Source organism: Dryobates pubescens, chromosome 21 (genome assembly GCF_014839835.1).
Source record: "Dryobates pubescens isolate bDryPub1 chromosome 21, bDryPub1.pri, whole genome shotgun sequence".
NCBI classification, from domain to species: domain Eukaryota; kingdom Metazoa; phylum Chordata; class Aves; order Piciformes; family Picidae; genus Dryobates; species Dryobates pubescens.
Genome location: NC_071632.1, coordinates 8,868,130 through 9,156,487, shown reverse-complemented (window position 1 = coordinate 9,156,487; position 288,358 = coordinate 8,868,130). Strand labels below are relative to the sequence as shown.

General features: G+C 41.3%; 2 protein-coding genes across 2 annotated transcripts in view; both read right to left on the bottom strand.

The window, feature by feature from the left end:
* The window catches only part of LOC128898282 (integrin beta-1-like), a 23,077-nt gene extending 18,618 nt beyond the window's left edge, over positions 1-4,459 (bottom strand). The window contains exon 1 of the mRNA XM_054171163.1: positions 4,233-4,459. Within this exon, the coding sequence (XP_054027138.1) occupies positions 4,233-4,241 (9 nt within the window). The 5' untranslated portion in view covers positions 4,242-4,459. The remainder of the gene's footprint in view (positions 1-4,232) is intronic.
* Positions 4,460-60,056: 55,597 nt separating this feature from the next.
* NRP1 (neuropilin 1) lies at positions 60,057-178,173 on the bottom strand. The gene is given in 20 exon segments (XM_054171218.1): positions 60,057-63,635; positions 65,220-65,279; positions 66,861-66,954; positions 67,668-67,939; positions 71,522-71,659; positions 78,728-78,787; positions 82,633-82,737; positions 85,589-85,733; positions 90,959-91,290; positions 93,020-93,164; positions 95,939-96,094; positions 113,406-113,572; positions 114,622-114,777; positions 122,890-123,117; positions 127,188-127,369; positions 173,614-173,788; positions 177,027-177,255; positions 177,257-177,511; positions 177,656-177,753; positions 178,062-178,173. Coding segments are annotated over 18 exon segments (2,964 nt in total). The 5' UTR covers positions 177,287-177,511; positions 177,656-177,753; positions 178,062-178,173; the 3' UTR covers positions 60,057-63,345.
* Between the last annotated feature and the right edge of the window lie 110,185 nt (positions 178,174-288,358).

Sequence of the window (288,358 nt, the reverse complement as noted above, 5' to 3'; positions counted from 1 at the left end):
TTGAAAAGAGGTACAGAGGAAGTCAAGTACAGCAATTTAGAGAATGGTTTTGGTCGGAAAAGATTAAGATCATTGAGCCCAACCATTACCTAACACTATTAAATCTGGTGTTAGACCATATCACTTACCATCACATCCCTCCAACCTAAACACCGCCAGGGACTGCAGATTCAACCACCTCCTTGGGGGGCTAAGAACCCTTTCAGTGAAGAAGTTTCTTCTAATACCCAATCCAAACTTCCCCTGGTGTAACTTGAGGCTATATACTCTTCTCCTATCACTTGTTACACTAAGGAGACCAACACCCACCCAGCTACAACCTCCTTTCAGGTATCTGTAGAGTGAGAAGCTCTCCCCTGAGCCTCCTTTTCTCCAAACTAAACAACACCCATTCCCTCAGCCACTCCTCATAAGACCTGTTCTCCAGGCTCTTCATCAGCTTCCTTGCCCTTCTCTGGACCTGCTCCAGCCCCTCAATGTCCTTTTTGTAGTGATGGCCTCAGAACTGAACACAGGTGGTTTCACCAGTGAAGAGTACAGGGGCACAATCACTTCCCTACTCCTGCTGGTCATCTCTTCCTGATACAGGCCAGGATGCTTTTGGCATTCTTGGCCACCTAGGCACATGCTGGCTCATATTCAGCTGTCAATTAACACTCTGAGATCTTTCTCTGCTGGGCAGCTTTCCAGCCACCCTTCCTCAAACCTGTAATGTCGTATGGGGTTTGCAGGACCCAGCACTTGTCCTTGCTAAACCTCATACAATTGGCCATGGCACATCAATCCAGCCCATACAGATCCCTCGGTAGAAGAGCCTCCTAACCCTCAAACAGATCAATACCACTGCCCAATTTGGTGCCATCTGCAAACTTACTGAGGGTTCACTCAATTGTCTTGTCCACATCATTGATAAAAGATATTAAAGAGAACTGACCCTAGTACTGAGTCCTGGGGAATACCACTTGTGACTGGCCACCAACTGGATTTAACTCCATTCAGCACATGGGCCCAGCCATCCAGTCAGTTTTTCACACAGCAGTGTCCATCTATTCAAGCTATGAGCAGTCAGTTTCTCCTGGAGGATGCTGTGGGAGACAATGTCAAATGCTTTACTGAAGTACAAATAAACATCATCCACAGCCTCTCCATCATCCACTAAACAGGTCACTTTTTCATAGAAGATAGGTCCATCAAGCAACCTGATCAAGCTGAGATCAAGTTGGTCAAGCTTTGTTAGCAAAGATACATCCAGTCTCTACTCTTCCCCTGCAAAAATCCAATCCCCATGCCACGTAGTAGATGCAACTAGCAGAGAACAGAAGGTGGCACAGCTCAGGCATCCACTCCCTATGTGCAATGCTTACGTGAGTGAAGGCTGCACCAGGCATCACATGCACGTCTGCATTGAAGAAGCTCAGGCCCCCCTCCCCCTACACCCACGGGCAAGAGAAAAACAGCAGGGACTCTGCATATTTGTCCACTAGAAGGAAACAGAGCAGAGCTGGAGCCCATTCCAGAACTAAAGCCTTTGATGATGGCTTACAAAAAGGGTTTCATCAAGAGGAAGTACTTCAACAGCAGTCCTGCTGCAGCCACAACCAGGACCATTTCTGAAGGCTGCATTACCAAATGGCATGGACAGCCAGGAAGCCTGTAGCTGGCTGATGAGAGGGCTGGGAAAACCGCGAGCTCAGCGTGCATCACATCACTCCACTAAATCAAGACTGGGTGGAAAGGTAGGCATGACAACTATTTACAAACATCTGAAGAGCATTCATACCAGTAGCAGTGAGGCAATTATATTCAGGGCAATGGAGAACATAGCACGTGTCCACTCCACATCTGCACCACGCTCCTCAGGCCTGCCTTTGCTACCCAAGTTACCTACTTCCTGAGCTGCTTCTTATAGCCAAGGAGCTCCTTTCAAAACTGCACCGTCGCAGAGCTACCCTAAGAGGATTAGAGAGGACAATCAAGAGTAGAGGAATGAAATAATGAACTGGAAAGAGAACGGCAGGAAAAGCTTCCGGATAGTTTTTTCTCTGCTGTGGGAATCACTTCCCAAAGGAAGTGGTAGAAGATTAACCACTTAAGTCACTTAAAACTCAAGACAAAACAATAAAATTCTTCACCCACATCAGAAATTCATGCATATTCTAGAGAAACTCACATCCCTCAGAATCAGTCCTTCACAAGGGTGGCCATAGCTAGGAACACAGTGCAGACTGGACAACCAAATGAACAGAGCAGAATGAGCTCCCTGGCTGCACGCACAAAGCACGCCAGATCTTTGACTGCTGACATTTCATTTTGAAATAAGTCTGGTGTATTTAGAATGTGGCTGGCAAACAGATACAGCACTTACCAGCTCCAGTTCTCATTAAGGTTTAGATTTCATTCTGCATGCCTGTCAGGTCTGCACCTCTCAGCTGAAGCATCTTTGAAAAGGACAAAAGTTGAAGGTGTTCATACCCTAAGCTTGCCTCATCTTGCCTGCCTATTGCCAATGGCTTGTTGCTTTTCAGCCCTTAAAAACATAGCCTTAGGCAGGCTTGCAAAATGCTACTTAATCATTTGCCAGAGGCAAGCAATATTTTTTGTGAGAGGAGAATGAATCATCAGTTTCATGATCATCACTGGGATGGACATGAACAATTAATGTCTTCACAACTTTTTAAGTCCTGTTCAGTCTAATTCACATCTTTCCAGTGGTACAATACTTTTAAAAAAATCCAATCAACAAACAAACAAAAAACCCAAAACCCTTCAAGTCATTGCATTTCACAATAGAAAACTATTTTTCCTCACCCTATGACCACCATATGATTAATGTGCCAGGAGTACTAGTGATTTAAGTGCTTTGACAGATGAAGCCCAGCTCCATTTTGACACTGAAGCACACATGCAGCATTTAACATAAGCAGTTCCACTAGTGAGAACTTACTCCTTAAGGTCTGTGTGTCTTGGCATGAACAGGGTGCCACAGCACCAATGACAGAACCACCAGGAAAACCAACATTTTGGCCCAACACATGTTGATGTGAACAGACTGCTCTATTATAGCAAAGACAAACACAGAAGGAAGCAAGAACACTGGTCAACTTTTTTCCTAAAGAAGAACAGTCACAAAGACTTGATGATGAATCTAACAGGCAAGTCAGACACTTATTCCATAAGATAAAGCCGTATGACACGGATTAAAGTGAGTCAGAAAATTTCCTAGCACTTCATGCTTCCTTCTAGCCATTGGTACAGGAAGGTAGTAAAAGGGATGATGCTGTGATCCTATCGCTGTAAGTTATTTCAGAAATCTCCACATAGAACAGAGGCCTCACATTCCTGCGTCCAGCCCGATACAAGCTTACAACAACTTAAAGGCTCATGGCCAACTTAGAGCAAAAAACCGCATGAAAACTGAAGGCATAGAGCAGTCAATACACTGCACAACGACCACGCCGTCATTCAAACAGTGCACATACCCCGCTCTTAATGGTTGCTTTTAGCAGACATATGCAGGTCAAAACTCGAGGCACTCAAGTTCCTACACTGCCTCAGCCCCGTACCTCCCTTCTCCCGGCGTTTGCTTCCCGCGGACGGAAAGCTTCCCCCTCTGGCTCTGCAGACGCCGGAGCGGGCGCTGGGAGCGACGGCCGACCTCCCACGCACTCGTGGGGAAGCCGCCTCAAACTTTACCCAGCCCAGTGCTGCCCTTCCCAGGGCACCTCCGGGCCAGCGGCCGCCACAGGGCTGCTCTGACCAAGGAGAGCACCAGTTCAGGCTGACACCGCCGTAGAGGGAAGGGCCGGGCGCCGGGCGGACAAAGGCCTGGCTGGCCCCCACCGGCCCGGGAGGCCCGAGGCCGCCGTCCCGCCGCCACAGGAAGCGGCAGGCTGGGCCCGACACGTTCCCGCCCGCAGCGTCGGACCTGGACGAGCACACCGCCCCGAGCGCCGGGGCAGGCGCGACGCAAGGCCAGGCACCCTCTCCTCTGCCCGGGACGGGCGCTAAGGGACCCACGCCCCGGAGCGGCAGCGGCTGGCGTACGGCTGCCGGCGGCTCCCAACGAGGGCGAGCAGCGGGAAGCCGCAGTCGCTGCCCACTGCACCGCACCACTCGCCGCAGCCCGCCCTGACATACGGCGGACGCGCCCGAGACGAGGCGCCCCGGGCAGGACAGACACCGCTCAGCCCCGCTCCCGCCCGGCTCCAACCGCCGCCCCGTCCTTTCCATACCTCGGCCATGGCCGCGGCGCGGCTGGCTCCCGGCGGGGCGCGCTCCGGCCCGCTTGACGCTGCCCCTCTGCCCCAGCAGCGGGCTGGGATAGGCGCGGCACAGCGCGGCGGGACGCCCGGCCTTAGTCCTCGCTCCCCGTCCGGCTGCCCGCCGCCGCCTCGCCTCGGAGCTGCTGAGGGGGAGCCCGGCGAGGCGGGGGAAGGGAAGGTCCGCGCTCGGCCGCTCTTTCCCCGCCCCGGAAACACATTCCTCCCCGCTGCCGTCAAGCCCAGGCGTGGGAGGCGCTCTCGGCGCGACGGGGAAAGAGGGAAGGGTTTTCCCTGCTAGGAGCGGGGTTTGCTTCCCACTTGTCGCCCACCTCCCTTCGTGCTGACCGCCAGAGCCTTATTTGGTGGGGCTGTGTCAGCGCCCGGCTGCCTGGTCCCCCGCTCTGCAGCTCCCGCTCGCTCCCGCTCGCTCCCGCAGGACGAGCATCGGGGACGTGGCTACTCCGCTCTGGGGTCGGGAGGCTGCTCGACCCCAGCTTTTCTTTTTTCAGGGACACGCGTGGAGGCAGAGGGGTGGCTGGGGGAAGGGGGACCGCCCCGTCCCTCTGCTGGCAATTGCTTCCAAAAGCGGTGGAGTGACGGATGAGCCTGGCATGACGCGGGCACACCGTCCAGGCTTAAAGTAGAACTCCCCGAGTCTTTTGGTCGGAGGCTGCTGCTGTTCGGCGCCTGCTTTTAGTGTTTTTAAGTGATCCTGCAAGTAGGTTCTTGGAGGATCTACTGATAAAAGAGTAACAATCAAAATCTGTCACTCGATACTTTTGGGGGAGAGGCGAAGAAGTGAATGGGAAAAGCAAGCTCTGGACGTACAGCTCATCGTGTAAGCTGTGCCTTTGTGGATGGCTGCTGGAGCTTGTGTCAGTTCTTATTTCGGTATGATGAGCTAAATGACTGTTGCTGTAAATGGATAATTTTTGTCTCTTCCCCTCTGCTTTGTTTCTAGCTGCTCTTAAAGATAAATCGTAGAATCATACAATTGTTTACTTTGGAAAAGAGCTCTAAGATGTCCAATGACCAACCCAACACCACCATGACCATCAGACTGTGTCCTAAAGTGCAGTGTCCACGAGTTTCCCTCCAGGGATTGTGACTCCACCACCTCCCTGGGCAACCTATTCCAGTGCCTTTACTCTTTCAGTAACGATTTTTTTCCAAACATCCAGCAATGTCTGTCTTGGTCAAGTATAGCTTGTGATTCAGCCCCATGTGCCACTTAACAGCAAGGTTGGTTAGGATCTCGTGTTAATGTAGCTGCATTAGCAGAAGCTCTTAATGCTGATACAACTATAATTAGTGGTGTTAGAAAAAGAGACTGAAATAATAGTCTGCTGCTTCACAAAGCTTCATCAAAAGCAGGCACTGATCAAATCAAGTAGAAGAGAAATAACTTTGACAGAGACAAGAAAGCCAGAGACCATATGCTTCAAGAGGGTAAATTGGTATATGATATAAATACTGCCAGGAACACAGAAAGAAGCTTCCATAAAAGCAGTATGCCATGCAAAATAAAAGGAAATGCTGAAGGGATAGTGATCTGCCAAAAATGTAAGAAATTTAAGTACTGGGAGAGAATAATGACTTTTAGCCAAGGTATTATTCTCTGCTTCCTTATTGCAGGGAAAAAAAGCACATTTTGCCAGAATATGCAAATGGTAAGGAGAAGCCCACTGTGGTGTACTGCAAACAAGTGGTGGCAAAAATGTGCCTCAGATTGCTGGGACTATGATGAGTAAATAAAACTGCTTAACAAATTGTGCTTCAAGTACTACCCAACACTCATCTCAGACATTTATGTGTCAAGCTGCCAGTGTCTGGCTGTGCCACACTGTAGGAAATTGGCAGGGGAAAAAAAAAATCTCCCAAATGGCTGGAAAAAGAAAATAAAATCAGTGAATTACTTGGCTGCTTTCTGGACTCCTTTGGAGAGTACAGATGCGTATGAACACCATTTGTTATTTTGCAACACTTCTGAAGTACTAAAGATGTCAGAAAAAGTGCTGGAGGTGTCTGAGCCAGCAGACACAATTGCAGATGGTGTCAAAATGTTTAATGTAGCGTTTCCATACTGCAGTACACATGGCTGGGAGAATGAGTGAACACTTTTGCATAGAAGGGCTTGAGAAAAGACAAGTTTGCATGGCTTGAGTGGGCAGCTAGGAAGCATGTAGGTCACTATTAGGCTTGGCTACCATTTCTGGGAATCCACATCCTTGCATCTTACAGAAAATGGGTGAAAAGATTTGACCGCAGATGAGAGTGTGAACAATACATACTGGCTTTATATACTGATTTGTTCGATACTGCTGGATTTGCTGTTGTGTTTGCTCTTGCTTTTGGGTTTTTTTTTTCCTGTGTTTTTAGGAGGTTGTGGTTCTTTATTGTAAGATTTTGCTAGAAATTTTCAACTCTTCTTTCTATTTGTGTGTGTTAAACCCATATAGTAACTGGAAAAATACCAGAATTATAATACTTCATTTAGTTTAACTTAACTTTCTTTAATTGGCTTAATGACATTAGATCAACACATCATTTTCCCTGATTTTCTTCAATGTGTATTTAATACTCAAGTTATGTTCAGAAGACAGTAAGGACTGTCATTTGGTAGTGATGCCTTTTGGTTTGTGTGTAATGCATGTTGGCATTCTGTGAACAAGGTAAGAAATAAATTTCTGTGGTGTAGAAAATACCATCATAGGGCAGCTGGCTAAGTGATGTCTGCAGGTATGAACAGAAGTAGTAAAATACTTTGTGATTATTTACATGCCATAATATTGAAAAATTCACACAGGTAATAAGAAAAATAAGTATTTTAATATTTTAGTTATTGCCTTCAAAGTATCTCCAGTATATTTGGCGAATTCTATTACCTAGTAGATACAGCTGATATAATTATGTGGCATTCTCTTCTATACCTACTAGAGCTTTTCTTTAAAAGCCTGTCAAAGACTATATGTATATTCTGTGTGGCTATCTTTTGAACTAAGACACTGGCAAAAGAGGGTCCTGATACCACAGAAGAGAATTGATCAGTGGAGGTCCAGATCCCAGCCACTACATGTTTCTGCCAAGCCATTGAGCACCGAGTTAATAAAACCCACACAGCTAAGGGACTGTCACCCTGTTCCTCATCATCTCCTACTCCACTCCTGAAGCTTGCAAATGAGTTTAAAGGGTGATACTTTGCAGGTGGGATGACAGTGAGGAGATCCATGGTTTGCACATTTACCCCCAAATGCCTCCCATCACAGAATCCCACTGGGCTGCTTCATAATCTCACCACCCACCAACAGAAGTCTTTTCCCCTGTACACCTTCAAACTGTATTAGATATCTCACCAACTTCTGCTCAGGGAGCGTTTATTTTTCTATGCTGATTCTCTTTCCCAACACACTTTGGTACTGACAGCAAGGTACAGATGTTCCATTTCTCTGTCTCTTCTTTTATTCCCCTGCCTCTTCAAAAAACTCCTACACTACCTAAAATAATCTCTTCTTTCCAAACTAAAGAAAACCAAATCATAAACCTGAGGTAAAAAATCATACTCTAAATACAAAAGACAGATCAAGAGTGGGAGAGAAAGCAGAAAGCCAAAGTCATTTTCCCAAGGATAGCAATGGAGCCAGGGAGGTCTCCTGGGACTGCACCAGGCTGTGGCCACCTGGGCTGGGCCAGGCCATGCTGTCTACAGGAGCAACAGGTTTTCCTGTCCCTGTCTCAGAGCAGCTGCAGCTGCTGCCACTATTTTATCTCAGCAGTGCCCATGTGGTCACTGAGGGGCACAGTGAGCACTGAGGCTTCACTGGCAACTGGTCAGCACTGGGCTGTGTTTTCCGGTGAAGAGGATGAAGGAGTTGTTAGATGTGGACACAAGATTAATACAGAAGGTATTATTAGAAGATAGAGTCACTTAGTACAGGAACTGATGGTGCTAAATGGTTGTGATAGCTGCTTTCAATAACAGCTTGCATTTATCTGCTCATGAACAATGAACACTCCCCTGGAGGCAGGCAGCGACCAAACCTGGCAGCTTGTCAGCCATGTACAATGTGCCCATTATATAGAACTGTACGTTTACATTGGAATAAGGTCCTCCTGCCCCACGGAAGGGCTGGAGTAGAGTGAGTCACAGATATGTCCAGCTGGTAGATTGTAGTCTGTGGGCAAAGGTTTGCTTTCCAAGACTGTCTACCTGCAAGACACTGAAGGACCTGCTGGTCTTGCCTTCTGTTCACAGGAGCAATGTTCAGCCCTTAGGTGCAATCAGCCTGATATTTTAACACCTGCTTTATGGTCAGCACTTAGATCTCTATGTTCAGTCAATGGCTCTGTTTCTAGCGTGAGCATAAAAAACTCAAAGTCCATCAAACCTTTCCTTCAGTTCACCATTGTTTGAAAAGCAACTCTCTTTGCTGTCGGGCAAGGAGAAAAGTTCTCTTTTCAGGCAGAGTGTGTGGCCATTCTGGTGGGACTGACCCATGCCATCCACTGTGTGGGCACAGAGCAGGCTGTTTGGGTGAAAGGACTGGAGGGCAGCTTTTGTTACAGCTGCACTGTGCCTTTCTGTCCTCTTCTGATTCACGTTCTGTATTTACTTCATCTGCAAAGCTTCTCCCTCCTCTTTTTGTGCATAATGTTTAGATAAGCTGTTGCTTATCTTAACATGTCCCATGTTTTCCCTGCTGCCATTAGCACACACATTCCTTCTTGTATGTCACATGGAGGCTGTTTTGTGGGACTTCTATGTCATTGTTGGGATAGTTTGTTTTATGCAGAGATCCTAGAAAGTATTTTGACTCTCGGTAAGAAAGGCAGGAATCACTTTTTCATCCTTAGCCATAAAGCACAGGTTCCTCCTGTGTTCTGAAGTAAGGAAGTGAGCACAAGGGAAGTGAGGAGAATGAAGTATTTTAGATCTGCGTTCAAAGGAAACATGATTGTGATAACATGGGGCAGAGAACTTTTGCACTGGCTCCTTGTATTGCTTGAACTAAAGCAAGTTTTCTAGAGGACTTGATTTTAAAACTTCAGACTTGAAAATATGCCTATGGCAGATAATAAATATCCCCAAAGGATGATAAGTAGAATAGAATAGAATAGAATAGAATAGAATAGAATAGAATAGAATTCATCAGGTTGGAAAAGACCTTCGAGATCACCAAGTCCAGCCTATCATCCAACACTATCTAATCAACTAAACCATGGTACCAAGCATCCCATCCAGTCTCTTCCTAAACACCTCCAGTGTTTACCACCTCCCTGGGCAGCACATTCCCATGGCCAATCTCTCTTTCTGTGAAGAACTTCTTCCTAACATCCAGCCTAAACCTCCCCTGGTGCAGCTTGAGACTGTGTCCTCTTGTTCTGGTGCTGGGTACCTGGGAGAAGAGACCAACCCCCACCTGGCTATCACCTCCCTTCAGGTAGTTGTAGACAGCAATAAGGTCTCCCCTGAGCCTCCTCTTTTCCAGGCTAAGCAATACCAGCTCCCTCAGCCTCTCCTCACAGGGCTGTGCTCCAAACCCCTCACCAGCTTTGTTGCCCTTCTCTGGACACATTCCAGCAAGTCAACATCTTTCCTAAACTGAGTGGCCCAGAACTAATTGTACAACAACTTTCTGGGATTCAGCAATTAGCTAGCTTTGACCATGTGCTGGTTTCATTCTGTGAGGCTCTGAGATCACATGCCTATATATTCCATTCCCTCCTTCTCAGGAGATTCCCACTGCTTAGACAAGCAGCTCATGGTCATTTGGGAGAAAAAATGATAATTCCACTGTCCCTGAAGACGAGTGCAAGGAAGGTTGTGACAGCTTTCCTTTGCAGGATTCTTCTGCCTCAATTTTGCCATAAGGGACAAGCTGCAACATTTTCAGCTCAATCAGTAGTTACTATTGCATGGAATTATTCAAATTTAGACTTTTGTAGAGGAGGGAAATGATAGGAATGAGAGAGGAGAATTTTGATATCATATGGTACAGAAAAAATAGGGGAGGTGAACAACCTCCTATCAGTGAGAGTCTGTGTTGTGAGAGCAGGAGCAAGGACAGATTTTATGTTTGTTGGTATATAGGGGAAAGAGGAGCTATGTGGAAACCAGCAGATTTTAAGCAAGGCTAGAAGAGTCTGAAGGAAATAAATAGAAATAGTAGCTCTGGGAGAGGAGATTTGGGCAAATAGTATCACTATTGTATGAGGTGATTGGTTGTTCTAATAGAAAACAACAGTTAAAAAAAAAGGCAGAACATATTATTTTTACAATAATATTGCTGAGAACACATTATTTTCATAATAGTATTTCTGCCAAGTAGAGGAGAGTCCCGTATTGAGATAATTCTGGAACCCCAAATTTATCCTTCCCATTGCTACACACCTGGACTTATTCTCATGATTGTGTTTCTTCAAATAACTTGTTTCACTGTCTCCCTTCTCATTTCCTTTTCCCTTTCCCAGCTTTTCCTCTCTTCTTTATGCCTGACAGCCGTTGCAGTGTTGTGCAACAGTAAACTGTATAACTTGCAGGACTCATCAAGAGGAGAATTCCACTTCTCAGTCTGCAGGTACAGGCTCTTAAATGGAATACAACATTAATTAAATTCTGTGTGTGTAACTACAGTAAGAAGTACTGTAGTTTGCTGGTATCCTTGGCAATAGGATATTCCGGCCACAGCTCACATTGAGCCAGTTGTTGAGTTGGGCCAGTGCCAACTGCATAAGGTTCAACAAGTCAAAGTGCAAGGTCCTGCATTCCAGGTCAGGCCAGTCCCAGACACAAATCCAAGCTGGGTACAGAGTGGGCTGAGAGTAGTTCTGAAGGAAGAGACTTGAGAATGTTGATTGATGAGAAGCTCAACATGAGCTCGCAGTGTACTCATGCAGCCCAGAAGGCAAACAGGATCCTAGGCTGTATCAAGAAGAGCGTGGCCAGCAGGGCAAGAGAGGGGGGATTCTGCCCCTTTACTCTGCTCTGGTAAGATCCCACCTCAAATACTGCATCCAGTGCTGATGTCCCCATTGTAAGAAAGACACAGAGGTGTTGGAGTGAGTCCAGAGGAGGACCACAAAGATGATTCAAGGGCTGGAACACCTCTGCTGTAAGGATAGGATGAGGGAGCTGGGGCTGTTCAGCCTAGGGAAGAGAAGACACCAGGGGGACGTTAGAGCTGCTTTCCAATACCTGAAGGGATCCTACAGCAAGGCTGGAGACTTTTCATAAGGCTGTCTAGCAACAGGACTCTGGGGAACAGTTTTAAGCTGAGGGAGAGTAGACTTAGGCTGGAGCTTTGGAAGCTCTTCAGTATGAGGGTGGTGAGACTCTGGAATAGGCTGCCCAGGGAGGTTATGGTTGCCTCTTCCCTGGAGGTTTTCAAAGCCAGGTTGCATGATGCCTTGAGCAGCTGAGTCTGGTTGAGAGGTGTCACTGCCTGTGGTGGGGATCTTGGAGTAGATGATCTCTGAGGTCCCTTCCAACCTAGGTCATTCTATGATGATAACTGTTAACAAACATAAAGATCCATTCTGGTTGCCACTGGGTGTAATGAACTAGCAGTGAATGAAAGGGAAATGATAGTTGTCAATGCTAATATATAACAGAAAGAGTCACAAGCAATTAAAAAGAAACATAATCAAAAGCTACAAGGTGGAATGTCACAAGGTGATGAGTTTATCCACCTAGTTCATATTAAAAATGGATTTTAAAGGTACTGTGAGGATAATGCACATGTAGACCATTTCTCAGGTGGTGGAAAGGTATCTTTCAGCCTCTCACCTCACAGCTGAGGTCTGAGGTATTTTCTGTAACCACAGACTTGCATATGTGTTGTTCCCTTTCTGTTGTAGCAGAGATTTAGCTACAATTAAATATGAATCTTAATTCTCTTTGCTTGGCTAGTATCCATATCACAGAATAACTTATTCCCTATATGATCCATCTTCCATCCTTCCTTCTCCCCCTTCCTTTGAAGCTTTTCTTTGTGAAAGCATCATAAAAGATGAACACTTCATTTTACACACAATCACTTCCTTTTATTATTTTTCAGATAGGAAAGGATTAGGGTTTTACTGGTATAAATATTTATTTATGCACTATAAAACTATTCCTCAAGGAGTCCTCAAGAGCACACTTGTTGTACTCAGGCCCCAGGATTGTAGACTTGGCAAAGACCTAGCAGCAGATCTTTCCTTCTGCTGGTCTCCATAGCTCCACTGGACTCATAGCTATTGACAATGTGACAAAGAATATCAGCTGATGGTCCATCCTACAAACAGACAGCACCAAACTTTTGGAGTGGTCTATCTCAGCCAAAGGCAGCTAATTAGTTTCTAAGCTGATACTATGATCAGTGGATGGAGTGATTCATGCTGACTGAAGGTAAGTGCCTGCAGAGTTTCATATCTCTCTCTGCTGATTGTAATAATCGGTTTGTACTTGGCAGCTGACTTCTCATTGTCCAAGTGTGACAAACGCTCCCTGTCTTTTATATTCTATATTACAAATACTGGGACTCTTCTGAGTACTGGAAGAGATGTGTGTGTGCCCCGTGTAAATGGTTACAGGAAGTTGCATGCTCTCTACTAAGCAGATTAGAGACTGTTGGCCATATCCTGAAGTTTTATAAACTTCTTACTCAGTTCTTACTCAGCAGTGCTCTCTCTGAACAATTTCTTAGTCACTGGCTCTTCACCACAAATGATTGATCAGAAACATTCCCCTAATACAAATCAGTCTTATCATGTTTAAACACAAATATAGCTTCTACCAGGCAGGATGTTATACATACTGGAAGTGGGAGGGACACAAACAGCTGGAAGCATTCCCTGTTTACAGAATCCATGCTGCCACAGTGCTTCTTTACACAGTTGGGGAATTGCTGTGCAGAAAGAGCAGTTCACAAAGAATTTCAAATTGTCTGGCCTGAAGAACACATGATTTGCCTTTCTATTTTGTGCCTTGATTTCAGTCCCCTGTTTGGGCTAAAAATAGCGAGCCAGAAATGTTAAGTATGCTGGCATTTTATTTATTCCACTAATTTCATTGCTGGCTTATAGTAGAGAAAGCCTTCCTACCAAAGACTTGTTCTATATTTTAGAGACTTCTTTCATGCTGCTGAGAGCTGTATTTTCTGACTATGACAGTACCATAAAAGTACACTGAACTGACTCAAGCTGACTCATGGTTGGGGCAGATGATTCTGGAGAGCATCACAGGTTATTTATAAAAAATGTTTAAGACTTTCAAATGCTTGTTCTCCCTTACTTAAAACTTCTTTTGATACCAGGCAGCCCTTTGTTCTCCCTCATTTAAAATTTCATTTGATACCAGGCAGTCCTTTGGTGTTTCTTTAACTCATCTGTTACACCTTGTCCTTTTTAGTGGAGGTAAGCTGAGTACAAGCAGTGTTTTGTTTCTGTGCAGGCTCTTTCAATTTTTGCTGGGAAAGGACAGGACTGATGTGAAAATGGAGGTTGTCGTTCTTGTTATCTGGACATTTTCATTCCAGTCATACCCTTAAGAGCAGCCTTGACTTCCAAGTGCAGAGAGAAACTTGATTCACCTTTGGGAAAAAGTCCAGACTTGCTTGTGACACTTTACCAGCAACTGAAGGCTTGGACTTCACTCTGATTCAGTGGTTGAAGTGAAACCAAACAGCACAGCACTGATGAATCCATATACTGAGTTTGTTGCATCACCTTATTCTGTTTTCCTTACTGGATCTACTGTCCTTCTCTTCTCCAGGCCGAACAGCCCCAGCTTTCCCAGCTTGTTCTTGTATGAGTGGTGCTTCATCGCTCTGATCATCTTTGTGGCCCTCCTCTGGACCATGTAAACAAAGCAGCTATTTAATGATGTCTTAAAATTTTGTAGGCTAAGCCTTATGAGCTAAACTCAGGACAAAAATATCCTCCCTTTGATTTCTTTAGCAGTGTTGCTAGAACATTCTCTATGAGGAGAGACATTTCAAATCAGCATTTAAGGTGTCATGTTAAATACTCCGTTAGTGTTCCTTTTGATTCAGGAAATAAGTAAGATTTGCCACCCTAGATTTTGGGCAGATAACTGCTCTTTGGGTAGATAATTAGTTTAACTGCTGCCACCACTACTTGTGATTTTTCTAGAGCGCATGAGTTTGAGAGAAACTAGTGAAGCCTGTTTAGCTGAGTGTTGTATCCTTGTAGTTTCCTTGATTTTTAGATCAGCTATGGTAACATTTCACTTTTATATCAGCATATATTGTGCAATTAAATTCTTCCTTCTCCCATGGGGTGTTTGGGCAGCAGCATGCAGACTACTAGATTTATGGCTGCTGTACTCTATTTCTGACAACGTGAAGGATGATGCTGTGCTGCTGGCAGAGTGAAAAAAGTCCCATGCTTGTGCCATTTTCCTTGTATCAGCTCCCTGGTTTCAGGTATCTCAGCAAGGAAATGCTCCATGGTGACTGCCAAAGCTGTTTGTTTCACAGCACTTTTTCTGCTCTTAGTGCTCTGTGTGCCCACCTCAGGTCAGCCTCTACACAAAGTTGAGTCCCAGGCTACTTGGCCATCAGCCTTAGTCTGTCTCTGGCTGTCCAAGTGATTGTGCTTCTGCTTGAGTGCTTGCCCAGTCAGTCAGCTACTGTGGAGGTATTTAGAAGCAGTGTAGACATGGTTTAGTAGCAGACTTGGTAGTGTTAGGTAGATGGCAGGGTGCATTCTTCCATAAAAACCTATTTCTCAGGCAACCAAAAATATGTTGCAAATGCAATATAGGATCCAAACCCAGTGGGACACAGGTACATGCAACTATTTGTAGTGATGGAAGGCAAAACCTTTCTTGTTTCAATGTTGAGCTGGACTGAAAAAAAAAAGAACAAATGGTGTAGAAATACTATTTGGCCACACAAAGTAGAAATATTGCATGTAAATTCCTTGTTTAACAGACTACCACCAGCTTGAAATTATTATAAACAGACAAATTGTGTGACCTAAAAGCAAAACCTGAGATTTGTGGACTGCTTATTCTGTTTTCCCTCAATCCTTTGAAAATTATTTTCTTGACAAGGCTTTTGCAGGGTTGCTGGCTCTTTTCCTGGAAAATATCTTCTGAATAAATAATAGCATTTGGTGGAAAGCCCGTGGAAACTGGGGGGGGTGGGGTGTCAGCTCTATTTCCAGCTGTTGTCCTCATCCACATCTCTAATTGTAACCACTGGATCTGTTAAAGTGTAAATCTAGCAGTTTCCTCCCTGACAGGCTTTCAAGTCTCTCCCATCACATTTCTACTGTGCAGAGAATTTTGATTAGGTCCTTTGCAAGTCTGTGAACTTTACCCAGAAAGGATGACTACCAGAAATTACCAGTTTAGTTGTAATAGTTTGGTAAACCCATTTAGTCTGGAGTCCTTTGGCCTTTTAGACTGACTTAAATTGCAGTATTGAAAAGGGAAATTAGTCAAAATCAAGCATGGTTTTGGTTTTGCAAGATATTGTGAGTAGCTGTTTTTTGCAAATACTGGGCTCATTTTCTTCAGTGCTCCTAAACCTAAAGATCCCTGCAAGGTTTGGTATCTTAGGCAGAGTATATTTTTAGTGTAGTAGCAGGATAAAGAATAAAAATGGAAAGTGCAGAAACTATAGAACAATTGCATTTCACATGACAAATTCACATGACAAAACTGTTTCTCCCCCCCCCCCCCCCCAATACCATAAATAACTCTTTTGGGTAATGTTTTGTTTTAATTTTCTATTTCAATAATACAGGAATAATTTCTTGGGGTTTAGGTTACTCACTTGTGTAGACAGTGAAAGAAAACAACACCCTAAAGGTCTTGGCAGAAGCTTCTGAAGAGAGAAACTGTACAATAGGTGTGGTGTGCCTTAATAATTCTGCAAGGCAGGGCAGTGTTGTTTCATGTGGAATTGTCACATTTTAACAGTGTTAAGTGAATGGTTATGTTATGATTTCCACCCTCCTCCCCCCCCAGTAAATATTGCCAAAATAGTTTTGAAATTGAATTTCACAGACTCACAGATTTCATTGGGTTGGAAGGAACCCTCAAAAGTCATCTTGTCCACTCCCCCTGCAGTCAGCAGGGACACCTCCAACCAGATCGGGCTGCCCAGGGCTGTGTCGAGTCTGATCTTGAATGTTTCCAGGGAAGGGGCCTCAACCACAGGCCTAGTTTTCTCTAATTCTCCACATTTCATTAAAACAAGTCAGATTTTTTTTTATTTTATTCCCACACACAAATAACTAGGGAAAAAAAAAAAGAGCCACTAATGTTTTAGAGAATTAAAAATACCTACATTTAATATACAGAGACACTAATCCCCTACTGGAGAGTTGGGAGAGCTGGCAGTAGGCTCTCCTCCTGCCTCTTGTTTTCCTGGGCAGGAAGAATGGAAAATATGTTTCTCCTAGAGCTTTTTGAAAACTGAAGAGGTGCCAAGAGACCTGAAACTCTAGGAGTCTTCTTCATTACTGCACTAAATTGAGTCCAGCAGTGGAGAGATGTACATCAGTTCTGAGATAGCGTCAATGGAGTTCACCACAAGTGATTATGAAGAAGCCTTTCCATTTGTATCACATTTACCTAAAAAAAAAACCCAACAGGCCTTTTTTTTTTTTTTTTCCCCTTCTTTCCCAGCCTAGTCTGAAAACATATTGGTGAGCCAAAAGTTGCTGGACCTGCCTGTCTCCCAGCTCAGAGCTCTACCTGACCAAAGGGTTGTAAAGCTCTGCTGCCGTCAGTGCTGTCCAGCCTACATCCGCTGGGCTTCCTCAGAGACCCTGGCTTTGGCAAAGGTCTGCCAAATAAAAGCTATTCCAGGCAGACCTTTCCACATTCAATGATGCAGAATTTCTTTCTTTCTTTTTTTTTTTTTTTTGACAATATCTGATTGCAGAAGTAATCTTCTAATTAACTTGAGCTTCAATTCCTTTGCTTTTGCTATGACACCAGACATGGAGATGGAAGAGAATATCTTTTAGAGTGACCTTGGGCTAATTTTAGCTTAAATAACAATTCTAATACAGCTTGCAAGCAGATTTTTACTTTTCTTCCTCTTCATAAAAAATGTGATCCAGGTAACAGCTTGCTGGAACTTGTCAGCACCCTTTTCCCTGTCAAGAGTCGATGACAGGAGCTGTAACTCTGGAACTTCTAGGCAAGTGGCAGTGTCTGCTTGCTCTAGTTCTTCCCAAGGCTATTGATCATTGCTGGAGACACAGCAATAGATTAAGTGGCTGTGGTGTAATAATTCTTACATGTTTTGGTGTACAAGGACAAAGCCTTATTGAAGCCTCTTCTGCTGGCATGCAGTAAATATATTCCTCTTCCTGTAGGTTTGCTTTCAATTACATTTTCTGCTGCCTACCAGGACATCAGCTGATTTTGCAGCCTTTGCCTCCATGAGATTTGACAAATTTCTCCCCTCTGCCTGTATTTTGTAAAATTTGTAGGCATTTAATTTACTGAAGAGATTTCTGTCCTTCTGCTGAGTTTTTGTTACAATCTGTGTAAGAAAATTATACAATTTAAATATACAGGAAAAAAATATTTTGGCTAGAAAATGGAAGGGGGAGGATTAATGCCTACAAATATTTAAAGGGCTCTGACATACAGAGAGGAGAGGAATTGTCTAGGAGTATCCAAGAGCTTTTACTAGAATCAAGAATAACTAAAATAGAGCAAAACCATATTTTTGGGCAAGTACATGGATAAAAAAATCCCAGGCTTACTGCTTCATAGAAGAGACTCCAGAAATAAAAGCCTTATGCCTCATTTACAGAGTCCTCTGCAATACTCCAGATGGAAGCATGCAGTGGAAGGGCAGAAAAGATGACCCAGAACTCATGACTGAAATTTCCTAGGAAAAAACAAATGTAGTATTGGTGTCATTTATGTGGTAGCAGCCTACAGACAGAAAATAAGGCTAGAAGGAAGGCATCAGAGAGAATTAGTGCCTAAGGGCCTGGATCCTGCAGCTCTTATCTGTAGAGATGAACACTGGAGACACAGCAGGATGGAAATCCAGAGCATAGGGGGCTCTGCAAAACTGCAGATGTGGCTGTAGGATAAGGTATGTGTGAAGAAAGTCAGCTTCAGCCTGTATCCACCGAGTAGCTGTGTAGGTAGCACACCCCAGGGTGTTCAGATGGCTTATATGGAGAGACTTAATTCCTGATGGAAAACATCCATCAGCTTCAACTGTCCCATTTGATGCCTTTGTCCTGTTCCAAAAAGTGGCAGAGGCACTACCTTGCACTTCTCTTTAAATACTGGTGAAAGAGAGAGGCACAGCACAGCTTCAGCGTGCTTCCAGCCCAGGCTTCGGCACACAGATTGCTAGCGCATGTTCAGACATTCTCCTCTGCTACGAGAACAGACTTGTCTGCCTGACTAACCTGATCTGTGAGCAGAGGAAAAACTGCCCTTCCCCTTGACTTTCTTTTTTTAAAATTTATTTTATTTTATTTTGAGTAACTTGCCTGATAATGGTTGATTCTTGCAAATGTTTGTGGCTTGGCCTCCTAGTCCCTTTCTAGGAAAATGAGAAGCCTCCACAAACCGAATGATTACAGAGCAGCACAAAACAAGCCCCAAACCTATGTTTGCTGTCTTGTTATGGGAATTATGTGCAGAAGCGGTACAGAAAGCTGCCTGGGGACACATTATTTTAGCTTTGGGCATTTACTTTCTCATGTACAGAAAAGCAAGTTCTTCTATTTTTAAAAGATTTGACTGGAATATCTCAACCCCGTCATTTATTGACCTATTGAAGCTCCATGAAGTCTGCACTGCTGAGATAAAGATGTGAGATCAGTAGTGATCTCTGTCCTGCTTTCTAAGACGGTCTTACATGGATTGTGGTACAGGTAACCATCCCATTTTTTCATTGAGAAATGCACCCACACCACAAAGTTACCTGTTTTTAAGAGATGAAATTGATGTGAGGCTTTCTCATGGCCTTCCCTCACAGCTGTACTCCTCAGTTACTCATTAGAACCTCTGCATGCAAAGGGACAGACTTTCTTCTGTTTACCTGCCCATGTAGCATCAGGGTTTAGAGGATTTGTCTGCATTATATATTAGAGTATTTTATGTTTTCATTCCATGGACCAGCATTCAGAAACAATGGGAAGCAGTAAAGCATCTGTTTGCTTCTGCTTTGCTGTTCACCACCCTGCTCATTCTTTTGTTTATTCATGTCCTCTCTTTCAAATTTCTTAATTTGATTTATACCTGCCCTTTCTGTTTCCAGACCTTCTCTTCTCTTTCCCTCTTACTTGCTTCTCTGTTTCTTCTTCTCCATTGTGTCCCCCCACCATCTGTTTAGTTCAGCACACTCGCCCAGCCTGAGTGGAAAAATATTTTGAAAATCCTGAAGGAGGCTCACAGGATGGAATCAGCAGGAAATGAGGGTGCAGAAACAGAGGAAGCTCTTACTCATGAAGTGGTGTGGCAGTGTCAGTAAGAGGGGAAAAACAAAGTGGTGAAAGAGAAAAAATGTGCATGTTTAGAATTCAGCCTGAACTGCCACCATCCCTCTTCTGCTTCTTTTTGGCTTTTGCCTCACTGAAATGAGGACTTTGGTCTTTATCCCTGATATTAACAAACAGAAGAAACATAAGCAACCATAAAGCTAAGATAGACCAAGGAGGATGTATCTAATTCTAATATGCTTATTTTTGAAGGACATCAAAAAGTAATCTTTGAACTGAAGTTTACTCCAGTAAACATGACAAGAATTTGGGTTTTGAGAACGGATTGTGAGAGCAAGTATTTTTGCTCAAGATATTTTTTTACATTCCAGAAATGTCTGTGACTTATTTGAGCTGCAGATATGCAACCCATTCTAAATTAATATTTTCCTGTCAGAATGTACTGTTTGTCCTTCTTCAGCCAGTAGGCTGAACATGAGCCTGCAGTGTGCCCAGGCAGCCAAGAAGGCCAATGGCATCCTGGCCTATATCAGGAATAGTGTGGCCAGCAGGAGCAGGGAGGTCATTCTGCCCCTGTGCTCAGCACTGGTTATGCCACACCTTGAGTACCGTGTCCAGTTATGGACTCCTCAGTTTAGGAAAGATGTTGACTTGCTGGAAGGTGTCCAGAGAAGGGCAACATTTTTGGTGAGGGATTTGGAGCACAGCCCTGTGAGGAGAGGCTGAGGGAGCTGGGGTTGCTTAGTCTGGAGAAGAGGAGGATCAGAGGAGACCTGTCTACAACTACTTGAAGGAGGTTGTAGCCAGGCAGGGGCTGGTCTTTTCTCCCAGGCAACCAGCACCAGAACAAGGAGACACTATCTCAAGCTGCACCAGGGGAGGTTTAGGCTGGATGTTAGGAAGAAATTCTTCATAGGGAGAGTAATTTGCCATTGGAATGTGCTGCCCAGGGAGGTGGTGGAGTCACCATCATTGGAGGTGTTTAGGAGGAGACTGGATGGGGTGCTTGGTGCCATGGTTTAGTTGATTAGATGGTGTTGCATGCTATGTTGGATGAGATGATTTTGAAGGTCTTTTCCAACCTGGTCTATTCTATTCTATTCTATCCTATCCTATCCTATCCTATCCTATCCTATCCTATCCTATCCTATCCTATCCTATTCTAAAACCTTAATAAATATTTTAAATAAGGCATAACAATTTTCCTGTTGGATATGTACTCTTCTCTCTTACAGCTTAGAATTAATTTGTTCAGAATTATTTTGTATTTCATCACCAGCTAGTCTGAGGATACCTGTGTTTTAGTGACCACTCTAACTAGTACTAAATGAAGAAAGATCTGAGCTGCCTTCCGACTGAAATCAGCTTCGTTACTGATAGCTCTATAGAAATGGCCAAATGAAACAGAGATTGGTTTGCAGTACGCACCTAGGAAAGCTCTGTGGTTAAATGCATTTGAACTCTGTGGTGACATGCTTCTGTTCCTTGTAATATCTGAAGTAGATGGGGAAGAGATAGTTTATACTATCTGTTTGTAAGCCAAAACTACTGTAGAAGCTGCAGTAGAGTCATACCTGGATTGTGTCAAGCCGGCTTGCACTCACTCTTTAAGATGCCATAGTTGGTATCACTTTAGATACCATAGTTGCTGTTACAAGTGCCTCCTAAAATCAGTTTGTTGCAGATTACATCTATGAAAATGTTTTCCTTGATTAAACTAAGAAACAAAACGTCGTTTGTTGGGTGTGATATTTTGTATAACCCAGCTCTTCTATTGTCTCAGCCCTAACACCTGTTAGCTTCTATTAGCAGAGCCATTCTTCTCCAATTTGGCACTGAGTGGCCAACTACTCTGGTTTTCTCTTTTACCCTTTAAAATCCAACCCCCTTTTTTGCTCAACTTTTGAGTCTGAAAGGTTCTCTTGTAACCCAAGTTCAGCTCTATTCTGAACTCCAACGTCCCCCCCCCCCCCCAACAGTAATGATTACATGAAATATCAAAACAGAAGACCTATACACCACTCACACAGCTTGGAAGACTAGAAGTTTGTGCAGCCATAATATCACCGTTAGCGGGTCCACGGGTACGTCAATGACAGGCATTCATAACGTGAGAACAGAACAAAGATACTGTGATTCTTTACTCAGCGCTGCTTTGTGCTCCAACCACTGACCTGATGGGGCACTGAAAGAACTTCTTTCACACACTTGTCCCCCATTGTGTTCTGCAGGGGCTTTCGCAGCACTGGGAGTATCTGACACAATTCCTGCTTTGTAGCAGCCCTGCTAACACCGCGTTGGGGCCGAAGTAGCTGCAATACTGAGTCTGCTACAGTGAAAGAGGCTCTTTATTCATGGTCTGTAAAGCCATAAGGGATCCTTGAGATCATCCAGTTTATCTCCTGCATAACACAAGCCTTGCACAAACGCCTGTTTGAATGCAGAATGTCTTCCGACCAGCCGTTCACTCTTCGCTTGAAAGCCTCAGCTGATGAGGAGTCCATAGTAGCCCTTGTGCCTTCTGCTGTTTGCAATTTGCAGCCTGAAGCCCCTGACCAGTTTACAGCCTAGATCACAGCACTCCTCTTTCCAGTCTGCTGTTTCCTCTGGGCTGTGACCAAGGCACCTTTATCACGTTTCTTGTACAGTAGCTAGAACAAAATGTAGAATAGAATAATAGGATATGCTTAGAGAAAATGTTAGTAAATAGTCACATTCATTTGCTGTATGGTTTTATTAAGATAGATGTTACAAAGCTCCTAAGACCAATTTTCAAGAACTGAGTTCATAGAATATTAGTGAAAAGTCTTTAGATGTATGTATGAAGGACATTGAGACACTTGAAAGTGTCCAGAGAAGGGCAACGAGGCTGGGGAGAGGCCTTGAGCACAAGCCCTACAAGGAGAGGCTGAGGGAGCTGGGATTGTTTAGCCTGGAGAAGAGGAGGCTCAGGGGAGACCTTATTGCTCTCTATAACTACCTGAAGGGTGGTTGTAGCCAGGAGGGGTTGGGTCTCTTCTCCCAGGCAACCAGCACCAGAACAAGAGGACACAGTCTCAAGCTGCACCAGGGGAAGTTTAGGCTCCAGGTGAGAAGAAAGTTCTTCACAGAGGGAGTTGTTAGCCATTGGAATGGGCTGCCCAGGGAGGTCGTGGAGTCACTGTCCTTGGAGGTGTTCAAGAGGGGATTGGATGTGGCACTTGGTGCCATGGTCTAGTAGTCATGAGGTCTTGGGTGACAGGTTGGACTTGATGATCTTTGAGGTCTTTTCCAGCCTTGTTGATTCTATGATTCTATGTTAAAGACTCAGGTACACCCCCAAGGGTATTTTCAAGCAGGCTGGTAGGCATCTGACTCCGAGACACCCAAGCCTTTGTAAGCGAATGGCTCATTGTTATTTCACTTCTTCCCATCGATCCAGTACAATTGGAATCAGTCAATGTTATAGCTCTGAAAGTGGCAGAGCTGGATTTGCATCGTTTGGTCCCAAGCGCAGAATCCCAGCCCCTGAAGTTGCTTCTCACTGTTCGTCCTTGTGGTGAGGACAGGTGTGTTGAATTGCTCCCATGCTGGCCAGACGCTTGCAATCCCTCCTCGTTATTTTGCTGATACTAAGCTTCCATGTTAAAAATCTGTCTCTGAAGATCTGAGGATTTTATGAAGCAAATTTGTAGCATGATATGGAAGTGAAAGATATTGACAGAGGAAGTTGGTGTGCAGATGGATTAACTTTAGCTAAGATCTTGCATAAAGACTTGTGCATAAATAACAAACCCAACAAAGCTGCCGTTCATGTCAGGCAACAAACATAGCATTAGTAATTACATTTCCCAAACCCATAAAAATGTAAAATGAAAAAGGGGGAAAAAGAAAAGAAAAGAAACTAAACCCCCCATAAAAATGTAAAAAAGATGGAAGAATACATATACTTAGTTCCTTTCCAACCCCTAAATATATGCAGCTATTACAGCAAATTGTCAACACACACTCACAGCTTTGTGAAAGTGGTTTTGGAAGTTTATTTCCTGTAATCCACAATATGGATTTACATAGTACTAATTTTTGGTTTGTTTTGTTTTTAAAAAGCATTTTTCTTACTGTTAAATCCTTTAAATAGATATTACTTAAATCAGATTGTCAGGAATGTTCATTAGGAAAGGAACTTAATTTAAAACTGAAAATAAGGAATCGATAATTACTATGATATGTCCCTTAAAAAGTCCCATGAATTTATCTGTGCTCCCCTCCTTTTGTTTTTTTACCTAATGCCAGAGAACTTTCTAGGGTAATGATACTTACAGGCATGAATTCTTCTCCCAAGGCATCTACTTTTCCATCTCAGTCTGTTCCTTGCAGCAATGTGGAAACATATCTTATTATATAGTGAAGAGAAGCAGGGGAAGAGATGTCCAGGACCCTCTTTTTTTTTTTGGAGTGTAGCCATTCTGGAAGACTGGAATATTATGAGGTTCAGCCAGTTACTCAAAAGTTATTTTTTTGACACAAACCAGAGTAAGTTAAAAGCAAATAAAAGTACTCATTTGTACAGTTGAAAAGAGGTAATATGAAATGCAAAAGATGTGAAAATACAAGAGCAGAAATGAAAGCAGAAAAAAACCCACCCCAAACCAGCACTGGTATCTGCCAGGAGCTCTGGTTATCACTGAAGGCCCTTTCTCCCTGGATGAGTCATCTCTCAACCTGGTGGGTACTTTATACTGGTCATGACTACAAGTTTTGGTTGCTTTCTCAGGAAGGGTCTGCTCCTAAGAGGCCACTAAGTCTCTCTAGACCACTTCTGAGGAGGGAAAGGGGAATTATTCAAAGTCAAGTCTCTCTTCCCTACCTGTACATCAGCTAATTTTTATTAGTACAAGCAAGGAAAGGTTTACACCCTCCTGCCAGTAAATTGACATTTACAGTTTCCTGCTTAGATGAGTTTAGGATTGGACCTCTATCAGGTAGTCATGGGCATAGTTCTGTTTCCCAGAGGAGCTGTGCCAATTACTAGCAGTTTGCAGGAAGTTGAAAGTTCACATCTTTACAGTTAAATCATAACCTTACCCGTGCACAGAAGTTGCACCACTTCATGCTGGTGTGATGAATCTGGGAAGTGGCACCAAGGGCTGATTGCTTCAGTGTTTTGGACACAAAGTGTGGAGTCCTGTAAATGCTCTTCCTTGTTATGTGCTGTGCTTTTACAAACAAAAAACTCTGAAGGATTCTTTTGACCAAAAGGATATTTACTGGATGTTTTTCTTCTTCTCCCCAAAACTAAAACAGACCCATGCTAAGCACTGATGCAATAAAATGTGAGAAGTTGGAATAGCAAAATATATCTATTTCCCTGGGCTTTTAGATCTCTTAGGAGAAGGAAAAAGTTGCTTCTTGGTCTATAAAGTGTCAAGTGAGTAATTTATTTTACTCACAGAAGCGAAGCACGGGTCCTTTAAGAGAATCCATGTGATAGGTGGTTGTATCACTTGAATCTTGTCCCAGCAGTTCTTTTGAATTGCAGAGGCTGCTGAGCCAAGTGGGCTTTACTTTGCATGCCACTCTATTATTTTATATTGCACTGAAATGACAGTATTCCCTTCCTCCATAGCAAGTCACTAAACAGAATCTGTGTTTACTTTCCGAGCCTGCCAAGTCAGGCAGAGTTATAATTAGAAAAATAATTCTGATGGAGGAAGTGGGGTGAGGGTTTTTTTTTGGAAAGGTTATCTTCCCAGTGGATTTTTATAGTGTCGACTCGCATGTTTTGCGTTCAGTTCTTCAGCCACATTCCAGACTGATACTTTGAAAACAGTTCTGGGTCTCTGAATTAAAAAAAAAAAAAAAAAAGGAAAAAAAAGAAAACAAAGAGAGAAGTAATACAGTGGTGGTTGTGTGCCATCTAGTGTTCCTCAGACGAAGCAGCCTTTCTGAGATGGATGGCTCAAGTTCCCATGGGACCGACGTTTCACATCCTGCACTTGTCAGACCATAGTGTTCCTGTGCCTGCAAGGTGTAGGCTGGGAAGCTCCGATGCCCTCTCTATGCTCTGGCACCAGGGCTGGGAGGAGAGGGGAGAACACTAAAGAGGTTATAGACACCATGGTTTAAATATCACCTCTGGCTTGCAATAGAATATAACAAGGATCACATCAGTGCTGTGGAGAGAATGTCCCTATGGATATGGTGTAAGTCTGAATATAGAGTCAGGGTAGCTCAGGTCCTGTTTTGGCACTGCGTGGGCCTTGTGTCTAGGGGCCCTGCAAGGCATTTGTAGAATAGTTTAGGTTGGAAGATGCCTTAATGATCAAATGGTTCCAATCCCTCTGCCATGGGCAGCCACATCTTCCACTAACCCTCAAAGCCTCATCAAACCTGGCCCTGAACCCCTCCAGGGAGGGCGCATCCACAACCTTCTTGTGCAGCCTGTTGCAGTGTCTCACCACCCTCACTGTAAAGAATTTCTTCTAATATCCAGGAAGACTTCTTCCCTCCACCAGCTTCAAGCCTTTCCCTCTCATCCCATCAGTACAAGCTCTCATAAAAAGCTTTCTTGTAGGCCCCCTTCAGGTACTGGAAGGTCTTCCCAGAACCCTCTTTTCTCCAAGATGAACAGCCCTAACTCTCAGTGAGAAGAGTGGTCTACATACTTCATCTTTATAAACTATTCTGGTTTAGTAAGTCTCACTTCCAGCATGTCTGTTTTTATTGATCCAAAAATAACCAAACTGAATACCTTGAGATGGGTGTCACAGTTAGTAAGGGACTAATTTTAAATGGTGTAAATAAAATACATCTGGAGAGCTGAGGCTCTTGGGGGCAATGTAGTGACACCACGGCATCAAGGTGGTTTGAACTTCACCAAGGTTAAGGAAAAAAGTTAATAGAAATTTAGAAAATTGATTGCACATGGCCCAAGTCTCAGACAACTAAGCTTTGGAGAACATCATTTAGTGTTGTTATTGCTTATGTGAGTTTTGTGGATAACCACAGGGCAAACATTTGAAACCCTGCATTGTTCTGGACATTAATGGAGAAATGAGGTGTTGAGAAAGGGACCTGAAAATATCTGAATTAGAGAGAGAAAATACTACTGTGTGATTGGGGTGGCAAAGAAGCAGACCTGAGCAACAGGTCTAAGACCAAGCTGGATTTTGACAGGCTGTATTTTTATCAGGCCTTCTCATTCTTGTTAAGGTAAATTTAAATCATTTTGGAGAGGTGATTTTTTCTAATGGAAGATCAGCATAAGCAAGGGTACATTAAAAAAATGCAGGATGACTGAAATGGTAGCAAATTTTTTGGTTATTCTGTCTGTGGTTGTTTGCTTATAATTAGAATATTTATTATTATTAAAAGAGAAGTGGTTCAAGAACTGCAATCGGTAGAATCATTAAAAAATAATCAAAGTATCTGACATTAAGAGGGTATGATAACCTTACACTGGGGACCCTTCAGAAATCCAGGGAAATCAACTGTGAACATGCAATGAATCTGTTCTGTTTGATAAAAAGCAGTAGCTGAAAATACTCAGATGTGACTACCACATGTGGAATGTTTCAGATTTAGAAGCTATCCTCACAGGCAGCACACAGTCCCAAACAGGCAATTTTACACCCTAACAGCCGTGACATCTTCTAATTCGGTTGCTTTTGGCCCCTACAACCTCTGCTGATCCTCTTTCAATATTGTAGTACCTTTTTTTTTTCTCCCAGCCTTTATGTCTTTCAGCAGTTAAAACAAAAAGTTAAATGAGCTTTGCAAAAATTGATTAAAAAAATCAATGCACTTGAACCAGCCCAAAAGATATCTCTAGTAGACAAAAGAATAAGTATCTGCCTCCTTTTCCCAACCACTTGTGCATTCTTTGGGTTTAAATCAAAATCCCATCAGAATTTCAGTCTTCTTATTCCCTTAAACATAGCTACTCTAAATCATGGACTATATCTCTGACTTTTCCAATTAGTTTGTTATTGACCAGGATAGCTAGTCAGAGATTCATGTGCAACCCCTGGTCTTCTCTTCTGCTTTCATGATCCTTTGGGTGAGTCACTGCTTAGTAATTTCTCCCCTGGAATTCAAGCAGAGGGAAACCTGGGGAGGAGTTACTCCTTTGTAAGAGGACTCCAGATGAATAGGTGATCATCATTAAGTCTGTACAGAGGGCAGGAGTTTTTCTTGTCACATCCTGTGGATTTTGATTGGGGAAAAAAAAAAAGTCAGTAAAAGACTGCAGAGAATTCCAGCAAACTTCAGAGTCAAGAGAGTGAGTGAAGGAAGCAGCTACACATTGACACAGTTACCCAGAGACTGTCAAAATCAAAGGGAATTTGTGAACTGTGTGTGTAGATTTCCCTAAGCTGTTACAGTATGGTTTGGGGTTTTTGTATGTGTGTATGGTATGCACAATACAACTAACAGCTGATGGGGCTGGGCACATCCTCCTATACAATGTTAATAATGGGGGAAAAATAAACATTGCACACAGCAGCATGAAATGATAAAGCAGCCAGTTTCCTACATGAAAGATGAGATAAAGCTTGGGTCTGTAACTCAGGAAACACATCAGCATTTTCATCACACGCAGCCTGGGATGCTGGCTATAAACAATAGGCTGGCAACACAAGGGGAGGAAAGGAGAGAATTACTTAGTCTAAACAATTTATCTAAGAGAAGTTTAATGAGCTTATTTTGTGTTTCAGTACAAACATGGGGCATTAGCTCAAATGAGCAGGCACTTTAAGACAGCATAAAGGAGGATAGTTAGCAGTGGTAGAAGTGAGAATGCTGAGGAGTTTTGTTGTGACTTTGAAGAGAAGGGCTGCTCCAAACTGGGACAGTAGGGGAGGCGTAAATGTCTGTGCTGTTATTTACCCTTTCCTCTGAACCTCCCACATTGCTTGGCCTCAGTGATCCTTCATTTCCTATGTCATTCTGTCCAGCTCTGAAGATGCTTCCACAGAAGAGAATGCAGGATGTTAAAATGGAGAACATTTCCAAGGAAAAGAGCACTAAACCTCTCAGGATGAGTTATCATGGCCAGTCACATTTGCATGAGAAGCAAGTTTCTCTTTTGAACAAACGTGTGTAGAAGAAACCACATGATAAAGATCTTCTGAGCTCTGTAATGTGAAGCAGGATAAAGGCTGCCCAGAGTTTAATTTATTCTTACTGTAGAGCTTAGCAGCCCCTGTCTTGGAGCAAGACTCAGTACAAAAAGACAGGCCTTGGTTCAAAGTCTGTAGAAGCAGTAGTGAGACACAGCAAAGAGATATACAACCAACCAGAAAGTAGATCACATTAGCCAAGATGACAACTGGTGCCCTTTGCCCATCAGTAGGATTTAGAGAGAGGCAGCATGCCTGGAGCAGACAGCTAAGATTTATGAAGTGATGGTAAAAAAGAAGAATTTGGTCTTGCAGGTGAATCCTTCAAGGATTACCAAAGCTTCCTGGGCTTCTATGTTCCTTGAGACTGAGCCTTCATGATGAGGACCAGGAGGCAGAAATCCAGAGTAAACACAGCATAGTTGCTATGGCAATCTTGTGGGCATGTCAGAGACACCCTGACAAACCTTGTTCCAAAAGCTGGGTCTGTATGGATTCCATAGGAACCTGACTCCTCCAGGCAGCAGAGTGAAGGGAGGTACTTTTTCCCTGATGTGAAGCGAAGGCACCCACATGCCCAAACTGAAGCCAGGTACAGCTCTTTGCTTTGAAAGTTTTCAGGGTATATAAACAGAGATGTCTTGATTCCATCTGTCTTTCCTTCATGAAAGGCTGGTCTCATTTCTGAGTGCCTATCAGGGGAGCTGATACCTATGATGGTATTTAAATAGCTGGCAACTTTCCCACACTTTCAAGTGGCCTTCAAAACATGATGCTTTTGATACTCATATTGCTAGGTAACACTGAGGCTGAAACTTTCATTTCAAAGTAATTAGGTTATCTGTTCCTCACCATCAGGATTTCACTGACAAGGGCTAAGGGACTCAGAACCAGAGATCACAGTGGAACAATGGAGCTGCAATTTTGGAAATTTCTGGAGTTCTGTGCATATTTATACACTCACTAAACACCAACTATTTGTTTTAAGGAAGTGGAATTCAGTATTGAAACAATGGGTCTGAAGTCACAGAATCACAGACTATTTTGAAAGAGACCTTCAAGATCATCTAATTCCAACCCCTCTGCAACTGGGCAGGCACACCTCCTACTAGACCACATTGCTTAAGACCCCATCCAAACTGTCTAAAGCCCTCACTAAGTTGCCAGTAAGTCAGTGGTGTCATGCCAATTCACAGGAACGAGACAGATAGATTGAAAAATGTCAGGAAACTGTAAGGAAGCTTAAGGAGTAAAGATCTTCCCACACAGCCATTCATGGACCCATGCAAGGCTGCCCTATACATGCATGGGCAGCAGCCTTTTGCCCGTAGGAAAATTGTGTGGCCATGCTTGTCCCACCTGAAGACTTTATGCTGACTGTTCTGACTTCGCTTGGGGGTGCTTGTATGCTTGTATGCCCTTAAAGTGACTTACTGGAGGATTAAAGCCTTTTCTTTAAGGAAGAAAGAGAGTGGAAGGAAAAACATACAGTTCTTTGGAGATGAGGTAATGGCAAATGTCTTGGAGACATAAAAGGGAGGCCAAGATTTAGGTGTCGGCAAGCTTGCCAGTGGAACAAGCTCTACTATGTAGGATATGAATAAAGATCCTCTCAATGCATAACGCTATTTTATGATCCCTTGAAAGAGGAAAACCATCTTGCCAGCACAAGAATTCTCATATCAATAGTATTGAATGTTTCAACAGAAAATCCTTGATGAAGCAAAAGCCAAGAGCATTAAGGATGCAGAGGCCTATTCCCCCCTGCTTTTAGAAGCAGCATGAGTGGGTAAAAAGAGACACTGTGTACCAAAGTTTTTCTGGCTCTAAATATCTTAGGAAATATTTTCTAGCTTGTAAGGAAGTTCATATTATGGGACAAAAGCTTTGCCAAGGAAACAGACCAAGAAAGTGTAGAACTGAATGATGTTGTAGTTTGGAAGGTTGTGATCATTCTGCCAGATGGCAGGACTTCTTACTGTGCCATAAGATAGGCTAAACAGCAAATGCAGGAAAAGCAGAATATGGCTTACAAATTAAGTGTTCTGGAAATCTATCTGCTCAACACTGCTCAAAAGTTTTAGTAAAAGCACGATTACAGTCTCAAGAAGTAACTAATGACCTGATTCAGATTTTACTGTATGCTGAATCTGTAATTCTGACCAGATGATACTGAGGATGGAAGCACTTTTAGTATATGTGGCATACAGAAATATTTTCCCAAGATTCTTCTTTAAAAAAAAAAAACAAAACAAAAAAACCAAAAGAGCAGTGCTGCCTTCTCCTGCCTCTCCTTCAGCTCTCCCCAGGCCCCATTCTCTCCATACACTCTCCCACATAAGAGTTTGTAGCGGGATGTCACGACCACTCTGTTGCTCTACTCCAATGTGAGAGCTTTCTATGAAAAAATAATTAAAGCCATATATTGCCAGTGTGCTCTAATGGAGCTTGGGATTGTTCTCAGTTGAGCTTAATGTGGTAGTAAACAATACTTCTGCCTAAATGCAAAGGGAGAAAAAGCACTGAAAGGCTTGAAAAAAAAAAAGAAGACAAAACATATTAGTGAAGAAACAAGTAAAATGTATAGCTTGCATCAACTTTATTCCACAAGGGGTCAACATCATGAGGAAAGTTGTTTTCCCAAGTTGTTTTCCCTACCAGATAATTAAGCTGAATACATTTTTTTCTTCTACTTTTTTTTTTTTAATGATTCAGCTCCAAGGCTTTTTATGTGGTATCAGGTCAGATTCTGATCAGATGGGCAGTGAAAAACCTTATGTGTGAATATTTAGCCCCTCAGTTTAGGAAAGATGTTGACTTGCTGGAACGTGTCCAGAGAAGGGCAACAAAGCTGGTGAGGGGTTTGGAGCACAAGCACTATGAGGGGAAGCTGAGGGGCTGGGGTTGCTTAGCTTGGAGAAGAGGAGGCTCAGGGGAGATCTTATTGCTGTCTACAACTACCTGAAGGGAGGTTGTAGCCAGGTGGGGGCTGGTCTCTTCTCCCAGGTAACTAGCACCAGAACAAGAGGACACAGTCTCAAGCTTCACCAGGGGAGGTTTAGGCTAAATGTTAGGAAGAAGTTCTTCACATAAAGAGAGTTTGGCCATTGGAATGTGCTGCCCAGGGAGGTGGTGGAGTCACCATCACTGGAGGTGTTTAGGAAGAGACTAGATGGGGTGCTTGGTGCCATGGTTTAGTTGGTTAGATGGTGTTGGATGATAGGTTGGACTCGATGATCTCAAAGGTCTCTCCTCTCCCTCTCCCTCTCCCTCTCCCTCTCCCTCTCCCTCTCCCTCTCCCTCTCCCTCTCCCTCTCCCTCTCCCTCTCCCTCTCCCTCTCCCTCTCCCTCTCCCTCTCCCTCTCCCTCTCCCTCTCCCTCTCCCTCTCCCTCTCCCTCTCCCTCTCCCTCTCCCTCTCCCTCTCCCTCTCCCTCTCCCTCTCCCTCTCCCTCTCCCTCTCCTCTTCCCCTTGTCAGATTCTGATCAGCTGGGCAGTGAAAAACCTTATGTGTGAGTATTTAGCCTTAGTGGGTGGAATTCAGATTGCTGAGATTAGGTGCATAGACCTCTGCAATCACTGCAGAATCAAGGTATCCCTGAAGACCTGTGGAGTCTTTTTCTTTTCCCTTTTTTTTTTCTTTTTCTTTTTCCTTTTTTCTTTTTCTTTTTCTTTTTATCATTTTCTTTTTCTTTTTCTTTTTTTCTTTTTTTTTTCCTTTTTTTTTGTTTTTTTATTTTCTTTTTTATTTTTGTTTTTTTTTTATTCTTTTTTTTTTTTTTGTTTTTTTTTTTTTTTTTTTTTTTTTTTCCTTTTCTTTTTCTTTTTCTTTTTCTTTTTCTTTTTCTTTTTCTTTTTCTTTTTCTTTTTCTTTTTCTTTTTCTTTTTCTTTTTCTTAAAAAAAAAAAACCAAAGGGGGGAAACACAGCTTTTCTTTGTAATTGTATTTAAAGTATCTTCCTAGTTATCTAAGCTCTTATTGTCATAGTGTCTGAATGTCTAATGTGAATTTATTGCAATGGCTGTATATTTGTGGCTGAGTTTATTATTTAATGACTCATTTTAAATGGCCTTAGACTGTCATTAAGATGAGATGTGTGTGAATAAAGCTGCACCATTTGTCTAGTAATGGTGTGGGATACTAAAGGGCTGAGAAGAAGAAAAATAACTGTAATTGTTTTCTGTGTGACAACTTTAACAAAGAAAAGTTGGAACGACTTGGGAGAAGGGACAAAAGAAGTGCCAATGTTCAAGCCAGTTTCCAACAGATTGCATTTACATTGACCATTTTAGAGACTTTTTGTGATTTGCATTGTGAGGAGGAAACTGTTTCTGTGGCAGACTCCTACACCTCCATGCTCTCTACTCTTGTCTGCCTGCCTGTGGATACTTAATTGTATGTGAATATTTTAACAGGAAAACACAGTGTATGGCTAAACCAGGTCAAGGAAGATTTATGCAGCTATTCCCTATAATTTACAGGAAGAGCCTGTGAAAAGAAAACCTTTCTTGCCTGTCCTTCTTCTAAGTGGCTGAGATGTATGTCTTTCTTGCCCCTGTTTTATCCAGAACATTTATGGATATGTTTACTTATTAATGACATTTCTTAGAAGCAGGCATAAGACCTACTTCCATTCTCCAAGCTATTTACAGTAACTACATCAACTTTCTGGATCTGTTGCTTACTTGGAGACTATGAGCTCCAGGAAAAGATGTGTGGGTGTTAGCAGGGAGAATATGTCTTTAACGTGCATGAAGCAATGCTGTTTCCAAAAAGCTTACAAGATGGATACTGCAGCTTTCCATATACTCTGGGCCTCTCCAGGACCTCTTCCTGCAGCATGATACACCATGATGTGTCAGACTGTGTGACACAGGATGTGTGTGACACGTGGAGTGGACTAAGGCAGCTTTGTGTCAGAATCACAGAATCACAGAATGGTAGGAACTGGAAGAGACCTCTGGAGATCCTTTAGTCCAAACCCCCTGGCAAAGCAGACCTACCTACAGCATGTTGCACAGGAACATGCCCAGGCAGGTTTTGAAAGTCTCCAGAGAAGGACACTCCACAAGCTATCTGTTTTTTCCTCATGATGAGGCAGTTTGCATCTCTTGCCTCTCATCCTGTCACTGGGAACCACTGAAAAGAGACTGGCCCCATCTTCTTGACACCCACCCTTAAGGTATTTGTAAGCATTGATCTGTTCCACTCTCTGCCTTCTCTTCTCCAAGCTAAACAGCCCCAGGTCTTTCAGTCTTTCCATAAGAGAGATGTTCTATTGCCTTAATCACCCCTTTAGTCCTCTGTTGGACTCCCTCCAGTAGTCCTCTGTCTCTCTTGTACTGGAGAGCACAGAACTGAACACAATACTCCAAATGAGGAATCAACCAGCAGGGATCCTTGCAATGTGGGGCTTTCACGGGCAGCCCATCATGTCCTTAACAAATCCACAGCTATCCACATGTGGCATGTGTGGTCACAGGGCTGGAGAGGGACTAGGAGATTGTTCTGAATAATCTGTGACAAAAAAAAAGAAAAAAGAAGTCTAAAGGCAATGTTTCTGCTTTGCTCTAGCAGAACAGGTGAGTGTGCTGTGAAACAAGGTGTTGCAAGTGCTGGTTCCCCAGCTACTGTCTGTGTGATGCAGTGCAAGCATAGAGACCTTGATATCTGTGAATTAATGCTGAATTTTTCAGAATATTCTAGGGAATTTGAATAACAAGCCCCAAAGCACTCATGAATAAATAGAAAATCTTCTTGTTCTCTAGGCTCTTGATATACGCAAGAGTAAACTTTTTTAGAGCTAGTGGCTGTGGTGAAGAGCTTTCCTTCCAGGGAACTGTAAACTACAGATGAGCTCCTTTGGGTCACTAGACAACTAAAACATACAAACAGTACACAGGCATGTGTTGAGTGAAAAGTGAATTTTGTGGCTCAAACAGTTTGCCCAGGAATAAGCATGGGGGTTAGGGCTTCAGTGAGAGAGAAAAAACATCATAGAAACATGGAGAAGGGAAAAAGCCAGAGAGGGAAAACACATTATGGTATCGGGGGGAAAAAAATAAAAATCATAGAGAGCTTTCCAAGCAGACAGTTGGCTGAAAGGAGGTTTGGAGCTGTGACAGAAGCATGTAATTCCTCTTTGACTCTTGTTCTGTTCAGGAGGACAGGCAATTATATATTATTTCCAAATGAGAAGGTTTGCATCATAGGAATACTTTATTCCTCCTCAGAAATGGGAAAAAAAAATCCATATAAGACTCCAGTTTGGCTCAAATAGTTGAGGTCAAATAGATAAAAAATATTTATCAGGACTTTGCTACTTGTGTCTTTACAGTGTGCCCTTGCTGGGGTTTATCAATGCCAAGAGCATGTTATAATTCTAGAAGGAGGGAGGCAAGGGAGCCCTAATAAATAAGTTACAGGGAAATTTATGCTACCAGCCACCTGCTACCCAGTCAACTGTGTTAATGCCTGGCAAAATCGAAGTCCCTGTGAGATTTCCTGTCTCCTGAATATTAGTTTCCCCTGTAGTAGGTAGATACCTCTCTAATGGGTTTCTGGCCACCTGCAGACCTGTTCAGCTGGGTACATTGCATTGCATTGTAATGAACCTTCTTAAGCAACCAGGAGGAAAGTTGTTTCAAAATTATTTCCATAATGTGAAAAATCCCAAACCCCTCCCTTAATTAAAATATTATGCTCTTAAGTATCAAACAGAACAGTTAGAAAGCAGAAAACACTTAATAGTAGCTTGCCTTTCTGTCCTGTCTTGAATGGCAATGGATGTCGCAGATGATAGCTACTGCAGGTCATCTTGCCAGGACATGCTAACTCGTGTGAGCTGTGTAGTGAGACATATGGGGACATTGCAGGCATTATCTGGACATGCTGTTTGGATCTTTTATTAAAATACGTTTTCTAGACACTTTGTTATGCACCTGGAGCCTAATATATTCATAGTTAATAAATTCTAATGGATATATAAATGTGCAGAGGAGGCAAGGTCAGTGAGAAGGTAGATGTGGCCTATAAATAGCAAACTCCAGAGACTTTTGTCTATGGGATGACAAATTTCACCCTCCTTTCCTTTTCACCTCCCCCACCCTCTCAAAAAAACAAAAAAGCACCCCTCATGGGAAAAGCAGCAGAGGGATCCACATATCCAATGGATCTGTGACTCATGGAAACATCAAGGCAAAATGGAAAGGATAATAACCTAGTTTTTCATGCTATCATGTGACTTGTCACAGAAAATGAAGTGACAAATCCTGGTAGAAAAAAAAGGAGATTTTTCCAGCATGGCAAAGGTGACAAGCAGGGACAGCCATCTCTAATGATGACAGCTGAGAAGCTGATGTCCCTTCTGGAACAACCCTGCCTACAGGGTAAGGAGGCAAATAGCCAGCCTCAGAAGCCAGCTCCTGTGCACAAGCAGCTGGGGAAATCTTGATCGATAAGGATGACCTAGAAGGATATATTCCTGTCTTGCATTTTTCTATTGCAACCTTATTAGTGCAGATCTGTTTTATCTGTATATCATGAAATTAAATGTCCCTTATCTTTTTATTCCAATGCTGTATAGTAATAAACTGATTTGCCCTTAGCGGGTAGGTACTGGCTACTGTAATTGTGATCACTGCAATTGCTGGATTTTTCCCAGAGTAGCACACACTGTAGGCATGGTTACAAGACCTTCAGAGTCTGTAAGGCAGTGTCCATTTCTCTGCAAATGCGTGCTGTGAACTGGTAGTTTTGACTGTCTACACTGGAGAGGAGGTGAGTGTTCCTCCTTTTCACTGGGATGCCTCAGTGGGGCTGGAAGCCTTGCCTGGTCCAGTCAATTTCCTAGCAGCCAAGGCTGTAGAGTGATGCTGGGTAGCATCCTTTCCTCTATGAGAGGAAAGGATGACACTTTTGCAAGAAGGAAGCTATTTTTGCCACCTTTTCATAGTAATAAGAAATGAGTAATGAGAAAAAGGCTGGACCTAAAAGCTCTCCTGACCCTTTCATGTAGCATAATCATTTTATGACCGTGGTAAATAGCTGCTTCTTCCGTGTGTTATGTCACTACATTGGAGCTTTTGCTTTGGACTTTGGCTCTGGTTGAGTAAATATTGTGATTCTATCTGGGCTGTCCTTCTAGCTTCTCCTGAGTTTTAAAACGAGCCTCTGTGTTAAGGCACATATTCTTGATCACAAGAATGAAACAGTCAGCAGTTAGTGGCAGCAATTGCAAACAAAATCCATGCCAATTCCAGCTTTGAAATTAAAATGCAGCAGCTTTTACTTACCATTACTGAGTCTCTGCTCCTTTTGTGATCTTTCTACAGCTACATGAAATGTGGTTAATTAACCTGCCATCACCTTCTTTTCTGTGAATCAGTAGTCACACTATCTGTTTGGTATGCTGAAGTTTTTCAGTGATGTGTGTTCCTCCCTGTGCTGACATTTTATTTAAGTTAATTCAGGTTTGCATGTTCCCCCCCTCCACTTCTATGTTGGTATTCCCAGTGCTCCCTGTTTTTCTATTAATTTTGAAGTATCTAACCTACACTACTACTGTAAGATGACCTGGATGGTTATTCTTTCAGTTTCATTCTTAGCCCTGGCCTGGATTTACTCTTGCTTTTGTAGAAAGTAAGGCTTCTCTGTCTTTGCAGAATATACCTTACAACAGGAGCTCACCAGCTGGCACCTTCTTCTTAGTTTGGTTGTCATCCTAAGTTTTCAATGAAAAGGAAAACTACAAAAGGAGAAAAATTCCCTTTAATAAGCTATGAATTAAAAAACAACAAGCTTTGAAAACATCCTCTACTTTGAGGCAGCCTTAGGATAGAGAAATTAGTAAGTAAAATTTAGATGAAATGGGGAAGGGTAGCTACCACTGCAATGCAGTGAAATGGAATTAAGGAGTCTGAATGATTCTTTCTTGTAAAGGTCAACATCATCGACTGAATTTTTGTGAACCTAATAAATTCTAAGATATGCTATAAATAGGAGCATCTCAAGGGCAATACTTAAGTCATTCGGTTGAAAAATGGAGCAAAATAAATAGTAAAATGATAATGAGAAATGGCAAATCAAGTTAAAATGGTGCATTTAGACCTGGCTTTCTTGATAATGCAATTTTTAAATGTTACCAAATCAATTCTTATTTGCAATGCGTTTTGGAAAGCGATTAACCGACTTGGGAGCCAAACCAGGTTCCTATGTAGGTTTTCGGCAATGCCAACACTCTATGGATTTGATTGTTCTTAAAACCTGGCACAACAGTGAAAATCTCTATTTGTATAGGTGATCCTGCTCTGGCAGGGGGGTTGGACTAGATGATCTTTTGAGGTCCCTTCCAAGCCCTAACATTCTGTGATTCGTATTTACAATTCAGTATGAATTTTAACCTGCAAACTCAATTTTTTATAAGAGAAGGAACCAATGTTGTACTGGGCTATGTTAACTGTAGAACTACATTTAATCATAGAATTGTTAGGGTTGGATGGGACCTCAAGGTTCATCTAGTTCCAACCCTCTGCCACAGGTAGGGACATCTCACACTAGATCAGGTTGCTCAGAGCCACATCCAGTCCAGCCTTAATAACCCCCAGGGATGAGGCTTCCACCACCTCCCTGGGCAATGTGTTCTAGTGTCTCACCACCCTCATGGGGAAGAACTTAAAGAATCATAGAATCAATAAGGTTGGAAAAGACCTCAAAGATCATCAAGTCCAACCTGTCACCCAAGACCTCATGACTATTAGACCATGGCACCAAGTGCCACATCCAATCCCCTCTTGAACACCTCCAAGGACAGTGACTCCACCACCTCCCTGAGCCGCCCATTCCAATGGCTGACAACTCTCTCTGTGAAGAACTTTCTTCTCACCTCGAGCCTGAACTTCCCCTGGTGCAGCATGAGACTGTGTCCTCTTGTTCTGGTGCTGGTTGCCTGGGAGAAGAGACCAACCCCCTCCTGGCTACAACCACCCTTCAGGTAGTTGTAGGCAGCAATAAGGTCTCCCCTGAGCCTCCTCTTCTCCAGGCTAAACAACCCCAGCTCCTTCAGCCTCTCCTCATAGGGAGAGCAGGATCACGTAGGGCAGGCCACACAAGAATGCACCCAAATGGTTTAGAAAGTGTCCAGAGAAGCAGACTTCACAACACTTCTAGGCAGCCTGTTCCAGGGCTCTGTCATCCTCTTTATCTTGAGGTGGAGGATGTCTGCTGAGTCAGTGCTCAGCATTCAAAAAAGTTCTGTTCCCATCTCCATCCTGAGTGTAAAAGCTGCTGTGCTGTGATTTGTCCTGACTGCAAAAATTTTACTGTCCCAGGAGCATGCTGTGGTTCAGAGAACAACTTTGATGTAGCTGGGGCTTGATCAAATAGTTGTATCATCAGGAGATAAGGAGAAGATTGAGAAGGGATGTGAGCTGGTGACTTGTCTCTGTATCAATGTAGAGATATCAGCTGCCTCCTAGCCTGGCTGGCTGCTCTCTGTGTTCTGCTTCCCTTTGGGGATGCAGTAGTTTCACCAGCCAGCCAGTCACACACCTCCCTCCAGCAAAATAAGGCTTTGCTGGTAAGATGGAGAGTGAAAATTCATCAAATGGTGGCAGCTCTAGATCTGGGGATGGACATTTTCCAAAGTTGTCTCTAATAACAGGTTTATGTAGTTTTAGTCACTCTCCTGAGGTAATATTCACTGAACAGAGTGGTGAAGGACAGCACCCAAATCGTCTCTGTAAGCATTAAACTGCATCAGAAGAAAGGTGCTAACCTGTGGGCATAGTCTTTTATATTTAGTACTCTTTCGTGGTCTTTTTTATCCCCCTGTCCCTCAGATAGATATACTATACTTCCAAATTAATGCATTTTGATTACAGCTTCAGCCTTCTCCCACTTGTATTTTTGTCTGCTGGGAGATTAAGGTACAGCAATAACAGGAAAGGATTTGAGTATAGATGCACAATAACCAGAGGCACTCACGCAGAGAGCAAGTGGTAAGGTCATGGAGAAGTCACTGGGAGTGCAGAACCTAAAAGAAAAAGGGACCAAAACAGGATACATACACAAAAACAATGCTGATAGCATCTTCATCTTGTGTTCAAGGCCTCTTAACAAACAAGAGCAGTGGGACTTGATGGGTAGGAGCTAAAGAATAAAAGAATAGCAGGTAACACAGCACTGTGGCCTCTGTAATTCCTGCCCAGCGTAAGTCAGAGTGGTGATGGATAGCTGCTCACCAAAGGCCAAGAAGATGCAGGGTCCCAGCAGATGTGCAAGGTGTAACAAAACACCAGAGAGCACTGTGGGGAAACAGCTGGAGCAGCTCTGGGTGTTGCAAGGGCAGAGGACCTGTGAAGCAGTAAGCCAGGGGAGGAGCTGTCCGTGCAGCAAATGACACCAGTTAAACTGGCCCTTGGTCTTCATGCTGGAAACCTTAAGTGAAGCAAGTATCTTTGACCTAAGGTTATGAATGAATTATACTTCCTGTGTACTGAAGGTCGTATGGGGTGAACCAATGATCCTGCAGGATCTTAGACTGCATGAAATGAAGTCAAAGCTGACTGGGATAGTGAAAATAAAGGAAAATGTTGTTACAGGTCAACTCTAGTAGGCATGGTAGGCAGCTCAGCCCCAAAGAGCCACTCACTTGCTCCTTGCAGGAGTATAGGGGAAAGCATCACAAGGGCAAAAGCGAGAAAAGTACAGTACGACATCAGTACAACACAGTCCAGATAACTCCAGAGCCCAAAGGACTTTGCCTTTTATATACATCTTGCATGACAGAAAAAAAACCAACAACCATAAAAACAACGCCCCAAACCAACAAACAAACCCCAACCCTCAGAAATGGGCTTTTCTACTTTTGCAATCCATTAGGGAAAATATATAGATTCTTGGGAACATCTTTAGGGCAGTTTGCAATGAGATACTCCAAAGGAGAAAATAAATACTCAGACTTTCAGCATGTATCAAGAAATCTAACAGTCAGAGCTGTGCTCTATAATTATAGTATCCAAGACAGATGAACCTAAATAGTTTTTGTATAGATTTCTGAAAGATCAATATTGCTGCTTCTTTTTTAAGCCTGTCCTATGACACAGATAAATGCATTGCTACAAAAGTTGTGTATTTGGCTGCTGCAGATGTGGGAGAATTTCTGACAGGTTCTCTGAAGATGCTGAAAGAAACAATTAGAGCTTTCATTGTATTCTCTGACATGTAGGAGTTTAAGATGTTATCTAATGTAACCAGATGCAACATACTGGTTCCTTTTATGAAAGTGGCCTAGATTTTGGTGGAAAAAATAATCCTTTAAGTCTTTCAATACTTAAATTTGTAATGAATGGTTTGAAAGGGTGCTGGTCATGGTGAGTGATTTCCTTTCTCTCCCTGGACCCTGGGAACAATAGAAGTGAAGATCATCCTGGCTACAGCCAAGACCTGTTCATACTTCTGAGTCCTGCTATTATTTGCATATTTTCTTGGGTTCTGAAATTTAACAGCTATCTAAAATGCAAAGTGAACCTCGCCGTTCTTTTTACCTCAGACAGGGAATGCAGAAGACCACAAAACAATGTCAGGAAACCCTTGCATTTATTTTTAGACCTATTTGTTAACGGTTTGCCCTCCTCCCTTCCAGACAAACTCCTGCTGAAGCAGATGACTAAGGATTGCAGACCCTGTCTGTTTCTGCTTTTGGCTGAACTTATGTCCTGGTGAAGTTCAACAAGTTCAGCAAATAGCAACCCCCTCCCCAGAAGGGTAATGCACTGCCTGCATAAAACTGTGATTGTGATAAAACCAGAAAAGTGGTAGTTGGAAAGAATCAAAATGTGCATTTCTTCCTGTCACTCTGTGGTTTTCATACTTACCAGGCAGCAGTTTCATGCATGCTATAAACCCCTCCATGTACCCTGAGGCCCAAAGAGGCAGTCCCACCTTTCCTCTTTCAGCTTGTAGCTCTGCTCTCTCCCTCAGGCAGGCATTGACTCATCTGCCAGAAAGTTTACCCTTAGCAAAGAAAGCACAAAGAACCGAAAGAGCAGTTGTGGTCTGACTGACTGTGTGGCTGCACGAGTGGCAATGCTGTGCTGCCAGTGGGGTAGGAACATGTACCCAGGGACATTTGGATGGCAGGGTAATTCTCTTGGTGGCCACATAGTCTTCAAGTGGCTTTAAACCATTTGTGAAAGCACATCCTGAAGCACAGTCAGGCAGGGAGTCTTAGGAATTGCTGATATGAATTACTGGAGAGGTGCACAGGGAAAGAGCACAGCCCCAGAGGAATTCAATAGGTAGATGCCAATTAAAGGATCAAAGAGCAAAAACTCAAGTGCCAAAATTAGGTGATGATATTTGCAACAGAGAATGATTGGAATAGTAAGGTGTTAATATATGCAGCTGGAAAAGAACTTTAAAGAACTAATGGGTAAGGGAGAAGAAAAATAATTAAAATTATATTTAATGAGGGAAGCAGGAAAGCAGGTTAGCACTGTTTGCTCTCTGAGGAAATGAGAAGGAAGATAAATGAGATTGAACAGAGAAGATAAAAAAAGCATAAAAATAGTTAATGGAGGAAAAATGAAAATCACCAATTTCCCCCTTTGTCTAATGGTATTATAAAAAGAAATAAGAAAAATATAATTGTGACATTAGGGGAATTTCATATTCCTTGATGATACATCAGTTTCAGTTCCAGCAGTATTTGATCATCTGGACAGCTGTCAGTAGGTAAATCTTTTGTCAAAATGAATCAGCTTTAAGAAAGCAATATTTAAAAAGCTGTTCTGTAGAGGCTCATCTGTAGTGGAGGTAAAGTTTGCTTTTTCTGGCTGTATAGCACCATATTTCTGCCAATATGTTGTGGAAAAGCATCTGGCTCATTCTTACTCACAGAAAAGGACATAACAGTGCATTGTGCTGTAAGGTTAAACTGACTTGAGCATCTGTGCAGTTAGGGGGGGAATTTATTGACATACTAACATCAATGCCATATGGCATAGAAAGAGTTCCTTCCTCTTAAAATTCTTGATATGGCTACAAGGCTGGTCAAACATAACCAGCGAGTTCCTCCAATTGTGCAAGTGTTACAGTCTTCTATATGCAGGGGGAGGGTCAGAGCCCTGATATGATGCTGATGTCATGGGGGGAGGTAGTGCCAGAAGAGGGACCAGAAAGAAAAGCTCTTGATTCCCTGGCCACACTGTTTTGTGATAACCAGCTACCTTTCTTGGAAAGAAGGGGTGACACAAGGATGACTGGGAGGTTCAAATAGCAGAATTATGCGGCTACAGACACCCTTCTATAGCTCACGTGGCTACAGACACTCTTCTATAACTCACTGCTGAGCTCCCAATGGCTCATCACACTTTGAAGTCTCATCTTGGAATACCACCTGAAGAAGATATCAGAAACCATGAGTTTCAGGCAGTGTCTGGTAACACGCTTGGCCACAGAGAGTGCAGTGCAGTTGTTGATGTACACATGAGATTGCTCAGTATAAATCTGTAGAACATGCACCTTGCTTTTTCCACAGGCTCAGTAGATGTCCTTATCTCCTAAGCACCAGAAAGTTATGTAGCTCAGACTTACAGCAGCATGGGCTGCCAATTCTGACTACCAGCTGGAGAGCAAAACAGGTGCATGGCAGCCCATACAAAGGCTTCCTTCTGGTTTATTCCACAAGTTTCTTTGAAGGTGGCCTGTTGTCTTCTCCACGCTCCTGTGGCAGCTGGTTCAGGTGCAGAAACCCTTCTCAGTCTAGGTCTGATGTCTTGAGACGGGATCATTGGTGATTCTGGGCAACCAACCCACATTTACCTGAAATGTGGTCATCCACATTGATCTGTTTGTCCATTATGATCCAGTGTGTGGGTGAAGGGAGAATGAGTAACATGAAACTCATGGGCCACTTTCCTGAGCTCTGTGTATAAATTTTCCTGCTGGTTTCCTGTCAGTGTGTTATCTCATGTCTCTGAGGGAGGACAGACCAGTGCAGCACACTCCCAGCCCTTCAACAGTGTTATATAGAATTTATATTTCACATCCTTAAAAACTATACAAAAAAAATTAAAGATGCAATGTGATCTATCTATGGTCTGTCTAGAATCACTGTGCCTGCCACAGAATATTCTTATCCATATATTATTAATATTAATTAAAGCAGGTTAGCAAAGAACTAGGAAATCTTTAGTGCCCGTTAGGTGGTTCTGAAGAAGCAGGATGCTTACCAAGAGAAATTATTTGCTTTCCTGCTAAGGAGACTTATCAGGTGTGAGCACCTCTTGTCACCCAAAAACACAAGTGTAAAACCCACAGGCTTTAACAGCAACTATATATATAAGTGCATACAGATATCCATTTATTTATACACACGTGTGAACCTTATCACAGATCTTAGAAGAAAATTCTGCAGCGTAATTTCCTGCTTAGAACTACAGAAGTTGTATGTGATGATACAAACATTATCAAACTAGGATGAAATGTTTGATAATTTCAGACAAAATCTACAGGAACATCTCCAGAGAAGGGCCATGAGGATGATCAGTGGAACACCTCTCATATGAGGACAGGCTGAGAGAGTTAGGGTTGTTCAGTTTGGAGAGGACAAGGCTCTGAGGAGACCTTATTGTGGCCTTCCAGTATCTGAAGGGGGCCTACAAGAAAGCTGGTGAAGGAATTTTTATGGTGTCAGCTAGAGATAGGAGTAGGGGAAATGGATCCAAGCTAGAGGAGGGTATGTTTAGATTAGACATAAGGAAGAAGTTCTTCCCCATGATGGTGGTGAGACACTGGAACAGGTCACCCGGGGAGGTGGTGGAAGCCTCACCCCTGGATGTTTTTAAGGCCAGGATGGATGTGGCTCTGGGCAACCTGATCTAGTGGAATGTGTCCCTGCCTTTGGAAGGGGGATTGGAACTAGATGGGGTCCCTTCCAACCCTGACAATTCTGTGAAATATTAGACTGTTAGTAAGGTGGGTAGGGCTGCACACAGCTGCATTATAATGTTGGCACATTGATGGCTTTCCACAGTTTTAGATGAGATCTTAGAATTAAATCTCTTTAATTTTAAGCCTGCAGTAGCATTTCTTATTTCTCATAGCTCACAGCTGAAGCTACCTTGCTAGGTTAAAGGACTTAACCTTTATTATGTTCAGAGAAAGGTAGTGGGAGAGAGTTGACAGCTTGTGGATAAGATGGTTGTCTCTGTGCACAGTTCTACAGCTGCTGAAAGTCCATGGCATTGTTAGCAATAAAGCAAATGCTTTCTGATTTTTAATGCAGATGGCCTGTAAGTAGCATGCTGCTATTGCATATGGGGCATTTGTCACAGAGCTGAACTAGTTTGTCTTCAGTAATCAATCTTTTGCTGTTACAGCTCTGGATAATATTTTTATAGGGTAGGCTGTGCCACGTGGCTGTGAAAGATTTCATCTCTTGCCCTCTGAAGCTGCTGGTGTTAGCATTTCTCAGAGATAGGATGCTAGAATAGATAGAAGCACAGGAACTGCCAGGTCAGAGCAGCCTATAAACTTCGAAAAATACGGTAGGAATATTTTTAGCCAAGCCTCGGCACAACTCTCACAACTGCCCTCATAATACTGTGGTTCAAATATTAGGCTTGATTGCAGTTTCTCATTATTATGATACAGTTTTTAATCTGCATCAGTAATTTTTTTTTTTCTTCTCAAACACAGAGAAAGATGAATGATGAATAATGTTCATGTCAAAATAGGGTTGTCAATTAGAGAGGGAGAAGTTGTTTCCAGGTCTGTAGCCTTTTGAAGCATGACTTCTCTCATGCTGCATTTGGGGCTGCTAAGTTCACTCTGCAGTTCTGTGCATTTCCCATGTGTTTTTTTTTTTTTCTCATGATCTCTCTGTTTCCATAAATGTCCAGCAGACACTAAGCCATCCTCTTATTAAGTCTGGCTTCCATGTGCACTTCTTGCATGTTCCTACTAATGCATTTATTGGCCTTTGGAGACTTAATAAGGCACAAGCAGGACATACAGCTTTGGAGATGAATTCCTCTATTTTGACTCTGTTTAGGGTTTAAATTGGTTTAGACAGTGTTTAAATATTTGAGCTCACACTGAATCAACTTAGTATCACTGTTATTAGAGAAGTCAAACAGGACCTCTAAAGTACTGACTTTGTTTTAAAAACTCAAGAGGGTTGTTTTCAGCTTTTTATTTCTTTTGTGTGTGTGTGATCTGAGTTTTCAGGTGCAAAAGCTTAAACTTTCCCAGGGTTTTATCTCTTGAAGAGAGCTGGATGTGCCCCTCTGCCATGTCCCAGCAGCTGAGCTCCTGGGAGAAATGCCAAATGGCATGGTAAAATTATGAACTGAAAATACTGCAAACTAGGCCAATCTCATTAATACCTTCTAAACCCAAAAGGGTGTAATTAGAAGTAATATCAGTCCTTTGAAATCCTGGCCTTGAGAGGCATGGATGTTATGTGGTATAACCAGAAAACAGGACTGGGATCATTAATAGTATTTCTAAAAGAAAAGGGAAGGCAGTGAATGGAAAGGACCAGGCTCAGGAGTCTTTGATGGCAGCGCGTAGAAGTGCCTAATGGGCAGGACAGCTCCAGTCCTGTGACTGTGTTCAGTGAGTTGTGTAAAGTAAGTGTGGGAGTCAGCATGAGACTGCAGTTTCCTTGTGGCTTGAGCCCCTCTTTTACTATTTAAGCTATGAACCTTCAGCCAGAAGAATACATGTCCCAGGCAACAGGAATCCTGTGGGGTTTGAGTTTATCTTCTGGAAGGTGCAGCAGGTATTGCTGGCAAGAAGCTGTGCCACGCTTTATAGTTTCAGTATCACTTAATGGAGGCAGAGAGTCCTCCTTGAGCTACAGAAGTTTAGGCTATGAGTGTTTGCAGGGAACTGGGCCAAGATTTTCCTTTTGTTGGTAGGATAATTTGGAGTGGAAATCACTGGTGTGATGATACTTTCGTTTTGACAGCTCTCAGCACATAGACTGCACTTAGGTTTAGTTTCCTTGAACTGAGAGGATTATAACCTATCCACAGGAAAGTCTTGTCTTTGGCTATCTCTGCTGCAGCATCCTCTGTTTCTAGGATGTATGGAAAATACAAAAAGATCCAAATGACCAAGTCCTTTTTCTCCTCTCTCAGCCCTTGTCTTTTCCACACCTGATTGCCTCAGTTCAAAGACCTCCTACCTGCCTGGTCTAAAAGGGGAGCTGTGCCATTAACTTTGCCCGTGCCGTTGCTTGGCAACACAAGGTAAAGATCTAAACAAAAGGACAAAGAAAAATGATTTAATTCACAAGACAGCCTGAACAGCTTTGGAGACAGTTCCGTGGTAGAAGACTTTCAGTGGTTTGGCTTATGCTCCAAAATTTTGCTCACAAAACAGTGTGACACCTCCAGTTATCACCGGTATGCTGCAAAGACCCTTGCTGCAGACACACATATGGCTACAGAAGAGTGTTTCCTGGCTTGGCTCTTTGCTGTCTGGGAAGGGGGTGTAAATAGATCAACAGGAAAATGCAGCTTGGTGGCATATGTTCCCCCTACCCCAGGGGCTCACTCAGCAGAGTGCTCAGCTAGCTACTCTGTGCAGAATTGCACCCTAAGCAAGTGTCTGTTGCGACCCCCTCATGTCCTTGCTCCTCTCATCTCTGGCCAGGAGAAAACACCGGAGGCTGATTCATTCATGTCTCCTCGCTGTCCCCAGCGCTGGGTGACATGTCTCATTATGTGCCACAGTGGCACTTGGCACTTCCACTCAGTGCTGGAATGAGATGCAAGTCCTCACAAGGCACGTAATGTATGCGCTATCGGTGCCAAAGTGGAGCCTATCTCTTGTAAAATGGCTTTGATACGTCGATAAATGGAGCTAGCTGACAAAAATTCCTTAACAATGAAGTATCATTTCAAAGCCAATATTTTTTTTAGACTGCTGAAGATACAAGGAGCTCTAATGACTAACAGAGGATCGTTATGTATGCAGGTGAAAAAGAAAGATGACAAGGATTTTAAATCAATCTATCACATTATGCATTTACCTGCCAGCAGTGAGTTTTTCACCCCTTTCATTTTCTGCTGCCAAATACCACAGATTCAGGCTGGTAAGCAGAACATTTGGGGGCAGAATTTACATTAAAAATGAACCTTTTACATAAATTATGACCTCTTTTGTTTCCCTGCTGACTGATGCACTTTAGCTGTCACATGCCCATTGTAGAGGGACTATTCTTTCCCTGATATGTTCATGTAATTCTCATTAACATCAAGGCGACTTACAAGTACTCATTTGGGAAAGACAGACCCCAAAGTGCCTCTAAATGCTCATGACAGGGGTGCCCAGATTGCCAGGTCCTATAAACCACAATCCAAAATTTTCATCTCTCTGAGAGCCTCTGTCTCACCAGTGCTTCCCTCAGCCATCCAAGGAGTCCAGCTGCCCTCTCAGGCATCTCCCCTCACTGAGTTTAGCTTTTTGATCATCAGAATTTGCTCAGTGTCAAGCTTTGCAGATCTATCAGCTTTTCCATACCCTAAATTCAAACAACAAAACACAATACACCTCTGGCTATTTTAGGGTTTTCTGTAAGGATGAATCTGGGCACAGACAACTTGGAGTTAGACATTGGTCTCCTACCAGGTGCCTGAAGTAATTGTGTAATGTGCTGGAGTCACATAAGTTCAATAAGCATAACGACACAGGTTGTGGTATTGTTTATTCTTTAATTACAGAGTTATTTTCAGTAAGAAATGCATTTCCCCCCTCTTAATTTCTCCTTATGGGCACTAATGTTCTTGGCAAAAAGTCTCCTTTTAACAGCAGAAGGGGTAGGCAAACCGAGAGTGGCAAAATGCTCTTTTCAGAGAGTGAAACTGGCAAGCGCCTGGTGGGTTGTAACAGTATGATGTGGCATGACATGCAGGCTGGTAAACATCTGCACTTCTTGGTATTTGCTTTCATGTGGGGAGGAGGTGTAGTCTCAGTATTTCACATATGCCACCTAAAGAGAAACAGAGCCATTGTACTGGTGCAGACTGATCTCTGTGCCGGGACTAGTCTGTTTTTCAGTAGTTCTGAAATACGCTGGATCACACACTCTGTGCTTTCTCCTTACCAGAAGTGTTCTCTCCACAAGTTCAAATATATTTCAAAAGTTGTTTCCTGTGCCCAAAGAAGGGAGTAAAAGGATGAACAGTAATAGACATGAGAGAGCGTGGAGGCTATGGGAGTAGTGAGCAATGTATGCGCTGACTTTTCGACTCCAATGAACCAAGAAGCTTTGAGTCAGTGATGGCATGCAGCTGCATGGCCACACCAAGGATTTGTCTTTTCCTAGGAGAGACGGCTAAGAATTGTGGGCTGAATTGCCATCTGGAGGTGCCCATCTCTACTCACAGAAGGAAACCGAATGGCTGGCTTAGACCTTGCTTTTAGATGACTAGAGAGGGTAAAGATGAATCTCACTGCTGTGACTCAGCACTTGAACTCTTTTTCTGGTGTTTTGCAGTAGGGTGTTCACTTGTTCCTTTCAATTTTCCTGCTTCCAAGCCTCTTTCCTTGTTTCCTCCCACCCTTGTTGTTTTCTACTCCCCATCATATGCTCAAGCATTCTTTGGCAAGAGACAACATATGACCAAGATTTTTGTTTCAAGAGTATTGTCAGAGTTTAAAATTCATTACATGCAGTGGAGACCTCATTCTTTTGGGTTGCTTTGTCTTCTTTGAGGTGAAAAAAAGATAACCTGGTGGCTGTATTTACCTAAATGTTTCAGAGCCCTTTTCGCCATAAGATCAGCTGAACTCTGAACACAAATTCAAGTGTACTGGAAGAATTACTGGAGGGAACTTAAGCTATATATTTTATAGGTGACCCTAGACTCTGCATGGTCAGAATGATTAAATAAAAGTGAAGTTAGTCAGTATGACCTTAGGTCATACTCTGTTCCTCTCCACTACAAAGAGGTTTACCACCTATAGGCTACTGACAGGAGTTTTAACAGCAGAGGTTTTGTAACTTCCTTCTTATGCCTTTGCTCTCAAGAAGGCTACTTCTCTGAACACTTTTATCTTTAACTAGTTAGAATTTTCAAAGATGAGTAAAAGGAAACTGCAAAATACTGCCCACCTTCAATACATTCAGGGTTTTGGCTTCACCTTTTGTGTCACTCTGAGTAGGAAATCTCTGTCCCGTCTGTAATTCATAATGAACTCACTGCACCTTGAGTAAATGTGCCCAGTATCATTTCAAAGAAGTATCCTGATTCTTGCTGTGGTACAGATGATACCTTTCCAAACTAATTTGAGTAGTCTGAGCTGTGTGCGTGGCTACGCCGTCACACTCAGTATGGGGTCAGAGTGTGAACACAACTGCCTGCCTCAGACAGTCTGAACATGGAAATGGTATGACACTTCAGTCTTACACAGTAGCTTTGATGTTACATCCCTTTTATGCAAGGAGCTTTCTGTATCTGATGATTGCCTTTATCTGAGCTCAAATGCAACAGGGCAATCACTGCAGCAGTTTAATGGGAGCAGGCAATGGCAATGTCTGGAGCAAGGAGGAGAGAGAACTATATCCTGTGGAAACCAGACAGGTGGACTTGTGCCAAGCAAGAATTTAATTAAAACACTGGGATTAAATCCACTTCTCCAGTAGCACCCTTTTTAATTAAGTGCTGAAGGCAGTAATATGACTAAGCTGTGCATCTTCTTGTTGTGTCTTCAGAAAAGAGACAGCTGAATCTGTACGTTGAATAATTAGAAAATTTGGACAAATAGCCCATTTCACTGAAAAGGCAACAGAGCTGGTGACCACTTGTTGCGTTTCACAAGCTAATGTAAGCAATAGAAGCCATCATCCATACAGAGATGAAGACGAGCGTCAGGAAACTACAGTCACATTCTTTGCTTAATGAATGACTTCACCTTTATGTAACTGTTCTGACCATGTAGAATATAGGGTCACATATAAATTCTGTGGCATTGGAAGTGCTTTCCAGTAACTCTTCCAGTACACCTGAATTTGTGTTCAAACAGGTTTCAAACCAAGCTTGGAGAATGTTCTCACAATGCCAGACTCCTGCTTCCAGGGGATCGTTGCATCTTGATTGGCGGACGAGGTATGTTTTTACTCAGTCCACAGAAGAAGCTTGTTTTAAAGGTCTAAAAATATCCATGATCTTTGGAATACTAATCCTCAGAATTACTCTTCAGTGTCTGGAAAAGAGCGAAGACTTCACAACCAAATGGTAATGATGTATTGGATGCTGGAACCCAAGCTTCTAGCAGCTGCACCAGAGTTCAATTACCCTGGAGATGAGATGGAATTTAAAAAGACAAGTCCTGTCATTATCAGTGGCCTTCAAACACATTTTACAGTCATGCAGCTTTGTTATGGGTGGAATATTGAGATGGTGCCAAATCTTACAGATGTGTTTTAAAGTATTCCTTATTTGTGCTGCTGCACATGATGGCCATCAGGTTCTTGGATCAAAAATCTTGGACAGGTCCTGGATGCATGCTAATCAGTCACCTTTGTTTTCATTCCTTCTAGTGAAATTAAAAGCAGAGGAGTTAAAAAAAGAAACCCAGACAACAAACCCCGAAAAACTGCTGAATGATCACAATGTATCTGCCAATAGCAAACAAGCCAGAAAGTTCTTGAGACTTTGGCTTACACTTAACAGTAATTTAGAGCAGGAGTTGAGTGTTGGAACTAACGTGGGGGAGAAGAGGAGACTTGTCTTCTAATGTTTCTTTAGTATTGAGAGAAATAAGCTCTCATGAACAGTAATTCAGAACAGCTACATTCATTGTTTAATGAGTTCTGTGAGTTAGATGCCTAAAGTGAACCAGTATCTGCAGGCACCAAACAACATACATACGGATCAGTTATAAGGATAACTTATTTCAATGTTGTGATGAATGAGGAGATAGGAAATTATGCAAATGAGGTCAGGAAATTATGCAAAAGGTGGCTTTATATATTTGCCAGCAACAGTGGTTATTTGAAACTTGCCCTCTGAGGGTTTCTTACATTCTAAATGTACACTGTGTACTTACAAGTCCTGCTTTTCATATGGTCAGATGAACTACTGTGCTCTATTTATTGTAAGAAATAGTTTCAGTGCTGAGAGCTGCATCTAAGCTGTAATGATAAAGGTAAAATTGTGTTCTGGTCAAAAGATGATAATGGTTATTTCCTATTTTAAAGGCTGTGTGAATTACTAATGAGCAGTCTTCTCTGCTTTGCAGTTGGTTAACATTTACTTCGTATTTCTCACATTTATCTACAGTCTCATTTTGCTATGGAACTTATTACTTGTCTGCTAAGAGTGCCTTAAGTACCTAGCATTGTTTCTGAGCTGACAACGCTGGACAGTGACCCTGAATGTTTCTCCTTCATACTAAGGTCCATCTCATTTTTTCTGGGGTGTTTTATTTGAGGAAGGCCCATGGAATTTGGTTTGGCAGCACCTTTAGCAGGTAGAGCAGGGACGTTTTGCTTGCTCAGCGTTTTCTCCAGCTTCAGCACAGCTTAGCAGATTTTGGGATGTCTGATTACTCCTGTTTAAAGGGCTTGGAGATGATGATCCATTTCTCTGTCATTTATGCATTTTGTTGGTACAACATCTTCCAGCCATTTGATAACATATGCAACTCGGGGATCACAACTGTCTCTTGAGTGCATTTCTGCATGTTTTAGAGCATGCACTGGCCCAAGGAAATAATCATAAAAGAAAAAAAAGAAAAGGTGGGTTTTGTTTTGTTTTTGGGGTTTTTTTTGGTGAATGATTGCAGAGACACTCAGAAAAATCTTCATTTTCATTCTGAACAGTGAAGACAGAGAAACAGAAAATGGGCTTGGAAGAGATGAAAATCAAAGCAGCTGAAATGTGGAGATTCCTAAATTTATCGACGAGTAACATGAAGATAACAGATGCCTCTGTTTCTTTGGGGTAGCAAGAGCTAAAAAACTCCAGCAGACTTCACCAAGATGGGGATTTACATGGCATATACTGGGGCTTGTCCTGTTTGCCCATGTAAATGCAAAGAGAAGGAAGATGTGACCCTTTGGTTAAAATGCATACTCAGAGAAGAAATCAGAGCTTTCCTAATAAAAGGTAATCAGAAAAGATCTTGAGGTTCACTGGAAGCACAGTGGTGTCAATATCAATGTCTGTAATAATGCTTATTAGCACTTCTAATAGTTTCTTTCAGGTCATTTCAAGGTTCTGTCAGGTTTCATTAATGTGCTCACTAGGGACTCCTTCTGTATCAAAAGCCGACAGCTATTTTGGGTCATTCTTCATGCTGCCTGTCATGGACATAAGTGTTTCTTGATGAGAATAATACATAACAAAGCATTGAAAATAATGGTTTGAAATACATGGGAAGTTATGAAATACAGCTCTAAGTTGAAGAAGTTTGAGACTTCCTAGGAAGAACAAAGAGCTGCACTTCTGAAATATGTGCTTTTTTATTCAAGGAGTCAGAAGGAGTACCAGACAATAAAACCTTAGGTAGGTTAAATCCCTAAGAAAAAAAACCCCAACATCTTTGTGTGAAGTTATGCATGTAGATCAGAATGAAACCAAAATACAGGATGAGAAAGGGAGGAAATGAATAGATGACTGTGAGGTGACAATGATCAGACTACACTGCAGCACCATAGGGCTACAGTATAATTAGTTCATGGCAGCCAGACCAAAAACAATTTAAGAAGAAAATTTAGCAAGCCTACCTACAAAAATCCAGTTTTAGTTCTTAATTCTAGACTAGTTCAAATATATGACCAGAACCAAGACTGATTAAGCATGAAAGCAGGACAAGATTTCTGCAAGGCATACCATAATTCTGTAGAAAAAGGAGCCATACCATAATTCTGTGAAAAAAGAGCCAATGTTCTACCTACCTTCATACTACATATTTAATCTGAAGTATCTACAGACAAGAGAAACTGATAGTGTAAGAGGAAAGCTCACCTCTTCCTCATGTAGGTGTTTGAACCAATGGATATTACTCCTGCTTTGGAGATGGTGTTTAATTTAGCCACTGGTACATAAGCTGAATGATGTAGCTTGAAGGCTAATCGACATTTGTAGTAGCATCCCTTAGTTTTGATGTATTTGCTATAAAAAACAGCAACAGCTCTGAAAAAGCCAAGAGGCAGAGTTGGCAGTAAAGGCCCTTGACAAAGAGAGTGGGTTCAGAACCATCTGTGCTCACAGCAGCCACATTACAGCTCCTGTCTGTGAGGTAGGAATGTACATTTCCTGCATCTTTTCTTGTTATTTTGCACTGTGGGGCCACAATTTGCTATCCTGTAGGCACTGCCATAATAGTAAATGCAAATTCCTTTATCTCAAAAAGGTATTATATACAAAAAGCAAGTGGGGAAAATATTTGCTCAGTATTAAATACTCTCTTCAGCCTGTAAAACTTGAGCTAGGAAGTGAGCTAGAAGAGCAACATGAGAGCAGCCTGAACATACCTCTGCCTGTAGTGGTGCTCTTTGTATTTCTAAGTGCATTGCACTGTCACAAGGATTCCCTGAAGCTGACTGGAACTTTCAGATGTTTAATAATCACTCAGACTTTTATCTTTAGGCAAATCCTCTATTCTGGTACTTCCAGTGCTTCTACATCTTCTGTTGCATCTCAAGAGACATGTATATGTGTGTGCTTACTCTATTTAATGCACACACAATGCTGCATTGCTGGTTAAAATGTATATATATTGGTAATCAAAGCTAGCAAAAAAAGACTGAAAACTCTATTGCCATTAGCTAATGAAGTGCCTTCAGCAAGTATGTGCTGATATGAGACCACAAAGGTCAGACTTGTGCTGAGCTGTGCATTACATTCGAAGCCCAGAAGAAATGGCAGTCTGCATTAAACTTCACAACCTGTGTGAAACGAGACTTGATTAAAATAATTCAAGTTGTTAACTCCGAGATGGTTCTTCCTATGAAAAGCACAAAACTCACCACACATAACAGTGGAGTATAAAAAGCACTGCAGTCTTCTCATGTGCATTTAAAGCAGTGCTTAGCGTTGTAATAAAACACATGGCTCGGTTCTAATGTGAGGTCAGTAATGCAAGGAGCAAGAAGAATAGCGTTAAATTAAAGAAAATGAGAGCTCTGACTGACTATCAGTTTAGCACTATTACTCATGATGAGAAGCAAAATGAAGTTCGTGACCCCCATCTACTCTGCCTCTACTCTCCGCTCCTTTGTGTCCTTCATCTCAAGGCACTTCCTCAAGGAGATCCATAAATCCATAGCTTTCTCCAATGAATTGGCACACACTAACTGTTCTAACCACCATACTTAACATAAACAGCTGCTGCTCTGAGGCAAGTTACTACATCCTCTGATTGTGACTGACAGATGCTTGGTGCTCTTAAACTAGAGGGTGACATCCTTTCAGCATTTCTTCAGTCTCTCTATATTCTGCTGTACACATGAACACTATTTCATACAGTACATAGCAAAGAAGAACTAAATAGTCCTTGTAATGCATATAACCCATTTTTTACCCATAGCAATAAGCTGGTGCAGGTCTGTTTCAGCTTGGAGAACTTTTCCAGAAGAAGCTACTTAACTTTTCATAAGCAAGAGTACTTCCAGCATCTTTGGTAAGACACTCATGCTACAGAGAAGTCCATCTGTTGCAACAGTAGCTATTAAGAGCCATAAACTAATTGCAGATAATGGCCTCCCATTCAGCAGCAGTAATTCAGCCACTTCATCAAGATATATGGATTAAAGCTGACCACTTGAAGACCTCAGTGTGCATGAGGGAAGGGGAGCAGATTGTGAAAAGTCTTGTTAAAAGTAGCAAAGATGATCCTTAGTTGCCTACACAGTATGGCATTGAAATAAGAGTCTAGATTTCAAGTGAATTTTCAATGTCCACCTGTTGCCATCAGGACAGTGATGCAAAATAGTCAGCAGGCTATGAATGGCTGGGGCAGCAGAGCAGCATCCGCTGAGTGAATGGGAGATTCACTAAGATTCCTAAATTGGAAAGGGAGAATTGTAATACGCTGCACCATACAAGACAGGGGAAGCATGGCTTATTTGGCAGCACTTGTCTCAAGAAGTAAGGCCAAAGAAATACAAAAAACATGGCCTAAAACAAGAAAAAAATGCATTTGACCATGCAGGCAATGGTACAAAGTGGTATCACTTCCTGCATGTGACGGTTGGGAGGACATGCAAAGGAGGTGGTCTTGAGAGTCAGAAATCTTCCACACAGAGGGTGGTGGCAACCAGCCTCGCCTTGCCTCAGCCTTAGAGTTGCACGACAACTGAAGGACATGAATTAGTCCACATGCCAGGCTTATAGTCCTGAGATGCTGCCCTGCTCTTCAAAGACACATCCACTCTTCTTGCGTCTTTGACTGTAGTAATCCACCATTAGGGTTCAGCCAGCAGAAGGGTTGGTACCCCCTCTCCCTTCTTCCCTGCCTAAGGATTTAGAAGTGCATGGCAGCTGCCAAAGGTGTTTCTGTGATGCAGACATTTTTTGAGAATTGTGAAGGGTTGGTGTGGGTTTTTTTATGTGTGAGGGAAAAAGGAAGGAACTGAACAGAGAGGAGTTTTCTGATAATTCCCTTCACAGCTTATCTCACCTCAAATACTTTTTTCTGCAGGCAAACCCTTCAGCCACCAGCCTCTCATCATTAAATGCCTCAGTCTTTGTCATGGCAACACTCTGCCAAGGCTGCTTCTTACCTTGGTCTCTTGAAAACACCACCTGACCCTTCTCTCTGGCACCACCGGTGCTCCAGCAATTCCTCTTTCAATTGGACCCACCTCACTCATCATGGAAATGCAACTGCCTGTAATAAAACAGAGCACAGGGTGCACGGTGATGCTGTACAATGATGGGGACATGAATCAAATGTCTGAGAGATTAATAAAAACAATGTACATTTAAATGGGAGAATAAGATTATTGAGGGTGGAATTAGGTTTGGACACACGATAAGATTCCATCCATCTGTGAAAAGTGCCAGAAGGTTTTTTAATGAGATTTTTCAGTTATGAACATTGAGACACCATCAGTCCTGAGGTGATAAGATTAGAGTTTGATTGTGTGTAGCTATGAGAATAGAAATGTATATAGAGAACTGACCTCCTGTAGAAAAGAAATTAGGGTCTCCAGGGGGACTAATTGGCAAATAAAACAGCTACACTAAGAATCCCATGGCAGAAAAAAACATTAGATACACTCTGTTGTAATTTAACAAATACTTGTAGATAAAATTGTGGTTATGGGTGACTGGAGGCATAAAATGGCATAAAAGAAGAAATTAAAACTCTAATAAATTAATGTTGCTTGAACCACTATGCTATTAGGCATAATGCATTGCAAAGGGCAGGACAATTAAGGAATGGGAAGGGAATTGCTTCTGGGATCTAACATCCAGATGCCACAATGCGAAAATCAAAACCAACTTTGACATCTGACTTTGGGAAAGTGGATTAGGAGAACTGACTTAGACATGGAGTAACTGTACATGAGAAAAGCCTCATGAGAGTCAAATGCAGAGCTATATTAGTATGCACCTGTTAAGACTTCATGTGCCTCATAAAAGGTGGTTTATGAGGACTCCTTTAATCTCTAGTGGGATGAACAACCTTGGTGCAGCAGGCAGATTGGTACAGGTAGGCCCTGCTGTCATTTCCTTGATGCCAGTGGACCTCACCCAAGCACCTCAGCTGTGCTGCCCCTGACTCTCCTCCACATCTGCCTTTTGCTGTGCAGTTGTATTTTGTGTCCTGTCAAAAGCCAAGGAACTGGGACTGTGCTCAATACTGTGGCTATGTGGCTGCTAGCTTGAGGGTGGTATGTTTGAATGGTGAAATAATAATGGGGCTTGCTTGTCACCACCTGCCAAAGACCCTTTGTACAGACTGTGACCCTAATATTTATGCCTCACAGTCATGCCCTCCTGGCACTGCTTGCCCATGGCTGACACATCTGTCATTTCCATCTGCTCTTCTTTTTCTGTCAAGTTTGCAAGTTGTGTTCCTCAATGCAATTCGTGTCCCTTGTGGTCATTTTGTCTTTCCTTTATGCAGCTGATTCAGAGTGGAAAGCTGAAGGCTTAGTGGTAAGTAGTTGTGAATTTATAGGCTAATTAATTTTCTCTAAATGGAAGAAAGAGAATTTTCTTAACTTAAAATACTCATCTCTCTTTTCTGAACTTCATCCTCAATGGATTCACTTCAGAGATTTCTTATTTTTTTCCCCACTAATTAATTCCATTGCCCTTTATTTTTCCTTAAAGAGCCTCATGGCTGGTTATCACAGAAGCAGAGAGCAATGAAGTACATATCTAAGAAATTTAGATTTAGTTATTAAATGGACAACAACCTTCACAACTGCCTTCTGAGAGCAACCCCTACTCTGACCACAAAGCAAAGGTTTGCTCATGTGCCCTGTTGTAGTTTCATGTTGTATTTTGAGCAGGTAGCCACAACTCTGCTCACTTGAGGAGACAAGATTTGCTGTTTTCTCTTCCAGGGTAAACAATCAGCAAATATGGGATAATAAGTACAATACTTTTCCTCAGGAGTAGAAAGGTAGCTGAAGTAAACTATTTGCCCATAAGTACTCATTCTAATGACATACTGTATGCATGTTGTTCATGTGTGCAATGTAAAGATAGGATTTGACAAATGTTACTGTGCAGAATGCTCAGTATTAGAGAGAGACGAATAGGTTATTGCATAACCCAGGAAATGTGGAATCTAAAGCTTCTGGTCTGGATGCAGACTTCTCAAAGTTCTCCCCACCCATGGTCATAAGTTCCACAGATGAGTTCAGCATCCAGCTGAATGCTGAATTAGGTGCAGTGAGCTGCCCTTGCAGCATTCACTCCTGCCAGCAACCTGTGCTCTGCATTGGGAGGTTTGGCCATGGCTGGGCAGGTCCTAATGAATTCAGTGGAAAATTGCAGGGAGATGATCTGCATAAACCTTACCACTGGAGCAGTTACTTAGTGGAGCAACATGTCAGAAATGGAGATGACTCCACAGTAAATCTCACCCCTTAAGAGCAAGCCACAAGGGGTGTGCACGACCACATAGCGTGTGTGGCTCAGGCTTCCTGTGGCAGTGAGATGAACTACAACCTAGGAGTGGCAGTGGCAGATTTGCCCTCTTAAATCCCTGTTGTGTGGCTAAAAGTTAGGCTTGTGGTAGGAGCACCTCCCAGCAGGAAGAGAGAATTGGGCAGGCAAAGGGTAAATGTTTTCATCCCAAACCATTAGAGGTGGTGGAGTCACCATCCCTGGAGGTGTTCAAGAGGGGATTGGACATGGCACTTGGTGCCATGGTTTAGTCATGAGGTCTGTGGTGACAGGTTGGACTTGATGATCTTTGAGGTCTCTTCCAACCTTGATGATTCTGTGATGAACAGTCCCATTAAGGCGTCTGCTTGCTGGAGCTGCCTACCAGCAAACATAATCCTAATGAAAACGCTGTGCTTGCTGCAGGATGCTAAAGAAATCGGGGTTGTTTAGCCTGGAGAAGAGGAGGCTCAGGGGGGACCTCATTGCCCTCTACAACTACCTGAAAGGTGGTTGTAGCCAGGAAGGGCTTGGTCTCTTCTCCCAGGCAACCAGCACCAGAACAAGAGGACACAGTCTCAAGCTGCACCAGGGGAGGTTTAGACTCGAGGTGAGGAGAAAGTTCTTCACCGAGCGAGTCATTTGTCATTGGAATGTGCTGCCCACGGAGGTGGTGGAGTCCCCATCCCTGGAGGTGTTCAAGAGGAGATTGGACGTGGCACTTGGTGCCACGGTCTAGTCATGAGGTCTGTGGTGACAGGTTGGACTCGATGATCCTCGAGGTCTCTTCCAACCTTAGTGATACCGTGACACTGGAAACCAAACCACTTAATAAACCCAATCCACTTTAGTATAATAAAATACATCAGGTGTGGGATATTTTATGAAAATGTTTAATTCAACTGTTTCTTTGGAATGTAGTAGTCATAGTTTGGAAATTTAAGTTACAGTTCAGTTCTAGGTGATTTTTCTTTTTCTTTCCCCCCCTCCCCCTTTTTTTTTTCCTCTTAATGCTACTCAGTGTCTGAGAATACAAATGTCATTTAAAGTTAAGGCTTCACTGTTCATTTTGAAACAACAATTTTACAAGTGTCATATTGTCATAGAAAATAAAAAATTTCTGTAAAAAAAATTTGCACAATTTTTTTTATCTTTCTTTTTTTTTTTTTTCCTTCTTTAGGATGGTACAAAACATGAAGCAATAATATACCAGTAAAATGAAATCATTTTACTACCGAAAAACCTTTTTTTATAGTTGCTTGGTTTTGTTTTGTTTTGTTTTTTTTTTTCAATAAAGAAAAAAATATGTTATTTTTACACTTTAAAAATTATGAAACAATCTAAAACAATATAAACTGAACATTTTGTAACACTGCCTTTACAAATTAATAACTTTATAAACATATAATTTTTTTTTTAAATATATTTATCAGTGCAAGATACTTTTCCATGTAAAGTTGCAGTATCATTTTTCCTTTATTGAAGGGCAACTTCCATTCTGTTACCTTCAGAGAAATCAAATCTTCAGTGCTAGATACTCATTATCATAGTAAGGTCTGAAGAGCACAAAGGAAATATATATTTATTTTTTTTTAGCTTCACTATCCTCATTATGATAAAGGAAGAAAAAAACCCCAGCACCCACCAGCTTTACTGTTCAGAAAGATCAAGACCAAGAAGCTGGTCCAGAATCTATTGAAATCCATAGGAATAGTTCTAAAGGTTTTGGGCTCGGGCTCCCCAGTGGGATTTTTCTCTTCAAGGCTGTGTATGCATGTAACTCTCAGTCAACTTAGTGGACTAGAAGTTTTTCAGCTAAGAACAGACCCCTAGCACCTGAATGCCACAGTGGTGTTGTGCTGAAAAGAGTTTTAAACAATCCTTTATTTCTTTGGGTTAATTAACTAGCTGCGGCGATACCGTCACGGTCAAATTACAGTGTTAGATACAAAGGAAAATTCTCTCTCTGCCAAAGTGAGTTTGCCACCTGGGACATTTTGTGGACTAACTTTCAGGCAAAACTTTCAGGTCTCAGGTGCCCTGTCTCACCTTCTGGAGGACCCCTAACTCTTCCAATTCAGGCATCTGCGGTTTGATGACCTGATGTGGATGTTTGCGTTTTCATCATCGTCTTTGCCTTTAGGACTCCTTTGAAGTAGCAACTGTCCACTTTTTTTTTTCCTATCGGGTTCATCTTTAAAGCATTTTCAACATCAAAACTCTCATTTTTACCTCCAGTCTCCCTACCTTTTCTTCAGTTTCTAGGTTATTCATGGATTTTCCACTGAATTTTCTGTTTCATGGTTCACATTGGTGCAATCGGATACTTTAAAGCATTTGATTGATAAATGATTTTGTTGCCCTGTGTAACTCAAGGCTGAATTAGCCCTTCTTTAGTCCTATTCATGGACAGGATACTTCATTGCTCTACTACAAAAGCAATTCTAGAAAAGACTAACTCAGAAAGTCACAATCACTTCTCTGGCTCTACTCAGAGAATTCAGCGAGGAAGAACACAAGGTCAGCACTCTGCAGTTTGTTTCTTTCCCCATGTTTGCACTGATTTTATCTGCTGGTTCGTAGATACCCAGGGCAAGGTTAAAGTGGCCTTCTTCCACAGTTATGGCTGTCTGTGTGTGGGCCACCGCAGAACACCCAGAGGCCTCTCTCACAGCTGCAGGAGGGGAGTGATCCCTCTGGTCCCTCGCCTCCTCTTGTTGGACCCCCAGTAGGGAACAAAAACCTTGTTCCATTTTACCCTGTTGGCCTAGCTGCATAGGCTGTTGAACAGAATTTGTCCAATAATATTTGTCCTAAAAGATTACAAAATTGCCACATAATTGTCAAATGTTTTTCCCAACAGCTTACGTTCCTTAGCTCACAAATCTGTCACTTTCTGCACTTCTGGTCAAACAGAAATGCCAACTGGATAGAACATGATGATGAGAACATACCCTACATACACTGTGGGATTTTATTCTGCCCTCAGTACTCCTGTGTAAGCCCAATTAGCATTGATTAGCATGAAAATACACGTTTACTGAGAGAACAGAACTCTGGGTTCAGGTAGGGGCAGGAGGAGGAAACTTTCTCATTTTCAAGGCAATCTTTTCAGTAAGGGAATAATTTTCCCTGGTGTAATTAACAGGCAAGCTGTTCAGGATAAAAGACACGTTTCATGACTTCAGGAAAAAAGATACTGTCACTTTATGCTGTTAAGAAGAAACCCAAAGTTCGACTTTGGAGGGTAAAGTTAAGAATTTTCCCTTTTTTTAAAACACAAACTCTAATAAAACTCTTTGCCATTACCAGCAAGTTAAAGCTGCAGTTTTCTTTCCTTGGCAATGGCAAATGCTTATGCAATCTACTTAGAGAGAAAGAGAAGAGAAAGGGAGAGAGATTTTACATTTGAAAATACATTCTATATGAAAGAACAATAAAAGGGCATATTGCAGCTTTATACAAAAGGGTCAAGAGACATGGAGTTGAAATACAGAAAGCAGAACAATCGAGCCAGGTTGTCCAATCTGATCAGCCCTTGCCTTATTGAGGCTACTTCCTTGCACTGAAATATACCTTTCTTTTAGCCAGTGAGCCACCAGAGTAAGACCAAAGCCAAGGCCATCACTGCAGAGAAGCAGAGCTGGAGTTAATGTTTACACAATGAGAAGCAGTACGAACAAAAAGGCACTTGAGAGGACATACACTAGCCAGTGCCAAGGACTTTTTTGTTTGTTTGTTTGTTTGTTTGTTTTGTTGATTTTTTAGGCAGTACACTTGGTTACCAGTTGTGTCTGATGATGGCACATAAATCTTTTATGGAGTTCACAAGCACAAAATTTAGTACAACACTGAAAACATCGATAAAATCAGACTGTATTGCTTCGTAAACAGAGCTGACACGATATCGGTACTGATGCAGCAGTACTTCCAAAAACAGCCTAACCCTTCTTTGCCTATGCACAACACGAGCAATTATACACAAATACAGGGGCAGGAGTCCACTAATTGCTGTTACTCCAATATGTTCTGGGCACTGAGCTACAGACAGCATGTCCATCCAAAGGACCCCACTGAATACATTTTGTGACAGCATCTTGGATTTTGCACAGTAAAACCAAAACCGTCCCTTAAGGGAAAAATGTAAGAGAAGGAGAGAAAGGAAGAGAAAATGAGCTCTAAATCAATCATCCTTGGTCTCAACACCAGCATTTGATTATTTCAAATAAAACCAACGGAAAAAGCAGACTGTACATGATTCAGATCGTTAACACAGATTGTTGTCCATGTTTATCGGTTACACACTCATTGAAGCTCCTGAGAAAAGCTTGGCTCAGTGTCATCAATGCACTTTTCAGCCTGTACAGTAAAAGAAGATCAAGAGTTCCCCAGCACAACCGAGCTATGTCCTTTCATCCCGATGCTCTGAAACTTCTCCAGTCGCTTTTACCTTCATGCTTCCGAGTATGAATTCTGTGTGTTCAGTTTGTCTTTTTTCAGTTTTACGCCATCGACCAGTTCAAAATTGTAATTCTCCAGTGCAGACAAGTTCCTCTCTGACATCCCATTGTGCCAACAGGCACAGTACAGGACGACTCCACAGATGGCTCCTAAAAGCACCCCGAGTGCACTCATGGCTATGATGGTGATGAGGATGGGATCTAAGGTCTTCAGGACGCTGCCTGGTTTCCTGGAGATGTTATCCTCGTAGTCTTCTCCTGTATGGTATGGAGGAGTAAACCCTGAAAGGGAGTAAAGAATTGCAACATTTTCAAAGCTGATTCAAGTTAGAGATTTGCTTGATGAGCTGTGGCCTTCCAGTATCTTAAGGGGGCCTACAAGAAAGCTGCTGAGGGACTTTTTAGGGTGTCAGGTAGTGATAGGACTAGGGGGAATGGAAACAAAATAGAAATGGGTAGATCCAGATTGGATGTTAGGAAGAAGTTCTTCCCCATGAGGGTGGTGAGACACTGGAACAGGTTGCCCAGGGAGGTGGTGGAAGCCTCATCCCTGGAGGTTTTTAAGGCCAGGCTGGATGTGGCTCTGAGCAACCTGATCTAGTGTGAGGTGTCCCTGCCCATGACAGGGGGGTTGGAACTGGGTGATCCTTGAGGTCTATTCCAACCCTGACAATTCTATGATTCTAAATTTGGAGAAAGGAAATCAAGTTTCTGACAGAAATTACTACATGTGAACACTTCTAGGAGGTAGTCCTAGCTTCTAGGAGGTAGTCCTAAGTAAGTGAAAACTAGAATGTGGCCCAAGTAGTTGCTGATTTTTTTTACATACTGTTTCCAATCCTTGAATCTGGCTGCATATTAGTAGGGGTCTGATCCTGCCTTGGATTAAATGGGAACCTTTGAAATAAATAAGCAGACTGATTCCATTTTGCCATCTTGCAGTATTTAGATCAAAACTGTTAATTAAATCTTGTGCAGCTCACTATGAGTGCTTAAAGCCTTAGACAGCTGTTTTGCATCCATCTCCACTTCACTGACATAAGAACTGGACCTTGAAATGGAAATAGTGACAGAAGTGTCTCAGAAAGGCACTCTGGCCTCACATGTTAAAATATTCACTGGGTATCATCATGTTTTCCCTCAACCCATTCACTTTATGAAAGACATCCAATCAGCTTGCAAACTCTGCTAAATGTTGCAGGAAAAGCCAAAAAGTCCTTTTGGACAAATGCTGCTTTCACTGAAATCAGTACTAGCAACCCTGTTGACTGTAACAGCAAAGAATATTAAGCTTATTGTCTGAAAAATGCAAGTGGATTTTATTACTGGGACAATATGACAATTATGATCCATTTAATGATCCATTTATAGCTATCATCACTGAAAATGATAATGCTTTGATAGACTGGTCATGAAATGACATTTTCAGCCAGGTCTGAGAAACAATTATCCTGAAGAGTTTTGAGCCTAATTACCTAGACCCTGCATGAGTCATAAAGTGTAAGATATAATGATAGCTGTTTCTTCAGCTCTGGACGTGACTTCTAGATAACAAAATATTAAGGAGCTATAGTGTGCATGCTTATATATGTATACAATATAACAAAGAATGTATATAAATTTTGAGAGATGAGAGACAGGTATGAAAAATGCAAAGCCCATAAGATTACACAACACAGAAGAATAAAATGATCAAATCCTTCAGGTATCAAAGCCTTTTTATCACCTGATCTAGATAAATAAAAAACCAAACTTAATAAAATGTGCAGCTAGAGAATTAATCTATAAATAAATAAATAGAATGCAGAAACTCACACCAAATGCACTTTAAAATTCATCCCCTTTTAGCAGCAACACATTTTTTACCTGTTTGATTACCTTCTGGGTCTTCTTCTTCATCTATTTCGTTCTCCACATCAGTTGATTCTAATGAAGCAAAGAGAATTGACATTGATTATTAGGGTTACAAACACTGATTGACTATCATGCTGGCAATGATGCTATAGCAGATTTTCCTGTGTCAGAGCATCGTTATGTCAGCTTGACAGAACTGTTCATTATGATGGGCTCTGAAAATTAATGGAGAAAAAAAGAGAAAGATTTAAAAACTCCTCTCCGCCCAGTCTTGGCACAGTTCTAGTTATCAGCAGGGGTTTTCCATGCCTGGGAAAGAGAAATCAGTGTGATGAATTAGCATCTCATTCATTGTATTTACAATTCTGGAGCCCAATTCCATAACACTTCATCAGTGTAGACATAGTTAATCACAAGAACAGTTTCACTGACTGCAGTGAGCACACTTGTGTTTGGGTTTCAGACTGAGCTTTTGGCTTTAATTCCCACAGGCCAAACTCTTAGCTCCGCATTTGGTTTGAACAACCAAAGCAAGTAGAGGTAGGAAGGAAGTTACTTTCCTTTCTGATTTTGGAGTCAGGGAAGTACCACTATTGTGGTCCTAGCACCCTTCTTGGTACTGAGGACACTGCAGGAGAACCAGCCAGTGTGTTCTGCCTCTCTTTCCTGGTAACTGTCACTCTGGTGGCATGTCATGAATCCCAGGAGGTGGACGGTGTGATAGAATAGATTGTACAGGTTTCTGAGCCTGCAGTGAAATTGCCATGTAGCTGGAGACTGTCCTGTTACCTCAATAGGCTATCATCTACAAAAGCTGAGGAACACCCTCTATTATTGCTCTCAGTTATGTTTCCAACTCACATGGCATAAGTTCATATTTTTAATGTTGAGGGTTCTCAGATCCATTCCTTCTCCTACATAAAAGTCATTGCTTCATCTCCATCATGAAGGACAAGTTTCAGTTGCTTGTGTTTATCTGGGCTTTCTGCTGCCAAGTTACGTGCAGTGTGCAATCCACATATGACCAGCAGCGACTGGAATAACCCAAGACTGGCCAGAGGTAAAAGGACTCAAATAGCATCTCAGGAATAGACTAGCTCAGACGTGGGAATGGCCATGTTCTAACATGATGTCATGTCCCATATATCTGGGAGCTGGTGACTAGAGCAAATGAGTCACAGCAAACTAAGAAATACAGGACAGCAGAGGACAGAGCAGGGGGCATTTTAACCTCTCTGTGTGTCCAGTAAGGGTTGGATTTGGCGCTTTAAAAGAGAATTCAGGTAGGCTTGGTAGTAAATGATCTAAAGAGAGGGAAGTAATAAAATAGGATGTTGAGCTTTAGTTAAAACAGGGAAAAGCATTGGGAAAAGCAGAGAAATTTAAAGAGGGTAGCAATCTAAGATATAGGGAGAGATGTGAGAATGTGAAAATGCTGTGACCCATGTGAGCAGGATGTCAGTTCTGATCCAAAAGACTGCAGCTGTTGCAGTGCTGAGGTGACACCAATGGCACTTCTGATTAAAGCTATGGCTCAGATCAGGATGTTTGCAGTGCAAAACTTTCTATATAGTCAGGACAAAACCAGGTATGAAAATAAAATAAATCATACTTTGGATGAGATTTCTGCTTGTTCTTGCTGTTCATACTTACTTCGGCAATCCTCTTGTGCTACGTGATTGTCAATTTTAATATCATCCACGGCAATTCCTCCAGTCCCTTTTCCAATTTCTCCCTCAATAACCACCTGGCAAAAGAAGATAATGTTCACATTGTTCTTCTGTTGATAAACAATTACAGCATTCAGGATATTAGTTGCTAACACACGTCTTCACTTGTCCTGATGCCACATCTATGTCTGGTTTGATTGTAGCCTGCCAGTCTGCACTGCGTGTCTTTATGAACTTGCATATGCAAATGTGAATTGATATCAGCTCAACCTCAAAGAAAAAAAGTTTGCTGTGAAGGTGATGAAGCACTGGAGCAGGCTGTCCACAGAGGTTGTGGAGTCACCTTCTTAGGTCACCTTCTTGAAGATCTTAGAAATCCTCAAAACTCACCTGGACATGTTCTTGTGTGACCTGCCTTAAGCCGACCTGCTTTGCAGGGGGGTTGGATTCAATGATCTCTAGAGGCCCTTCCAACTCCTAGCACTCAGCAGTAATGCCCTGATTTCATTAAAGACTTCTACATCAGCAGCAAAACTCTGGCCAGGATGTGGTCTTGTGACAGATGCAAAATGATTGCTAAACTAAGTGGCCTTCACTAACAGCTTGTTTACATGGCTGTCATCCGAGATACCGTGAAGTATAGCTCTACTATCACTACCACAGCAACAGCACCTCAGCTGTAACTATCATACTGTCTACATCAATCTGTCAGTGACATTTTCTGCTACACATTCAGCAAGGTCTTACTGGTCTGGGGTCTGTTAGCTTAGCAAGGAACAGCCCAGCTCACCTGGTAGTGTTTCACAGACTTGTGAAGCAGAACACGTCCTTCCTTCCAGCAGTTTGCCTGGTGCCCGCTCAGAGTCCACAGTACCTGGTCGTATTCATCTGGCTTTTGGTAGCGCAGTTTGATCTTCAGGGTGCCCACGTGTGCTCCAGACATGTGGTACCAGAAGGTCATGCAGTGGGCAGAGTTCTGTGAGTAAATCACGGGGCTCAGCAGCCGGGCAACTTTGCCTTTCTGGCTTTCGTCAGCTTGCGAGTAGATGAAATTGCCATCTCCTACTGTGACAGAAGGACTGTGTTAGGAATTGACACCAGTTTTCAGGCTCTTTTTTTTCCCTAAGAAAGCCTGACCAGCCCTGATCATTTTGCTTTCTTTCTGTGCTGATGTATCAGGGCTCACAATCAAGAGTCAGAAAGCACTGGTTTGGGAGCTCTAGGAAAGCTGATGTGCTCTAAAGTGAGGGCCACAAAAATGATCAGAGGGATGAAACACCTCTCCTATGAAGTCAGGCTGAGAGAGTTGGGATTATTCAGCATGGAGAAGAGAAGGCTCTGGGGAGACTTTATTATGTTGTTTTGATACTTAAAGGAGGCTTATAAGAAAGATGGGGACAGTCTTTTTAGCAGGGCCTGTTGTGACAGGACAAAGGGTGATGACCTAAAGACTAAGATATGAGGAAGAACTTTTTTACATTGAGGGTGGTGAAACTGGTTGTCCAGCTGGTAGATGCCCCTGAAACCATTCAAGGTCATTTTGGTTGAGGCTCCAAGCAACCTGAAGATGCACCTGCTCACTCCAGGGGGGTTGGACCATATGACCTTAAAGGTCCCTTCCAATCCAATTTTGCTATGATTTTGCCAGACTTCATCTGGCAGTGTCCCTTGCAAGAGTCTCCTTTGGCTTTGTGGTGAGAGTGAACCATAACATGTTCAGTACACATTTGTTTCTGCTCAAAGAAGCAGGCAAAAACATGTTTGGTGTGGCAGCATATGCTCCATTTGTTGGTGTGCATCTCCTGATGGCCTTAGTTCAGCAGGTTAGACACAAATCCCTGCTCTATATTAATTGTGCAAAGAGCTATTTTAAAGCTCTGTTTAAAGTAATCTGTGCTCCATAAGAGAAGATAAGAATGAGAAGAACACTGGAAGATAAAATAGCTTTGAACAGCCATGGCCAGAAATCAGGAATTGAGCTCTAAGCAGTGCTCCTAAACAGAGTCTGCACATCGTCACAAATGGTGTCAGAGTTACTGGAACAATGTCCTGGGCTGTGTATATTTGTGACCCATTTCCTGAAAAAGTGAGATTGTGGCTGGTGTTTTCTGAAGACCATAATGAATCTCTACATGTTGAAATCTGAACACTTAGTACCCTTAACTTAGAAAATTGCTTGCTTAATCACTCTGGGAGAGAAGCACGTGGGAATGTGATTGGTTTGGTAACAGAAAATTGCTAAGTAAGAGAGTGACTACAGGAAAGTTCTTCTGATTGACACCAGGCAGTTTTTGAACAGCATCTTAGCAGAAGACTTTGATGGAAAAATTGGAAGTTCATCCTGGTGCTTGTAGAAATAGATTGCACATGTAATGCATTCACACAAAAAGGATGGAGACAACATTTGCTGGCTATGGCATAAAGATATCTTGAAAGTAAGAAGGAGTAAAGTAATAATAAGAAATACTATTGCTCAAATGCAAGTCTACACATCTCTCTTTAAACACAAGACATGTTACAAAAGGCAAAAGAAGATCTCCTGAAAGGGTGCTGTTTCATCAACATTGGTCTTTGCCTATACATCATGTTCTTGAATTTCTGTTGAAATAATGTATAAATGAGACTTGCTGGATTGTAATGGTATGTTCCTGCACCAATGAGGAAGAGAAGGTGAGTGTCGCTACTCTGGGGAGCCTAAGTATCACAGGTCAGTTAAAAGATGAACCAGGAACAAAGAAGAGTGCTTTAAACCCAATGGCTGGAAGGAGTGGGCCTAATGAATGAGAAAAAGAAATATTAAAGATTTTGTTTGGATTTTTCTGTGGGCAGTTAAAGGTATCCTGGTCCACATGCATATGCAAGCATCTGCTCTTTGAATGAATTTTATAGGGGAAAAGGATGCTAAAATGACAATTGCTGCAGTCCCATCTTGTCCAGCTTTTTCAGCAGGAGTACTTGTGTCTATATGCTCTTTCCAACTTTGCTCCTGTGCAGAGGGCAGCACAACACGTGCAAAGAATGATGCTGGGGAAATCCAAAGGGAGATAAAAAGGAAAATAATCACAGCATTAGGATAGGTGTCTCAGTTAGAAGACTAACCCTGGGCAGATTTAATCATAACATGTACAACTTGAAGTGAAATACAGCATATCCTGCTGTCTTAAAGAAAATGCTGTTGAAGACCACTTCTGTGGAGTTTCTTCAGCTTTCATAGATGTGCAGCTGAGAACAAGAAGTGCCTGGGAGTTGGCCCGTGTTGCGGTGACACTGAGGTGCTTCTTTGGGACATCAGTGCCATTGAAACTGTGATCTGTGTTCTCAACCACCCCTCTCATTCTGCGCTTGCTGGCAGGGAAATGGCAAAACCTGGCTGTTGAAAGTGCCCTTAAAGCTGAAGAAAAATGGTGGAAAACATTGGAAACTACAGCAGTAAGGAGAAAAAGGGGCTGCCTGGTAGACTTTCTGAAACTACAGCTAAGACAATAAATACATTTTCAGCACTAGCAGGGCCCAGCAGAAACAACAAAATCTCATTTGAAGAATATCATTTCTTCATCTCGTGATTGAAGACAGGTTCAGTCTCTCTATAATCCTTGGTGGCAAAGTGCAGATAGCTCTCATTTCCAGAATATTATTGCAGTGCTGGGTCAGGAACTCTGTCTTCATTGTCTTAATTAGAGCTTTACTTATGCATGCCTTTTAGATTTTGTCAGTCTCTGGCTAACATAGCTTTTAACCTCCTTTCAATGTCAGATCCTACTGAGCCATTTCACTTTACTCTACATCAATTTTTCCACCATTACAGCCTTCACTTCAGCTAACTGCCTTTAGTTAATTTGATGCCATTTATTTGTACAATGCCATTTATAGTCAAAGTATTAGAAGTTTTTTTTTTTCCCTTTCCCCTGAAACTACTGTACATGTCTTAAGATTCAATTGAAAGTGTCTCAGAATTTAAAAAGTCCAATTTTGTCTAATTTCCTTGTCATTCTCATTAGGCAAAGGGGTTGTAGAAGTGGGAAGGGGGATTCATCTCAACACATTTGATTAATCTGCACGTACGCAAGAGAGAACACTGAAGGGAGAGGCTGTGTGGGTCACGAAGTGCCCTCCCTTCTCCACTAGCCAGCAGCATATTTATTGCCTAATTATGCAGAGCCATGAGTTAGACACTACAAAACCAACCAATCAATTTCCCAGGGTGATATTTCTGGAAAGGGGTGGCTGGAGAGGAGGAGGGCATGGAAATATGTCCATCTGGGAAGTTTCACTTATAATACCTTGCTGGGCAGTCTCTGCAACTGCAAAACAGGAATAATGTGAGGTTTGTTTGTGACCATATCTGTTGGTAAGGGATATCTGCAGAGCATTTGATCATTCAGATTTTTTTGTCCTATCCCAGATGATAGTTATCCAAAGGCAAATCAGGGGAAGGGGAGTATCTTTAATTCCTGGCAATAAATGATCTTTATTCTCTTACCGAAAGGATAATTATGGTCAGTTGTGACTACATGTGCTGGATTAGGTTGCACAGAGCATCTTTCTGAATTCACACATTTTAGATAGTATTTGCTCTCCTATGGTTTTGCAGAGGATTTTGGTATTAAACAGAGCAAAATGGCTAAATCATGAACTCATGATTACCTGTATGGTCTTGAATTGGCCCTGTTTTGCTGGTCAGGATTGCCCACTTTAAATCCACCTGGTTGTCATGCTCCCAGTGGCACAAAGTCTTTTGAGATCCCCAGCCAAAGGCACAGTTGAAGTTGTATAGCGGCAGCTCTGCAGGAAAAATGAGGGATGAAATGTGGTTGTTAATCACATAAATCAGATTTCATACTTCAAAACCATTTGACCATTAACAGAACCATTCCTACATGAAATTCTGAGAAGCCATAACCAGAGCAGCCCTGCCGGGAAGCAGATGAAGAATGACTATTTCTAGGAAACGCTGTGGTTACTTCTTGCCTCTTTATGACACATATTTTGGCATTTTTTTAATGGTTGGATGAAATCTTCTAATTTGCCTACATTAGCTGATATCTGTGCTGTAACATACATGACTCAAAAAGAAAGCTCTGGCTTGCGGATCTGATCTATTTTCTGGTTGTCAATATCTATTTGCACCATAACGGCGCAATGTTTTGCAACAACTCACAATCAGATCTGGACAAAAATAAGAAAGGACAGGAACACTAATGGAATGTCCTTGGCAGGAAAGGATTTCTGGTGAAATGTATGAGTACGTGGCTTCAGTGAGGAACTTATTCCAGCACCTTCCAGACAGCTAAGGAGGCCCACAAGATGGCAGCATTGAAATGGACAAACTGAGATGGAACGGGGACAAATGTGGCTGATTGCCAAATGAACTCAAAATGAGCTTCAAAACAAGCTCCATGTAAAACAAGGGAAGTCTGGTATTATGGTCAGGATGAGATCATATCTTGTTTTCAGCTTCTCTTTAAGTCTGCCCAAAGGTTTAATACATAGTAGCTTATTTTCTTCAATAGAACTTGGAATTTGAATGGAAAGATTATACAAAGATATCACCTAAATCCCTTGCATTTCTTATTTTCAGAAGCAGTTTGAAACCTTTTGGGCTTTTGGTTCCTACCCCGTTGAGATGAACTTTTACCTCACCTTGAGCAATGGCAACTCCCTGTAGAGCAATACCCTTCCCACAGCAGTGTGACCAAATCCTGAAGGCTTTTCTCAGGCATGACTCACACCTTATTAAACGAATAACTTAGGTTTACTTTAATGAGATGCTTTGTGCAAGTACGAACTAAGAACAAAGGACTCTGTGCTCCCATCAATATCGGCTCTGAGGGAAGAATTGTGTTTCTTGCCCATTATTAAAAAAAAAAAAAAAAGCCAGGAAAGATAATGTAACCTCTAGAATGTGTTTTGTTTATTGTGGGAAAAATACAGAGGAATATGGGAAGTGTGTTGGGACCTGTGGCTGGCCAGACCTTTGAGGTAGAGCCCTCCCAATCTGAAGAGGCAAAGACCTTCGCAACATAGTGAGCTGCCTGGGCAACACTGGAAAGGCTTTTGAGCTCCCAACCCAGATTTTAATGCAGAGTAAACTAGAATAATCATTTTATTAACACAGAGCAAACCTCAAGTGAGTAGGTTGAGACAGAATGGATATAAAAATAGTCTATCTGTCATTCTTTCTCTGCCTGCTGTGTCCTTGTTCAGCAGGTCTTTGCTCCCAGACAGAATTTTAACTCAACTTACTGGATTCCTGCACTGCAGCCACTGTGCCCTCTCCTCTCTGGCCCCTAGAAAATTTCTGTCTGTCAGCAGAGAGGCCTGAGTGTGCAGCAGCTCCTGCCCCTCTTCTCTGCCTGTCAGTACCTCGGCTGTGCTGCAGCATCACTCCACACTGAGCCCCCATTCTTTGCTCCTTCCTTTCATCTACCCCATCCTGCCTGTCTCCCCCCTCCCTCCCACTGGCCTCCAGAGGGGTCTGCTCCACATTGTCACGAATATGGCATCCTAGCTGGGAAGAAATGAATTAAACAGATAATGTCTGACACAGGAATTCAATATGGGGAGAACATGTTTCCTGGAGGACCTTATCCCCTTCTAGGAAAGATCATGGTGAATAATTCCTCTTTGGGTTCAAAACACTGAAGAAGCAGAGCTCAGCCTGTGAGCACAAGAGTGCAGAAAGACAATCCATTATGTTCCTTTCTTCAGTATATGGTGGGTTTTCTTTTCTAGACAATGGGGTTATGATCAAAGACATCTTGCCCAAAAGAGGAAATCTGCAAACCAAGGGGAGATTTTAAAGAAACAGAATGACATTTATATGAATTAAAGAGTTTCAAGTTCTTGGAAAATAGTCTTTCATTGTCAAGGAGGCCTAGGGAGAGCTATATTGCATGGCTTTGCTTGGCTTTGACATCAGAGCCATGAAATAGAACTTTAGAAAAGGTCTTAGAAAATGTAAACCAAAATTAATCTTATTAATCCTGAAGGGTTATATCATGCAAAGCCAGTGATAGCCTGGGTGGTATTCAAACCACAAGAAAAGAGAGCAGTGGTAGATAGATCACATCGATCTGAAGGTACCACACAACATGAATGAGCTCACAGCACAAAGAGACTGAAAGGATCGGCACTGTCCAACTCTGAGTAAAAATAAATAGCAGAAGACACAAGAGAAGCACGTAAATGGGTGGAAAATCCAGGGAAAGAAGATTATAATACTTGCTTTCTCCATTTCATAGCCTGAGAAGTGCTAGATATCCATGATGTGGGTGATACTTAGTTTCCATGAATGCTGCTAAGGCTGAACACAGTTCAGAGACAACTGGACAGTGAAATAGATAAGGAAAATATCCAGAATTTAATTATTAATTGTAAAGTGCAAGGAGTCACAAGCCTTTTGCTACATGGTGTGAAGCCAGCTCTGAACATTTGGATTAGGAGAGTTTCAAAACAGCACTAAATTTCACAGCATCATCTAATAGAGAATTTCTGACACTTTCATTTGAAATTATAGTCCAGGAAATTGGCAAAGAGCCCAAGTTTGATATGCTTTGGCCACGTCTGTGCTCTTTGGCTTTAGGCTCACATGCAGCATGGTGTAGCATAAAAATGAACTTCTTTTCCATGCAGAAGTTAATGGAATTCCTCTGAAACTGAGGAGAATTTAACCAGTAACCTGCTTCAAGTTAGCTATTTGGTGCTACTTTCCTATTGTTTTCTTAAAAGTGATTGTGTTAACATATTCCTTAGCCAATGACAGCAATGGAATTGAAGGGCAAAGGCAAGACATTTCAGAGTGCTCTTATTTTATGGGCTCCTTAAATATGCCATCACTTACTGTCTGTTCTTACATCTCTTCCAATGCTTCTCCCAGGGACCCATAAAAAGGAAAAATAGACCTGCTAGCCAATTAATAATAGACACTTGTAGCATCAGGATAGGTTCATTAGTTGTATGGACAATGGATGTGCCCCAGCAAAAGTCAGAATAGTTCAACACTTCTATTAAGTGTCCCAGGGGCCTGATACAGTAGCTCACAGTAAACTACAGTCAATCTGTGCTTTTCACTGTCCTTCAAAATACATCTTGGCAGCTCTGGTAGAAGGAAGGAAAGTAGGGATGAGTAGCATTTGGTGGGGTCCCTCTACAGCACTGTCCCATTCTCCTGCTAGGATAATTCTCCTGCCATTAGGTGACTGATCTCCACGTTTGTGTGCATTGAGAGGATGAAGAAAGCCAGCTATTATGTAACCAAAAGACAGCAGCTTAGAAGAGAATCTGAGCGGGAGCTGTGACGAAATCCCATATGCCTTTTGCAAAATGAAGGGTACGTGATACCGAACTAAACCAGATTTATCATCTCAAGGAATAACCAACAGCTGCACTTCTTGAGCACATCTTGCTCACAGCTGGAACCATTACTGCACATGAACAAGAAAGTAATTTGAAAATCTAGTTGAGTGAGTTTCTTGCAAGTTCATTAATCTTTCGTGGCTCACAGACTTTGACACATCCAACAAGAGGCAAGAAGGAGCATGATGGCATGAAACATGCTAGGAAAATTCTCTATACGAGTCTCTTGCCAAAGGGTAAATCAACATTAAAGTGGGAAATTGCAAACATAATTTGGACCACTTCAAAGTAGTTTATTTGGTCTGATTCATATTTGAATTTCACCTTTTTATTATGCTTATGCTGGCAGCACAGAATTACCTTAAATGATAGTAAAATGATACCTGCTTTAACATCCCTGTATTGATGCAAAGTTGTCCCACTGTAAATGAGAATGAGACTTATTCACCTTAAAATGATTTCTTAGCATAGATTTAACCTCAGGATTTCTTAGTGATCTTCTTCTGACATAGCTATTACTCGTGTGAACAACAAGCTGCTTCTTGAGCAGTCTGCTTTACAAAGGACTGAGAGCAGGGAATGTAAATGAACAGCTTGCTCTGTATGTAAATAGCTAAAAGCCAGCCATTTCAAATAGTCCTCTGGAACTGAAATAGATGTGAGGACCGAGGCCTGAAAGGTATTTGCCTTAACAGGGAGTTTTGTTAAAGGCATCTTTTTGAGTTTGAGGGGGAAAAGTAGAGCCTCTTTTAAAAAACATCCAAAGCTTTAAATGTTTTTTAGCAGTTTGAAGCCATGATCCCTTTTTATTCTCTTACAATTCAACCCCCTTGAAATGAACGATAAAAGTCTCCTTGATGGAGAGCTTGTTTATACACAGAGGCTTTCCAGCTATTTGCTCTTAACTATTTCCTTAGTGTATGAAAGCTGGTTGTAACAGGATCATCTCAGACTTTGACACACTCAAGCATGTCAGTCTGGGAAAACAAGATTAGGGTTGTTCATAGGCACGAACGCAGGCAGAAGAATAGCAATACGTGGTGTTAGCTCCTATGGCAGAAGTACCTGTGCTGTGGCAGATGCTGCTGCTGACAGGGCTGGTAAATCTCTGTGCCACATCACAGTGGCACAAGCTGCTGTGGCCAGCACTGGCACAATGTAGCTCATGTTTGGTTATCTGCTGAAGCCTGCAGCCTGCAACTGATCTGGAATAGCCCTTTGGCTTGGAGTTCATCATTTACCTCAAGCTGTATTAGCATCTTAAGGTAAATGAGCCCTTAGAGGGAATTAAGGCTGAAGCTAAAGGCTCAGTACTTGATGTATTAAATTTATACCTTGTTCAGCTTGAGAATAGCTGAAAGAGCTGGAGTGCACTCATCCTCAGCCAGCTGAGGGCTGGGATGCATTTGAGCAGCTCTTAACTTCAAGGCCATTTTAAACTATGCTATTTGTGGCTGCCATAGCAGACTCTCTCCCAGTTGCATGGCCCCTTGCTCTGATGTGCTTCATCATGCCAGCCAGGTCCAGCTGTGCCCCTTCAGCAGAAGGAAATGCTTACACCACCTTCATGCCAGGAGGAGTTTCCCCAGGTTGAGTGGAATTTCTGTCTGCCCCTTTTGGGGTGTTTTCTTTCTGGCTTTCAGTGAGGGATTATGAAGCAGCTGGAAACTTTTATCTCTTAAACTGGAGATTCTGGAAATCTTACTCAGATTTATTAGCATCTGACTGATCTCTATCTAGGGTCTTTGTAATGTGCTGCCATGTGGGAGCCTGGAATTTGGGATGTGAACTTGTCCCTTATTCCCCGGAAGGAAACAGTTCCTACCAGCACAATGCAGGGAAGTAACATTGGCATACTGTGAAGGGAACCTCTGAGACTCCTTTAATAGAGGAAAAAACTTGGCTCATCACAGAGTAGGCAAAGGTGGTGCAGAAGGGAAGTAAGGAGAGAAAATGAGGATATCTTAATCTCTGGCAGAACAGTCAATCTGTTTCTGGAAAGTCCCACCCAAGTCAAGGGGCTTAAACACAACCTCCTATTGCAGTTTTCTGTGGGGAGGACGGAAGAAAACTGCATTTTACAGAGGCACTTTAGGAATTTGCCATTTGTTTAAATGCCAGAAGATAGTTAAAAAAGCCTGCAACAAAAATCCTTCATTTCAGCAAACTATAAAGCTAAAAGACTATTTCAGACATAAAAATTAAAATGTTTTACTCTTAAAACCACTGCATATCATCCTTTCTTCCTTTGCATCCCCCACCCCTTTCCATACTGGGATCACCAGCAGCCTTCCAGCCCTTCAGCCATGCTGACTGTAGAAGAGCCCTGTGGAGAGGTGTCCCATGAAGCTGGGCCAGCCTTTCTTACTGCACTGGTACTCCACAAGCTCCTTCTGCTCATAAAGCAGGCACAGCTAGAAATAGTGTGTGCTGACTAAGCCAATTGGCTGACCCTGGAGACAAACTTTTAGGGGAGTAAAAGCATTCGCCTCTGCAACATCAGAGCGCAGAGGGCAAGAGTGGGAGCAATGCCTAAGTCAGCTCTATCTCTTAATCAGGTCAGCACCATCAGTGTCCTTTAGGAAACTTCTGCATTATTAGTCTCTTTCTTTGACTTGAAGCAAGAGTGGATAGTGTCACATGGTTGAGGAAACAATGATAAACACTTATCCACCCTGTTAATAAATCACTTGCAAGACTGTGCCTGACTGTGCTTTAATGGAGGAAATGGGAGGAACTGAAAACTGACCCCTTGCCACTCCACAATTATTAACGCAAAGGATTTTCAAATGCCGCTTATAGTTTTTGGAAGGTTTCCCCTCCCCCCCCCCCCCCCAATCTAGCCTCTCCCTGACTTCCAATAAATTGCACAGGATATTAAAAAATTGTATGAAAACTGTGGAAGCAGCAAACTACAGGTTTTAAAAGCTGCTAGTTATTGTACTGATTACGCCGAAAGGACCTGCTGCCAGTGGCAAACTTGTTCTTGCTTTTTCAAGTCCATGGTAGCAGTTTATGTAACCCCATTTTGAGGAAACTTGCTCGAAAACAATACTGTAAAACTGCCAGCTCCCTGCTGGAGAAAACTGGCAAACTTTACTTGTCTGAGTTTTATAAAGCCACGGATATAAATAGAGAGTGGGCCTGTGTGTGGCTCTGTTTTTGTTTTCCTAGAGTTTGCAAACACATTTTGTGTCACTGACATGCCACATTTAAACAGAGTGCACTGTGTGATTAAGTTAGTTTAATTTTGTCAGCATTTGGCATTTGCTGATGCAGAAGGAAATCTTGTTCTCTGCTGTGTCTACATGTGGATGAAAGGAATAAAATATTTACTGTGCAGAGCTGAGAGACCAGATGCTTCTTTACTTCAGAGACTTTTAGGGAAGGGGAAGTCAGGAAGTGCTGCAATTCATTATTTTGTGTCTGGCATGAAATTTGGGTATAGAATTTGTTATGTTTTAATAAGGAAAAAAAAAAGGATTTTTTTTTTACCTGGTTGTAGTGTATTGTCTATTACTGTTGGCTTTTCTGTATTCAGCACTGTAGTACCACCTGGAAAAGAAATTATGCATATCATGATACATGGGATGCACCAAAGGACACAGCAGTCATTAGGAATATCCTATATATAAATCTGAAATAGTAGCACCTTTATTAGACATGTAAGTAACTGAGTATGTGAGATGAGGCATGAAAATATGTCATTAAAGATCTGGTTTACTTTATCAAAAAAGAAAGCAAGAACTCATCATTAAATAGAGCTGTATATCTTTGGAGTCCTTGAAGCACCAGCTGATCAATCCTTGTCATGTCCCTGTGGACCTCTTTGTTTTCTAGACACTGATGTGCTCCAAATCACACAGGAAGACAGCAGCTGATCTTTGTAGCACCTCCTAATAGTCCCCAGTTTGTGCATTCACCCATGATATGTTGCTTCTCATGGCAGGGGTGTGAGGTCCTCCAGCCCCTGTCATGCTGTGCCCTCCCTGTGTGCTGTTCTATAGCTGTATAGTGAGACCAGCTCATAAGAGCAGTGCATGAGAATTCATAGAATCCTATGATAGAATGCTTAGGGTTGGAAGGGACCTTTAAAGGTCATCTAGTCCACCCTCCCTGACAAGGGCAGGAGTATCATCAACTAGATCAGATTGCTTAAAGCCCCATGAAGACTGACCCTGAACATTTCCAGGGATGGGGCTTCTACCACCTCTCTGGGAAATGTGTGCCAGCAGGTTACTCACAGTGTAAAAAGTTTCTTCTTTATATCTAGACTCAGTCTCCTCTCTTTTATTTTAAAACCATCATCCCTCATCCTGTCACAACAGGCCCTGCTAAAAAGATTGCCCCCATTTTTCTTAAAGGCTCTCTTTAAGTATTGGAAGTTCTCAATCAGGTCTTTTCAGAACCTTCTCTTCTCTATGCTGAACAACCTCAACTCTTTCAGCCTCTTTCAGAGGAGAGGTCTTCTGTCTCTCTGATCATTTTTGTTTACCTCCTCTGGACCCACTTTAACTGGTCTGTCTTTCTTGTGCTGACAACTCCAGGGCTGTACCCAGTACTTCAGCTGGGGTTCCAAATGGAGAGGATCACCTCCCTCTAACTGCTGGCCATGCTTCTTTAAATGCAGCCCAGGATGCGGTTGGCATTCCTTGCTGTGAGTGCACAGTGCCAGCCCATGTCCACCTTCTCATACACCGGTACCCCTAAGTCCTTCTCAGCAAGGTCTTCATCCCCTGGCCTGGATGAATACCAGGAGCTGTGCTAACCCAGATGCAGGAGCTTGCACTTGGCTTTGTTGAACCTCATGAGGTTCACCTACGCCCACTTTTCCAGCCTGTCCTGGCCTCTCTGGGTAGCCCAACTTTAGTCTAAGGCAGGCTTCATTTCTGTCTCAAAGAGCAGGAGAAATTAAAGACTTCCCCTTTGTCTTCTTCAAGCAGATGAAAAAAGAGGTGAGTGGGGTCATGGCCCTCTCCTAAGCTCACTAATTGGTATTTTTTAAAATACTTGACTTTTTAAAGCAAGCCTCATATTGATAAAGGAAACAGAAAGGAAATTAGCACAATTATAACTGCACAGTAGGGTGCTGATTACCAGTCAATGGCTTTTCTATTCTTTAGCAAGCAAATGCTTAAAGCATTATAGAAGGGATGGCTATGATGACTTCCAATGGGAATGAATGCCCAAGCTATATCAGCTTTATGTTTGTGAGAATGATCTGATGGGAAACGCTATAAGCCACACAAATAGAGTAGCTCTGTATGGGGTCTGAGCAGTGCAGGAGGGAATCTGGCCTACAGCACAATTAGAGCTAATTGGGAGGGAGACTCCATTGTGATGCTCACATATGTACAAGAGCTCTTGGGGAAGAGGCTCTCACAGTTGTACCCACGAGCACCACATGCATCTGGGAAAAAAGCAGAAGGGACTGATGAAACCCCCTCTGCACTGCTCTGCTATACTTAATGGGCCACAAGATTTACATAATTTCCTTCTATGCATTTTGTTGGGGAAAAAAACACCACAAAACCAAACCCCAAAGAATGTTTTCAATTCAATTATTGATAAATTCACTTCTGTGCATTTTGGTGTTTTAAGTAACATCATACATATGATACAGTACTTCTACAGTGCCCAGAACAGCTGGGCATGTTCTGCTCAGAGTTTCTAGGTGGTACAGTCATAAATTATAATAAAGTGTCTGCACTTTTGTAGAAAGGCAATGTAATACTTTTCAGTTTTAGTACTGAAATAGGTTCAGCCCCCCAGAAGAGCTGCTGCTCAGGAAGTCTGGTGACTTTTCCCTTGTCTTAGAATTTATAAACTGCTCCCTAAAGCACAACCTGCAAAAATTGCCAGAAGGAGTTTCTTCTGCTCAATAAGCTTTCCCTAAGGGACATGTGGGATGCAGTATTGAGCTCCCTGAAGTGCAGACTATGAGTGAACAGGGAAGGTGCTTGCACAGATCTGTCTTCTTTCCCTCACACAGCCTCCATCTAGGTGAAATATGGCTCTATCTGCTGGGCTTTGCAAGCCAGCCTTCAATCTAGGCTTTTGCAGGAAGCCCCAGAGTTTCCTGACCTGCTCTTTCCTTTCAGAAAAATAAATAAATTACAATGGTTAGTAACACTGAAAGCTTTCTGAGCTACCTTAACAGATTATGGACTATTTTATCAGACTCCTTGCATGGCTGCTTTCAAAAGGAATAAGATTCACCTGGGACACTGATTTGAAAAGCAGTGACAGTGACCGTGCAGTGTCTTTTCCACTCAAGGATTGTTTTTCAATTTATGATTTGCCACATGCATTTACAGGGGACACTGGCAAAGCTCAGAAAGGATTTGATGCTGAAGCTGCACTTTTATTTGTATCTGCTGTTGGATGTTCTACTTGGCTGCTCCAAAAAGTCAATCTCTTACTTAAGGTTTCCCAATGTCCTCTCGGAAAGCTATTGCCAGATTTTAATGCTATTTTATATCATGGATATGAGAAGGAATAAACATTTATTAGATAAGCACATCATGGAGTAGTGATGAAATAACTTATGTCACTGTGTCCAAAATTAAGTTCAGTTACTGTAGATGTATAGAACTCCTACAGGAAGCTCTCATCAAACAGACCCAGAGCTTGGTGCAGCAAGCAACCTCCAAGAGGAGACCAAAAATGTAGTGGTGCAGTGTCAGCTTTCTCAGAAGGACAGTGGGGTTTTTCTTGCAAAAGTAGGAGAATATGAAAACTACCAAATTTGCTCTGTTCTAGAGGCAAACTCTGTTATGTCTCTCCCTCCTACTTCCCTGCTAGTGATGGCAGCTCGGAGAACATCAGCCTCCCTGTGGTTGTAATGGAGTGTTCATAGAGATGCTCACAGAAATATTTCTGCTGGTATAGGTGTGAGCATGCTTTGATGAAACAAACACACTTTGTTTCCATCTAGGAAAGGTTTGGGACTGAGATTTGAGCCCTATACTAAATTTTAGGTATGGAAGCATATGTATATCTTGGACCTAAACAATATTTCATTTTGAGTTCTAACCATCTCGGACCATAAGCCTCAAAAGGTTTGTCCAGCTTTTTTTTTTGTAGTAAGAGACAAGTCTGTCTAAGACATTTGATTAGACACAATTCCTGCTAAAAAAAAATAATAAAAAAAGAAAATCTGCCCTCTCTTCCAGCTAGTCACTATTATTTGCTTCCAAAATTACATAGCTGAGAAAACAATCAAAAGTATTGTCATGTGTAAAAGGCAGATGCTCATGTTTTGACAGCACTGGCGATATGAACGGCATACCAATGTCCATTTATGTTGAGTGATTAAATCACTGCAAACATTTAGCTGGTAACTGGTGATGGATATGAGCTACAATGAAGCTGCAATGGAATGAGGATGGTTTCTGCACCTGTCAGTTGGTAGTCATCACCTGTGCCACTGTGACAGTTTGCCTGGTCATCATCACACTCATCCACAGGTTTGCCTTCCGAAATGGTAGGGACAACGGTAGGAGCTGAAACAAAATCCAGTGGTTCAGTTAAAATGTGCTGGAGAATCAGCATGCAATTGGCAGTAACACTTTGATGAGCACCATGTGCTGTTGTCATATGTTCTAGCTGAGGACTGAAGCAGCTCTACTTTGCAGGTTAGTTAGTATTTCTTGGCAATAGGATGTATCACTCCTGCCTCACTCTGCTGTATCTGAACTCCAGTTCAGATTCTCTTTTAACTGTCTGCTGAGTGCTGTTCCTACCAATGAAGAGTGAATGCCTCTCAAGGCAGGATGAGACTCTTAGGTGTGACATGAGGTACTAAACCCTTTATTTTATTGCAGGCTAAACTGCCTGTGAGTAGGCCTGTACAGAGGAGCAGGAGAGGTGCATGCTCAGGGTGGTAATTCTGCAGCACCCACCATAACCTCTGCAGTGCACATATAAGACGGGAAGTGTCTAACCAGGGTCCTGGTAACAGTGACAGGAAGGCAGCGTCATGTAGAATCACTTTGTGAGCAACGAGCAGGTCTGGAAGGAGTTTCTTTTGTTTTTGTTGAAGTTATAAATAAGACATCAGTGATGTCAGCCACCCCTCCCGGCCACCTGCCTGCTTCTCCTTGGTGATTTCTTTCCGGTAGCTGCTGCCCAACCAGTAAAAGTCTGACCTTTGTTATTACAGTTAAAAGCTTGAGATTTGTGCAAGGTGCCAGAAAATATATCTTTAACCCAGTATCTGCAAAACATACCACATCTGGAATATCAGAATACAGTTACGTGGTGTTTTGTTTAGGTTTATGTTTTATGCTGCAGGTACAGTTCTCTGGCTTAAGATAAGCACTCTGGGAATGTGATCCAGGCTTATGTCTGTTCTCACCCACTGTTATTTTCATTAACAATGCTCTACTGTCATTATTAGCTATGCAGTAACACACCTCTTTTTTGGATCTTTCTTTGCCTTTCTACTACTCCCAGAGCCTGCTGGCCACAGAAGATCTTAGGCATTGACTTCTTGGCCTGAAAATGTCAGGAGGGCTAGTAATTTCTGAAGCAGATATAATCTGGGATGAAACATGGTTCTTTAGGACCCTGACATGTGCTTTACAGGTACAGCTGAGCCTTGGTTAAAGAAACAGTTTTCTGTATCCATTATGAATTATGCAGAGCATCTGTCCCCCTCTGGGACGTCTCTCTGGCTTTCTACCTCAAGTTAAGTTTCTTATCTTGATCTTCTTGCCACTGTATAGCCCCAAGCTTGCCTGCATCTCTGCCACCATTTCATGTAAGCCCCCCTGGGATGCTTCGAGCACACAAAAATTCCCTTTGCTCATTATTGTTGGAAAGCTGATTTCTACTCCTGCCCGTGCCTGCCTCCATGCTTCTTTTTTCATCCCAACTCCTTTCCAGCTCAGTAAATCTTAAATTACTTCTCTTCACTGAACTCTGCCCTTAACATACAGTTACACAACAAAGTTTTCTTACTATGCTTCTTCCATGGGTAAATGGCAATTGACCTCACTTCTCCAAGGGTGACCTACGGGTGAGCACCCTTCAAAAGGACACCATACCAGAAAGGCAAACTCAAGAAGATGTGTCCCAGGGAAAAAAAAATGTACTTCCTGGTGCAGTTTGTCTAATAGCAAAGACATTTTGTCCTGTTTGTCTTCTCTTTGGCTCCTCCATCTCACTGAGCAATTTGTTCTTGATACATGGTCCATGGACTTCTTGATATCTAGGTGGCTACAAGAGCCCTGTGGCTGAGTTTACATAATGCAGGTGCTGGGTTTTCTTGCTTTTTTTTTTCTGTGCACATAGCACAATAGTCTGCAGGGTCTAAGCATTCCCACAGGAAATAAGGACTTCCTGCAGGAACTAAGAAGTATTTCCAACCTCTCCACTTTCCGGGCCAAGTGAGAAGCATACTTATTCAATCTGGCCTTCACTAAAAAAACACAACACACAACTCATCAGTTCTCACAGCAAATGCCTCCCACTCTTCCGCCTTGGGGAAGAAACTATGAGAAAGAAATAGAGGCACAGAGGTCGGCTCCATTCAGTTTGTTCAGCTACTTCTATACAAGGAACATCTGAAACCCTGGATAAGATGGTTTGTTATCCTGTGTGGTGTTTAACTGTGTGGTTTACAAGCCATGCTACTATACTATACCGTCAGCCACCAGACAAAACTGTGAAATTCACGTAGTGTAATCTATAGTTATCTCTGAAGTTGAATAATTATTGTTTATATAAAAAGAATCAAAGCTTGTCTTCATGTCACTATCCAAGGATGATGTCTAAACATTGCTTTTCCTGATCTTTTATCTTCTACATGTTCTTGCAAAATGAAAGGAACAAAGAGGTCCCCTTTACCCACCAAAAGGAATAGCACAGGCACTGTCCAGCCCAGTAATCATTGCCTACCATAGTCTCTGATGTGATTTCCACATCCTTTGAAGGAGCAAGGGACAAAATTGCTATATTTAGTGCAAAGCTCCTTCTGCATTTTCAGGAAACGTCTCTTCCAGGGTTGTATTATGGTAAGAAAGTTTAAGTTCCTGTCTTTATTGTTTCCTAACAGCTCTATGATTCTCAAAAGTATAATCATAAGCCTGCTTAAGGGAACAGAAAGCCATGTGGAGAGTATCACTGCAAATCAACAAAGGAATGGGAGAAAGAATAATATTTGAGCCTTGGGCATATTCAAATGTCAGCAAAGAAGGAATTGATTAGGCCAAGAAACAGCAATAATGGCAGTTGTGGAAGCGAGAGTCTGATGTGCTGCCTGTTCAGACACAGCAGTGTTCAGCAGTAGTCCAAGTGGAGAATGTATTTATGAAAATAATAAAGGGCATTCATCTCTAGCAGAGCAATTACCTTCGAGTTCACAGCCCAGCAGCTCCATTCTCAGCCCCAGCCCTCCGTGTGTGGCTCTCTCGGGGTAGACGCGGATGAATCTGGTCGAGACAGGTTCAAAAGTCCGCAGCTCGGGTGTGTCGTAGTTGGTGTTGCCTTCAAAAGTCTGCAAAGCATGATAAACACTACTTGTTAAAAAAAAAAAAGGGAAAGAAAAAGCTTTTTGGAGCAACTGTCTTTTTTTCCCTTCATTCTCTGGTCCTTGAATTAGGTGAGCAATAGGCCAGGTGCTAACTGTTTAACAAATGTGATCTATTCCTGTCCTAAATGAGAGTGGAAAATGCATAGCTGAAGCTTCTTGGAAAAGTAATGCATTTCATTTTTCATAAACTCAGTGGCAACCAATCCATCAGGGTCATAACAAGAGCTGAGTGTTTAATGAGACATGTTTTTAAATGACTCTCTGATCTGGGCTTTAACTGGGTGACATTTTCAACACTTCTCAGGGAAAAAAAATGGCTTAGGTGAAGATCCTGTCACCTTATAAGTGGTTACAATAATAATCCAACTATTCAAGAGAAAATTTGAATCTGATTTCCCCCAGTGACAGAGTTTCACAAGTTGTAGTTATTTCAAAAGGCATAAATTAAACTCCAGGAACAGTAGCTGCAAGAGTTCTTCCACTGAGCCTACTATTGAATAAGAATAAAAAGAGAGAAATAAAGAAGAAAGCTGCTTCCTGACAAAACTGCAATATAATCCAACAGGCAAGGCAGGTCAGGAAATCTACATTTCAGACAAAGCTCTCTTCTCCGGATTGCATTCTGTGTTCTTCAGCCATAATGCAGCTCTCAATGGCATTTGTTTGACACCTTCAGGCTTTTCTCGTCAGTGATCTTTTACATATAGAACAAGGTGTAATTTGTACTTACAGCAACACCTCAGGTGCCCCTGTGGAGATGATCAGTCTTTAGAATGAATTAACTGTACAAAGGAACAGTCCTTGCCATGAAGAGTTTATAACTCAAGATAGGCAAAATGAGTTAGTTTTACCTTATTTGATGGTAAAAAAATGACTTTGGAATATTGTGTATTGAACACTCTAAAGTACAAAACATGAAAAAGTATATGACAGTGATGTAAAAATAAAGTATTTTCACCTTTTCTATGAGTTAGTTAAATAGTAAAACATTAGAAACCATCTTCTTTGAACTAGACTTTAAATTTTGGATTAGAATTACTATTATAATATACTTCCAACCCATAGCTGCAGAGCCTGAAGCCTTCTTCAGGAGGAAATGACCAAATGCCCCTCATTTGGATGAGAACTAAGGCTATACTGCAATGAACTCCTCTTATTGATCTATGGCAGACAAAACAGAGGCTATGGGAGAAGCTGTCTGTATTTCTCAAGGCACAAAGCCAGCACAGCTACATCTGACTGCTGCTTGTATTTTCAGTGCTGTCCTAAAAGCCTTACTTGTTTTCACTGTACACCTCTGTATCACAGTATCAGAGTATATTAGAGGTTGGAAGGGACCTCAAGAGATCATTGGGTCCAATCCCCCTGCCAAAGCAGGATCACTTAGGATAGTCCACACAGGAATGCATCCAGGTGGGTTTTGAAAGTCTCCAGAGACGGAGACCCCACAACCTCCCTGGGCAGCCTGTTCCAGTGTTCCATCACCCTCACTGTAAAGAAGTTTCTCCTCATGTTGAGGTGAAATGTTCTATGTTCAAGTTTGAACCTGTTCCTTGTCTTATTACGGTACACCACAGTATATGAGCCAATGGCGCACAGCCCCTTCTGCCCATTGATTAGAGTGCCAGTCAGAAGAGCCAATGTTAATGGGAGAAGAGAAGACTCCAGGGGTGACCTTGGAGCTGCCTTCCCATACCCGAAGGGATCCTACAGGAAGGCTGGAGAGGGACTTTTCACAAGGGTGTCTGGCAATAGGTCAAGCAGGAATGATTTGAAGCTGAGGGAGAGGAGGTTTAGACTGGATCTTAGGAGGATGGTGAGACTCTGGAATAGGCTGCCCTGGGAGGTTGTATATGCCTCCTCCCTGGAGGTGTTCAAGGCCAGGTTGGATGAGGCCTTGAGTAGCTGAGTCTAGTTGAGAGTTCCTGCCCATGGTGGGGAGGTTGGGGTAGATGACCTCTAAGGTCCCTTCCAACCTAGGCCATTCTATGTACATTAATGTTTCTGTTCCTGCCTCCTGGAGGAGACTGTACCTCCAAGGTGTCTCCCGGGGGCACTGGCTGACCTGGTGTTCTGCCAGTGCTTAGAAGACAGTTGTCAAAAATTCAACATGTAGATGGCCTGTCACATCTAATTAACATGGAATTACATATTATTATAATTGAATAGGCAATATAGTGCAAATGATTAGAAAAGCTACCTACCATGTGAGAAAGAATGAATTCCATTTTATGTATGAAAAGTAGACAGACACATGTATCTGAGGAATCCTTGCTTCCTTTTTAATAGTAGTCTTAATAGCAACACATAATAATGAAAACCATTTTATAAAAGACATCAGGGCTGGAGTACTGACACATAGGCATTAGAATTCAATAGGCATCTCGAATTATATTGAATTATTGTCCTTTGTAGTGCAGAGCTGCCTGTGATTCAATTTTGACTGATCATTTAAAACACATACTGATATTCTTTGTGGGGGAGGAGAGAGGAATGTGCAGTAAAACTTCACTTTATGAGTGCCTTTCATGCAGGCTATGTCACAAATTGTTTTGCTGATTTACAAAGATAAAAGTATAATAAATAATGGCTAAACAAAAGAGAAGCTAAACTGATGAGAGGGGGGAAAAAAAATCTTACTAATATCTTTTAAGATTGAAACAAACATTGCAGCAAAATTCATACTTTCATAGAATGGTTTGGGTTGAAGGGGACCATATAGAGCATCCAGTTCCAACCCTCCTGCCTTGGCCAGGGACACCTTCCACTAGACCAGGGTGCTCAAGAACCCATCCAGCCTGGTCTTGAACACCTCCAGACGGGGGGCAAAATGTAAAAAGGTTGTCCAAATGGCAGGATATTTAGAAGTTTCTTATACCAGAAATGCTGAGAGAAAGTATAAAAAACCCCAAAAGAGTGGAAGGAGGGAAGTAATAAGAAAGAGAAAGGTGATGTTATTGAGAAGCTTGAGTAAGACTATGAACAAGACATACAAATTGGATCTTGAAATGAAAATGAGGTTCTGCATGGTCATTCAGTGTGATGTTCAATCCTTTGACTGATCTAGGCTAAAGGAGAAAATATGCTGCATATTAAACAAAGAAGAAGGAAAAAAAAAGGCGGAAATTGGGTCAGCCAAAGAGGAAGGAGTTATGGTAGTCCCAAGGAGAGCAGCTCCAGGCATGGATGATAAGATCATGTTGAGAAACAAGGTGAGTTTTATCCTTTGGACATGTTCTGTTGTTATGTTTACTTTGTCACTGCTCTTTCTTTTCCTCAAATGCAGTTGTTTGTTTATTGAAAGTCAAGACTCTAAGCAAGTGAAACGATGTGTTTCATTTCATGCAACAGGGCTGTTTCTAATCCACGTTCCTGCTGTGACTCATTATAGTGTGCTGTCCCATCCAGCTCTACTTGCATTTAAAAATACTACTTTCCAGTATATCAATATTTAAAATCCCTCAGACTCCCAAATCATGGGATTTATCTGACTCCTTTTAAAGAAAACTTGGGCTTCAGAAGAAAGTTTATTAAATGCCCTGAATTTTTTGGGGAAGGATTATAATTATGCCACAAGAGAACTGAATTCCAGCCTTCTCCATTCCATTAATCTTGAAAGTCAATTTCTGGTAGTGATGAAAGTTGAGGATGGGCTCAGTGCATCAGTTAGCACAGTAGTTTGCTTGTCAAACAGCTAACTTCTGACAATGATGGCAAGTGCTTGTATTAGAAAACAGAAAGCCATGCAGCAGAAGGCGCGCTGCTTTGAAAGCATATGGCATTATTTTTTTCCCTGGTTGAGCCACAGTGTAGAAGTACATGTCAAAACAACATCTATCTTAGAAGGAAAGTGGTTAGATCCCATTGTTGATTTACACTCTCTTCACACTTTATGATGAAGTCAAAACTCATAGTAACAAGAGAAAAGGGATGACTGCAAAGGCTGAATTCATTTAGTTTTAATCCCCAAAACAAATGATGAAAAGTGATGAGAAGTGAGAAAATGCAGACATATTCAGTGAGATTAAAACAGGAGAGAATGAAGTCCAATGTTTACTAAATGTGCCTGGAAAAGCTGCATCCATGGGCCCACTCAGCTTTTCCTTGAAGGAAACACAGGTTTGTCCAATGGATGAGTCTATGTAGTGACACAGCTTTTACATCTAATTTTCAGACTAACAGAGATGAGATATGGAGCAGCTCTCCAGATTCCCATCTGACAAGTACCACATTGATTTGCCTTTTGAGGACACATTTTTGTTTATAATAGCCTGATCATCCCAGTACCAGTTTGTGAACAAGGCTACATGCCCACTGGCTTCCTCAAGGAACAGGGTGGGAGGATTGAAAAAGGGTTGTGCCTTTTGAGGTAAAAATGCATTTTGTGAGCATTGATGGCCAAAGGGGATGGAAGACTTAACAAATGGATTTTGGGGTAAATAAACACTTAGCACAATTTATGCCCTGAAAATTATACAAAGAAAAATAAGTACATTTCTAGAAATTCTTCTGGGCTACACTACTTTTCTTTTCTCTGGCATCTAACCCAGCAATCCATGTGGCCCTCCTCTCTACATATCTTGCAGTTTCTGCTTGAACTTATGAACCAGCTGCCCTTTACTCCCAAGCACCTTTCAAGATGCTGTACTTGTGACAGTACAATTTACTTTTCACTTGGGATGGGATAAGACATCAAAAACTCCTATCACTTTTAGAGATACTTGGATCAGACCACTACAGAGGGCCTGTGAAGCCCTTGAAGCAGTCTACAGGCAGTTCAGAAATCTAGCAGGTACCACATTGAGTTGAATAACAAGCATTCTCATGCAAAAGGAAGCAAAAGAAAAGTTCTTTCACTTTCAGTGGAAAAACTGTAGAGGAAATACTACTTTTTGGCAGTGTTGTGTATTACCACTGCACAGGATTTTGCAGCCACCCTTGTCAGAAATCAAGTCTGAGCTAGCTGTTGAACAAACTAAATCTTTGCCACACAGAGAGGCAAACGTCCTAAGACCAGCTCCTGCCCTCAGGCATGGACTGTTCCCACAGCATCCCTTCAGGGCTGTTGCCTGAGGAGTCCTCCTGTGTGGCTTCACCCCAGCTATGTGCCTTTTCTAGGCTTGTAGAAATTGAATGCAAACATTTTTGGTGAAATGAAGCTTTTCTTAGTGCAGAGCTTTCCTCCTTACCTTTATCTTTTTCTTGCTGGAATCCATGATCATTTTCCAATCTGAGCCATTGTTGCTGTAGCCAATTTTGAATTTTTTCATGAATACTTTGTTTTCTCTGTGCTTGCCTCCTTGGACAATTATGCCCCTTACTTGCTTTTCTTCACCAAGGTCTATTTGAAGCCATTCATTTGTATATGGATGGGTAGTTGGTGGCAGTGCCCAGCCTGAGCGGCTTGTTATGAGGCGAGCATTTTCTGGGATCCAGTTTCTATCAACTTGAGTGGATGCAGTAATCTGAGAGTCAGGAATGAGCCCAGACACCATACCCAGCATCCCAGAGCAAGGGTAATCTACAGAGAAAAAAAACCCAAACAAACAAAAAAACCCCAAGCAAATAAATGAATTAGTTCTTCTGAATAAGCAGTGAAACAGAAACAGGACATCTCAGTCAATTCAATCACCATAAGCAATACTTAGCTCTTTCTTATATCCAAATTCATGTCTTTAGATTTGTATATCATTTTCATTTGTTCAGACTTGCACATCCTAGTTTTGGCAGGAAGTACCAAAATACCACAAGTATTTCTGGCTTGATGGGAACCAAAAGGATCAGAAAATACGATGCTATTCTTGTTTTCTATTCTTCTGGCTAAAGCAGGGTCACATCTGAATTTGTGACTATTTCCCTAGAGAAAGACTCCAAAATCAGCCAAAAGCTGGTTTCATGTTACTTAATTTTTGGTGATATTCAGAATGGGCTTATTTAATGCATTCTGTAAAATGTAATTTATTGCTGTATTTGAGATTTTTCTGTTCTATTCTTTTGGTCTGTCAGGCTTTGCTTCTTTTATGGTCCCAGATAAATATGAATTAGAAGTAGGAAAAGCTTTTAGCAAGGAATAAAAATTTCCAATCTGGAATTCATCAGCTGTTCTGCTGATGTTACCTTCATCTAACCTGAAAAGATTTCATAGAATGACCTGGAATTCTATAACACAGTAATCAGCAATCTTATCTTCCTGCTCTATGGAAACCAGTCCTAAGAAACATTTTCAAGGTTAAAGAAATACCTTAAGAAAAAAAACCCCAAACAAACCCCAGACCTAGAAATACTAAAAATTATTGCCAATGAACTCTATTTAGTGCTAGATAGCTTTCAGAAAGATCAGCCTTGTAAAAAACAGTAGATCATAAACATTTTCTTTAATCTATAATTTCTTGTATTTTTAACTTAACAGAGACAAATGCCTTCATTTTGAAATCCTAAACCTGAAATTCTCTGCTTGTGGCTGGTTTGTGGATTCCACCCCCCCATGTTAATACTTTGAAGATACTGAATGCCTTTTGCTGGTACTTCAGAAAGCAATTTGGACAGTTACTTTAGTAGCTATCAGTGTGATATATGTTCCTATACTGATCACTAGCAGGAACTTGACTGTATACATCTGCTTGCTTGAACAGGCTTTAGATCTAAGTATTTGTACCTTGCAACCCTTGAAAAATATAGTTATGTATGTTTGTTCCTGGGAAAACCTGCTGAGAGGTACCTACAAATAGCAGGCACGAGAGGGGAAGGAAAAACAAGATGGGAATTTGCAAAATGTTTTTTATCTTAGGTATTTTGCATGGTACTGTAAAATAATTGCAAGAAAAGTAATGAAATCTGATTTTTTTCCCCACTTTGTGAAACTGAACACCTAAAAGGTAATGCCAAAACAACATTGAGATAACATTAGGTGAGTAGGTTCTTGTTTCTCCTTCTCCTTCTCCTTCTCCTTCTCCTTCTCCTTCTCCTTCTCCTTCTCCTTCTCCTTCTCCTTCTCCTTCTCCTTCTCCTTCTCCTTCTCCTTCTCCTTCTCCTTCTCCTTCTCCTTCTCCTTCTCCTTCTCCTTCTCCTTCTCCATCTTGTTTTTCTTCTTCTTCCCCTTCCCCTTCCCTTTTTCATATTTCACAGAATCACAACCTTTCTACATTCAGACCACAGTGGAAATAGTTGAGATTCATCTTGCTCTTAAAAATAAACCTCACAGCATTGGCACAGTAAATTCCCTTGCTTTTAAAATCATTCCCAAGCCTTACCTGTTATCTTGCAGCCATAAACTTCAAATCTCAGTGACACTCCGTTTTCCCAAGTCACAGGTCTGATTCGCACAAACCGTGTTAGAACTGGTTTGGCAAAAGGTCTGTAAACAACCTCTGTGGGATTGCTATTCCCTTGAAACACCTTTGTGTGGAAAGACAAAGTATACATGTGTTAGGCTTTCTCTTCAGCTGTGTTTGTAATTCTGTGCTTCACAGCTAGATAAAATACAAGGGTTATTCTGGAATGAGACAAGAGATCTGCATGGGCAACTATTTCATTGAACTACTGACACAATTTTTGCACATAGATGAGCTTTGCTTTGTCAGGAAAAAAGATGATGTAAGGCTTCAATGCTACTAAAAAAGTACCTTGACACCTGCAGAGCCTCATAACCCCCTGTAACACTGCAGAGCACACCAGGAAAGCTCAGGAGAGCAGGAGCTTGCCTGTCTGTCTGCTCCCTGACTGTGTTGGGGTGTCCCTAATGTTTAGACCCATACGCAAGAATGTCATACACTGGCGTTTGTCGCTCAGGGACAGCCATGTCCTGGAAAGATCTCTCAATGCCCCTTTAGGACAGTTTTATTTGTTGCCCACTTATAGAATGATGCAAAAAGCTACAGAACCTCAGGCCCATATCAGAGATTTGGACTTCAGTTAGACCCCAGAACAATTCTATATGCAGTTAGGATAAAAACATGTAGTATTTTGCTGTCCTTGGGCTTAAGAGCTTTGCAGAGTGTTGTGTCAACCTTGCTTTGTCCACCTTCCGGTTTTCTATCTTTTTTTGAGACTTTCTTTCTCCTTGCATACTGAGGTGGAAGTCAGTTTAAGATCTATAAAACAGGCTCTAAGATTTTCTCTGTGTCCCTTGAGGCTAACAGGCAAATTAGATGAACAATGAAACTTCCACAAGAAGGGACAGGATTGTGCTATTCTTTCATGTCGAGGATCCTGCAGACGGGCTCCTTCCTAGCAGAGCTGAAAACTTGCAATGTTCTAGTCCAAAGAAGGTGATTCAGCTTCCTGCTTCTGCTTTTTTCTCACATAGAAAGGACCAATTTCCTGTTGTTTTCCATGGCTACAAACCACTCTCCTTTTATGGGATATTCTCTCATTTCTTACACACTCTGTCTACTTTCCTGTTTGTTACTTGCAGTAGCTGCAATAATTTGGACTGCACAGCTGTCAACTCAACAGTCTCGCTTATATCTCAAGTAATTTAATATAGGAGTTTTGTGTGTAGAAAGAGATTTTAAATGGAGCTGCTTCCCTTCCTGATGACTTTTTGTCTCTGGGATGACCTGCTGTGGCTTTCTCAAGCTTTGCATCTGACTGAGAAAACAAATGTTTCCTCAAAAGTGCACAGCTCCTTACGTGTGGTTAGTTCAACACTTGTGTGAGGCCGCCTTGAGGAGATCTGGGGCTGCCTTCTTTTGTTGTTCCTTCAGTAGCTTTTAATTTGAATAAAGACATCAGAGAGGGCTGGTGCACAGTTTTTCATTTTGTTCTGATCAATGGGAAAATAGCTTTTGATTTTGTTCTGATCAACAGCAAAATATTGCCCCCTTAGAAACCTGATTTTTCCATAAACTCTTTGAACAAATTAGAGTTCTCACTAATGAAGGACAAGCACGTACAAGAGAAAGTCATGTAAAAATACACTCTTGGAAAGTTTACAAATTGAAGTTGGTAATGAAAATCAGGCATGGCCTGATTTTGAAAGAGGCATTTGTTCAGATTAGAGGAACCACAGCCAGGAAATGCTGTGTCTCATACGAGCCACAGTGTTTGCTCCTCTTGTGACTTTGGGCAAGTCAGTTATTGTACCTTTATATATCATTATACAGTGCCTACATTGTCGCATTTGACCTTCTAAAGTTCCTTCTCTGTAAACCCAGGATAATACCTGTCAAAGAGAAGCTTTTTCAGGGTTCATTATTTATTGTTTTACAAAGTGCTTCAAAGGAGGAAGATGTGTGTTAAACAGTGCTACCATTTTGATTAGATAAATGTAGTGGACTTGGCATAGCCCTTACAGATGAATCAGGGACAAACTAGTAACCAAATATTTAGAGTTAGATATGGTTACAATTGATAGTGTTTAATATTACACAGCTCTTCTGGGTCTTCACAGAATGGTCACAAAAAAGCTATTTTGAAGGGAGGTACTACAAAACCTCTTCAGTTGCATCAGCCCCTGGCAGCCTCTGAGGATGTTGCTCCCCAGCACATCTTAAGTGAGATGGGAAAGAAGGCACAGCCTCAATGGGACTATTCCTGTGAGAGCTGAGCAGCACTGACTTCTCAGTAACAAGCTTTATGCTCATGGTATAATGAAGATTTTTTTTCTCCCCCCCAAGTGTCTAGTTTCATTGGGAGGTCACAGAGAGCAAAGCTGCTGATAAGTAGAAAGGTGATAAAAATCTGTAAGGATGGAAATATGTACCTAATTATCTGTCTGTATGGCTCCCCAGCACTGAGATACCTTGAAGTCTAACAAACTACTGATGACTTGCAAGCACTGCTGCAAGACAACATGGCATGGGGACCTGAGGCAGTGGCACACTGCATATCCAGAACCCCACTGCAGATAAGGGACCTATGTCTTTTTTAAAAAGGTTCCCCATAATGTTTTCCTCAAGGTCATGCAGAAAATCTCTGTCAAACTGCAAACAGTAGCACACTCCAGGGAAAAGACCAAAGTCACTGGGATTATGGTGGGTGCAACAGACAGGGCAGCACGTTGCACCCTTTTCATCTGTTCTAGGCTCTGGATACACAATTTCCTATTGCTATTGAGACAAGAGCTATAATTTGGATTTGGGATACCTCTTTCTGTAACAACTGACAGTAACTGAACAGTCCAACAGCCTGTTTCTTGGCTGAAGACAGGTAAAAGAAGAAATACTTACAACAGGCTTGTTTCCTTCCTTCAGTGTAATCCAGTCCTCTCCGTTGGAGCTGACATCTACACGATATGATTTCAGATAATATTCTTTCTTTGTTTCTTTTGAGATGGCTCCTTGGGTCCCAATTCCAGAAACAAAGCGGAGAAGGCCCAGATCTACCTGTGGTAACACAGGAATTGGGATATCACACACACACACAGTAACTAAGGTTGGAAGAGACCCCAAGGATCATCAAGTCCAACCTGGACATGAGGACAACCAGTTCGGAGCATAACCACACTGCAGAAGTGACACTCCCTCCACACCCCCCATATTTTACAAAGATATAAGGATTTCATATGAAGGAAATGGCAACACATTGTTGATAATAACAAAGCCACAGCCTCCTCTCTTGCAAACAGGAGAGGGGAACATTTGTCTGATTAGCCAGGAGAGCTATGCACACGTCAGAGAATATTTTTTTCCTCTGTGGCGGAGGTACAAGAGACCCCATGAGAACCCCATGACACCAAAGAAGTTACTGGAGAAGTTCCACAAGTACCAGTCTGGTGAACAATCTTACTTAACACTCTCATTAGCTACCTTGCATAGGTATTAATGAAATTCACTGAGGACACAAAGCTGCAAGGCATTGTCAATACAGAGGAGCATCATGCAGTGAGAACTGAATAGCCCTGAGGACTGCAATATTACAGTTGGGATGAAATCAAAATCATGCACTTGGGGAATGATAACAAGAATTCTGTTAGAACCCAAGAGCTCATCACTTGCAAACAGAAGAGGAGAAAAGAATCCCGTGGTGTTTAAGTTAGTCACAAGATAATTACGAATCACTGTGTGATTTTGTTGGGAAAAAACCCAAATGAGTTTCTTGTACTGTAGAATGTGTTTGAAGGAAACAGAAAGAAGCATTAGTATGAGAGCAATAATTCTACTCCAAGTGTCAAATGTAGTGATTACTGGAAAATATTGGCATTTTGAACAGGCTGGAGAACTGAATGCTACACTGCGAACATGAATGCATGTTAGAGGCCTTCTCCTTCATGCATTCTCTCTTTTTCTTTCACGAAGGTACACTGCAACCAAATGGATAAGGGCTTTAGGTTAAGCTTGCCCTCCTCCAGTTATTTACTTATCATCCAGGTCTCTTTGCTCATCACATTCATTGTGTGGAGTCACAGCACGTGTGTCAGCTTGGTTGGGGGAATGATGAGTCAGTCAGTTCTGCTGGCAAAAGCAGTTTTTTTCTCCCAGTGCACAGGTCCAGCTGCCAAACGGCCGAAACCAGGCACAAAACTTTCTCACGGCCAGATTGGTGAACACAGCTTTCAAACACCTGCCATTTCCTTGCAGCCTTTCTTTAGCTTTAACAACAAACCAATTAAAATCAATTTCATCACGCTCTTTCTCTGCAGCTAGAACCTTCTCTTTGTTTCCTAAAGTAAATAATTTCATTTTGATATAAAACGGTACTATTCACAAAATATTAATGAGAGTAATTTATTTCCCCCCCACCCCCAAACTTCAGCCATCCAGACTTGACTTTTTTTTTTAGGATAAAAATAGGTTGAATTAACTCTTCTCAAGTGAATGCCCCATTAACATCTTAGGCTTTTTCATTATTTCCAAAGTACGTAGGCTGCAGAATATATGTTCCTTGTGTCCCACAGGCATCCTTTTTCCTGGATGTATGTCATATATCCAAAGGCACTAGAGCAGTTAAGTCAACATGCTTTGCATTCTCTCTCAAAAGGCTGAAGGAAGTGCTATTGAGGACAGACTGGCTGCTCTCTCAATGCCCATGTCATACCCAAGGCATTTTGAAGTCTTCTAGCACAAGAATAGCAGCCTTGTGTATGACAGATAGAACCAGCTTTCAGGGCAAAGCCCCTGCCCCAGTTTTTAAGGCTGGTAAAGTCTGCATGTAACATTTTAGCCCTTGTCTTTATGGAGGTGAAATACTGTGACATTTTGTTTTGTCATGAGAATAAAAAAAAAATAAAAAAAAATCAGTCTTAGGGGGAAAAAAATGAAAATCCCAGCACCACCTTCCAAAAACAATCAAGTGATTTAAAGTAACTGGAGAGTCTCAGATGTTAGATTGTTGCAATCTGAAAGTTAATGGGGGAATCTGGGCATCATTGCACTGAGCAATCTCAGCTTAACTTCAAATGCTCTCCAAACTGTACTCTGCTGATTGTAAAGTGTGCTGCACTGAGTTATGTCCAATACCACATTCACTTCCAGGCTGAAGTGCACTTGAAAATCTGGAAGTCTGAGGGAGTGCAGAGCTAAGTTATTTAAATGATCTGCTTCTCTTACAATTTGAAACAGCTCTTCAGTTTTGAAATGATTAGGGTCCCAAGCCTGTACCATTCCAACTGATTTGAAATGATTCTAGTAGGGGCTTTTTAATATACAGTAAGTACTTCATTGTGAATACAGTCAAGCAATGGCCTATTATGAGAGTTCCAGGGATTTGAAGCCAAGTTAAAATTTAACATTGGGGATTTAGAGGAAGGTCTGATTACTTGATGCCTCTAAGCTAACAGTTACTGCTAGCAGTCTCTGACCATTCAGGCTACTCAGGCTTGTACTTCAGGCCCCCAGGTTTTGCTTTGTCCCCAGTGCTGGTGTTCAATAGATCCCCGTAACACCTGGGACACCAAATATCCTATAGCATCCATCCCACTGCCCACAAGTAACTCCTGAATGTACAAAAGACAGAGACATGTACTTTCATGCATAAAATCTGGTAGAATTCAAAAGGCAGGCAGGAGACTGCCAGAAGCTAACAGCTCACTGGACGAGATAGAGACTCTGGTAAGACCTCTAACTTACTGCTTATAGGTTGGTAAGAGGCAAGCTCATTAGCTCTCCTGGCTACAGTGACAGTCTAATACAGTACAGGAGGAAGCAGGTATCTTTTGCTGTGAGGCAGAACATCTCTTCACATAGATGTGTTCTCTCCAGACCAGCAAATCTTTATGTGCCACTTGAAAACTGGAACTACATCAACAGCATTCCTCTCCTGAAGGACCTGGAGGCTGATGGCTTGAGTGTTCAACTGCCTGCCACAGCTTTAAAGCCCTTACAAGAGCAAAATGTAACCTCAGACCTGCTGCATTTCAGGGTGTGTTTGCTCACAAGATGATAGTGGAGAAAGGAATAACCTTTCTCTATCACTGTTCTGTGAGAAGTGAGCAGTGCAAACAAGAAAAGTGGAGCTAAGCAGCAGAGAGCAGAAGAGTTGGAGTTTTTAGTACTAACTCTGTGTCAGTGCAGAGATCCAGGAGAGAGCTTAAGGCATTTTCTTTGACAGCTCTCTGCAGTGTCCTCTGGAGAAGAATTGCTCCTCCCCAGGCACATAAAAACAGAACTTCAACACTGAGCACCCCTCTGTGATGCCTAAATATGTTTGTAAATTAAGCTCTAAATGTACAATTCTTCTTCTCTAAGTAAGGTGACAAAAATAATTTATGTAGAAGACTACCTTGGAAACTGCATGACACATCTTAAGGGGCTGTTAACCTTGCCTTCATTAATCACTTTGTGACGTATTTTGGGTTTTTTTCCCCGGTATCTCTTGAAACTTTCCTTTCCGTAAAATGCAAAATAGTGCACAGCATCCACATTCTAAATGTCACAGGGACTGCTCAGAGTTGAAGTTCAATCATATGAACTGCTATTAACTGCTGCAACCTGAAGGTACCAAAACTTATCTGTTCTAAGTCCATGGTATCCAGAGGAATCATTGCAGAGGGCAGTAGCTCTACTACAGCTGTGTCACCAAACAGATTGGAATGCTTATGCTTTTTGGAGGTTTACTCTTATGGAGTCCAACTGTCTGTGCAATTTCCATTCAACTTAATATGTGCTCTCCACAGAGGTCTCAAATCCAGTCTCCTTCAGCTAAGAGAGCACACACATCTTTAACAACTATCTTTTGGTTTGGGTCATCTTGCCCTTTTCATTTCAAGGACTTGTGTTTCACGTTAAAATGAACTGTGGAGAGAGGTGGTAATGAAATACAGTACTTTTGAAGATGAACATCAAATGCATTTCCCTGCAATTATTTGACATTTAACTTTCCTCAGATGATAAACAAGCATCTGGTATTTATTTGAGAGGATGCAAGCGATTTTGTGCGTTATTGCACGCTGTATGGCTGTGATCCGAGACAGACAGCTGTCTCCAAACCTGAAATCTTGACATTTCATTTCCATGGCCAGGGTTCCAGCTTTGACTAACTGCAGTATGTTGTTCACTTTCATTCAGATGTAAAAGTCTATCTCTTTGTGGAAAATGATGCCTTAAGGCCTTATCCAAAATCACAGCTTTTGATAATTGCCTGTGCTGCAAAGTGACTTTATTCCTAAGTACAAAACTGGAAGCAGACTTGCCTGTTGGAATGGGCCCCTAGCTTACAAGAAATAAGGAAGATCTTGAGTGTGGTTGTTGTTGTTGGTGTGTTGTTTTGTTTACTTTCTTTTTTTGTTTTCCCCCCCAGGAGAGAAATGTTCATGTTAAAAAAGGCCCAGTTCTTCCTACTTCTAAAAACAATTTCTTTTCTGTGAAAGCATATTGCAAGACACTAGCTGTTTCTGCATATGAATGATTTCCTCTCTCTCTGTTCTGCAGGATCATTTAGCATCCAGGAAAAATAATTTCATTACTGTCTTACTGTCTCAAAAAAATGTGGGTGGGTGACACATTTCCAAGACACAGATATGCAAGGGGTGGCATATGCATATTATTAGAGACCAATTAGGGAGAAGGAAAAAGAGTAACACTCAGCTCGGCACAAAGCATCATGTAGCAAATCTTGGTAGACTGCTGGTAGAGAACAGCACACAACTTGAAACAAATACTGCAACTTCCTGTCGTCATCCATAACCATGTCATAGTATGGAAGAACTTATTTTCAGAATGAAAAGCTGCCTTGCTAAATAAAATACAGCCATTGAGGGAGCTGTAGCAAGGGAGCAGTTTTACCAGCTTCTAACACTCCTACGGTAGGTCTGTTCAATAGCCTGAGAAAATAAAGGACAAAGTGCTGGAGTTTGATTAACAACAGGAAGCTTTTTGTTGTGGGCATCTCTTGTGGCTTGAAAAGCTGTATAATCCATCACTTGACACAACATACCAAAGTAAATATTTTTAGAGAACTGTGTCATTTCCCTAGATAGCATAGAGTGCTCTGAGTCAGATTAGCAGTTGTGATGTTTCACTGTTCTTCTGTCAAACATTTAATTAAGCAAGAGTTGAATTTTTTTTTTATTAGATATTGCTCTTGATTTGGCCAATTATGCTCCCCCAGAATGCATATACAGCTAATTGCTTGATTCCTTTATTTATTGAGCTTTAGGTAAAGAAGATTATAATGGTAAGTAAAAATGGCACAGGCTCTAGTAGAAGTTCTGAAAATAGCCTGATTAATTTGGTTGGAAAATTGCTTCCAAAAGTCTTTGTCCTTGAAACGAGTAGCTGTTACAAGAGCACAACTCCTGGATTAATGGCAGGGTGTAAATATTCATCTTGGGTTTGAGGGAAAATAGTTAAGGCTGTAAACCATCACAGATTTTGGTGTGAAATTCTCAGTGATATTAGTGGCAGCTCCATAAAGAAAGTGAAGAGAAAATATCGCTGTTAGTAAGATCTCCCCTGAGTCACTGAAGTCTTTCTGATTGACCTTGACAGCAACATCCTGAAAGCCCCAGAAGAGAAAGCAGCTCATCATAGGCTCAGCTTCTAGTCTGTGCCTAACAACTGTCCTCAGTCAGTGTGCTTTAGTGAACTGATGCTTATGTGACTTGGCAAAAAAGGGGAATCATGAAAGTGAACATGAGTAAACATTCATGCCAAAGAAACAGGAAAGCTTGGAAGCAGAAAGGAAATGTGCTTTCTTTAGCAGTTGAAATATTCCTTACAGTCTTCACCTTCTGCCCAAATAATTTTTTTCTGAGCAGAAAAAACAAAAGCATAAAGAGTCCCCCAAATGAAAGCAAAGAATATACTGAAAGAATGCTACTGTAGTGAGCTACTGGTGCTGGGATTGCAGTATTGAGTACAGTAATTTTTTTTAAAGGCAGATGAGCTAGTTTCTGCAAGAGAAAATTGAAGATAATGTTTGAAAAAGTAGGACTGATGCACACAAAACAACTTCAACCATCATCATGGGGCTGATTCAAGAAGGAAAAGATGCAGAAAGTGCAAGAAAAATGAAATCCAGAAATGAAGAGGAAAAAAGAAAAGACAAGAAAAAAAAACCCTAAAGAAAAGGCCTCTGTGTCTCTGACAGAGAAAAGATAATGCTTGTGTGGGCTGTGTTGCATCTGGATTCATGGCACATTCTCCCACTCTTATGTTAATTTTTTTTTGCATAAATCAGAAGCAACTAATTAAAAAAGAAATATTTAATTCTGACATGTTCTTTGAACTGGTGTTCCATCTGGTTCTGTTTGAATAGTAAAATCTGCTGTAGTTGTAAAAATTGGCAAGCAACACTCTGGTAAAGAGAAACAAAAGAGACTCAGTACAGCAGGTTAATACACTAGCATTTCAACTTGAGACACTTCCAGAATGCTGCAAACCAAATCGCTCCAGTATGGAAACTATAAAGATCAAATGTGAAAGAGAAATGCCGCGAGTGGGCCGGCAGAAGCGCTGCCACTGGTGCACATTATCTCTCTGTGATATTTTTAGGGTGAGCCTTTGAAGGAGTTTGGTTCAAAAGCAAAGGCAAAGCAATGCTCCCCTGAAAAGGGCTGGCTGTGCTGTACGAAATGCATCCAGTGCACACACAGTGATAGGGAACAATCCTTCTGCGCTTCATTTGCAAGCTCCACCTTAGGCATTCACGGGGTGCTGTGATGTAACAGGATGGTTATTCAGAAGACTCAGAAAATACCACCTCCTTCATTCATTTTTTAACTTGAAAACTACTTAAAACCTGAACACCAAGATACAATAAACTCTGATAACAAAGGGAAGAAAATGTAATAGTGTAGAGGTTTCTATAGACTCTGGGCTCTAAGTAATCAGCATCTTGTGCCATTCGAGCCTTCTCTGTGGCAGCGGAGAGAAAGGCTGATTAACTCCCCCTGCTTTAGAAAAAGATTGGTTTACATCTCGCAGGAGCATATCTGGCTGTGAAATATTACTTCTTTAAAATGAAAACCTTTGCTTTGACACTACATTAACTTGCAAATGGATAACCTAAGACATGTACAATGACTTGGTCAAAAAAGGAGGAATGTGAATGGCCCCTTTCTCCAGCTAAGATACTTAGGAACCCTTGCTGAGCAATAAATGAGTCAGGAACGTAATACTTTTAATTAACGTTTTCTGAATACTTATTTGTAATTTACATTTAATTTTAAACCTGAGCTTAATCCTCTGATCTGGAATGAAGACAACTATTTAGTGCAGTTTGAATGTAACCTTCCCCAGTTTGTGTTAAGAACTATAGAAAAGGGAAACTCTATAGCAATACTTGCAGAACCACTCTTTTCTGAGAGAGGGCCATAATTGTAGGACTTCTTTCTCCCTAAGTGTACTGAGCAGCTAATGCACAAATGGGAAACAAGTAATCCAAAGCTTCCCTAGCAGATTGCTTCACATGTGAATAACAGGGCTTTGGGTGGAAAATGCTGAATTTTGTTTATAAAGGTCTTCTGTAGCCATTTTTTTATTTTATATTTTATTTTTGCCAGCTGCTGTCCTTTTAAAATGAGAACCCAGGCAGAAGGACTTAATTTATAATGCATTTTGGTATTTTGAATGTAAGCACAGTAATACACATGTGTAAACACACAGAAATAATTTCTGCTTTTTCCTGTTCCCCGGCATAACTTTGCTAATTGGTAGGAAGCTGGCAGGCCAGGGGATGGTACACTATGCAGAATTAAACCTCTGCTCTCTCAGAAAGCACACCTTGACGGTATTGATAAGTCTGACTGTGCAATCACTGTGATCAGAGTGAGTTTCACTGGAATTTGCTACACTTAGATATTTCTGAAAGTTCAGGCTTTGGGTTTTCTATAAAAGCAACAACAGTAAAATGAGGAAAAAGTGCCATTGTCTAAGATTTAATGCCTTTTAAGCCTAATTTCACTGGCAACTGGAATAGGTGTATAACCTGTGTCACACAGAAATAGATGTATTTACTTGTGATCAGCTCTCTCATCTCGGAAAATCGGCAGAGTCTCTTTAAATCAGTCAGTCATCCACAGGAGCCTGCATCCATTTATTCTCTGTTAAATGGAACTGTCAGTTTTGTTGCACCAAAATTCGATTTTCTATTTCATACACATTGTGCATGATGATTTTAATTTACTACTGGGTCACCAAGCAAGTCACTACTTTCTTTTAAAAAAATATGAGTTTCTGCTACCTTCTAGAAAAATGTTGGGTAGCTGCAGGTAGATGTTGTGGTGAAGGTAACTACAAATGTATGGTGAAAAGCAAGAGACAAAGGCTATACAGGTAAAGATAATTTTGCCTTTTTTTCCTTGGTGTGTCCCTCATAGCTCTGAGGAAATGCACACATAGGTGAAATAGAATGGAATAGAATTAATCAGGTTGGAAATGACTTTCGAGATCATCGAGTCCAACCTATCATCCAACGCTATCTAATCAACTAAACCATGGCACCAAGTGCCCCATCCAGTCTCTTCCTAAACACCTCCAGTGATGGTCTGAAGCTGTGACTGCTGACATTGGTGCTCTCGTCCCGTGCTGGGGCAGGAAGGAGGACAGCAGAAGGAATGGTGTGGGCCAGTAACTACCAAGACAATTTCACCTCTGATTCTAAAGCAAACCAGGGAGACTGGTTTGCTTCAGAACCAGCTCTGCCCCCAGCTCTGCCCTTCTCTTAACAAAGCCTACTCAAACTCCAGCCACGGGGATTTCATTTCCAGGGTTTCTTTGGTCAGCTGATGGTGCCTGGTTTGTGTACATCCACTCTGCCTCTCTAAAAGTTCCTCCATTTCCAGCTAGGCAAAGAGCAAAGCTATAGATTTGTAAGTGCTGTGGCTTTTTCAAATAAACACAGGATGTATTTTCTTAGTTAAGCATACCATGAAAGGGGGGAGCACTCCTATGAACAGTTAATTTTTATGGCCTGATAAGAACGTTTAAAAATTGTTCTGTACTATGTCAACCCTTCAGCCCATAGCTTGAATGTAATGGGCTTTGCAACAGAAGAGCCTGCTCCTGGCTGAAAGCCACCTCAGTCTACAGTGCAATAATCCATGAGCTAAATGCGACCAGTTAAAATGCGCTCTGGTTTTACATGCGATGGGATAAACTGATCTGTTGAGCAGCTTCAGAGGATCACACTGCGTATCACTTTGGCCCAAAGCGTTCAACACAGAAGGCTGCCACAAAGAGGGAGACCAGACTACACAGGTACAGCTGGTTGGTGGAAGCTGTGTGTAAACAGTGCCTCTCTGATGAGCAGCCAGCTGTTCCTGAACGCAGAGGAACCCAACCCCAGCTGAATGTTCGGTCAGCTGTGCGCTCTGTGCTAGGAGGTTTTATCAGGCAGCTATGGAGTTTATTCTGATGCCTTTTAAAGGAGGTTTTGATAAAAAAATAATTAAAAATATTCAAGGTAAAGCAAAAACTGGAAGTATTTCCTTGTTGAAACCTACTTTTTTGTTATTTCTTTGTTGAAATATACATTTTAAGTTCCCTTTTTATGTATTTTTGGGTGGGGAGAAGACAAATTGCTTTCTGAAGGGCAAGTATTTACCACTTGTTAAAAAAACCCCCACAAAAACTCATTTATCTTTCTGCTATACCTGTTTTGCTACTGCTGTGAAAATGTCACCTAATGGGCAGAACAGAATTAAAGTGGGACAGAAAAGCAGGATGACACAAGGACAGGGGAGGCAAATACTAGCTCAGCAACAGAAAATCTGGAGCACGGATGCTGGGATGGCAAAAGACCCACAGGACTCATGAACTCTTCAGCCTCATACTACTGTGCAGGTGTGGAAAGAGTGAATTAAAGCACAGAATCATCTCTGCAAAGCACTCAGCAGTACACCTATCATCTCCAGCCGAGGGGTGGCCCCCTGAGAACAGAGACCTTTAGCTCAGCAACAACTCTGCTTATTATAACATGCCTCAGCTGTGTGTTCCCAGCCAAGGCTGTGTTTTTAGCCACCACCCTCAGTCATTTAACTTCTAGCCTTGAGCTCTGCCTCACCCACAGTTTGACATCTGCCTAGTCTTGTAGATTAATTTATTTCTACTGGACTCAGAAAAATCTCTTTTTGAGATATCTTTCTTCACATCTGCAGAAAGCCCTGGCTGCGGTGGAGTAGATGCGCTGCAGTGCCCAGTAGCAGGGCGGGCAAGGCTGCCTCAGCCCCTAAGGGGTCTGCAAGCCATCTGGGAGAGAGCTCCCCTACCAAGCAGAATGGTACAAACAATGGATTTTTTGGCTTGATGGCAGCTTGAAAAACCACCAAACAATAACAAACGTTTTGAGTCAAGCCAAATGCATGAACCTGGTGAATGAAATAAGAAAAAAAAAAAAGAGAGAGAGAAGAGAGAAGAATAATTTTGTAGAGGGTTTTGAAAGTGGCTTCTAGCTCTGTGAAAGAAAGCGGAAGAAAAAGATGATCAACAAATTCAACAAAACAACCAACAAACAACAGCCCTGTGGTATTTAGTTTAAAAACATAGTTAAATTTTAAAAAATTCTTTCCCCTTTGGAACCAGCTAATGAAAATGAGATAAATGCACAAAATTATTTTAGTAGATGCTGAATCTGTGCTTTTGCTGGACACGTTTTTAATTCGCTATCTCAGCTCTAAAGGGCCATCTGTCTTGCAGCCGTTGAGGGGATGCAGGGCTGGACTGGGAAGTGGATGCATAAGTAATTACAGAGTTATATACAAACTACTCAGATCTCTGCATAATGGATCCCCTGAAAGAACTGAAACTATTATAATGATTAGGCTGGTAGTGGAGACTCGAAGGGGCTCTGCTTCTGCTGCTCCTCCATATGTTGCACGCAGGATTGCTCAAAGCCACACAGGACTCCCCTCTGTATTAAGGCTGATGCTGAAACATGTCAGAGGGAGGTAGAGAGGATTTTCTTCTAAACTGCATCTCACACCTGCACTTCTGGAGCAATAAGGCTCAGTTCTCTGAGCATCCCTTCAGCTTTCCCAGAGTGATAAATGTGTGGCTGGGAACTTTCTGGTACTAAAATAGCTCTTGAAGCACTTTGAATAATCAAAAAAACCTTCATACATTGTAGGGCCTTTTTATTTCTCTCTCTCCCTCTTGTCTAATTTCAGTACTTGCCTTTGTGAAACTCTACCATTTATTCCCATGTCACAGTAAATAAAGGTATGAATGTATCCAGCTGGGTCAATTAACCCCAGTTCTATGCTGTGTCACAGTCTGTACTGGCTGTGATTTCCAGAAAGGAATATTCTTTTGTCATTCCTTGCCCATGTGCAAAGCATGCTAAGACTGTAAGATAACTGTATCATATTTCCACACAAAGCTAACTCTGCTTTTTTTGTAAATTTCTGGAGTGCAGTTATGAACTGCAAAATGACATGAACCAAATACATGACCTGTATTCTGAAGTGGTAGAGAAGACAAAGGACTGACAGTTTTTGTGCTTTCATGTCACTGTGCTCCCTAATGATGGGCAAGCCCTGCCACAAAGCCTCTGAACTTCAGCTCTCAGGCAGTCCTTCAAAGGCTAGGAGAACTTGGAGGCTGAGGTTTCCCAGGTTTCATGTTATTCTACGCAGTAATATGATGCACTTTGCTGCAATATCAAACCCCAAAAGAAACAGAAATAATAAGAATAAAAATAACAGGCATTGTTGACTTGAACTTCCTTGAGCTTTCATGTGAAATATTTAGATAAGCTTGCTTGGTAAAGTCAACCTACACAGCTGCCTGATGTAAGAATAAACCTGTTAGTGAAGCAAATGTGCTGTGCAGCAGCATGTGTAAACACTGACTATATTTTAAAGAGGGTATCTGATAAGGAAATAAGCAATGACACAGATGAAAGGTTGAGACACCAAATGATGAACTGCAATTATTTTCAGAAGTGCTACAGGAATAAATCTGTACTAATCTATATAGCAGCTTACATCAGTGATGCATGCTCCTGGGTTTTGCTTACAATGGAGCAAAGAATGAAGAACGTAGGTTACAGCAAATGGAAAGGAATGAAGACAAATGTGGAAGGAAAATTCCACCTCAGAGGTCCCTCTCATTTTGGTGAAGTACTGTATACATAGAAGTGTTTTAAATCAGTGGTAGTATATTTTCGTTGAATGGGAGAGTTAGTGTTAAATAAACAACTGATATTTCAATCAGGGGAAGTGAGGGAGGTCTCCCAGGTTGCTTTTTGAGGAGGCCTGTTCTTACCTTTCTCTGGCCTTTCTCCAGATCCCTAAATGCTGCAAGATGCAGAGAGGAATTTTGCACCAATCATATTGGTTGATATTCCCAGAACTGGCCCTGTCTAGAGGTCTAGAGAAATACTCTGCAAGAGTCATAGGTGCCAGAGGAAGTGACCAGATTTTTTCACATGCCAACCTCTGACTCAGGCCATTCTCAAATGGTACCAGATCTATGCCCTGTTGAGAAGCTCAGCAGTACAGATTTGGGCTGGATCAACCATTTCTGTCATTTTAACCAGAACACACAATAGGGAGCTTACCTTAGTGTATGGCCTTATGTCAGCTGCAGGATGACAGATAATACCCAATCCAAAGTACAGTGTCTATTTAGGTTAACCCCCTGTTAACCTTTTTGGAACGAATTTGAACTGGCAGAGTGTGTTTATACCAGAACAGTACTTTTTGGTTTATGGCTGCAAAGTTTTGATGTGATACTAGGATTCTTCAAGCTGGATTTATGCTTTTGTGCAACCGTAGCCATAATATGAACTCTAGATCTTGTGTTATTAACAAAGACACTTTGCTTTCCAGGCAAGCTGGAGGTCTCAGTCAGATGAGAGAAAAATTGTACCACCCAGAAACTGTCATCTAGCTTGGCAGGAGTGTAAAGATTTGTGTTTTATACATTAGAAGAAACACTTTGATAGGAAACACACAGATTCTGCAGTAAAAGTCCCCAGAAGGTGTTGTTCCTTGCGGGTTTGCAAACCCACACCATTATGAGGATTGATGGTAGCACAGGTTCCCAGTGACCCTGGTAATAGGCAATCAGTCTCCCTTCAAAACCACACACACGTGGGTCTCAAGTGTTTTTAGCTATTGGGCTGGGTGCTACCCCCCATCTCCTGTGCTGCCCAGGATGGCTGCTGGCCATGACCCATTGAGGTGGCCCAGAGGCACAAGGGTTTGTCAGGCACAGTGGCCTGTGGCTCTTGCTCAAAAGCTTCAGAAAGAAGACACAAAGAGTTCCCTGAGTGTAAAGGTTTGACGTTACTTTTTCAGATGAGTGTAAAGGTAACTGCTGTTCTTAATGCAAACATTAAATCTACTCTGTAAAAACACAATTACTGCTGCCATGGCAGAAATCAGTCATCCCTTTTGAAGGAATGCCTTGAAAACGCAATCATAAAATCCCTGCACGTTATGGATTTCATTAACGTTGTGCTCCCCTAGGATTCCCAATTGCACAATAACAGGAGTTCTTTAAATTTTAAATACCACAGACAGGAACAGTTTCACCAAAACCAGATGTGAAACCCTCACACTGGCCTTCTTGCTGGTTCTAAGTGCTGATACTGGCTGGTAATTGATACCTATTAACATGTTTGTTGTTCAGATTACAGAAATGGAAACACTACACCATTTTTCCTGTGAAAGGATACGTTAATGAGGGACAATGACTTAGGCTGCAATGGCAGTTCCCTGTCCTTCATTAAATTAAAGGGCTGGGTTTACTTTTTATTTTAGATCACACTGGAGGGCAGCTGAGTCTGTGAAACTTAAGTGTAATAAACAAGTAAGCTGAGCTTAAAGTTGAGCAGCTAATAACACCCTATGTGACAATAAACTAACTTTGTGCTTATCTTTGGCAGTCCTTACCTCGTGCTTATCTTTATCCCATTCTTGTTAGAAAATCCACAGCCTTTATTAATGTGTTTTTAAAGCAGAAATTCAATCTGAAGTGACCCTGTTTCTGATTATGGAATTGCCCCAAATCTCAACTTGGTTGAGCAATTTTCAAAAGTGTGTTTGAAAGTAAAAATAAAATGGAGAAAGTACTGTGCAGACCTATGGTGTGCCTGTGCTATGGGTATTTTGAAGTTAAGCTTTGACATTTATTTCCAGATAAGTAAGGGAAGGAACAGACAGGCAGCTTTGCTTAGCAGAGCTGGGTGTGCAGGCAGCATTTCGATGAAGAGAGGAGTTAGTACCTTGTCAGCCACAAAGGAGTGATCCAGTTTTTCCACCAAAGAATGTGTTCCACAGATGGAATGTGTGCAAATCCATTACTAACAATAAGCCAACACTATTTTCCTTATTCGTTTTAGTGAAATGGTCCAAAATACAGTCAACACCTCAAAGGACACAATCATATCTCATACCCTCTAGATGTCCTCTGTAGATACCAATCTCCTTTGCTGGTACTTAACCAAGGTTTTGAGTTTCTTTTGTCTTTGCTAAAACAGTAACCTTGAAGAAAGGGGTAAAAAGAAGGGAAAGGAGAACTATAGTATTTCCCCTCTATTAGAACAGGATTCAATAAGGAAGTCAGAATTTGGAGGTGAATTTTCAAGCTGCTTTGCCCATATCTCATATATATGCTGTGTATATTAGGAGTTGGAAGGCAGACATAACTACTTAAGCAGCTGCAGTGTGTGTGCAGGTATGGAAACTTACAGTTGTGAAGAGATTAATGAATACTGACATATACAAAATCTTTGTCTCCCAGACAAGGGCATATTGGCAGAAGTTTTCACTTCAAGAGTTCCAGCTTCAACACTGCAGCATCCTTCAGAATGTTGTTTGTTTTTTTTTTTCTGTTATTTTCTAGAATTCCTGCACTGTGCAACAAAATTCCATTTATGCTGTACTGCACAAAAGCAGGTACTTCAATACAATAGTTTACAATAGAATACAGAATAAAACAAAACAAAGTGATCTCAAGTCCATATACAAGAGCCTTACTCTTTTTGTAAAATACTATGACTTTTCCCTAACTGTTCAGTGCATTTTATCAGTTACACGTCCTTGGTTGTTTGTCTGCAAGCTCTTATGGAGATGAACATCTGTTCCTGGGGATATCTATGCAGAGGGAGCATGGGATTTCAATATTTTATCCAGATACAACTCTCAACATGTGCTTGCTGCCAATGGCATCAAGACTTTGTAGGAGATGGTGGTTCATGTTCACAAGGACCCAATTCTATTCAATACAATTAATCTTCAGCAAGACTTCTTATGTTTACCCTTGCAAACAAGACCCATGTCTCTAACAAAGGCTGCTGCAGCCTAGTTGCTCAATTATGAAGTTTTCCTTGAGGTTTCCAGTCCCTCTCTGGGCAGTGGAGGTGGTACCCTAGGGCTAGACTGCTCAGGGAAATGGTTCTTGCTGCCTTTTCCAGAGCAGGAGCTCGGTGAAATAGGTGAGAGCTGTGGTGTGAGCAGTACAGCATACAAATAAGCATCAGCTTCTTGGCTAGTGTAGTAGCTGGAGGCAGTGTAAAGCTGCTAAAAATTATGCTCAGGGGTTGTTTCAGCCCCTGAGAACCTTGGTTTATGGCAGAAGGCAAAGAAGGCTGAAAAATTCATGGTCAGGAGGCCTGAGATACACTCTGCTCTTTTAAACATAAACCCTAGAGTAGCTTAGATTCTGTTGTGTGTTTGCTATTAAAAAGTTAATGGTTAAAAATAAAGTTCTTTGAAACTTTTTCTCAGAAAGATCTAGTTCTAAGTAAAAGGATTTATATATAAGTGTATATATCTGTGTGTTCATAACTTAATAAAGTTAATAAGCACACAGAACACATGAATGAGATTTGACTTGCTCTCTTGTTTTGCTTACCCAGTCATAAAAGAGTAAGTGGCAGCAGAAAAGAAGGAAATAAAGAAAAAGTGGTGGCCCTCTGACCAAAGAAAACAGATGGAACTTGGTTCTGATTCATCCCACCCTTTTTCCATGTGCATTCCATAGATTGCAAGTGGCAATGATTAATAACAAGCCCAGATCTTAGATAAGGCTGAGGAGATTTTAACATTTCTTCTTTAGTAAGGAAGAAGGATCAACAGATTTTGTTTGCAACTCTGAAGTCTGATTAGGTCCTTCATACATGATTACCAAGTTGGCAAGAGCTCAGGATATGTAGGGCCCCTAAGCAGGATACCTGAGAGTCCCATTGTGTGCCAAGGATCAGAAATGAAAGGTTTCCCGCTCTTTCTTCCCTTTATTAACTACCACTCAACATGTTTTTAAACTTTCTTGCAGACAGCAAACCTCACAGGAAACACCAATGTGAACATTGGTATGGATGGCTAATAAGGCATTGTTTTTATATGTCACTTAGTCATTTCCTACAGAAAATAACAGAAGCAGGAGGAATATTTCAAATATATGAACAACTTTTCAATATTAGTGATGTTGACCTAATACACTCAAGCTTTTCTTTTAGCTTTTGCCAACAGAAATAGAATCTAGGATACAGCTAAGAGGTGTAGGTCAACCTAAAACTAAGACAAATCAGTGGGGCTTTTTACCTCATGATATTAATACTTGCCTGATAGCATGGATTATATGTATGCAATAATTCATATGAATAATTTTAACCCCTTCAGGAATCACATGCCATTCAGCTGGGGACCCAATAACAAACAGGAGACAAAAAGCCCAAGCAGACTGCCTGCACTCAAGGAGTCTCTTTGCAGCGACAAATGTTTACACCATTTCTGCTGTACTCTCAGAGCAAAGCCAAGGCAGCCCATCTTGCTAAGAAATGTTGTGTTTAAGGATGTGGAAGAATAGCCACAGGCCAGAGACCACTGAACTCATTTCATGTGTAACATATTCTAGAAGGGACATAGGTCTTCCGAGGTGAAATCTGAGCGCATGAAAACAGCATGCTGTATTAATGCTTAACTGTAATCAGCGAGAGACACAGCACATGCTCAGTTTACTGGGACATTCCACTTTGAGTGCATGTTAAACTAATATTGACTTTTCCACTAACCCAAAATCTCTGTTATTTGTGCCCAGAAGACTGAAAAAACAATAGACGTGGGAAGCAGAAGAATTAATCTTCTTGACCTTTTCTTTTTTTTTATACCTTTGGGAGCCAGCCTTTTTTGTGTCTCTAATAGGAGACGTGAGCTATTCACTTGAACTGAGTCTTAGATTATGTAGAAGGACTGGGGTTTTGTTGGTTGTTCTTGTTTTTGTCATTCTTCTTCCTTTCTTTTACATTCTCCACATTCAATAAACTCCACAGAGTATTATTAATAATATCTTTAAATTGTTATCTTTTTACCTGTATCCATTCTCTGACAGAATCTTCCCCTGGGGTCCATCCATTCTCAGGGTAATTTAACCGGGACCTTTCTGAAGACCAGATAGCACTGTACTGGGAGGAGACAGTGATTTGATCAGAGTGAATTTCTCCTGATTCCATACCTAGTGGTTCCATGCACTGGAAATCTGAAGAAAAATAAATTACCATTGTCATTATGGTCAGCTTTTTGATTTAAACTTTGAATAATGAGAACATTTTCCTGCTTTGAATATGAATAGCTAAAGAATATATTTTTTTTATGTGACTTTGAATTCTTTAGCCAGGGAGCCAGTACTGGGCTTAGGGTGTCATTCTTAATACTGTCATTTGAGTTGCCATGACAATTCCTGCAATAATAATGCCATACAAATATTTTTAGCCCAGTGTTGTATCCATTTCAATACAGGACAATAGAATTTTCTTCTCTAGGGTAGCATGGGCACTTCTGTGGATTCATGATGTAAACCAACTAATATTCACCTCATAATTATGCTTAGAACAAGGAAAGGCAAACTAGATGACTGCTTAAAACCCAGTAAGCTGCAGAAAGCAGAGAGAGTTTGATTTAAGGTGTGTGTTTTATCATCAAGTAGAGCAAAGAAATCTGCAAGGATATGGTGCAACACAGACTATTATTTTCCTACATCCCCCTTACTTTGCTTCATTCTCTGTCCAAAAGTTAAGCAGGAAAATGAGGCAATGGGGAAAAAAAGTAAAACGTGAGACTTAGAACAAAGCTTGGATAGCTTATGAAAAGGTTTAACAAGAGAATGTATATTAAGTGGGTCCTTTTTATTCAAGAAATTGATCATCAAAGCTTGTTCCATGTAATAAAAGCAGCTTTGGATAGTGCATTCATTGTTCTCGTTTTGTTGTTTTAATGCAAGTGTTCAGTTGCTCTGCATTCCTCTGTTTCCTTGGTCAGCACAGTTTTTCACAATAATTATCCCAACTTCCTGGCAATGCTGCAGAATAAAACTGCTAAGGAAAAATTCTGCCTCTTGCACTGTTTTTCAAAGGGCAGTTGCTCTTGGAAAAAAAAAAAAAATAAAGAAGAAAAAAGGCAAATCAGAAGCAATCATTCCCTACCATCTTATTTGTTTAAGGTTTCTTTAACGTTTACAACACCTGATGTGCAAAAAGGCATAACAAAGACTATTTTCCAAGAAGCTCTGCAGGCTAGATAAATACTGACCTTCTGATACAGTGCTTTGTGACACGCTGTAGTTGGCTGAGAATCCCTCTTTTGCTATTGCACTGTCAGTGTAAAACACAATTGAAAGAATCCCCGTTGAAGACCGGACACGTCCTGGGTTGTTCTGCCCACAATAACGCCCGATATGGGGGCCAACTGCAAAGAGACACAATACAGGAGTAAATTGCCAGTTCTACTGCAACAATAGGTGACACTACAATAGCCCCCAAACGCAGTCCTTCAGCAGGTAACAATGAAATCTCTGCAGCAATTCAAAATCACACTCTCATCAATAACTTAGTAGTGAACAATAAATTGTTTCTCCTGCTCTAGTAATCCTCCTTCTAAAACGCTCCAGACGGCACTCCATAAATTTATTGAAGATGTAAAAGGATTTCAAAAAAAGTGTCCTTGAAAGTGTGCAGAGAGGGCAACAATGCACAAAATCACACAGACAAAACACCCACAGTGTTTTCCCAAGTGGTGTTGAAGCACATATTTATGACAAGGACATCTGAATGGTTTGATTTGCCCATCCAGTATACTAGAACGTAAGTTCAAACAACATCTGCTAGGTTTTTTTGTTCAATATTGCAGAGAATATGTTAATGTTATAGTGAATTCAGAAAAACATTTTTGCACTCATATTGAGGCTGTGACCAATGACTCTTTATCCCCTCCTATTTAGACTTTCAGCACACCCTCTCAGACCTTTTGCCCATATGTTCAATATTAAAGAATACTGTGAAAGAATTCAAGAGGAAAAAATCTTAATCCTTTCAAATGAGCAAAGATTTCTTCGGTGCATCTCTGTGTCACAGAACACATACATACATACATGATCTCTCTCCTTTTTAATAATCTGTAAACCACTTCATGATGTTCTTTCTTTCTTTCTCTCTCTCTCTCTCTTTTTTCTTTTTTTTTTTCTGGATTTCCTGTGCAGTGAGATAATCTTCTCCCTTAATTAAGCTACTCAATTCACAACCAACATATGTGGCCTTCTAGCGCTTGAGCATTCCCTACAGATAGGTCCCCAGGCTGTTGAACAGTGCTACATCTGTGCTTACCACCAACAAGAGAAGATAATGCTAAAACCCATCCATGGAGTCAATCATGAAAATAATTGTGAGACACCATTCTAATGCATACCCCACTGGCTTTCCAGGCTTAAATTCACACCTCCTAATTTCTTTAGGAAGTCCATTTCACTTGCAGTTTAAAATATAAAATGTTTGTATATCGTAATTATTCACAGCTCAAAGAAAATCTTCAGCTAACATAATTTTGTAGTAATTTATTGGCATCTTCCAACCAGCAAAACAGTTCCAGCTTGAAATAACTTTATTATGTAAGCTGCACATTTCTGTAAGGTCCTAGAGTTGCCAGAAAGAGGGAGCTCAGATGTTGTAGCTCTTGCTGCCAATATGTTTATCTATCTGTATTCTGGCCATAGCTAGTCTTCAGTTGCCTTGGCAATCCCATGACATTTCAAATACCTGCCAGTTCAGCCTTCTTCCATCCAGACTATTCGATGCAGTATTGGTGGAATGAAACACCCTATAGAGGATGTGAGTTGAATTCTTCCTCTGCCTAGGTATCATTGAAGTTTTACAGTTTTGTTATTTGGAGTGAGGAAGTTGTTTTAGACTTTAGTGGCTTCCTAAACATACAAACTAAAGTCCCCACTACAAGTTCTGCAGGTTTTTTTTTCCTTTTTCTACATGCAAACAGCTCTGATCTTGCCCTTTCCTGTGGTGGCTTTCGACATTATAGCTGCTGATGCTCCTCTGAACTGCAAGAAAATAAGGAGGATAAGGCCACCATGTTATGGCATTCTGAGCCTTCCTCCTCCCATTTCCTGTGAGGAAGCCTCTTTGAAAGGACAAACAGAAGACAACTTTGTTTAAAGCAGACAGGCTTTAAGATTCTTCATGACTCACTGGTTTATAATTTTTAAGATGTATTGAGGGACTCCTCATTTCAGTCTTCTGCAGCTCGGCCCTGCTATCACAATACTATTCCCTTTCCTAGCTATATAGATACAACACCCCAAATCCTCCAGAATATGACACAAAGAGGTATTGAACTAGTTTCCATAACATGTAAACCTCAGTCTACTGAGATAATATGGTATTGATCTGAGATGAAATAGAGATTCTTTTTTTTTCCTTACACAAATAGCTAACACAAAACTCTCCTCCTTTTCCATTCAAGTTTTGAAAACTTATGAACAACAACAAATTATCAGATGTTTTAGGTGTCACCACATCACATAAATGCTGTGTGGGGAAGACCATCTAAGCAATCATTCATGGGATGATACTGCTGTCTGCTTAGGTAGACTATCATAGAATTGTAGAATGGTTTGGGTTGAAGGTACCTCCAAAACTCATCTAGACCAACCTGCCTTCAGTGAGCAGGGACACAGAATCATAGAATCAACAAGGTTGGAAAAGACCTCAAAGATCATCAAGTCCAACCTGTCACCCAAGACCTCATGACTACTAAGTGCCACGTCCACCGTTAGGTCAGGTTGCTCAGAGCTTTGGTGAGCCTGACTCTGAGTATCTCCAGGGCCTCAACTTGGCCAACCTGTTCCAGTGTTCCAGCACTCTGATGGTGCAGAACTTGTTCCTAATGTTCAATCTAAACCTACCCTTCTCTAATTTCAAACCATTGTCCCTTGTCCTATCACTCCAGGCCTTTGTAAACAGACCTTCTGCAGCCTTCTTGTAGGCTCCATTCAGGTACTGGAAGGCTGGTTTTAGGTCTTCCCAGAGCCTTCTCTTCTCCAGCTGCAGCTTTTTAAAACCCATCTTCCTAACCCTCCATTGCAAACCAAGATGGGCTTTCACAATAGATCATACACAGTTGCAAATAGGAATTTTAGTGTGGCAAGTGTTAAAAAGTCATTAGGCAGAGAAAGTTCTCTGCAGCCTGTACCTGTAGACCATTGCCTTATTTTGTCAGTGTCCCCCTGGAAGATCTGCTCCAAATATGAGTCACTTGGAAATGTCCTCACTCAAGGACAGTTTTACACTACCCACAGGACAAAGGCATTTCAGTGAGCCAGATACTTCATTTGACTGTCCATGTTGTAGCTATTTCTAGGACCTAAGCTCATCTTCCAATGCACATAGTATGATATAGTGGAAAGCTGAGTAACTTTCAGGTTAGAAGATGGAGGGGCAAATAAATCCAACAAGATTTAACAAGCTTTTAAATTTAACAAGCTTTCCCCAAAATGCAGAGTCTATTTCTAGAACTTGAATAAATCCTTGAGGATTCTTAGTACAGATGTTTGAAGGTTTAGAAATCTAAGTGTGGAACATGTAGAATATGGCTGGTGGTTTAAGACTATACAGACATCTCATTCATAATAAACCTGATTTTCTTTTCTACTGTTTGCCCTTCTGGACAAAGAGTACTAGGAAATATTGAGACTTACTGAAATACACATTTGCCTGTCCAGTTGAAATTGTAGTCTTTGGGATTCAGTTAAAATACCCCTAGCAAAACACATGCAAGGAAAAAAATGCTATATTGGACTTCTAAATTATTAGAAGAAATGTTAACTAGCCATTTTACTGAATTTTTAAAGCTGGATTTTAAAAGTATTTTGATGTGCTGTGGACAGTCCTTGTGTGTACTCTTATAAATCTTAATAGCTTGTCACGAGAGTGTAGAAAGCAACCACAACAGAAGAGAAACAGATTAATAGCAGCCTTCATTTGTACTGATGTTAATGGCTGAAGGAAAGTGTTCTGTTTTGCTCTATAATTCAGTGGAAGCTCTTGTGGTATTGACTGAAGCAGCAGTGCTTAGCCTGTGGTTCTCAAACCATATGTAAACTTCTCTAAATTACTTTTGAGCCCCTGGTCTACCGAGCTTCAAAGAGAGCTGCATGATGAATATGTGCAATTCATGGCTTAAGCTAGTCCTGGTTTTGAGTGGGCTATTTTTCTTCAGTGTCATCAGTGGACTCTTATCAGCCAAGGCTGGCTAAGGTATATTTGTGCCTTGGGCAAAGATATTTTTGGTGTCTATTTTATTCATGCAAAATCACATATTTCTACTCTGTGATCTACTTACTCTCCTACCCTAACTCCACCTGCTACCTCCATCAAACCACTGTCCCCTTTCTGGACAGTATTTGCAACATGAATATTCTCCAACAGGGTGTGTTTCACTTATTACTTTGTTTCAAAGAAGACACCAAAGGGCTGTATGCCTTTGGCATGCAGGTATGAAGAAACAAAATGCCAGGTTTGAGGCATTCATGAATGCCTACCATTCCACTCTCGAACCACCAAAACACTTAATACCACTGTTTAACTTCAGATCCATAAGTGTCCTCACTGAATTCCTTTTGAAGTCAGTCTAACTGCTCACAGGCTTCGAAGATAAGCACATATTTTGCAGAATCAAGACACAAGTACTCAGTACTTGCCCGATTCAATCCACTGAAAGGACAAGGAAGTAGGCTGAGGACTCCATGATGGTGACAGAGCATTTCAGGACTAACATCTTTATGAGTGGCTGCTACAGTTGCTGGCAAACTGTCTAACAGAAAAGTGTTTTCTATTAGGAAAAAAAGCAGCAATTATGTAAGAGCAAAATGTAAATGGCAGAGTACTGATTTTGACATGCTCTTTTAAATATCATTGTAAAAAAATTGTTTAAGAGTATATTTATCTTTTTTTTTTTTTTTTTTTTGTAGGGGAAAAAATTACAACTGTAGAAAACAGCTAGTGATTGTAGCTTATAAAATACTACACTGAAAACATGTTCTGCTTATGTTTGGTTTCCCCTGCTCTAACTTAAGTATATGTCTGAGACAGATCAGAGTGCAGTGCTGTTCTCTCCTGAGAACAGAGGAACTGACAGTGCCTGGCTCAAACATTGATGCCTGGTTTCCAGGGCTGGGTGAAAGCAGCATACTCAGGGGGCTGTCCGTATAATTCTGTGCCTGTGGCCACAACTCTTTACCATGAAGCTGCTCTCTGTGTCCTATTAAAACCCTGCCACCATCCTGGCAAACCACAACTGTGTTGCTATTGAGCAAGGGATTTGAACTGAAGGATATACACTTTTTCTAAACATTTAAACCCCCTTCTACTTCGTGTTTTTGTCAGTGCAGTGCAATAGCAACTTTAAGCTCTAACAGAACTGGGCACGTGAGCAGCAGTGAAATACAACAAAGCAAAATAGCTGCTCTTGTTTCATGGCTATGTCTGTATCACTACAAAGAGCAGGCCACAGTCCTGCAGACCTGTGTCACTACATAGAACAGACCCTCTGGACCTGCAACCAGTGGCCAGGGACTGTTTCTGGGACTAGACTAACAGTGTAACACAACTTGCTCCCATAGAATTCTTCCTTCTGAAGCAGGATGATCATGCCCGATGTGCCTGTTGGGGATGACTCCTGGCTTTTACTCTCCTCCAAACAGTGCTTAGAAATGGTTAGCAAAGTGCAAACAGGCTAAAATTGTGAAAGAGAATATGTCTGCAGTTAAGAAGTACCCACAACAATGCCTTGGCCCTATTTCAGTTCATGGCAGAGATGTAGCTTCAAAATATCTTTTAACAGATGAAAGGGAATTGTACAAATGGCTGGAAGGTGAAAGACTCACCCTGGGTGAGCAGCCCTTCAACAAAAGGAACCATACTGTCAAATATTTTTCAGAAATTTAATACCACAGTATCACAGTATATTAGAGGTTGGAAGGGACCTCAAGAGATCATCACGTCCAACCCCCCTGCCAAAGCAGGATCACTTGGGGTAGTTCACATGGGAATGCAACCAGGTGGGTTTTGAAAGTCTCCATAGAAGGATAATCCACAACTTCCCTGGGCAGCCTGTTCCAGTGTTCTGTCACCTTCACTGTAAAGAAGTTTCTCCTCATGTTGAGGTGAAACCTTCTATGTGGAAGTAGACTAGACTTATTTTTCCTTCCTTTCTCAATATTTTTTTTCCTTGTCAAGATTATCTGGATACTCTGTTTTTGATATCTACAAACATTTAATTTATGTCTTCAGTTTATGGCCAGGTCATATCAGTAGTTTCCTGTGTCAGCTTTGCAGTTCAGTTAAAATATTTCTTCTCCCTCACAGGGATTCATCTTGTGATGCATTCATAGAGAAGCAATGACATCCTGCCTGCCTTTGTAGTGTTAAGTAAAAGATGACTGATTGCTGGCTGAGGATAATCCTACAGTGCATTGATGCAGCAAACCTTTCCCTACAACCACCACAGCCTCCAACAGTTTGTATCTAAGGAAACATTTCTTTGTAGTCTACAAATTCAGTGGAATATTTACAAACATGTAAACACCCTTACTGGATGTCAGGATCATTTTAGGTTTAGACAGTTGGTGAGGGAATTGGAAGGCTGCTAATGCCTGTTGTTAATTGCTCCTCAGTATGGCTCAGCCACTTTCTTGAACCAGGAAATTACGGCTTTGAAACCCTCTGACACTAACAAGAATGCATTTCTTTTTGGTAATATTACACATAATTTGATTGATTGGATCATCTTTTCACATGTCAGTTTAAATGCAAGTTCTACAGGAATTCAGCTTGGACAGATTTGGCCTATATACAACTAAACCTATTATTAAATGTTCCAGACATCATTATTGTAGTGTTACAATATTGTTCTCCTAACTGAGGCATTAAATACTAAATAGTCTTTCAGCTACTGTTATGGCTCTTTCTTCAGTATTTATTTCAGTGCACTGAAAAGAGCCATGATAAACCCATTAAGCATAAAACAAAAAGAGAAAAAAAATATATTAAAGAGCACATACCTATTAACTGCAGCATCAATAAAAGCTTTAATTAAAGTTATATTTGGGATTCATCTAGGAAAACAAGCCAGTTGAAATGTGTTATTAAAATATGTTCCCTAAGTTGTATGTTTCCGTTTAAATGAAATATTAATGTAGGATTAGCAGTTTGTAGAAACTGCCACTGCTGTTCATAAAAGCAAAGGAAATATCTATTAATATGGGCTATCACATCAGTGGAAAACAAAAATAGCTGCAATTAGTGCCCAGCACAAACAACATAAATCTTCAGTTGTTGGGTTTTTGCTACAAGTTATAAAATTATGAAGGAAAGGGACAGCTTCAAGATGCTTCTCTTTCTCCTCTTATGCCATGCACAGAAACAGTGGAAAAGGCACCACAAACCACCAGAGAGCTGACTGCAGAATTCACACAGACATTTTGAGCACCCTGAAGGTTATCATTCAGCTTGAACAGTCCCTTTTAGGCTGGAGCTACAGGGTTGAGCTATTGAACTGGCGTGCTTGGAGTACTGGTATGTGTTTGCCCTACCTAGAGGGGGCTTGGATCTACTGGATCCACTGCCACATACAAAAAACCCCAGAGCAATCATGCAGCTATTTTATTCATCAGTTGTACTGTAAAGCCAGCACATGAGGCTGGGCAGGGGGTGAAATGAGGGCTCGCTGGCTCTATGGACTTAGCTAATATCTAGCTATGCACACTTAGTGAATTTGCACAAGGTCAAGTGTGTTCAACAACTAAGTGGAAAATTACTGAGATGGCAGCGAAGTTCCAGAAGGGTACCCAGTCCACCCACCCCAACACATGTACCCAGTTAGTCAGAGATTATAAATTAACAAATTAAGATAAATCCTTTGAATTTACTTATCCTGCTGGAAGAGAGAGCACTGTAAGGGAGGAACCCTGCAATTCCCAGTCGCTGAAGCCACCTGAATGAATAACTCAATGACTATTTGCAGATCTGGCTAATAATTTAATCACTACAATTTCAACTACATGGATGTTTTCTCTGGCAAAGAAATTCTCTGCTTTGACAGCTGATTTGTATCACAGATTCTCCATGAGCTGGAAGGTTAGTACCCAAAGTCTGGTTTGTGCAAGCTGCTGGAAATTTCTGGACAACACTCATATATTAGTTGTGAAAGTTTGGGGATCCATTATAAGAGGTAGTATTCAATTTATTTTAGCATAGGAAGTCCAACCTCTATTCCCTCTAAAATGAGAGATTTCTCCCAAGTAAAACATTCAAAGTTAAACAGATTGAATAAAATTCATTCACACTTCGGTATGTTCTACTGAATGAATTTACAGAGCATTTCCCACGTTTCTCTTTAATTCAACTCATTTCACATAAATCAAGCAAGGACCTCTCTACTATGACAGTTAAAAAATTGAGAATATGCTTTCTAGAGAGTAATGGTTTTGCATATCACAGCCTGTTTTTCTCTTACCGTCAGGGAATCCATCCCAGATTTCCAATCGGTCATAGCGACAGAACGCTCCCCCTGGAGTATTTGAATCAGGTTCTAGCTCAAAGCTTTCAAATTCCAGTATAATCTCTGACATATTTGGTGCAAAGATAATATAAGTGCATTCAATGCTATTGGGATATTTTTCAGGGAATCCAGGGGACTTTATCACTCCACTTGTTGCAGTAAAGTTTCTGGAACATTCAGGTCCTGTAAGAGAAAGAGGAAAATCACCTGGATTAATGCTGTGCTACTAAGCAAAGTAGCTAGCTGGAAAACAAATTAGGTTGTGTTGTCTCTCCGGCAGCAAAGGTGGCTTTCCAATGAAACACCTCATTTTAATCACTGCATTAATCATTCAGCCACCTTGTTCTTGTTATTGATAGTCAGGTTTTAAAGCACAATTCGCATATGCTGCCCGATCTCCAACTTTCAATTTGTACGGAACAATATGAAAACTTGTACGAGTGCGAGAAAAAACTACGACAAATGCAACGTCATGTGGGAACAATGAAAGTGTAAGCTGCAGAAATCTCAACAGAGCCCTAGAGAAATAATTATAGCCCCTTCAAGCCCAAATCTTTAAATCTTACAGCTGACAGGCTTTTATTGGCAAAATAGAATTTTCTTTTTTTTTTTTTACAAAAGAGGGTGAGTGAATTCAGTAGAGGGAGTAGTGGTTTCAGATTCCCGGAGCACTGACTCAGTAACTCTGCCAGATGTGACCTATGTCTCCTTGACAAACTAAATGTGAAAGGTAATTCGTACATGTACCAAGGGTGAGTGACTCATTCTGAGTGGTGTTGACACAGGTGCACCAGTAAAATGTTGCTCTTAGTACAGGCATGATAAACTGTGTGATTACAGGCAGTGCTGCTAGAAGTCATCTAATGTCAATGTTGACACACCAGCTTTCCCCAATGTCCCCACCATGGCACAATGGGATGCTCCAAAGGCTGCTGAAGCAGGCAAGTGGCAGTGAAATGCAAGGCCTGGATTTGCATTTGTGAGTATGGGGGACGAAATCTGTGAGTCCCTCTTTTGTTGACAGATTGCATTTCTGCTTTATTTAGGTCCCTCAGGAATCTTCTCTGTGGATCCCACACCTGCAGGTGTGCTCAAAAGTCAGCCACAGGCACATCCTCCCCCACAAGGTCAGCATAGGTACCTCACTGATTTTTAACACTGCAAATTCAATGGAAAGTGATTTACAGGATTCAGGGCATTGGGGGATAGCAGCTGACCTGGGGGGTTTGAGCAGGATGACTCAGATGAGGGTCTTTGGACATGGAGTGTAGGGAGGACACAAGGCAACACAGTTTGGTTGCAACAGGCAGGTCTGTGTTGGAGGATGAGCATGTGTGAGGTCTTAGTTTGGATGAGGATGCCCAGCACCCTTAGAGACTCTAGTCAGGAGCCTTAGATGATTTTCAGTGCTTAACACAGATCATTGAGGGAAAACAGTCTGGCTTGTTGCGTATATGAATACTCTTATTTCACCATAGAAAATGTTTTCCTTGTGAATGTGCCAAACATATTACCCCCCACAGATTTGGACACCTCCCAGCTAAATTCAGCATGCAAGAGAGAGGTCTGAATGAATTTAGTCAGTCAGGTGGTTTTGCCCTTCAGCAGACACTGACAGGAAATGCTTGAGCTATCACATCAATATTCTGAACACTTCATGGCGTATTTTGGAAGATGTGGATATTAATGCTCATGTAACCTGACCCATTCCAATTTGGGAAATTATATTTTGCCTATAATTAAATCACCCCCTTACACATGAGTTGGATATTTCTCTTCTCTCCCTGTCATTCCCTTGTCTCCTCGTCATGTATGGGAGGGTTGTATTCTGGTTGTTGCTCCTCACTCCCACCAGTAGCTGCTGTTTCAGGATAAAATAGCTTTGCTATGCCATTCATAGCATAAAGTGCTCTGTACTCTTCCTGGAATCTGATAAAAGATGCAGTATAAAATGTAAGCCAGAATCACTATTGCTTTATTAAATACAGGCAGATCCTGGCTGCGTGAGTGCATGCTCATCAGGCTCCTTACTCTCACACATGGTATCTCAGTACCAGCTTGCTTGATTTTAAACACGCTCAAGTCAATCTGGTGCGAGAAACAAAAACTGTTTGCAGAAGAGCTGCCTCACTAAAATGCCCTCCACAGATTTTGACCCTTTACTGACACTGTGAAGCAGCTCCAGGAATTAAATCAACACAGATTACAAGGAACTCCATGGGGCAGTTTTCATGGAAAACTGGCAGGAAAGGTTCTAGCAGGGACTCACAGAATGGATAATTCTGAGGTGGAGAAACTAAGGATGCTTGGACAAAAATACACTCTGTGCTGGAATGCAGCTCAGCCTTCAGCTGAGCATCACAGGCCCTTGGGTTTGGGATGATTTTGATACTTCTCATACCTAGGAAATGACACACTGTATTGTGAATATGCTAAAGGGAAAAATATTAGTCTGGTGCAAGAAACTGAGTTCACTCACCTCACAGGGGGATCAGCTTTATTTGGTACAGATATTAATATGTAAATTTGGAATAGCATGTATGCATCAACTCCAAAGTTAGAAGGGACTGTGTTCCCCCAGCAACTGTAACTTGTATCCTTTGTGTACACACAGCATTTTCTGACACTATACCTGGTGATAACTTTCCTGTCCTAATATACAGTTTGTGTGGAATGAACTAGAGTTAAAGCTGCTCTGGGAGCCATCACTTTGAGTTTCTTGACTTCTGTATGTGTGAAATCACATTCATAATGCCATCTTAACATAGTTAATGTACATCATTGAGAGATGTAAGTGACCACACAAGGAGATAAGCACAATGTTCCTGTCAGAGCTCCGAGTTGCCACTACACTACTAGGAAATAAATAAAAGCTTTTTTTCTCGAGAATGGTCAGTTGCTAAAATAAATGTCATTCTTTCACTACTTCTTGTGTTTCAGCCTTGTTGTTTATGTATATGTAAGCACTGAGCAACTTTAGGGCACAGTTTCAAGAGGTTAGCCTCCTAAAGACACCAAAATAAATAGGGATATTTTTTCAGGAAATCTTGGTGTCATCTGGATGCTGAATTCTTTCCAAAAATGTGACCCTGAAGGTCACCACAAGAATTTCTGGGAGCCAAGAGTGGATTTACAGGCAGGGAAGATGGCGAACAAGAGGTCTGTGGCCCCAATTAGCACTGTGCAGAGCAGCAATAGCATACAATAGAAAAGAGACTTCACTACTGTGCTTCTCCTCATTAACAGTACAGCTGCCACCAAGCGCGGGTGCTGAACGCAGCTGAAAATCTGCCTCTGGTTTAGGTGCGTAAAAGGGACTTGAGCTGGTTCTGAAAATGGGGCACTGTCTGGGAGTTTGAGCTGCTTTTGTGAATATGACCCTAAACATTGATGACCCTAAACATTGATGTTGAAATCAAGGTTTTTTTTTTTTTGTTTGTTTGTTTTCTATAAAGTTAAGCTTATTATCTTTCTATATAATTATGAATGTTGGCCCTGTATTCTCTGGGCATGGAATATATGAATTATTTCTCTCCATCCAGCAACAGAGAGATTGTATGCCAGAAAAAAAATACACTACCACACTGCCCTTCTGGATATTAATCCAGAGAGTTACCAAAGAGGGACTGCCTATAGGTCTGGTAAATCTAGGAGAGTTTATTTGGGCTTTCTTTGTAGCCTATACAGCTATCTGTGCTCATCAGCACTGAACTCCTGGCACAAGCACCCAGTGGGTCATGGCTGTGAACACTATGAGCTTCTCCTCTCCTTTACCTCCCAAACATGATTTGTGAGTACAACAGCAGCATCATCTGTTGTCCATGTGTATTCTGGTCCTTTCCAGGCTTACAACAATCCCTTGGGAATGCAAAGCAAAACACTAACCAAAATAAGTCAGGGACTCAGAAGCTTACAGTGCTGTTAAGGCAGTAACATTGTAAATCATACACTAATTATTATCAGGAAAAAAAAAAAAGGGAAGAAAGCTAATGGTTTTAATATGGTTGAAGCACACAGCTGATGAAGACTATCATGTTACACCCAAAGGAGGCAATCCTCAGATGCAGCTGACCCATTGGGTTCATGATTTATATTCACTGAATACATGCACCACCTTGGAATGACAAGGGTAATAAAATTCTCTTTCAAGCATTTCCATGCATTCTCCCCATTCCAAAGAATGACGGTGAGCTTTTTTTGATGCAAGCAAGAATCACAGGTTAGGAGCTGTACAGCAAAGAGTTGTTTCTCACCTCTTTTGAAAACTTCGTAGCGGATAGAAAATCCTGCTCCGTGCGTCTCGTAGTCAGAAACAAATTTAATAAAAAGATGTGGTCCTGAAGACACTAAAGGAGGGGGAGCAATTTTTCCACAGTACTTGCCCCATAAGCGTCCATCAGCGTTATCTCCATCAATCACTTCAACGTAATCATACCTGGTAGATAAATGGAAGGAAGAAACTTTTAACTTCCAGGAAAGGAGGAGGCCTAATTAATTTAGAAACCATAACACAACACAGATAATCAAGAAAAATGCTAGCTTGCTTGGAAAATGCATTATGCTGAAAGATGTAAGCAAAATGAAATAATTAAAATGGACTACATTATGTCTGTAGACATCATCTGGCAACACGGAACTATTAGGAAGAATGGCGTCCATTATGCTTGCAGACAATGTCAGCTAAAGTAACCAATTAACAAAAAAAAAAAGGGAAATCTCATGAGCACAATTCTGTATTATTAAATTGTGTTCCTTTGTCTGTATAGTGTTGTTATCAATACATAATGCATAGCATTCTTTTCAAACTGTGAAGTTCTGTTATGAATTCAAAAATGCCTTTTCTGGTTGGAGCCCTTTATGAACAATACTTTGATTTCCATATGCTGTCCTCCAAACATATGTCCACAGAATAATAAATAAATCCCTGAGCACTAGATGTTGTTCAGAATGGCACCATCTTGCAGATCAGTGGTAGGGAAAACAACAAAAACCTGCTATTTTCCTTCCTAGCTGGACAAATAGTTTGGAGGAAAGCATAAAACCCACACATCAGTCACACCACTTCTTTTTTTTCCCTCAGACAAAATTTGCTTTATTACAAACCACCCTTCCTCAGGCATTTGGATGAAGAAGTGCACATGATGATATTCATACTTGTACAGAGTGTGATCCCTGAACAGCCTGAGCTAAGTTCTCCCCTCATTACTTGCTTCATTCCTAAGGACTACATAAGGAAAAGCGTGTAACGACACCGTAATGACTGGTAATAAAAGAGTGCCTGGGAGCAACAGTGACGTTAGGGTTCCTCAGCCCTGTCACCAGAGATGCCAATATGCAGGGCCTGGTCTGAGGGATTTGGTTTCAGAGGGCTGAGGAGAGCTCAGCAGCTTGGTGCACTGAGCCAGCCGAGGGAATACAAATGAGATTACAAGTCACTGGGAGGCAGAAGCTGCAGGTGTGGAGACAGGTCTGGTTTAAAGTTTTATTAGCCGATGATTTCACTCAAGTCTAGGCAGGAAGGAGGAGCAGGCACAACTTAAAGAATCAATCTAATCTTCTCCTAAAAGGTGGTGGCACTTGGAGCCTTGGTTGTGCTCTGGGTCTCTTCCAGTCTGCAGCAAAAGCTTTTTCTCTGTCCCTGTGCCTTTGTGTTTCAGCCGTGCTGCCGTTTTATTTAACAAGTTGCTGTTTGCCAGACAATCTCATTTACTTTTCATTATCCTACTACAACTGACATCAAAATGTTGCCTTTAATTTGTTTAGACCTTTATTCTACTTGTTAGGTTCACTGAAATGTTCCAAGCATATTAATATAGAAGGAAGAGCTAAAAATGACAGGACAATAAAACGTGTCTGGCGTTTTTAAAGAGATCAAAAGGAAAAAAAATGTCTTCATGATGACCAATATCATTTTTAACAACTCTGCTCCAAACTGTCCAGGGCACATTACTTATGTTTACATGAAGTCCCACGAGATAACTGCCAAGATGATATCACTAGTTAAAGTGGATGGCTTAGGGCTCCTTAAATTAAAAACGACATTACTTCATCAGTTAAAATTGTGTGCCAGCTTTGGTGTATATCAAGTAGAAAATAAAGCTGACACTGATGGAACTGCAAGCATTAACATATGTGAAATATTGTGTTAACTGCATTTCCTCTCATGCATTTGATTTTTCTAGTAGCAATTGCTCAGCTAGTTAGCTTCACTGTCCCATTTCAGACTGGTGCAAACATAGAGTGGAAATGTTAGGTTCAGAGATAATTTTGCTTGTACTTTATTGAAATTCGAATTCTTTCCATAATTTCTTTATGGTATAGGTAATTTAGGCTTTAAAATTTAGGAGAAGAATTGTAAAAAGACCTCAGAAATCCTTTGCTTTGTTTTTGTTTTTTTCTTTAGAAATACCATTAAAAATTGTATCTCTAGATTCCCTGCAAAATCTATTTGGTGTACTCAGGGATCTGAGCTGTTAGTTTTAGAGATTAGGTAAAAAATATTGAAAGTTTTTCACAAGACAACCTTTCTCCAAATAATTAACTTCTCATTAAAGAGAAAGAATAACCTCCTAAAATCACACCATCTGAGCCACAGCCTTTGCTCTTCTCCCTGTAATGACATTATTTCCCTTTTCCCAGCACCATTCATCGCTCAAGCCTCAAAAGCAGATAAAAATTTCAAATAACTGTCAAGAAGAGCCCTATCTCTGAATTATTAAATGATATGACAAATTTCAACTAAAAATGTTAAGAAAACTTTAACATGCCTTTTTTTTTACTTCATGGGTAAAGAAGGAAAAAAAAACCCAACACCAAAGGCAAAAGGTTTCAATTCAATATTTTCATTCTGCCACACCTTAAAGATAATCTTCTGTAGTCTTACTCTCTTTCGCATAAAGACCAAAAAATAATTAACCCCCAGGTTCTGATGTGGCTATTAGATGAAGTAAATTTGGCAAAAAGTATTTAAATTAAATTCTATCACTCTCCTGGTTTTCTTCCTTTACAGGGACAGCCTGCCCACACCTTTCTATTGTCCCTTGTAGTGACAGACTTGTAATTTATAATGCTCTTTGTGGCTGCTGTGCAGTTGTAAATGACATGATTTGGTTACTAAAAGGCTGTCTTCTAATGGATTTTGCAAGTTATAGGTCACGCAGCCCTATGGAAGATTGGAGGATTTTCTTTCTCTTTTCTTTTCCTTTTCTTTTTTCCCCTCTCATTTGCTTTGAAAAATTACTGACAGTCAGAAAAAGAAGTTTAGCTGTGAGAAAATAGGTATGAAGTACAATTTGAAAAGAGGGAGCTTTAAAGATCAGCCCTACAACTTTCATATTCTAAGGATCATCTCTTTCACTTGGCAGCTAACAAATGGATTTGGATTCTCCCACACTGGTGGCAATATCTTATATCAGGGCAGCAGTAAATTATATATATTTATACTTCCCCCCCCCCCCTTTATCCTTAGGGAAATGAAGTTACTCTGGATTTTACTGGCTTATAATTGGAAATCAACATGCTGCTGTCATTTTTGCACTTTTCAAAATCCTGCCAGATACCATACTGCATCAAAAACAACTGTTCTTGTAAATAGGAGAAAGTACAGTCACAACTTCAAAATGGAGTTGCTGCCAAGGAAGCTCAGAAAGCAGCTTGCATCTCCCTCTGGACTTGGTAGCAGTTCTTCTCCATAAGTTTGTCAGAGGAAGATGCTGTGCCAGGGATGCAGTTGGCACATTGGCATCCTTGTGAGGAGACTGAATGTGTCACCTCTGCAGTGCCCAGACAGTCTTGGCATGCAGCCCAGAATACTGAGTTTGCAAATTTGGATTTCCCACTTGGCAATTCTTCACTCAGTTACTGCTGTCAATGGTGTGGCAAATATTTCTTGTAATGTTATAGTCCTTTAGGGTTTATGGCACAGAGATGTAAATATAAACATGGGGTTAACCATGGTGAGTAGTCCCAGGTGAAAGACTAGAGGTGAGTTCATGTGCAAAAATAGGACATGCCCACCCAGAAGAGGAGATCATCAGCAGGTATCTTCATTGAGCCACTCTGCCATGATGCAAAAAACATTCTCTTTTTGCTTGTCTGGGTCTTTCTGGGTATGCCATTTTTGCTTGCTTTCTGCTTGCACCCTCTGTGGTGTGCAAGGACCATGCGTGGCTCTCAGCTGGGAGCGTGCTTACCCGGCTCCTCCTAGCTACTATCTGAACATACCACTGCTAGATGGTTGTAATTTTATGGCTTGGTAAAACAATGTCTGGGATAGATTACCTCTGGAAAGATGAGGGAATCTAGAATTCTTCCACACATTCTTGAAGAAAACTGCAAAAAACTTGCCCTTTTTTGGTAAAGTGTAAGTTATGAGCTTGAGGAAAAGGCCAAGCTATACCTATAAAATGAGCACTGGGCAATGAAAAACATAAACAGCTGCAGAACACAGTTGTTGGAGAATTGTCTATTTCCAGTTTCTAGTAGGCGATAACAATGATTATGTCTGGTTTTGGCTCTGAACATGCTGGTGACCCCTGAAATGCACTACAGCACCTTGTAGTGCGTGAACCAAAGTGGAAGTGCTGGAAAGCCCTGCCTGCTGCTGAAGCCAGCCACGCTGCCAAGCTGCACTCCACTTCTACACCTTTCCCTATTATTGGGGCAGTTTGATCTTCCACCTTTTGGCTAAAAAAATTTTTTCCTTCCCAAGACATCTACAGAACTCAGATGAAATCTAAATATCTGCCCTTTAAGCCTATGAAGCAACCAGTGAAGTATATATGACTATCATTTACATCTGAATATGCCACACTTTCTTGCCCCTTACTATAATATGCATCTCTAGGTGGGGAGGAGTGTTTGAGTTATTCACCTGTTGGAATAAAAAGGTTTTTGATGTGTTTCTTTTATCACTCTGGTGAGCAATGTGCCCTTGCAGCCAGGATGGGCAATGGCATCCTGATGTGTGGTTGGTAGGTCAGAGAGGTTCTCCTCACCTCCTACTCTGCACTGTTGAGGCCCCATCTGGAATGTTGTGTCCAGTTCTGGGCCTCTCAGTTGAAGAAGAGCTACAGGGAACTGCTTGAAAGTCCAATGCAGAGCCCTAAAGATACTGAAAGGAGTGAAACATCTCTCTTACGAGGAAAGGCTGAGGGAAGCTGGGTCTCTTTAGAAGAGGAACCTGAAGGGTGACCTCATTCATGTTTATAAAGATGTGAAAGGCAGTGTTGGGAGGATGGAACCAGGTTCTACTCAGTGATGACCAATGATAGGACAAAGGGCAATGGGTGCAAGGTGGAGCAGAGGAGGTGCCGTAGGGATATAAGGAAAACTTTCACTGTGAGGGTAACAGAGCACTGAAACAGGCTGCCTAGAGAGGTTGTGGAGTCTCCTTCTCTAGAGACATTCAAAAACCACCTGGATGTGCTCCTATGTGACCTGCCCTAGGTGATCCTGCTCTGGCAGGGGTGTTGGACGATCTTTTGAGGTCCCTTCCAACCCCTAACAATTTGATTCCACTTTCACCAAACTGCTAAAGCTCTTCCTGACATGAATTATCCACCCTGGTCAGACTATCTCTGGTTCTGAGAATTTGCTTCTCAGCGTGATTATTTGTTTGCCTTTATTAAGAATTTTTTCTTGTCTTCTTTCTTTCTTTTTTCTTAATTCTCACAAGGCTTGATTTTAGCTGAACAGAAGGCATTGCAAGAGGCAATCTAAATAAAGAGTTTCAAGTTGTTCTGCACCACGGATTTGTGCCCCAGCAGTGACAGAGGGTTATAGGTGTGGGATTTACTGCAGTGCTTGTGGCACAAGGCAATCTGTATCCCTGAGCTAAAAGCTTGAGAACTGCAGGCACTCGAGGGACACCAAACTTAATCCTGTTTTATTAGCAACAAGAAAAAGAAGTACATGCTGTTAAAAATAAAGAATTAAGCACAGACCCAAATGGGCTGTTTTGCTGCCTGTAATCCCAGCGTCTGTTGAGCTCTCTCCATCTGAGCCTCTGTGCAGCCTGAGTGCTCCTGAGGCCTCCTGTCCCCCACCATGTCAATGTGACTCATCTAATGGGCATTGGAGGGGCAGCCCCCTGCTATGGAGACATGCAAGCCTTCCCTAGCAGCTGGGACTGTCAGCACAAGTATCCACACCAAGGGGATGTAACTCCTTGTGCATGGGCCTCAAAATGCTTCTTGATGGAGGTGAATGCAGCATGTGGCCCTCAGACATGCTGCGGTCTTCTCGATGGAGAAGTCATTCTCTATCCCACCAAGTCAACTGTTGGTGTGGATGTGTCTATCACAGGATGAGCAAAGTGTTCTTTTTCTTCCCCCCCTTTCTTTCTTTCTGCACAAATTCTGTGGGGATTTAAGTGTGCAATTTGCAATCGGTGAATGATTTGTAATTTACCGAAACCTCTGCCAGTTTAGGAGGTCTTTGTTTCCATTACTCCTTTTTTTTTGTGAGCTGGTGTTTTTATGGTCTTTGCCCAGGGCCAAAACTCACTGAAGTGACTTGCACAAAGGTCCTGTCAACCTAAGAGGTTTCTGGGAATTTGGCCATTGGGATTTGGCCACTGTTCAGTGATTTACTAATGCCATTAACTGACAGTGAGTCTCCATTAAGAATGAACTATCGAGGCTGTATTTTAGTTGAAGGCAATGCTGTAGTGAAAAAGAGAAAAGATGTAACAAAGACATGGAAGAAAATCTACAGTTACCCACTGTAACAGTTTGATTGCCACTAATATTAGCAACAGTTTTGTTATTACATTGGTTTCTGGAATCATCTAATGCACTGGGATTTGCCCTTTCATTTTAAAATTAAGCTTTTAGTTCTCTGCTGAACAGAGGAATCTGAAATACAACATACCTTAACCAATAAAAGTTCAAAACCCAGAAGTAATGAAAATAATCACTACTCTTAAAATGTGATTATCCTTCATCTTATCACATGCTTCTTGTTTGGCTCGTGTCTTTTGAATACCTGGGACTGGCAGAACTGAAGATCTGAACTAAACAAGCAAGGTTATATCTGGACTTTCATCTATACAGCTCCACTGAGAACAGTAGGCAGATCTTTAGCTGCTGTAAATGAGATTAGCCCTTCCATATCAATGGACCTAGGGCACTTTACACTGATAAATAGCTAAAGAGGGTGAGAGTGGTGACAGAATATTTCACTTTATATTTATTTAGCTCTATTCTATTTACACCAAATGAAACCTGGAAAATTCCTCAGTCAGAATGAGAACACCAGGATTCACTCCAGGAATTAGTGTAACAATAAAGAAAAATCAGAGGTTGGTTAGGAGGTTTTGCTGTTTTAGTATTGCTGTGTCCTAGGGGAATGAAAAGCAAAATTCATCTGCTAAAGTCTTCAGCATATCTATCTGCAAAAAGCATTTTACCAAAGAAAAGATCTGATCTTGGAGCTGGAGCAAGCTCCACTGATTTCAATGCTTGCCACACATTGTAATAAATTATAATATAACGATCACAGTATATAAAAATGAAAACCTCTTCTGGGAAGAAACATTCAATTGAGAACCTCTTCAGTGAGAAACTTGAGTTCATAACTTTTTGGCATAGAAAATTGGTATCTTTTCATGGAAAAAGGTTTCTGTCTGTCAAATCAGACAAATTCATAAAACTATGACTTCCACTTTACGTGGGGGGAAAAGAAACAGCGGTTTGAAGACTTCTGAGGCGAAGGAGCTTTCTAGTGTCAAACTGGTGAAGTTTAGTATTTATAGGAAATTCACATGCCTCTAATTACTCTAAACTCAGTTCCCAAGTAAAATATGCCATCTGGAAGATATTAGAGTCATTTACAACTTGTTCACCTCCCTGTTTCACTGCAAAATCTTACCTCTTGCCAATTTTCCAATGTTCATCACAAAATAAAATGCAATCTAATTTTTACTGTTTGTTTCATAGTTACTTTATCTACATTGAGCCAGCTAAAGGCATAAGAAACTGGACAATAAATTAGACATAATTTTCCTATTACTCACTATACCTCAATGTTTATGTTCTTTCATATGGGCAGTTCAAGTGTGAGGGTCATACCTTGGCTTGGTTTGATATTTAGCCACTAATTGGACATGTTTAGATTTAGGAAGATACTCCAGGTGATAACAGAGAGAAAATATGGCACAAGCAGCCCATCCCCCAATATTTCCATAAGCTGAACTAAACACTTTTGGTTCTGTTTTCATGACCTCCCAAGAGACACTCATCAATCAGAAAACTTCTCATTAGTTGAGGAACTTCACCCAAGTATGCCAATCTGTTTATAAGTGAAGCTTTGCAACATTCCTCTGAGGAAGAGTTGTCATTCTCATTTTACATATGTGGAGACAGAAGAGAAAGATGGAGTGCCAACAGCCTCCCAGAATTTTTGCAGACAACAAGGAACAAAGCCTAGATAGCCAGATATGGTACTTTAAACACAAGAGCCTGGTCTAGCTCCTCTTGAAATAATGGAAAGATTCCCAACAGCTTATGTGAGTATCAAACAAATCTTTTTAACAGAAGCTCAAAACTCAGAAGTTTTCTTGAGCCACAGAATGACAGGAAGAGGGGATTGCAAAGTCTCACACAGTCTCACAAATACATTTGTGTAGTTCCTGTAGGAGAAGCAGAATAAATTACTCTCTTGCATACAGAGACATGCATATATACACACTCACACTGCTGCAAGAAGTCAAACACTGTCTTGTGTGTCTCTAGATCCATTAAACACTGTTTCAAGTGCCCAGCTAGTTTAATGATTTGTGGTTGGATTAGTGCTGTTAGCACAAACTGCTGAATTCACTAAAAAAAGCCTTCTTTATTGGTAAGGTATAGAAGCTTCAGGTTTGCTTCCTCAAATGCCTAAAGAAGGGAGAGAGTTGGATCAAATGAAGATCAGAATCATCTGTGATTTTTCCCCCCCCTTTCCACGAAAGTAGAAGAGGAATGCTTTGAATTGATGGCAACCTTATCCTACTTGTTGTAGTTTGAGCTGGGTGCCCCCCTGGTGCATTCACTTCCTGTGTCCAGAAGTCCAGCCCAGAGGGATGGACACAGGAAATTGTGTATTTCCTACCATAATTCTTTGCACCACTATAAGATCCAGTGCGGGGTCTGGCACTTCCTCTTTCCTTCCCTCTCCGAGACTTGGTAACTGGGGGAGAGATCTCCCGGCCATGGGCCTGATTGGGCCCAAGGCCACAGGGGGATGGGCAGTCTCAGGCCTGGCCAGCTGAGACTAGCCCAGCAGAGGGAGGGGGAAGAAGGAGCCCTGGGGGTTTTGCATGCACCCTCAGGTGGGGATGGGATCTTTCTTTGTCACTGCGCTTTGGGTTCTCTGTAACATTCACTGCTTTCTATTTAAACTTTCATCACTTTTGCAATCCGTTTGTCTGAATCGTTATTTCGGCCTGTGGTGGGGAGGGGACCTGCCCCAACCCATTACATTTTGGCGCCCAACGTGGGGCCAACTGCAGCTCGGATTGCAAAAGATGGAGAGTTTAAATTTAGTTCTGGGCGTCGGTTTGGGTTTGGAAAGTTGGGGCTCAGGTTTTGTGTTACCGGGGCGACTGTGTGAACTCCTGTGGGCTGCAGAAGGATAGCTGGTGCGTAGCTGATGGCATGGAATTCCCTACTGTTGTTTGGGAACAGCGAGGGGTGGTTCTTTCTGTGACTTTCTGCCCAGGGTAGCTTAAGAATGCTCGAGTAGCCTAAGAAGGCGAGACCTGCCTTCTCCTCGTTCTCTGCGGAGCGGCAGGGAGCGGAGGAGGGGCAGCGGCAAGCAGAGTGTGGTCGGCCCGCGGCCGCTGCGGGGAGCGGACACCCGCGGCGAGCGGGCAAGCGACTGCTGGAGGTGACTCGGACTCTGCATCGCGGCGACAGAGACGGCGGGGGCCGGGCCGGGCCGCGTTCAAGCGGCGGCGGCAGCACCGCCCGAGCCGGGCTGCGTTCAGGCGGCGGCGGCAGCTGTAAATCTTTCCCTGGTGTTTTCGGACGTGTTCTGAAAATGGCGCCGAGCACCTGGCTCCGCCTCCCTGCTTCTTCAGCGGGCTGTGGCGCAGCTCCTCCCTCTTCCGGGGCTGGAGGTTGTGCAGCCGGATGCTGTCCTGCCTCGGTACGCGAGCGCCCAGCCGGGGGGTGCGGAGTACCTCTGACATGCATCCGTGTAGCTTTGGTCCGCGTGAAAGCGGTTGGCTGCGGCACCCTGGATGGATTGAAAAAGGCAGTCGTGGAGCTGGATTGTTCCGACTGGCCTGCCCCAGGGGTGGAGAATTTGCCGCTGAATAGGAGAGTAAAGGCTTGGCTGAGAAGTTGTGAGGTATTTCCAGGTGACCAGGATGTCCCAAGGAGTCCACAAGGAATTCACACTGCAGGAGAAGGACTGCGTCGCTGGGAGGTTCCATCACATGAGGAAGAACAACTGGAATGGACTGACACTTGAGCCTGAATGAGAGACTGTTTGAGTGGACGCCCAGATGAAGATATGGACTTCGCCGGACATGTCATCAGAAGTTTTCTGATCTGATGATGTGTTTGGGTGCAAAGGTTATGGTATGAAATACAGGGGTGGCATGTTGTAGTTTGAGCTGGGTGCCCCCCTGGTGCATTCACTTCCTGTGTCCAGAAGTCCAGCCCAGAGGGATGGACACAGGAAATTGTGTATTTCCTACCATAATTCTTTGCACCACTATAAGATCCAGTGCGGGGTCTGGCACTTCCTCTTTCCTTCCCTCTCCGAGACTTGGTAACTGGGGGAGAGATCTCCCGGCCATGGGCCTGATTGGGCCCAAGGCCACAGGGGGATGGGCAGTCTCAGGCCTGGCCAGCTGAGACTAGCCCAGCAGAGGGAGGGGGAAGAAGGAGCCCTGGGGGTTTTGCATGCACCCTCAGGTGGGGATGGGATCTTTCTTTGTCACTGCGCTTTGGGTTCTCTGTAACATTCACTGCTTTCTATTTAAACTTTCATCACTTTTGCAATCCGTTTGTCTGAATCGTTATTTCGGCCTGTGGTGGGGAGGGGACCTGCCCCAACCCATTACATACTCCATTTGGGAGTCTTGAGCTGTTGATTAATTTGTAATTATCCTGTTGGGATCCATGTGGTGTATTAATCATAACCTAAGGAACCTGACTATTAAAAGCATTAAGTAGATTTTAGCTTTTCACAGAAACTGTGAAAGTTCAGAACATAAAATAAGTTTCACACTTTTGAAACTCAAATATTTCTCCCTTGTGAGCTGTCTACAACCTCTCTGAGCAACACTCATAATTAATGAAACTAAAAGAGGCTAAAGGAGAAAGGAGATTGCAGATATACGTATCAACTTTAGAACACAAGTTATGGCAATTTTCTTCCATGGCAACCACGTCCTGAAGCTCTGTAAATGCAGTAAAATAATGGTATTTTCACTTCTTTTCAGTTAAGAGCTATATTAAAAGTATTAAGGATGCAGAATCAGGCATTTGGAATTCAATATTTCTCAATGTTGTTCCTTTTGTTCTGATTTCTGCATCACATTCCCTTTGGACAGGCTGTGGGCCAAGTGAAAAACTCACTGTGGGATTAGTGTCTTCACATACCTAGTCTATATTGATGTAAATGACTGCTATGGGCCTTCCTTGCCTGCAAGTGTGACACATGTAAATGAGTGGATTGATTTTTGCTGAGACTGTATCTGAAACCTGCATAGAGCCACATGCCTAGGCATATGTACAAGCAAGTAGAGTTAACTGGAAAAAGCCACAGCTGTGCTGTTGAAACTTTTGACTTGCCAATGTTTAATCATGTACATATATTAGAGTTTGTCCTGTCCTTTTCTAGTGGGGGCAGGGGAGCAGAGTCTCTTAAGCTATCATCCAGGGAAAAAAAAAAGAGTTTGAATTGCATAAAGGAGATAAAAACATCCAAGGTGTATTTACACACACAGACACCCCTGTATTGAAAACGGTCTAAAAGTGTGTGAAATGCATGCCATTAGCCAAACATCCTCATAATGCTGAGAAGATCTTTGGCAGTCTTTGTAATATTTCAAGATGAAAACCATCTCTCCTTCCTTCTTTCATACAATACAGACTTGGAAACACAAAGCAAGCGCCTGGCCATAGCATCTAGAAGTGCTCTCTTGGAGACACACAAAGCTGAGTAAGAAGCATTTGTAGTTCAGAGATCAACCCACTTACAATGTCTGTGTGTTTCCTGGTGGGCCATTATCTCAGCACAAAATCATTTGGTTGTGTACATTGCCATTTTAACAAACAACCCTTAAGCAGCATGAGTAATACGCATAGCTGGCAACTTTAAAGAAGCACAGGCTTTGTGAAATCTAAATGATATTTCACAAGAGCAATGTAAGGAACATTTACTCATGGCTGCTGCTTTCAAATTTTGTCTTTCTGATCTTGGTAAGTGTGGCTGAAGAGCTGCCTGAAAAAGTCCCACACTACTTCTGTTTTGCAATAGCAACATGTGTATGCACGTATGTGTGCGTGTTCCTGTGTAGATTTGTATATTCTTTGTATACAAAAAAAGGTCCTGAATCATTTTATCTGTCTTTTTTCAAAGCTCATTCTCAAGCCTGGGAAACTTTCAGCCTGGAAGACGTGCATCTCAAAGCAACTGAAGCAAATAAGAACAAGGAAGCAGAGTGGAAAGCTCTATGCAAATGTAACTGTAGTAATTGCTACCAATCCTTTCCTGTTAGGTTTTTGTCCAATTTCAGTACAGACATTACAAATAAAACTTCTGTTAGTAACTTAGCATTTCCTTATAGGTGTAACTGGGTTTTGCACATGTCATGGTGTCAATCCAGCACGTTAGTAAAGGCATCTCTGAGTTTATGCTCTTGAAATCTATATTAGGAAGTTCAATAGCATCCTCAGTATCATTTTCTTATACAGTATGTGAATACATTTATTGCAAGCAGATTGTGATTTCTCTTAACTGGATGTGAGCAGGAAGTTCTTCACCATGAGAGTGGTGAAGCTCTGGAATGGCTTGTCCAGGGAGGTGTTTGAGGCCCCGTCCCTGGAGGTGTTTAAGACCAGGCTGGATGAGGCTCTGGCCAGCCTGATCTAGTGTGGGGTGTCCCTGCCCATGGCAGGGGGGTTGGAACTAGATGATCCTTGTGGTCCCTTCCAACCCTGACTGATATTATGATACATGAACTCTGTTTCACAGAATTTTAGTGCCTTGGTTTTGTGATGGATCTCACAGTTAAACTGCACCAATTTGAAACATCAATATAGAATCATAGAATGATTTGGGTTGGAAGGGACCTCCAAAGCTCATCTAGTCCAACACCCCTGCAGTCAGAAGGGACATCTTCCATTAGAGCACATTGCTCAGAGCCTTGGTGAGCCTGACTTCGAGTGTTTTCAGGAATGGGGCCTCAGCAATCTTCCTGGGCAATCTGTTCCAGTGTTACAGCACCCTGATGGTGCAGAACTTGTTCCTAACATCCAAACTAAATAATTTTTTCTCTAATTTCAAACCATTGCCCCTCATCCTATCACTACAGGCCTTTGCAAACAGTCCCTCTGCAACCTTCTCGTAGCCCTGTTCAGGTACTGGAAGGCTGCTATTAGGTCTTCCTGGAGCCTACTCTTCTCCAGGCTGAACAACTCCAGCTTTCTCAGCTTGTCCTCCTAGGAGAGGTGCTCATTGAGCAATTTTATTATCATTTTATTGTGTGTATCCTTGAACTAAAAAGTGCATATAACTTCAATGGATGTATTTACATTATGATAAAATATACCATAGAAGTTTAAAGCTGTTAAGCCTAAAATTAGTTAATTCGTATCCTATATCACAAGCATGTCACAGTTTTTATGAGGTTTGTGACCTTATGATCTACATGGGTCTTGAGAAACAACTGTGTTTAGAATGGAGGAAAACAGTGGCCAATAAACATTCACAGTAGCCTAAAAACAGGAACAGCTTGTTAGCTGAGGTCAGCCATATGACCTAGTGCCTGGTGAAACTGTATTGTTATAGCTGGAGCATGGGGCAAAGCAGGCATAGAAAAAAAATCCACCCCAGTGATCCACCTCTCATAAAAATGTCTTTCTTAGAAAGAGAGGCATGTGCTAATGACTTACAGGAAGGAAAACGTGCACAGCAGATCAGCATTATCCTTGGTACGAATTTACAGAGTTTAGCAGAGTTGCATCAGAGGTGCACTGACACAGGCTATTTTAAAATGGAAAACTAAGTTGAAAACCTGCCAGGATTCACAAGTGGCTGCTGGAAAAAGGAAAGAAAAAAAAAAGTTGCATAGTTTTCTTTTGGTACTGAAAACTTAGTTGTGAAAGCAAGCAGGGTAATGAACACGCACACACCATAAATACATACACGGGTTGTGGGCTTCAGTAATTGGGACCATACTGCATACATGTGCACCAGCTTGAATCCCCAGTGGGAGCTGCACAAATGTCAAGGAAGTATTCATTAGATGGGACCAAGTTTGTCTACTTTCCACTTTTGTTCTTCCCCTCCCCCGCATCCATCAGTGCAGATTCTCTAGATATACTCTTATTCAGCTGCTGGGAATTTGAACCTATTCTCAGTGAAGGCTAAACCTTGTTTGGAGCCATACAGCTGTGAGATGACCCCTGTCTTTGGAATCAGGGCAGTGCAAAGTTTAAGTCAGGACTAACACACTCACACAGCACACATTGCTGCTTTTGTGATCAGCAGGATTGCTCTCCTAGAACCACTCTCTCCTATTCCTGTCTTGGCTGCTTTGACAGCTATGATCCAGAAAAACACAGCCTTCAGGAAAGGGCTGTTACTGGGGCAATGATGTTGATTTGTACTCTGCATTTCATGGGTCAGACTTCTGTCCTTGCTTTCTTCTCAGGCCAATGGACAGTGTGACTTAGACCTATAGTAATATATAACCTGAAATATCAGGGAGACCTGTAGTAACTCAATGAATTGCAAACATACATGGTATTGCAACTTCCTTTTTGTTATCCACAAAGAAGTGGTGCTCTAAGTCTTCCTTAATCAATTACACTAAATAAGCCTTGAAAGGTAATAAACCATTACATGGCTGATGAAAACACCTACTCTGCAATTAAATTAATAAACCTCTCATTTGATGGCTTTAGTTTCGTTTACATTTCTAGTCAGGTATCTATTAATGCTTTTACTTTTCTTTGTCTACTCAGTAGTGATAAGCATACAAGAACAATCTGTATAAGGCTCTGTGGCATTAAGCATTGATTCTTTCCTCTCCTTCCCTCACAGCAAGCAACACACTAACCCAGACAGACAAGCCGTGAAATATATTTGGGCCAGATTCTCCGGTACGTGCCGAGAATCTGAGTGAGATAACGCCAGGCTTTCCTCTGCGGTTTAATAATGCAAAAGACAGGCTTTCACTCACCAGGGAGAACAGGGTTTGTTTGCCTTATGCATTCTTAAAGGTATAAATTGCCCAAAACAGTAGTAGGAAGTCTGGGAAGGAAATGAGATAATGCCCCATCCCTTTCCTCACTTCAAGCCCCCTGAGCTGGCTCACAGAAATGTCTGGCTTGCACAGAAGGAATCGAGGACTTGTTTTGGCAGCACAGCATGCGCCCTCCTGTTGCAAACACTCCCTTTGCTGTGTCTGAGGTGGTGCAGCTCCTGGGGTCTACTGCAGGTCACAAGATGCACTTCTGGAGCTTTCTTCCCTCCACCAGTGCAGCCAGACACTGTCACCTTGTAGCTTGCTAATGAAAGGGAAACCGGCAGTTTTGCTCTCCCATGTACTGAGATAACCAACATCATTCCCAGCCCTAAACCAGATGATACTAACAGATGATGTTCATCTTCTACACTGTACCTGGAAAGGTGGGGGTGGGTAGTGGGGGTGGAATCTGTATCTGATAAACTTTTTGACAGAGGAATTTGTTTTTCTCAGATCAAAACATTATTTTCATAATGTCTACATGCCAACCTTTCCTGTCTGAAAGCTCACGTGCTTCGTGCCATTGAGCCTAGGTGTCAGTGCATAGCCCCCTTTAAAATTTTATGATGTAACATAACCTCATTTGGTTAGATTGTAAACATTTCCAAGATACAGGATCCTGGGTTTTTATTACAGGAGTGAAGCAGTAATAATCTCCCCTCTTTCCTGAAACATGCCGAAAACCCCTTCAACAAATTAAACATACACATTCCTCGTTAGCTTTACCCTGAATTTGGTCTCATGGGCATTGTGAAGCCATTCCTCCTTTTTCTCTCTCTCTGAACAAAGGGATGTTAAGAGTCTAACAGGCTGTTGGAGAGGCAATAGCCAACCTGACTCTCAGTGCCAACACATGGACAAGATGCACAGATTTCTGAATCAGCTCCAGTGAATTGATTTTTCACATATTTGGCATATAACATCAATATTTCATTTTTTTCTCAATTACCTTACATTTTGCCTCAAACAGATACCATGAAGTGTCTTTTGCCCTTGCACGATTGCCACATTGGAGAGTGGATGAGAAGAAACAGCCTCAACTTGCACAAGAGAGTCACCAACCTTGGAGGTGTTTAAAGATGTGTAGATGTGGTGCACAGGTATATGGTTTAGTGGTTACCTGACAGTGCTTGCATAGGGATATGGTTTAGTGGTGGCCTGACAATGCTGGGTTAATGGTTAGACTTGATGATCCTAAAGGTGTCTTCCTACCAAAACAATTCTATGATTCTGTGTTCTATGTCTAATACAGAAAGCCCATCAACCAGCTAACTCTGAGAAATATTTCAAACATTTGTCCCATCCCCTTGTGGAAATGTAACATAGGAGTTAACAAAACCCAGAACTATTGGAAGGGTAAGAGAGGAACTCATGAAGGATTGCCTCTTTTTTTCCCCCATAGGGACTAGGATCATGGAAGAGCCTCTCATGCCTGCAACAAAAGGTTCTACCAGCTGGAAAGGACCAGGGTTTCTTTGCAGCATAATGTGCTCTGGGAAAAATCAGGGGATTGCTCATTAATGGTGCTGCTCAGAGCAGTGATAAACTCTACCAAAAATTGCTATTCTTGCATTTGGAGATGTGATTACAATGCAGAGACATGTCTGAACTATTTTTATTCAACTGGCTGAGGTACTGAAAATGTCATAGACTGCACAGTGCTGAATGCTCCCACTGGGGACAATAAAATCTATGCCATCACAGCCTTGCCCCTGACTAGGTAAGGATTTGGTACTTTTATGGATGCTGCAGTCACATCTTCAACTGCAGCATGGATGCAGATGTCCAGCGTGTAATAGTTTGGGACTTGGAAGTCATTCTGCTTTCATGAAAGCCACTGTCTGAGAATTGGAAGGAATCTGTCAGGAGCATTGGAAGGGAAAAGGGCTGCTCAGGGGTCACCTGTAAACTTTTTGTGTGATTAAAGCTCTGCACTGTTCACGCAGCAGCTAATAGGTCAATAAAGTTGTGAGATTAGAGAGCTAGTTGAAATTTCATGCTTCAAATCCAACCAAATGTGAGCCTGGACAGGCCCCAGTACTTTGAGAGTCAGTCAGGTTGTTTAGGGAGATGGGAGATGATGGGGGGAAAGTGGGCAGACAATAGACTCTAAGGAAGGAACAGACCCTGTGCTTTCAGATAATGTCAGATAACGTCCCTATGCTTCTGTTTTCCAGTCTGGAAGAGTTTGAAGGTACTGGATGAACTGAGATGGCTACAGTAGTAGTCACCATCATTAATTTTGTGATTTAGCATCTCTTGTGTAAATAAATTTAGATGACATGTCTGCATTCCTGCTCCTAACTCTTTTTAGCTTTGGTTTAAAATTTGTACCTTTGTAGATGGACAATGAACAAGAAGGAATAAGACTTAAAACAAGGTGTATTATAACAAGAAATAACATTTCTTTGTAACTGAGAAATACTCATGGATATAGTACTGTCTAGATGTGCAGTGATTTACAAGATTAATGCTAAAAAGTATTAATAAGCTTTCCACATAAATCCCTAGGTGTGAAAAGAGGCAACTATGTGCCCTTAAGCTCCTTAAAATGGGAACAAAGAAGTTGTGGGAAAGTCTGGTTTTAGGCAGAAAATTATTGTCTAACATCTGAGGGACCCAGAATTACACTGTGCTGAGCTCTGGAGAACTGGTTATCTGAGGGACACATGCTGGTGTGTTGCAGCAGGGTGCCTCAGTAGGTTATTCATGCTGGTTTCACTCTTCACTAAAGACATTGGGCAAGTAGGTTCAAAGGATGTAATCTTTGAAGAGGAGTATTTCCTGTACCTGTGCTCAGGTGTGAGAGACTGACCACTTTCCCCCCTAGACTCTCTAAATAAGTGATGATGGTGATTATACTTCAGTCAGCAAAACAGAATAGGAGGAAGGAGATGTGCTTCCTCCTTCATAATCCTGGCACTATGTTGTGTTTAAATCTCACCTGGTTCTGTTCTTTCACCCTTTGATTATCAGCATAGAAATCAGTAATTGTGTTGTGGGGTGGAGTCTTTTCACATGAAGCTATTGCAAGAAACGTCTTGCATAAAAGCCTTAGCTAAATTGTGTACAGGATAGATTACATACACACCATGAAGTTGTCAAAACATTGTGATTTGATTAATGAGGCTGTTAATTTTCAGACTTGTCTCCCATACAGATCTCAAGCCTCTTCATTCACATCAAGACTTGTGAGGTTAACGATATTCCCTGCCATCCTTAGCATGAGACTGTCACGTTATAAATGACTCTCCCTGTTTCCCATGAAAGAACTGTCTCAGATACCTGGAGGTAACATGAGAGGAAGCCAGCACATTAGCAAACACTTCATCCTGACAAGTCATTCTGAATGTGAAATGCCTTTCATCCAGTATGACCGGTGCCCTTTACACCTAGAACTTAAGCTTGCTCCTCAACATGTTTTGTCTCCTGATGCTTTTAATACTCAAAGATTCAAGTCCCGCTCTCTTCAGTTTTAAAGTCTCCTGCCCATCTACCTTAAGCCAACACATGTTGTTAGAAGAAAATCAAGGAGTTGTTTTAAGGTAAGTGAAGATATTTTCATATGAATTGAATCCTAAAAATAGGCCATCCTGTTTTCTTTAATCTGCAATAGCTGTGTTGTTCTGTAAGAGAGTCCCATGGGCATTAACATAAGTAAGGAAGCAGAACGGTGCTGAGATCTTTCCCCTCATTTCAGGCCCTCCTTCCTGCACACAGACACACAGACATGCAAATCCATGATTAGGAGGCATGGTGAAAACCGCTTTTAAGAGTGATCATTAATCATGTGTATATTGATGACTTTCTGCTTGGTTTCTTTCATTTAAAGCACAGAAGCCTCGGCTGATTGGTGCTTTGCTAAATCAGTGCTACCCACTAACTCATGTGATTTAGAAACACAAATTACTCCATGAACTAGAGAAGTTCAGTATTTAGCCAGCCTCGTATTCTGGACACATGCTTCACCTTACAAAAGCTGAGCTAGAAGTGGCAGCATCAGAATTTAATACATATATGACATATTTTAAGAATTAGACTCCAGAGCCTTGCTTTTGCTGAGGACAGTGAAACTACTCATGGACAAGATTTAGCAGCATAGAGGCTGCACGTAGAGCTTGGGGAAAAGGTTTTACTGTTCTGCTGCATGACATCAGTTTGAGCTGATATCTAGCTTTTTGCAATAAAGCCAACATAAATAACAAGGAAGAAAAAAACCCCAAAACCTCCTCTTACACGGTTTTAACAATTTCAGTTGTTTGAAATGAAAAAAAAAAAAAAAGAAAAGAAAAAAGGCAAAAAGCTTTTAGCCTGTGTATATGTATCAGAAATGTGTGATTCTTAAAGCTGAATCACTTAACAGAATTACAAATAAGCCTTTTTATACTCCCTACATGCTTATCAGACCCACCTAAGGCAGGTTTCTGCTTGTTTTTGTCAAATTAGTTTTATTTCAGTCAATACTGGTTAAGAGCCTGTTACAAATCCTCCAGCTTCTGTACGATTCAGCTATCTTTGAATATTGCATTGTTTACAGAAACATGTTTTTAAATGTTGTCCAAAGTGATGCTGGAAAGCAGAAACACAATTTCTACCTGGAATTTGCACCAGCCTGTCAGAACCAGCATAAAAGGAAAGAGGAAAATGGGCTATGTGGCATGCTTTGCTATTGTTAAAAACAAGGGGGCATCTCACCTAATAATTTAAATAAGATCCTGTTGCCTGACATTTTTAAAGCCTTTTGATCTCTTTTTTTCTGGTTCCCTGGGTTGTGGCTCTGTAGGGTGCAGTAGCTGGAAAGCTATGGGTTGAATTTTGTGTTGCTTATGCCCTCCCCACCCCGCCTTTATTTGATAAAACTCCTGTTAGTGGGCAAAATGAATGCTTGCTTTTATGAAGCACCACTGCACTGGAGATGGTGGAGAGCAACCTTGACTAAAGCTTTTCAGACATGGGCCAATCTATAAAAGTGCCAAGTTCAAATTTTCTGCTATTATGAAGGCAATAATTCCTTGGCTCTTTGTTGAGGCGATTTGCCAATTTTGTTGGCGCAAATTAGGGGCTGTGATTTTACCTCCCATAATCTGATTTAGGAAATTAATTTAACTCACACTGCACCCCCAAAATAATGTAGAGGTAATGTGCTTGTTTTGCAGTGTGCTGCACTTGGATATGATGCTAGGAAATGACAAATTTTATCTTCCCAGAGCAAAGACAGAAAGATATCTTATTATCGCTGGTTCAGTGCAAGAGGATAAGCAGAACAATCTGAAGATAAAAAAACCTTAGCAGCATGTTTAGAACCTAAGCCACACGTTTCATGCATTTTCTCACTGAATACAATGTTAACACATTCATTAACTTTGAGAGTGAGATTGGTTAAAAACACAGAGAAATATTTCTGTAATAAACCATAATTTAAAAAAATGGTGACATTAAATATGAAATGGGCACAAGAAATCAGAGACTGGAGCACACTTTCACTCTTGTAACCCAATTAGTTTTGAAAGAATTATATGAACCATTACTGTGGCCCCTTAAATTTCCAGTGGGATAGATTTAGTATAGGAGATTGGAAACTGCTTTGTGGTGAATGGCTCAGAGTATTTGCATTCAATTTACATTTAGAATATGTAACACAAGCTGAGAAGAGGCTGGAAAAGTCCTTTCAGAGAGCTGCATTTTATCTGTACATAGGCATTAAGCCACAGCGTGTCTGTAAGATTCGTGGGCTCATTTGGTTTGGCAGAGACCTCGAGCAGAGCCTGGTGCCCCTCCCCCTGTTCAAAGAGAAATGCTTGTTAATTATTCTCCAAAGCAGCTCTGATAGAAAAGTGTCACTTCCAGCCTTGACTGCCTCCCTTGACAGCCTGCTACTTTGCTTAAGTGATCTCGTAGTTACAACATTTTTCATAATATTTAACCTAAATTTTCCTTGCTGCAGATTAATCCCACTCCTTCTCTTATCAAGTACAATAGCTCCACGGCTCCCAGACAGTATTCCTAACATGAAACAGGGATACAAACGAGAGCTCCTTCTCCGAGTACGGGATGCCAAACTGACCTTTGACTCTCACACTTTAAACATCTCTTGGCATCCTGTGCAAAAGAAAACAGACACCACTTGTTTCCTAAAGATTTTACAACTGGCTTGGGCTAATTAATCAGCCTCCTGCACACAGGGCTCTGCACTTACCTGTCTGGAGGAAGTGCAGATCACAGAAGCAGAGCGAGGTTTCTCAGATCTATGCTTCACCTGGTACTCCATTAATTACTGAGCAGGCCAAGGGAAATCTGTTCGTAACTGCTTCTTCCTTTCAGCTACTGTGCAGCAATCTCATTCCCCATTTGGCTATTTCATTATATGCAAAAGGAGATTCTAGTTCCATGGCCTGTTTCAGTTCCTGGTGTAGTTTAGGCAAAGCCAGTGAAATTCCAGTAGGAACAATTTGGCCCACTGTGTTTAAGCATTTAACCATCTGCACAAAACCCACAAAAGAGACGCCCAAACCAAAACCACTCATTTACATAATAAGGATGTGAACCTACTACAGCCATGTGAAACTATCATTTTTCACATGTGCTTGTGAATCTTTTCCCAGGCTTTTGCAGAGGGAGGGGCAATCTGAGAGCTGGGATATATGAAGTGACAAGAAATGTGTGGGTGGGGAAAAATGAGGGGTTTAATTTTTTCTTCCCTTTTAGTCTTGAAGCATGCAGCAATTACTTCTGTATTTTAAAGAAATTGTAAAAATACCCAGGGGTTATAGACTGATGTTTTCCCTTAATGTTTATACAAATATAAATACACAGCTAAAATAAATACAGAAGTAAGAGGAATACACCCACCTCTACAATTACAAAATCACTTTCCCATGGGTAAACTTCATCATATCCCCATCTGTTAAAAGTCAGGTTGTGCCATGAACCATTATGGCTTATATCCCTTAATTATTTTGTATCATATGCAATATAATTGTGGATATTCCACATCTTTATTGCAAATCCTTCATTTTCTTTTGCAAAGCTACCTATGTTCTTGGCCTAGCTCTGTGTTGTGGAAACGATTTCCCAGGGTTAATTAGGTGTAACAGAGTAAAAGACAGTCCTGATCCTGTGGTCTCTGCGTAAGTTATATTCTCACAGAGATAAGAGAAATTTTCCAGGATGAAAAGCATACTGAAAAACAGATTCATGACATTCTGCCACGTGCCTGAGACCAGGAGCTCCAAGCAAGCCATGCAGCACCCATCCTGTGCATGGGTCCGAGGCAGATGCCTCATCCAGTGGGGAATCCAAAAATCTTGCTCTGCAACCACACTCTGCTCTCTGCCATTTGGGAAACTCTGCATATTTGGTATCAGAAAGCATGGCAGATTCTGCTGGTAAAGCCAAACAGTTTGAAGAGAGGAAAAAGTGTTACTGATTGAAGAATCTCAGCTCTTGAAGAGCAATTTGAAATCTGCAATTTGAAATCTGCAATTTGAACACATTCAGGTCCTTGTCACAGAGCTTTTCTGGCCTTACTTGTAGGATCTGCTGGGTGTCCTGTCCTGGTGCTTCATCTCCACCAAAGCTGAAAACTGGCATGGCAGGTGCAATTTAACCCACTAAGGCCTAGCCCAAGTCAAGGGCTCCTTAGTACACCTATAAACATGTAGCAGTAGGTATATTTAATAGCTGCTTTTATACCTGGCAGCTAAGATGGGGCTTCAGGTGTTCTTCCTCCAATGCAATTCATAAATTGTGGTGGCTTGACAAAACTCGCCAAAGCCCAGAAATTGCATCCTACAAACAACCACAAATCCTGCAGCCAGAGTCTGTACATCAGAGTCTGAAGAGCAAAAAGAAACTGTACTCCTGGGTAGCATTCCTAAAAGATACCGCTTGTGATATTACCAGCTGATGAAAGTAGCAGTTTTGTGATGTTGACTTGAAAACCTAGTTTCCATTGTTTTTCATTACTTTGATCCCATGCCTGTTTTATAGCTGGGCCCATATTTTTTTGCATACTGCATGGCTCCTTTGTTCTCTTGGTCAGAGAATAGGCTTATTATGACAGACATCAAGATATCATGAAGATGTTTTCATGATGGTTCATCAGAGAGCCTCAAATCCAGAGAGCTGATACTACAAAGACCACAGACAGACTCTCCTGGAATTGCAACACCCTCCTGCCAGAAAAGAGGTGATGGATCTCTTACACATTTTTCCCCCTGGATATTAGATAGCCTCTAATAAACTCACAATAAACTATAGCAGATGTTTGAAAAGTACATGATTTGCAGTTGATTATACACATATATCACAAATCAGACATTGTATAAATAGTTGCTCTGTAATCATATTGCTTTTGTGAATATAGTTGAAGAGATTCAACTATTCAATCAGTTGTTGAAATTTTACCACTGATCTTCTACAGCAAATATAATTTCCAGCTACTAATACCTCCCAGCTACAGTGACATTTAGGATAAATCAAAGAGCTGATCTGTGGCTTCCCTGCGTGCAAGCACATTTTGCACTCACAAAATGAACCGACCAGATGAGAGTAGTGGCATTTACATTACTTGAATTTCACCTGTAATTAATCATTTAGCATGAGATCTATTCAGGTATATGGATAAGCTGTGGTAAGTAAAAGAGAAGGTATTCTGTTTTGCTGTCAAGTAAGGAGAGAAGTCAGTAGTAGATTTGGCCTCAATCAGATGTAGCAGAGGAAGAGCAGAGTGTCAGGCTGGAAAAGTTGGAAATGAGCTTTCTTGTGCTGCTTGGAATCTGGAAGAGGCAAGGCAGGATTCTGCTGAAGATTTTGAAAAGAAGAATAGATGCATCATGATCACTTCAGTATTATTCACCCACTTTGACATAATCTTTGTCTCCTTGGTTTGTTCCTGTCTGCTTTCACATGAACTAGGCAGTGTTGAAAATACACAGACATTTCCACACAAAGGAACACAAATATATCATTTGAATGTGAAAGAGGTGTTTAACAGTGCTCTCATTTAAATGATGCCTAAAGCCAAGTGACACAGGGCCTACAATATATGAGAATAAGAAGCAAAACCATCTCTACCATGTTTAAAAGCACATTTGTTTAACTACTCCTTGCTGAGAGCGTTTTTCCCCCTAGACCTGGAGTTGTTGAAACAGACAGAATGTAGCTGACCTTAGGAGTGGTATTTCTGTAAAATAAACTGCATGGCAGAATATAAAAGTTACAAACCTCTTTAGAATGCCATATGTGAAAATCTTGTAAACAATCCATAAATATAACTTGCTGGGTAGGACTTGCGGAAGCTGCTGCAGAATTCTCTGCTAACATCTTCCCCCCCACCCCAAACATTGAACCATCTGGTAATGACAATTTATTCTGTAGCTCTTCTGTTGGCATGTGCCTGTAATTATAAAACACGTTATTACCAGCTTCAGTCTGGAAGCAACACCATCCCACAGCCTGGGTTCAGAAGCGCTGACACTCTGACCAAAATGTTGGGGAAGGCTGAGGCACCCAGGGTAACACCAACACAACATTTGCCTTCCTGTCTTCAGAGGCAGCTTCACTGACATTATAGGGGAACATTTTACTAAGGGTTGTGATTGTCAAACTGAGCTCTTACTTTTTCTTCCAGAATCTAACTTCCCATTGAGGAAGTTCACATTTGATCTTATCACCCCTGAAGCAAATGAGTTTTTTCCACTAACAATGTGGAGATGCACCAAGCTCAGCTCTGCAGCAGTGGTTTTAAAACTTGGTAACTTGTGACTATCTCTGCTACAGCTAAGTTCCTGAAATAAGAAAGCTACTGACTGCATTGAGACTTAATTTCTGAAATAGAATTAGTTTTCAGTTTCACATCTGCGAAAAAATGTTTTAAGACACATAAAACTTCTAAACTACAAAAAATGATGTCTCTTTATTTTAACAAAATAGGTTTAAATGTTCACTCCTTGAATGACTTTTATCCTGAGAGTGAATTTTTATGGCTGATATTTAAATCCCTGAAAGTAGGGGCTTATAACAGAATCTCAGACATTTTAAACCCCTGTGTATAGTCCTAGATGGCACTGCTCTAGTCAGCAGGCCTTTTAATCTACTGTTTGAATATACTGCTGAAGAAATACTTCAGCTTTTATTGGACAGAATAGTTGTGGATCCTAAATGACTTGCCATGAGAAATGGAATTAAGAAGAGTACATATGGTTTAATAGCTTTATCATTATGAACAGGCACAAAGGCTGACATTTGAAAGTCATTATCCTCTTGCACAAGATGGTACAATTATACTTTTAATCAAGAATTTCTACTTCTTTTGTTACTTCCTGCCTTTCCAAGTTCCTGTGATATACAGTTCCCATTTTGACCTCATCCTGTTTTGCCCTGCTTCTTGTATGTTAAGTCTAGCTCTGCTGTAGACTAGCATTTTTCAAATGCAGAAGCATACAATAAACAGGAAAGATTCCCTTAGAGACACTGTTGTTTTTAGCTGATCAAAAGGCCATTCTGACATCCGCTTCTTGCTCAATAAAAATATTATTTAAGGAAAAAGAGAAACAGCTCTAGATTAGCATTGTGTCCTTAGCTTGGCTAAAGTCTCAGCAAAAGAAAATGCTGGCATCATTACTGCTTAACCTGTTGCTGCTTCACTTCACCCCTTTTTAGTTACACAAGGTAGAGACAACAAATCAAATTGTAAGTGACAATGCAGTGCCTTCTGGTTTTCCTAAATTTTAAACAACAGGACTACTCACAACAGTTTAGCAAAACATCAGAAACTTAAGGACACTGCCCTGACAATCTGCCAGGAGTCTACAAACTGCATCCGATTTTCATGTTTCAAGTCTGCGGGAGTTTTGCAGCAACAGGAACTTCAGGATCTGGGTTTCATAACATGATCTAAGACACGGTCATTGCTTTTACCCTGATTAAGCAAAAGTTTTGAGCTCAGACCTAACTTGATGCATGTGAACAGTCTTCTAAACAGAAGCATCTCATCGTGCCTCATCATCCACGTGGTTTGTTCTGCATTGATTACAAATCCTAGAGTGCAATGCTCCATCTTCATAGAAACAACCTTGTTCATGTGTTGGAGCGCAGGTATTTGGGCTTTAATTCAGTCACATTACTAAGCATGTGCCTAATTGCAAGCACCTGTTGGATACATTAAAATAACTGGATTTAAGCCAATGTTAAACAGGGCTGAGAGTGTGCTGAGAGAAGAAAGAGGGAGCTCAAGTGAATGAACTGTATTTGCTGAATTAGGCAGTCTATGTCGTGTGCATTTAGACTCCGGTATTTTCCTTTTCATTCTCTTTCACTCCAGGGATGTTGCTCTTATCCTTATGGCCTATCAAGCATCTTCTTTGCTACAGAAGTCTAACTGCTGACCAGTGTGCTCCTGTGGTGGGTGTGCTCTGCACGGGTGGCTTTAAATGCCACAGACCACTGAGCGCAGGTCTGTCAGCCCGCCCCACTGAGATTCAAAAAGGCTTTGAGCCAAGCCACAGAAGCTGTAGGTAACACTCCCCAAGCAAAAGCAATTTTACACTGTAAGTACATCAGCACATTCTATATTTTAGGACAAGAGTTTCAGTTTTTGAAGAAACTGTTTACATCTATACAAACAGAACATTTTCTGGTTTCATTTTCGCTCATGAACCAATTGCACTGCTTGTTACATGTTAAATCTGTCACATGGCAAACAATTTCCAAGCAGTTGAAAGATTATTTTTACCTCACTGACATGGGCTACACTGTACCAACCCTGGCAATTTGCTCTGTGTCCACCATGACAGAAAGGAGCTTCTGCAGCTATCTCAGCCTGCCAGCTTTCCTGTCCACTTTGGGCAGCCTTTTCTGAAGACTTTGGGTGGAATTTATTTCACCTTCGAGTGGTTTTCTAAAATCCAGGCAGATACTCTGAGCTAGTTATCCCGAGGTAGTCTGGAGAAAGAGATAAAGGCACATTGGAAGAATGATTTATCCTGGTGATCATTCCTGAAGTGGGATATATTTCTGCTGGGGGTATCTCCCTCCCCATAAGTCACAAAAGAGGCCCAGATATCCAGTTTAGAGGAGACATTCAGCTTTGGGAAGGATGAATTAGATTAAATTATCTGTTCTTTCTCCACCTTCCCACTATTTTTCCTCATAATAATTTCTAAATGACACTTGCTTATCACTTCTTCTCATGTCTTGCACTTCCAGATGCATAGATTGCAGCTCTGCAGCAAATACAGTGTGTTTATTTCCTATACACATGCCACCACTGCTTTCTGCTCCATGTTCCCTCCACATGACAATTAATACAGTGCAGTGTTTTTTTTTTCTAAACTTCCCTCCTTCCCCCAGGGAGAAGCCTCTTTGGTGGACCATTCTTTCTCAGCTGTTTAAAAAGGCATTATTAAGCTCAGTTTTGAACTGCAGGTCACGAGACAATATTACAAAGGAAAAATAGGCAGGGAAGTTTAAGACATTAGCAGCTGTCCTCTGAAATTTAAATTGGGAATGCAGTTCTAAGGTTGGATGAGAAAGGGGGATGTTAGGGGAAAAAGATGAAATTTAGCTTGTAAGCTTGGCTTCTGGCTCTAACTTTCATGTGTGCATCATACAATCATCAGACACCTGTGCTTGAGACTCAAAACTTGGCTGAGTGTCGCATCCACGTGGTGTAAAATGGCACAGTAGGACTTTGATCTAAAGCTGTGACCTAATCTTGCAGGAAGGACAACTCTGGCCCTGGCAGTCTGGGTCTGGGTAAGTTAGTGATTTTTGTGGAAGGACATGCGGCAAGTTGGGGGAGTTCAAAAGTGAGGGTAGCTGCCCTTGCAGACACAGCCAACAAAGGTAAGCACTTGGCAAATACAGCCAGTTCCTGCCTCTCTTATCTTTGACACGCTGCCACAGCTTTGCAAACACCTCTCAAAGGAAACATGTTGCACTCGGGCCAAAGTAGCAGTGGGTGCTTGCCTGGTATTGGCTCACCAGGGCTCCAAAGCGGTTGTGCACGTAAGCATGGAGGATGCTGGGCACTCCCAGTGGAGCATGTACTTTACATGCTTCAAAGGAAGCTGAAATCCAGGAGCTGGCCTGCAAACCACGTGTTCCCACTGTTTGTAGCCTGCAAAAAGGCAACAAAGCACTCCTGGAGAACTGAGGTACAGATGGGGGAGATCTGCTTCATGAAAGAGGACTCCAGAACCAATCCTTCAGATAGCTATAGAGATGTTTAAAGTCTGATTTACTGCAATCTGGCTGTTGTTGTGTGATCAAAATGGGTCATCCCTGCCAAGGGAGACAAATGCAGCTCTGTCAAACAGCACCTAAGTGCTTCCTTTGCTGAGTGGAAACAATTGCTTCTTCCCACTTCTCAGACTCCTCTTTAAGCTCCTTCGGTGGCACTGACACAGTCCACAGATGCAGCATGTCACTGCTGCTAATATTAAATAAATAACTAGAAGGAAATATAGGCATGTTTGGGTTTTTTTTTCTTCCCACAGTAGAATTTCAACTTCCACTCCAAAGAAATATGCAATAATGTTACCATCTGTGTTACTTTATTCAGGCCAGATCCACATTACAGCTAGAACCATGTTCCCATGCTGAAACACTGCATCATTATTAGCAATTACCAACATAGCTCCCTTATTAGCAGTGGGATGTCTACAGCCAGTTCGCATCGTCTGTGTTGCTTTTATTTGTTTTGGAGAAACAATGAACATAAAATCTCTCTACTGGACTCTGACATGGTGTGTACAAAGGCAGATGTCTGTCGCAATCTAGGGGGCAGACAGAGAGGAGGTGGCAGAGGGAACTGCTCAGCCACTGAAAGTTACTTTCATCAGTGTTTCTGTTGGCAAAGACTGCTCAGAAAATGCTGGGGGAAAGGTTGGGGGGGGGGGGGGGGGAAGAGAGAGGTGGGAAAGAGTAAGACCAAAACAGAAAAACAATAAAAGATGAAAAGTGTTTTTCTTGCTGTAGTCAATTCAGAAGCCCTTTTTTTTTGGACAGATAATTGCAATTATTTGAGAGAGATGGACAATTTTTTCTGCAGATAACTGTCATGCCTTTAAACCCTCTAGAGTTAGGCTGGAATAGCCTTTAATACCTACTTAAAAAAAGCCTAAAAAACCCAGCAGACATCAAAAGGTTTATCTAACACCTGAGAATAGTAGCTACACTGCAAAAAAAGGATGCCCACCCTAATCTCTGTTCAAAACCAGATGATTCAAGAGCATATTTATACAGTGACTTTTAACTTAGACACTAATTCCATTTTCTGGTTACTGGGTCAGGTTGCTTACTGGCTGCGTCAAACACAGGGGTGAAGTCCCCAGCTCAGTCAGTAGGGTATGAGATCTGCGCTAATGTCTGAGTGCACAGTTGTGACTGCCTCAGAATTTGCCAAGAATGCACATTAAAAGAGGCTGCAGGCTAAAAAACTACAGCTGCCTGACAGACAAGCAGCAGCCTCGTTTTACACAGCTCTTGTCTGTACTTCACTGAAACAAACACAACAGGCTGATTCATAACTTCCAAATTAGCCATGCAAGAAAAGTGGATTTTCCCCTGCTGTAATGAGTGTAGCAGCCTCATTCCTCGGTGCTGTGCTGGGGAAGCAGTCCACAATCTGCCCCCTCACTAAACCAGGCTTTATCAGCTTACTGATTGAGAGCTTTTTCACTGCGTGTGCTTGATATAGTCCTTAACAGAAGGCATATTTTGGATCCTTTTCTCCAGATGTCAGTCTTGGGGCTGGACACTCTGGAAGAGTTTAACATGCTGGCTACAGCCACAACTGCATATTCTTGCCATGGGTTCAGGGGAATGCAGAGTGGTGGCCCCCCCAGGACAGGGTGGAAACTGTCAGACACCTGCAGCTTGGCTGTTTTGTCGTAAGTCCTGCCTGTCCTGAGCCCTGATGCTGGGACAGCTCACCTTCATATTCTTTCTTTAAAAATCCCTTTTCTGGGATCAGCCATGAGAACAGACCATGGTCCAGAGGGAACCTGCTTGTGACCCTATCCCTCATCCCTTCTCTTAAGGTGTGTCAGACCTATGTGATATTTCCATGTACTTTAAAATGGAAAACCAGAGGGAAATTTCTTTTCAATAAAAGCCTGTAATCTCTAATTTTAAAATGAATAAGGAGACCTGGTGAGAACTATTACTTTCTTGAACAGGAAGGTTGAGGCAGACCATGACATAAAGGTTCTGAAACATCCTAACCTGTTTTTCTGGAAACATTTGCTTTTACAAGGATTCATTTTCACTTTTATGGTACACAAAATGCAATTCCTTTGATTAGTAAGCTGGACAAGGTGACTTCCTTCCAAGCTAAATGATCCTATGACAGAATGAATCTAATTTGTTGCAGCTCAGTAAAATTTTATTTTTGTCTAAGAAGCAAAGAAAAAAATAATCCAAAGAAAAAAAGAGGTTTCAATATTTTATCATGGGGAAAAAATGCATGCAAAACCAAAATTTGAATGCAGCCACTTTGTTTTCTAGGGTACGAGAACTGGATGGTTTGAAGTCATTCCACAGCAGCTGGCCTCAAAGCCAGACAATGGACTTCGCTTAGATGACATTCTATATCTTTAAAATGAAACTTCCTAGTATGATGCAAAGTAGTTCTGTTTGTTTGTGTGAGAAATACTTTTCCCCACAAAAATCTTCAACTAGGAGCAAACTGTGTGGCATTTTTCAGTGCAGCTCCCCTACGAGCAAAACCCACCAGCAATCTAAGTTACACCTTTGCTCATGCTGCTCATCCAGAAAATTCTTGCAGCATTTTCCTGGCAACAGCTATATAAGGTCACACTTTACAAAGAACCCACATTTCCCCCTCCAGGTTCCTTAGTGGCAATACAGTAAAAAGGTGCTCTTTGGGATACAACAAATAAGCACGTGCTTGCATGTATGTGTAGATGTGTGAGATTTCTCCAGCACAGAAACATACAGTTGAGGGTACAGCAGTGACAGTTCCATTATAATCCCATTTTCACATGCTAAGAGCTTTCTGAGCTTTATTATTTTGTCAGAGGTTTACATTTGGCCTCTAGCTCATAGGTGACTTTTTTTTTCCCCCTTCTTTTTCCTGAGGTTTCACAAAATATATGAATCCATTTCTGAGCTACCAGAGGGTAAAGAAATGCTTTTCCTGCCTCTTAGATTGTTGTAGCCCTGTTATGGCATTGATTTTTACACAGAACTCTCTGCAGAGTTTAATAGCAATCAGCAGCCTGATGTGCCTTAATGACTTCCTCTGTGCATTCAAAAAATGGCTAAACCTGACAAGCTGAAACCTTCCAAGGGGCCAGTGCTCACTGAGTAATAGCTCCCAGGTCAGTTTGGGATTATTATTTTAAAGTAGTTTCAGAATAAGGACATTAAGATTTCCTTGAGTTTATAAAAACCTTTTGAAAATTAGTTTTGTCCTCAGAACAGCCCCTGAGTTTAGAGCTACACAGCCACTTCTCAGCTTGTGCACAGCCGAATAGACCCACTGCAGTTATTGCAACTATGGCAGGGAGGGATCCAAACCATACACGAAACACATAGCAGTCAGTCACAACTTCACTGACCTCATTAGAAACATACAGCAGGTCAAGGGAGGTGATTCTTTCCCCATACTCCACTCTGGTGAGACCCCACCTTGAGTAGTACATCCAGTTCTGGAGCCCCCTATTACAAGAAAGAACTGGATGTGCTGGAACAGGTCCAAAGAAGGTCCATGAGGGTAAACCAGAGGGCTGAGGCACCTTTCCTAGGGAGCCTGACTGAGAGAGTTGGGGCTGTAGAAGGTTCTGAGGAGACCTTATTGTGACCTTCTAGTATCTGAAAGGGTCCTACAAGAAAGCTGGGGAGAGACTTTTTAGGATGCCAGATAGTGATAGGACTGGGGGGAATGGATCAAAACTAGAAGTGGGTAGATTCAGACTGGATGTTAGGAAGAAGTTCTTCACCATGAGGGTGGTGAAAGACTGGAACAGGTTGCCCAGGGAGGTGGTAGAAGCCCCATTCCTGAAGGTTTTTAAGGCCAGGCTGGATGTGGCTCTGAGCAGCCTGATCTAGTGTGAGGTGTCCCTGCCCTTGGCAGGGCGAGGTGGGACCTAGATGATCCTTGAGGTCCCTTCCATCCCTGACTATTCTATGATAAAAATGGTATACTTGGGTGGAGGATCATAGGATGTTAAGGGTTGCAAGGGACCTCTAGAGATCTTCAAGTCCAGTGTCAACATTAACTATTTTTGTGTAATCCCCTGAAAACATCAGCATTCACAAAAGTACATGGCATGAGAAAGTTTTTTCAGCCAGTCCACCTTGTTTACCTTTAACATGCCTGCCAGAGGATAGCAATTGGACAGTGGAAGGATCCTGCAGCAGCCCATGTGATCTTTGTCCCAAACATGACAGTAATTTGCAGATCAGTGTCTTCCTGAGACAAAAGTAGTGTTTAATGGCTTTCAATCTATTTTCTTTTCATTCCTGCAAGTTGTCTTTGAAGCCATGCAACATGTAGCCTCCTTAACAACAGGACTTCTAATGCAGCTTCTGTATACACAGAGAGAAGTTTAGCAAACTCAGGTTTGGTTTTTGTTGTTTCTAGGATGAATTCTGCTTTCTGAAACTTTTGATCATATGGTGACTGGTGAAGAAGCAAAGGGCCAAGCAGTGAAATCAATCAATAAAATAACATTTCTTATTTCCTTTTGATTGTTTTTTCTTCTACAAGTTTATCACTGGAGTGGGAGTTTCAGGTCTATGACTGAAAATAGAAACAGCATCAGGAAGTTGGAACTTGAGCAAGAATCCAACATTGCAATCTCTCATGATTTTTATCATGAGTGTCATGAAATTTGCTCTGAGGCTTTAAGGTATCAGCTGCTGATGTCACGGTGTTGCCAAAGTTCTCAGTTAAGCTAGAGGAATTTTCTGGCTGCTATCATCACAGAGGAAATGTCCATATATATGTATATATACACACCAGATGAATATGAAAAAGAAATCAACAGTAATTTTTGAGATACAATGGTTTCTACAAAGTTTAACCATTTTTGGAGTGGCTCAGCTTATGATGTTGGGAGTGCACAACATGGAGAAAGAAAACTGAACTGTTTTATTTAGGAGAGCATGAGCCTTCACATCACCTATAGAGAGGAGACAGGAAAGTATGAGGCATCAGGAGGAGTAGTCAAACCACAAACAAGCCTGAAATGTTCTGAAAGAAGGTTAAGAAAAGTAGATGACCTAGTATGGTACTTCATGCATGATGTGTACTCTACCAACAGAAAACTAGGTTGTTGGGGTTTTATTTTATTCTTTCATCATTGTTCTAGTAGTACAAATGCATTTGAAAACTCATGAGCCTCTTTCCTCCCTCACGTGCACTGTGTAAAACATTCCACAGGACATACTGGCACCATTTGGGGGTTTTTTTGAGTGCAAGTGAGATTGGAGAGATATTTTGCCATCAACTTGAAGGAAACCAGAAGTTCAACCTACGTGCAAGGATGGGGAATGCTTCCCCCATAACAGACACAGCAGGTCCAAAATCTTTATGTCATCTGCTTCCACCCAACAACAGCTTTATAAAAGTAAGTTAAGAATGAATAACTTAATAGCTGCCCAAGGCGGCTCTAAAGTGCTGCTTTCCCTCACTGCACATGAGAAGACAGCCATTAGTGTTGCTGCTGCTAGGTTCACTACTCCTTGGGGGATGCTGTGTTTGCAGAATGGCCTGGATTTGTACTGGCAATATGCACACATCTGAAATTGCTTGCATTTGGATGCTGTTTGGTGCTCAGTTTTGAGTTAGTGCTGTGTCTGTTATAGATTCTTCTCATCATGGATAATGTGTCTCTAGTGAGCATGAGTTCTATTCCTTATTTTTGTTTGGATAACACTTCCCTCTGAAGTCAGAAGACAAAGACTGCCACATGCACTTTTTACAGAGCAGTATATTGTTGAAAAAATAATTAACAGCTAGAAGATGAAACAATACAAAACAAGGACAAATAACTATTATAATGTGTTACATTTCCACCCAGTGGTCTCTAAGGACTTCACAAACACTACTAAGTGCTTCCTCAGATATTTTCAAACCAGGGAAGTATTATCCTTCCTAAGGAAACTGAGGCACAAAGATGATAATTGACTAGCCCAAATACAAGACAGTGAGAACTGTAAACAGCTACAGAGCCCTAGCACACAATCCTGTCAGTGGAAAGAAAGGTTTGTACACTATAGGACTTTAGTCTTGTTTTACCTAATTTAAGAAGCTCCTGCCCATTCTGCACAAGTATTAAAGTCTGACCTTGCTGAATAGCAAAACTCTGACTTCACTTAGTCAATGCCATTTCAGCTACAATACTTGCCTTTATTCTCAGATTTTCTAAGGAACTGCAGAAATGCAGAGTCAGCTCCTTATTCAACTAATATAAATCACTGATGCTCCACTGCTTCAGTAGAATGATCTTTCAACAAATTAAGAATGAGGTCCATGAACAACAGATTGTTTCCTTTGTATTTTTACATCAAAACTATCTGATATCTTTCAGATGAGGAAGAGCTGAAGCTGGGATGGGGCAAGGAAGGATATGTTTTTCCTTTCTGTGCCAAGTATATGGGGACATACAAAAGTTACCCCATGATCAGATGTTTCTTTTCAGAGCACTCAGTTTTATTTTAGACCATCAGCTGAGCTGTGGTTACAAAGTAAAAACACACTCATAGGTGTAATGTCAGAGGTGGGAGGAGGAGGATCTAAGAAAAGGGATAAACTACCTTGCACGTCATATGAAGTATCATGGGGTGAGAGTGTGCACATGGACAATTTCCATGGAGTAAGCAAGGTGCTTGAAGGTCACATAACAGTATTTTATCTGGCTGCCTAGTGAGGCAAGTTAAAAAACCACAAACCAAAAAACAAACGCCTTCCTGGAAAGCATAAGTTACAGTAGGCAGAGGAACCAGAGGAACTGCTTGGCTTAGACACTGCCTAAGATGTTGTTTCAAGTGTAAAAGGTGGGAGATAATGGATCTCAGTAAGCCACCAATATGCACATACACAAAGATATGTCTGTATCACAACTTACAACTTGAAATCAGGAAGGCAATCTAATTAATACAGCACCCAAGCCCCTCTGCTAGTATTTGTGACTAGTTATGTAACATAGAACTAGGTCTATATTTGGGGTTACAGCCACTTTACCTATACCAGTTTAGAAACCATTACAGATCAAGTATTACAGATCAAGCCCTTGCTACAAACTGCTGACACCGGCAAGGATTATTTCTGCAGAAGCACTGGCATAAGACATCTTTATACTAGAATACATGTATCCCCCAGTGCATGCTGAATTCTTTTAACTGCACCAACAAAACCTTAATTAAAACTGTTAAATCAGTACAAAAATCAGCGTATGAAGACTAGGCTTTAGACAAAGACTCAAGTCTCAAGGAGTATGCGGGTACAGTTAATTAAAAACATGTAAAAATGTGTAAAGTAAAAACATAATAGACAGTAGAAGGAACCTAATTGCTTAGGAAATGTGAGACTGGCTCCTGGAAGCAAGTTTTAACCTTAGCTTGGAGGAGAGCTATTTATGTGGGAAAGGGTGAAGAGTGCTGGTTTCTTGAATAATGACATGCTATGATGGGAAGAATGAGAAGCAATTTGGGCACTATTAGCTACACTGTTCAAGAGTAATAAGGAACTTGAAAATTATGTCAGAGAAATGAGATAAAGAAGACTATTATACTCTTTGAAGGCCATCATCTAGTATAGCTGTGGAGGATAAATGAAAATGGAAACCAGTAAGGAACATAATACAATATGCTTATAGTATTTTGTGTTTCAGCTATTAGCAGGTGCAACACTGCTGGCATCAGTGGAGCTGTCTTCACTTGCTTCACAGCTCAATGTGGTCCTGTATCTACTTTATATACCTACATGTTGTAGCTATGTGCTATTGAAACATAACAAAACACTTTCAAAATGCATTAGGGTGTTAGACTATAGAGAGTGGTTAAAACATGTACCTGCCTTAACTGCTTGCCATCTGAAATACAAGGAGATGAACCAAAGTTGTCTGCTGTAAATGTGTGTAAAGAGTTTTGGATTTAAGCCCAGATATGAATATACAAATAGATAAAGTTTATAGAATTGTGACACCAAGTCTCAGGGGTTTTGTGGGAATGTCAAAAAACACTCAGCAAGGAGAACATATGCCTGCCATGTTAATATGTCTTATGCCTCAGTCTCCTAAACAGATTATGGAGATGGCTGTGAAACAGGGGGGGAAAAAAAAGGCAAAAAGCTTTTATTTAAGAGCTACCTTTGCATATTTTTCCAGACTTAACTAAAGCTACTCAGATGGAGCGACAGCCTAGGATTTCCTCTAAGAAGGATTTTTAGCATGAGGGATGTAAGCTTCCCATTTCGCATCTGGCAAAGTGGAGTGATCACTATGGAAATAGGCAGGGTAGTTTATGTTTCTGCATGGTGATCAGGCTAAAGCTTTTCTAAATTGCTGATCTGCTTCCCTTGTTACAGATGAATACATCAGAAAAAAAAGTCAGTAGAAGTTGTCTGGCATAAGGACTGCTTGGCACAAGATCCTACAACAAAGGGAACTTTGATTCCTACCCAAACCTTCACTGTCATGAGATGAGATTCTGGAGAAGAAATGATAACTTCTTTATGGTGATTTATGAATTGAGGGGACAAAAAAAGAATGAAGCTGAATTTTCTACTGTATTGTAAGTTACTCTGCAAGCACTTGAAATCCATTGTGATAAGAAGTAATTGGTTAACATGTGTGGTGTCATATGTATGTCCTGGCTCTTAGCCCTGCCCACGTGAGATTGTTTTAATTTACTTCAGAGGGACTGTTCATGTGAATGAGGTGAGCAAAACTTTATCTGTGAGGGAGTGTTTCTGAAAGCTTGAGGCAGAATAATCACATGTGTGCACAGACCTCTCTATTTTTCTCTATCTTACAACTAGAGCGCTCCAAACCCCTTCCTACTCCACAGCTCTGATGGGCTAGGTCTTCAGATGTGGGCATGATGCAAATGTGCAATGGAGCCCAAACTGCTGGGAATGTAAGGAAGGAATTAAACTAGACTCTGCAGTGTGAAGCTCAGTCCATCTGTATTTTTGGAAGGCATGGGACATGAAGACATTGCTGCTCCGCATCAGCACGGAAGGCAACAACCACCCCATTTCTCATGTACAACAGCTGGTTATTGTGCTTCTGGGATGTGCATAGTTTCTTCTGGAAGAAATCATCACATCAAATGGGTGTCTTTTCCACATACAGAGATATCCTCTCAATGGACCTTTTGAGCCATCTAAATTCTTCATTTTATAGCATTACGTAAAACACTTGTTGTAATGCTGTTAACAACCAAGAGGAGTCAAAATATGCACAATCCATTTCTGTTGAAATGGCACAGTTCACAGCCAGCTTTGCAGACCACAGCGTGTCACAGTGCCTTATGGACGAGAAACAATCAGAAATTTGATTTTGGTGAGGTTAACACTTTAAAAAAACAAACACCCTTTGATATTGTCCATGAAAATCAATTTCCTCCATGGAAGTTTAGGACTTGGGAATGGAGTTATTCTCACATTTTTGTGAATTCCTACAGAAAAGCAGGTGACCTATGCTCCCCAAAAGTTGGCAGGTGACTTATTAAACTTCTCTCAAATCTCCTTCAGGAAGTTCATTAAAACTCTATTTGGAAATGGCCAGGTGCTTGCTTCCCACAGTGCAAGAGGGAAATCTGTCACCTTGTTTAAAAAATTGTTTGGTTACTTGGGATAAAGAAATAATCATTATACCAAGCTGTGTGGTTTTGTAATGGAAAACTGTGGCTTGGTGAGAAAAGTGCCAAGGTCAATGCAATGAAAGCCCCACAGTGAACTCAGACCTGATTTCAGAAGTCAGTGGTGGATGGAGGCCAGAAGAACAAAGTCTTTTCTGTGGTTCGCTTGAAAACACTTTTTCTGGTGCTGGATAAAAATAACTCCCTAGCTTGAAAAAGTTTTTAGTTTGAACAAATATAATTAGAATAGATTTTTGTACGTTTTATGAGGATAGCTAAGGCTGACAAAATTACCTTGTTTGACACTGGATCCTGACCTCAAAACTACAGCCAAGCCAAGTAACAGGAAAATAGTAGGGCTAAGCCTTTTTCATTTTTTATTCTGCCAAACCACTGCCTCTTGCAATCAGGATTGATTACAAACACCCAATTAAGAGGCATTTGGAACATGATCTGAACACTAATCCTGTCTCTTTCTCTTTATACCTAATTATCATCCTTAAGATGGGTATTAGCACTTTAATTAGTAGACTTACTTTAGGAACTTCTACATAAACTACAAAATCTATGCTATCTGCAGAGATGTGTGTATATGTGCAGTCTTGAAGTACATGTCACAAATATGCCTACATCCAAGTAGTTCTGTGCCATACTTCAGTCTAGACATATATATATGAGTGCATGTATATCCTGTTTGCAGACATAATTTCATTTTTTTGAAATACTACAGAAGAAATAATTGAATTTGCTTTTACATCAGCTGTATAAAAATCCCTATATCATTATTACCAAATTATGATCCAATGTTGTAGCTTGCAATAAGCTATAATTAAGAAACTCATTCTCAGCAATACATAAGTTTTTTGGTTTTAATTACATCAGCATAGAAGAAAGGATTTGAGAGAAGGGTGGGGTTGGCTGAAAACATATTGAGCTAAATGCTCAACATGAGGCTAATGCTGACTCTGTGTTTCAATTTAGCCCTCTGCCCTGAATCTGTCTATCTCTGTCCACAGCAAGGATGAAGGCTCGTGGGAATCTATACTTGACTCTCAGATTTTTTCCTGTCTGAAGGCTATCTAGTTGTAGCACATCAAGACAGAATTCTCCCCACAGTTCACTTAATTACCTGGATTAATAGAAACACCTCATATGACTGTAATTGTAATTTTAATGTGCTATGATACAGAGACCTCAGTTAAGGCGCTGCTCTGCCAGGGATTGCACCCAGATGCAGAATCCTTAGTCCAGACACCTCAGTCCTGAGCACAGACCTGCACAAACTCTCTAGCTATGAGCAGGCAGTTTGCTCATGGCTTGCTTAATACCTCTTCCTGAGAAAACTCAAATCACTACTATGAAGGAAAGAACTGTTAAACAATTCAACAACAGCGACTTTCACAAGAGTTCAGTGTTTGATTATCCTGTGTAATAAACTCACTCTTTTGTTGCTTATCCAGAAAACCAACATAATTTCCAAAAGTAGTCTCTAAAGCACAAAAAAATAATAAAAAAAGACAGCATTATCTTTAGGTACTTGCATCTGATACTTGTGTGCAAGTACATGTTGAATTCTGTAGCAAAGAGCACAAACTTTTATGTACTTCCAGGATCCAGAACCTTTAAGTTAAGAAAAAGTACTATTTTGGTATGCAAGTTGTACGCATGTGTCTTCATGGTAACATGCTCTGTGTCTACTGCCACAAGTGTTTTTTTCTGGGATGACTCCTTTCCTTGGCATGTTTTACTGTAGCTTTCCAGAGGCTATCAAACAACAGTGGCTACCAGCAGGGCTGTTGCAGCCTTGCAGCGCACTCCCTGAGAAAGCCTTTTGTGTGCTTTCTGTACTTTAGTACAGAAATGTCCTCAAAATGCACCCAGAAACATGAGATGTCCTATGTCCCCCAAATCCACAGCAATTATCCTTAACTATCCAAAAAATACCAATTTCTTGTTTTGGAGACAGAAAGAACGGTCCCCTTCACCCCTTTAGTAGTATTAAATAATCTCTCAGTAACCCCGAACAACTTTTGAGGGACAGATTTATGACAGACAAATGGGTGAGATGGCATAGCTTTGACCCATGTACAGCTTTTCATGGAGGTCAGTGCTGGGCATCATGTCCCAGTCACAGTTGTGTGGGACCTGGCCTTGACTGACATTCAGGTCTCTGCCAGCCTCCTGTGGCAAAGCACATAGTAGAGCGGTTTAAGGTGTGTGGGCTGGGTGATTGATTTAATTCCAAACAGAGCAAACCGGGGAGCATGGACTTGCTCCAGCTGCCCTCAACACATCAGGAGGGGGCATTCCTGCCTGTATTGGGCACTTTGTCCTGAGGCAAATTACTAAAGGCCCAATGCTGATGCCCAGGGCAGTGGGGCCAGGCTGTTAAAACCATATTTATTTCCAAAGCTCAGGGGATCTGGCTTCTTCAGACTTCTCTAGACCCATCTAGTCCCTGCCTCTCACAGCTCTGAATGATCTGCTAGTCCTCCTGCCTACCTCATGCTCCTGGCTGCAGTCTCCTCACACAAGAGCAGTGAAGGGAGAGGGAAAGAAGCAGCTCTGACTGACATTTGCCATAAAAGCAACTGATACAATCATAAACCAGTCCTACAGGGCCTTCCTAACAACCTTAAAGAGTAACACAGAGAGAGCTCTGTGGAAGTGGAGGGTGAAATTTTCATTGCTTCCAACCATAACAGGGCTGTGTTGGACTCAGACCCTTCATTGCACCTTAGATGTCTTTGGTGCAGTTTGAGGAAGCAGTACAGGGCTAGCAAGCCTAGAGCCAGGCTCCAGTTTCACCTCTGCGCAGTAAGAAAGCAGCTCTCACATGCGCAGCCACTGACAGTACCCTTCTGATAGGCACGGCCTGATGGGCAGCCCACAGAAATTCTTTACAGGCAGCTTTCAGGGTGGGCAGCTAGGGATGTGACCACTAAATTACCACAGTAGCTCAGAGCCATCTGAGGCTCCTTTTACTCCCATCAGCTGAACCCAAAGGGCTCAAACTGCCTCTGCATGAAAGAAACATGAAGCGCAAAGTCTGCACAAAGCAGATCTTGCTGCATGGGAGAATAGGAACCAGGATTTAGACAAAAGTAAATGAAAGCTTAAACTTTGCAAAAAACAAGGAGAGGCTGAGCCATGGCTTGCTTTGCTCCTGTTTATTTTACCAGCTGCAGTTTGTTATACCTACAGATTTATAGCATAAATCCATTGACATTATTTAGAAATAAAACGAACAGATGAATTTCTAATGTCATTAAGGTCTCCGGGAGTTCTGTGGGGCTACACTTGCACTCTGTAGGTCTAGACAGCAATGCCTTCTTCATTGCTCAAGGATCTGGAAGAGATGCTTTCACCTGTATAAACAATCATAGGTATTTCTTACTCTGTGTTCTATAACTGACTGCAGTTTCTATACAATTCCAATTGCATCAGCGTAAGTAATCCATGGTAAATGCAATATAAAGAATAATTATCTACGACATCTCTCCTCGTTCAATTTGAATGTTTCCAAAATGGGCCACTTTTCCATTCCAAGAGATATGACAGCACTGTCTATACACTCTATAATTGTCAAAGAAGGGTGATACTTACTCTCTGTGTCTACAAATGATGGCAAATAAAACAATTGTGCTGTGTATCTACGAAAACTTTGTAAAACAATACAGTCAGGTCTGGCAACAAAGTCAATAATTTGTCAGTAAGGAAACCACTATTGGGCTTTTTCTACCCAACCCTCCACCTTTCTTAAGCCCTTTTCTTCTGAAGCTTCACATTCATTTTCTTAATGTTTTTAACCTAGTGTCTGTGAAATTTTTATTGCTCCCTAGGTAATGACATCTGATCTGAATGTAACCACACACCTCTTTGCTCAGCAACATTTGTCACAAACCATTATAAATTATCATGCTGATAGTGTGCATTGCTGGGAAACCGGAAAAGTTCCATAAATTCAAAATACTGTATCAGTGACATTCTTGTTTATTAGCTAGGTATAAAGTTTTACTAGATTCAAGATGGCTACATTTACACAGTAGGATACTTCAGCAACACGAGACTCGTACGGCTTGCACTAAGCGCTGAAAAGCATTTACCACATGCAACAAACACTGGAGCATTTTAACTAATATGTAGCCATATGTTTTGTCTCTTCTACTCATTTTAATCGTGTTGCTGACTCCAAATATGCATGGCTATTACTGGGGCTTGCTTGAGAAAAGGCAAAACAGCAAATAGAAACAGCTTTTCTCTTGAAGTATAACCATAATTTCTGTTTCTTGGCCTCCTGAAGAAGAGGCATAACACTCATTAAAGTTAAAAGTCGAAAAGAGACTGTGTGTTTTTTCATTATGTATGTCCTTGATAACAATCTGTGGTTGACATGGTTGTATACTTCCCGTTGAGATCCTGTATTTCCATTATGCTGGTTCAGTAGTTCTGGCTAGAAGCTTTTTTTATGAGATGAATCTAGCTTGTGTGAACATATTTTAATTATTTGCCTATCTTTATTCTTCAAAACTGTGAAAGTTGAGTCCTTTGGAACGGCTCCAGAGAAACAGGAATTTTCACCATGTTTGCTTGAAATTTAAAGCAACTCAAATGGTTCTGATCCTCAGAAAATCATACATATGTGATTTTTATTAGGAGTCATTTGAGAAATACTTATTCATTAAAGCATAGCATAATAAATCAAGGTAAATCAAGGGCATATTTTTAAAATTAATTCCAAACTCTAACACACAAAGAGACTAACTGGGAACAGCTTCAGTACAGCTAATGCTGAAATTTGCTGCTTTCGATTCTCCTCAGAGACTCAACCTTTCACCAGTTTTACATTTCAATACATCTAGCCCTCTATATAGAGTAATATTTTTTTTAAAGTTAGATAAGAACTCTTGATTTTCTTGTTGGCACTATAGAACAAGAAGGTACCCTTTCCAAAGGCACATTGTTTCCCTCCCTGGGCTCAGGAGGTCCTTGTTATTAAAGTTGTTTTCAATGCTAACTAAGGTCTGAGATGCAATGAACAGCATTATAAAGAGGATTTTGGGAGCTAGGCCAGCAAGCTAATCTTCTCCTCTAGCCTGCCCTAATTGTATGGGGCATTTTTTGTTCCCAGACACAATTCCCCTATCTCTCATTTTCTATCTGCATTTTTATATTTAAGTGCTTATTAATTTCCAGTGCTAAACCTTTCAATAAACTAGAGTGTAACGTAAATTGCACATTTCTAGATTGCAGACTGAGTTGCTAATAAATTAAGTATATTATGAAATCAAAATGTACTTATCTGCAAGATAAATAAATAAATAAAAATCTTGTGATGTGTTTTATTGCATTAATCTCCTGTTGTATCCAACATTTGCCACAAGGAATGTGAATTTTGTAAGTAGTCACTGAGATTTCAAACCAGAGGGAGACTGTTGACAAATTCCTGTTGCTGAAATAATTTTCTGTTATCTTGGCCCTAAGTTTTTTTGTCACAAATCCAATCCCTCTCAAGTTAAAAAGAGCAATTTTAAATATAAGTGAAGTAGCAGCTGAATAATTTAGCAGAGGCTAGAAGATTAGCATTTCACCATAGACCAAATAACAGTAAAGTCATCACCATTGCAAAGACCCTGTTTAGAGACTTCCTTGTGCCCACTACCATCTCATTACTGCACTAGGCCTCCTTTCAGGGGAAGAAATAATGCAGTGGGGAGAGTGGACAATGAATATTGAGAAGGGAGTGACAGAGGGAGTCAATTCCTTCTCTGGACCCAGTTCAGCTCAGTCTAGCACTGCTTAGCACGACACTGTGCCACAAAGATTACTTGTTCCTCAAATAATTGTATTCTCTACACCACTTTACCGCTGTCAGAGACTATGTTGGTTTCACAGTGTTGGAAAAACATGCGTTCTAGAAAGGGACAAAAAGGATTTGACACTGAAATATTCTTGATTTAATTTCCTAATCTCTACAAGACAACAACAGCCAAACATTTTAAAGCATTAGCACTGTCCCACCAAATGAACACAAAACCTATATCAAGAAGACACAGGGACCGAACTCATTGCCTGAGTACAACAAATTAAAAATTAAAGAATGGGAAGTCAGTGTGTGAACATATGGCATGAACAGGAGCTGCAGCTCCAACACCACAGTAAAAGCCTCATTTTAACAAAGAGTCAGTTTAGTTTTATGAGCACAGTTTTTCTACAATATCACTATATACTAATGTACAAGAGATGATAAAAAAAGCCAGCAAAACACAAACCTCAACAACAAAAAAGCAACTAAGCACCACAGTGCATCATTAACAACTAATGATTAACAATTAGCAGTTCTATGATACTGAAGGGACCATCAACACTCTTCCTACCTAACCGGGGGGCCACCAGGCCCCCCGGCCTTTGTTGTCACCACCACCATCACCCAGTGTGCACCATGAGGACTCACCAGTGATGAGAGGAGGATCCCTCAGCCCAGATGGGCTCAGTTTGGGGCTTCTGCCTTTCCTGGGGGGGATAAAAAGGGGAGTGGGCAGGGAGGGCCAAGTGGCCACACCTGGGGTGGGAGGAGACTCCAACAGAGCCCAGGTGCTATGGGATTTGAGGGAAAAAAGGGGAGAAATAGAGCAGATGACGGACTTCAAAGGTGTCAGTTAATGATGGAAAAGGATGGAAAAAAACCCAAACAAACAACAGAAATGGGTAGATTCAGATTGGGTGTTAGGAAGAAGTTCTTCCCTATGAGGGTGGTGAGGCACTGGAACAAGTTGCTCAGGGAGCTGGTAGAAGCCCCATCCCTGCAGGTTTTTAAGGCTAGGCTGGATGTGGCTCTGGGCAACCTGACCTAGTGTGAGGTGTCTCTGCTCATGGCAGGGAAGCTGGAACTAGGTGATCCTTGAGGTCCCTTCCAACCCTAACAATTCTATGATTCTATGATTAAAGAACTTCATTTTTAAGGGAAATCAATAATTGTGCAATCAATTTATTAAATAATAGGAACAAAACCACACAGGGCAAAAAAATGAAGCACTTGAGTACAGCTGCTCTCTTTCTCTAGGTCCAATGCACTGACCTCATAGTCTGTTATAACCACTCCTGACAATGCTGATCGTCATTTAACTGGACCAGATCCTGTAAAATCCTGACTATTCCTATGTGATGCCAAACACCAACAACAATTGAGTTTAATCTTTCTGACATGCAGGGAAAGCCTTGACTGGTAACCTTATAATGAACAAGAACTGTCTCTTGCAGTTGTCAGAAGGAGATGAAAAAAACACAATACTCAAGAAATTTTTAAATAATGAATCACTGAAATACTTTCTTTATGAAACAAATGGGCTGCATTTAGAGGGTATGTTGGAGAGCAGAATGATCTGACCATGTGTTGCCTTGTGCTGCCTTGTACAAGCTAAGTGGTCTACAGATTTAGGAAAAAGTGGAGAACAGCTTGTGGGAGCCTCTGACTCCCCTTCTGACTCCTGGAAATAAATGGTCAAAGGGAATGCAAGCATAGAGGAGCCAAGCTAACCTCAGCTAATCTCTTCCTCTGCTCAGAGCACTGCTGTAGGGGAGGAAGAGGGGAAAGAATGGCTACTGGCTGTAAGTCAGCATCAAAGGGAGAAAGGGGGAAATATGGCTATCAGTCCTGCGGCCCCCTGCCCCTTAATGGGTGAGAGTCAATGCCAGACTAACTTCACGTTAAGAGGATTTTGCAGTTTATAAATTGCCTGTTTCTGCCATGGGCTGTATGTATCTGCGTGGATTTAAAAAAAATAAAATTGAAAGGGAACATTTTTTTTAAACTCTAAGAAATTTAGTCAAAGAACAAATCAGGCCAACAATCACACAAGGGTATCTCACCCACAGAGCACCCCCATGACATGCATCATCGTCATCCACTTGCCTCTTCCATCAGGCAGAAAGGATTCGGATATACTTTGCAAAGTTCAAAAAGTTGCAAAGATCTTTTAAACTCCTCCCCCCCCGCTCCACCCTCCCTCTCCCGGGACAGCAGGGATGCTCCACTGAGCACCTCCTACGTTTTATCATAGTAAACATCGTTCGCAGCCCCTCGGCAGACACCGAGCCACGGGTGGGGCGGCGAGGTGGGTCAACCCGGACGCCACGGATACTCCCGGGGTTCCAGAGGATCCATGTGGATCCCCCGGCAGCTGGAGGATCCCCCTGGAATCCCTCAGATCCTTCCTGAGCTCCGCGGAGCCCCTGGAAGCCAGCGGGTTCCCCCGGAGCCCCGCAGATCGCCCCAGATCCCGCGGATCTCCCGCCGCGCTTGACCCCGCGGGGAGGAACCGGGCCGGCAGGTGGCGCCGTGGCGCTCCGCAGCGCAGCGCGGCAGCACTCACTTGCAGTCGCGGTCCTCCAGATCGAAGTGCGGGTTGAAGTTGATCATGATCCTCTGGTAGGGCTCCGGGGCCTGGATCAGCCACTCGCATTTTTGGCTGGGGTGGTAGGACTGGGGGTAGCCGGGAGAGGTGAGGTACCCGGGGCTTGAAATCTTGATCGTGTCGCCACATTTGTCTGCAGGGAAAGCAAACGGTTCACTTCCATCTTCCCAGCAAGCAGCCGGTTTCAGCCCGCAGCTGCCAACCACGCGAGGTCGTGGGAACTCTGGGGGGGCTGTAGCCTTCCTCAAACAACCATCCTTATGCCTTTAAGGCAAAGGCATCTCTGCTGTATTTTACCGAAGGGAAAAGGCCTGCATCTCCGTGCCCATCCCCAAATCCAGCAGCTAGACAGAGAGCAGGTACCAGAGGATAACCCACTTCTAAATAGTATCCTTTTTAAAAGCCCCCCCCCCCCGAGCAAACAGCACCCCTTACACTGTTAAAACCTTGAATCCTCACAACAGTGTTAATATTGGCACAGAAGGGTCTCTAAGACACAGTTGTCTCCAAAAAGTATAGTCTTCTTTAGTATGAAGTTTTAAGGAAAGCTGGGAGGAGAACTGGAAGAATGCCATTTGACCCCCTGCCCAGCTATGGGATCAGCCTGGTCTGTGTCACTGACCACTGGGATTGTGTTGGTGGATCCAAGCTGATTCACAGAAAACCCTCCCTTTGTTTTATCAGTCCATAAATCTAAGCAGGTTGAAACTATCTGTGATCTTCAAACCCAGTATAGCAGAGAACAAAGTGGTTTTAGTGAGGCAGAAATCATTCACTATTTATTCCTTCAAGGAAGTTTGTTCATGCTTGGAGACTGCATCAAAGTAATGGAGCAGAACAACATCCTTTCCTCTTCTCTCCATCCCTGCCTCCTCTCAACAACAAAGATTTATTTCTAATACCAAAATAGTTGCAAAAAGTTTCCAGCATCACCAAGTGTGACTGTGAAATGTGGTATGCTGTTGCTTTTCACTCCTTTGGCCAGCATTGTCAGGATTGCTTTTTAAGGTTTATAGGAAAAAAATCCAGTCCAACCTACACAGTCACTTCACTGTCCAGTGCAGGTTTGTGTTATCACTTTTTTTTACTACTATGGATTTCTTTCCATAGGCCTTCAGGGGGGAAAAACTTTATCCACACACTGATTGTTTAATTTTGAGCCATAAAACATGACAGTAAACTGCAGACAGGAAGAATGTCTACACTAAAAAAACAAGACTATATATCATTGCATCCCAATAATGCTATATAGAGGCTGCAGTTCTGTATCTAATACATTGTATCTAATACATTCCCTGTGAAAGTAAAATGGCATTCCTTGCTCTGAGAATGAATTTATAAGTGTAACAAGATTTTATTGTAGGAAAAACAGGTCAAATGGAAGGGAAAGAGGAAGCGCACATCAAAAATGCATAAAGCTACAGTCCTTACAGAAATTATTTGCCATAAATTAGCAGGAAAGGGGATGATATGTACTCAGCTGTATGGTTAAAACCCAGATATTGGTAAGCATGTTAGTGGGAAAGGCTATCATATTATTTATTTCTGCTTTGCCTTTGCAAAATTGGATGTTTTCCTCTGACCAGAACAAAAGGCATTGCAGCTCAAAGCTCAAAAGCTGTCACTGGTGATCTTGCTAATCCGCTGTCTGGGGCTCTCAGGGAATCTTGCCTTTTCCTCTCTGTGTAAGCACACTCAGAAAGTGATCCTGTCTCATTAAGCCCACTCCAGCCCTGCAAACAACATGGCAGAGTCTGGCATCTGTTAAATGCCTGAAATAAAGCAGTGCTGCTTCTAGTCACTTGACAGAGTCACTTTAGAGGACGCTGAGGTGGACTCACTACCACCAGCGCTCCTTAATCTGCGACTTCTGGGAAAGTGACAGTGTAATAAGATAATGCGGTCTGCTAGACTCCCTGGCTCTGTGCAATCTCTCTCACACGTGATTAAGAAGAGCAGTTTCTAATGACTTTGGACCATTAGTTCTAAATAAGGTTAATGAATTAATTTAATGGACACTAGTACTACATGTAGGTGAGGGTAGCATTAGTAGGTCTGGTAGGTTACAGAGGTTAATGGCCTTGGTTACTCCAGCAGGGCCACCACATTAACTGCTCATGGAGGGGGCTTCTGCCCAGCAACCCATCCTTCTCAGCTTCTTTCAGTGGAAAGAAATGATCAAGAAGAGCACTTGGTGGCCCCCTCCCACCCCTCAGAGAGTGCCAGACTAGGGGCAGTCCTGGTTTATGTGGGAGTCAGGGAGGTGGCTGGCTGCATCCCTCATCTGGGCTGGGCAGGGGTGAGCGAAGCATACCTCTCAGAGCAGCTCCAAACCAGGCTTGGCACACGCCTCTAGTGCCTCACTCCCGCACCACAGCACTGGAGGAGGCAGCTCATCCTGATTAAATTAAGTAGCCTCCTCAAAACATATTGGGAAAGAGATTAACTTCCATCATAAAACATGCGATTTTAATACTCTCTCTCTTCCACCACACTCCACTTGTGGTCCCTTATTAAAACAATATACCAGCTTAAGTGGAAGGTGCTCTCTTCTTTTAATTACTTTGATTGAAAACCCAGTCAGGCAAAAGTAAATATTTGATAATTAGTTAATAATAATTGCTCAGGATTTGTCAGGGAAGGAAAGCTCACACAAGCTGTTTTATATGTGAGAGCTAAACGTTAAGTAGTTCAACAATTAGACTGTCTTTAAAAATGCATCATGCAGTGAAATAGTCACGGTGCCCTGGCATTGTTCGAGGAAGGAGGAGCACGCTGCTTTTAATTAGTTGTGTTTTCAAGGTCTGCCTGATACTACACTAGCTACATCAGTCATTTGTTATGGGATCTCTCTCTTCACAGAAAAGCTCAGCTTCCCTCTTGGCACTGAGCAAGTTGGATGTAAACTGCAGACTTGGGGAAGGGATAGGTTAGAGAGCTGTGCCCGCAGGTACACAAACAGCTAGTGAAGAGAACGATCATCTGAAATGTTACGCTTTGGGAAAAGAAAGAGGTGATGAGAAAGCCTTCCCTTTAAAGTGTTCATTATCTTTCAGATATCGAAGGCGAGACTTATTTAATTGCCTATGGGAGGAAACATTATTAAGATAATTGGCTGTCCTGGTCTAGTGAGAACGAGCAGCCTGCTCTATACAACCACCCCAAAGAGCAGAAAATAAAGTCGGAAGGCAAGGCCAGGGGTGGTGATCCTCGGGCGAGGGCCGTGCCACTCCCTTCCCCGGCAGAAAGTTCCCCTCAGCCGGGCTCAGGCCGGTGCCGGCCCCATCTCCCCGCCGACTCCGGCAGCTCCGGAGCCCAGCCGCGCAGCTGCTTGCCCGGACTGACATCTGACGTCCCCCCGTGACACTTACCGCTTCGCAGCGCCCTGGCGAGGGTGAAGGTGAGGGCTGCACAGTGCAGGAGAAGTCCCCAATCCATTTTCTCTTCCGACAGCAGGGAAAGGAAGGAAAAAAACAAAACAAAACAAAAATGCCCTCCACGTACAACTCTTCCTGGGTCTTAAATCCTCCAGCCGGAGTCAGAAACAGAAAGCAGGGTCTGCAAGGGCAGTCCCGGGGGCAGAGGGACGCTGGCTTCTTTTCTGTGCCTTAAGTCGACCGCATCCTGTCATTCAGCTCCGGCTCCCTCTCCCTTTGCTCACACTTGTTCCAGGCACTGCTGTCCCTGCCATTCCCAGCGAGACTAGAAACCCAAATGAAAACAAGGGAGGAAAAAAAAAAAAGGCAAAACAAAAACCCAACAAACACACAAACAAGACAAACAAAAATCCTGGCGGCTGCTGGCACCTCGGGAGCGCTCTGCCAGGGCGAGCTCCGGGAGACGGGGCGGGGGTGCTCTGCGGAGAGAAGGGAGGGAAAGCAGCCGTGAGCGGGGACCAGCCTGGCACTGGAGTTTGGCAAACTGCGTCTCCCCGCTTGCCCCGTTCTCCCGCGGCCGCGGCTCCCACGGAGCAGGCAGCCCCGGGGCGGCCCGCACTCACCTGCCCCGGCGGGAGGCGAGCGAGCGAGCGCGCTGCCGCGGCAGGGACTATGGGCCGATCGGGAAGGGAGAAGCACCCGGGCGGCTCCTGCTCGCAGCCTGAGGAAGAGGAGCGCAACTCAGCGGCAATAAGAGAGGCCGAGGAGCCGCCGTCTCCCAAGCCCCAGTCCCCTCCTCCTCCCCGCCCTCCTCCTCCTCCTCTTCAGCCCCCCAAGACATCGGCAGCGCGGAAGAAGCAACAAACAAACACGGCAAGCCCCAGCCCTGACACCCAGCTGGGGCGGGGGCTGGCTGGCGGGGGAGGGGGGGAGTTGGGGGGGGGGGGGGGGGTGCGCAGAGGGAGAGAAGGGGAACGAGAGGCGGCCTCCTCCGTCACGGCAGGTAGAACCGATCCGGGAGGTACTCACCTGCGCCCCGCCGCCCCCTGAGCGGCCCCGCGTAGCCCTGCCCTGCCGGACCCGGTCCGTTCCTGTCCAGCAGTCCCCGTCGCCCCTGCCCCGCACTCAGACACACAGACACGCAGACACAGGCACCCCTGCTTACCTCTCCGCTCGCTCCCTCTGCGGTGGCCCGTGCCCCAGAGGCACCCTGCCCAGTTCCCTCCCGCTCTGCTGCTCCCCCGCCCAACTCTTCGTTTTTGTTTCGTGCTAGTGTGCAGCAAAGCATCCGGCCCCACGCGCGTCCCTCGGAGTCCCTGCTGTCCCTCAGTGGGATATGTCCATCCCCTGTGATCCCAGGGGCTGCTGGCCGCGTTGGTGTGGGTTGAGTTGTGAGAAGCCTCCATGGGGGTGCCCTCAGGTGACAGGCTAGCCACGACCCTTGTCCCTTTTTCATTTCTGCATTTCCTAAGGGCTTCCATGAACTCTCTCCCCCCCGACCCGTTTTCCACCTCCCTTCTCACCCACTCTGGCTGTCATTCCCACCTTGCTTCACTTTCCCTGTGACTTTGCCCCCGCAGCCTGTCTCTCACAAAGCCTCTTGGGGCTGAGGAACTGCTGGGGTCCCTCAGGGCCACCTCTTCTCCCCATGGAGGCTATACGGCATGAAATCCCCGCTTGGGAGTGAATGTCTTCTTCTGACACACCACCCCACCCCTGCTTGCACCACTGGACAGCCACAAAGCAGGGACATAGTGGGCTATGAGTCCTGCGGCTTTGGCTGCATGGTCTGGTGCTCACCAGCTATGGGGCTGTCCGTTCCTTGCCCCATTGCCCTGCCTTACAGGCTGTCCCTGCACCCAGGGAGTGATTACCTAGCTGAACCCGCCGGATGCTTTTATGTGGAGTGGTTTTCAGCTCCCTCTGTGTGGAGACAGTCCAGTCATTGGGGTGGGGGTTAGATGAAGAGCTCTAAGGCTGAATGCTGAAACACAGTGTTAAATGGTCCCCAAAGATGGGTCTGTGCTAGGAAACTGACCTGGGGCCAGCAGTGGATGTCAGCCACTCCTATCTCCCAGAGCAGAGTTTGAAAACAATTTGATGCTGGTGTACAGCTGAGGCAAACTCTCTCAATGCTTCATCAGGAAAAGGCCTGTTAAGAGGACGTACTCCACAAGGAGTCTTTCTGAAGGATGCAGAAGGAAAAGAACTGGGCTTTGCTGGGGGCAGGGTCATCCTCCAAGCGTAGCTGCAGCAGTAAATCCCTGTCCACTCTAAAGACATAACTATGTTTGAAATAGTTTTCAAACATGGTTGTAAGTCTGCAGCCACACAGATTAACTACAAATGTGTTACATCTGTGTTCAGAAATCATACACAGATTCAGCCTCCTCCATTCCTTTGTCTCCAGCCCCAAGTCTGAGCCTTCCACTCTCACTCTCCCTCACTGCCCTTTTGAAGCCCTGACTTTAAGGTCAGCTGAAGTCTGGAGATTAAGTCCGTAGGAAATCTGTCTGCTGGTTTCATACTGCACACTCTCTCATCACTACTTTCTGAGCTTCTGCCAGACATTCCCCATCTCTTCTGAGATTGCAATTCTATAATGTCATGCACTAAAGTACAGTTTGATCCTTTTATACTCTCTGTACACTTCATTCTTTCCTTCCTTTGCTTCTGCCTCTGCCCCTGCCCCTGCCCTTGCCCTTGCTCCTGCTCATGCCCATGTCTGCAGGCAGGCTGGAAACCAGGCAGGCTGGAACTGGTCAGACTGAGTTATTTGGTTCAGTCTCATTTCTCTGTCTTCAGGCAGTCTCTGGATCATCACATGCAGTACTTCTGCATTTCCTTGATTGATTGAGATGTATATTTTATGGGTAGCACATTAAGCCCCCTGTATTTTTTTCCCTTTAGTGAAGTTCCCAGAAAAGGGGGGAAGGGGAGAGTTAACAGTGCTTTCTAATTATTAAAACTCTCATGCAGCTGGACAATCCTTGAGATAAATTGCTTCTGTCCTGAACCCTCATACTCTGAGACTGACTGAGAGACAGTATAGGTTTTAAAATACAATATATCTGTTTTTGAAAACAGAAACTACCTGCTGGTGGTAGCTTGCTGGAGAAAAGGAGACTGAAGGGAGACCTTATCATGCTCTACAATTAACTGAAAGGAGGTTGGAGCAAGGAGGGTGCCAGCCTCTTCTCCCTGGAGACAAGTGACAAGACTGAAGGAAATGTTTTCAAGCTGCACAAGGGGAGGTTTGGGCTGGATGTTAAAAAAAATTTCTTCACAGAGAGGGTTGTCAAACATTGGAATGGTCTGCTCAGGGCAGTGGTGGAGTCACCATCCCTGGAGGTATTTAAGCAGAATACAGATCTGGTGCATAGGGACATGTTTTAATGGTGACCTTGCAGTGTTGGATCGAAGGTTGGACTAGATATCTTGAAGGTCTCTTCCAGTCACAGATATTCTGTGGTTCTGTGAGTTGCAGAAATACATACATATATGTTCAATTTAAAAACTGGGTCTCAGAGACCAAAATTAATTCTGTAAGTGAAAAACAGAAATGTGGTGGGTTGAGAGAGAAGGCCCAGCTTTCCCTCCCCCACTAAGTAGGAATAAAGAAGACCACAGTTAGCCAGTGAAGCAAAAGGGGATGCTGTGCCTTCTCTCAAATACCCAGGGAGCACATATATAAAAAATTACACTTAGTACATGACAGTGATGACTCTCTTGCTTTGTCTGTCAGGTAATTTCTACAGATCTGCAGAAAGGAAATAATCATTCCCAGTTGTATGCTTTAAAGATGCTCCAAACCAACCAACCAACCAGTCCACAAACCAACCGATCAACCGACCACAATGTTAATTTGATTTGTTTTTGGATTAACAAGTGATTTGCCACAGATGCAGGCACAATGTGTTAGTAGCTAATGTATTTTAAAGAAATTCTGTTCTCTGAAAGAAAAGCTAAACACTTAAATGCAGGCAGAACATGTACATTAGTGAGGCTGATACAACATGATAAATTGTAAGGCTAATGATGAAGGTTGCTTTTATCACCTTAGCCTACCTTAAAACCACTAATCCATATAGCAAGGTTTATTTCAACATGCTCATGTTTCAACTATCAGCGCTTCCTCCTCTTGCACAGAGATATGCACCAAGCTGCAAAGACAGCTGAGCAGGAATGGCCTCTGTTGTAGATAGCTTGTCCCTTCCTCAGCACTCGATGGGTACTTTGGGTTTTGCATTGGGTCTTATTTTTGCTGGTGAATTCTCAAGGTCTAGGAAATACAGCAGAATCTAGTACACTAACATCTCTCCGTTCCTATCACAATGTGAATGGCATTAGTATAGCTTTTCTACCCACCTTTTTTTTCTCTTGTTGCAGATAGAGATGCAGGTTTCTTCTATGCATGCACTGCCCTGAAATGACGAGTGAAGACATTTTATTCTTGGTTTACATATATTTATCTGAAAAATATTTAATCTTGAATCATCTTGAATATAAACTGGTATCAAATGAAACATTCAGAAGTCTCTTTTTATAATCCACTTCTCACATTTTAGTCACGGTATTTTAGGTCCTGATCCTGCAACTGCTTGCACATTTGTTCAGCTCTCCATTTTCACGTCAGTAATGGGATTTTATGGCAAGGCTGAGGTGGTGTTACAAAGACTGACTGTGAATCCAATGTATGTGGAAGTTAATGGAGTGGCTAGCTTTGGGGTTTGGGTTCAGGGCCATCTTTGCTTCATATTTTGATTTGTGCTTATAATGCCTTTTTTTTTTTTTTAAGATTCTCTGCACTTCTGTTCTAAACCTGTTTCTCAAGAACTTTATAATTCAGCCATAAAAAATATTTGCCTTGGGCTAAATCATGTAATATAAAACTTAAAATTCCAAAGGAAAAAGAACACTTTTCCCATTTTAACAATAGCAGAACTGAGCAACTTTGATGGTTACTCCTTTAAGCACTTATACTTTAAGCACAGTAATGCATTTAATTAAAACCAAACTTTGGCAAATGATTAATCCATGGCTGGAGACAGCTTTATTTAGTACTATTTTGAAAAAACAACAAATTAAACTCATCCATAATATTAAATGCCTGAAAATGGTGACTTCCTACCAATATTTAATGGGGAATAGAAACGTATTTGCTTTATGATCAGTACCTACTAATATCTTCATATATAGTCTGGTGCTCATAACTGTGGTGGATTGACTCTGACTAGATGCCAAGTGCCCACCAAAGCTGCTATATCACTCCCCCTTCTCAAATAGACAGGGAAGAGAAAACATAACAAAAGGCCTATGGGTTGAGATATGGACAGAGGGGGATCACTCATCAGTTACTGTCACAGGCAAACCAGACTTGACTTGGGGGAAAATTAATTTCTTACCAATCAAATCAGAGTAGGATAATGAGAAGCACACCCAAATATGAAAACCACTTTCCCCCGCTCCTTCCTTCTTCCTGGGCTTAACTTTACTATCAGTTTTTTTTTACATCCTCCCCACCAGCAGTGCAGGGAGATGGGGAATGGTTGTTGTGGTCAATTCATCACACTTTTCCTTCTCTCCGTGTTGGGTCCCTCCTATGGGAGACAGTCCTCCACAAACTTCTCTAATGTGGATCATACCCATGGGCTGCAATTCTTCACCAAATGCTCCACTGTGAGTCCTTTCCACAGCGTGTAGTCCTTCAGGAACAGACTACCCCCATGTAGTTCCCCCATCATGGACTTCTGTCTCTCCACTGGTTCACAGATCCTGCTAGGAGCTTGCTCCAGCATGGGCTTCCCATGGCATCACAGCATCCTTCAGGTGCATCTCCCTGCTTCAGCATGGGGTCTTCCATGGGCTGCAGGTGGATAGCTGCTCCACTGAAAAACTCCATGGGCTTCAGGGGGACAGTCTGCCTTACCATGGTCATCACCATAGAATGCAGGAGAATCTCTGCTCCAGCACCTGGAACACCTCCTTCTCCTTCACTGACCTTGATATTTGCATGGTTGTTTTTTCTCACATATTCTCATTCTTCTCTTTGGCTGCTGTTGCTGTTGTGCAACAGCTTTTCTGTCTCCTTAAATATGTTACCACAGAGATGCTACCACCTTCGCTGATGGGCTTGGCCTTGGCCAGGGTTGGGTCCGTCTTGGAGCTGGCTTGCCACTCCTGTAGCCTTCCCACTACTGAAACCTTTCCATGCAAACCCAATATATAATAACCTTCTCTCTGATGTTCTCTTCTTTAATTTATCTTCCCCTATAATGTCTCCAAAATGAGGCTTCAGTGTCATCTACTCTCCTTTTGCTTTGGCCATATGAATCACTGCTTGGCTTCCAGTTGCTTACCGTACGGAACTGAAGCTATTTATCCTTATCTTTAAGATCAGACATACATTTTCCCTTGTCTATCTCTCTCCTCTCTCAACCCTTTTATCTTCTGTATCTTTTATCCTCCTACTCAGGCTCTCACACCCAATACTTTTTCACCCTGTCCTCTCATGTTACACCTCTTTTCCACACACAGCCACATGCATCAAAACAATCCTTCTTCTCTCACGTCACTTGGTACCCTTTTCCAACAAACCACTGCAAATCCATGTATTTTTATAAAGCATGCCATCTGATTTATACATTATTTAAATTTACATATGGCCATGTATTGCAAGATACATTCAGAGCCTTTACTGCATTGGTTAGATATCAGTTTAATTTGCATTTACATCATATCCACACTGACTACATTGTTATGGTGAGAGTGACTTTTCAAATATCTTACCAAACTCCTTGGAATTACAACTGTGCCATCTCACAAATGCCTTATCAAAACATGTTCATCATCCTGTCTAAACACATTCCACTCCAACAAATTAGCACAGCCCAAGGCTTTATTAGACGATTATCTGATTATCAAAAGTCAAATGTTTTCATCTGTGTCAAAGGCAAATCATCACACATATCATTTTACTTCCATTTCCAATTTGACAACAAGCTCACCAGGTCTCTCCAAGGCCTAACTCCTCTTCTTGCATTGCTGGAGTTGCCAAAATCTAAGCATGGACACTATGTTCTCCCAGGTTGCCCCACTCTTTTACTTTTCTTCAGTAATATTTGTATATTCTCAGTGTAATCTGCTTTTTGTCTGAAATAGGAAGTAGGTGACATACACAGTATATGATTTATGGCGGTGTCCTTTGTAATAATGCCTGATTGACTCAAGGGGTCCTGAAGTAGCTGTTTCTGTGATGAAGGAAGCAATTCGTAGCAAATCCACCCCATACAGAGTAAGAACCTGATATGTTTCTATTGAAGGCAATGACAAAGTCCCACTGACTTCAAAGGAGAAAAACAGACTCTGTATGATGATAATGGACTCTTAGATTATAAACTTGTTTTTATCAGCTTCAGTTGTTTCCATTTGGTTGCACAATGTGTATATCAGTGTCTGTGTTTACACTAAGATAACTGCCACAAAAAGCCAAAATAGCATTTCCTTTCAAAGTGAGGCGTATGCCAGACTGGAGGTCTATGATCATGAAGTAGTAGGTGAAAATAATGTTAGGCACATCTTTGTATTTCTTGTTTTGCTTCATTTTTGGCTGGAAGATTAGTGTCCTGTAATCTATTCATCTGTAAAGACCCATATGATTATATCATATTATTGCAAATTACCTGCACTGCTTTCTACATGTTACATCTGATAGAATAATGCTAGGAAGGGCGCAGTGTTATTAGGGAAATGGAAGCTGTCACAGTGGCACTGCATGGTTGTCATGCACCCCCTTCAGCTACAATGCAGCAATCACTGTAAACAAGCAGTTGTACTGCATTCATTACAGATCAGGTTCCCTTTCTCAGTCATCTCTCATCTCCTTCAGGAGATGTTCTCAATCATAATTTTCTTTGTCACTTATTACAGCTGATGCTAAATGGCTTTTCTGCTAAATGCTTGTTTGGGTTATTTATTAACTAGAGAACATTTACACTGGCATACTTTGATGTTATACATGAAATGGAGAAGCCATTTGTAGTCTATAGTGGATTAGCTAGAAATTCAGGGAATCGTATTCAAAGGGATTAAAGCTTAGGCAATGGATTACCTCCAGTTGGTTGGCTTCATTGGAGGGAGCTGTAAGCAGCCCCTAACACACAGATCTTTTTTCAGGTGATTACATATAATGGTAGGAGTGCTGTTCAAGCAAATTAAATATAATTAGTTTATATGTCTGCTGTTGTTGGTCTTGTACCTTAAGAATATGGACTGAGATCTGGAAGAAGCTCTTAGTGTCTGTGTAGGTAAATTTTGTTTCATCTGGGACTTAAAAGTGGAAAACAAGAGGTATAAATGGCCTGATCTAATGGTTCATTTTCAGAACATCGGTTTCTTTCAGAGTTTTCTCCTCATTGTAGTGCCTGTAGAAAAATTGCTCTGGAATATTATGTCTTGTAAAATTGCTTTGAATGCACACCCCCCACCCAGTAATTTTTGTTTTGTTTTGTTACTTTATGAAGAAGATGCAGTTAGAACAGAAAAATATTTTGGCTATGGAATATGAATGGGCAGTTTATAAGAAGCCTTAATTTGTTGGGTGCAGTAGAGGGATGTCAGAGAAACCCAGTGGAGGTGATATAAAATTGGACTGGCAGATTCCCTGGTGTGTAAGGAGAAAAGTAAAAATAAAGGGAAAGAGAGTCTGAGCAAGGTTTGATTGAATAGGAAATGATGCTTTAAAAGGCCTCACCTTTCTTGGAAATTTGTTGTGTTTGCCTTTTTCCTCACTCTTATCTTTACTACTGCATTTATTTCTGTATTTGGACCATTTGGTTGCCAATAAAGTTAACTCAAGTACTCTCTATTTTGAGGAGAGTTGATTTAGTAATTTTTTTCTGGTTTGGTGTTTAGGGGGGGGGGAGGGGGAAGAAGAGTTTAAAGAGGCTTCTAAGCAATAACCACAGCAGTTTTCAATACATCTCACAATCTTCTCAGTTTTATTTAATCAAACAGAATTCTTGCCATCTCCCCAGCATGGATTTACATTTCTCAGAGACCTTTTTGGAATCTGGTTTTCATTGTGGGTTCACGATTCTGTATAATTCAGACACGAGGAGAAACACAGTTGTCCAGGTTGTCATAGCAGCTAAAACTTTCCTTTCTGTGCAGTTGTCACCAGGCCTTTGGCTTCTTGTAACCAAATAACCAGAAACATTATTAGTTTAATGAAGAATCTCTCCAACAGGCTGTTTCCAAATCTGTAAGTTATCTGTCCAACAAGTATGTCACTGCTGTGTGCAGTATTTTATTCACAAAGGCCATCTGGACAGCCTTGACAAAAGGATTCATATCATTTGCCAGAGAACATCTTGTTTGCTGTGAAAAAAAAATAATCAATTCAATGTTTTTCTAAATCTATCTGGAGCCATTGCTTTTTTGTTGCTGTTGTTTTGGTTTTTTTTTGTTCTCAACTGCTCCATTGGCATTTACTGTGTTTAAGCTTCTTTGTCACCATTGCAGAACTTACAAATGTGACATTGCCTCCTTTTCCATACCTGTAGTTATAATCATATACAGATCTTTATGATTATTTCAGATTCAGATCTGTTGATTTATTCTGGTGAGATTTGGGTTTGAATGGAAACTCCCTGACATTGGTATGTTGTGTTGGTTTGGAGAGTTCCTTCATGGCTTGCTCATCATGCAGTAGCATATCATAACACCTTCAATTATTTTCTCCTCCTTTGGGGTCAATTATTCTACCACAAAGATCTTAATGAGTAATAAAGAGACAAAACCCAGGTACCACCTATAAACTGGAAAAAGGTCAAAGCCCACTATAATGTTTTGGTAATCTGCCTGCAGTGAGTCCAAAAGCTGCTTGGTTTTTGTTGACTGGAATGAAGATGCTTTCAGCTAGGCAGAAAATACCATGCTGTCACCAATGGCCAAGAACCTGACTTCAAATTAATCTAGCAATATACAGAGCAATCTTGTAACAGACCGAGTAACCTCAGCTGCCATACGGCACCAAATAGGACCTGGTGTTTTTTTCAGCTCCATAGTAAAACACTGTGAATTCTGCTGGAAAGCTCTGTATCCTTCATGCAGAAAGTTCACATGGTAATAGAAATTTAAATGTTCTTTCACCCAGTTATGCATAATTAGACAAGAGCTGCCAGACCTTTGTGATACAGTATTGGGATGAAATGTTAGAAAATTAATGAAACCCTTTTTTTTGACATGTGCAGTTATAACTCCCTGAATATAATTAAAATATCATTTTTTGAGAGAGAGGGGAATTTCCTGGATTTTTAGAAACATGCCTCTTTTATATTTACTGTCTTGATTCTTGTTTTGCAAGATAATTTTGTGGCATACATGTGCGATCCTGGTACAATCAGTATAAAGGCAATGCATTTTGCATTCAACAGTGTATTCACAGAATCACAGAATGTTAGAGGTTGGAAGGGATCTCCAGAGATCATCGAGTTCAACATCCTCTGCCAAAAGCAGGGTAGTCCACACAGGAATGCATCCAGAATCTCTCCAAGTCTCTATTCCAGTAAAGTACAGACATTCTATTTTGGAGAGTTTAAGGTGAATTAAAATTTGAAAACACAGTGTGTGAATGGTTCTTAATGACGAAAATGTGGTACTTGGGTGAAAACAAACAAACAAACAAACAAACAAGTATGTGATGAGGCAGTTTTGGCAAGCCATTTTGGTTTTTAAATGTTGTGGTTTTTATGGCTAAAGAAGACCAGAGATGACATGCTGCTCATCCTTCCAAAGACCCACACTTCTGCAGATAAAAGTTGAACCCTGACTGCTTTTGAAAACAAAAATGCAGCTTGAAAGTTTAGCGTCTCTAGAGATGGTGGCAAGACTGCATGTAGGTGCTGAAACCCGTGAGAAGGACAGCATCAGGTATTTGCAGGAGGCTGGGGACACTCGTGGGCAGTGCTTCCCTTGCTGAAGAGGAGTGTTACTAGGGAAGCTATTCTTACCGTACGCTGTTGCATTCTAGCAGCATGCTGTGGCGTTGCCATGCGAAGCACACTCAGGTCCTTTAGCCGAGATATTAACCTATTGACCTGCTGCCCCAGAATGAGAATGCTGCCAGCCATAATCAGCTCTCATTGAACAGTGAGGTATTACAAACATTTAAAAGAAACAATTCCTTGGCAACTAATCAGAAGATTTGCCTGAGAAACACTCGTTGAAAGAAGTCAGCTTTCTGCGAGACTCTGCTGCTTGCCTCTGTCCTATGGCGAATTTTATCTTCATCAAATTCAACTTAATATGTAAAAAATACATTAGGATAATTTTGTTCAGTTGTCAACCTATTTTTCAGTCTAAAGAAAAGGTTTCTTTCCTAGAGGAAGGAACAAGGAAGGAGTGTTGCCCTGTAACTTACAATCTTTCCAATCCCTACTTCTATCAACTTGAAATAGTTCCATATTTTAGTGAATTAAGCAGGCCATATTTGGACTGATAAACTAATGAGGGTGTGGTGTTGGACCTGAACACTGCTGATAACTGCCAGCATGCCAGTTTGAGCTAGTGCTTGTGGGCCTTGCCTGGGTGACATAGGAAGTCTGGACAAGCATAAACAAGACTGTGTTAGCTGCTGTCAGGCCAGACCTGTTCCATCAGCTAGCATAGACTACTAGTAGCTGCACAGACAAGTGCTACATCTTGACAAAACCTGGTACTGTCCAGCAAATGGAAAACTATCAAAGGAAGAGTTACCCAAAATGAAGGACTACTTTTTTTTTGGGAACATATGTTTGGTGTGGAGAGGAAGCAATCAAAGCGAAGGGTGATCCTATCTGTTGCTCAGCTCCCAGTGTGGAGAGCAGTCTCTGTGCTATGTGCAGTCATCCCTGTGCTGATACCTGTGGATTTGAGTCTGCAGAGGCTCTAGGCAGGATTTCTGAGAGGGTTTTGAGTGTGCAAAGGATTCATCAACCCTCTCCCATCCAAATTTCTGTTATTCAGCTGCTAGGTGATAGCCCAGGCTTCCCTGTGTTGCCAGGCCAGGGTGCACAAGGCTTCCAACCGCTCTTGCTAGCAGATCTAGGAAGTGTTTTGACAACAGGGAGTGGGTCTGTTACAGCTTCAGATGTCCTACTGGAGGGAGAAAGGTGCCTTTGAGAGGGGCAGAGGGGCACCATCCCATATTGCTGGGCCAGTCTGCTCCCCATCACATCCAAGGGTGGATCTCACATTTGCTGTAAGAGAGGCATGCCTACATTTCCACCACATAGTACAAGTCCATCCATGTGATGGTGAGTTCTGGGAAAACACTGAAGGTGGTGGGTGATGACCCTTCTTATGCTGTATCTCCTGCCTTCCTCTCCTGGGTCCTGAGCCTGGCAGAGTGGTGTCCACCTTGCTCCTGTATGCTGGATCACCCACAGATATTGCCTATACCTTGAGTAAGGCTTAGATAGGTCCTTCTAGGCTTACAGGGACCAACTGTGAATGAGTCAAATACTGCGCTGTGGATAGATATCAGGAACTGGGCAAGGTGAAGGTAAGGAATGTCTTTTAGGCATTGTCTTTGTAATACTCTCAAGATAACTGTTGGTTTTGAACATGTGTAGTGCTACCAGAATGGCCTGTGGATGGTGCAATATCCTGGTGTTTCTTTTGGGGTATCTGGCAGGCCCTCCCCTCCCAGGCTTTCTTTCTGCATGCTGAAAGGAGGACTGCTCTCGCTCTCTCTCTCTCTGAGACCCGGGTTGGCTCCACAGTGCTCCTCAAACATTTGTTGACATGGTGTTAACAACGCTTGTCATCAGGAGTGGGTCCATAGGCCAGGCTGCTAATGAGGAGCCTCAAGAGTAGGATTTTAATAAGTGTGATGTGGAGAGTATCCACATGCCCTGGAGTGTTGTGTGAATATTTTGGGTTGCATGCGAGAGTACAAGGTCTTCCGGGTTAATGTTGGAGGATGGTAACAGATGGAGATAGCTAAACGTGGTATGCCTTATTCACACTGCTCCTTGGTGGAAGCTAACCCCAGGATGAACTTGAGCTTCAGAATGAAAAGATGTGAAGGGAATAGTTCAAACCACTACAAAGGAGAATGAAGAAAGGACATCAAGGCCCAGATGCTCAAGCTTGTGTGCTCACCCTTTTCAATTTCACAGGGTATGGATGTGCAGAATCAGTCTTCACCAAACTTCTACTTTTTCTTGGTAGAAAACACTGTTCTATTGTCCCAGTAAAGTGTACTGTCATTAGTATCAGGCTAGAAAAACAATTTCTAAACACTTTAAAATGTTTTGCTAGCTTCCCAATGATCCACCTCTGTCTGCTGACATAAGAAGGTGTTTGAATTTCAAAGCTGGCACGGTTTGAGTCACATCCTGGTGGCCCATGGTCACTATCACTGCTGTACACCGTGTTCTGATTGCTGTTTTGCAAAGACATTAATGAGTTTCCCAGATCAAAGTCGGCTCTTTCTCAGCATAGTTTAACATATATAAACAAAATCTGTTGCAGTAACTGTGAAATCATTTGCATTCATAATTATAGTGGTTTTTCTCATAAATTGCAATCATATCCAAGAAAACATATAAAAATAGAAATACATTACTTATGCTTTATTGTTCAAAATGGGCTTCTGTTTTATCAAGCTGCAACGATAAAAAAAAATACATTTACTCAAAACAAGAAACCTGGAATATCATATTGTGGCAAGGTGGTGACAGATCAAAATCAAGACTAGCACATCTCTCTCTTAAAAAGAGCTAGAACCTTTGAAATCACAATCACTATAGTGTTAAAAGCCCCCAGTAAAGACACCACCATGCCATATAGACAGGGGATGACATGATTCTAGCTGAGGGCCTCAACTGAGCCAAAACATTTGAATTTTTTATAAGGTTTTACATTTTTGATGAAAATATCTTAGTAAGGAGCTGTTAGTAGATTCAAAAATATGTCTGTCAGGTAGATATTCAGGTCTGTAGTGTTGTGAAAGCTCTTGGAAGTGACAGTGGATGTGCCGTTGATCAAAAGTCTCAGCCGATTTAAAATGCTCAGTAAAATCCAATTAAGCAAAGTAGAGAACAAGGAGTTGAAAGATCTCCTTTTTCTATCCAAGCACCTGCATAGCTTTAGGAATTTAAATCATTATTGGTATATATAATCTATATAGGAAATAATGAAATATTTTCCCTCCCAGGAATTATAAATTGCATCTGAATTCCATTTAATCAGAATATTTGAGACAGAGATCATCGTCATCATAGAATGAATCATCATAGAATGGCTTAGGTTGGAAGGGGCCTCAGAGATCACCTACTGCAAGCTTCGTGCCATGGACTGGGACACCTCTCAACCAGACTCAGCTGCTCAAAGCCTCAGCCAACCTGGATTTGAACATCCCCAGGGAGGAGGCAGTCACAACCTCTGCACAGCCTATTCCAAAGTCTCACCACCCTTGTACTGAAGAACTTCTTCCCAAGATCCAGTCTAAACCTACTCTCCCTCAGCTTCAAACCATTCCCCCTTCTCCCATTGCTAGACAGCCTTATGAAAAGTCCCTCTTCAGTCTTCCTGTATGATCCCTTCAGGTACTGGAAGACAGTTCTAAGGTTCCCCCCAGAGTCTTTCCTCATCCAGGCTGAACAACCCCACCTCCCTCAGCCTATTCTAATGCAGAGGTGCCCTAGCCCTAGGATCATCTTTGTGGCCCAACCATACTGTATTCAAGTAACAACATCTGTACTGATCGGCTGGAGCAATGGAGGAAACAATCTCATTCTTGTCTATTATCATAAACCCCAGATTCTGCCACTTACTCTCAAAACATTGTAGCTTAATCCTCAGTAACTTACACCATTTTGACAGTTTCACTACTGATGGAGAACAGCATTATCTGGCACGGATATAGATAACAATATGTATTTAAAAAATAATTTTGTAGTACTCTGGATCAGATACAAAGTAGTATAACTTCTGACTGCATAATTCTACTTAAGTTGTTCCCTGCAAGAGATGATTTAGCTGCAATAAGGAGTGACAGGCTTTTCCCTTCTGAGGACTAAATATAAAGTCCTTCTTGAATTTGAAAAGAGTTTTTTGTTATCCTTAGACGTCCTCTCTGTAGGTTCTGGTTTTAGCTAGGACTTGAGAAAGAAGTGCTGAAATGTAATATATAAGCCTAGTCTCTCGAGCTTTCCAAACTACTTCTGCTGACCCACAAGAGGCAGGTCAGAAAAATATTGAAGCCTGGGAGGGCTTATCTGAACCACATATTTTGGGAAATAATGAGTCATGGATGGAATCTTTAAAATGAGAATCCAGAGTTCAGAGCTGTTTAAATCGAGTTCTTGGTGTCAGTCTGGTGTAATTTCATGGGAGCCCATAGCTCTAGTGCAATATTAATGATGATGTTAAAAAGCTCATGAATAGAGATGAAATTACTATGAGATTCCCAAACCAGTCCTTTGTGATAAGCGTGGTGATAATCCAAAGCTAGGGAAAAGTGAAGGGTCATTTACTGTGCCAAGCTTAACACATTTGGGCTCTGTTGGAGTAGTCGGAGAAGCCAATTTTGAAGCTGAGAGCTGTTTGTTTTAAAAGCATTGCTACTGCCTCCTATTTGTTTAATTCTAGAGCTCTAACATTATATTGTCAGAAATTGCTTTGAGACTTCACTTGGCAGGAGACGTTTTCTCAAGAAGATAGGACCCAGGTCATTTAACACTAATTCAGTGTAGAAGCCAGATTCAAAAGGGAGGGAACCATCCCTCTGATGGAGAGGGAGACAGAATTTTTGCCAGAGAAGCTATCTAGTATGTGCTCAGTGGCTTCCATTACCAGCCAGGCAAGCAGCTGGTTTCAACACGCACTATTGTTTCCAGTTGGTCCTCATCTGTAGCCCCATATAGAGCACATCACAATAATTAAGTCTAGAATTTACAAAGGCATGGATTGGAGGTGGCACTGGCCAAAGCCAAGAAGAAATGTGATAGATGTATAACTGAAGCAGATATGAAATGCTGTCTTGGGCCCTCAATGCCACCTGCTATTTCAAATAGCAATTGGAATCCAAATTCACTCCAGGTCAAAATCCTCTCAAAGGGGGTATGGAGAAGAAGCAAGAACACCCCTGATTTCCCTTGCACAATAGCACCTCCTCCATCTTGTCCGAATTAAGCTTCTGTCGGCTTGCCCTTATCTAAGTATTAATCTCTGCCAGGCACAGGCAAAGCAAAGATGCTGCACCATCTGGGGTTGATGAAAATGAAGCATAGAGCTGCGTGTCATCTGCATCTTGATAGCACAACAGCCCCAATTGTGTTATTATCTCTCTCTGCATCATGTAGAAGAAGGGTGCTAAAATATAGCCTGGCAGAACCTGTGTGATAGTGTTCTTTGGGCAGATGAACAATTGATCAAAATCACTTTCTTTCATCTCTTGGGCCCCAAACCTGTTTTAGTTGAAGTCTAAAGCAGTTCTGCAGTTGAGTTCAGTGAGAACTAGAGTTGACATTTGGAGAGGAAAGAACAAAATCATTCAAGTGAATGATAGCATAAAAGCTATGCTGTTTATCACAACCAAGGACCACAGGTATCAAAGCCTGCTGACTGATGTAAAAGATTAAAACAGACATCTGAGATTTTGTCCATTGCTAAGGGGAAACCAACAGTGAGACTAGATCAGTCTCTGTGCTATTCTTCTAACTCAAATTAACCTGAAAAAAAAAAAAAAAAAAAAAAAAAAAAAAAGAAGAACAGATTAAGGTTCCAGACTGGTTTATGCATCCTCATTTTCCTTCTTGAAGACCTTTAGAAAAGAGATCGTGGAGCAATGTGATAGGAACAGAATTGCAAGTACTGAGACATGCATTTTTTTAAGATCAATAGCTTTGCAAGGATGTTGTCTTTACTTCTTAGGAGGGATCAGAAATATCTAATCTAATGCATTTCAGAACCTGGTTCTGAAATCCAGGTTGAAAAATGAAGTCCCTCCTCAAACTTCAAAACTGCTGCTTCTTAAACTGACCAAAGTATTACCAGAGAAGAGGTCACCTTTATCTTTTCCAGTCCCAGCTGTATAACCACAGTTGGAGGCACTGCTTGCCTTGGAGAACAATGAGGGTGAGGAATTCATTTGTCCACCTCCTTTCCCTCAAATAATTGCAATGAAGTAGTGTGGCTTTGCTTCCCATGTAGGGTCACCTTTATTCTCCTGGATGAAGACTCAGCTTTCACCACACTTTGGGCCCTGCACAGTTTGAGAGCCTTACCTATTTCACCTAGGGTGACATTCAAAAGGTGTATACAAGATGGGTGATGATAGAGATGTGAGATGAAGGTGGAGGGAAGAAATAGATGCTTGTAACAACATTCCCTTGGTTCTTACATTTTATTTTGTGAACCACAGCATGCAAGATGTGCAAATGTCTTGGTGGAGTGGACTCACATGGACTACAGACCATGCTTTACATCACTCTGCACACACATCTTTGAATGGGACAAAAGATTCTCTTCTGAGCAATCTGGGTTACAGGCTCACATAGGTTGAAAGGAAATCTTTATGGCATTTTAATCCTAGTAATTTTCTGGAAATTTGTGAGGGGGAAAAAAAAGACTCAGATTAAAAACTTAAGCTCTTATACTAGTTAAGAAAACCCCAGCATTCTAACGTGATTATCATCAATAAGTAGCGAGTTTAAAAGCGGCAAAAATGGCTAAGCCACGGTGGAACTGCATTTTAGGAATTTTAAGATGATAATTTGAGCATTAAGCTGTGAGAAATCAGCCTGTACCAGAAGGGAGAAGCAGGTTTGATAACTAATGCAGAAGGTGAAGCGAAAGAAGACAAAATCCTCCACAAAAAAAGGTAGAGGATTTAATGCAATAATGATGTGCCTGTGTCCAAAATGACTGGTTTGGAAAACAAGAAGGTTTCTGATGATCTCTGGAAGCACTGAAAGAATGAAAGGGAAAAGGACATTGTAACTCATGCTGATATCTCTTTTTAATTTAAACCCAATTTTATGATAAGCACTAGTTCCATGGAGTAGTAATGGTATTTTAAAAAGAGTATGCACATTAACTTTTATGGTGTCATCATGACCTGTAAGTATTCAGATATGGCCCACGAAGATAATGCCCTAGCTTTGTAATTATAGAAAGCCAAATCATTTAATAGTTTATGGACAGTAGAAAGCATTATGGTTTATATAGGAGGGAGCAGGAAGTTCTTATTGTGATCTTCTCTGCGTTGCCATTCCTGGATTTTATAGAAATATTTTCAAACATTTTTTATTATTAGATTTATTAAGTGCTCAGGGTTGTAAGAAACAACACCAAGAAATGAAATTTCTTTTCCACAGAAGCTTCCATTTGTGTGCTGGTGCAAACTTCGCAATCTGAATGTGCTTCTTATGATTTTATGTTAAGCTGTGCAGGCTGTATTCAATATACTTACATTAAGATTTTGATGACACAAAAGTTCAGAGATCATTTTGCCTAAAGCATTCTTTCCCTACTGAGATTTCACTGAGGAACAGTGAAATGTGACCAGAATAACCGAGTAATGACCAATACGCTAAGTTATCAGAAAGATAAAAAGGATTAAAGTGGCACTTTGAAATACAGCTCTGAACATGGAACGTCTTGGAGAAGACATTTTCAAAGAGAGAAAAGACTTTATAAACTACCTATAGATTAACACAGCACTGTGAAAAGAGGTGGCTGAATGGTGAGCTCTGTCCTGTCAGTGAAGGAAACCAACAGAGAAAAACAAGAAGTCAAGAAGTCTTTCATAATTTGAGAAACTAGGAATGATCCATGAATGCTTGCAGTTGGGATAAATTAAGGATGTAGTTCTATAACATCCATGAAGTAATGCATCATACAGAAGCATTTTCTAGCCAACCCCCCCTCCCCCAACATTTTAGGGAAGATAACTGAACTGTCCTTTTCATCTCACTGGAATAGAACAGATTATGTCTGACCAGAATCTATGAATAGTGAAGAAAAACATTTAATCCAAGGACAAAATAAATTCCCTCATATTGCCATGCTTACATAGAATCTTTTAAACATTTATTTCTACCAGTAGGTGTATAGAAAGCCTGTTCTTGGAGGATTTGATAGTGTGAAGCGTAGAGGGTTGCAATCAAAGCATTTAAATGTCTTTCTAATGGGGCAGGCTGCATGTGACTTCCATATACTGGGTCTAAAAATGACAGTGTAGAGTCAGCTAGGGTAGGGGTTGTAAAAGGAATATCTGGAATCAATTGTTCACACAAGTGCGTGGTCAGCATGCATATAGACATAATGACTTCTATTCAATTTTTTTCTGTGTATTCTATTCACTTTTCTCTGTTTTAAATTGTAGAAGAAAGATCTGTCCTAAGGTCTCCCCTTTTGTAGGTGGGCATGCTGAAGGCACACCTAGCACATTGACAATACTGATTTCACACCATATGACTGACATTCAGGACAGATGTAGTTGGCAGATTACTACAAACAGCTCATATAGAAGCCTGTTAGGTAGTAGTCTACTCTGAAATTAAAGACCTCAGGTTTAGGCATGTGTAAAAGAACTTCTTTCAATACCTTAACTAATCCTAGGGTTAGAAATCAAGATTTGGACTGAGAAGCATGTCTTTATCGTCATGGGCATTATGTTCTACTCAGGAAAGAGAGGCAAGAGCTGTGAATTTTAGATGTTCTGACCTTCACCATCATCAGCCCTATGAGGAGAGGCTGAGGGAGCTGGGGTTGCTTAGCCTGGAGAAGAGGAGGCTCAAGGGGGATCTTATTGCTCTCTACAACTACCTGAATGGAGGCTGTAGACAGGCAAGGGCTGGTCTCTACTCCCAGGCAACCAGCACCAGAACAAGAGGAGACAGTCTCAAGCTGCACCAGGGGAGGTTCAGACTGGATGTTAGGAGGAAATTCTACAGAGAGAGAGTGACTGGCCATTGGAATGGGCTGCCTGGGGAGGTGGTGGAGTCACCATCCCTGGAGGTGTTTAGGAAGAGACTGGATGGGTTGCTTGGTGCCATGGTTTAGTTGATTAGGTGATGTTGGATGATAGGTTGGATGTGATGACCTTGAAGGTCTCTTCCAACCTGGTTCTGTTCTATTCTATTCTATTCTATTCTATTCTATTCTATTCTATTCTATTCTATTCTATTCTATTCAGGATGTGGCCATCTATATGGTGGTGTCCTGCAGTTGTTAGAGCTGGAGTCATCCTCTTGCTGAACAGTATCAGAAGGAGATCAGCGAAGTGATCCACGCTCCCATTTCTGATGTACTCAAGATGTAATGAACAGTTAGTTCCTTGTTACAGCCTCAAAATTCTTAAAGCTCCTGTCTTTTAAAAACACAGAAATAGTGTATGGGTTATGAAAGAGTTGCCATAAGGCGTCTCTGACAGTAGGCACTGGGATCACTCTTCTTTTTATTTATTTGTTTTATTTTTAATTTAGTATTCATGAACTTTGAAAGATCAAATTACTTTAGGTGAGTTTGCTCACCTACCAGGATCACCTTCTACATGGGAGAAACATTCAAAAACCAGTGAGAATAAGGTCTAAGCCCCTGTGAATGCTGCTTAATCCTGGTAGCGCCTGGTTTCTCTTCCATAGCAGGTTTACTGGTAATCAAGCAGGTTTAAGTTAACTTCTAAAAATCTATGCTTGATAGAAAATTTAAAAATCAAATCAAGCACATAGTGGCATCTACATTATCAGATCAAAACCAGTATCAGGTCACCTGCATATCTGTTCTCTTTTTTTTTTGGCACTACAGTGTTGAACTGTAGTGATCAAATACGTGCAGTGAATTGTTCACAGGTATGATGCATTGCAAAAATTATGTGACAAATTAGTTGGAACAGTGAATCCATTCAAGGAAGTTCTTACCTGTTCATAGACAATGCTCAGGCATAAAGGAAAAAGGCAAATTAGACAAATAAATTATGCAAATCACTATCTCAGTTCTTCTGATATCCTACCCCTTTACTGTACCTCCTGTTTTCACCATATGGAGAAATAAAATGCATTTCTAATTTGTTTTCTAATAAGTACTAATTAGACCAGGCCTTTGAGATCCATAAGGAAATAAAGTGTGTCCTTGTAGCCTTCCAAATAAAGCTCTAAAGCTGCAGCTGGTACAGTCCCACATTGCTGTTCCTTCCAGCCTCTAAGAAATTGAAATCATTCTTCATTTGGATTTTTAATATGACATTAAATTAAAATCAAAATGACTAAAACTACTCAATGGGCAATGTATGGAAGCTGTGCCTTTTGGTGACTCAAAAGAGGATGATCTTTAGGAAAACACCCAGAAAATGTTAAAATGGGAAGAAGCAAATTATTGTGAACCGTTTAGTCAGCTGACACTGTTAGCATAAATAGTTTCCTGGGGAAAGGCTTTTTTGTTGTGGAAGTCTTGGCTCCCTCTGCAGAGCCACTCTGTAGTGTGGTGTGTGGGGCATGGGGAGCATCTCCCAGCTGGGACAATCCATGCATTTGCTGTTCTGGTCTCTCATTCACTGAAGAATTTCATCATATGTCCTCCAGCATTTGTCCACCTCAATTTTACTGTAAAAGTGGACTCTTTTCTTTGAACTGTGTACACTTTTGGATACTTTGACTGTTCCTCTGATTCCAGTACAGGGCTGCTTTCTAGCATATGGACTTTGGCGCATTTTTGGAGGGCTCACCACGTCACATTCATGATCTCTGCAAATGTGTACATGGTGTGTGAGGAAAAAAAGGGTAATGCTTTATTATCTCCAGTATTTTGGCTCTTTTAGCCTGCTTTCTGGGATCTCCATGTGTGTTTTTTTGCCTACTCTTGACTGTATATTTTCTACCACCTGTTGTGATTTTCATGATCTCCCCAGGCAGTGCCTACAGTTTCTTTTGTCTCCCACTTTAAATATGTCCTAAAAGGCTTCTTTCTGACACAGGAAAAAATAACTGCTTATTAGTCTATTACAAACTGTACAGAGAAATGTGATTTTGCCTTGTAGAAAATTTTAATAGTTTATTTTTTCCTCCCAGATATAATTTAGAAAAAGATATTTTTATTTTTAAAGGAGGAAAGGAAACATATTTGGTGTTAGACTCTGCTCCTATGGGATCATGCTGAGGCTCTCCATGCCCCACAGTGGCTACAGAGAAACTGGGTAGCTGCAATGGCAGGAAAACGAGGACTTTGCCAATACAGACTTGGTGGGTAGGTTGGTCTTGTGAGACCTGGTCAGGGGTCTGTCACAACGATGTCACCACCATGTCAGTTCTGCCAGACCTTTCATTTTTTTCTAGGACAGTGGCTTATTAGGTAAAAATGGTTCCCTGGCATGTTTGTGACCTGACAAAGTATCTGTATCTGAGGGTACTCGGGAGAGCACTCCCTATCATGTGGAGCAGTGTTGGAATTCCTCTGTGACAGCTCAGCTAGTTGCTCACGTAGCAGCCGCCCATGGGGCATGAGCTCTTCTCTCCACTCCCTGTTGGCAAGCTGGGCTCTGCAGGCCATGGTGGGCTCTGCTCCACTCAGCTGAGAGTTAAGCACATGCTAAACAGAAGCACATGAGTCATCCTGCTGACGTGAACTTGAGCTGATGAACAGCACAGAGTGAAAAAGAAACAACAAACAGTTTTTGTTCATGCATGAAACTCTTTAGCTGTTCGGGATACTGTGTCTGTATGAAGAATACCGTATCCACCAACGCTTGCCTGAATGCCTGAGGTAAAATGGGAAGAGTGCAGGCTACTGATGGCACAGAATTATAGTCCTTGGAAATTTCACAAGTAAGCTCACTGACAAATATTGTTACTTGGTCATCTCTTGTTGAGGACCATCCTGAACATGTTTTGACATGTCCAATGAGCTAATATTTCTCAGATTTGTCTGGCCAAACTGGACTAAACCAAATGTCTCCATTCACCCTAATATAACATATCCAGAGTCGGTGGGCTTTTTTGGTGGCACAGCTAAACTAAACAAACTTTTCCACGCACAGCCTCTAGAGTGCTAGGGAGACATCCACTATGTGTCAGCCTGAAAATCCCCAGGAAAAAAATCAACTCCAGGTCTAATTCATGACTTTAACTATTATCACCTTTTTATTTGTCGGGAAAGAAATTGCCCCATGTGTTGAAAGAAGAATGTCTGTATTTGTTGAGAGCCTGATTCCATGCTCCAAAGGAAGCTTAGGTGGCTAAGTATCTACTTTCAGATAAATGTTGGCATTACTGATAGAGTCTTGCAGGAAATAAAAAAAAGGGATGTGTAGAAAGCAATGTCTGTAGGCACAGAGGGAACTTTGTGAAAATACAAAGTCCCTAAGGAATTCAGGCTGTTCTTGAGTTAGGTGACAACCAGGGGGAGAGAATACAGAGTAGCATTCAGTGTAGGGGCTACTCAAGCCCTGTTGTGTATGCTTGCTTCATTTGCTGTGGCTAGCCTGTGGGGAAGTGCTAAATTTCATTTTGCAGTCACCCTTGGTTTTTCTTCTTCTTCTTTTCCTGAGAATGAGAATTTTTGGAAAGAACACTGGATGTCATATCCATTTTTGGTACATGGGATCTTAAAAGAGATAGACTGTGATGTGAATTCCTAAAAACTGGTTGTGATCCAAGCTCATGTTCTTTGCTTGTTTGTTATTTTTACTGGTACCTATTTGGCTGCTTCTAGCTTGTGTGTTACTTTTTCTACTAATTTCCATAAATAAAATGTTCTTTCTCTGCTATGTTGCTGTTCCCCCTGATTATTTCCTGCTGTGGCCTTGGTGTAATAGTGTTTCTTCTTTTACTTAAAACAGCATGGAATTGCATTTTGAGTTAAGTTAATGGGGGATGGAAAGGATGTAGCCAAATCTCTGCAGGACTCCCTGAGTCTCACCCCAGCATCTCTACAAAACCTTTCTATGGGTCTGGCTCAGGGTTTTTTCCCTGATTTCTGTTGGCTTTGTTTATTACCTGCCAAAGTAGAATATTTTGTATGTCACTTGCTATTTAATGAAATACCCTGCAGTAAGCTGGATTTCTAGTATTAGCTTCCAGGGAACCAGTAAGAGTCCAGTTATTGTTACTGCTATTGGAGCTGCATTGGTTCTTTGCCATCATCAAAAGAATAAAGTATTACATCTGCTACCCTTGCGATACAAAGCAGCTACATAAAGCTCAACGTGAGCTTTATTATCTGTTGGACTTCTCATAATGTCTAGCATACAATACAGTGCACCTATTTAGCTAAAAGGTTCCTTCTGCAATTGAACCTTCTCTTAGAAATAGAAAAGGATTTTCAGGCTGTGAATCTGCAGGTAGTAATTTTAATAGCCACTAATGTGAATTAATAATTCTAATAGCCTCATTTCTGATGCATTATCAGAATACTGGAGACTAGGTTGCCATGGCTGCTATATTTTATCACTCACAGCTGTGTAAACTCTTTTAGCTTTCGTGTGACTTCTCACTGGGGTTGTTCTTAGAGCCCTCATTGAGCCTGGACTAACACAGCTCCTAGGAAAGTATTTTTTGCCTCTCTGGGAGCCTGAGCTATATTATTAGCAGCTTAGAAAAAAAATTCACTATCCAGGGAAACATTCAAGGTAAAACCAGTTGTCATCATGCTGGCATATTTATCATTAGGAATGCACGGTCTGCCCAGCACTCTCCAAGAAATTCAGTTGCCCAGTGGAATAACCAGTAAGACAGAAGAATATATTCTCTGCTTTCCAGGATGCAGCAAGCTCCAAAAAGCACAGCAGATTTATTGATTTGCAGAACTGTTATATGCAGATGGGATTTGCATGAATATAAATTTCAAATTTCGAATTCTTTGTCTAATAGGAAGACAAGTAACATCATTCATGCTTGGCAAGGCACTTGAGCACATGGAACTTAAGTCTTTTTGCTCAAAGGAAGCCCTTAATTGCTGTTTGTATCAGTTGCTCATCTAAAGTAAAAAATGAAAGTAAAAGCTCAGGAGGCACAGCACTCAGTGCACAGGGCTTTTTGTCTTTGATATTTTATGTATCAAAAGATGTTGACTTGCTGGAACAGGTCCAGAGAAGGGCAACAAAGTTGATGAGGGGTTTGGAGCACAAGCCCTGTGAGGGGAGGCTGAGGGAGCTGGGGTTGCTTAGCCTGGAGGAGGCTCAGGGGAGACCTTATTGCTCTCTACAACTACCTGAAGGGTGGTTGTAGCCAGGAGGGGGTTGGTCTCTTCTCCCAGGCAACCAGCACCAGAACAAGAGGACATAGTCTCAAGCTGTGCCAGGGGAGGTTTAGGCTGGATGTTAGGAAGAAATTCTTCATAGAGAGAGTGATTGCCCATTGGAATGGGCTGCCCGGGGAGGTGGTGGAGTCGCCATCATTGGAGGTGTTTAGAAGGAGACTTGATAGGGTGCTTGGTGCCATGGTTTAGTTGATTAGATGGTATTGGATGATGGGTTGGATGCGATGATCTTGAAGGTCTCTTCCAACCTGGTCTATTCTATTCTATTCTATTCTATTCTATTCTATTCTATTCTATTCTATTCTATTCTACTCTACTCTACTCTACTCTACTCTACTCTACTCTACTCTACTCTAAAATAATTTCTGTGCCATTCAGTGCTAGCATTGATTTAGGGAGCATCCTCATCATGTTGGCTAATGTCACCAGTCCATTCATATTTATAAATCTTTTAAAAACAGTGCTTATAAACATTTGTGTCTAGGAGATCCTACCAGCGTTGTATGATAATTATACTTCAAGGTATGTCAACAGTCTGACCTGTTAATGGGTGGACCTTAGAGTGAGGATTTGCATCTGGTAACGAGAGAGACTTTCAATTTGTTATGTGAAGAACATCCAGATTTCTGCAGTCAGCAAAACATCTCCAAATCTTACAGTAGCAGACTTCACAGTGATAATGATGGTATTTCCCAGAAGTGCAGGAATGGTATTTCTCACAGAACTTCAGCACTGCTATTTCTGGCTTGGGATTCAAGAACAGAAGTGAAGGACATTTAAAAAAAAATATAACTCAATGTCTTAAGAACCCTCCTTTTGTTTCTGTTTTGGTGCTACAAATAGACACAGGGAGAGGAAAGCATTGACCTACACTCCTGTGCTTTCTGTACTCCCAAACCTCCTTTACCTCAAGGTATCTACTGAATATTTTTCAGGCAAATCCTGTTCCACTGTGCTAGGAAGTGTTGCAATACCTGCTTGTCTGAGGATAGGATTCATCCTTAGAAATCTCTTTGTAGCATTACTTTTCTGGGCTGTTGGGAAGAAGACTTTCCGTAGCTCAGAACTCTGCATGGCAGACTGTGCTGCCCGTCAGTGTATACCACAATTTTCTTCCCTGATTCCCTCTTCTCGTTTGTAGAATATTCACCTTCACATGATGCCTCATTTGCTTTCAGAGTTAGGTCACCTCAGTTTTTGTACTTAATGTACTTTTTGTACCCTTAAAACCCTAAAAGGATGACCACAGCAAGGCAGGGATTAAAAGTCTTTGATGGATGACTGTCTTCCTCTTCACAGTAAGCATTTTATCTATTAAATATTAGGACAGTTAGACAAAATTATATCTCTTCAAATGTCCCAGAATACGTCCTTCATTATGATGAATCACACCAGCTACATAAGGCAGGTAGCACAGCACTAAAATGAGATTTTTGCATGACACATCCAGCCAAGACTCTTTTCTTCCTTGGACTCGACAGGACTGTTTTATGTAAGGCAGATATAATATACACAAACACACAGAGAGAGACAGTTAATTTGAAATATAAAGTAATATAAACATATTCTATTTTTTAACTGTGGGAAAATACTTGGGGATTACTTTTTCTTTTTTTTTTTTTTTTTTTTCTTTTCCTTGACTCATTCTGCTTCTTAAAAGAGAGCTGATAACTGAATCCTTTTTGATTACGAAAAGTATCTTTCTATAGCAAATATAAACACCCACACACTGCCCCTCAAGAAGTAAGTATATAATCCGATTAGAAGATATTTCAGATTTGGACAACTCTAATTAAATTACTTCTAACTTTTAGTGGCCTTTGTGGATCAATCTCTTCTTGACCTTCACAGTCCATCAATATAAGCAAAGGCAAAGAAAATTATTAGTCTTCTATCTGAAAAAAAAAAACCCACCCACCACCTTTTTGCTATTAAAAAAGAAGAAGAAGAGGGGAAAAAAGCCTGTCTGTTGTTGGCTGGATTTGCTTGCCACTTGACCTCCTCATGCAAGAACATAATGTTCAAAACCAAACCAGTTGTTTGCTTTTTTTTTTTTTTTTTTAATATTAAATCTCTTCCACAGTACAAAGCCTGTGTGAAGAAATTTCCCATGCACTCTGGTTGTCTTTTGCATACATCATTTACCATCTTTCGAGGTAAGGAATTTAAATGCATGCTGATGCCTTTATCATCTTGACAGTTTAAGGATAAAAGTTCTGTCCCATGTGAAGAATAAAAGACTTCTCCCTTTAAATGTATAAACTAGAAGACATTTTCCTTGCAACTCCTAGAAGACTGAATGCCACATAGCATTTTGCATAACATTTAGGACCTCTTTTACTTGAGAAGCCCAGAGTATATGTCTTTGAGGTCCTATTCTGATCCTTTGCATTTACATAGACTAATCGTAACCTGATCATGCATCTCCTCACTTGCCACAATAAACAATGAGGGTGCACTCAGCTTGAATTCTGTCCTTCTGATGCAGATAATGTGCCTCAAAATAGGCAATTTAAGGGGTCTGGAGGCAGAATTGAATGTTTAGTTGAGTGGCTCCTCCTGTGTCTAGCATGTGCTTAAAGTTTCCAATGTTAACCTTTATATCAAAACAAAATAAATTAAAAGTTTTTTAAATTAGCTTTCTTTTATGAGTTAAATTTAATTACAGTGATGCCAGTATGCATTAAAGTGAAGGCTGCTGCTAAGAAACCACACAGCCAGAATCAAAACAGTTTTTGGTCAACAATGTACAACCACTACATCAAATTCAATCTGGAAGTACGCACAAGCCATCTCAATTAGAGCCATGACATTCTGTGTGTCTCAAGACTGATTTTTCCCCACTAATTTTTGTGTAATTTAATGAGTGCATCTGGAAGAAAAATGCAGTCTAATGCTTTTATCCCATGTGCAGAAATGATTCATCATGAGCATCACACTGTCACTGCTGAGGATAGTACATTGACCTTGGATGACCCTGGTTCAGAAGGATGACCCAGCTTCAGAAGTTGGGAGGTGTTCATCATGTCACATTTGGGAATGTGTAAAATATTATTTTGGATTGATTAAAAAACAAGTAAATATTCGGTACAGTTTTGCAGCTTCACTGAAAGCAACAGCTACCTTTTCTGGGAAAAAAATCATTTCTACATATGTTTTGTAATGCCTGGAAAGAAGATGATTTCCTGTAACAATTAGACTTTTCACCATAATGCAAAGTCAGAGTACTTCTCAATTTCATTTTAGTCTATTCACATTTTTGAGCTGTTGGAGAAAAAATTCTCTAGTTGCTAGGAGAAACACTGGTGTGTTTCTCTGGTAAAAAAACAAACAAACAAACAAACAAAAACTTAAACCCTTAAAAATAACAAATCAGGTAAAATCAAGGTTTGTCTTTTGTAAAAGAGATTTCACAAGGGTAGAACCTGCAAAAAGAAAAGATAAATAAATCATTCCTTCACTTCTGTTGTTCATATTTCTGCTTCTCTAAATGTTACTCTACAGTTAGCTGTCTCTTCCTTTCTCCAGACATTCCTCCCCCTCCATCCTCCCCCTTTCTACTCTCTTCTTTCTCATCAAGCAATTGAAAACATCTTTACTTCTTGCCCTGAGGGAATTCGATCATTTAATGTAAAATTACCCAGGGATTCTCCAGATGGAATACACGAGACATTTCCTAAAATACCAAGTGAATGCTTTCTATGCATGACGAGCTGAGAAGAGAGTCAGTTCCTGACCAGTTCCAAAACTCATCCAGCTACAATGACGGATGCTGGCTACATGAAGCCTCAGATGCTTTCCTAAATTCTTCTTAATCCCTTCCCTTCCTTTTTCACTTAAATGATCACCATCACTGTAAAGTATGACTTCACACACACCATGCTTTTGCTGTCTGCACCAGGAACAAGGGACAATTCCTCATGAATCTTATGTTCTTCCTAATTTGAGAGCTAACACTAAAAGGGTTTCTCAGCAATCACTATAATGACTGTTGATTTAACCTCCATGTAGATGGGCCCATTAGGTGCAGTCCAACCACTGCAGCCCAACCGGGTTGATGTTCTCCTGCCTGTCGCCTCTTGTGCTAACAAGTCATGTAGCAGTCTGGGAATGCCACCAAATGTCTCTTCCTTTGTTTCAGAGACCCAATTTGTAAAGTATTCTCCATAAAATAATAGTAAACAGAGATGAGGGAGTAGTGGGAAAATCCGCTATAAAACTTCCATTAGTAAATGAAAGTGGCTGTCACCATCATGTGAAAAGTTCAAGGAGGCAATCTTGTTAAACAGTCATTTTGCATAGAGAAATTTATACTGCTATAGACCTTTTCAAATAACTTTGATGTTTTCCAGAACAATTTAAGAAAGAAGGAAGATCAATCCACCACAAAGTAAAGTTGGCTAACAATGGACATTTGGTCACAGCTCAGACACTCCATATTCATTTATAATGGACTTGTATATGACTGAGTAGGAATTTCTTTCTGCTGAAGAGCTCCACGAGCATCTCTGATTTCATTTCATAGTGGGAGTTGTTTTGGAACATCCCCACAATCATATTAAATGCTCCAGCAACACAGTGTTCCTAACACAGATGACAAATTGCTCTTAAATGAATAGTGCTAAAGCCAGTGGCCTCACCACAACTAAAAAAGCATGTTTTCATTTGCACTGCCCTCTGAACCCCTCAAATCCATCCTTGTCTTGAGGTGACGAGCTTTCTTAGGTTACCATTCATATGTCAAACTGAATTTCTTGACCTACAAAGTCTCAGAAACTGCAGACTTCAAAGACAAAGGACATGATATCAGGGTTTTAATCTACCTCCTCAGCCAGACATCTCCCACACACCTAAATGCAGCAGCCAGCTCTCAAAAGCGTGCACCCAAACCAGCCAAATGCAATTAACAAAACCTTAGACCAAACATAAAACCCAAGTCCTTTTAAAGATACTATGTAGACAATGCTTAACCATGTAGTGGGCATGTGTGATTCTGAAGTACATGAAAGTGCAACCAGCTGCTGTTGCAGCAGTCTGACAATAAACCTTAAAACCCCCCCACCCCCCCCATGTTATAGGCACCTTATTACAGTTAGCCATCGGTATCAATGAGCAGCCATGCCTGTCTGCTGGGTCTGTATTTCCAAGGTCTCTGCTCTTTGGTTTTCTTGCAGGTTTCTGCTGCAGCCTCATGACTGCTTTCTATGGGTAATAATTTAGGTATGGTGGAACTGTAAAACATATCATCTCATTAAAAAAACCTCCATGTACTGTGTCAAGTTGTGATGCTCATGTTGTGACATTTGCTGGATTTAGTCAATCTTCTTTTAGTTTTGCTGGAATTCTCTTAACGAATAATTTGCGATTGACATAGGTATAAGAATTTTCCTATAATTTCTTCCATCAACTGGCCCTGTTGTTGCAATAGTATTTAAACAAGTGTAAAGCCTGTGTGCTATTTCCAATTACTATCATGGCAGGACTGTATGTCTGATTGTGCACTTGAATTGATCTGACCAAACATCTTTGGATAAAGTTTGGTTTTCAATTACAAAGTGCGGTCTAACTGCCAAGATACCACATGACAAAGTACATAAAGTGTGCGCTTTTTCTAGACCAAAAAAAGATAACTTTTGCATTGAGTGATTCTTCAGGGTGATGGATATTTGCTGCTGTTTTCCTGAAGCAGGAGAACAGTTGCTGGATGTCTTGAAAGCTATTTAATTAGCTCCTTGAAAACAAAAGAATCTTTCTACTAAACTGGTACGTGCTTGCATATCACACAGATTTGTTGTGTTTTGATTATCAGTATATCTCCACACTTAGGGAATTTCTACCCTTCACCATTTCTTAGTGTTTTCTGAAGACAAACATGAGGCCATTGACTTGTATGTACTTATTTTAAAATATTCCCAATATAACACTGCATAAACCATCTTCTTTCCCAATCATAATGCTGTAAAACTGCATGTAAAAATGTGCAGTCTTCTGAAATAAGCCTTACCAGAGCAGACATTTCTGCATTTTTACTTCTTTGAAACCTTGGAAAATTGTATTTCATAACAAGTTTTGCATACCAGCACATCACACAGGCCAGGGAACTATCCAGATGGAGCCTTTTGCTCTTATAGCACTTGAAAGTAATGAAGTATTGGGTTAGAAAGAACATGGGGCTCCTTTGCTATGCTCCAAAATATATAAACTTCAATTTTCTTGTGGGAATGCTTTAATTCTGTCATTATCTGTCAATGATGAATTCAAATACATTAGATATAGATCTGAAATCTGTACTATTTAATGTTCTACTCACTACTACTTCTCAAGAAAATGCTGTGCTTCTATCTCTCCATTCTACTCAGATATACTTTTTTTTTGAAATCCATGGTCTGCATGGGTTTAGCTCAAGATATGTTCCAGCTGACAAGTCAAGAATTCATATTCAAAGGAATATTTAAGTTGATTTGTGCAATATGAAACTTTTCACCCTACATTTGAAAAACCTTTCAGCTTTCCATAATGACTTCAAATATGTAGGCTTCTCCCATGAATTTCTCATCTCTCGAAGAATTGCAAGCAGCCATTTAATTCCTTGCTCCATTCCTTTCTTGTTTCTCTTGCCATCCTGTGTTTTTCACTGCAGTATCTTTTAGGACCAGGTTAACATTTTCACCCTGGTTGCTTGATACTCAGTTGTTTCTGTTACAGTCTCATGCATGAGCTTGCATACCTGTGATTGGTAGTGGTTGTGGGGAGGTTTTTTGGACCCTTTAGTCATTGATTAGAGATGCTTAGCAATTGAATAGATTTTTTTTTTCTTCTTATGATTGCAAAATTTCTTCACCTCTTCAAATAATATCTGCAAAATTCTCCAATTTCATGGCTGCTGGATTTATTCGGCTTAGTCATCTTCTCAGCCTGATTTAGCCCTTCACACACAGCTAGTTTGAAATCCTCTTTATAAATATTCCCCAATGTCCCTAACCTGGCTGCAGTCCCCAATAATTTCTTTTCTTGTGTGTATCCCTTGGCTATTTTAATTTGCTCTTCATTCTGCAGTGTGAAACAACTTGTTAAGAGTTTACTAGCAGCTTAAATGAACGACTGGACTTGTGAAGTTCCCTTCCATAATATACTTTTACCTTTTGCATTACTTTGCATTTTTGAGTAAGGACAGCCCAGGCAGACTTTGTTTGGGCTGCTTGATCTATTAACACTTGATCTTCACTGTTTAGCCCTTGATGTTCCTCCAGTGCTACTAGCAATTTGTGTGCTTTTCCTGTTTAGAGACCCTACGCCCCTTTTTTCTGAAGGTCTAACATAATTTGTATCCAGTTCTGATCAACAGTAATTTATTCATTAGTCCTTGGTCTGGAAATCAGTTTGGTGATCACTAGTTTTATTTTTTCATGTGCTCTTTTAATGTTACTAATTTGCATTCTCTTCTTCATGAAGAGTGGGTGTTGTATTCTTGTGGACTCTCATTAAATCCTACAGGATTTGGGCCAGCCATCCCTATCCAAGTGAAGTTGCTCCCCACTCATCCCACTGTGGTGGTACTCACTCTTGAATGCTATTTTTTTTTGAAGTTGGTATTTAAAAAAATGTTTTCAAACTGTCGTATTTCCTGGTTACACAGCATGTGGTCAGAGTTCTCCTCTGATTCCTTTTTTTATCTTCCACTGTAACTTGAGAAATAGCCTGGACTTCACTTAATTTTTTGTTTAGGTCTTGCTTCCTCTTATGGGAATTGGTTACTGTTTTTTCTTTATATTATGTTCCTTTTTTTCTAGAAACCTCAGCACTTCTGCTGCTCAGAATCCTTTTGTGTTACATTTCCTGAATTAATTTTCTTCTGCTTTCTGTTTTGACTCCTATAGTTCATCTTACGGACTTTGGTTCTAATTTTGCGTAAACTTTTATTTAATCTTCAGCTTCTTTTATTCTACTTTAAAATTTTTATTTATTTATTTATTTTATTTTCTATCCCATATTTTGTTTCTTTGGCTGCTTTGGTTTTGTTTTCATTATCTTTTCTCCTGCCTCTGATGTCCTCTACTGTACACTGAAACACTCAAGATGCTCATATTTTGAACTCATTGGATTTTTATAACTGAGTATCTCATTTCATATGAACACTTAGACATCAAGAATACATTCCATTCTGCATGTTCTAATGATCCATGGAAAATGTCCTCTACCCATTTGGATCCCATTGTGAGATCTGCAATTCTAGTTGAAAATTCATTTTTCCATGTCCTAGAGATGATGAAGTTCATAGATTCATAGATCCATAGAATGGTTTGGGTTGGAAGGGGTCATGAAGATCACCTATTTACAAGCCCCTGTCATGGGAAGGGACACTCACCACTAGATCAGATTGCTCAAGGCCTCAACCAATCTGGCCTTGAACACCTCCAGGGAGGGGACACCTATGACCTTCCTGGGCAACCTGTTCTGGTGTGTCGTCACCCTCTCTGTAAAGAATTTCTTCCTAATCTCCACTCTAAATCTCCTCTCCTCAAGCCTCAATCCATTCCCTCTTGTCTTGTCACTAGAAACCCTGGTTGTGATACTTTCAATCCTTTGCTCATTTTTTTTTCAGTTACAGATCTGGTTACTACCTCTTGACTAACAGATTCCTGATAACACAGGCTGTTTGGATACTTAAAACTGTTATTGGCAAATGGCGAAGGTGAAAAGACAAATGTTTCAGTTAGATACTTAGGCTGTGGAGGCTAAATTGCAGCTAGATCATGAGAAGAAGACAGAGGGTATTTCCTTTCTCATCATAGATATTCAGTAGTACTCTTGTCCCCAAACTGCCTGCACCCTCTATAAATTGCTGCCTGCAGAATGAACATCCAGTCCCCAGAAGCAGTTAACCAGAGCAGTCATGCAAAATCTGGTACCAAAACACAGTTATGTTTATGGTAGTAAGACAGTGTTACCATAGTACTATCATCCTACTACCATAGCACTAAGAACCGAGTTCAGAACAGGATTGGAGCACACTTAATTCTGAACTACAAGCTCAAGGCAGTCAGCTGCTTTTGTGGCTTGTCTTATAGATAAAGACACTCCACCTCTGCTATCCACTATGGGCTGCTTCATTAGGCTGCCCACAGACATTCATATGTCCTCCTCAGTGACCACCTGGGGTGCCTGGCTGGTGGGTCTTTGGCCCCCTCCTCTTCTTGTATTTCCAAGGTGTTTGCTCCTTAGCTTTGTGGTTGCTTTCTGTCATACATACCCTTATCCCAGAGCCACTGGTAATTTACTCTGCCCAGCCATTGTGTTTCAAATCACATATGTATATGCATATGTAATACTTCCCTGACTTGTCATTGATATCTATCTAATTCTGGTAATGTTATTATTATGGATTTGGTTCTTTTCAGGTTGTAACACCCAGAAGAGTAAGTAGAGAATATTTTCACTAAAAATGAACAGTGTGGAACTGTGACAGATGGGCATTAATCTGTCAGCAATTACATCGGACACAGAACAGAACAAAGTTGGGAAGCTGTAAGAAAACATGAACTCTATCTTTTATATAGGAAAAATGAACTGGACACAAATTGAAACCTTAGCCAGAATAAGGAGGTTGTAAACCCATGATTTTTTTAAAGACAGAAACCCAAAGCAGATGGAAAAAAATGTGGAAACCAGCTCTGAGGAAAAAGACTTTTCCTTATTCAGTTTCAGAAGGTGCCTCCATGAGTCAGAGCCAAAAAGCCAGGATCGTGAATGTTCTTTAGCATTGGTAGCATTTTCAGAGAGCTACCTGTCCAGATTTTGCTGGATGTTGGTACCAGTTTGGCATTTTCATTTCAGTCTGTGGGTCTTCTCTCCTTTCCCTATTTCCCCTTCTCTGCTGGGGATTGGCTACCAGGCTATAGAGCAATTGCTGTAATTTAGCCCCAGATACAGGCTAAATGTAGACAACACCCTTGAGAAGTGAGCCAACAGAGGCAGAGAGAATTCATGAAAGGTATTACTGTGTTCACCAAAGGAATGTTAAATACCCTCTGTACTAGTGGCAGTGGTAATGCCAAGGTCTTTTGGGGGCAAAAAGATCAAATGTGAATTAAGAAGCTTGACTGTATGACACACTGTTCCTGTGGATTTTGCTTCACAGGGTTAAAGTTTGCAGTGTGTGTCAAGTGTAACTAGAGTTTGACTTATTTTACTTTCCTTTTGCTCTTTTATTCATACTAAGTATTGTGTTTCTGCAGTGTTGGAGGTTTGGGAATATCAGAATTGTCTTGAACATAAAATATCTACCTATCTGTATTGAGTAATCGTATTTCTGACATTTGTCTGGCATTTGTTACTCAGAGAAATGCAGACTGAGATCCACCCAGCCTAGGATAGTGTTCTATGAGGTCTGTGATCTGACAGGTGAATATAGTGTTATGGCTTCTGAGCTCAGAGGAGAGCTGAGCTTACAAGCTTATAAAGGGACAAAACTGTATTTTGTCACACATGCCAAACATGACTCATACTTGCAATTGCCTGACTAACTGCTTGCAGTCCTTCATCCCATGTATTTCTTCTTTCTTCTATAAAACTGGGTGCATAGCTACATTTAACTGGTAATTGTTCATAGGCTCTCTGAAAAACTCTACCATTTTTACAGGCAGAAGGAACCCCAGTGTAATTATCAGTTCACATAAAAACACAAACAGATGCCCCATAGCAACACATTTTGTTGCTGAGAATGTAGGTTTTGTAAAAATATCTGGAGACAGTGCTGTGAGTAAGCAAGACCTACGTGACTAGAATTCCAGATGCCCTTATGATATGGGCACTGGAACTGATTTTCAGTAATGTTAAAGCTTCTACTGATTTTACAACCAGAGTTGGGTACTCTGGACTTCCAAACCCCTGCTCTATGGCTCAAAATATGGTACCAACAGAAAACTGTAAAAACTCTTCTGAGTGAGGCTTTTACTGCTGAGCCAGTGCCAGGTACCACTTTGGGTGCAGCAGTTGGAGTGGTGCTGAGCTTCAGCTGATCGTGCAGTGAGACAGAGCTTATTACCTCGGGCATGGAAAAGCACTAATGTAATTATACAGCTTTTAAGACTAGAGATAATATTTCCAACAGAAACCAGAGCTGTGTTAGACCAGATTGACCAGTACCAGCCCAGGGATATCACTGTGAAAGAAGACAAAGATTTCTCTCTTCTGAAGGATATAGGGCTAGGAATCTTCCTTTTCTATGCCAACACCTGCTGCTAGGTGATGATGCTAATGATACTGAGTCTATCAGCAGATCTGACTGCAAGTGTCAAATGTGAGATGGAAATCTCTTTTGGACTAGGAGTAGATTTTTTTTGTTTTTTTAACTATGGCTTAGGTTAGAGCTAATGTCCTGTTATGATTCTGAAAGATTCTGAAAGCTAAGACTGAAAATACATTGCTAGGCCTAAGTCAGTAAGAACTGACTTCTGCAGTATTACTTTGGCTAGAAAGGTGCCTAATGATCTGTTAAAATTGTCATCAGAGACAAAGAGAAGGAGCAAATGGAAAATACCTTTCTGAAAATGCTGGCTCTTATTTGATTCTGTCATGGTGTATTCCCATGCAACTTGTTCCACTGAAAAGATAGAAAAATTGAGAGACAACTCATAGCACAGCAAGACAAAGTCATTTAACACAGGTAGCACAACTGATTTCTGAGTTATCAAGCTAAACAATGTTCCTTTAAATGAGCTAGATCTATCAAACTCGTTTTGTTGTGGGCTTTATACCTTTATACCCCAATTACTGAGCTATTTCTGGGGGTTGCTTTTCAGTTATTGTCTGAGATATTTGGTGCAATTCTTCCACTGCACCAAGAAACATTTGCTGGGTCAAGCAACACATACGTTTTCCTGCCAAAGAAACAGATGTGCCCATCTGCTCACCCTTTTAAAGGCATAGCCTGTCTGGTCTTTACCTGACTAATATTTAAGCCCTTGGAAACATTTTGGAGATAAGGAGTTAAACAGCAAGTTATTTCACCGGGACCTCACAGCCAGACAGTCTGAACAGACCTTCTGCTTCAGGTCACTTCTATTCTGCTCATGTCTGCACGGCTAGAGTGCATCTCCATCTGTCCTTGATGAGGTGGAAGTAGCAGAATATTTGCCCTACTTTCTAAGCAAAAGGCATACTTGTTGTGGTTTTCTGGGGGACTCTCTAGCCACAGCATATCTTTTCAGTGGTAGGAGGGACCCTGGCATAGCAACAGACAGTGCATAGAACTTTTTTATAGATTCCAGTCATTTTGTCTGGCTGATAAGGGGCAGTAAAAATGTAGTAATGCAAAAACAATTTACACTTTAAAAGCATATTTCAGTCACAGAGTTATAGAATTTTAGCACCACAAATCAGTGTGAAGTTTCATTTACTCTGTTACTGCCCAAAGACCACACTGATTATATTTGCCTTTCCTGGCAGGTGGTGTTGTCTTCAAGGAGTTGAGTGGTACAACATATAATCCCAAAGAAATCTGTTGCATTTTCCTGTTTTGTACATTACTAGAACATTGTGTACTCACTTGCATGTAGCTTTAGACTCCTTTTCACTTTCACCTGAAGCATGTTACTGTGTAGGCTCAGCATCCATTCTCCTGTCCATTTTTCCCAGTAGAACATATTTTCTGCATCTCTGATTGGTTTTGTTGCTCTCCTCAGGGGCTTCCTGCAATTTGTTCACAGCTTAATTTATTTATTTATTTCTGGAGTGGAATAGCCAAAACTAGGAGAAATGCCTCTTCTAAATCCCTGTCATTTTTAAAGAGAAGTGATGGATTACTTCATTCATCCTATATCCTAGATTCTTACTTATGCATTCATATCCTAATGAAATACGTACACTTGGTACAGATGAATCTACAGAATGTAATATGGAGTGTTCATTAAATCATCCCACAGCTATGTGTTGCATTATGTCATTGCTGGTTTTATTTTGAAGTTATGCTGTTAAACATCTTGCCCACTTGGTCAATGCCAGCAGCATCCCAAAAGCCTTGGTCCCTGTTGTCCAAAGCTAACCTTAAATCACACTACAAATATCAACCTTTATCATTACCAACTCTGAGCAACCTTCAGTCATGCAGATGGTTCTCCTAGAGTTAGTGGGATCCGTCACACAGAGGATGACTACCATGAAGCTGGCCAAAGGATTAGTCCTATTTCATTTATGAGTGACTATTGACCTACCTGAAAACTGAGGAAGGAAAAATGGCAGAATAAGCAGAGGTGGAAAATGGTACAGCACCTCTGTATATCATCACTGAAAAACAAGGGTTTAACATGCAGTGTCTGACTGAACCTTTCAAAGAGCTTGATACTAGCTCTGTTGCCACTGGCTCTTCATGCAGTTTGGGTCTCTGAGAAAATGTAGATGTCCCTACCTTAAATGGAGGTTTGGTGGTTATTGGTAAGACGTTCGGAGAGAGAGCAGACATTAATTAGCTGTGCTTATAATGTGAATTCACTTTTTAAGCATTGCAGCATCTTGTCATTAAAAACATAGATGCTGAATGATTGGAGTTTAGAGCCCCACAGAACTTGTCAGCAGATTCCATGGTAGGTATTCCCTTTGGAATCAATTAAAAACATCTTCTACAAATCCATTCCTTCTTATCCTCCTTTAAAAGGAATACACAAACAGCATATTTAGGCAAAGGAAAAAAGGCTTTAACATCAATTACATCAAATTAGGTAAATATTCTCTAATAAATTGCTAAGCTTGATGCTGTATGAACATGTTTAGCTGAAATCTTAACTTGAGATATTCAAAATATTCACTGTGTGCCATAAAAATTTTAATGGGTTTGCTGGTAAGCCTTTCACTGTTACTGAAATTGCTCCTCTAAACCTACCCTTTATGCCACATTTAGAGGAGACTACCAGCAAAATGTCTGATTCTGCAAGCACTTGAGGATTTCAGCCTCTTAATTCCTGTGACTAATGGAACTCAAAGGGTATTTGTTTGCTTTGATATTTATAGGCTCATATCTGTATGGACAGAGGTCATCAGGGCTGTTCTCTGGGCCTCATTTACTTTAAGTTGCAACTGGTCCTGGAATACTAGTAATGAGTGAAATAATAGCAATATTTCACTGCTTTTTGCTTGGGAGACTAACAATTACTTTTCACTTGAAAGTGGCAATTTCTTCTGTTGGCTGGAAGAAAGGAAGAAAGAGAGCGCATATGCTGGGACAGTCAAGGAGCTGAGCAATGCTCTGGCAGCAATTGGATTCTACTCAAGTCCCTGCATCTCCAGGATAAAGCCTCAGCATAACCAAGGTGGGCTGAGGGGATACATCAGACATTGCCTCATTGGTTCTTTATCTTACACTATTGTCATTAAGGAACTGTGCTTGTTGACAATTGAAGCATCCCTCCTTATTGGTTTTAATTTCAAGGCAAAGGCTCTGAGTTCAGGGTGGTGCCCTCCAAAGTATGTCTGATTTCGACAGAACTATCCTATCTCTATGGAGCCAAAACCCAGGCTCTCAGAGAAGTCTGTTCCAAAAGGACCAAAGTTAATCTTTGTTGGGTAATTAGGTTATGGAGCATAGCACTGAATAGATTATTCCCATAAATAAAGAATTTATTTTAATTAAGAATGGATGTTATGGCAAATAAAAGTGAAATGAAGAATTATCTTGTAACATCAGCAGTGTTGAAGCTCCAGGGTATTTTTCTCATCAGAAAACTGCATCTAAATAATTTTCAACTGTTCCACAAAAATCTGTAAGGTTAGGAAAAACCCAACAAAATGCTTTTTCAGAAATAAAGGAACCTAGGCCCGAGAGTCCATCAATTTATTAAATAAATTCTTATGATTAATACCAAGGTTTAGTATATTTTAGGACAAAGAAAGTCTTTCTGTACAAAACCTAAAAAACCCCCCACCCACCACCACCAAAAAAATCTAAAAAAAGGGCTTATTCTTAAAAAAAGGAAGAAACAACCCCTCCAATATTCTTCTATTCAAAGTTCACTTGAAGTAGATGTGCTTCCCCCTTGCCTCCCCTTTTCCTTTTCTCAAGGGTGTGCTGAAGACATTCTTTACTGTCTACATCCAGGATTAAGAAAACGACCTGGAAAGCAGTGATGCAGAAGATTCTCTCATGGGGAAAAGTGCTAGAGGAATCTCTAAAGAGTTTTTTGAGACATAAATATATATGCCACAACATATCAGCCAGCTGTGTCAAGATCTGAACCATTGATCCCAGCTCTAGACCTATGGGAATACTGTCAGGGCCTTTTTTTTCTGTTCACAACCTAGGGCAAATCATTGATGATTGGCTATATCTGTTTCACAGCTTCCACACTTGTGCATGCTGAGGCTTCTGTTTGACCCACGAGGTATCACATGTCTTGTGGATGTATCGATGCAGAGTGTAGAGAGTCATGGCAAAGGTATTTAATGAAGCCAGTAAAGAGGAGAAAGTGTTGCTGCTTCTCAAAACTCTGATAAAAAGCTTCCATATCTGGCAAAGAACAGAAACTGGTGTGACAAAACATTTCACAGAGCCACCAATGACCAGAGCACAGAGCGGGGATTCGGGAGATTGAGGCCCTTGGTTAAATTTTATCAGTGATTCTGGGCAAATCGCCTCACCTTGATATGCTTGAGTCCTGAATCTATAACATGAAGAAAGATATGAAATGCTTTTAAAACCAGTTAAGGACTGAGTTGTGAAAAGTAGCTGGCTATTACAACCAAGAGACAAGAAGGTACATAATGCAGTCTAATATAAATATCAAGCAGCCCAGGAAATAGGATTTGTGATTAAAATACAAATTAATTATTTCTTTGTACCTTCCACTTCCATGACAAGCATTCAGATATTAAATATAATACGCTAGTCTCACACAACCAAACTTACACCCACTGATTTTTTTTTTTTTTGGGTCAAAATAATTCCCTCTCTCATATTGCTTTCCAACATTTATATTTATTATTTGCTTTGCTATTGGATACCAAGAAAAGAGGCACTTGTAGTCAGTTCTGTACACAGGCAATAAAAGTTTTGTGCATAACAGGGGAAATAAGACTATAGTGTAATAGTCTTGATTGCAGTGGTTGATGCAGATATTAAAAATCCTAAAATAACACAGGCACACTGCACTTCACATTAAGGTATTCTTCATGACAAGATTAACCTATCTAAGCAGATGTCCAGTGGAGATACCATCTGAGATTTCCAGGACAGCTGTAAGTGCCAGCAGATACAAATCCAATACTTACCGCCTTTTGGACCCACAGCTGGAGAGTGGGCAGTACACCCTAGTGTAAACTACTGCCACTTGTGAGCCTTGAAAGTTCAGGTTTAAAAAAGAAAAAGGGTTTTAAATTTCAAATTATTTCTAGGAAGGACAACAAATACAATTCATATGTAACACTTCAAACGAGAAAGCCACCTCCAACTTGTCACATATTTCTTCTGTAAGACAGGAACATACATCAATTAACTATCACTGAAATATGGATCCAAAACAAGGTCTCGCAATATGTGTTGTTAAGAACACATCCTGGTGCTGTGTTTCCATTGCATCAATTGTTTTAATGATAAATAACCCTAACAAAATGGAATGGTTTGTTGACAGACAAAAGCACAAGCTAACAACGGCCTATTTAGAATTGCAAATGACACAACACTTAATTATTCCAAAATAACGTTTTCCTGTTAGACTGTGATCATTAAATCCATCATCCTTCAGTTTATATGCATGAAACATTTATCATGTCTTCTGCAAACAGGAGTCAGTCATCTAAATATAGATTTATTTATTTATTTATTTATTTTGTGGACTGTCCTTTTCATCATGGCATTTCATCGAAAGCCCAGGATTTCATTTATTTTCAGTTACAGAGATAAAGTGTTTGTAAATGATGTGATAAGGCCATAAAGAAAACTGAAGTGAAATTCAGCCCCATACAAAGATGATAAATACAATACCTCCTTTGAACACTGGGATTATTGTGAGAGAAAAATGAGATATCGGAAGTCAGCAGCTATGTTTAAGATAAGAACTTTTTTTCTCCTGTGAATTTTTCATTAAAGTCAGGGGCCAATAAAGAACTCTCTGAATGATTCCTTTTTAAAAATGGCTGTTACAGGCACCAAACGGACAAAAACAAACCCAAATGGAGAACAACTGGAACTAAAAGGGAGCAAATTCTGTAGTATGCTACCTCTCCTGCTGTGGAATTACTAAAGGGCTGATTTTCAGTTACTCAAAAAGCTTGGAGATATTTCTGTTGCATTAAAATATGCTCTCATCAGATGGTGCCACATTTTCAAATGCTTGCTCAAGACAACCAAACCAGAATCCTTCTCTTCAAACAGTATCTAATCTCTGTGTGTTTCTGCCTAAGCTTTTGGTTCTAAACCTTATTTGGGCAATTTGCTTACACACATTTGGGACATTCACAACAGCCTTTAATTTGTACCTCTGGGTATTTTGGCTTCACCTTCACATGAGTTCACTCTGGCAGGATTCATTTCTTCCCTTGCCCCCACCTTTTCACTCTCTATTTGGCAGAGTGGCAGCTTTGCTCCAAACCACTGCACCCAAACCTATTTAGATGATTATTTTTACTTTTGCAATGTGATCTAAATCTTAACTATCATAATGAAAATGTGCTTGCATAATTCCTGTGGGACTTACTGTGCACAGACTGCAGAGTGGATAACATTTTTATTTTCCAAGGTAAAACAATTAGTTCTTTTTCATTCTTTTTCTTATTGCAACTATATAGAAATTGATTCCCCACCACCACCACCTCTCCCCCTCTGTTTCTACCTGTTGGGATTTTTTGGGGGGTTGGGTTTTTTTTTTGTTTGTTTTGTTTGTCCTTCATGAATAAGACTTAAAGAAGAAAACTAAATAAATAATGGATGTACAGGATGTTCTTGGCTTCTGTACATGGTTACAGGTGTCCTTTAATCATCTATTTGTCTGGCAAAGCAGGAAAGTGTTTTCAACCTGAGGGTTAGCTTGCATAACAAAGATTCAAAATGTGGCACAGAAGGGAAAGAAAACATTAGAAAACATATTTTATAGAGTCTCTCTAGATGGCCCTCTCTGTCATACTGAAAACTATATTAAGAGAATATTCAGGTTACAGAATGTTTGAGGTTGGATTTTAAGTAGTCCATATAACCTTAATTTGTCCTTCCCCTGAGTACATATTTAAACAGAGCTTTGATTACACATGTTAAACTTTTTTTTTTTTCCATTTGGCCCTCATATTATTTAATGTACTAGATTCAAGGAGCTCACAGAAGAGGAATTAGATGCTGATGGTTTTTTAAGCTGACTCAATTCCCTTTGTGATGTCTCTAAGCCTTTTGTTTTTAATACACACTACTCAAACCTCTATCATCAACAAAATCATTACACTTCCTCCTGTGTGTTTATAGCATGATCAGAGAACAAGAGTCCATAGAGATACTCTGGTTTCTAGTTCCCATTTTCAGTGCTTAGAAAAGTGTAGATTTCTACCTTGCTCCCTCACACTGGGATTCTTTAAAGGACGATGTTAACTCCAGCACTTCTCACTGTTCAATCCTTCAGAAGTTAATGACCCTTCTATAAGTTTACTGCTTGTGCTTTTCACTATGTGGTTCCTTAAACTTGTTTGTAAAGCAATATCCGGTCCATGCAGAGGCTTTAGCAAGGTTCAGGTGAAAGCAGTTGGCTGCTGTAGTCATACAGACTAATCAGGGCAGTCCCCAGCTGTCTTTGGGCATATCCTCTTTAATACACTAGGCATTTGGTATCTTATGGGTTCATGGTGAGATGAAGAGAAGTCTTGAATAGGCTTGAGTGCGCTGATTCGTGATGTAGGTGCTTTCTGATCCTTGTCACAAGTGCTTCTGCCCTCATTCCTGTAACTAAAATAATCTACATTGCCCTTGAGAGGAACTGAACTTTAATGCTACTAATAGATGGGTCTATAGAGCTATCATGTGTGATTTATGCATTGTGTATGAATGACAGTGTGAGCAGCCTTGGACTAGATATTTTTCTCTTTGTATGCGTAGATGTGGGTACTTGCCAAGGAGAAGGCAAATGTACACTGTGCCCAAGATATCATAGTTGTGTGAGAAGACAGCATGCTTACTGCAAATAGAGTATTTGGAGAATTTACATTTTAACAGAACATTGAGCACATGAGAATTCAGTTTTTTAGGAGATTACACTGGGATCAGATTTCCACAGGAGTGACAGAAGATAAGCCTTGACATCAAAGCAGTTTCCTCATAGAATTTCAAACTTCAGCTCCAAAGCTCAGACATGCTAGGTCTCTCAGCATGATGGTTAACATGACTAAAAGGATGTATTTTTGCTAACTATGCTCCTGGAATTATTTAGTGGAACAATTCCAAACCAAATTCAGTTAGACACCTACTATGGAAAATTTTAGCTGTAATAGTTAATTTTGGCAATCTGCTTTAAGTAATTGAAAGCAAGTTCTCACAAATGAGCATTAGCCAAACTTAACTAAAGGCATTACTTCTATTATGCACACACATATACATGAATAACTAATACTTTTACTCCTGCTAAGCATGTACATACACTTTACATATGCATATGTATAACAGGGAATTAGTGTAATTGTTTTTAATGCAGCTGGCAATCAGGGAAAAAACCCATGACTTTCTGTGGTGTAGTAACTTATGCTCTTTAGGCACAATCCTGAGGTTAAACACTGACTTCCAAAGCCTCCAAATTTTTCACATAAATTTAGAGTTCATGAAGAGTGTCAGCCCAATGTTTGTTAAGAAAGAAGTCCTTTGTTTGAGTATGGCATAGGGCAGCACAGAGAGCAGCAGCCCAAGCTTCCTATGTGGCTCTATCAGATGTCTCATCCATGACCTGGAATAGGAGGGAGGTGAAAGGTTAGTCCATTCTTCATGCTCATTCAATACTTCACTTCTCTGCTGAGTGCCAAAAGAGTATCAATTACTGACAGTTGTGTGTTGCTTTTTGTAACGTGGACTCTTGTCCATTAAGAATTGGACGGAGGCCACAAAACCTTCTCATTGAGCCTGTTGGAAAGACATCTTGATGGCAATGGCTCTTCCATCATTTTCACAATTGTTGGATTTGAAATAGGTACCTGGATTTAAAGTACTTCATTACTTGAGTCACACAGCTTCCCAACTTTTCATTTGTGTTTGAAGAGGAGATGTCAGAACAGGAACTCTCTCTGCTAATACTGATAAAATAGAATGGTAATTACAATCTTTCAGTATAGCCAGGATGCCTGGTAAATCTATGCTCTTCTAGCCAGGACCTTCTTGCAAGAAAGGTCACAAAACATTATTCAGATAAAATTGCTCCAGTCAGACAGTGTATGCACATTCTTAATACTCCCTCCAACAGTCTAATTTATGGGATACTGCAGTGAGAAACAGACTGTGATGATGCCGGTGTAACAGTATCTTAGCAGCAAATAAACACAGTGCAAGAAACTCTTCCTTTTAAAAACAATGTAAAGGAAAGACATTCAATCCCTTGGGTAATTTATTTTCAAAGCATTTGCATTTTACAACACTAGAGAGATTCTCAGTGCATCACACGGGGAATATGGACAAATGACATATATAAGTTAATTGGTTTTACACATGCATTTTGTAGGCAATGATTCAGACACTTTGCCCTTACTATCACTAGTTTTTGGTATCTATGCATGTAATTTATCCTGAAAAAAAAACCAAAAAGGCAGAATTGCATATATAAATTACAGCCTTATCTCAGCAAGAATGCTGTACTGATTTAAATTCATTCATTTTCTAACTGGTTATAGTCAGTTTTGCAAAAATCTATCATGTGTATGCTAGACCCCAGAATCCCAAGTTTTTCCAAGAAGAGAGTTGCTGCAGCCCTTCCTCTGCCTCTATACTCTTCTCCATGACCCATATCTCAGACCTGCCCTTCTCAGGTGTCTCACATGCAAATAGGGCAGCGCTGGGATTTCACAAGCTCTCCCTTCTAACTCTTTGCCTCAGGAGCAAGAGGAGCAGTAACGGTGATAGATAATTCAGGAAGGAGTGGCTGGTGCTAACAAAGAAAACTCTCTCTGCCAGCACAAAAGCTCCACCCCAGCGTGCTGCTGAAGATGAGGAGGCTGTGATGGGGAAATATCATGGTGTGCTTTGCCCTGTGCCCATGCTTTTATAAGCAACGGCTATAGGACATTAGCGAGAGCCAGGCTGCTGTGCTGGGGAGCCTTTCATTGCCACTCCGCTCAGCTGATTTTTGGTGCTCTTCCTGCTGGATTACTGCAGTGATGATGCCAGCAGCAAATGCTGAGCCTCTTTGTAAGCACAAGCCCAGTTTGTGGTTAATGCGTGGCACACCATGAAAGGCTGAAATTTGGGCCTACTAATTAGCGAGGGCCTCAGATCACAAGGCTGGAATCTGGATCCAAACTCCCCTGGAGTTTCAAGTTATTCAGGTCCATGGTTTTGGCTCTGGCTCATCTGTCCTAAAAACAAAGTGAAGTTGACAAATGTCTCTCTGAGGCAGCTGCCCCGAAGGACTGAATATCATTACAAAAAAAAGACATTAAAATACAAAAGGACTGAGTAATTTGTGTAGGGCCCAGTTTCCAGTAATACTATAAGAAGCCTGCCAGCATTTTGGTGAAAAGGGCCTGCAGCACAAATCTTATTAACCAAACTGAATGAGGAACAAAACAGCCTCCTTTTGCACTCCCACTGAAGTCAATGGCAGAGCTCCCACTGGCTGCGGTGTTGCGTGATCCAACCTTTGCTGTGTGGGATATAAGGACTTTCCATTAATTACCTGGTCAATTAGTTACCAAGAGATTTTCATTCAAGAAAGTAACCCTGTTCAGTGACACAGATTTGTGTCACAAGGATTTATGACACCAATAGATTTAAACCTGGTAGCTTTCCTCAACATCAGGCTCTATAAATAGTGGTAAAAAGTATAATGAATTTAAAGCATGACATGAAACAGAATCTGATTATCTTCATGAAAGACTAACCATGCTGTATTCCAAAGTGAAAATGATAGAATGCTTTCCCTTTAGCACTAGGTCTTCATAAGGACATGGTGGAGCAAGTCTCCCTTCTCTCTCAAAAGACAGCTATAACTACCTTGCATGTAATGCTCACTAACTGCTGGATTCACTAAGGAGCCAGGATCTCTCAGTGAACTTGTGTGTAACAAGATGGTTCCTACATAAGGTGAGACAGACCTATCTAAGTGTTCTCAAAATTAATTGACTAGGTTATTATTAGAAACATGGCAGAGCAACATTACTGTTAATTTCATTGTGCAACAAAAGTTGCAGGTAAGTGCCAATTCACTGCTGTCATGAGAGTGCACCACAGACTACAGACAAAAGTGGAGAATTCCCTTTTTTTTCCAGGCTTCTTGCAGATCATGTTGGTTAAAAAACCTCCATAATTTATTTTGAAATTTTGACATTAATAGAACATCCTGTACTGGACTCTGAGTTATTTTCATTTTAAAAACATCATTTATGCTATGATGATTAATTTTTATTTATTTTTGCCCTTTTTAAGTTCAGTGATCTTGTAAAAGCTTTTAATTCTCTCCCATCTTCCTTCACTGCCAACAAGCTCAATATAACTCAGACTTCTTTGCAAACATTGCTACACATGCCAGTATTCTGTCTAATTTTAACAAAACATTCAATAATGCAAAGCTATTTTAGTACCTTGGACCCACATTCTCAAAGGTATTTAAGCATGGAACTCCTGTGAGTATCTTGGCTTTGTTGCTTTCTAAAAATGCTGGAATTCCCACACGTGCTAACATGGCAATGCTAAATTAACAGCTAATACTGCTGCTGTATTTATATAAACTATTATAAATTGCATTCTTTCAGTGTAGAACATGATTATTAATCATCCCATTCACTTCTGTCTTATATGCAACTAAATAAGGAACACAGCGGACCCTTTGTAATTACTTAGCCTAACTTCAGTTTTAAAGCCAAACGTATTGTGACCTTAGAGTGATTTGGGGTTTATTGAACAGACTTCTCTATTATAAGAAAGAAAAGAGAAGAAAATGTTTATGCAAGGTTTTTGACATTTATTAACCCCCACCAAAATCTCTCTCATGCAGTAGTCAATAAAATGTGCAGTATGTGCATATGGGTGTAGTAATTAACATGTATGTCAGTATCAAATGAACTCTTTCTGTCACCACAGAAAAGGCTGGGAGAAGAGTAAGGCCAGAGTATTCTCTACTCATGTGGAATCTAAATCATTCAAAAATAATCTGCTGTCCTTAAATGCTGCAACTTATTAAAAGCACTGAGCTGTTCAGGTCTATCCTTATGATTGTTTGTGCACTAAATTGTTACCACTCAAAGTCCTCAAACTGATGACCCAGCTTTCCCCTTCCACTGCCTGCTCCCCAAATCTGTTGCTTTGCCTAATTTTCTCTTGCTTAATTAACACTGGCACTAAATTTGGAATTGTCACAGCCTGAAAGGACAATTTATGATCTATGAATTCCTGTATTAGCACTAATGGAAATAGTGCTTGGGGAAATATTAATCTAAATTTGAACATTAGTTTAGGGTCATATTTTTCTTAATCCTCCCTGGTATATTTGCAAGCAGATGATGTGCTCATATAGATAACAGACTTCAGATAAGACTTCTAGCCACAGGAACTCTAAACCATTGGTTTCTACACAGAAATATCATGCTCTGACTGGTTTTGGCAGGGGTATTTAGAACACTACCTGCCAGGGGAATGCAGGAACTTCCACTATCCTGGAAAGGAAAGCCAAGGCTTTTGGTGTTACACTTTCTGGAGAGGTGCAATACAGCTTCATAAACAGTGTTAACAGTTAAAGCAGAGAAACATACACCTCTGCTGCAGGACTAGCTGAGATAGGAAGCAAGAGTTCAATCCCTCTGCACTGCAAGCACCCAGCCACAGGAGGTAAGAGGTACAGCTTCCGTGTTCCTCCCACACAGCCTGCTTGAACACTGCTCTTGTGTAGTCTGGCCCATAAAGCCCATTTCTTGAGAATCCAGCCCTCTTTCTTGAGCTATCTTGAGAGAATCAAGTCTTCTGAGGTTCAGCATCTAATAAACTCTGCCCTCAGGCAAGGAAGTGAATGTCCTTTTAATCTTTTCTGCAGCTTCCCAGTGAGTGTATGCACATCAGCACGAGAAGGGAGAGGCAAGTGCAGAGGTAAATGATGATGCTGAGAGAAGAGTGTTCATGTTCTTAAATTACTGAATTTAATGAGGAGCTGGGAGATGGCTGTAGGCCTAAGACGAAAGGACCATGCAAATAGTAGGGGAGGTTGGGGTGGGTAGAGTCCTGAAAAATAGGTCATATAAGAGATCTAAGCAAAAAGAAGAGGGTGGGTTGGGGAAAGAATGTGATGCAGAGGTAAAATCATGAAAACAGATTTAGAAATGGCGATCTTGCTGTGGAACCAATAGGAGAAGCAGTGAGTAGGAGATTAAAAGTGAGATGGACTGGGACTGTACAATGCAGAGAAGAGATGCTAGCAGAGGTACAGAGATTCCAGACAGGGAAATCCGGGGAGCATGACCAAGGTGTGTGTGGGGTTCCTGTAAAGTACAGAGGATATAATGTGGGGTTCCTGTAAAGTACAGAAGATATAAATGTGCAGTTTCTTCTGATGTTTGGTCGGCTTTTATTTCTTCTGACACACATTTAATTTCATGAGACATAATTTTGAGGATTTCAACACCCTTTCACGCAAGACATCACAACGACTGAAAGACAAAGATTGTAAAAAAATGCAGAAAGTCTCCTGGTCTTCTGCTAGTGGTTCAAAGGTTCTCCCGCAAAGCACTTTTAATCATAGAATAATAGCTGTATTTTGAGGTTTGTCAGAAAGATAGGGGCCATCTAAGGTGTTATCCTGTTCGGTTGCCATTGGACATCAGTTCTCATTGGCTGCATACCACTGTGGCAAGTCTACTCAAAAAAAAGAATTAGAAGTGAGAAGTGTCATGGGTACCTCCAAGGTTCTGCGATCTGTGTGGAGATCATTAGCACACCTTCTCCCAGACAGGCTACATGGATGGCAACAGCCAAATAGATAAAAATCATCTTCCTTCATACAAATTCAGAAAAGTAATAATGATCCATTTACCATTAAGTAAGAAAACCTACAAATAGTCTCCTATCACTGGACTGTTCCTTTTGTTAATGCATTTTTGATCATTAGTTATTGTGCATGGAAAATATGTTCATGCTCAAACCACCCATTGTGACCTGCTTCAATGGCCTGTGGTCAATGTATTTAAAACAACAACAGTAATAATACTGAATATCCCCTCTATTTATTTATTTTTTACTCTGAAAAGTAACCATATACAGAATTCCCAAATTACTTTGGATAATTTTGCCTTAAGAAAGAGCAATATTCTGCAAGTACTGTTGGCTACACCTTTTAAAATCTCCCATTGAGAGCATGCCACTGTTTCTCATCTTGCTGTGCCTGAGATAATGACTTCATACTCCTTTGGTTTTCTCAGTCTGACAAAAAGGTTTTGATATTTCTCATGAATTTTTGATTCTGCATCTCAATCATCTAGTAGCTGAAGAGCCAGAAGTTTGAAAGATTCCAACTATTACTCACCATGACTAATTTTTTTTTTTTTAAGAGCTTTATGCCACATGAGTGACTCCTTATCTACAGTTTGCAGGAAAAATACCCACATAAACATAGTGATCTGTTAAATTATGGATTAAAAATGCACTGCTTTATGGCTATTTATAAAAACAATGAGCAAAACATCAAAGAAACTTTGGGTTTGAATTGTAATGAAGGGGACAGATTATTTCCTTCACTTTCCCCCTGCATGGGTTTTCAAGAACTTCTCCACAAATTAACCTGGGAGTTGCTAGAAATGTTTGGGGGTTTGTGATTCTGTGTGAAATATGCAAATCAGCAAAGCATGGGGCAGCAGGAATATGGATCATGCGCAGAGAGGGAAAGGCTCTCCTGAAAATGTTTGTGTAGTATGAAGGCAAACGGTGAGCTGCATATGAAGTATGGGCTAAAGGAAAACAGTAGGCCAAACTTTTGGCTGCTTTTCTCTACTTAGATCTGTGGTTATATTTGCACTATTTATTATTTCACTGGAAATGGATTTCTGCTTGGAAAGGGGGCTTCACAGGTCCATCTCACTTTATTATTTCATTTGCAGTAGTTACTATACCATATCTAAGTTTATGGAGTTAGCAGGTGCTTGCAGACTAAAAGGAAAGCAGTAGAAGTCCATGCAAACAGTATATGGAAGCAAGGTGATCCTCACCCAGATGGAAATGTCATTGTGCACTAGTCTTGTTTTCACACTGCCTGCAGATACTGACTGTAGATGCAGTGGCATCTCTTGTCCAGATAGTTTGGATGGTCAACAGAAGGAAAAAAAATCCACAACACCCTTTCATCTTTTCTTGCTACAAGTGGGCTCCAGTAGCTTCTTCCCAGCTTAAAACTAGGCCTTTGCTATGCATGTAATCAGCATCTCCATCCATTACTGGTGACATTTCTTGTATCTGGGACAGTGCATGAAAACACTTCACAGACTTTGGTTTACTCAGCTTGTTGCTGCTGTAGGCTCTAAAGAACATGCTGCTGCAGCTTCAGCACTGCTCAGCGATTCCATCTCTCTTGGCCCTCATTGCTGAAGCTGCTGACAACTCTGGTTGCTGGTATTTCAGAGACTCTCTTCCTGTCTATAGTCCATGATGTCCATGGGGATCTTGTATCCTTGCAGACGTTATCCAAAGAATGTCTGGCAAGTGATCATAGAGGGTTTTCTTAATGTATACATTGCCTGGTTTGAATAGTCACAGTTTTGCTTTCCTTTCTTGACAGGGCAGCCTACAAGTTAACCTTGGACTTTGAAGCACCACAATAATTTTGCACATCTGAGCTGAAATCTGGCCTCTGTGAACGCTAAGCAAAGCTGGATCTCTAGAGCAATTATAAAAAGTGAAAGAATACAGCACACCTGATGGGACTCCATAATAAAACAGCAACTTCCTTTTTTTGGCACTATTACCTCTAATCTTGATGCTTTTGGCATAAAAGAGATCCAAGAAGCGAGGTTTTTTTTTTCCTTACAGCACATGCAACCAGGTGGTTTCCCCAAGGCTCAGCATCAGTTGTGAAGGGGGCTGGCAATGAATTACCAGTCTGATGGGGATAAGGGGCAGGTGATTTCAGCCAATGCAACTGTGGCATGCTATTGTGATTGCCAGTGAACAGAGAGCTTTGGTAAATCCATTGCTTACATGGCAAAATGCACATCTAAAAGACTCCAGCAATATTTAGAGTAGGAAGTTTATTTCCCCCATAATTACTTTTGTTTTCTCATTCCATTATTCTTATAATTTTTCTTCTGTTTCCTTTCAACATGATTGTTTTTCAAATCCTAAACAAAAGAGTAAGACAAATTATTCTGCAGCAGTATATGAGTTGGCATAGAGTAACAGAAGGAGCCATTATGATCTGTCAGGCAACTACTTATTTAGGGACTTTTGAAACCACTGATAATTGACTTGGTAGAATAAAACAGCTTCTCTGGAACTGATGGAGTCTATTGTTTAAGTACTTACCACATTTGCTGCAAGTCATTTAAAAATGTTATTGACTCTGGTTAAACTATTACAGACATAAAGCAGTGGTGAAAGTGTGAGGTGCAATGGTGCTATTCAACATAGTTTTAGTAAACTGACTGCATGAATACAGATTTGCAGACTAAGGTGGGGTGGAAAAGGGGAAGCTGGTCACAAATATAAACCCCAGTGACAAACACTCTCAGTAACAGAGGCAGCTGGAGACTGGGAGAAACAAATTATAATATGCAAGGCACTCGGCTGTGTCAGCCTGACAGCCTCTCTGTCTGCTCCACAGGACTCCTGTGAAGGTTGCCATGGGCTCAGATCCATGTGTCCCTGATGCATATTCAATACCAGATCCCATCTCACTCTCTAGAACAGAGTAAGTTGAGCAGACGTACAGGACTGACGCAGGCACACAAGCAGCCACATCAGCTGGAGTGAGGAGCTGAATGCCTAGTGATATGCAGGGACCTAGGGGGACTCCACTAGGTCCCTGTGAGATGCAGAAATCCTGAGAAGGCATTTGTAAATCTAAATCTGGGTACCTCGTCAAACTGTCTGATCACAGTGATTGCTCTTCCTGGAGACAGATGTGGGCTTGCTATAATAGAGCTGCAGCATGGATTAGGGAGCTCAGAGGTTCCTCATTTCCAGTTTGATGGTTAGGACACTCTAAGAAAGGCACTGAACGGAGTCGTCTACATCTCATGATCCAGTCTGACAATTCAGATACAAAAAAGTGTCTCCCTAGCAGGAACTGTATGTGCTTTGTGTTAAAGAGAAGGAAAGAACAGTTCCCAGAGAGTCCATTGCTTTGCTCCCATGACAAGGACTGGCTGGCCTACCTTTTTCTGTGTTTTCTCAAGAAGAAATACACAAACACATCAGGTCCTGAAAGCAGCTGATCTGTGTGACTTTTTTCTCCTGTGCTCCCACAACTAGCCTGTACATTTGCAAGAGTTTCAATGCTCTCTAGATGGACCATTCCTACTCTCTTGATCTTCATATGTGCTGTGAAGATAGCTAGGATATCCATACTGCTTTGTTGCTGCTCTGACTTGATTGTTGGATGCTGGGAAATCTTATTTATCATCTGAGTGTGTGCAGTCCTCAAATTCCACTTCAGCAAGTTTTCCAGCTTCTCAGAAGAAAAGACATCTGTGTGTTTGAGCAATTGTTTGAACAGTTGAAGAATTGTGACTTTTTCCTTGCAAAGCCTTTGTGACTGTTGAAATGGTGAAATATTTTAGAAAGATAACTTAGCACACTGTGTCAATTTCAATTTCTAGTGCTAACATAGACACCAGATGTCAGTACCTCAGCCTCTGTTAAGGGATCATCAAATGTGTAAAGCAGTGGGTTATGGGAGTGCTGCACTGCATCGTCCATCTGTAGCACATTTCTAGCACAAAGCTCATAAGCCACCAGTACACATTCCTTAAGACCTGTTGTTTGCATACTAAGCTCCAGTCCAAATCTGGGGTTTGGGCATCTTTTTGGAAAGAGGCCTTTCCCTGTAGGAGGAAAAAAGCCTTGTTCAGAAGAGCCATCAACATGCAGCTCTTGGGGCATGGTCCTGGCAGCTCTCACTATGGCTTGCTATAATGAGCTTTGCTTCTCTGAGATGCTGTTTTCTCCTCTCGCTATTCTCGTGGTGGCCCCAGAATGTCGATATGTTCCCATGCTGAAATGGCAACAACTGTGTAAGAGCTGTTTGAAATAAAAGAGTGAGAATGAAACCGGGGGAAGAAGGTAAGAGAGGAAAACAGGAAACACATAAGATGAAAAAGACAACTTCTTTCTGTGGTTTTTGGTTTGTTTCTCGGCTGTATTGTCCTGGAAGGAATGGTTCCAGAAGAACTTTTTATAGAACTGGTGAATTAGTATTGAAAATCCATCAGGCTTTAGTAACATACCAGGCATATCTTGGACCATTTTAAGACATAAATTATTTGATCTGGAATCAAATAATGAATTTTCCTTATGGACCCATCCTCAGATAAGCCAGAATTCATTTGTAAATAAAATATTCAGTGAAAGAACATTGCATAAGGTTTATAGGCAGCATAACTTTCTCTCTTTCTTTTGTCATTAAATACAACCTTTGTCCACTATTTTCACTGAAGTCTTAATAATGAGTATTGGGTATTACAGTTTATTTGCAGGGCAAGTGGAAATGTATTTAAATGTTTATGCAAATTAAACTCAACCCTTAGGCTGTCAGAGTTGCAAATGTTCTACTTTGCAGCACAAAAGGCTAAGCACCTCTGGCCCAGAGTGAATGTTTATAGATGTGTATTGAGGGGATACTAGCATTATGTTAAGTGGTGGCACTCTAATGTTGTTCCTGACTATTTCTTAGTATTAATTAGGGAGGGACAAATTAGTTTGGGAAGATCACAAGTGTAAGTTGAAGTAGAAAATTTAACCTCTAGCTTCTATAACTGCCCTGGTAAGAACAATTTTCTCACTTTACCTCCCACAATTAACTTACCCTCCGCCCTAGACTTTTCTCTTGATATTTGACCCCTTTGTTGAAGAGTCTTACACAAAAAGCCAGTCAGCTCTTGGCTGACCACTGATGTCTAATGTCATATACACTAAGTAATTTAGGGCAAAAATTATACAGGTTCAATGATAATTATGCAGACTTTGCAACATCTGTTACTGTTGCATAGACAGCTTGGTGGGACAAAAACAAGAAGCTCAGCAGGATTTATCTGAAGGATTGCATGGTTAAGGGTAAAACAGAAGCCTCAGAAGAAGGTAGGAAGGAACTGGAAGAACCTACATGAGTCAGCCAAAATGCTTAATGAATTTAGAATTCAACTAGTAGATGCAACAGTTTGCAAGATCAAAGACAAAGTCAAAGATATGACAAAAAGTGCTCAAAGGCAGAGTATAAAATCTTTGTGGGACAGGAACAATCCCCTTTGAGAGATCATTAACAAAAGAAAAGGTAGTAGAAGCACCCCCAAAAAAACCCTGGGACACTCTCAGGTAACCTCATGGTTCCTGCAAAACAAGATTGATCAACTTTTTGAAGTTTTCATCCCCAAACATGATATGAATAATAACTATAATAATCTGAAATGGAACAAAGTTCTCTCTCAGGCCCTAATTAAAAAGCAATATATTAATGGCTGCCTGCTAAATATTTCCAAAGACACAGGGAATTTGTTAATTTGAGTATCCATTATATCTGTTACTCATATTAATGCTACACTTTTATCACATGTGAACTATCAGGCTATAAATTACATAGAAAGCCCATAAACTCCTGATTATTTAAGTGGGCTTAGGAATGGGAAAATTAAGAATGAGTGTGGCCCACTCTCTTAAAGCTAACAGTCATGGGACATTAGAAGTGGCTTTACTCTTAAGTTCCAGCTCAGAGATTTCAGTCTGGTTAGCGAGATTTTAAGACCATGCAGTGGTTAGTTCATTTCCATAAATGCATTAAAGCCTTAGAATCATAGAATGGTTTGGGTTGGAAGGGATCTCCAAAGGTCATCTAGTCCAGGCCCCCCCTGCAGTTGGCAGGGACATCCTCCACTAGATCAGGCTGCTCAGAGCCTTGTTGAGCCTGGATTTGAATAGCTCCAGGGATGGGGACTCCACTACCTCCCTGGGAAACTTGTTCCAGTGTTCCACCACTCTCACGGTGCAGAACTTGCTTCTAACATCCAATCTAATTTTCCTCTTCTCTAATTTCAAACCATTTCCCCTCATCCTGTCACTGCAGACCTTTGGAAACAGTCACCCTGCGCTTTCTTGTAGGCCCCCCCTGGTACTGAAAGGCTGCTATTATGTCTTCCTGGAGCTTCCTCATCTCTAGGCTGAACAGCCTCCAGCCCATCCTTATATCAGAGGTGCCCCCTGATCATTTTCATGACCCTCCTCTGGATCCGCTCCATCAGGTCCGTGTCCTTCTTATGTTGAGGGCTGCAGAGCTGCAGCAGTATTCCAGGTGACATCCCACCAGAGCAGAGTAAAGTGGCAGAATCACCTCTCTGCAGCTTAGAGTGAAAGATGTTGGGGTGGACTTTACAAAAGTCCAGATAGATGACTTCTGTTGGTGTTCCCTTGTCCTCTGATGTAGTTACACCATTATAGAAATCCACCAGGCAGGTCAGGCAGGACTTGCCCTTGGTGAAGCTGTGCTGGCTGTCTTGAATCACCTCTCTGTCCTGCATGTGTTCCAAAATAGCTTCCAGGAGGATCTGTTCCATGATCTTCCCAGGCACAGCAGTGAGTCTGGCAGGTCAGTAGTTTCCAGGGTCCTCTTTTTAAACCTTTTTTATAGATGGATGCAATGTTTCCCTTCTTCCAGTCTCCAGGGACTTCACCTGACTGTGAAGACTTTTCAAATATTATGGAGAGTGGCCTTGCAACTACATCAGGCAATTCCTTCAGAACTCTGGGATGCATCCCAATGGGTCTCATAGATTTATGAATGTTGAAGATCCTCAGGTGGTCCTGAACTTTACCTTCCATTATGGTGGGAGGGAAATGCTGCTTCTGAAATGTCACCTTGGCTACTCCAAAAGGGTGCCTTATTTAGAAGGGTGTCTTTTCCCTTCATACCTGAAGACATGAAGAATAAACCTATTGGTGATGTTTTCTCTGTTCAAATAAAACCCCTAAAGAATCTCATTTCTCTTGGATAAATTATATGTATTCAAATTTCACATGTCAGAGAGAAAGAGTTCTTCCTCCACCTCCTAAATTTCTAGGCAGTGTATAAGTTTGGGGGGGGGAACCAAAAAAAGACAACTGAGAGGAATATTTTGAAAGGGAATTAATTTAAATATTAAGGCAAAATCGAGAGGAAAGGGAAAAGAAAGTATAAATGTGTGGGTAAATTCTGGAACTTATCTGAAAACTAAAAAGTGGAAATGATGTCTAAGAAAGAAGGTTAGACAGGATGGTAATCCTTGACAAGTTAAACCCAAAATCGCAAAAAGACATGCCAGAAAGATTTGGAGAAACTAATCTTTGGTGATACAGGAGCTGCTTCCTGTTCAAACCTATCAGAATAAGAAAGCTACTCTACTTCCAAGGTATGATTAAGAACTAATAGAAATATATGTTTAATATATAGCGATTACAGGGAGGTCAACTCTTTCTCAGTCATTCTTTGCAGAGAAGGAGCCTGAGGAAAGGTTTCAGACTGATGAGTCAATGGAAGTTTTAAAATAAGTTAATATAATTAACAATATCAGATCACTAAAACTTAGCAGAATGCTAAAAACACAAACATGAAGCTGTTGAACTGCTGATTGACATGTGATTATTGATTACAACTGTCTTATTGTCAGAAGGAAAACTTATTGGAATCATGGCATCAAACTTTGGAGACAAGCTCCACTCCTGGTCCTAGGAAATGTGAATAAGTAAATCTGATTTCCACAAAACATCACAAATAAGAAAGAAATCCCACAAAACTAAAACCAACCAACAAAGACACAAACCAAACCACAGCCTTGGTAATGAATGAATTTAGTAAAGCAGCGAGGAATGTGACATAAGCACTGATCCTTGAGGCACTCCACTAGTGACTGGCTGCCAACTGGATGTGGCAACATTCACCACCGCTCTCTGGGCTCGGCTCTCCAGCCAGTTCCTAACCCAACACAGTGTGCTCCTGTCCAAGCCATGGGCTGACAGCTTGGCCAGGAGTTTGCTGTGGGGGACAGTGTGAAAGGCCTTGCTGAAGTCAGGGCCCCTCAGTTCAGGAAGGATGTTGACTTGCTGGAACATGTCCAGAGAAGGGCAACAAAGTTGGTGAGGGGTTTGGAGCACAATCCCTGTGAGGAGAGGCTGAGGGAGCTGGGGTTGCTTAGCCTGGAGAAGAGGAGGCTCAGGGGAGATCTTCTTGCTCTCTACAACTACCTGAAGGGATGTTGTAGCCAGGTGGGGGCTGGTCTTTTCTCCCAGGCAACCAGCACCAGAACAAGAGGACACAGTCTCAAGCTGCACCAGGGGAGGTTCAGACTGGATGTTAGGAGGAAATTCTACACAGAGAGAGTGATTGCCCATTGGAATGGGCTGCCCAGGGAGGTGGTGAAGTCACCATCATTGGAGGTGTTTAGGAGGAGACTGGATGGGGTGCTTGGTGCCATGGTTTAGTTGATTAAGTGGTGTTGGATAATAGGTTGGACGTGATGATCTTGAAGGTCTCTTCCAGCCTGGTTTGGTCTATTCTATTCTATTCTATTCTATTCTATTCTATTCTATTCTATTCTATTCTATTCTATTCTATATTTGGGAATAGGATTTTGATGAAAACCATAATTTTATTACAGCTGAGAGCAGGATCAATGAACATGTGGATATGGATGATCCAAAGGATATCATGTGTGTGGATTTCCAAAAAGCACTTGACAAAACCTCTTTAAAAGAAACTAAGCACTTCTGGGATAACATGGGAATGTTGCTTATGGATTAATGGGTGATCAAAGAAGGTTAGAAACAAATGACATGTTTATACAATGGAGAAATAGAGAAGAATTAGGTACCTGAAATTTTGCAAAATCTTCTTAAGATGAGTGCTGGGACATGTAAGCTCAACACAGTTTGGATCTGAGGATGAATGTGTTGTCAACCACTGCTAAGTCCCTATATTGCATAGATATTTTTGACATAGTCTGTTTTGAAGTTCACTCTGAGGAGCTACAAATGGATCTCACAATCATGAACAACGAAAGAATAATTTAACATCTCAATACAAAATTCAGTGTCAGTGAAAGCAGGGCAGTGTGTGCAAAAAAAAGGTAGAGTATTGTCCCAGAAACACAGTCATGGATTATAAGCAGAGTTTTCTGAGACATGATCATTGTGAGCAGTTCTCTGAATGCATCAACCTAGTGATGGTGAAAAAGGTGAATAGAAGGCTAAGTAAAACAAGGTTTGTGGGAAAAGGTTTTTCTCTAAGTTGACCAATATACAGAATTAAAAAAAAAATGACAAAAGAAACTAAGAAAACTGCAGGTCACCTGCTGAAAAGCTAGACATTATTTAAGAAATAATTAAAGAAACAGAATATAGTGGGACAGGAAGTGATCATTAGTTAATCATTCCACATAATAATGGAAATATAGACATTGAGCTGAGATAGGTATGCCCTTGCTTCTGAAACATTTCTTCCCTCCCAGTCATTTCTTTGAAGATATGATCTTTTCCAATGTGCACTAAGATTCTTTATCTCTTTTCCAAGGTGTTTCTACATATTCTACATATTCTACATATTTTGCCATGGTTTAGTTGTTTAGGTGGGTTGAATTGGTTGATGGGTTGGACGCGATGATCTTGAAGGTCTCTTCCAACCTGGTTTAGTCTATTCTATCCTTATCTATTCTATTCTATTCTAGTTGAAGATAATCAGCCTGTGAGAGTGTCACTAGTCTGTGACTTCCATTCCTGGAATGGGATGTCTGGAAATGCCTCATGCTGTGTTACAACCAACAGCTTTGTTACAAAACTGGCCGGCATCAAGAATAGCGTGGCCAGCAGGAGCAGGGAAGTCATTGTGCCCCTGTACTCAGCAATGGTTAGGCAACACCTTGAGTACTGTGTCCAGTTCTGGGCCCCTCAATTTAAGAAGGACATTGAGACTCTGAACGTGTCCAGAGAAGGGCAACAAGGCTGGGGAGAGGCCTCGAGCACAAGCCCTACAAGCAGAGGCTGAGGGAGCTGGGATTGTTTAGCCTGGAGAAGAGGAGGCTCAGGGGAGACCTTATTGCTCTCTACAATTACCTGAAGGGTGGTTGTAGCCAGGAGGGCGTTGGTCTCTTCTCCCAGTCAACCAGCACCAGAACATGAAGACACAATCTCAAACTGTGTCAGGGGAAGTTTAGGCTGGAGGTGAGGAGAAAGTTCTTCACAGAGAGAGTTGTTAGTCATTGGAATGGGCTCCCTAGGGAGGTGGTGGAGTCACCATCCCTGGAGGTGTTCAAGAGGGGATTGGACGTGGCACTTGGTGCCATGGTTTAGTAGTCATGAGGTGTTGGGTGACAGGTTGGACTTGATGACCTTTGAGGTCTTTTCCAACCTTATTGATTCTATGATTCTATGAAAACAGAGCACTGGCCCTTGAGTAGTCAAGGCTTTCACTTCCATGTCTCCTTTCCACTGATGCTCCATCTAGAAATATTTGTTTTAAAGACAACTGGCAACACAATCATAATTTAAAATCTCTTTGTTTTCTGTGAGAAGCCATATTCTGTACATTCTGTGGCCCATGGGTGCCTTCAGGACCCTGCCTCATCTCTCCTGGCTCCAACTCAGCTCTTCCCATTTTAAAAGTTTCCCTAGTACCTGTCAGGACTGATGCTCTGTTTCTGTACAGAAAACACAGATGCTTTTAAACTGTCCTTCCTATTCCACTTTAGGATGACCAAGCTGTAGAAAAGCACTGATCAATCACACAATTGTGCTAGGCACTTGAATGCCATGTTTTGTAAAGAAATTTCATGTTCTCTACATAGAGAAATCATCTAAGAGAAAGTAAACTGAATTCCAGAGTTGGAATCCCACGACAGATAGCAGAAAATTAAGAGATAAATACTGAGATAAGTAATTTCTACCAATACTGGAAAGGCACCCTAAAATTCAGAGGCATGTGTTATAATTCTGGATTGGATTTCTAAATTTTTTAATTTTTCTTTTAAATAAAAGACAACTTGGCAGCATGGCTCACAATGTATTGTTGCCTGTTTAATAAATAAACACAGAAATCACTGATTGAAGATAGTTAGTTAATTAGTGGAAAAGAACTTTGAGGAATGCCAGGAAATAATTCAACAGCCAGAGCATAGTTCTAGCTGTGTTTCGAACAATTCATAGAAGACATTCCTCTGATATGCCAAATATTTTATTCCTTGAATAAAGCTGACTACCTTATTGTCTATTTTATAAGTCAATTATAAATTATGCCTACTTTTTAATTCCCAGAAGGAAATGACATCTTTTCATCCCGCTAAGGATTAACATTCACTTTGACTCTACCCTTCAGGAAAATAAATGTAAAATGTTCCATTTTTTTTGATAGTACTACAGCTCTGAATTTGCTGATTAATATCCATGGGGATATGCAACTCAGGCTGTAAGCTAGTTAAAATTTTAAAAGTGCTCCTTGTGCTTTGGTTGCAGCTCAAAGAATAGCAGGTGGTCAGTGTTTACCCTGCTGAAGCAAGCCATCCAGTCAGGGAAAGCTCATTTTGGACCAAAGCTGAATGCCATGCCTGAGTGATTCTGCTCTTAATAAAGCAGCCGAGAGTCTCATTCACATTGTTTCATTTGAATGAGAATTAGCTACTGGCAATGGCATGTCCAGGAGCTGCTATTTTAAAATGGTTCTCCAGGCGTGCTTATTGATGACTTTCAGCCTAAGAATTTGGGAATAATGTCTTAATGGGTCCACACTTCCCACATTTGACTTTGCCAGAGAGCGTGAAAGTCAAGCAAGTGCAGCAAAGTAAGAAGCAGGGGGTGTGGGGAGGCAGCATCATCTCTCAGCCTCCCTTCCTGCCTGGTGAACACCCTGGAGGTTGTGGGTCTATATATTTTCATTATGCAAAGGAGATGTATCTGCTCAGTGTGATTCCAGCAAAACTGGACAGGAATCCATGCACAGAGAGCACAATGTCAATGCAATCACAATGCATACTACTGTGATCACTACCAGATCTTGGCCAAAAGGTTGACAAAAGCTGAGATATAAATGTTATTACTTTTGTAGGTATCAGCTTCCTCTACATGCACTTGAAATAACTACCCTGGAAAAGCTGGTTGCTTTTGCCTGTTAGACCTTTTCAGGGCAAGAGAATTTCACTCTACATCTCTGAGGCTTGGCTGTGTGACAAAGTCTGAGCTGTCTCCTCTCATGTGGGCAGTATGTCAGAGGTGCTCAGCAAAAGAAATCACATGCTCTAAACTCTAGGGCCACACTTTTCCAACAAGACCTCCACAGCGAAATGAAAACTATTGGTGTCTGATTTCAGCTTCTCACAGGTTACCAAGGAAAGCTAAAAGTTCTGCATGCCTCACAAAGCCACCTTTAAATTTTTACTGTTCATTTAATTCTTTATCTCCTGTAATAAATATATATATTTTTTTTTCTTGTAGAAAGTGCCATTCAAAACAGGAACTCAAGAGTGGCAAACACCTAGAACATTTAGATTGCCACGGTTGGGTATCTGGTAAGAGTCTCACAAGCACTTACTGTGAGAAAATGGGACAATGGTAGGAGCTTTATTTAGGTTTACTCTAGCTACCTACGAGATACAGGTCATCAGAAAAATACTCTGTAGTTTATACCCATGTGAAATTAAATGGATAGAAGGAGGTTTAAAAATGCAAATCTCCTTGCATGCTTACAGTGCTTTAGTCAGGATCTTTAATCCAAAGCAGAACAAATTTTTTTCCACACATCAATGCTGACAAGTGAAAACACCGAGGCACTTTGAAAGAGACCTGTATCTAGAGAACATTACAGACTGTGTGAAAACAACTGCTGTTTGAAATCTTGTGAGAATTTGTGAGATTTGCAGCTTTGCAATCACACTGATAGTTGAAAGAAATGGAATTGAGTCTTTTATGTGTGGAATATTTACCTAAAACTTTCTGAAACAATTATTTTAACCAGGCTTTGATTATTTCTCTCCTTGACTGTTTTTCTTTTTAAACACTTTTTCAGTACCAAATTGCATCTGAAAGTATTTGACAGTTTGCTGCCATTTAAGAAACACTTTACAATCTTAGTTAAAATGCTTATCATTGCAAGAACAGCACTATCTAATCTAAGGCAAGTAAGGAAAGACACTTGTGGTTTTTTCCTGACACGACAGATTTTTTACGTTGCACTGTCCTGTAGCTCAAACAAAATTCCCTTTTATTTATTCTTTTCCCCACATGATCTTTCACTTCAATTTAACATCATTAAAAATACTGAAATCCTTGGTTAAGCAGTTTCTGATCAAATAATGAAAAATGCTACCTGAGAACTCAGTATTATTACTAAACAAAGATCCAAAAGACTGACTGGTACAAAGAAGCTCTGGTTTATGACACTGCTGGGCTTGCAAACCTTCCATTGACTGCCAATGAAATACTTTATTAACATAAAGTTTGCAAGATAACTCAGACACTTTCTCGGGTTCATATGTTTTAGAATTACTGGAATGACATACTCCATTTCTCTCTCTCTGATCTGCTGACTCATTCATTTCCTCTTACCAGTGAAGATAAGAGGAAGACTGCTGGGTTAGAGCTTTTACTGTTCTTGTCCCATGCATCTGGCACTCCTTCCTTTAGAGATTAGACTATTTCCAGCTGGGGAGCTTTTAAAATAGCAAATTAAAATATCTTTTTGCTTGATAAAGTATTTGATTACTGAAACATCAGGATGAGGTATAACCTCTAAAGTTATTGTAAAAGGATTTTTTTCCTCCTCCCCTTTAATACTTCTTTTCTTGTTCACCCTTGAAAGAAATGAAACCCCTTTGTTTCCAGAGCACATACTCTGCCAAATTCCTCAATCTCTTCTACTGCTTCCCTTATGAGGATTTTTGCTTTCACAATTAGAAGTTCAGACACTTTCCCCTCTCATGGGTCTTTGTGCTAACATACACCAGCATCAGAACTTTCAGGGGGGTATATACATTCACAAAGATTTTAACCTTCTTTGCAGATTAACAACTGACAAAAAAAAATATTAAAAATAATCAGGACTCTTAAAAAGAAAAATACCACCAGCTGTGAAGACTGTTGAAGGGATCTTTAAAATGATTGGAAGAATTGAAGATCATTTGCAGTAATCTTCAGAGGAATGACTCACAGCAGAAGTTGTTGGGTGGCCAGCTCTGCTGGAGCATGAGTGACATAGGAAGAGCAAGTTGCCAAGAGTACAGGAGGTAAGGCACAACTTGACAGGTGGCTAAGGACTCATTCAGTCTCTGCAGAAGGGGAGCCACAGGAGAAGGGGGATATGAGTTGGGAAGCTTTCTGTTTCATTGCTTTGCTATGGTGCAGAGCTTTCTTAGCAGCCAATGGAGTTTGCTGCCCTTTGGAGCATGAACAGTCTTTGAGTTGCTTGACCTGAGATGAGGTTTAGACACCAGTGTATTTTTCCTTTTGGGCTGCTAATCTGAAATTTGCTCTTCACTGTGTTATCAGCATTGGACTCCTGTTTGTTCTAAAAGGAATTGCCTGAAAGTAAGGCTGTAGTAGAAGAGGAAAGAATATGTGTACAAAACCCAATCCTAGTCATTTGTCTTTGGTTACTTTGTTTCCCCTATTTGAAAAGTTGCATTACTATTATTATTGTTATTCATTTTCCCAAACAAAAGTTGCTTGTTTTGGTTTTGGTCTTCCTTGAGGATTTCCCTATAGAGCAGTGGTCTAGACCAAATCCTGGTATCGCCAATCTGGTGTCCCGTCACAATGCCCAATCCAGAGTTAAAAGACAGCCTGGAATTATTACGAGGACTGCATCTTTCTGTTGCACTTTTTCTCAGCCATTTGATCTTTGTTTTACCAGCAAATAGACCAAATTTTATTCTTAGTTATTCCATGAATGTCTTAGAAGGTAGCTGGAACAACTTCCTTACTTTTGTATGTGGATAAGAAAGCACAGTCTCCATTCATAGGAGCAAACATACTCTACAATGATTTTTTAAACTCTGCTTCTTAAATCTGCTGGCATAATTTTGTTGGTACAGAGGAAAGGGTTATAGCTGTTCACTGGAGGAATCTTGAGAAGATTATATTTTGGGTGCCCTGTGATCTATGTTGATTACTTATTGATTTTTGGGTGGAGTTTAGAGTGTTGGCTTGGATTTATAGTATACTAACTGGCTTCATTTCTCCCTTGAGAAACTATTTTTTTTTCTTTGTGATGTACTGATGCAGCAAAAATCTGTGCAGACCCACACTTTATCTTCTGAGATATAATAAAAAAGGAGCCTGCTAGTGGAAGATAATAATTCATGAAGGTCTCTGTCTTAAGAACTTACTCATCTTCTCTGAGAAGAGAAAGCCTCTAAGAAAACCTGATTTTAAGGTTTCCATGAAATGTGCTTTTCAGAAAGAATCCATCCCTTGAGCACAGTGTTGCACTCCAGTTTTGTGTGCTGGAAAGATTAACCTGCTTGTATTCAAACCTATGGTTCCAGTAAGTCTGGGTGTTTCAAACCTGAAGCTTAGCTGAGGCTTGACAAACAGCATATAAAAATAAAACAGACACGTTTGCATAGTTTTTGAGATAAAAGGAGGCTCAAGGTTATCAGAGAAGATAGTGGAAATTAGGAGGTACTCATTGTTTGAATAATGTATTAGAAGTTCAGGACACAAATTGCAAACAAGTATCAGAAGGTAGGAAGAGCAAAAAGGGTGAAGAATACATACAAAGATATGTAGACATTATCACAGCTTGGAAGGTAATAATATTTTATTTGATTTCTCCATTTCCTCTCTGAGATGGTAGCTGAAACATAATTTGCTGTATATTCATTTTCCATGCTTTTTTTTTCTGTTGAGCACAGAAACTATGAAGACTTCATAGGAGGTATAGTATCTAAATGAAAATGATAGTTAACAAGAGTAATATTTTAAGCATTGTGAAATTTCTACTTGAACAATGGACTCTTTTACAAGATAAGCTTTCTGGGTCAGGTTGTAGCTTCCACTGTTCTGCTGTACAGACAGGACTGTCAAAAGCAGCCCTAGCTGGGCAGTTGCAGATTCTCTTGGCATATGTGTGTGTTGTGACATCCAAGGGATTGCATTGGATGATGTGCTACAGATACATTAGGAAAAGGAAGCGAGGCCAGCTGTGTAATTCTTCCTCAGGACATCTCAATCCCAGACCAAATCAGAGTCCCTGTGGAGATGCTCATCTGTTCCCAGAATCATATTGTATCCCTCTTGTACCCAGCTTTCCAGAAACATATATATATAGCACTATCCCTGATGGTTCTCTCGCAACGAGGCCACGTGCTGCTTGGCCAGATTCAAAAATCCTGTCCTTTATAATGCATTGTTATGGAGAATGTTTAAGGAGCCAAAAACATTTAGTTATTTTCTCATGATCAGCCTGCCCATGCAAAGGAAATATTTAGTCTGAAAATATACAGTGGATTTCCAGCTGCTCTTTGCTGTGGTGATGCAGCCACTGGGAGGATAGTCCCTAATAAGTAGCAGCTAGTCAAGTCATGCTTGCATACATTCTCAAGCGCTCTCTTATGGGCTTAGCTTTTCAAGGCAGATCTGTGGCTTTTTGCAAAAGGAACTCTATATTCTACAAGTGAGAGGCCCTCAAAAATAGCAGGTAATCTGAAATGAAAGTCATACTGACCCTTTAACTAGCAGTGGCATTGCCACACAGCTTGCTACAAATGAAGACTGACAAATTGTCTTAGCAGGATACAGGCTTTCAATTTGCCGTGGTCTCACATTTTAGCGATTCCAAGCTACAAGGATGAAACATGCATTTCACAGCTGTTATGGATGGACCTGTTCAAGGCAGGTGTGGGTTCATCTGGAGAAATGGAAGAAAAGAGGGCTCCTGAGTTTACCATTCACTGGCCATAGGAGTCTTGCACATTCCTTCTCCTGCCCTGGGGAAAGGCCAGGAAAGAGTTTGGGAAGCTGAGAGCCTTGAGATGTTATAATTAGCCTGAGTTCTTTTGCCAGATATTCAAATTCTAGAAAGCGAACCCCTCCAGGTCTACTTGGAAAAGTTTGCAAACTCTTTTCTGTTTTTCTCTTAGATTCAAGGGGGAAAGCAGGCCTGAAAGCTGCCAGTACTTCTTTATTGGAATCAGCTGTTTTTGCTGAGGCTGAGCCCAGCCATATAAACAAAGGGAAAGAAAGGAAAAGAGTCTTGTGAAGGCAAAACCCAAAATAGCTTGTTTGAAATATTCTTCTTTTCTCTCTCTGCACCATTCAGTTGATTTAATTTAATTGGAATCTATTTGGTCTCACAGACATTTATTTTTTATTTGCTTAAAGCAGGCATGTAAAAAAAGAGATGTTTGGCAATACTGGGTTTGGTTTAGTGAGTTTTGTTTGCCAAGATAAGCCTCAAGAGAGACAGCACCTCATTTTCACAAATAACCCTGGAGACAGCAGGTGCTTTCCAAAATGTCCACATTTGCATCTGGTGAGTTCAAATAGCCAAATTAGTCAAAGCAGTACTTACCCACTAAATCAAATATCTAAGATCTTTTCCAGTCATGTCCCAGACTAGCAAATGTCATGGAAATGGACAGCTGTCCAATTGCAATTCCATTTGGAAGAACTGGCTGTGAACTAAAATCTGTTCAAGTTGCAGGAAAGATTCCCATGACTTATGTCTTATCTGTTTCATTGCGATACGGGATATTTTCCTTACTGTTTATGAGATATTTGGAGGTGGCTAACTGTAAATCTCCAAAATTAAGGGGCCAAGATGGAGATTTCTGAAATACTCAATTTAGCAGACATTTGCATCCATTTCTGGGAGGATGACATCAATCTACGCAAAGATGGGAATGTAAACAGGCATTTAATGAAGATGGCTTGCACTGACACTCTCTCTGCTCTGTTCAGGATGCAGAAAATAAAGGTGGATTTGCTGGAAGAGATTGTACTGCAAACAAACAAGTTCAGATTCATCTCACTTAATCTTAGTTAACCACAGAGCAGACATCTGCAGCCATACTGCTCACCCCAGGCTTCCATAAGAACTAGACACATTAACCAGAGATCCACTGTTAAGAACAACCCGGGTAACAGTCACTATAAATGGCAGCATTTAGCAAGGAAATCCTCCTTACGGTCACTGACAGTGATGATGAACATCATGGTTGAGAAGAGCTCCTTTATGCACGGAGCTAAGACCAAAAGCCCCACAGACTGACTGGCAACACCTGCCAAGCAGCACAAGCTTTCTAAAAGCCACAATGCTTCCTATTACAAAATGCGGGCAGTTATAAAAGAAAAAGAGCAATGACTTTGCCTGTCAAAAAAAATAGCCAATAAATTATGAAGAGCTTGGCACACATCTCTGCTGGTTGTGGATGTCTTTTATTATTCTACCTCCCAAGCTAACTGTAATTTTTAATTATTGATCTTTTCCCATGTGAAATTTGTGCCTGCTGTAGGCAAACTCCTTTCATTGCCAGCAACCCCAGTACCTTTGGTCTATCTGCCACACAGAGAGAGGCTGCTGCATGGAAACCCTGTTCATCAATTGATTTTATTTATTTTTTTTTTTTGGTAGGTGCTGGGTGGAATGTACAATAAACCCTCTGAATCACAAGGAAAGTACTTTTGTCTAAAACTAAACCAGCCAATGAATTTTTTTGGCAAGGCATTTCAATATAAGCCTAACACAGGTACCAAATGATGCCTGTTCAGGAGCAAAAATAGGTGGGGACAATGCAGCTCAAGTGCAGAACAGTGCTCATTCCAATTAGCTGGGCTTTGAGATGGTTCAGTAATGGATGCCCAGGGAGGAAATCCCTCACCTACTGCATCTGCCAAGATCATGAATTTTGAAAAAGCAATTCTTCAAACATGCTTGAAAGTGTAAGACAGCCAGGACTATGTTGTCCCTGCTTGCCATAGAGAAGCTGTGGTACACCACTGGTATATGGCTGAAATGATCTTAAGACATTGTGGTCAAGGTGAGGGCATTTTGTTTATTGCAGGTAGGACTACTAAATCTTTCTTCCTCATACAGCATAAAACACATCTAATATTTTTTTTTCGTGCTCTGATTTTACCCTCTAATTGTGTGCAGAGTATCCTCTTGGGTCTCTCTCTCTAAGTTGTTATACTTTACCGTGTCAGATTAATGAATTCAGCTGATGAAAATTCAGAGAACTACAGTTCCTCTCTTGCCCTTGTCTCTGGTGCCATTCCCTCTGCTGTAACCCCATTAGATCTTCTGGAAAGTATTGGTCACGATGTTGGGAGTCTACAAGCTCTTGCTGGGCACTGCTCCCGTCTGGCTCAAGTTGTCAAAGCTCTCAGTGGTTGTAATCACCAATAAACTTCCAGTTTTCAGTCCTGAAAGTGTAATAAGCATCCATTTTTCTGAACTTTTTCAGTAGTGTGTAAGTTGTTCTTCATCTTCCAACTGTTTCCAGTTTATCAGATTCACAAATATTTCTTCTTGAGAGGCTTGATGCCTTGGAGATCTTTTCTGCTATAACAGCTGGCATTCTGGATAGACACCTTGAGGCCTCAGACATCTCAGTGTGGCATGGACACTGCTTTGTGATGTTCTTTACATAGAGGAAAATTGCAAGAGTTCCCAGGTGGGATGGATCCTCAACAGGAGTGATATAGGTAGGCTGATTGTGTCAGTATCATACAGGTTGTATAGGACCACAGATTAATTCCTATTACACATGCTGTGTCCTCAGCTGATGTGGCAAAAGGTCATCTTTGCAAAGATTTGCCCTGTATTAAACTGGTGCCACCAGAGCTTTTGCAGGGTTGAAAAAAGGATGTTGCTAATTCAGGAACTGGGGACAGGCCAGGCATCTTCACAAACATTACAACTTGGCCAGAGTACTTCCTGTGCCTCAGCCTTCAACTTATCTCCCAAGCAAACATGACCCAGCACTGTCAGATTACAAATGCTTATCTACAGTGACTGGGGACATTCTGGTGTTTTTACTCTCCCCCCAAAAAAAAGTTATTTTGGGCTTTGGCAGGGGAAGGGGTTGGTAGCACATGTGCATTCAGGTGCTGGCCTATGTTTGCTCTCTGCAGCGCTTAATGTTGTAAATAAGAAGGCTGGTTCTTATGGTCGTGACTCCTCCAGGAACCCCGCTGAGAATTGCTATGATAAACAATTGGACTCTGGATAACTGAAAACTCTGTTTGGGAGTTTAGCAGCCTGGAGAACTCAGGAGGAGGTTGAAAGGAGGAGTGCATGAAGCATGGCTGGTTCCTGGCATGCATGCTTAAAAACTTGGGAGTCTGGAGGGACTTGGGTGTCTGCCTAAGCGAGATAACAAATCTGGGAGAAGGGAGGAGAATTTTCTATGCACATTTAGCCAACAGCCTCTATGTGAAGAGGAGACAAATAAAAAAGAAAATAAGGGGCAAAAAGAAGATAAAAAGGAGTATTTTCTCACATCTGGCCACAATCATATAAGTGGCACCAGCTGTCTGTGTGTTGGCAGGAAGGAGCATCTAATAGTTGTGCAGGATCAGGATGCTAAAATGGCTCCTGGCTGGCAATGAGTCCTGGCTCCAAAGGATCCCCATACACTGTTTTCCCAGTCTTATCCAAGTCAGGTGCAGAATCTGCAGCAAAATATGACTTGAGGTGATGCCTTTGCAGACTGTATCAGCTTCCTGTTTGAAAGTTCAGCACTGGAATGATGACTAGTATCTCTTATCCACTCTGAACTCCTCAAAGTCCTTGCCCAAGGGTTTCTGGCATCTATCTGGAGTGCAAGAGGCTTGGCAAACTCTACATTTTAAGGCCTCTGCTTTTCTTCCAAGCACTGGGTTTGAAAATATTTATGAAACACCCAGAGGAAATAGATGGGAAACTCAAAGTGATCAAAGAGGCAAAGTCATAGGTGGGACCTCAGTGTCTCCATCAGGGGAATGCTTGTGGAAATGGAAAATGTGCTTTTGTGCCAGGCTGTGAAGTGGGAAATGACAGTCTCTGGGACATCAGTGTCAAGGTGTATTCTGAAACAGTGCAAAGTGGTAGGGAAATTACCAGGGGAATCACTGGGTCAACTAGAAGAGAACCAGGTATAGCAGTAATATAAAATAATATATTTAAAATCAGTAAATTTATTCCTCTTCTAACTGCGAGTAAGTTTGCTACTATGGCATTATAGAAGTTATTCACATTGTTTTTAATTTGAGTACTTCCCTTTAAATGGACCATAATAAACTTTCCTAGTCTGAAAAAGCATCACCTCTAACAGTCCATGGTCACTAGAAACACAGAGGCTAATGCTTACTAGGGTTTGCCGATAACCTGACTGGAAAGCTGCAGATGATGGAAATTCTGTAGCCTGGCTAGAGAACTGAGGCTAACCTTTCAGCCTTTTACCAGGTTTTTGTACTTCAGTTTTGCCATATAACTAAACTGACAGAACACTGGAGCAGGCTGTCCAGGGAAGTTGTGGAGCCTCCTTCTTTGGAGACATTCAAAACCCACCTGAATGTATTCCTGTGTGGCATACTCTAGGTGATCCTGCCCTGGACTGAATGATCTTTTGAGGTCCCTTCCCACCCCTAACATTCAATGATTCTGTGATAATTTTAATGTTCAAAGTTGACTACTTCACCTTGCAAAAAAACTTGTTATAAGACAAAGTGAAATTCTTGGCAGCAATACTCTGACACTTTATCCTGCAGCACTCTATTTCACAATGGTCCTCTTCCTGCCTCTGTGGGTGCAGCATTTGGTGGGATCTTGATGTGAAGCACATCAAGAAATTAATTGTTTGATCTAATGGAGAAGAAGCCTAAGCTGATGTTTTGTTGTTCTTTTTAAATTGTTCTTCCTTCAGAATTATTTCCCTTGCTCAGTTCATTCTGCAGCCTCACAAGCACGCATGGTGGTACCACTGGGCGAGGGATGACAGTCATGAGGATCCAGTAGCCACAAGCAGCAGAAACAGTCCAGTCCTTATAGCCTAATGGAGCCCTAGGGGAGGGTTAGTTGCAGTGATTCAGCTGATGTCTGTTGACTGAGTTGTAAACAGTCATTTGCCCAGACATATATCTCTCCACAGTTTACACTCCTCTCCTGCTGTTTACCTCTCTTTACTGGTTGAATTTTGTCAGCACTAAGGGGCTTTAGCTTCCAAACCAGAATGGCCTTAATGAAGGTTTTTCAGTGGCAAGGTGTCCTCAATGTGAAATGAGCAGGTACACAATTCTGCAGACTTTTATTTCCAGGCAATGGATCTTATTATCCTTTCCCTTAGATTAAAGAGACCTTTAATACTGGAAACCTTCTCTGCACACAGACTCTAAACCAATCAGGGTGTAATGTTTAAAGGTAGTAATGGCCTGCCATTAAAGGTCACTGATGTATACACATGCAGACCCTAATTAAAGAGACTGGGTAGGTTAAGGCAAGTCTCTTTTGTCTGACAATTAAAGCTCAGAGGTTCCTTTGTATTGCAAAGTGACACAAGGGGAGAGCTGATATTCAAATCTCACCTTTGAAGGCCACAAATTTCCAGCAGCTTTTAGGTAAGGAGCTTTTACAAGGGGGACAGGAAGTTCTTGTCGAGTCTTCGATTTAGTGTGAAACTTTAGAAGAGATAAGAAATCTCCTGTAGTTACTTTTTGGGCAAAGCAGTGAGGTCTGTAGTCTCTGTGAGTGGCAGATTGCCATTTGTTATCCCTGTTCACAAATCCAGCCCTCCCCATAGCTGTAGCCTAGTGGTTGTTTTACAATAAGCTAATCACATCACAAAAATAGCTAACATAAGCTAAGTGTTTATTATTGGCCCAAAGAGGACCTTGTTTTACAAAGCACACTATTGTTTAGGAAAAGTTACTATTGATTTATGAAGCAGTAACAGTATTAGTAGTACTGGAAGGAAAAGAAGAAAGCACAAACCATTGAAATCTTCCTTTAGATGAAGCACAGGTTTTAAATGCAGCTTTTAAAGTTTCCAGTTAATGTAGAACTGAGGGTAATTATCCTCCTTTTAAGAGGTGGAATGCAGAGGGGCTGATTTCTAACTTTTGAAGGCTTAGTGCAAAAAATGCTGTGCTTATGACTGTGTACAAAACTTACCCAGATTGATTAAATCTTAGAGCTTTCTCACATGATTTATGAAACTTCCTTTTTCTGCTGAATTTGAGTCCAGAGCTGTGCAAAATGATCCTTTAGATAATCTCTTGAGTGACTAATCATAGAAAGGTGAGTGAACACTGGAGATAAAATAATTCATTATATTAGCAAAATAAAAGCAAACTTGAAAGTATGCAGTCTCTGTGCTTTACCAGAAACTTGAGATTGTAATTGTCTGTTGCCACAAGAACACTTTAAAAAAACATATGAATCTGTTTGGTATCCTAATTTGATCAACTCTCTATAAAGTATGACAGTCTGAGGATTTTCTTTTGAAGATTTTTATACTGTTCACTTGTCACATAGTTTATTTTTAAAGCCCATAAAAAAGTAAAAACTATATTAAACATATCAGGCAATCCAAGTTTTTCCTTTCAGTTTGCAGAATAAGAGAAACAATAGCAGCAGAGTAAGAGAATAAGACATAAATGTAAACACCCAGCTGAGAAAAAACCTGGGTAAAGGTCTGAAGGTAGAGCACACCAGATGAGACATTCCAGTGCTGATCCTGTTAAGCTACTAAGAACTTCTCAATCAAGGTAAACTCAGGTTTGCACATTTTAAGTTTCTCCCTACCAACCTTTGCTTATAGGTATTTTATTTTTTGTTATTGTTGTTGAAGTGGTTTTAAAAGCAAACACACTGTAATGATACCCTATGTTGTCTTACACTGGCATTCCTTACCTTCATGCTGATACAGAGAGTCCTGTCCAAAGAGCAGGTGAGATTGTAAGAGAGTTTGCTGCTATTGAAATGTTGATCTCCTCCCCACACTCTTCCCCTCCCTTGTTCCTAGCCCTAAGGCCCTACTTTCTCCATTATGGTTGCTGTAATTTTCCATGTGTCCCTGGGCTGATTTAACTCTTTGAGCAGACAGAAATCTAACCCTCTCTCTTCCCTTTATCCACCCTTCTTGAATTAGTTTTCTGCCTGAGTAGTGAGTTAAACCAGCACAGGGAAGGCAGAAGGGCTGTCCAAACATGTGCCATAGTTATCCTAGCTAGTGTTTCACAGCTGGGAATGGTGAAGTAGAGTTGGACCTTTAATTCTGGGTAGCAGTGAATTCTACTTCATACTACAGGGGTGTCTAGAAGTTATTTTAGTGTTAAAAAATGTATGCAAATACCATACATGAGTAATGTCATACATTCCCATGTATTATTTCCATGTGATGATACATTTCCAATATCTCTCTCTCACCATTTGGAACTACTCAACATCCCCTTTCCCTCCCTCTTCCTCTCTTGATGACCACTGGGTGGATAATCCCTTCCAAGCAAACTGCACACAGTGGTCTGCCTGTCTGTTGGTAAAGAGACAAAGTGAAACATGAAGCTGGCCAAAGTAGTAATTTCAGGCTGTTGTTCTCAAGAACTGATCCAACAGCAGTCTCTGCCATTCCCATGGTACTGGGCAGATCTTGGCAAAGACCAGGCCTCAGCACACTGCGGTACTGTTCCTGAGCTGCCAGACCAAAACTCAGTTTGTGGGTAGTATATGATTTATCAATTGACATAAAAGCCACACATTGTAAGAGTAAATGAAGTTGAACTGAACATTTCCTAAGCAGAAAATATGTGGAGTTAGAAAGCTGGGGGAGCAGAAGCAGTTGAATCAAGGGGGAAGCAGTTCTTCTGGTGAAAGTTTCTTAGGTATTAGCTCTCTCCCTCCCCAGAGGTGAAGGAACTTAACAGCTACTTGAGAAGAATTGCTGAAAGTGTTGGGGAAAGTGTACTGCTTTGCTTGTGATCTTCTTGTCTGTAGGAAATGATGGACCCTAATTATGCAGATTTCCTTAGTGAATCATCTCTCTCCACTTTCTCTTACAGGAAATAATAGAAAGTAACAGTGTTCATTAAGTAGGTTGGGCTGCTATCCTTGGAGACTAAAATCTCCCTGGTACAGCTCATGTGTATGTGTAGTGCAAGCTCTTTGCATTAGTCTTCAGTACTCCAATATCCACTCTGGGCAGCCACAGAACAAAGCATTATCCAGCACATGGAAGTGCACATATATTATTCCAGAAAAACCCCATCTTTCCCCAGGGAAAAGAAAAACTACCATAAACTTGCCCACATGACAGTCCCTTGGTCTGGGGTGAAACTGTGTGAGTTTAAGAGACTCTAATATACATTATTTCTCCCCCAGAATACCTCTGTGTGTGTGTGTGCAGTTGCCCTGTGATGGTTCCATTCACAGTGTTCCTGGTGGTGCCTGCCCTGGGGTAGCTCTGTCCAGGGGTGCAAAACCATGGGAACACCTTTCTTTCCAAGGCAAACTACTTTTATCCCTTGCCATAGCTCCTCTTTTACTCCAGCCTTCCTGGTACCTCAGCCCTCTGCTCTTTGCACTCCTACAAATCTAAGGCAGATAAAATATACTGAAATATCCTGGAAGGAGAGAGGGAATCTCAGCAACATAAGGGATGGTAGTGCAAGGGGATAGCAGTGCAAACCCTGGGTGTTGTTTGCTGCTAGTGGGCCTGAGGGTTGTTGGGCTGCCTCCCCTCTCACACGTCTCCCTAGCCTCTTCCTTCACTCCTGTGAAACCATTTCTCCTACTGCCCTGTTTTCTTAGTTAGCAATGGCTTTTTTCTGATGTTGACCCACAGGTATGAGAGGCAAAAGAGGCTCTGTCACAGGCTGGGTGCAGAGGCATCAGAGGAGCTGATCTGTAGGAAGTCACTGGATTTCAATACCTGGACTGCCTGGCCTGTAAAAGCAAAGCTTTACTGTATACCCTCCTGCTTTTATATATTTTGAATCAAGAGAAGTGACAGTGGTGACATTTGTGGTTGCATTCAAGGTTAAGGCTGTGGGAGCAAAGAACTGAGATGTCAGTGGCATGAAACACAAAGTTTCTATTTAGAGTCATGGATGTAAAGCCTTGGCATGTTTTTGATCTCACAAATGCTGGCGTAGCATACTTGCAATACCTAGATAGAACGTCTGGAACTCAGATTGTTTTATGTAGTGTTTAATATAGTTGAGGTAGATGCAGAGCACTATGGGACACCACGATTTTCCACATGAATTACTGTTCCAGGGTGCTTCTGAAACACTCTGGCTTCATCACCATCATTCTATACTTGTTAGATAGGAGATGCTAAATAAAAACAGGTGATGGCCCAGTGAGGGCAGGATGGGTCGGTACTTTGCATTTTGACACAAAGTCCAAAGGGATTTATCCTACTTTAGTGCTGCAAAGACGGTTGGAGTATGTTTGTTATTCAAGTGAGGCTGCCATTCATCCCCAAAGTTGGTGCTGTCCATTGCAGGCTGTGGGACTGTGTAGTGAACAGATGTGCCAGTGCATGTACACAATCTTTGTGTGAAAATACAAACCACTTGTATTTCCTTAGAGCAAGCCTCTGCTATTGGCATTCTCCCCTCGCCTCAGACAGACAATATTTCTAGATTAAAAGACATCTGCAAACTGTTTTGGTGGTGGTGGTGCAGGAAATATTTTATAGGCATTACATGACTATATGGTATGAATATTCAAGCTACATTTTATTACAGTACACAATTCCAACTAAACTGGGTTATTTCTTTCTCTAAATTTAGCATACAGCAATGATGATTTGCTTAATAAGGAACAATATTTACTTTAAGCATCCCCAGAAGTTTACTTTGGGACCCAAATCACTTTCTGATGACTTCAGTCAAATTCTGGGTCAAATTCTTCCTTATTTTTGTGAGAAAAGAGATAGAACTGCTCTCAATGTTTTTTCTTTTCCAAGTTATAGAACATGTATCAAAAGCAGACATCCAGAATGTGCTGAAGATAGACTAAATGAGGAGGAGGTAACCTGGGGAGTAGATACTTTTATAATCACTATATAGAGTTCATAGCCAGTTTTCCATACTGAGCTTATTATGAGAGAGTTCCCAGAAGATAGAAACCAATTAACTCTTTATTTTGGCAGTGATTATTCTAGGTGTTCTTTAATGGGCAATATTCTTCCTAAATTATGAATGAGCTTTATAGTAAGACAAATGCCATTATCAGAGTTATTTATTCATGGGCTGTCATCTGTAACATCCCCACACTAGTTTTTCTCAAAGTTTAGTATCGATCATTTGCTTTAATCAGATGCATCAGGGGACACTCAAAGAATCAGCAACTGCAGCTTTGAATATCAGCATCTCTCTCTGGGTCTCTGCCAGGTCTGAGTAGTGAGGCCATGTCAAGCATTAGGTAACAAGGGCAGTAAGTGGGGTCTTACTCTTCTTACATTAGGATAAGTGTCCCCCAAACTCTAACTTGACTGATGATTCATCACTCTGCACTGACATGCCCATTACTCTGGTTTTCCAGTAGATTCTGAGATCACCCAGAGCTCTGCAGGGATGATGCCCTGAAGAATTGCTGTTAGTGCAGAAGAGTCTTGCTCACCCTAATGGTATTGACTGCTGTTCACTCTGTCTCGCCAGGTGAAATCTTCTAGGATAAGAGCAAATATTATCTCTTCCATGGTAGCTACGAGGCTCAAACCAAGTCTAAAATCAGCATTACATTCACCAAGGCAATTTAAAATGATACAATGTCTATTACTGTTTATATTGCTTACAGAGCAGACAGGAGAAAAACAGTGTCAGCATCTCACCAGGTTCAGTGAATGTTTGCTTCTGCATCGATCTACATGTGACAGAAACTGCCTTATTTTCACTCTTTTTTTTTTTTTCACACAAAGATTCAACTTTACTGGATGCTAAATCTAGGCACATGGCATAAGAAATCTGTCCTTTTTCTTTCTTCTTTGATGTATACAGTGTCCCTGAAACACACTTGTTAGCAGACACTATGATTTAGGCATGAGAAAGTTAGAGTCTAGGTCTGCTTTAGTCAATGTAGCTGTTTCCTGAACTCGGTGAGGAGAAATGGGCATCTCCAGGTGTCAATTTCTCTAAGAAGGGCATTCAGGAGGCAGCAGAAAGGCTTAGACACCAAGGTTATTTTTATACCACTAAACTGAGCCAGGCTATCGCACAGCCCTGCGCACCGGTGCATGACCATCCATATGGTCAAATTGCAAGTACCACCAATGACATTCCAGAACTCTCTCAGACAGTGCCCACACACAGTTTAGGGCTCAGCATGGGTCCGACACTTCCTCAATGTGTCAAACACATTAAACATATTTAATGTGGTCAGTCTGCTTTGGAGGCTGAGAGAGATTAATCATGAGGATATGGAAAAGTTAGCCCAGAGTCAGAGAATGAGTCCAATCTCATGTTATTCTCTAACATGGTATGAAATTATAGAGGTCTGTAACCAAAGATGAGCTGACTCTGATGGTAAGTGTAATTTTCAGTGTTCTGGAGGATCCTCTGGCACACCTATGATAAAGTGGGGGAACAAGTGTCTTCCATCTCCAAGCAATATAAAACAATCCTGGAGTCCTGCAACATGCCCTTAGGATGCAGATTTGCTACATCAGGATCAAATCAATAAATTAAGGTCTTATATTTTTCTACAGAAAATGGGAATTAATCCTTTGAGTATAATTCTATTTTCAGTTACCAGAGCATAGATGTAGAGCAATTTCACTGAGGTCTAAGGAATTACCCTGGTGTACAAGCTGCTAGAGACTTAGGCCTACTGACTTCAGAGTTTTATCTTTGCACCAGCAAATGTCTTTCAGACTCAGGAAATCTCAATGGCAAATTTCAAATTCAGCTCCATATTTGAGCCTGATTTCTAAAATAAGACTTTTCTCTGTTTTCCACATAGTCTACTTGAATTGTCCTTAACATGAAAGAAAACACCTGTTTGTTCCTGTTTAGATTTATAACCAGGATAAATATCCCTGTACAAACAATTTATTACGTGGTGCTTTGCTAAATGTCTTCTACTGTTGCTATTAAAAGTTTCAACATCTTTTAAAATCCCAGTTTACCACAGCTCATTATATTTTAGCATAGCCTGACCTGCTGGAAAAGACAGTGAGAGACAGAGTGTCCATATTCCTTTTCAAATGAGATACACTCTTCTCTCTTTCCCTCCCCACTAACATGCTTTTTTTGAATTCCAAAGTCCCATCGTTTTGCACAGACCCATCTGCTTCTATTTTGAGGCAACTATTCTTCTGGCTCTGGAGTGCTGGGTAGCACTCCTGTTAAAGTCTGTCACTGTCTCTGGTTAATCAGCTGGAGAAGCTGCTGCTGCTATCTCTGCAGCACTCAGTGCCCATGACAGCCTGGGGAACAAGAGGCTTGGAAGAGAACCTGTTTCTCCCACATGCTACTGGAGAACAGATCACCTGGGCACCAGCCTTTCTTTTTTTCCCCCCTCTTTCTTCAGTGTATTTTGTTCTGTAGCAGTAAATAGTCTCAATAGGGATACACAGGAACTTCAGCCATGGCAAACTGAGCCATGTATTAATTTAAAATCATTTAAAATTGGAAATACCCAAGCTAAACCTGGGACTTACCAGTAAAGTGGCAAAGGCATTCAGGAGACAGGCTGCACAGTTATTTGCTATAGTCTTTTTGCTGGTTAAATGAACACATATCTCAAAAATACTTTTGTATATCCTTTGTATGCCTGTATGTAGAAATTGTACCCACATGAAACTGTAAAGTTTTGAGCTGGCTAAAGCATTTCAGTCACCAGTATTTCTAGTGAAACAAAAAACATGTTTTGGAAAGAAGGCCAAGCTTCACCATGAGTCACAGGCAGCAAGTCCAAGTGCAGAGGGCATGGGTTGGACCAGGCTGGCTGCAGCTCTCTGCCAGTCTGCCCTACATGGGTGGCTGCTCCCTTTCAAAGCTGGCTGCCTGGCCATGGTACAGTGGAACCTGTGGTCAAGAGGAAGCTGTCTCCAGTTCCAGTTTGCTTAGCAACATCACACGCTCCAGCCTTGGTTTACAAAGAGAGCAGCTGCCCATGCACTTGAGGATGGAGCTGGCTGTTGAAGGCAGTAACCTCAGCCAGAGTTTTGTTCTTAATTTTCCATTCATATGTCCCCCGTTACCTGGATCCCACCTGAGTTCTGATTTGAAACTGCCCTCTCTGGTGCACATCCATGGCTTTTGGTGTCTCCATCCTGAATACCACACTGGTAGATATGTAAACCACTTAAAAATGTTTAGAGTTTTAAAACAGGTACACATTGTGGAAAATGTTTCCTGTATTCTTCAGATGTGCCTTTGAAAATTCAGCATGAATGGAAGCTTTTTGCCTCATCAGCCACAAAATGGAAACCCTATATTTGCATAAAAAGACACTTTCTCATTTTCAGTGGTCATTTTTATTGATTTTTTTTTTTCCTCTGGATAGGCAGCAAAGTTGTTCTGTTTTATTACATTTTCTTCTTTCTGAGCGTTGTCAGGGCTTAGAATACTTTTCTTGTTTAGCAAAGATAACATTTGATGAATCAAATGTTTGACAACATTTTCTTGCTTGTCAGAAAAGGCATTCAGAGGGCTGTTTTCATAAAACTGAATCTGTACATTCTAGAGCAGGAGCTGAACTTTCCTTTGCAACCCGTGTATGATGTCTCTGCCTCCATTCCTGCATTCTAATCTTGGGGCATATACAGTAAGGAAATGTCATACATGCCATTTACACCTTTATTCTAAATGAGCTGCAGAAAACAACCTTATCACTCTAGTGTCATTTTCCTTTCAGAGCCTGAAATGCGATGTGTTAATTGCCAGCTATTACTAATTTATGATTACTCCACCACATCCAGGCCTGCTTTTTTTGTGGGGCTGAAATCACACTCTGGACTATTACTGTTATTATTGCAGCTACTGCTATTTGTTGGTTTTATAGTGGTGTGCATACCTAAATGATGCTTTTCAACTAAAATTAAGTCTCCTTTCTAGTTTTGATATATTTAGGCAGTGCTGAATGAAATACTGTTAATAATAATATAGAGATACACACAGACACCCCCAGAGAAAGAGTGCTGACTATGAAGTTTGGTCAAAGCATGGTTAGGGGGAAATTGTCATGACAGAAGGTGATTTATGCATGCATTTATTACTCACACTGGTGGGAGTTCCACCAATAAATCCCTTGGGATAAATAGGAGCCTACATTCTTCTGTGCTAGTGGAATAGACGTTATCTTCAGTAATCATTTTATTTCCACACTTTTATGTTCTCATTCTATAGTGCAGCTCTCTATAATTTTTCTAAAAGATTTTTTTTATCAGACTTGATCAAGTGTGTTAGCTGATAAATGGTTGAGAGGTGCAGACTACAAGGAAAGATGCAATGAGTCATGCTGTCTCCTAGAAACCAGACAGCAAATAGCTTTCAACAACTGTTTCAGCCTTCCTAAGTACCCTCCACTCCAGCACTCTCTCAAGGTGTAATATAGGCTTCCACATTACCTGTGTGTCCATCTGCCCAGGAAAATTTGGGAAGCAGCTGTAATGAAACAAAGTTTAAATGCAGTCCTTCAGTACCCATCCAGAGGAGCAAGACTAATGCTAAAAGAAGGCAAGAGGATAACGACAAAATAGGTAGGTTAGGGAATTACTTCCCAAACAGTTTTAGTCCAATTTGAATGTGGGTTTCTGCCAAAAGCAGCGGTTCAGCTCTTCCCCTGTGCCTCTGACCACACGTTCCCTTCCCCTGGGGCAGCACTAGCTGTCATATCATCAACTACATGAACAAGCTGATTTGTCTGAAAAACATACAGGGAAAAAAAAAATAAAGGAAAAAGATTAGTCTTCTGTGTTATGAGGCTATGCAATTGCTACTGCCAGCACAAGAGAGGCATCGGGAACATAAGGCAGGAAGTGTGGGGGAAAGACTGCTTTAGGCTACAGCGTGGTCTGAGATTGCTCACTGAGAAACTACACTCTCAGCTTGAGTGGCTGATTTTGAAGGAACACATTTTTAATTTTACTAAATAGACAAGCTGAGCCTAGAGGGAGCCTAGGGTAACATCATGGGCAGCTGAAAGTAGCACTGCTGCAAGACCAACTCCAGGGACTTCCCTCCTTTCCCTACATGCTGCCTGTGGTGCAGAGGCGCTGCACGTGGTGTAGGATACAATGCAGTCTGCAGACTGACTCTAGGCGGATCCAACACTGAGTGAAGAGTAAGAGTCTGCCTAGTGACACTCAGTTATTGCTCTGAGACGTGGACGGGGGAGGGCCCTGAGCCTGAGGGCATGCAAAGGCTCCTTGGGTCTGAGTATGGAACAGAGATTGAACATCACTGGAAAGTCATGCCCAAAAGCACTTGTTCTGTCTTTGTTTGCCAGTTCACACAAAATGAGACTATGAGTGACTCCAATGAGATCAATTGGAGAAGGCTCTGGGGAGCCTGAAAGGGGCATACAAGAAAGCTGGGAAGGGACTTTTTGCAAGGGCTTGTAATGACAGGACAAGAGGGAATAGATTGAAGCTTGAGGAGGGGAGATTTAGACTGGAGATTAGATTCTTTACAGTGAGGGTGGTGAGATACTGAAACAGGTTGCCCAGGGAGGTTGTGGATCACCTCTCCCTGTAGGTGTTCAAGGCCAGGCTGGATGATGACTTGAGCAACCAGATTTAGTGGAAAGTGTCCTTGCTTGTGGCAGGGGAGTTGAAATTAGGTGAGCTTCAAGGTCCCTTTCAACCGAAACCATTCTATGAATCTATGATTTGGGATTTTTATTCACTTTAAGCAGGTAGGAAAACTAAGGAAAAGAACATAACTAATTTGTCTTTAAAAATGGAGTAAACCTTCACAGGTGTTAATATTACTGGGCCCGAGAGGCTGAGACCCTTATTTCTGTGCCCTGATGTCCATGTCTTGCTACATCCTGTAGCAATAGTTTCTATGGCAATGACCTACAGGAAAAAAGTTATATTTGCATATGCCTTTACTGATCTTACATTTCCTTCATATTCTATTCCAATAGATTAATACTAAAGGATAAACACTGGAAGAGTCCTGTGTGGAAATCATGAAGGAGAGCACCAAACCTCAGCTGCAGTACTCCTGAGAGTTCTGGCATCAGCTCCAAGGCTGCAGTGACTCTCAGGGGTCTCAGTCAGCTATAGCATGGGTGCACTGAACATCTTGAGGTGCTCCAACACCTGCCTGTGACTCACTGGGTCCCTGAGCTGCTCAGATACAAGTGCCCTGCTTAGAGTGTCTCCTGCAGCTGTTCCCATAGGGGACCCTTCTCATAGGTGTCCACAGTGATATGGCCAAAATCTTGGGGCACATTCTTCAAAGATGAAATTTCGAAAATGAAGTCATTCAGTGGGCAGATGATAGAGGTTGAACAGAACTTGCCTTGTCTAAACTCAGTTTATACACGTATTTGATTAGAGCCAGTTTACCTTATCTGGTAGGAATGTGATTTACACTGTCATCACAAAAGAAATCATTTCATGTTTTGCCTAAGAACGTGTTCTAAAAGCCTATCTGCCTTGCATCCCTAGCCAGCTCTTTTTATTTTTTTCCAGGGTGTGTGTGTTTATGAAGAGAGCCTTCAGTAGGCTCTTGACACTGCAGATGAGGTTACTAAGGCACAGCAATCTGGAATCTGGTCTCAGGTTTCCAGGACATGGGTAAGCCTGATCTTGAAAGGTCTCGGAGGGTGATCTATTCATCTTCCCTAAGGATGTTTTGTTTCTCACGGAACCAATCTCTTCTTTCTGTTTGCTCCTACTTTGAGGTCGTAATCCCTTGTTTGTGATACCAGCAGGATTCCCACAGCAACAGATTATGATGTCACAAGCAGAGATTTATGAAGCCACAGGACGGCGAAGCAGGAAGAAGGGCTCTGTTGTGAGATGTCCCTGTCTGCAAACTTTTTATCTTTTTTTTTGTACTAATTGCCCACTTGGGAGTAAACACATCCACAAAAGTTATATTTTAGCCATCTAAGTGACTGGTTATCAAAGTGTGACTGGGCATGAGTATTCAACAGCAGGTTTTCTGCTATAAACCCCATTCGTAAATCCTGATTGAATACACTAAATTCCTGTGAGGTGATTTCACAAATGTTGCTAACAAAATGAGGAGAATGCATTGACATGGACAACAACTCTATCAAGTGCCTCTGTGAAATGAGGGAACAGGCAGTGAGAGCCACAGAAGGCTGCTCAAAGAGTGTCTCTAGCAGTGATCATGCCTGAGGTGGCATCATCCTTTTCACAGCCCCATGGCAAGCAGGGAAGTACAGAATTTACACTTTTTCAGAAAAATCATTGGTTGTCCATTAATTTCTCCTTGGCTCTGTCTCAGTTGGGTTGCCTCATTTTAGGTAATACTAGGTGACTGTCACAGACAGTCATGTTCATGAGACAAGGATTCAAAGACAGAACTCTGCAGGATCTTCTCTTCCAGTGGGTGAGCAATACAGCTTCAGGTCCTGTGGATGGTCAGCCACATGCTGTGGTGTTAGGCTCAGCTGAGAAATTCACCCTTTCTGCTCACCTGCTCCATGCTTGTTCTGAGCAGAGATGGCAGAGGATTCAGCTGTCCAGCTGGGTCCGACATACGGGTCACAGAACAGAAGAGTAGCTTTGGCATGCTGTGGAGATAGAAACAATCTGTTTGCCCCTGTACATTTAGGGAACTGAATGTATGAGGTCAGCTCTCAGTGTGTGACCACTGACTGGTCTGCATACTATTCCCTAACTTGTTCTTACTTGTACTTACCTCAAAGTGACCTCAAAGAATACCTCAACGTTACCTCAAAGAATATTGTTTTAATCTACCTTGTGTAGTGACTGGCAGGCATGTGATCTAGCCCTTTGCTGAGGTGTAACCAAATGTGACTTACAGAAGAAATTCCTCAGCAATGGCAGTTGTGCACTTTTTGTGGGATTTTAGGCTAAGCTCTGGACCTCAGCTTTCCCTGTGGTTTTGCTTTGGGTTGAATTCAAACCAGAAGGAGCACATTTCCCAGATCAAAATCAGATGCCATAAAGAAACTTCCACAAGAACATCTGAAATGCAAAACTGACTTTGTCTTGCATATGAGATTCCTACCAGGTCAATATAACTGAAATGTCCTTTGATTAAAAAAAAAATGTAAAAGGAAGTCTATTTTTCTTCCAGTTCTTTTCAAGAAAAAAAAAGGCCTTTATGACAATCACATTGAAAACTAAAAGTTGGCATCAAGTCACCCAATTATTGGAAGCTCATTGCTGATTTTCCCCATGGTCACAGACTATACAGGAACATATAAAAAGATGAGGGTCTTGTAGTCATGGAAGTCACACAAACTATACCTTCATGAAGTCAGTATTTTTTTCCCTCCTGTTGCAGACATAGGCTGCAGTTTTACAGCAAAATGAGTCACTGATGTCACTCTAAGGTCCCAGAATCCTTCTACATCTGCTGCTCATCACCATCCTCCCACTCTTTTTGTAATGCTGGCAAAACCATTCATCTGAACTCTCTTATGAACTTCATCAGAGAAATCATAGAATTGTAAATTTGTAGAATCATTTTGGTTGGAGAAGACCTTTAAGATCATCAAGTCCAACTGTTAACTTAGCACTGTCAAGTCCACCACTGAATCCTATCCCTAAGCACCACATCCACATGTCTTTTAAATAAATGGTGAGATAAAGGCAGGAACAGACAGCCCACAGTGGTAGATGCAAGATCACTTTTGTTGGCACGAGTTCTGACTGATACTGTCTTAAAGTGCATATGAAATGGCAGCTATATTTGCTTATCTGTGTGTTGGATTAAATTCTCCTCATACTGTTGCTTGTATAGATTATATTTCTACAAAATTAGAAATTTTCCAGCATGTTTCACAGGCCTGTCCTAAAATATAACCCTGCAATCAGCTGAGTCTTGGTTTCAAGCTCAGATCTTCCTTTCATTTCCAGTCTAATTTAGACATGATCTGAACATCCACCATTTGACCTTCAGCTAGCCTTTGACTTTCATGCATGTAGAATAAAGGCAGAGTATTCAGAGGGTTTGGTGATGTCTGCTAGACTTTCAAAATCATTCTGATTATGATACTTGATTTCCTACTTCTTGGAATTGTATAGACATTCTGCTTATAAGGAAGCACTAAACAGCTGTGGCACGAAAAGAGATGGGCAGACCCAGCAGGTAGAGCCAACATAAGGTACTTGTTGGAATTGTCTAAGACTCTTATTGACATACACTTTAGTGTCATTCACTTGCAGAAGGCCTTTCAAAACAAAACTACTTAAAAAGAAATGTACATAATTAAGTAACAATCACATTGGTTATTTTTGGAGTTCCTCATTTCTTGAGAAATGAGTTGTCATGCTATTTAAAACTCATCACAAGCACAGCCAGTTATGTAAAACAGAAAACATAAAAAAAACCCCTCCCAACCCTTAAAGAATATATTAATTTGTGCTCAAGTCTCCAAAGTTAATGGGTTTTCAGTCTGCATGTTTAAAAATTGTCCAACTTTTCTTAACTACTGCATCCTCAGTCACAAGGAGAAAACACAGACAAGTGTTAAAAATGAGTAGTCTCTAAATATATTGTGTGCCAAGTAGGAAATGAATAATGAAACAAAGAAAGTGTGTTTCTTGAACACGACTTACATTAGGCTTTCACCCACTCTTTCCTTAAATAAGTCTTATAGTGGAACTCTAGCTAGTTACTTTGTATATCTCTCAGCCCACACTATTGGTTCTTAGGGCCTGAAAAGTCCTTCCACAAAGTGACTTTATAAATACGATCAGATCACAAGGAGTAGGTAGGTATCATGACCTCCATTTCAGAGATACGGGTTCTGAGGCACAGAAGTTTAAGTAAAATTCCCAGGGACAGAGAAGAAGAGAGAGAGATGAGAAGGCCAGAACTCCTGACCTCTCTGTCCTTTTTACTAATCACAAAACCACATCTTTTGCATACCTCAGAGATTTTTCCACTGCTGCTGGGGAACTGCCTGTTCAGAAGTGTCTCTGTCTCTTGGTTCTTTCTGCAAAATTCCCTGAGTAGCAAGTAAAATTTAACAACGGTTTTAAGGTGAACAGTAAAAGGGCCAGAATCAAATTTCTGCCACTCTAGTCTTTGGAAATACTAGAGGTATGTTCCTTCAGTGTGGGTCCATGATGGACACTTGTTGCAGCATCAGGACTCCTTCCTTTTGGCAACAGCCCAGGGCATGTACCTGGGAGAAACAAAGATCTGTTAAGGCTGAAAGACGTGAGCATTGGTACTAAGTTTCTTGCTGGGCATAGGTCCCACCTAGACCATGCTCTCCAGTGATTACAGAACTGCCAGAGCTGAGCGCATTTTGGCAGGCCACAGAGGATATGAACCCCCCCTGGGAATCAATTCATAACATTTACAAGAACCTTCAAGATTGTCCTAATTTTGTTTGTAAACCAAGACAAAGAATTAGCTGGTCATAAGAAACTCCCTTATGCCTTTCTCCTCACAGAGAAAGAAAGTCCATCATCTGTGAAAGAAGGTCCATCAACATGTGACAAGATTTATCTAGACTCCAGACATTCTACATCTGGTGCTATATTTTTTTTTCCTGGGTTCTCTTGAACTCAGTTCAGATCTAAGAACAAAGATGTATTTCATGGGTTTCCCACATTTTGTTTCTCTTAGTCAGATGTGACAGTTCTTCAGGGCTTTTTGACCCAGGTCTTCCCTGCATTGTGCTTATCCTGGCTCCTTGGTGATTACTACAGGGAAGAGAAAGAGTCAAGCTCCTCTTTGACATAAATCCTTTCTCTTTTTCATTGCCATTTGTTATACCGTTTTAGTTCATTGCTAGCACATATTGAAATAAATGTAGCAAGTGACACCTCCTAAGTAGGCATAAGTGGAAGAAAACTCTTGGGATGATAAAGTCCTCTCCATCTCCTGTTTAACACAGGCAGTCAGGTCATGTAATCCTCTCCATAAAGTTAAAACCTTTATAAAATGCCCTACTCTATTTTGGTCTTGCTAAAAAGATGATCCAGAATTTCATAACTTGAATAGTTGTTTTTAATTTCCCCGTTGCAGTCACTGTTGTTAACTTACAGCAGTGTGAGAATTCTTGAGCTGGTTTTAAACAAGGACTGTTCAAAAAAATCTGATTAGACAGTGGTGCTCAGCATGGACTTCTCAGCAAGTAAATGCATTTTTTATATGTGTCTACACTAGCAAAAAGCCTGGACTAAGTCTATAGAAAATAAAACTTGGTGTTAAGAAGTCCACATCTACATTACAAACTGTTTTGAGATTTTACCTACTCTGCTTGGTTGAGCTTGGTCCTGTGCATTTGAACTCCCAGTAGTGGCTGGAGTTCACCAGATGAACTTTTGTCACATATTCCAGATTAATTTAATCAGAAATGAATCCATCTGGTTCATTCACCATTCTACAAGGTGAAAAAAGGCAGATCTGGAGATCTGCCTCAAAACTATCAGAATCAAAACACACCTTCTGCTGTCTTAGCTGAACAAGCCATATGCCTCTGAGTGTGCACAAAGACAAATCAAGATCACTCTTGTTGCCCTCTGAATGGGCCAGATATGACCCAGCTGTGGAGTGGGTGTGGAATGTTGTGATCTGGCTATTATACTCTAAGGAGATCTTGGGTCTGTCTCTGTCCTCTGACTTAGCCTCATTCTCAGTCTCCTCTAAAATGAAATCTATTTGCCATGCCAAACTGAGAGTAATTTTCCTGGCCTGCACCAACTTCAATACGTCTTTTTGGAACAGGGATAAACAGAACTGGACATGGTGCTCCAGATGAGGCTAGTGTTTGGAGCTTGTCATTTAGATTCTGCAAATGCTGGTAGACACCACTACATCTGTTACAGGCAGTTCCCATTTCAAGGCTATTTCAGCAATTGTATCAGATAGAAATTTAGCCATCAGCTACAAATAAGACCAGCAGACACTGCAGAATAAAAGAATTACAGCATTTTGTACCACAGCTCACCAGCCTACTCTGAGCAGCACTCAGACAAAATTGTATATATGGTTAGAACTGATCCATAGTCAAGACCATATGTAATAATCAGGACTTATTTTCTGTTCATCTGAGAAAAGTTACAGAGGCAAATCTGCTGGGAAAAGTGCGTGGATCTTCTGTTATGTCCACTATATGTCCACTGGAGCACATTTTAGAACACTTTTCTGTCCATGTCAATATTCCTGGAGTTTGAAATGGGCCATTGTCAGCTGGGACTCCGATAGAATGATTAGGTTGATGAAAGTGAATATTCCAGAGTCGAAGATTTTCACAGAATTTCTGTTGTCTAATGGACCCTCCAGCCCTGCCCACATAACCCATTACTTTGCATTTATGCACCACAGGCAGAAAATCTATCAGTAGGAGAGAAGGCAGATGGGAGAGAATATGCCTAGTTGCAAAATAAAAGATTGAAAGGACAAAGAATAATGGAAAAACTTCTTTTTTTTGACAGCTATACATCTTAAATATATAGAAGGCTTAAAAGTTGGAAGGCAGTGTACTCCCAAACACTTCACAGTTGCTGTCATTGGGCACTTCATGTCAGAAATATGATTCTGACTGACATTTGTGGGAGTAGCATTCACAGGAAGAATTGTGCTGAACAGTAGCTTTGATTTGGCATATCTGTATTGTACCAGACAGCATACTATAGATATTCCCAAGCCAGCTTCTTGTTTCATTTCAGGATATGTTCTGTCTTTGATAATTAGCCATGCTGAGAGGCAGTGCTATGTAGTGAGGGTCCTTTGCTATGTAACTCTAGTTCTTCTACCACCAAGACCTGAGCTAGGATGTCAGTGCCAGGGTGCCTTTGCTTACAGTGCATTTGGGCAGCAGTCAAAGATATAGCCTTGCACTGGAAGGTGTGGACATATCGTCAGGTGGTGATGCTGCAGTGAATGAGAGGATTATCTGCACCATGTCTTACCTTCCTTTTTCTTCTTTCAGCATATGGAGGACCTTTGACTTCTTGGCAATTGTGCCTAACTTTGAGTTAAACCACCCTGGGTTCAAAAGTTTGTCTTCTGTGTTACTGGTTTCATGTTCTACCAGGACGAAACTGGTGGTGAAGGCTCAGAAAGAATAGTTTCCGACAAAGGTAAAAAAAGAAAAGAGAAGAAATAAATTAAGGGAAAAAAAAAAAAAAAGAAGAAGAAGGAAAGAATGAGCAAGGATATTTCAGAATTTGAACAAACTTTGAGACAAGCAAAATGAGCAAAAAAACCCACAACCATAAATATATTTCATAGCCAAGGCAAGGGGCAGCCCGGCTTTAAGGAGACCCTGCCATACACTGGCTTTTTTTCTGCTTGGATTTTGCCAGTGTGGGTTGTTTCTTTTTTAACTGAGTAATTGAATCATTCTGGAAAAAACATAGGGAGGCTAGCAACCTTACAGCTCTCAGCAAATAGTTTTAGGGTGTCATAAAAATCTCTGTCGTTCTTTCTTTGATTTCAGCCGCCTCTTAGAAACTTTATTCTCCCACTGGCGGTGGGGTGAGAGTGCAGGACTTACACGCTCTGTGTTGGACTTGGGCCAGTGGCATTCAAACTGCAGACAGTCCTTGCCAGATCTGCTGAGAACCTGTGATGACATTTTTGGAAGGACAAGATGTCTCTCAGAGCTCAGGGAATGGGTGGATTATCTGTCACTGTAAGTGTGCATGTGATCTAAATAATTGCTTGGCTTCAGTTTGCAGTCCGGGCTGAGGTGCTGGTTCATTGCTCTGATCTCTGAACCAGGAAGCCCACCTCAAGAACTTGAAATACATCCTGCTTCTGACCAACATATTTCTGCACTCATTTTCTGAATTAAAGAGAAACTCTTAAAATATAAAAAACATTTCAGTGCTTTGTAGTTGTCTGTACCATAAAATGAACTACATTTCCATGACCTTCTGGGTCTGACACAAAGACCCTTGAAGTAGTGTTTGCCTGAGGGATGGGTTAGCTGGGCAGCTGGCTGGCATGCTTAAGACTACAGTGCAGGACAGAAATTCTAGGTTCATGTTTATTCCCAATCAATTAGCGTTTTGGAAAGGCATGAAATTCTGGCTTGCCCTGGGCACTGTTTGACTAAAGGCCAGCCATGGCTGGGAGTCCCAGAAGGCTGCAGATCTTGGCTCTGTGGGAGGCCCAGCTATACAGCCACAAACAAGCTTTCCTCCAAAGACCCTCAGTGGTCTGTTCAAAAGAATTTTTCATCCTCCACCTGTGGCCATGAAAGAGGGTTGACAGATGGGCTGTTGTAAAGCGCTATTGTGTAAACAGCATGCATTTAGCATAAATGCTGAGGGTGTGTATTTACAAGGGACTTACATGGATTTTTGTTGTAGATGAGGATGGCTGCAGAAGAGCCACTGCAGGCCTGATGCAGTAATTCCCCACACAGAACAAAGTATTTTCTTATTCTTCATTAGCTTCTTTTGGAAAATAAATACAGCAATTCAGAGAGGGATTGAAGGAGATGCTTTGAGATAGCATTTGGCCCAGCTATCAATGGCCACTTTTTAATAACCTGACCTCTCAGCTTGGACTTCCAATAGCATTTGTAACCATGTGCAAATATTTTGGGTGACTCGACATCATCCCTCTCCTCCTCACATCCCTGTGCAGAATATTTAGGGATAGAGTAGACTGGGAAACCAAGAGCAGTAGAGTGCAGAGGACTGTCAAGTGTATGTTGATAGGAAGGAAGAAAATGGCTATAGATGACTCATGGAAACCTGAAGGTTTTCTCTTTATTACTAGCTCTGAAGGTTAGGAATCTGAGAAAGAAAATTACAATGAAGAAAAGAAGAGAGGAAAGAATATATGTCTTTTCAACAAAGCTGAGAGGAGTTGACAGGAAAAAGACAACCCCAAATAAAAATGGGCAGACACAGAGATGAGCTGGAGCAGCAGAAGTACTGGCAGTGCCAGTCTGAAAGGAGCAGACAAGAAAGCAGGAGAGGTGATGTGTGCTGGTCCCTGGGTGACCCAACAGGCAGGTGGGGATGGCTGGCCATCAACAGCATGTCAGTTGGCAGGGCCAGAAGCTGGCAATGCAGCACTGACAGGGGGATGAGCAACACATGGTTTCACTGGCAAAGGATAGCTGTTCCCAAGGGACTTCACGAATTTTGATATATATAGAAGCAGGTCTGGCTCTCAGGCACAAGGCCAGCAAGTGAGAGAAGAGTCAGTGCACATGTCCATGTTAGTACTCCCTTCTCATGGGAGGGAGCCTCTGTGAAAACTCACACTCTCAAGTCTGCCTAGAGCAGTTACTGATTGCCATCAAGCAAGTTCAGTGGGGGGCCACCAGAAATAAAAGTGTCCCTCATATTTTCCCTGAATACTGCAATAGCCCCACATTTCTCTTTACAGCTCAGGATGATATGCTCTGGCTGACAACACAGAACAATTGCAGCCAACCAGACAGCACTGTGACAGCCCACGGGGTTATTTTTGGAAGATGAGAAAGTTTGCTGGAATCTATACCAAATACCAATGGGTTCAGCCAGCAGGGAAAGTTAGTGCCACTCACCTCAGGTGCATCAACTTTCCCAAGCCTTCACTGCTGGTGTTTTGCACAGCAAAGAATTGCCTCTATGGGAAATATTTAGAGGGAGTATTAACATCATTCTCATGATGTGCTGATAGCAGGAGCAGGCCTGTTCCCTGGGAAGATGGAAGAAGCCATGATTCTTGTTGTGGAGTCTCATTTCATTCCCTAGAAGTAAAACTTGTGTGAACAGGTGGGGAAGTGAACTGCATTTCACTGGATAAGGGGTGAGTCATCCCTTATAATTATCATCAAATTAATGTGGAATCAGGGTATCTAGGACCTGTAGAGGAAAACAGACCTAACAAAGTGGTCAGATTTGGTGGATGCCTCGAAACTAGGTCTAAGATTATCTTCCCGGACACTGAATTTCAGTTCCATTGCAGCTCCCGAATGAAGTGCACCTGTTAATGATAATTGTGCTTCTGTGCAACATAGTGAGCAATTTGTGCCTTCCAAACACACAGAAAAAGAAGTACAGTCAGTTTTGTTGTTGACTTTTCTTCCCTGATTCCAGTCAATTGTTAATAATCATGTTGTCATTTTTTTAAAGGGTTGGCACCAAAACTTCATTCATTCCCTTTAGAAAGAACCACCACCAACCTATCACAAAACCTGTCATTATCTCACAAAGTCATATCCTTGACATCTGCTAAGTAAAGGTTTGTTTTGCACTTCAAAAGTCACTCTGCACAGCTGCCTAAACTTCTTCAGAACTATACAGCCTGGTCCTGTCAAATATTCAGGAAAATAGAATTTGGTTGAAGAAAATATTTGTTTTGGTTGGAAACCAAGTTCCCCCTCCCCCCCACTTTTCTTTTCTGTATATGGGAAAACATGACTTTCCTTAAAAACTGAAATAGTGGGTGGAAGAAAGAAGATGAAGCATTTCCTATGTACTGTATCTGATCTCATCAGTATCAGAAAATGACAGCTGAATCAGTTCTCTACATTTCTTGTCAAGCTGTGCATTTTAAAAATTTTTAGCTATAACATAGTGGAAGATTGATGGAGGTCAAGTTAGGCTCCTGGATAGTGTGCAAAACCAAAAAAGTTCTTGAAATTATTTGATTCAGGGTGTTTGTGATTTGCAACTAAGCCTATGCTATAGGACAATTTTGGCTCAGCTGTCAGACTTCGTTACACCATTAACCCAGGTGCAAGGACCTAATGTGTCTAATTATAAGTCTTGGCAATAACTCTGAGAAACACAAAAGTGCTGGAACAATCTTTCAGGTTTTCCAGCAGTTGCTTCCATTCTGTTTATTTCTCTTTATTGCTAGCTCTGACCATGCATAGACAGCCCTGTAACTATTGAGAGCAATTATACAAGAACTCAGACCTTTTTTTACTTCTCAGAACAAATATCAGCAACACAATGGAATATGTGCATGAGCCCTTTCTGCTTCAGGTATTACCCTTTTGACAGCCTTGACCTTGTATCATCGTTAAAGAACCAAAAATCCCAAAATAACAACAACAACAACAAAACCACCACCAAAAAACACAACAAAAAACCAAACCCCAAACCCAAAGAAACAAAAAACTCTTCAATTAAAGGAATAGTTATTATTCATGAATGTTTTAACACAATAATTTACTAAATATAGAACTCAATTTTGACAACATCAGAAATGTTCCTTTCAGTTTTATGTTACTCTCCCAGGGAAAAAGAAATAAAAAAGGAAAAGAAAAAGAGAAAAAAAAAAAGATAATCCTGGGTTCTCTCAGAACTTAGGAGACATGGAGAATGAAAATTTCATCTCTGTGGTCACTCATCACAAGTCAGGAAAGGAATCAATTTACCAGTCAGTGGTCAGCAGTCAGAGCAGATATGTGTTCAATGATCACCGAGATAAGGATACAGAAAATTCAGTTAATAAGTTGCTCTCTTTAATACAAAGAAATTTGGATTGATTTCACCCAGGTAGTCTTGGACTTTATCTTATACCATCAGGTCAGCTTTGGGTCAACTATGTTGATAACTGAATTGGAGCTTAGTAAAGTACATCGGGTCTGGCACAGCTAAGCACACCTCATCAGTGGGCTTAAGCCCTGATAAGAACATTTTCTTTGGATTTCACTGGTGTAGTCAGAAGGAAAAGGACAGGGAAGCCATGTGTGGCAGAAAACAGGAGCTGCACTTTATATATACTGCTGGGCTTGCAAGGTGAATTCCAAAGGGATGATTTTGAATTTCTGTGAAAGAAATAAGCAAGATGGTTTTAACCCCCTTCAATCTAATCATAAAAGGTTGGCCAATGATCAGTATTAGATGTGATTGGTCTTCTCAGGTACTAAGACCCACATATCAGCTCCACAGCTCTTTCAGTAGCTGTCCGTTAGACTTGAAGCATATCTATGGTTTCAGGAGTAGGATTAATTTTACTTTAATTCAGCCATTAAAAATGAGGTGACAGTCTGATTGGATTGTTTAGCCTCCCTCTATAGTGACAGGAGCAAAACAGGTGTGTGTACAAGGTGCCATTTATATAATAGCTGGAGTGACTTGCTCTCTCAACATTTATTTCTTCCCATTTATTACAGAGGGAACTTAGACAATTTAGTCTAAGCATGTTACATACTAGTCATGTTTGGTGAGATTAATCCTCTCTGGTTGTTTTGAATTCCCACTCTAGGCAGATCTGCAGGACAGCTCAAGGCCTGTCCCAGGCACAAATCTTGCCATAACTCACACAGATTTTCCTATCAGGATCAGTGCCTCCTAGCACAAACCTAGCAGCTAATCTGTCTCTAGTAAAGCCAGGAAACAGGAATGCAGTAAGTGGTTTTGTTCATCAATGTATATAACACCAACCCAGGACATAAGTTCAGCTTCTTCCTAGGTGTAGGTGGATTTGAGCTTTCATGTCCTGCCTTCTGGAATCTTTTTGGAACAGTAGCCTCCCATCCTGAGGCTCTTCTGTTCTATATGTCCAACTTAAACATTCACTGAGAAAGCAAGCAAGCAAGCAAGCGCCAAGTAACAGAGGTTGGGCTAGGGAACTCTCTCATTTATTATGTGCTGCTATTGCACATTCCTGTGAGTGATTTAAACCCTGGGATTCAGAGTCATCTCTCTCGTTTCCATTTCATTGTTTAAATGGATCACATAAAGTGGAACAACTTCAGTATGTGGGAACAAGAACAGCACTTCACAAGCCCCCTAATGGTCTTAATGACTCAAATGTCTTAGGGAGTGAAGAGAATTTGACTTAAATTTCAGGGCTTAAATTCTTTACATTGAGAAGGGAATTGAAGCCAGAACCCCCATATTCAAAATGACTGCCTCATCCTCTGGAAGTTCTGGAAAATTAGAGTAAAGGATAACACCATTTTGCTCTCTAGCTGGTGTATGAATGACCCTTTACAGAAACAGTGTTTCACTCAGCTTTGGAAGAGAAATCAGTGCAGCAGTGGGAGCAATGTGTGCCCAGACCCAGGCAAACAAAGATGAAGGACCTGCAATGCATGCTTTTATTGTCATTTCTTACCATCTCTATGAAGAGACTCAAACTCAGCAGACCACGTTGTCTTAGGCAGAACTTCTTACAAGATTATCCATTTCAATGCTTTGGGTGTATAGTAAACCTGGATGCATAAGTTAAAGACTGCAGTGCACTAAAGTGCAATGCTCTTGTTAACCTAATCTTAGGACCTAATCTAGGCAGCAATTTTCCATTTTGAATTTGATCATATGGTCTAAGTTGTCACACCCTAAACTTTACTGCTAATTTCCAAACCTATTTTATTTGATTTTGGGGGCGTTTTGATTACATTTCATGTTATGACAGTTGTGTTCACTACAGCTCAGGTCTGGAATAGTGATTATTATTTCTGTTGCCTTTATGTGGTTTGGGAGGTAAAGTGTGTTATAATAAATAATGAGAGTTTTACTTATCTACCAGTATAGCGTTGTCACTGGGACATAGGCTTTGGAGAAAACTAAGTATTTTGCATTTAATGCATCCTTTTATATACTGACCTATGTTATTATATATATATTTAACATATTTTCTAAATAAACATCTTCATATAGGCTGTAGATCAATGAGTTTTTCTTACACAGGAAGATTGATTTTCTGGAAGCCTAAGGCTTAAATATGACTCCCTGCTTAGTTTAATTTGTAGTGAAGTGTTTGAACTCTTAACCCAGTCATTTTGCTTGTGTAAGGCAACCTCTTCACAGTGATGGTTGCATTATAGTATATGACAAAAGTCTGAGGTAGGTTTAATATAAGTTAGAATCAACTTAATACAAAATGACCCACAGAATTTCCACAGGGAGAGAACGTAGCCTTTCAGCAGCTGGCGGAATAATTCCTTATGAAATGATATCAATTGGGATACTGCAACTTCCAGAAGAGCATAATATATTAAATGTCAATCAACATGAATTTATGAAAATAGCTCTTGTCAAACCAACCAGATGTCTTTCTCTGATGGGATTACAAGATGGGTTAATAAAGGTAAATAGCATTGATATAATATACATAGATTTATGTCAGGCATTTGTCTGAGCACCCGGCTCTTTAAGGAACTGTAATGACTGAAAATCAGCACTGCACACATTGAGTTTGTTAGAACTGGCTAACTGGTAGGTCTCAAAATGTAAACAGTGAATCATAACTGAACAAATATGGCTTTTCTGGTCCTTGGGAAAGTGAAGTGGAGTTGGACTGCTATATCTTCTTTGTGTTTTATATCTGTATGAACGTGACTGCATTAATGGGTCCACTTCTTGGGTTCACCATCTTACAAAATCATCTCCAAAGTGGGGAGGGGAGAGGAACAATTTCAGGGAGAAGTACAGCAATGGTTAAGGGACAAGAAAACAAGGATCATAAACTCAATGAGTTCAATCTGTTTAGCTTACCAAAGGAAAGGTTAAGAGATGACATAATCACGCTGTATAAGTATTTCCATGGAGAAAATACATTTGATAATTAGAAGCTCTTCAGTTCAACAGACAGACATAACAAGATGCAGTAGATGGACACTGAAGATGGAAAATTTTCAGATTTATTAGAGGCATTAGTTTTATAAGAAGAAGATTAGCCTCTGCAATAATTTGACAAGGATTGTAGTGAACTCTCTGGAAATCTGTAACTCAGGACAAGATGTCTTTCAGAAAGATTGGGTTAGGTTAGTATGGTGGTTCCCCACAGTTTTATAATCTGAGAAACACTTGGATGAGTCAGTCTGCTTGTGTTTAAATAGATATCTGCCATTTGTATCTGTACTATTTTTTGCTGGCTCAAAAGCAGTAGCATAGACCAAAACCTCTCTCTCAGATGAGGATGTGTTTATATACTGGTGCACTTTGTGGGCTGCCATAAAACTTAAACTACTCCTTTAAGTAGTTCAAAATGAAATACAGTCTCTGGCAGCAGCAGGATGTATGCAGCTGTAGCATGTGTGCTTGTCATGTCATACCCCTAGCAAACATTCAGATCCTGGCATGCATTTTCTTAACATAAATAGTTTAAAGTACATGCTCATGCTCCGAGAGAGTAAAAAAGTTGGTCAGTCTACTGTAACAACCCTGACCAATGGGGATTTAATGCCCTCTTTAGAGAAGCCATCTAAATGACACAACTGTAGTGGCTTAGTCTATCACTTAGCTGCACACTGAAGCAGCTCAGTGGCTTGGTCAAAATTTGGACTACAGACTGCCCAAAGGTAACACCAGACTGTGTGCCAAGTGGTGAGAGTATGTAATCTCTGTCTCTGAGAAGAATGGGATTTCAGGATGTATGTAATCATAGAATAGTAGAATTGCATTTATAGATTTAATGACTCAAGACACTAGATTTGAGAGCCTCTCTTTGTTGGTGCTTCTCTGTGATGGCATGTCCATTAGCAGTCCTGACACAGGGAAGGAAAGGGGGTCTCATCCAGCCAACTGGCAGTGCTCATGCCCACCTCCCCGAATCCACACAGCCTCACACCTGGATGCTCCAACCTGTGCTCTGTTAGCTGTACTTCTGCCATTCTTTATGCTGTCATATGGTTAAAAGAGAAAACATGTGTGTCACATTTTTTTGAGATTATTCCTGGTCTCTTGGCCATATTCTAATTTACATCATCCTGTTTTCCCTCTATGTTCTTCCTTGAGTTTCAGTTTGTTTCAGTATTTCTTCATATTTGGTTTCCTAACAACATACATCTACCACAACACATAGAAGAAGAGTGTAGATGTTTCAAACGGAAGGATTAGCCATTATATGAATTATAAGGATAACTGTGGTTTCTCCAGGACATAAATCAATCCTCATTCTTCAGGGTATAAATCATACACTAAATGTCGGAGACTTAAAGGACAAACTTCCCTCTCCACAGTACTGTTGCATAATTGCCTATTATGGAAGTTTTATGTCTTTCTCTGAAGCATCTGGTACTGGTACCATTAGTTTGATCTGGAATGGCAATTCCTGTGCTCCTTTGTGGAGCATTCCTGTGACAGTTCAGCAGCTGCTCAATTCCATCTCGTACAGGGCAGCCAGATGTCCCCCTACTTTAAGGTTGTTCCACTTTTCAGCATCCTATTATGCCTCCTTTGCTTACCTTAAGGACAGCTAGCTAACCTTATATTATCACATACTTGTGCTATCTGATGCCTTTCACAATGGGACATAAAGCTACCTGTAATGTTATTGTGACACAGAAGGAAGCTAATCACAGCCAGGGTGTTTTTGAAATCTGGTAGTCAGGAAAACATACAGAGAAAAAGCTTTGCTCTCCAACTAATTTCATATCCTGGTTTATGTCTTTCTTACTGCAAGGTAAGGTATGTGTTGTAAATCATAATCATGGGAAGAGTGACCACTGTAATTAATTTTATATAATGTTCTCCCTTCCAGTCCTGTCTTTTCAGCAGTTCATTACTTTCTAAAGCTTTCATTTACTGATTTGGAACAAGGGAAAGAACTTTTGAAAAACAGCCTATATTTTTCTTTATTACTAAACAGTTTTGGTCACTGTTTTCAAATGGTTCTGCTACTGTCTGTACTGCTACAGCTGTGGGTGAGCAGCTGCCATTGAGATTGCTGTAGATATTCTGAAGTAGACTTTTATTTTTTGAAGCTTGGAGCATGTAAACAGCTCATGCTGGAGGTGCTGAGCAAATTTTTCAGGAAATACCTTGGGACAAGTGTAATAAGTAAAGGAAAACTGCAGTTATCATCCATGATGTCTTGGATGTCCTTGGATAATTGAGATTATTGAGGGGGTCATCCTGAAAAATTGCTGAAGAGTTTAGCCATGGGGTTAAACTTTATTGCCAATGCATGTGCTACCAGCTTATACATGATTTAACATTACCTAGATACAAGCAGGTGGAAAGACCTAAGGTGAGTTCAGAATATATCTACTTCTGAACTAGGTGTCCTGAGCTGTATTGCAGTAAGGGGTGATGTCCTACAAGGAGAGGCTGAGGGAGCTGGGATTGTTTATCCTGGAGAAGAGGAGGCTCAGGAGAGACCTTCTTGCTCTCTACAACTACCTGAAGGGTGGTTGTAGCCAGGAGGGGGTTGGTCTCTTCTCCCAGGCAACCAGCACCAGAATGAGAGGACACAGTCTCAAGCTGCACTAGGGGAAGTTTAGGCTCTAGGTGAGGAGAAAGTTCTTCACAGAGAGAGTGGTTAGCCATTGGAATGCGCTGCCCAGGGAGGTGGTAGAGTTGCTGTCCCTGGAGGTGTTCAAGAGGGGACTGGACGTGGCACTTGGTGCCATGGTCTAGTAGTCATGAGGTCTTGGGTGACAAGGTTGGACTTGATGATCTTTGAGGTCTTTTCCGACCTTATTGATTCTATGATTCTATGAATGTGGTCATTGAAATCCTTTCTAATGTAGGCATGCAAAGGAAGTTGTGCTTCCTAAAAATACCCATCTTAGCTGGCTAAAGGGAGATTGCAATGAAGATCTTAAGTGTCTACTTTAGGATACCTTAAGTGTCAAGACCCATATTAATTCTGATCTACTTTTCCCATCTTCCTCATAAGATCCTTAGGTTAACATGTTTACAGATTGTAGTTAGTCTCTTGCCTCTTCTTTTTTTTTTCCCAAACTGGAATCTCTTACACACATGAATAATGTTTAATCCAAGCAGGAAATACTTTAAGCTGAGGCTAGTCGATACAGCTGCAGACATAATTTAAACCTGATTCCCATTTTCACATAAGTGGGATGCTCCATACACTCCAGTAAGGATGCTGATGAAGCAGCTTTTATGGCATTCCTGAGGGATGAAAGGGTTCTTAGGCAACTACCACAATTAAATGGGTGAAAGAGTCCAAAGCATCTCAGTTCAATGGGCCATCCTCTCAGACATAATAAAGACAGAAATGAAGATACATCAACATGGTAAGGTTTTGTAGATTGACACCCCTTAGTACGTTCCCTGTATTCTTTTCCTTGCTCAGTCCTCTTCCTATCTTTCACAGATGCATAGAATGGTTTGGGTTGGAAATAACCTTATAGGTCACCCAGTTCCAACCCCCCCACCATGGGCAGGATTGCTTAAGACCTCATCCACAATGACCCTAGGCAACCTGTTACAGTATCTTACCACCCTCACTGTAATCCACCCCCCCCAATCTCCAGTCTCAATCTCCCCTCCTCAAGCTTCAATCCATTCCCTCTCATCCTATCACTACAAGCCCTTGTAAAAAGGCCATTCCTGACTTTCTTTTAAGCGCTGTTTCAGGTATTTTACCTCCCTCCTCTTTAATTCTTCTTTATCTCTCCTCTTGTGTAAGATTTTCTATCTAATCTCTCACCACAAAAGAGAGAGAGACTACAACCCCCCAAAAATCACTGTACAGAAGATGCAAGTCACATCCTTATGCTTCTTTTCCCTGTCCTGTGCTGGGGTGCTACATACAGGAGCCATGAAGGTTTAAAGATGTGAGTGCTGCAGTCAGTCTAAATCAATGACTTCAAGGTTAAACTTGCACAAACTTCTCACCAGTGGAATGGTGGAAGCATAAGCTTCCATGTTTGACAGCAGTATCAGTTTATGCCCTCCCTTCCTCCCTGTTTAAAAATAGCCTAACAGGAAACATGCAGGTCACTGCTTCCCATCCAGGTCACTATGCCACCCCAGTTCAGGTCATGGACAGCTACTCCAGCCATGCAGAGGGTATGCTGCAGGTACAAGCTGGTGAAAAAGACAGTGCCTTGGAGAGAAATGTCAAAAATTACCTGGAAAAGATAGTAGGAAGGTAAGGAAATATGCTGATGATACAAAGTTATTCAGACTTGTAGGACAAGGGCAGACTGTGAGGTATGACAAAGACTGAGTGACTGGGCAATAAAGTGATAGATGAAATGTAATGTAGATATATGTAAAGTGATGCACATAACGAAAAGCAGTCCCAGCTTCACTTCTAAAAAGGTCTCTGAGGTTCATTAGGATTTGAAAAGGTCCAGAGAAGGGCAACAAAGATGGTTTGGGTTTTTGGTTTTGTTTTGAGTTTTTTTTTTGAAGTGGTTTCTGCACAAAGAGCAACTGCATAGGCTGGAGCTCCTCAGCTTGGACAAGAAACTTAGGGAGGATTTGATAGAGCCCAGAATAATTATGGATGACATGAAGATTGACAGCTCAGTTTCTTTGCCAAAAATGAGAACTGGGGCCATCATATGCACACATAAGGATGAGGTTCAGAAGAAGCTAAAGAGGGTGGTTCTCCACATGGTGGGTGATGAACCTGTGGGATAGCTTGCCAGAGGGCATTGTGCATAAAATTGGCGTGTTATCAATAGGCAGCTGGACAAATGCTTGCAAGAATTGCTCTCTGGAGACTGCAAAATAGGAAAATCTCATCAAGATGAGGAAAATCTTGATCTGCAAATAGTTTAAATCTGAATATGTAAAGACCTTAGTTATGTTGCTTTTCCTTCAGTCGTGACCTGTTGATACTAATGGACACAGGCTCAGCTAGTTTGGCTGTTTGCCTAAGCAACTGGGTTTGCATTCACCTAACTATGGCCTCGTGAGTAGGAATTTTCCCTTTTGCTGTGTTTTGCAGTAGTCATTGTGCTGGCTATCATACAAATATGAAGTCAAGAGATAGTTCTTATCCCAAAATTTTATCTTAATAGCAAGATACAACCTGTGTATGGGTAGATGGGAAGAAACCTAATCGAGAAACCAGTTCAGCAAGTTTTCACACACTCTGCCTTTACCATTTATAAATGTGTCAATGGGAGCCAGGAGATAATTAGGTGGTTAGAGTGTATCTAAGCTGTGTTTTGTTAAGGAGCTCTTCATGAATTTATCACTTCTAAGGGTTTTGGGGTTTTTTTAACTTCATTCTTAAAATTCCTTATAGAGAATTTCATACTTCAGGAAATTTGTTGATAAGTTTGGGAATGCACTGAGGTGAAAAGCCACTCTAACTAACAGCAAACATGAATGCTTTCAGGAAATACATCACCTCCAACTACCCAATAAGACTCTTTCTGTGTTCTCAGAAACACTTTATTCTGGTAGAAATAAACTGTGGAAGTGATTAAAAACCAATGATGCCAGTCTAAAAGTTTTCTAATTAGATTAATTACTATGAGTTTGCTATGGTGTATATCAGATTACATGTTATTCTGTATCGTGAAGAAGGAATACAAAACCATGTGCCTGTCCTAGTACCCCTGCATGACTACAGGAATGTCTGTATGAAATTGTCTGTTTATATATCTTTAGGTATTACTTTTGCACTGACAAAGAATATACATGTGTGAGCACTCATGTTTTCCCACATATGGCTGAGCTATCCCTATTTTCTTGCCTTTCTCTACAGTTTAATTTACCTTCTGCTTCCTGCACATACTTTTTTCCTTTCTTTTTTTTTTTTTTAAAGGCAAAAGCCTTCTCTGTTTTAGCAGTCTTACAGGCTTTTCTTTCCAGGACATTTTGGGGAAATAATCAGCCAAATCATTCCATGCAATTTAAAACCCCCAATATCAAAATAAACGTGAAGAAACTGAATGGGGAAGGAAAACAGTACTGCAACTTTTGTCCTCTGCTCAGCATTTTTTGCTGTTCAAGACTTCCTGAGTGGTAAAATAGCTCAGCCACCCATGCAGTCAAGTCAGAGGGCAGAAAATTTTTATATTACTCAGATTTCCTCAAGGGGATGACCACTCGGTGACCTCTTTGCATTCTGTAAAGCTCTGTGACTCAGAGACATTAAGATGCTTCTATTTTAAAGAGTTTCTTCAGTAACCATTCCGGCTTTCCTCTGTGACACTTTTCAACTCAAGGTGGGTAAAAGCATGTTGCCAGATTTGGTAACCTAGGGTCATTCTCGGACTCTCAGTATTCACATCTGATTAGCTGTAATAGTCTGTTTTGCTCTCCAAAGTGTGCTTTGCTTGTGGAACTTGACGCACTAGAGTAGCCTCACTCATTTCAAGCTCTGATGTAAATGAATGATTCTACTTACAGAGTCATCCCATCTGTTTTTTTTTGGTTGGTTTTTTTTTTTTTCCTAGTACAAGCCTGGTAAGCCTTTTTTAATTAATCTGGCAAGAAAGAAATTAAAAATCCTTTAAGAATTTTTAAAACAGCAACATGTCCCTGTTAAAAAGAGAGAGAGAGAGAGAGAGAGAGAGAGAGAGAGAGAGAGAAAGGATATCTGCATGGCTAGGATGTAGACCACAGATACCAGAGAAAGAAAACAAACAATAAAGTAGGTGAACAAATCATCAACGTGAAATTTATTCCTCTTTCCAAGACTGAAGATTAAAGCCTCCCAGGATTAAAATAATACATAAACAAGTGTTAACTGTGGATTTCAAGATGAGATTTCATTGTGACAATCACTGCAAGCTAAAATGAACAATTTTGCAGCATTGTCCTGATGTACTTCATTCTGTTGCCTTCTATTTTCATGCATTTGTTACTTAACAAACACAGTTATACACATCAAAGAGAACATTTAGAGATATACAGCAGATTTTTCTTCTAATCACATGTATCTAAACTGTGGGTAGCAGAAGAAACAGTTCTCACGGTTGAAGAAGCACAACCATTGATACAGCTTTTGCAGCTTGATGCCATATATAAAAGTGATGATGGCGTAGTTTATGAGGAAATGGCAGTAGGAACTGTACCCACTATGTGAATAAATTGAGAAATATTTGATCAATGAGCTATTTGTGAGAGTTTTCTCCTTTGAATGGCTGCTTTATTACTGATGGCATTGTAGCTTGGCGTTGGGAGTTGGAGAAGAAAACAATGCTCAATATGTGTAGAAAAAACAGGTGAGAGAGGAGGAATAAGAAGGAACCTGAGCAATCCCATAATTTGCATATCCCGATAGTTGTGGTCAGGTATCAGGCAGGAAATCACAGAATCATAGAATGGCTTAGATTGGAAGGGACCTTAGAGATCATCTACTCCAACCTCCCCGCCATGAGCAGGGACTCCTCTTAACTAGGCTCAGCTATTCAAGGCCTTATCCAACCTGGCCTTGTACACCCCCAGGAAGGAAGCATCCACAGCCTCCCTGGGCAGCCTATTCTGGAGTCTCACCAACCTCATACTGAAGGACGTCTTCCTGAGATCCAGTCTACACCTACTCTTCCCTCAGATTCAAACCATTCCCATCTCACATATTTTTTTCCCCCTTCACTCCAAAGAGGACAAAGCAGGCAGGGAGCCTGGGTTGGGATTGTGATTTGATTCACAGCTCTTGTACAGACTGCAAATGCGTTTTCCTGCCAACCTCTGGGCTTTGTGAACCAGGTGGTGCACACATGTAAAGAGACAACAGTGTGAATGTCATTAAGGGAGAAAATCACTGTCTCATACTCTGAATTCACTCAGCTCTGTGATATTCTGATATTATTCTGGGTTATTTGTTATAGTACATAATATCCAAATACAATATCTAACATTTCCTAAGATGTCTTGTAGGTTTCAAACAAAAAAAAACAACAAGGGAAATCTAGAACATGACATTGAAGTGGCATTGAGCATGTGACCAAATCACAGGTAGGAGACATTTAATAGTACTTACTCCATAATATTGGTAAAATGCTTCCTATAAAATGTAACAGTTAGAGAAATTATAGAGATACCTAGTGCAATTTTATGCAACTCAAGGTATGCAGGGCACCAGTGCAGGAATGGAACAAGGCCTAGGAGAGACCCACAGCTTTCTGGAGAGACTGTGGGAGGCCATGTGGGGAACTAAGTGATTCTAACACCGCTTTATGCACACCCCATCATGTGTCCACTAAAGGCTCACCACTCAGTCTCCTACCTCTGTCAGTTGTCTGTTCTGTCCCAGGTGGCTTGGTCTAGAATTATTTTTCTTCTTTCCATTGAAGGAACCTAGGCAAATGAGTAGTTCCTGATGTGGCTACAGGTAGAGAATATCAACCCTGCTGCTTGTGCTAGAATATAATTAGAAAGATTTGCTAAATCTATACAAATATTTATCTATGCAATACAGCTCATGCAAGACAGCTCAGCCATCAGTGATCCTGTTGGACTATGGCTATACCACTATTCATCACCTGAACAGACAAGGGGCAGTCATAAAATTCTGTGGTCTCTTTGTGGTTCTCAATCTACGAACTTTGAAAGGAGAGAATATCCAGTCCTGACACCATCTTTCTGGGGCTCCCTGAAAGTACTTAAATTGGCTTTCTAAAGTTAAGTATTATCACTGATTGATTACTTAGGTACTTAAATAAGCCTGGATTTTCAGGTTTAATAAATGCACTCATGCCTTATTTTATTATCAATCAGCGTGGCTAAAAATGAGTGGGGACTCAGGAAAGGGAGGACAATGGTTTGCAAAATTCTTCTAAGATTAAAAGCCTTGCTTAGCATCTTACACAAACTACCAGAGGAGAGCATGTTTTCCAGTCAGATTTGATGGTGGATCAGAGAACAAAAACACTGCTCGACATTTCCTGAGAGGAGAGCCACAGATTCTACTGAATTCTCCTTTATCTGTGACTGATTGAATTATCCATTGCAAATAGTGTTTGTTGCTAATTTGGCCGTTTTGCAGTTCATGAATCATTCTGGAAACAATCCTGATTTCTACAAACACATTTGTTATTTGTAAGTATTCACTGAACAGTTTTATGTGAACAGATTTCAGCCCATTTTTTTTGTTGTTCTCAAACTGTTGGTGTCATCTATTCACTATTTGGAGTGTTTGACAGGTCAACCAAATCACATACTATTGTCTGTGCTCCCTGATTGGGTAACTGGAACTTATAAATACAAGTGTAATGAATAGCAAATGATGAATAGCAAGCAGGGTATAACAAATACTGGATCGTCTGAAATTTCATACAAGAAATACATAATTCATGTAACTTTTAGGACTCAAACATTTTCTGAATACCTAGCAGCTTCCAGAAGACCCTGGAACCATGAGCAATATGTGTCAGAAATACCAGTAATCATACTCTCCTTTTTATGAGCATAACATTCAAAAATCAGGACTTCTGTGGCTAAAGAACTGGAGAACATACTGGAAGAGTATCTTCATACACACTTATCTACATTTATGTATGTGCAGATGTGATTCATTATTATTTTCCACCAGTATTCTAAATGTACTCTTGAAGGATGAATGTATGAACCTACTGCATGACACTTTCCAACCAACAACAGAACACAGCTTCTTCATATGCACCAAAATGGAATGGAGGAAATGAGGAGAGACAGGGAATGTGTTTTAAATTGAGATTTGATGAGGCAGAAGAAAAGAGTTCCATATTGCAGGAGTTTTTTGAAAGAAGATTTTCAGTGAACAACCTGCTGTAATATTGTGTCTAAATGCATATTTTCCCATTGACTTCTCATGTTTTGTTTTTAACATCTCGATAGTTTTTAATCAAAATATTAAAAATGCCTGGATTGCCATTCACGTCTTCTTCGTGTCTGTAGACATTAAGTTGACACATATTTACAAATACACTCTGGCACAACAAGAGTTAATAACTAACTGATTATTAACACTACTAGTATTTGATTTGAAGGACAAAAGCTAGTTATAAAGAAAACCCAAAGATGATTAGTTATTATTTAACAACTCTTCATGGTTTGGAACCAGAATATCGATGTCCTGGCCCCCAGTGGCCAGGAGAATGTTTTGACTGATCCACATGAGGGACACACAAAGACTGGCCCTTGACCTTCTGTGCATACCTCTGCATCATTGCTTCTATCCCTTTCATGCACATACATCTCAACAGGGAAGGGGATTCTTGGACAAAAGTAAACTAGGCAAAGACATGACGGAACTTGGGTTTATAAACTACAGCAGAGTTGTTAGCTGGTGAGGCCTCAAAGTGACAGGTACCATCTAACCTACTTCATAATGGAACTAAAGTAGTCAGGACATCCTGTTGTTGTTGCCCTCTTATTTTTTATTTTTCTTCCCCCCACCCCCTACCTGATAAGGGAAACTGTCATGGATAGCTTGAGCAGGCAGTCTACTCTCTTGAGATCAGCAGGAAGTAGGTAAAAGAGTCTCTTGCTGTGCATGTAACGTAGGCACAACCAAAACAGCAGTCTGCTATTTCAATCCTTAATCCATCTTTGGATCCTCATTTGCCTTTGGTCTGATCCAATCTTGTGTGGGAGAAAAATAATTTCACTAATTATATGACAAAAAGGCATGGAGTATAATCAAAGATACAAACATTTTCAAACCCAAATATTTATACATAAGTGTGAAGCACAGTACTGCTGTCAGTACTACTGTTGATTAGTTTAGAAGCTGAATAGATTGTACAAGATCTAAGTTGCAAGGTTGTAGCCCCTTTTGGCACAACCACTTAGCCAAATGCCAGTAGCCTTGCTTTCTTTCAAGGAGAGAGGAGAAGAACACTTTTTCAGTATGTTTCTGGTGTATCTTCTTCATTTTGAAAGATGACACAACAGAGGGTCTTTCTTGGGGTTCACTAGCTACTGCTAAGAAATCCCCAGCCTTTCTGTCTACTGAGTCCTGTGACAAAGTTTTCTCTATTTTCTTTGACCATGCTTATGACTACTTCCCTCACTCTGAAGGCTTTATACTCAGTTCTGCTGCAATATCTGTCCATAGCTTGCCATGCCAGTTTTAAATCCCTACAGTGACAGCCAGTCAACCTCTCAGGCCACAGGTAGCGGCTTTTGATTAAGCCTTTCTGTGTGATGCACTGCCTTGGGCACTGGCTTGTGTTGTTTCTAGAAATCTCACTAAATGTAGTTTAATTACTCCTTTCCTTAAGGCTAGTATGGTTGTTTAGCATGACCATTGCTTAAGTCAGTTCAGTAATTGTCTGGAGACCAAAGAGTCGCCTGAGAGCAGTCACTCGTTCTTTCCAGTATAACAATATTATTATTTCCTGGCCTGGCCATATGGGATGCATAGGAGTGGGACACATAGCCAATTAACTGAGACAAAGGTTTAACTTAAAGCAATAATGACAGTGCATTTAGTGCACTTTGGAGCCATAGTTATCATTACTGAATTATAAATATTAATAACAGTTAAACACATTGTCAATGGTGCAGCCATTAAACATCTGCTGCCTTTGTTACATGGTGCTTTTTAGCTGGAATGAAATGTCTACTTGGAGGCATGTGCAAGTGCACTGGTATTCATGACTTAATGTAACTTGAAGTTCTGGTGTCTCCATAATGGCATTTTGACTTCAATATGGTTAATGTAACATGTGTCCTTTTCAGGAGTGTCTGGTGTTTTAGACTGTTGATAAGGATTGCTGTTATTAGTGAAGGTAGAAGCAGAAGACAGGATCCACTGATGCTTGCACTGCAGGCTCAGGTCTTTGGGTACAAGGGCTGTGCCAACATGATTTTGGCACAGAACTCCCTCACAGGTACTCCACAGGAATGCAACGATTGCCACCCCCTCCTCCTCCTCCTCCTCCATACATGAAAGAATCTTACAAGAAGGCTGGAGAGGGACTTTTGATAAGGGTATCTAGCAATAGGTCATGGGGCATGGTTTTAAGCTGAGTAGGTTTAGACTGGATTTTAGGAAGAAATTCTTCAGTAAAAGGATGGTGAGGCTCTGCAACAGGTTGCCCAGGGCAGTTGTGGCTGCCTCCTCCCTGGAGGTGTTCAAGGCCAAGTTGGATGAGGCCTTGAGCAGCCGAATCTAGTTGAGAGGCATCAGTGTCCATGGTGGGGAGGTTGGAGTAGATGATCTCTAAGGCCCCTTCCAGCCTAAGCCATTCTATGATTCTATGCTGCACTATGGTTTCCTGCAGCTATCGACTCTGTGCCTCAGTGTGGCCAAGAAATGAGCTCCTTTCATGAAAACAATAATTATCTAATTTTTATCTAATAGCATATTGGAAGGAATAACACTCTTCTCCCAGGATCTGATTTTCTTGATATTCACCAAGACATCCTCTGCAAAAATTGTCAAATACAGATGATTCTGAGAGGGATAATTGATTTATAATCTTTTACTCAGAAATGAAGATTATAAATACATTTTTTTTAACCTCTGAGGACATAAATGAACGTGTAACTGTGCATGACTTTTAGGAAGCTGAACAGCAAGAAAGAAACTTTATTTTAGCAGACTTTAGCGTTTCGTTTGTTGCTTTTATCACAGGTAAATGTACTTTGACAATATGCCAGAGAAAGAAAGAAAATAATTTCATCTGCCAGATCTTTTTCCCAGAATTACTTTGGTTGAAATCTAAGGCCCAGTGGGGAAGAAGTGATTAACTCCCAAGGTCATTTAAGCATCAAACTGTACTTCTGGGAAGCAAAAAAAAATCCTCTCAGAAGGAAAAACCAGGGATACCATTATTCTCATAGCAGGTGTAACCAGAATTTTGTAAAAGCAGAAAGCAAGCAAACAGGAAAAGAAAGGAGGAAGGAAGAAGAGTGTGAAAAGCACAGCATGTTAATATCTGTATTCCTCCTAATTTCATAGGAGGCATGGAACAAACCAAGCTCCACTCCATAGGCAAGACATTACATGAACCGATCCTGTGTTGGGTTGGTTTCAAATCCAGATAAAACAGTCTATTCTGGTCAAGTAAAAATTTAAGAGGTGGCTTGGTCTAAAAAGGAGAGCCTTTCTTACAGCAAAATCTTAAACTCAACAGATGAGGTCCAATAGGAAAAGAGCAAAGGCCAAGTAA